Genomic DNA, 288,358 nt, shown 5'->3' with positions numbered 1-288,358 from the left:
AGCTACAGCACGACCACTTTTGACATGAAACAATAAGAAAAAACTTATGGAAAATTTGGCACAGGAAATTTATCCAATGGGAATTGCAGTCCTCAAGGTTGAAATTTGGTCAAATTCTTCCATGTGTGCTGAATGCCTTACAGAAACTTTAACAGCCCAAAGAAGATCTTGGACTTTCACCTCTTCTGGAAGACTGCAGCACAGTAAGACACTGACCATGTATTGATAAGAGCCTTCAAAGATTGGTTTTGTGCATCAAAGCACTAAAGCTTGTTCATTGACTTTACATATGTGAGTAACCAACATGGCTTCACTAAGAGCAAATCATGCCTGACATATTTGGTGGCCTCCTACCCTGGGTGGATAAGGGAATGTCATCTAAGTGGACCTGTGCAAAGCATTTGATGCTTCTGTGCATGCCCTTGACTCTACAGCGGAGAGCCCTGGATGGACCACCCAGTGGGTAAGGAATTGCCCGAACGCTGCTGCTTCAAGAGTTATGGCCAATGGCCAGGAGTCTGGGTGGAGAAGAGTGCCGGGTGGTGCTCCTTGGGGCTCTGCACTGGGGCCAGGATTACTCACACCCCTGTCAGGGACACAGCCAGTGGGACCAGGTGCACCTGCATCAGGCTGACTGATGACAGCCAGCTTTGCGATGTCACAACTGCCTGAGGGGCCACAGCACCTCCGGAGGGGCCTCCAGCATAAGACATGAACCTGCAGGAGCAGATCCAGAGAAGGGCCACGGAACTGACCAGAGAGCTGTAGCACCTCTCTTATGTGAAAAGGATGAGAGAGTTGGGGTCGTTCAGTTTGCAGAAAAGAAGGTAATGGGGAGACCTCCCAGTACCTAAGGAGGACCAGGAAAGATGGAGACGGGTTTCTTATCAGTGTAATTATAGGATAAGGGTGAATGAAAGAGGATAGCTTATATTAGATATTAGGAATAATTATTTATTGTGAGTGCCTTGAAGCACTGGAAGAAGTTGCTCAGTGAAGCTTAGATGCCACATTCCTGGAAGTATTCAAGGCCAGGTTGGGTGGGGCTTTGAGCAACCTGGTCTAGTGGAAGGTTTCCTTGTCTATGGCAGGGTGTGAAACTAGGAGATCTTTAAGGTCCTTTTCAACCCAAACTATTTTATGAACCTATGATTCTATCACCTGAAAACAGTAGGTAGCAGATGTGCCTATATTTTAAATTCTAAAAATCATTAATTCAATTGCTGACACCACTTATTGCAGCTTCTTCAGCCTCATGTTCATGCACTGGTTGTAAGCGTGCTGATGTAGAGTGCAGACCAGACAACATGGGAATCCCAGTGATGAAATGTGTGCATCCAAGGGATGGCATGAGATTTTTGCTGTAGGCCAGAAGATATGAATAGGAGACATGGCTGAAACGGAAACGGACTGAAGGCAAAAAAATGGGGTCCAGTTGCTTGCTTGCTAAATACATTCTGTTCTGTGCAGTAAAAGCTAGGGACTCTGAGAGTAAAGAGGGCACAAGAATATAATAATACATTAAATCATAAAGCAAAAAAAACTTCATTGAGATGACAGTGGAGTTAAAGCAGTCAACAACTGGAAAGTATAGTTCTAGCACTTCTGCAGCACTTGAGGGCCTTACTGCAAGGATAACAACGTTCTCTTCATGTTGATTTTCTTTGTGATGTATCAATGAGCTCAGCCATATTTTGAGTTTGGTTACTATCTCGCATTCTGAGGATCTAGGGCTAGGAACGTATTTCTGTTCTTATTAACTCTAACTTAAATTCCAAGTAACTGAACTGAACTCAAAGAGGTGTCATCATCAAAAAAACCCCAATAAACAAAGAGATGCAACCATCAATGAAATAACATCACATTCTTACGTAATCAACAGAAACTTACAAGTGGCAAGCATGGTGAAAAAATACCATTCTGAAAGCCTAAAGTGAAGACTGTTATCTTTACTTTGCATACAAGGATTTTTTACTCCAAATGAGCCTTATGGATTCCAAAATACACTTTGTAAAGCCATTGCTAATTGTCAATTGAGTCACTCCAACTGAAGCCAGTAGAAAAAAATCATGCCAGCGCAACTGTCAAGAGTTAGGTATTTCAAGGCTCTAGACTATTTTTAACAGTATATATAATACAGAATATAAAACATGTAATCATTCAAAAGAAAGTTACACCATCTGAAAAGTGCAGTGTTTTCAAAATAAGCAAGTATCCTGACACCTGTAACATTACTGCAATTTGGCTGGCACTGTGGTAACACCAACTATTAGTGCAGCTGTCACTGCACTAATAGTTGGCAATTCAACAAAATGCTGAATACAAACAACCAGTAAATGCTTTATTTAGGTAAGCAAACATAGGGGATCTAAATCAATGACAACAGAAAGATCTTCCTTGGCTAACTGCAGTAGTGTAACACACATAGTTTGGCAGGAGGATGGTGCTGCAAAATGAGAACACATTTTCTCAGTTTGGGATCATGTTCCTGCAAAGTCTGACATAACCATTTTAAATCACAAAATGAGATTAGCTCAGTTCATTAGAGCATGACGCTAATAATGCCCAAGTTGTGAGTTTGATCCCCATACAGACCATTCACTTAAGAGCTGGACTTGATAATCCTTGGGTCCCTTCCAACTCAGAATATTCTGTGATTCTGTGAAATTTCTCCTCCAGCTTGAAGAGCGGGGCCTATATGTATATGCGTGAAGACTTCTATACCAACACTAAGTTCAGTTTGCATGGACAGATTTTGGTAGCAGGGGAGCTAACAGAGGCGGCTGCTGTAAGAAACTGCCAGAAGCTTCCACTGCAGCCCCAGGAGGAGAACCTCATCAGAGCAGGTGAACACCTGAAAGGAGCCTGTGAAAACTTTTTGGAGCACAGTCCTGGCAGGGACCTGTGAACTCAGAGAGGGATGGTCAAGCTGAAGCAGGTTTCCTGGTAGGACTTGTGTCCCTGTGGAGGACCCACACTGGAGCAGACTGTGGGTGAAAGACTGCACCCTGTGAAAAGGGACCCGTGTTGGAGCAGTTAATGGAGAACCACTGCCTGTAGTCTGGATGTACATTGGAGAAGTTTGTGGAGGACTGTCTCCTGTGGGAGGGACCCCACACTGGGGCAGAGGAAGGACCCCTCTCCTTGTGCAGGAACAACTTGTGATGAACTGGCTGTAACCCTTATTTCCTGTCTCCCTGCACAGGTAGGAAGTAGAGCTTGGAAAAGAGGAAGGGATGTGAGGAAGGAGTTTTTAAGATTTTATCTTACTCCTCATTATCCTGTTCTGATTTTTTTAGTAATCAATTCAAGTAAGATCCTGAAGTTCAGTCTGTTCTGCTGGCAATGGTATTTGGTGAGCGACTTCTCCTTATCTCAATCCATGAACGCTTTGTTGCATTTTCTCTCTCCTGCACACTGGCAGAAGGGAGTGAGAGTGTGGCTTTGGTGACTGCTTGGCATCAAGCCAGCATCCAACCACTACCTTGTTCCTGCAAAATCTGACACAACCATTTTGATTTCTCCTGCAGCTTGAAGAGCTGGGGCAGGTGTACGTGTGTGTAGAGTTCTGTACCAGCATCCAAGCCCTTATCTATTTAGTAACCCTGGCCTATGAGCTTCAGCAGTCAGATCATTAGGTGATGGCAGCCAGGGTGCACTCACTGAAGTCAGGGTGAAATCCCAGTTGAGGCTCCTATCTTTACATTCCAGAATCTGGTTTCTCTTTTGAGCTGTCAAACCCAGGCACACTGTCTAGTGAATAGAAACTTGTTTCTTTCAAAGCAAAACAAATAAAAACTATGGCGAACAAAATGACATGACTCATTAGTTAAAATCCTCCAAGAAAACATACTCTTTATGTAAATCAGCAGTGGCAGCTATTAATAATCCTGCCAGCTGTTACAGGAAGCCTTTGAAGTATACTGAGATCCCCACTTAAAGGTCTCCTGATAACACATCTACTGCAGCATTTTAAACATGAGCTTTACACTCAGTTAAGCTTTTTTAATCTTTATTTGTAATAACTGAAGTGATTTATCTAAGCTTCAACAGTTCGTTAGTTTTAATGGTGGATACTGGGAATTGGCATATTACTGTAGCCAGGTATCAGCAGTGTCTAGGGGAAAGAAAATACTTAATGCAAGTCACAGGACAGTGAGGAAAGAAGTGAGCATCATGTCAATATTGTAGAGAGTTCTTTAAACATTTTTGTAATGCTTCACCATCGCTCAAATAACGCCAAATAAACAGACATGGATTTTGCAGAAGACCTGAGGAAGAAGGAATGTAGCAGCTTGTTCACAATTCCAAAGTGTGAAAGGTTACATGCATTAAAAGCACATTCAGTTTTCACTCAAATCTGGCTCTGGCAAAATTCAATGTAAATGGCCATATGAGCAAGCAAGGTGCAGACTTCAATCACCACCCTAATGGCAGGATGTCGGCAGGGTGCCACTCGTACAGACATGAGGGAAAACAGGTAAAGCTGAAAGGCACAGCCATCTTTCATATTTCCCAATCAGTCAAAGCAGACAAAAACTATCTCAGTTTGTAATGAAGCCCCACATATTGCAAATTCATCAGAAGATATATCCTTCTTTAAACACACTAAAGACAAACAGTGGATAAAGCTATTTTAGGGAACTTTTGTACTGTGAGCAATTTCCAAGTCAAATCTTTATTATGTAAAGGTAGAAGTCTCAAATGAAGCATTTATATGATAAAATTAAAAATGGAACAACTGCATTAAAAAAGTATTCTTTCCAAGAACAACCCAGTTATACCCTACTTCTCATCAAGTGCTTTAAAAAGCTCTGAACTGTTGGATAGGGGACTTGTCCATCCAGTTATGTTGTGCCCAACCTGAACAAAGAAGCCCACTTCTAGTGGCCCCTGGTAACCATGTTCACATCACATTGACTCTGTAGTAGATAACAACTGCTCATGGTCAAGTAACACATCCAGACAGAAGCTCTGCTCTCTTGTGTCAATCACAAACAAAAAACCCCAAACCTCTTGGTCAACAAAGGTCAGAAAGTCTCTCAGAAAGACTTCCAAACAGAAAACACACCTCAGATATGCCTCAGTGAGGTTTTTTCCTGCCACTGTCTTCATGGAGGATGAGCGCTCCTGCATTACACTGTGCAACCATCCACTAACACATTGTATGCAGACCTGCCTCTAAGCAAATCTTTGGGATCACCATAAATTTGCACAACAGAGAATGCCTCTTTAAAAACTTTGTGACAGCATTAAAAAAACTGAAATGGTCAACTACTGTGCCACTTACTGACTGTATCACCTTCTCTTCTTTTAACCTATGCTTCTTTGCTACGCTCAGTAGAAGAATGCTGGACTTGCCAGCCTGCCAAGCCATCTCCAAAACTCTGGTTTAATCTTTACCATTCACACTCATCACATGCTTATTGTTCTTGCAACTTAACCTCTGTAGAATCATGAATCCCAGCTTCAAAGACAGCTGGTGAAAGGCAGAGTGATCAGCAGATTTTTCCTTGCTGGAAGGACTTCAACTGCCCATTCTCCTTAGGTTCTTTGCTGGTTTTCTTACTAATGTGAGTTCAATACTTCGTTCTGCTTGCCTAACCTGCCTACAGCCTCTACCCCAGCTATATCCAAATGCCAATCAGTTCTTGACTGTACCTTCTGTGGTCATCAGAGAGTTGCAAAGTAGTTGATGGAAAGAACATCCGGTGGTTTTCTTTTCCAGCTCCCTGCTCAAGCAGGGCCACATAGAACTGGTTGCTTTTTGAATACCTCTACAAAGGGAAAAAATAGTCTTATTTCTAGTGCATAGTTGAAGAATCAAACTGAATTATTAGAGATTTGCCAAGGAACTTACGGAAAGAAACTATAATTTTGATTCACAATAAGCCTTACTCAACATCACTGGGCACTTTAGACTATTCCTGCCTGGTGGTGGTACAGGCTGAGTAAAGAGGATAACATGCTGAAAAAACAAGCCCAGTGAGCAATCTGATGGTGGTAACTCAAATATCACAGTTTTACTTATTCAGAATATTGTTTTTTATGCGTAGAAAGCAGCTAAATCAAGAAATCTGATGATCTAGAGAAAAAAAATAAGCCAGAGGAAGCAACAAAGGAAGAAATAAAGGACTGAAGGAGAAAAATGCTGGAGGTGAACAGGTTATTGTGCAGGACTCAGATTGCTACACATTCTAGCTCGACAACCTGTGAATTTTCCAGTCCCACGAAGTCCAGCAGTTGAGGTTTGGCCAAAGCACACCACCTGCAGCAGGAACCAGGCTTGTCTGAAGACTATCAAGGCAACACCATTGTCCTCGGACAGAAAAGGGAAGGAAGATGAACGGAGGGGCTGTAAGGCTTTTTACAACACACAGGCAGGGCATGGTAGATTCAATTTAAGAGTCAGCTCTGTGTGAATGAGGCGCTCTGCTGACTCCCTTGGTGGGCCACGCTAGCTCTTCCTGTCATCTTTCTCAAGATCACTCCTGAGACACTCATTCATTCTTAGGATAATTTTTAAGTCGAAATGTTAAAAAAGTAATGTAAGTGTACTTTTAAACTACTATCTACAGCTACCGTTTTCGTTTGTCTACCTGTCCTCTGGTAATGTGATGCATTCCCTACTCCCTTCGCTGCTCCTGAGCTGCAGAGCAGCACACCAGCGGACAGCTCGGGCCCATGCCGGCGTCGTGCCTGTGCCCTGCCCGGCGGAGGAAGCCGCGGGCGGCGCGGTGCGGGCCGAGGCCGTGCCAGGCCCCGCTCCGCTCCGGCCCCGCGCCCTGAGGGCACACAAGATGGCGGCGGGGCGGAGGCGGGCGGGCGGCGCGGGGCGGCCCCTGCGGCGGGAGGCACTGCTGGGCGCGGCTGCTGGGCGGCTTCCCGGGCACAGCGCGGGAAACCAGGCCGTCAGCCCCGTTTCTTCCCCTGCCCTATTAGCGAGGAGCTGCAGAAACGGCAGAAGAGGCAGCATGTGTCCTGTTTGCAGCGCTGAAATGCCACCAGGATGCTTGGGCACAGACGGAGGAGAGCGGATAGTGCCCCGGTGCGCTGAAGGGCTGAACTAGGATCGCTGCTACTGTAAAGCCTTATGCAGGTATGTTCATCAGCAGAGAGGCAGTGCTGGATTAAAATAAGGTGTAGATGAAACCCGTTTAGAAATCAGAAACTCGCTGAGAAAAAAATTCCCACATTTAGAGATCAGAGCACATGGAAAAAGATCACACAGAGAAAAATCCACTGGAATGCACTTTTCAGTACATCTTCTTGGTAACTAAGATGCTGGTTTTGACCTCTCTTCCTGCTGCCGTGGATTCATCTGCTGGCAGAAAGACCCAGTCTTTCACTAAACACAACTTTCACATAACCAGCTGCAGCAGCTTTGCTGGAACAAACACTCCAGTTTCATCCTACATTATGTTTTGTAAAAGCAGTTCATGTGCAAATAGTTCAGGGCCTTGCACACAACACTGATCACACTCCATGTTTTTCTGTGCCAGATGGATGGTTCCGCTCTTAAGATAATAATGTACCTACTTCTCTTTATATTTCAGAAATATGTTTGCTAAGTTGACAAAATTCACTGTGAGGACTACAAAAACTGTTTATATAAACTGATTAATTTTATCCTTAAGAACTTTAGGATTATAGGTATTCACTAACAGTATTTATATATAAAGCAAACTGCTAAAACTTGACTTTAGCTGTATAAAAAAGCAGCTTGAAGTGTCATAAGCTGGGAAAGGCAACAGGATGGTTGGAGGACTGAGAAGGTAAGACAGTTAACCTTTATGCTGTATCTTACTGGTTATAGCCTCCAAAATTATAATAGTGCAATAGCAACTCATGTTCCCCTTCTGACATGAGGGAAAGCAGTACTGCATTTGCACATAAGGCTTGCACACAACTGGTGGTTTTCACCTCATTTGTAAGAGGTCACTAAAGGATGAAAACTCCTATTTAGCACAATACAAGTCTTTCTACTCAATAAAGGCACACAACTGCTTGATGACAATTACTCAAACTTACCTCCAGTTGTTTTTTTAACAATCTGTGTATTAATGGTACTGCTTTTTCCACTTCCCTAGGCAGCATCAAGAGAGAATAGGATTTGTCGCACCAACACTGAACCAAGACTAAGCTTCAGCCCTTTATATGGAACTGCTGAAAGAGGAAGCTCTTTTCTTTTTTAAGGGCGAAGATTAGAGGGCAGTCTGATCTCACAGTCTCTTTGCTATTCTGGGTGATTTCTTAAAACAAAAAGATGTTTCAGCATACAAAAAACTCCATTTATCTTCTTATTATAAAACAGTACTACCAGCAATGAAGTATTATCAATCTTTTTATTTTCTGAGCTGCTCTTACCGGCAACTTCTTCTCAGTGAGCCCCTCTTAAAAGGGGCTAATTTAGGAACTTGTTTGCTCTGGTCAGTTCTCATTATTTATTTCTCTTTGCTCTATCTCGCTTCTACTCAAACTTTTTTACAGACTTCTACAGTAGTTTCTCAGTTTTCTTCTTATACACACAGCTCTAGGTGGCAGGTTCAGATGTGATTCTTACACACAAGTTCTAAGACTTTAGGTTCTGAATTTGCTTGACTAGAAACCTCTAATTTACACTCGAGGCATGTGCTCTGACACTTATTAGAACAGCAAACCAGCAATACTAGTGTTTCTCATAAACACTGCACTGCAATAATACTTGCACATCTAGCTTTTGCTTACAGGCTATTGTCGTGTTCCTTGGGGAGACAGGGCAGCCAGAGGACAGCCACTGTCACTTCACACAGCATGCTAACTTCTTGATGCACTAAAGGCTCTCCGAAATTGTTCACAAAGGCAGGCTATTCTGTTTGTTACAGAGAACTTTAAATCTCTACAGCAGATTGTTTCTAGTCTAGACTTACTGTAGTACTAGCTGAAGTCTCATAAATCTCATAAGTTTCATTAACTAATTCATCTCATTCATCTCTTCTATATAAAATCTGTTTTACAAAATATCAGTCTTTTTTAGTTCTCTTCTTGCACAATCTAATTAAGCACTGTGTCTACTTACACTTGTTTTACTGCTTTGCAAAAAGGCTGTGCTAGTCACAGCTGAAACTCTGATATGCTTACAGACACAGACACACGCACTCCCTCTACCTTTTATCTCAAATTCACTAGAGCTAAGGCTTGAATTGCTGTGAGGGGGAGAATTTTTGGAATTCTTTTAACTTGCTTTATTGTAGTTAAGCATAAATCACTGTACTATAGTTCTCTTGTGTAAAATGCTACTCTTGTTGCAACAAAATCTTAAAATTTCTACAAACACTACTATACAATCTGAGAGCTCATACTCACGGTTAAAATATACTAAATCTACACAAATCACTACATTTAAACACAATAAATACTATCACTGACATTCTTCTACTCGCTTCTCTGCAGGGCATTTCTCTCTCTGCTCCTGCAGCTTGCTGCAGCCGGTGCTTCAGGTCTCACTCGGTTGCTTCAAACACGGGTAGTACTCACTTCTCTGCACTGCATTAATTATACAGCAACACAGTGCCTGGACATCACACACACACACAAACAAACAAACAAAACACACGCGGGCTCAGCAGTTCTGCTCTATCAGAACAATGAACTCTCAATACACACATATATGGGTTCACTTGACTTACTCTTAGGGTCACTAGTGGTCTGCTCTATCAGAATGATGAACTCTGTCTCTAATACAGCTGTTCTATCAGCTATACTTAGACATCTCTGGGTGGTTTACTCTCTAGCTCTCTTTTCTCTCACTCGGGGGCTTTTCAGTACATACCGTATCTTCTTCTGCAGCTAGCAGGTCGTTTTCTGTCCTCGCAGGTGGCAAGTTGAGACGAGCAGAGCCCCACCAGGAAAAAAATCTTAGGGCACGCCTTGGAGGTCCGTCTATCCCCCCCTGCCCCTGCTGGGGCAGAGAACTCCTGCCTGGCTCGCCAAAATGTTTTGCGGAGAAAAGAAGAAACTTCACAACTTTATAAAAGTTGTAAAGCTCAGTATGTTTATTTACGGCGCTGGACGGACGCATGCAGAGAAAATTCTCTTCAAAAGGCATGTGTGCCCCTGAAGACTTCAGGTCTCCTTTTATCTCTCTTCTAAATGCATATGTATACAGTTTCACAATAGGTTCGTACATCTGTGTGACATTTAGCGCCAGTTCTTCTTTATCAAAGGAATTCTTGGGTTGGGGGCAAATTGACTTCGTGGTCTTTTCTGTTTTTCTTTCTCTGTCTCCTTGCTGTCTTGGCATGCGAGTTTTTCTTTCAGCTTTGGCCTCACAGACTTTTCACCTCTTTTAGACACTTCACCTAATTCAGAATGGATCTCTACTCTGTCTCATACTGAAAGCAGTCAGTCTTGACTGCGTGAGACCATGCCTCTCACAGAAGGCAAATGATGTCTTACTTCAAAAGCTTCATGAAATGCAAACTTGTTGATTTACTGTTCTTAGAGCTGTTACACTTGAATAACTGGGGAGAGGGAAAGTTATGGTTCCTACTCACACCACATTAAGGTTTATAGTTTGATTTACTTTGAAGACTACAGAACTAAAAAGAAAATAAGGCAAAAACATTCTTTTAGCATACAGGAGCTTTTTCCTTCTGCTAGCAGGAAGAGGCTTTTAGATAAATGGTGATCTAAAACTTAAAAACTACAGACCAGAACTTACAGAACATTCTTTTTCACAGCTAGAAAAAGCCTCTGAAAATATGAAGTAAACAGGAATAAATAAAATAAAAAGGAATATTTAATAAAAAGGAATGCATAATAAAGAAAAAGGAATGCAGCAGTAAAGTACATAATACAGCAATACTTGTGTATTATTGCAAAAGCAGTAATACATGTCTGTCACTAAATCAGTAGAAAACTAACTGCTTACAAAGCAAACAGCAAACTCATTTTAGTTATGCTGCTTCAGGCACTGAATACAGATAATTTTATCTTCAAGTCTGTCTGCAAAAGTAAGGTGTGCTTCATGTTGTAAACTTGGGGCAAGTTTCACGATTTAAATAATAGATTGGACCTTTTGCTTTATACTGTATGTGTCTAGATTAAGACAAATGGCTGGTAACTTGTTCTGCTTTTACTCCACAGTGCTTCACAGTTGTGTGCATGATCTGGTAGGATGGTGAGACTACCACATTTTCCTTGGACAAGTATCAGAACTTCAACTTGAACAAGCTGGGATAAGTTTTACTCATTTTAGAAGAGCATTCCCATCCAACATATGGACAAGACAGTTTGAAGAAGCACACTGCTTAAATTGACAATGATTTATTGTGTTTAGGAACATCCAATAAACAAAACACCAATCTTTTAGCTTCAGTTTGGAAATCCTTCCCCATCAAAAATCAGTTATTTGTGTTGTTTTTTCTGGCATAAACCCCATTGCCAGCAATGGATGTATCAGAAAAGAAGTTAATAAATACAAACAGACAGCAGTTTTCTAAACATACCTCCTCTTTTAAAGGCATGATACAGATTTACTAAACAAATATCAAACAAGTTCTTCACAGAAGAAAATTTTGCTACAAGCTGTCTCTAAACATTGTTTCCTTCACTAATGCTGGTAGTTTATTTCATGGATTATGGTATTTTTGAACAGTAATGATGAATCATTTAAAAACAAGCCTTTTCCCCCTTTTGCTTTGCCAGATGTATGCTGAGACATGTAGCTAATACTGAACTGTGTGAATTTAAGAGTGGTGTGCCTCTTGTTGAGCATGTCATGGCAAACATGAGGAAACAGCAATATGGTACTTTTTTTACAAGGGATCTGAGGAATTTATTTTTTCATCTTGATTTTAAACCACTGTTCAAGTGTTAAAGGTATCACATTTAAGTGTAACAGATGTTTTGCGTAACTTTCTGTGAAGTGTAAAAACAATGGAAGATTCCTGTTTCTGAGGAAAATAATTTTCAAGTACTTAAATTTGAATATCCCTCTAAACTCCATTCATATCGTATTAAAAATGTGTATAAAAGCATGAAGACTACAGAAAACCAATTAACAGAGTTAATCTTGAATAAGGTTTTCCACAACTGTATTTTACATATAACCAAACTCCTGCTTTAGCAAAAGCAAAAAGAATAAAAATAAAATCTCTCCCAACTATTTATACTCAGGAATTACCTTGCTCTGGGACTAGATAGTTCAGTCTACAGTCCCTCTAACCCAAAGTGTACTCTTAGCTGTATCCCTTTGTGATTTAGCATCTTGGAAGTTTTCAGCAAACCTCTCTCTTGCTTTATCCCAGTTCTTTTTATTCTTGCTCTGAACAAGCTGAACATCTTCAATTGAGGCTGGTCTCCTCATACCTAAACCTGCATGCTTCTGATGTAACTCCAGTTGGATCTGTCAAATACGTGAAATATTGTTGTAATTGCAAGTTAGGTATTCTAAATGCTACAAATTCTGGTTTTGTAATACACATGCCACCCCCTCTCCCCAAGCACTTCTCTTTTATGTTCTAAAACACCTAGATCATACACGAACAGTACCATGAAAATGATGTGTCACATCACCACTTCTGGAACTATGATTTAGAGTCCTGAATAATGTCCCAAAATGCCAAATAACTATTATACATCTCACTGAGTGAGCAGCATATGATCCCTGTGCTGGCTAGTTTGACAACACAGGGTATGCTGTGGCTCTGAGCAGCACTACTGCCAAAAGACAACACATCTCTGGTGACAAAAATGGGGCTAACATGGTTGCCACAGAGGCCCACAACTTGCTGGCTACAGTGACTTCTGCCAGCTTTTCCTCTCTCAATGCCCATCATCTAGCTTGATTTTTGTGCTATGGCAGCCTCTGAGAAAGAATTCCACCCTAAACCAATCTTCAAATTGCATCACATAAATTATTCCAATTTTCCTCCAGACTTTGTATACAAATATGAGATTATTAATTCAATAGTTAGAAGCTGTCTGTCTTCCTTTGCTTACTTTCCTAATGAACACAGTGTAGGAAGGGACAATACTACTGAAAAATTTCAAAATACACCATTAGTCAAAGAAAAAAGAATTTGAGCTTAGTCCTACTGGAATTATTCTTTCTTGACCAGGCTTTTTATAAATTTCAAGAGAATAGTGGCATACAATTAGATACTTTTCACTACAAATACATTCCTATTATTTTTGTCTCAAGTGAAAACCAGGAAGACCTACCGGATCCTTCATGCCACCACCATCCTTTCCCAGACCTTCCCCCTTCTTCCATCCCATCTTCTCCAACATTTTATGTCCTTTGTTGCTGTGGCTGATTTCACTTTGAAGAAAGTTTAAGATAACTGATAAGCAAGAGTTAATATAAAAGAGTGTGCTTTCAAATACTGAAAAACAGAAACGTGCATACATATGGAAATCAGGAATCAGTCCTTCAAGAGCTATACAGAAGAACAAGCCTCAGGTCACTATCAGCTTTCTTAAACCTCCTGAACTACTTGTTTGCTTTAGGAGTTAAAAGATACATCACAGGCAGGAGGGTATGGATTACAATATGGAAAAAGTGGTATCGCTGCCAAATCATCCTCCTGCACCTATTTCATCATCTCACATGTCCTTTTATTAATTCTCACGCACCTACAAGTTCATGCTTCTTAAAAAAAAACCCAACTACAGCTTACAGAGGCAATGTAACAACTGAAGGAACATCAAGTGTCATTTCAGAGGTATGTAAATACATGTCCTGTGAGTGGCTGGATATTGACAGTGAGAGAAGCTGCAGGTGAAAAATCTGCATATGCACTATTACTGGAACTGAATAGAAAAAATAAAGACTGAACCACTTGAAAAACAGACACTATTGAAGATGTCACTAATGCAGCTGGGGAGTTCTTTACATTTTTGAGTTGGTAAGGAAGTGATATAAGTGTCCTTACTGCCATCCTTAAGCCCTCACATTCCATATAGTTTTACATGGAAGGTGACAAGTTAATAAATAAAAGCACGTGAAATAGGAAGTGTGAAAAACTTAAAATTTTCTAGCTCTCCTAACACAATATATACAGGTTATTTGTAATTTAACAAACTGCATGCTAGTAACAAATTGATACTTATCATTTTTTTAAAGATTCACAAAAGAAGAACATGGGGGATACTTTCCCCCAACCCCAACTTACATATGAACAGAAGCTGAACTATCATCTCTCTGGAAGGTTCCTTCACTTCCAACGGTCTCTCTACGTTTTCCTGCTCTGTCTTTGTACTTTGGATTTTTCACTGCCTTGTTGTCTTCATATTCTGTGTTCTTTCCAAGCAGATTTAATCGCATCAAGACAAAGACAGTGGGGTTTAAATTCTGTGTTTTTGTTAACTTTCCTTTTTCCCTCCAAAAGTATGGGAGATTCAGCCTTTTTTAGTAATACTAAATCTTGCAACAAAATCTGCAGTCCTCACTCAGTATTTTCTTAGCTTACAAGCATACCTTGTAAACCATATTACTGCCATCATCATGTAATATGCCAAATTCAGTAATTTCTCAGAAGCTGTAAATAAAATAACAGATTCTTTTGACTCTTCTCTTGGTACGAAGAGTCAATCTCTCCATATTAAGCAGAAAATTATGTGCACATCACCACTGGCTTTTTATATAACAATTTATCTTGTTCCTCAGCAACTACTTTTTTTTCAGAACAAATGACAGAATTAAGCATGTTTACAGATTCTGTATCAGTATTATTTTGGTACCTGAAGAATTTCATAGAAATTATGGCATTTTGTTTTCTACATGAATACTTAGTACAAATGCTGGAAGCAATGGCATGTTAAAATTATCTCTACAACAGAAGTAATTTGAATACATAATATTATATTGCCTGTATGTTCATGTTTCTATTCTTCTCTGGACTTAAAAACCTGAAAAAATTCCCATTCCTTTCCATAATTTTTCAGTTGCTCATTATGTTTTCTTTCCAAATGAAAGACAGGACTGCAACTCAGTGAAAACTTAGTCTACAGACATAAAAACAAAGTATCTTGCAAAATCTTAACTTCCAAAGGATTAGGAATCTTGTACACTTTGAAAGGATCTTCAATTTTCAATGGAACTTTCCTGTCCTCTTATCATCATCTTTCTTTGTAGAGGTTTGTAAAGAATACTTATTCAGGGTACAAAAGACAAATGAGGATAAGTTTAAGGGCATTTGAAAACCTCCCTTATTCAACAAAGTCTATGGCTTAAACAGGAATCACAAAGTACTTAAAAGAACCACAAGATGACAAAAACTTAATCAACTTCTACTGTAAACTCACCTGTAAACCGTATTTTACCCGTATTTGTTTTAATGCTTTTCTTCTGACTAGCTCTCTCTCTTCTTTGCTAAGTGCTGAACAAACTAAAAGGAAGAACATAGGATTGAATTTGTAATTACTAAGGTAACAATGTTTTGAATCATAAGACAAAGGAGAGAATTTTTGTTCTGACATTATTATACATAGAGACATATACCAAGAAGAAAATATATCATTATGTACAACTATTACAAGCTAACAAGAAAACTATATGAAAACTGAACTAATTTATTTTTATAAAGTAAACAGCCATAATAAAAAAATGTATCCTGTGATAATATTACTAACCAGAAGACTCTTTTTTCTTGTCCAGGCGAAGATGTGCTCTAACTTGTCCTGGTTCACATCCATCACAAGTATCACTGCCGGGGTGAATATGAAAAGAAAGCACAGTTTCGCCAATCTTCACCTCATCTCCATGCTCCAGGATGTAGGGATCACACTTTGTTTTAGGCTACAGCAAACAAAAGTTTTAGCAGGCAAGTTTAAAACTCATGAAGGACGCAAACTCTATTTCATGCACACTACTTACAACTCAGCAGTTCAGTTTGGTCTCACAAATGTAGGCAACTGTTAATTATAGTGGGTATTTCACTCTAGCAACTGTAACCATAGTTCATTTTTCCTAGCATAACCAAACATTAAGTACTCCAAGTGGCTGAAATCAGAAGGGAACCAAGACAGACAGTAATGTATGAAAGAAGACATACAATGGCATTGTAAGTGATTTGCCATAAAACATTTAAAATGACCACAAGATTAGTTTTCTGCAATATAAAGAGCATTAAAACAGTAGATACTCACCTGGAGAATCTGATTTCCATTAACAACTGTTCCATTCTGGCTGCCTTGATCCACAAGAACATAATTTTGCAAATCGTGGTCAAAATACACTTCTGCATGAAACTGACAAATAGAAACCTAAGTTAAACGTTCTTGTTAAGTGAATACTTAACAATTTAAATGTTATTTTACAGTAAGATTTCAGAATATATGAGTGGCTCTGGTGCTCCAAGTTAATAATTTTTCACATTTTATGATTTCATTCTTATGAAATGTAAATGAATGGGCCACAACAGTATGAACTAATGTATACAGTTAGTGTAATGACTTTGTTCATAAGCTGATTCATTACTGGACAACTGTATTCTTCCAATGTGGCAAGTATGCTTTACTTAAAGAACTGCGAGATTCAGTAATATAGCCTTCTTAACTGTTCTTCTAAATAACAGGCTTTTTGTTCTTAAGGTATTTTATGGCACTGTCATTTAAAAATAAATCTCCTTCTGCTTCCATTTACTTGGTCTTTCATATCTGAAATAACTCCCTAAATACCATGCTTTTATAACTTTCACATAACTCACCTTCTCCTGCATCTTAATACTTAGGACATAATCAGTACCAATCTTTTGCTGTTTCTTTTATCTCCTTTCTGATACTGAGACTAGTAATGTGGTGGGTTTTTTTGTTTTGTGTTTTGTTTTGGTTTTTGGTTTTTTTTGTCTTGTTGCAGTTCTGTATAGGTATTGCTTCCACAGACCAGAGAAAGTGCAACTCTTAGCCAAATTCATAAAGAGATGTACTACCTCCAAAAAAGACCACTGAACAAACTGAAGTATCAACTTCTCCAACCTACTAGAACCTCCAGTAAAAGCAGTAAGTCTAGAGAAGTGGCTGTTGAAAAGTGACAGTTTCAAAATTGACAATTTAGAGCAATTGTAGTTGCTGTTTTCAGTTAAGAATAAACAACAATTGAAGATTGGCTAGCATTTCTTACTACATGGAACACTCCCATAATGATGCAGACTGACTAGCTTATTCAATAGACATTTTATTTTCTACTTCTGCTTTACTGAATAGAACTAAAACTTCTAAAGAGGTCAAATCTGCAAGGGGTAGCATTTTTTAAAATCTCCCTTTCCACTCAAGAAAAGCAAACACCAAAGCTGACCACAGCTAAAAAGTAAGAACAGTGAGGAAAACAACTAGTACATAACTTTTTATTTCTGCAGATATGTAATTTATCTTTTCACCTTTGACTCCTTATCTAAAAAGTGAAGTAACTTCTTATATAAACTGACAGTACCTGTAAAGTACTAAAATGGTAACATTACAGAAAAATAAAAGTCTTTTGACTTCTTTATTTGCCCAGTTTCAAACACAAGCCTGAAAGTTATTAATAGCAGGGAAATATTTACTCCGGAAATTTTTCTGTATGAAATATAGCAGGTGATTAATGAGAACTATAATTTAAAATAGACACAGTAAAGTGTGTTTCATGAGATACCTGCATTTATAGATTTTTTTTAAGAAACTTTTTGCTTGGATGACACAACTTTGTCAATCTACAGTTTTATTTTATTAGGAATGCTGTATTTAAGGTCTGTGTTGAAGTATTTAGCAAAACAGAGCACAGAATTTATAACAGAAATTTCCATTCAATCTACCATTGAAAGGAATTCTGTTAATTTTTCAAACTCCCTCTACATAATTTCCACAGTTGCTTGAAAGAAAATAAAAGAAACCCCTTTGCTCTGAGTGTAACTGCAAGGACTGCATTACTTGGTAAAGAAATTCTTACTATCTGGCATCAAAACTTTATATATCATTAGTACTTAACAGGGTTTGTTATCAAGTTCAATAACTACAAAATAAAGACTCAAAGCTTTTGAAAACACACTGTTGTTTGTGTTAAGTTCCCATTCAGTAAAATACCGTATGTTTTCATTTTTTCCAAATTCAAGTCTGGCTAAACCCATATCTCATTCTGAAAGTTCTTTCAAAAAATTAACACGATGTTCCAAATTTAAAGCCATAAAATCTAAATGTTCATTCATATATTTATGTCTTCTGATCTACCTTTCAGCAGACATGAACAAGAGTTACCTTACTGACTCCAACTTCAGGAATCTGAAGTGTGTGTCCAACATCTTTTTCTCTGGAAAGGCAAGTTGATATACAAATCACAACAAATTATAAGTAAATCTTTTAAGTGGCTCATGAAAGGTATATTTCAGTTGAACTGTAGTATCATATTTCTCTTCAAAGCTATTAGGAATTTTTTACAGATAGAAAACGTGTTGCTGTATGCACAATGTAAAGACTTGCTTCAGGTCCCTTCTGCAATTTGTATAAATGATACAAAGCAGATGATTATAAAAGATAAAAGAGTACCAATAAATTCTTATTTATAAACCTGATATTTCTATCTGAACTGTCATGCAATGCCTTTAACAGTCTGAACTCTGTATCCTTTAGGCTCTTTAGTGCATCTTGGTGCCTGTGTTCTATCGTGAAGCTGAACTCTTGGTTGCATTAGGCAGGTAATACATGTAAACAAAGAGTAATCTCTACAACAGGGTGAGTTTTGGTTTGTTTCCATTTTTTGTTATCAAAACAGTGCAGTAGTAGGAAGAAGGATTTGTGTATTACATTCTTATACTAAGGGATTAAGAAGTAATGCAGCTAGTAAAAGACCTCTATCCAAATTCAAAGTAGAATTGTCTGTTGATCTTCATATACATGACTCAACCTTTGAAGAGCAAAATCAGCATTAGACAGAAACAGCTTTTCCAGGGGAAGGTTTTCAAGTAAGCATGGAAGAAAGCTTTACATCATCATTAAATTCATCATCCATAATGAGCAAACCAGGTTTAGAACTATAAGAATGCATACAGTGTAGCACAAACAGCTTATCATCTAAAGCCAATGAACAAACCCTACTGAAATTTGAAGGTGTAAGAAGTCTAGTGATCCTGGATTTCTGAAGGGCACTGTTCCGTTTCTGAAAAAAAAAGCTTCAGTGGCCTGGGACAACTTTTGCTTACTTTCAAGGAAACAAGTTTTCAAAGAAGGGCTCGCAGCTGTACTGCCACTAGAACTCAGTCACAACATCAAGTTATCACTAACGATTCAGGTGCGCTGAGCTGCAAGTGTGTATGCTGTTACATTATCATGATGACATGTTATGTGACCTGATTTCCATTTCCTGCTGTGGACTAACCAAACTCAGAGTTCCTCACAGCTGCTGCAGGCTAGGGAGACAAGCATGAGGAGCAGAGACAAGCAATCCTAAGTGCTTTTCACAGCTTTTAAAGAGAGGTCGTTAGAGATATACATGTAAAAAATTTCGTTCAGTCTTACCTTCCAATTGTAGCAGGTTTCACAGCAGTGATAATATAAAGTGATCCAGTCTGTAGAACTGGTGATCTTATTACAATTACTCTGATACAAGGAGGCCAGATCTTTTCTTCATCTATAATTATATAGGAAAAAAAAAAAATCACCACCACCATTACTACCAACACATTTCAGTTTTAACTTTATAGTCAAGTTTTCAAAAAACTGAAAACCATTCAGCCTTTAGCTGGCTGAATAATATAAAACTTTCATTAAAAGAAATATGTAACAACATCTGAGAGAAAACTTTGATGAGATTGTAGTTTCAAAGGCTGAGTGCACACCAAAGTATTACAAATATTTTCTTAATTCCAGTGGACAACTCTTTAGTTACAGCAGTAAAATATATATACATTTACAAAATTTACTAGTATACTATAAATTTATGGATCATTAATTGTTACAGATTAGAAAACAATTTTACTTTGAGAAAAGGCAGCACCTTTTTGTTCACCACATCACAGACCTACTGCATATCAAACTTTGCATCTGACAATTTCTATGTCAAATACATTTTTACTGTTTTGTTTTCTCTTAGGAGTGCTATTCATCAACATGGATAAGAAAAAATAATAGCTAGAACCTACAGATGCATATGCTTTTTTGCCTGAAGATTATATTAAGATATTATATTCTGACAGCTGCATGTACTTGGATGTACATTTATAAAACAATCTCCAATGATCTCAGCTAGGACTAGACATAGATGAGAAGAAACTACCTTAAAAGGTACTAGGGGAAGAGATTCTGTCCCCAGTTTTTATTACTTCAGCATTACTGCCAAATTGGATATTAAGAAAAGACAATTTAGTCTGAAAGCCTGATGGTAGCAAGCACATTTTGGCTAGCATTAATCACCCACAATCTGAGTAGTTAAGTAAAGTAATGAAAACATAAGAAACTGACAATAAACTATGAGCAGGGCACAGGCTACAATACAGTTTTCTATGGCTTGTATTTAATTCTTTAATTTGGAATATCCTTTGCACATACATAGTTCTGACTGGCTGCAACAAGCCTTTCACAGGTCACCTTCATTGTTTTTTTGGTATTTTAAGGACCTAGTAGAACACTTTGGTATAAAACAGTATACAGTTTTCCTGTCTATATCCATTTCTCACAATTTGCCACTGGAATATACACAAAATAGGATTTCAACTAGTACTGACTACTCCACACTGCTTTTCACCACAGTAGACTGATCTTGCATTCAGTTGCATATGATGGTTTACAAACAGTATAAAAAATACTGTATATTAATTTAAGAGAGTCAATACATAGAATTACTGTGAATTACTGGTCTAGAACCCCTATTTTAGCACGGTTTAGAGTTTATTTTCTCCTTTCACTTTCCCAATCAAACAAAATTTTTGGGATCCCTGAGGTTTCTACAGAAGCACAGATGTTACATCAGTAACAGCTTTCATAGAAACTACTACTTTTTTTTGTACAAGTGAAGAGAGGGAAAGAAATGCTGGTAACATATAGCACATTTTCAAAGCACCTCAAGTCACATGCTTTTATATTTTTTTTAATTATACAAACTGGTTTTTTTTAACAGGCTTCTGGAAAAATACAGTAATACCATATATAATCCACAATAATTCACCTTCATTTTCTGAGTATTCTGAATCACCAGTTTCTTCACTTGTTAATTCCTCCTCACTGTAGGTTTCACAGTCAGAATCTGTAATTTCACCTTCTTCTGGTTCACTCTCTGTGTCTACTGTTCTACTGTCATCTGTACATGCTGCAGCATCTGGCGTACTTTTGTGCGAATGTGAATTTATACCATCTGTAGAAATGGATTCTTTGGCTGTTAGACTGTTTAGTGGTTTTGTGTCCATTTTAGTCTTCTTTCTTATATTTGGAGACTCATCTTCTTCCGTAGAACTTACTTGCTCGGCGGTGGAAAAGCAATTCAGACTGTTAGATGATTTCTGCTCTTCTGTGTCCAAATCCTGGAGGGGAGTTATACAATGTTACAGTCTTTACAGATTGCATTTTTTTACAGAATAGCCTGGAAGTAAATTCTTCACTTAGGAAGAATTATTTTTAGAACTATTAAGAAATAGTTTATTTCACATATGCAGTCAGGAGAACTTTTACATTTCAGTGAAAATATTTTCACATCCTGTTAGATGTGACTGAGACCATCTTCTATTTGGGAAAGTGTGACTGCCCTCCTCTTCTAAACTTCACTTACTCCTCTTCTAAACGTTACTCTTTTCTCACACTTCAAAAGTGTTTAGAAACTTCAGAATCTTGTTCTCATTTTCAAACTTGTACAACATCACTCTGAATATTTTCCTATTTTGCTTTTATGACACTCACTTCTGTCCCTCTCTTATTCAATTCTTGCAACGTGCTTAGAAGGTCTTTAACTGATCTTCATTGTATCCTCCTGCTGTTTTTGTCTTCTTTTTTATTACCAGAGTCCAGCATATCTGGAATGCTCACTCATGCTTTAACTATAGACCAGTACAAGCTTAACTTACGCTATGCGAAATAGTTATACTAAAAATCCTTTTTCTACTGCCAAAAGTTTCTCAATTTCTCTACTGAATATCAGACAGATTGGATCATTACAGGTTCTTCCACTTCCACTTATTTCATCATCAGGAAAAAAAAATCCCAACAACATTTTTTAACGGAGAAACCTCAAGTTTCATATTAATTTTGCCAGAGTACCTTAAAAACATAATTCTCAATCTAGCAGCTTGACAACTATGTTAAAAAAAATAAAAGGAAAAAAAATAAACAATAGAGAAAGAAGAACAGAAGTATCTTTAAAAGACAAATAAAACCTTAGATTAAATTATGTGCCACTTTGAGTTCAAAGTGAAGGCATTCAATTGCCTTGAATTGTATCAAATATTGCAATACAACAGGTAAAAAAATACATCCTTGACAACCTTCCATGTGTTTCCATCTCAAGATAAGTGAAATAATGTGAATATTAATATAATGGAAATTAAAGCACTTTCAGAATTGTTAAAATGCATCAGTGCTACAGACTATTGCAAACACAGGAATTCCTCTCAGCTGTTGGTTAGGAGAGTGTACATTTGAAACACCTTCAGTAAGACAGCAGGTTCTTAGGTAAAACCAATGCTTTTATGCTTTAACTGAAAGACTATTGGTTTGTTCAGGGTTTCTCATTTCTCTATAATGCACTAGCCCTCCTCCCTAAACTCCCTAAGTTCTTGAATAGAAAGGAACAAGATAGGAAGGTCACTGTGTAATGTTGTTTATTTTAAACAAAAAAGTAGTAGTCTTGCCATAAATAAGCCTACACAGTTTAGACATGTCAAACACATTAATTCCATTAGAAATATTTTTGGAAAATCTGATTTTTCATTTTGAGTTATATTTTTCAGTGTGTTTGTCTATATTTACGTTTGGTACGGGTCTTATATTGATACCAAACATAACAAGGTGTTCTGCACCCTAAAACATATTACTTCTATTACAGAGTAATCTAACAAAGTAGTTCAGGGTACGAACCTAATCTGAAAACAAAGAAGCTACACCATCTGCTCAAATCACAAGCAAGGTGAAACAAGACATGACTGTGATGCACTGATGCCCAAGTACAAGGCTCTAACCACTCAACTCCACAGTGAACCCTGTGACATTCTGTGATTTTTGGCATAATTTCAGATATTTTAAACTAGAAAGTAAAAAGGTGCTGTTTTAAAGCCTGGCTACTAAAGAGAAGACTCTTGGTTCTGTGCTCAAACCAGGAATTTTTAAAAACAGTCTTATAAACAGACCAAGGATTCCACACATACATTCATTCTATGATTTTGCCAATATAACCTTCAAGCCTCTTCTCAGCAGCTTCTCTATTTTTTCATAATTGCTGCATTCAACTGTTAAGAAAGCAAATAAACTAAATAGTTAAGTACTGATAAAAATGCAGTCTTTACATTTGAAAACCTTGTATGAAATAAAGAATTTTAAAATTGAATATGGATTTTGAGCACTTCATCATTTCATGGATCTGTGTTAAAATGCACATCTGGGCAAAGTGTATAAACATTAAGCATACAGATACTGAATGAACCTTATAGCATTTGACACAATCTTGTGTTGCAGAAATCCTTTTCCATTGTGTGTGACTATGTACTGGTTTTGGCTGGGGTAAAGATAATTTTATTCACCATGCCTAGTGCAGGGCTGTGCTTTGGATTTGTGTTGAAAATGTGGCTGATAATGCAGAGATTTGTTTCTAGTTTATTGCTAAGCAGCGCTTATACAAACCAAGGCCTCTTCTTGCACCACTCCACCAGCAAGGAGGCTGGGAGTGCACAAGGAGATGGAAGCGAGACACAAGCTATATAGCTGATGCCAGCTGTCCACAGGGTATCCCATACCACATGGCATCATGCTTACCAATAAATGCTGGGGGAGGGACAAGGAAGCAGGAAGGATGTTGAGACTTTGGCCTTTGTCACTATTACCTGTGCTGGAGCCCTGCATTCCTGGGGATACCTGCCCAGGCAGGGAAGCAGTGAATTAATTTCTTGCTTTTTCTTTTGTTTGCACATGTGGCTATATCTCAATCCACAGGTTTTCTTACTCCTGTCCTTCCAATGCTCTTCCCAATCCTGCTGCTGGTGGAGTGAGTGGGCAGCTGTCTGGGGCTCAGCTGCTGACTGGAGTAACCATGGCTGACTACCCGTACTAACATAGAACATGTGTAGCATGTAATAAAGTCTAACTAGGCAAACAGCACCTTGCCTCTTTAGAGTCATCACTTAAAAACCAGGAACTGGCAGTAAGCACAAAATTTGGTAAATACTAGTGTAGTATTTCAGGGTACTAGTGTACCCTGAAAAATGCAGTAAATTCTAGCAATGTACTTAATTTCTCAATGACTACCTAACTCTTCATCCCAAACTCATGCCACAAGACACAAAGTATGCAAGCAGATGGTGATTATAAGCATTTTTTACACCATGATATTTTCTCATACACATACATTTTCTCATTGTCACCTTGCCCAATACATCTAGACTGACAAGAACAGTCATGAGTTAGACACGGATAGACTCAATGTGATCCAGGCTTGAAAAACTTTATATCTTCTGGGTATTATCACATGATCTCTGGGATTTTTCTTACTAAACTGAAGCTGAGAGGTGCGATCAATCTGACAGATAATGAACTATTTTTTAACTACAGAGTTGAATTGGTTCATATTTCTGCATCCCTGACAAAGTCAGCCAAAAGTACTTTGAAATCAGGATATTATGTATCCCATGAGGACTGATCTTATAAGAATAACAAATCATGCTTCTGTGACTGTGTGGTGGTTTGACTAGGAAGAAGTGGGAATTCTGAGATGTTGTAGTCAAACTAATGGGTGCTCAGATTTTGATACTGGCACTTGGTGTGGCCAGTGGGGTTTGGCCACACCTCTGAGAACACACAGGAGTTGAAAACCAGAGCTTCGGCTTTGGGAGGCTCTCTTGGGACTTCGAGGGAAAGAGGTCGGATCGCCCTCCCTCGTCCAGCTGCTGCTGCTGGGCGGGGGAGGGGCAGCCATGTGGTAGGCCTGGGCCTGGACAGAGATGGGAGTGAGGAGGCCCTTGAGGATGGAAGGGTGGAGGAGCCTCAAGAAGCATCGAGCAGCTACTCCCCTCCCACCCAGCTCTCTCAGGAGAGAGAGAGAGGGAGAGCCGGCAAGGACGGAATGTGATAGCAGCTAGCTAAGGAAGAGAAGGGGGGGAAGTGCAGTGAGAAGGTGCTTGGCTGGAGCAGCAGCAAGTGTGGGAGTGTTGGAGCTCTGGGACAGGCAGAGACTGAAATTTTTAACCCTTTTCTTTCATGATTGAGACCTCGCAAAAATGCTGATTTTCTTCAGAGCTGAATAAGAAGAGAGATAAGAGATGAGATAACAAAGACTTGGTTCAAGAGAAGTGGAGAAGACTGGTTGAGTGGGGAGAGAGATGATTGGAGTGGCCTTTTAGCTAGATTTTTGTTAGCTATAGACTGAACCAGTTTTATTCCTGTGACACAGAGACTGCATTTAGGGGGAGGCAGTGCCTCAGAACCGGGAGGGTTCATTGTGGGGACCCCTCGGCCCCAGGGGGTGGGAAAAAATGGGGGGGACAGATGTCCCAAAGCAGAGACTGTGCCTTTTTTGGAGTGAGACAAGGCATCCTTAAAAGACAACCCTAAAAGCAGCTCTGGTCCATGCACAGTGGCGAGAGCCCTGGGCATGGAAGGAAGATGTCACAAAATGGCAAAAGGACTTTCTGGGCGGTGCTGAGTGACATGGAAGCACACGAGGTTTCTATGTGTTTCCAGGGGAAGCCTGTGGTGCAAGAAGGACTCCTCTCCTCTTCACAGACTGAAGTTTGAGTATTCTAAAGGGCAGTGCCAGACTAAGCAGTTAGTGATTTGAAGGAATGTATCAGATTGAAAAATTTTAGTGGTGGAGAGGAAGAAAGTGCTTTTTGTAAAGTTTTCAATTTTTTCCCTTATAGTTTTTTTCCTTCTTTTCTTGTAGTTTAGGTAATAAAGTTTTCTTTATTTCTAAGCTAGAGCCTGCTTTGCTTATTCCTAGTCACATCTCACAGCAGACACCAGGGAGAGGGTATTCTCATGGGGGCATTGGCTCTGTGCCAAGCCCAAACCATGACAGACTGGAACTGATTGTTTTACTTTATAGCGAATATGCCACAAACTTTATAGAGAATATGCACAAACTTTTACAATGACCTGTTGAAACGCAGACTGTCCTACTCAGAAAATATATATTATCATTGTCATTTAACTGTTTTTAATGAAAATTTCAAAGTATTTTAAGCATTTAACTATACTTTTTGCTTTACTGTTACAGAGCAAGACATTTTGTCTTTCAAAACTTCAGTTTTTCTGTACTATGGCTGACCACCACGCATGTTCATGCAATTCTTCAGCATCCTCATACATGGGAACTTATTACTGTGAGCATAATTGGCTCAATTCTAAGAACTGCACTGTTTAAATTATTTTTTCTCTGAATTTATTTTATACAAAGCAGAGAAATATAGACAGATACAACTTTTCTCAAACATGTAGCCTGTGTTTTGGTCTGCTAGAAGTTCATTAGGTTATTTAGCAGATTCATTTGTTCTCAGCACTCTTCTACAGGACTGAATAGTACACCTTTAGCATTGACACCCTCAATATGAAATTAATCTGAAATACAGTATTTTACTAAAGAAATAGTTTCAAACACTTCAAAACAGCTCTTCCACTCAAATGACTAAGGTTTCATGTGCTAAAATCATTCCACAGGTACTTTAGTTACTCTTATCCACCCTACATAATACTCAATTTTCCAGTGCAAAAAATCTAATTAAATGCCAGAAAAAAACCCTCTTCCTACATATAGCATATAGGAGCCATTTTATACACTGGTGGTGGACAGCTCTGAATTAAATAACTGTACCTAAAGAATGAGTAGTTTCTTTAGTCCAGTCTATTTATGTTATACAGCGATGCTAAATACTTCTCTTCCCAAATATTCTAGAATGCCATCAAAGTTTTCTTCAGATGTTACTTACAAAGTATTTAAAATCTATTTGAAAGCTACTTTGCAGGTGAATGAATTTTGACTAAATAGCTTTAAAAGATTTATTAACTCCTTTAGGAAAAAAATATATCCAAACATCAATTACTAGATATTCTGTTTTCTTCAACAAAAATATCAAGGTTAAAGGTAAACATCCATGGACTAATGTGTGTTTTGTCGTCTCAACTCTACCTTTACCAGAAGCTGCCAATCCAAAAGAAGAAATCTTCAGATTAGCCATGGTTTCTGTCAACTGACGTACCTAAAGATGGGATGAATATCAGCAAAAAGTAAACTACATGTGATAAAAAAAGTAAAAAGTCACTGCTTCCAGAGTTGTATGGGAAACACTGCTAAAACCACCTTGCCTTTCCTACAGATGTAGCTATGATGAATCTATAATGGAAAAGAACATGGTAGAAGTTAATTTTGAGTACCACACTGAAATAAAATTTAGTAGGTGGTAGCTTGAAAAAAAAAAAAAAAAAAAATTAAATAAACAATTTATGGAAAAAATGGCATGTGTCAGAACTTCCTTCTAAATTTTGCTATGTATTTCTAACAGCCCCAATGCAGCAAGTAGAACTGCAGGATCACTACTGCACACAGTCTATTCTCCAAACTATATGGAAGCCCTGGATCTTGATACTGGGCCAGGGATCCTATTATCACTTATGTCACCTTTTAAAAAATTTTTGAACTTTTCCAAATTTACTTATTTAAAGGTTTTTCTTGTACAGAAGAAAATACCATGTTTCTTGTCCCACCTTTTTTCTGACCTACCCCTTCAAAAAGATACTAGAACTTAACTGCACGTCTAAAAGTTTCAAGGTATTCTACCAATGCTTTTATATGAACTGCACAGAGGCTAGCACTTCATCCTGGCAAAAAAATCCTGATCGCCAGTTAAAAACAAGGAAGTAGAGACAGCATACTTTGTTTCACAAGTCAAAAGAAAACTATTTGTAATACTGTTTCAGTTTGTGACTGAAAAGCAAGGATGTCTTTAAGGAAAGTTCTTGTATGAATTAGGAACATTTCCTAATACAATTTTTAAGTAATTAGAAATATCTATAAATATTTGTTTACATTTATTCCTTTAACTGAAAAAGAGAAAAAAAATGGATATGATTCTGTAAGTACTGCTGTCTTCCCCTGCTTTACATGGATATTTTTATCAACCACCTCAGCTTCACCCAAGAATTATAAAGTTCATGGGCTGAATGACATGTTACAGAAGGACACCTTGTTTTCTTAACACTAGTGGTCCACAGCCCAGGCATTAAACTAAACCCTTCTCCTACCTGTAGAAAGGCAAGTAAAACCTACTTTGGTCAAAGAAATGAAGCAATGTTGGGACCATTTTTCAGGCTAGCAGCACAATTTAGTAATGAATTGGGAAAAGAAGTAATGATGCACTAGTCTTCAAAAGCATTGTTATAACCTGAATAATTTAAACAGCATTCAGGGAAAGAAAAGGGAGAAGGTTGGGCAGTATGTTTGGACAAAAGCATTTCAATATACAATGCTTCAACTACAAAGTCCTGTTTAAAACCAGATGTTTTTAGTTTTATTCTACCATGAACTAATTAGTGCCTTTGCCAATACAAGACTAAACTGGACAACAATAATATTGCCAAAAAATACCATGCATCTATGCATTTGACCGTGCAGCCTATAAATTAAATTTCCAATTTTATAACAGAAAATTACTTTTATTCTAGAAAATCTTAATCTTTTATATTAATGTAACATGGAATTATTAAGTGATTAATAACCACAGTACAAGAATGAAATGTTTTAACACAAATGTAAGCTGTATCTGTAAGTTTTTCTTCTACATCCAGCAGTGCATTTATGAAGAAGTGCACTAATAAAAAGGCATTCTTTTATTTTTGAAGTTTAAAATTGAGAGTGTCCTATGTTTCACTTTGTATTCTCCCTGTTTTTGTTTAAAAAATTAAAAAGACCACAATTACTTCTTTGACATAGACCTTCACTCACTGAACACAGAAGAAAAGATCTGTGCACTACAGTATACTTTAAATGTTTTCCCTGTTACCTTTTTGGTGAAACAAATTAATTCACAAATAAAGCAAAGTACTCAGTTTGCCATGAATAAAACAGACTAGAAAAAAATGGATGTTTACCTCCTACCTTGTGACTGTGGAAGTCTCACAGAAAAGATCTGCTAACAAGACTATCTAAACAAAAATATTGGTATAAAGTAAGCTTAAGACAAACCTCTATTTCTAATATAATCAGATTACAGAAGCAGACTATGATGGGAGTCTAAAAAGTAGTCAACATTATTTGATAGGTCAGAGCTATACATGGCTTAAAATTTTTATAAACACTCTTGTTGGTTTAGGTAACAGTTCATCACAGAACTAAATTTAAGGGACCTATTGATCAGTTTATGATAAAGATTTATTCCTATGAGCTTTTTGTGATTCTTTCCTGACACTCAATGGATAAAGTTCTGTATTGACCAATGCCTTTTGAGAGTGGCAGAATGCTAATTCAGCATTTGCACAGAGCAGGCCCTGAACCTGGGTGCTGGTAAAACTGCACTTTCACTGCAATAGCCCTGTTCTCTTCAGTCTAAAGAATCATTATGCTTAGTGTTTGTAAGTACCCAGATCAAGCTTTCCAAATGGAAAGGTTCACTTGAGGTTTCCTCAAGGAGCAGAAATTCCTGCATTAGCCACAATTTGTTTATAAAATGTGTAATCAGTCAACAATCACTATCCATTTAACCTAATTACACTTTTTCTTAATGTAAATAGTTTCTATTTTCAAGTCTTTCAGATAACCTCACTCTTGATTAAAATTTTTAATCAAGATGTGCACTGATGTTATATGACTATTACGTATGGGTATCTGGACAGTAATGTAATTATTTCACATTTTAACCAATCTGCATGTCTGAGGCCTATATAATGAAGCTATGTAATGGTTAAAGCAATAGCTTTGAAGAATGCAAACCAAAGAGAATTCAAACTAGAGAAATCAACATATTCAATTTTATCTTAAAGTAATAAAACAAATTGAAAGAATATAATTTAACATCAGTAAGAGTGTTCATAACAGAAATGCTCCCTGAGATTTAATAGCTGTGTTAGTACTTGGTGTTTAGGAGTCAGTAATGTTTCTCAAGAAATGGTATGCTTTCTTAGCACTCAGAAAAATTGTGTAATTTAAAATACATATTAATTACAATGGGCATTTATTAAGATGTACAGCTTATCCACACACTAATGACAATGAAAATATCAAGTAAGTGAGCAAGTATCAATAGGAGAACATACTATGCAAAGAAACAACCACCAAATCCCAAATGATAGCAGAGATACAGTAAAATGGCAATGGACTACGCTCTGGAAGGCAGTCACAGAGAAAGGATTGTGTATGAGTGTATTTTCAAAATTTACATTTTTTTGGTTCATAATATGAATCTGAAAAAACCCAACCAAACATAAAAACCAACACCAAATCGTAAGACAGAATCCCAAACCCAAGACATCGCCACTGAATTTCTGATGTAAATCCAGCCCACAAAACACTGAATTCATTCTAGTGTGCCTGCTATTTAAAAAACTTCACTGACACTCAATTTTATACTCCTTTACAGTTGGGTAGTATTTCAAAAAACTTGAAAAAGTGAGGGGATCAAAGTTAAAAGTTTAATTCTTAATCACTCAATGGGAAAGTTATTTGAACACTAACTACAAGTTAGCAACCTGCTGTATATAGTTTTAATATGTTTAAATAGTTTAAAAAGTAGGGTATACATTTTCTGCATAAAACCAAGCCCCAAAGCCTGTAAATTGCGTCACAGACAAAAACCCAAGAGATTTTGCATTTTCTGTCTATCAGTTCTGAGGGTACCTTATACTCATCTGCAGCAATCCACTCTGGTTCTTTTCTCTTCTTTTTCCCCTTTTTATCTTTGGTGTGCTTAGTACCAGAGGCCTGGTAAGACTGCAGATCCACTCGTGAATGAAACTGGTATCGGCCACTTTCCACATCACAATAGTAATAAATTCCAGTTGCTGGGTCATAATACAGTTGGTTTTCCTTTATAAGAAATGAAGAACAATGTTATCACATCAATAAAAATACTGTTCAAAGAAGCATCTGATTAATAAAGAACTACATTTTAATTTTGATAAAATGAAAGAACTGTGGTGGCTTGATCCTGGATGGCTACCACATGCCCATCCAACCACTCTGTCGACTCTCTTCCTCAACAAGACTGGTAAAGAAAATAAGATGGAAAGCTCATAGGTCAAGAGATGAAAGTCACTATCATGGGCAAGCCAGATTTGACTTGGAAATAGCTAAAATACAGCTGGGTGAGAAGGATTAAACTCAAAACATCTCTTCCACTTTTTTTTCACAAGCTCAATGGTACTACTTCATTCCCAGTTCCTCTCCCTGTCTTCCCCCACCCGAGTGGTACAGGGAAATGAGGAGTAGAGGGGCTGAGATCAGTTAATGAGAAGTCCCTCTCTGCTGCTGCTTCTCCCCTGCCCAGCATGGGATCTTCAAGAACTGCTCAAGCATGGGTCCTCCACAGGCCACACCTCCTACCAGCAAAGCTCCTTCCAGGGAGATGTGTTCTGAGCTCTGGCATGGGCTCTCCAGTCCCCTAAGTGATGCCTTGGGATTTCAGCTTTTATATTTTTCATGTATTTGTAATCCTGCAGTTTATTATTGTTTAACTCCAAACTCCTTATAGAGTGTTAGCTGCTGCTTTCCCATTTTGGCCAGACAAAACAATTCCCCTCCCGGTCTGGGAATCAAGAAATGTAAACAAAAGCGAGCTGTGGGTTGGAAGCAAACTAGGGGTAAATGACTTCATTACCTGAACTGTAAATAGAAGATTACCTCCCAAAATGCAAATGGACCAAACCCATAAATATAAAAACTCGTGACCTGTTGTCCATTTTTTGGGTGTAGCCTCTAGGGGGGTTTTGGCTGCCCTAAATGTACCTAAAGGCCCTTCAATAAATTTAACTGCTTATTCCCTTGATTTTGTCTGGTCTCTGTGTTTAGGTAGCCAAAGAAGGCATCATAAGGAGCAGCGTCTGTGTGGGATCCTCCACGGACTATAGTATGAGTAGTTTCTGCATGGTCTGCTGTGGTGCTGGGAGAACCTCCTCCTGCTCCTTCTTCTTTGCCCCTGGTGTTCACAGGGTTATTTTTCTCACTCACCCCCCGCCACAGACTCCACTGTGCACAGTTATGCCCCTTCTTACACTGGTTTCAGAGAGGCACCACCAGCTTCTCTGATGGCTGTGCCCTGCAGTGGGACCAGCCATGTCCAGGCAGCCCCTGGCCTTCTCTCAGAGAGGCTACCTCCGCACCCTGGCCCCATCATCAGAACTTTGCCAGCAAACCCAATGCAGGAACACTTCCTGTAATTCAGAACTCTTAAATACCAAGGAAAGATATTCTTTTGGATAATTCTAATTTGGATATTTGGATAATAAGTACCATAAACTGCAATCTATAGCCCCAAACATTTATGTACAACTATATCCACAAACGGTGTCAAAACCAATGGTATCCTTTGAGACCTTAAAAACTAAGTCCAGAAGCATCCTGAACAGAGTTGCATACCTCATTCATTTTCTACAGTCGAGCTGAATATAACACTGCAACCAAACTCTCTGTTCTCAGTGCAGTACAGTGTATACATATCTATCCAGAGATCTGTATACATATACAAACACACCTCAGAGGACAAAAAGAAAACCTTTGCAAAAGCTATATAAAAACAAACATCAAAAAGTAACCATTAAGAATTTCTAACCCATCATCTAATCTTCTAACACTTCTAAAAGAAGTGTGTTATTTCCCTGTAGAATCAAACTAGTTGGTAACAGTACTCAAGTAAAAGCACAAACATTTTGTGTATTTCCTCCCAAGACTCTTTTCACTGTGGAGAAGCAACTGACTTCAGAAATAGGGTTTTTTTTCTAAACAAGACATCTTTAAACTCAAGCTTTTAGGTTTGAAAGAGTTACAGATCAGCTTTATAGTATATAATCTGTACAACTCCAAGTAACTTGGAGACCTATGAGACATCAAAAAACAGAATTAAAATCTAAACTTGTATCCTATCCTCGCCTGCTATCTTTAATTTGACTGAAATAATTAATAAACTAATTAACAAATTTTTAACTATTCATTTTCAGTAACCTGTTTTTCAAAACATAAGATCAGCTTGGATCTAAGTTCTTCACTCATATCAACTTTTACTAACAAAATTTTTGTGATAGACAAAAAATTCCAAGAATTTAGGAAATTATCCTTACTGAATTGTAGTAGAATCCAGTGCTATGGTCATAATACAATCCTGTATTTTCATCATATATAAATCCAGTTTGTGAAACAGCAGCCTCTGCAGCAGCTCTCAAGCTCTCTGCCAAAGAACCTTCTGGTACTGAAGTTTCTTCTGTCTCCTGATAACAGAAAGCAAGAAAGGTAAGTGCTCTGTGAACCTGGACTGTTTCAGTAGACAAAAATCTGGCTGTGGTTTACTGGAAAACTCCTACTTATTTCAACAGGACCAAAACTTCAGCCTGTGTCTTTCATTTTTCTCCAGCTTTACTCAAAAGTGACTCACACCAAATATACACACAAGAAACATCTTGTTTCTTGTCTTAGAGCATCTCTAAGACAGACTTCTGCCCTCTGTTCCATTTCAGATGCTAGAGGCACAAACTCAGTAAACTGAGTGACCTGAGAGAAGGCTGAAGATCAGGGAAGAAAACCAACCCACCACAAAATAAGCAAAGAAACCCCACCAACAATGTTCTTCTCCTTATATCTTGCTTCCTTATGTCAATGGAAGAAAAAATAAAAAGCACTATTTAAGAAAATCAGCATGGACATATTGGACATACTATGCTGAAAAAAAATCTTGCTTCCAGGCTATGCAAGACATATATGCCTTTTTACAAGATCTCTCAAACTCCAAGACACAAATCTAAGAGGGTGCTCCACTTGGAACATACTACAAAAAGAACTAGTTCTGAAGTACAAGGGTATTATCAGCACGAGACCATCACAAAAAAATCATTTTGTATAAAGCTCTCAGGACCGCAAGCACATCTTTTAGATGGAATATTAACAGAATACTGATTTCAAAACTGGTAAAACTCCAGAAAGTCCAAAAACCTGTGAATTCTGGACGAAATTTTCCTCTTCTCCACCTTCAATAGCTCTGGTGCTATCCTTCCTCAGTGGAATATTAACACCTGCCTCTGATTCCTCTGCGGAGTTATGCTCAGTGCCTTCACTCTCATGACTGTGCTGCACTGGTAGCTCAGATGCACAATCTTGAGTATCAGTGTGATTGTAATAATTTTCATAGTAGTAATAATCTGCCAGGGAAGAGAAAGAAAAGTTGAAGTTGCATAAATTAGCAAGGCAGTATTTTACTAATGCAGTTTAAGGATGCTAAATCTTAAACTGGAAATTTATACAGTTAAGTAGTCTAATGAAAATCAAATATTAGGTAGTGCCTCTACTCTGAATTTATTCCAATCCTACCTCTTGTTTTCATATACTTCAAAACTTAGTAAAGTGTGTATGTTTGCAACATGAGATTACTATGTAACCAATTACAATAGCATGGATTCTGCTAGTCCACACTACATTTTATCCTGAATTAATGCCTTGAATGAATACCAAAAGGTCTGAAAGATAAGGTCAGGTTAAGGAATTTAATTCAGCAAAGGATCTAGACCTGAAATGTATTCTATATTACAACATTTTCAAACTAAGATACTGTTCTATATCCCTATTTAAACAGTCACCACCCTCTGTACCTGCTTGTGACCATGCAGCACAGTCCTCTGTCTGTACTTCTACACTAGACGTATCTTTCTCCTTTCTATTATGGATTTCTTTAGTGAGTTCTTCTACCTGAAAGAAAAACTGCATGTTAAAAACAAAATACTGCCATCAATTTTAGTGGTCTGCGATCTCAGAAAAGAGAATCAGCCTATTTTGCATTCCGTAATTCAAACAAAACATAATGGCATCACAGGTGTGATGTGATTTCAAGTGATTTTGGTTGTCAGGAGACAATTTTGTACTTGAATGGCCGGCATGAAGAAACACATAATTTCTGCTGACAAAGGAGCACAGAAACTTAACCGAGATTATTCCCAAATGCCCACCCCATAAACTTGGATTTCAAGCAACGATCACTGTCCTGTAGTGATGACTGTGGCATTTACAAAGCACAGAATGCTCTGAGTAGAAGGAACCCACGAGGACCACCAAGTCCAACTCTCGGCCCTGCACAGGACACCCCAAGAGTCACACCATTTGCCTGAGAGCATTGTCCAAATGCTCCTTGAGCTCTGGCAGGCTTAGTGCTGTGACTGCTTCTCTGCTGGACCTCTTCCATTGCCCAAGCATCCCCTGTGTGAAGAACCTTTTTCTTATATCCAATCTAAAATGCCCCTGACACAACTTGAGGCCGTTCCCTCGGGTTCTGCCAGACAGGATATCACTGCCTGCCTCCCCTCACAAAGAAGCTGTACACCGCAATGAGGGCTCCCCTAAACTTCCCTCTTTTGCCATAAGCATTCACAGAGACGTCTTGCCACTCTTCCTTTACCTCACACTTAGTTCAATAAACTTCTTTCCCTCTGACACATGTAATTTTTCCTTCTGACTGCAAATCTAACCCTGCGGTAGAGAAGGTGTTACCGTTCTCACCACCAAGCTCTGACTCGAGACCTCAAACCTGCTCTGGCCCCGAGCAGGCCAGGAGAGCCCGGCGAGCTGCGGGACCGTGTGGAACGGGCACATCGGGAGGAGGGACAAGCGGAGCGCGGGCCGAGCGGCTCCCGGCCGGGGGGGCGGAAGGGTCGGAGGCCGCGGTGTCCAGAGCAAGGGGCCCTACCTGCCTCCTGAGCGCCTCGCCGCTCTCCCGCTCCCGCCGGTACAGACGTTGGGCGCGCCGCAGCCGCCGCCGTGCCCGCTCCAGCTGCTCACGGCACGCGCCCAGTTCCGCTTGCAACGCCGCCGCCGCCTCCTGCTCGCCCGGGTCCGCTCGGCTCTCGGCGCCCGGCGGGGAGGCCATGGCCGCCCGCCCTCCCCTGCGCCGCAGCTCAGCGCCCGCCCTCCGCCCGCCCCGCAGCGCCCGCGCGGCCCCGCCCGCCGGCCCCGGCCATGGCGCCCGCCGGGCGCGAGGGCAGGAAGCGGCGCGGGGCGCGCGCCGCCGCCGCACCGAGATCTGTCCCGTGCGGCGCGCGAGGGTCCGTCCGCGGGGCGGGGGCGGGAACGCGGCGCGGGGCGCGGAAACGCGGGGAGCAGCCGGAAGCGGCGCGCGCGGCAGTGCGCGTGCGCGCGGGAAGGGGCCGGGGCGGGGCCGGGACCGGGGGCGGGGCGAGGGCGGGCCGGAGGCGGGGCCGGGGCCGGAGTCGCGGCGGGACGGGACGGGCGGAGCGGGAGCTCCCGGAGACTGGGCTGACACCGGGAGCTGGGGCGGGCGGTGCTGCCCGTGGACGGCGGCAGCGTCGGGAACAAGATGAGGGATGAGCAGCGACACCCAAAGGCGGGGCGGTCTCGGCGCCGGACGTGCTCGAAGTCTGTTACCGAGCTCCTACATCACCTAGGCTTGGTCGTGTCAGGCAGAGCTTGCTGCTGGTGGTGGGCCCCAGGGTTCCAGCTGCATCACATAAAAAAATGAAAAGTAATTCTAGCGTGTGCTTTCATGCAAAAGTAGGGCGCATTTTTGTTTGAGGGTTTTTTTGAGTGCGTTTGTTAGTTTTAGAGTGGGGAGGGGGATGCCTCTTTAGATTTCTCAGTCAACAGTGTGGCAAACCACACCATCTCCTGGCTAGAAAGTGCCGCGTCTGGAGGTTGTTGCAGTTGGAGCCATTTACACATCATTCAGAGTCAGTGCTGAGAGCTGCAGTACTGCAGCCCTGGATAAATTTCTGTTCCTGAGATTTCTAGAAGCAGTTGAAGAGGTTCTCGGGATTTTCCCCTGAGCCCCATCTCGATACCATAATTTTCCAAACTTAACCTCGCAGGCTTCTTATGTTAAGTGTGATTTGTCTCGGATGGCCACGGTGCTTCTCAGTTTTCAATGAACTGTTGTGATACACTCTGTTGCTTTTGTGCCTTGCTGCAGAAACGAGAAGTATATCAATAGCTTTCAGATCTGACAACAGTGAGTGTGCTGCATAAATGGACATCTACATCTGCTTTCAGATATATCCTGAATGATGCACTGCCTTTACACTTCAAGTACACTTTAAGTAATATATTAATTTCATTTGCATGCATATGTTTTTAACATATTACATTTCCAAAAATACAGTCCAAAGACACCTGAGTTTGAAAAGTATGGTACCTGGTGGTGCTAATTTAACAAGAATGCTGCTGTTCTCTGTGAAGACATGCAGTCATGCGCCACTCATCAAGTACTGCTCTGACTGAAAACCACCACAATCTAATGCCTAATCTCTATAAGGTGGGCTACATAAGCAGGCAAGAAGCAAATCTACTTCTGTCCATATCCTAATTCACAGGAAATAGGAAAAATAATACATATATTTTGTCTTTAAAACATTTTGTGAAAAGATGCAAAGCTCAGCTGTGGACTGGAGGTCCTGAGAGATACTAAAATAACTAACAGAGTTTCAGACCTCAATATACCTCATTGGAAAGGTATGTCTCATTAGTTGAGAATTAGTGTATTGTCTCTATCAAAATTGTTTTAATTTAGATAATGGCTTTTGTTTGCATCAGGATGGTTTCACTTAATGTGTATAAGTAAACAGACCTGAGCTGGAGGGAGATACTTCCTGAAAGATCAGATTTCATTCACTGCCCTGGGTTAAATTGTGCGAAGTTTAGGGAATGGCACTATCTTCTTCTAAAAGACTGGCCTTTGATCTGTACGTTAAATATTCAATTGTAAAAACAATGGATGTTACAGTTTAGGCAGTGAAAAGAAGATGAAGAGTGATTCCAGCTCTCCAAACAGTGGCTATTCCTAAAGGCAGCAGACAGAAATGGAGAGGGTAGACATGACGTGCATCCCTGCCACCAATCTGTCAGTGTCTCTCCACATGCTATGTTCCTACCCGTGCTCTTAGTGTGCCCTTGACATGCACTGATGAACTGCTGTTGCCACCACCCTGTCCATACTCCTCCTTCATCCTCTGGGATTGAGTAGTTGTGCTTGGAAGTATAGGTGGCATCTCAATCCAGCTAGACAGGAAACAGATGCTTAGCTCCTGCACCTCATGTATTAAAAGGAGGTGAGAGCTTTGGTCACAGGGGCATTTGCCACCAAAGAACTGTGGAATAAAGATGAAGTAGCTTGTAGGAAGCAGGGACAGCAAGGCTGCTGAAACACAAACTGTCTGGCCAAGGGCATTATCTCCAGAAGACCTTTCCTCACCAAAAAGCTATCACGAGCCCAGACCTGCATGAAAGAAAATGCCACAGTGCATGCTGCCTGCACAAGCAAAATTCAGGAGCCCAACTCTGTCAGGGCCTGGAGGTGAAGGAAAGGTGAAGACACAGAGCTCTGTTCCTGGCTGTTCTTTCCTTATACTGATACTATGCAGAAACAACCAAGAGTTGCAGAACATTCGCCAGCCCAGCTTGTATGGCTCCAGGATTGCTCTCTCTGTTTCCTCATTCCCCTACCCCAGTGGAGGGTGTGGTCCTCATCTATTCCTTTTTGCAGGTTTCTCCTTCTAAAGGGATGTCGTGGGTTGACAGCCTTTATCCCAATATCGTGTGTTGTGTCTGGCAGCTGTGCCTTTTCTCTCTTCCCCCCCCCCGGCCGTCTTGCTGCGGCGGGGCGGGGAAGAGAGGAGGGAGGGTTTGACCAGGCCTCTTTGGCTTTTTGCTTTTGCTGCTTGGCTTGGCTAGCCGCTTTGCTTGCTTGCTTTCTGCTTTTTTGTGCTGTTTTTTTCTTTTCTCTTGTTCCCTCTTTCTTACCCTCCCCTGAAGATACTGGACCGGCTCCGGACCTGACCTGAGAGCTCCAGGACACCCGAAGCTTGCAAAGAAGAGTGGCGCCCTCTCAACACAGTCTGTTTTTTTGTTTTCTTTTCTTTTCTTGTGTTGGGGAGTGTTCTTTTGTTACTTGTAAATAAATAGGTTTTGTTTTCCACTTTGCTCCTCCGAGAAATTCCTTCCCGAACCCGGTATTGGGGGAGGGGTGGTTGGAGGTTTGTTTTGTTTTGGGGGGCTCCCTTTTGGAGATTTCCCCTAATTTGTCCTAAACCAGGCCAGTATATTTTTGGTGCGTTGGCCGGGAAAGGAGGCCAAAAAAAAAAAAAAAAAACAGTGGAAAAAAAAACCTATAACAATAATATTTTGGTGTTGGTTATTTTGTGGGCATATTGGTGATTAATAATGTCATTTGGAGTGGAAGTTTGCCGGTATTTCTGGTCTCTAGGGGTTTTTGAAGTTTTGCTACCCTTATGGTTCCTCGGGTAATTTCCTTACTCAAAAATAGCTCTGGTGTTGTCCCTAATAAGTAGCTTTTGTAAGCGGGGGGCACTAACCAGAATAGTCATTGTGCTGGTCTTATGTGGGATGATGTGTCGGTCAGGAATGTATGGACTGTTGTTATGGCTGTGTACTCAGTTTGTTTGGGGAGAAGAAGGGGAAGGGGTTTTTCAGCCTGTGTCTTCCTTCTTCTCCTCCAAACTGTTGACATCTCTATTAGAAAATACTGAATTTCCCCTGAGTTTGAAAGAAACCATCTTTCTGGCATTTAATTTATTAAGCCTTTTCTATACTGTCTGGAGTGTGTATAAAATGAAAGCTGAAATTTCTAGAGGGGTTAGAGACACTCCTGACTCAGGAGTAAAACAAAGCAGGAAAAATCTTGACTGGAGTGGGAAATGGGAGGATATGGGCCAGACTTTAAAGGGATTTTCTGATCCTATAGACTGGGACTTTCCATCTGATCAAATTCAGAATCCAGTCGAGGTGGCAAAGTATTTGAGGGAGAAGTGCCATGGTAATACTAAGGAAGAAAGGATTACTGCAGTGAGCTGGGCCTTGGCATTTGTTTACCGTACTCTGCTAGATACTGTGGCGCAGCAGATAGCAGAAAGGGAACAGGGAGATAAGTTAGTTACTACCCCAGTGACCCAGGCTGCAGCTAACCTCCCAGGCTCCAGGCTAGCAGCTGCATCAGACAGTAGGCCCCAAACCATGGCTGTTGCAGCTAATACAAGAGGTGGAAAGTGTAAAGGCAAGACCGATCGAAAGGTGGAGGATGATGATGATGATGATGCAGGAGAAGGACCCTCACCAAAATCAGAGGCCACATCAAGGGGCACAGAATCTGGAGCTAATATTGACTCCTTTTCTCTGAAGGACCTCAGAGGCCTAAGAAAGGATTACAGACGACAACCTGACGAATCTATAATTAGTTGGTTAGTCCGCCTTTGGGATGCTGCAGGGGAGGTTACGATTTTGGATGGTACCGAAGCGAGGCATTTGGGATCCCTGTCACATGATCCTGTCATCGATCAAGGTATGATGAGGGGGGCTAACCCTCACAGCCTCTGGGAACGGGTCCTAAGAAGCGTAGCAGAACGATACCTGTGTACGGATGATCTCTATATGCAGCAGACACGGTGGAAGACCATAGAGCAGGGGATCCAACGCCTGAGAGAGATGGCGGTGGCAGAGCTCATTTTCTCAGATGACACAACAACTAGAAATCCGGACCTGGTACCATGCACACCTGTAATGTGGAGGAAACTCGTGCGACTTGGGCCACCTGAATACGCTTCTGCCCTAGCAATAATGAAATGGGATGATACATTTGAGACTGTGCTCGATATGGCAAAGAAGCTTCGAGCGTATGCAGATGCTGTGCATGGCCCAACTCATGCCAGAATTGCAGCAGTGGAAACCCGACTGCAGAAACTAGAGGATAAAATTGAGGAGAATCATAAGAAACTCCGGGAAGAGATTAAGGAGGACCTTATTCAAATCTCAGCTGTACAAATTAGAGGCCCTGGTGTCCAACGCTGGCGCTCCTTTGATGGGGAGAGAAGGTACACCCCACGGACTGAGTTATGGGCTTTTCTGCGTGAGTCTGGAGAAGACATGAGGAGATGGGATGGAAAACCCACCGCTGCTTTGGCACAACGGGTGCGTGATTTGAAGAAAAGAGAAAGTATCACCAAAAGGATAGCAGCTCCGGTCGCTCGTAGCCGAGATGTTAAATATAATGATGACGATGACATGTCCGATCCCCTTGAAGGAACTTCTAAGGCATATGCCCAAGGAAAGAAGGACAATCTGGCTTAGAGGGGCCCTGCCTCCAGCCAGGAAGAGGCACGGGAGAACCGGGTTTTTTGGAAGGTGTGGATCAGATGGCCTGGCACATCAGAGCCACAAGACTATGAAGCATTGGTTGACACTGGATCACAGTGTACCTTAATGCCATCGGAACACGTGGGGACAGAACCTGTTTCCATTGCTGGCGTGACGGGGGGATCACAACAGTTGACTTCGTTGGAAGCTGAGGTGAGCTTGACTGGAAAGGAATGGCAGGAACACCCGATTGTGACTGGTCCAGAGGCTCCGTGTATTTTGGGCATAGACTTCCTCCGGAATGGCTATTACAAAGATCCTAAGGGATTCAGGTGGGCTTTTGGAATAGCTGCAGTGGAGATAGAGGGTATTAAACAATTGAATACCTTCTCTGGACTATCAGAGAACCCATCTGCAGTAGGACTCTTGAAGGTAGAGGAGCAGCGAGTGCCAATTGCCACCTCAACAGTGCACCGCAGGTAGTACCGGACGAATCGAGATGCCGTGATCCCCATCCACAAGATGATCCGAGAGCTGGAGAGCCAAGGGGTGGTCAGTAAAACCCACTCCCCTTTAACAGCCCTATCTGGCCTGTGCGAAAATCTGACGGAGAATGGAGACTGACTGTGGACTATCGTGCCTTGAATGAAGTGACTCCACCACTGAGTGCGGCTGTACCGGACATACTGGAACTGCAGTACGAGCTGGAGTCTAAGGCAGCAAAGTGGTACGCGACCATCGATATTGCTAACGCGTTTTTCTCCATCCCTCTGGCAGCAGAATGCAGGCCTCAGTTTGCTTTTACATGGAGGGGAGTGCAGTATACCTGGAACCGACTGCCCCAGGGGTGGAAACACAGTCCTACCATCTGTCATGGACTGATCCAGGCTGCACTAGAAGAGGGTGAGGCTCCAGAACATCTGCAATATATTGATGATATCATTGTTTGGGGGAGCACGGCAATAGAAGTGTTCGAGAAAGGAGAGAAGATAATTCATATTCTCTTGGAAGCTGGATTTGCCATTAAGAAGAGCAAAGTCAAGGGACCTGCCCGAGAAATTCAGTTCTTGGGGGTGAAGTGGCAAGATGGACGGCGTCAGATTCCTGTGGATGTTATTAACAAAATCACTGCCATGTCCCCACCAACTGATAAAAAGGAAACACAAGCTTTCTTAGGTGCTATAGGTTTCTGGAGGATGCACATCCCTGAGTATAGTCAGATTGTGAGACCCCTTTATCTGGTTACCCGCAAGAAGAACGACTTCCATTGGGGCCCTGAGCAGCAGCAAGCTTTTGTCCAAATCAAGCAGGAGATCGCTCATGCTGTAGCCCTTGGTCCAGTCAGGACGGGACCAGATGTGAAGAACGTGCTCTACTCTGCAGCCGGGAGCCATGGTCTGTCCTGGAGCCTTTGGCAGAAGGTGCCTGGCGAGACCCGAGGCCGACCATTGGGATTTTGGAGTCGGAGCTACAGGGGGTCTGAAGATAACTATACCCCAATAGAAAAAGAAATCTTGGCCGCCTATGAAGGAGTCCAAGCCGCCTCGGAGGTGATTGGTACAGAGGCACAACTCCTTCTGGCACCCCGACTACCGGTGCTGGGATGGATGTTCAGAGGAAAGGTTCCCTCTACCCACCATGCCACCAATGCTACTTGGAGTAAGTGGATTGCCCTCATTACGCAGCGCGCTCGAATTGGGAAGTTAAATCACCCTGGGATCCTGGAGATAATTACAAATTGGCCTGAAGGTGAAAGCTTTAGTGTCGCGGATGAGGAACAAGAGCCAGTGACCCGGGTTGAGGAAGCTCCGCCATACAATCAGTTGCCAGCAGAAGAAACACATTATGCTCTATTCACCGATGGTTCTTGTCGCATCATAGGGATGAAACGGAGGTGGAAAGCAGCTGTGTGGAGTCCCACTCGACGGGTTGCAGAGGCTACTGAAGGAGAAGGTGAATCCAGTCAATTTGCTGAAATCAAAGCTATTCAACTGGCCCTAGGTATTGCAGAGAGAGAGAGGTGGCCAAGGCTCTATTTGTATACCGATTCCTGGATGGTAGCCAATGCTCTCTGGGGATGGCTGAAGAGATGGAAAGAGGCGAACTGGCAGCGAAGAGGAAAACCAATTTGGGCTGCGGAAGAGTGGAAAGATATCGCTACTCGGGTAGAGAAGTTACCTGTGAAGGTTCGCCATGTAGATGCCCATGTCCCCAGAAGCAGAGCTAATGAAGAGCAGCAAAACAACCAGCAAGTCCATCAGGCTGCAAAGATAGGGGAGTTGAAGATAGATCTCGACTGGGAGCATAAGGGAGAGTTATTCTTAGCACGATGGGCCCATGATGCCTCAGGCCACCAGGGTAGAGATGCCACCTATAAGTGGGCACGAGACCGAGGGGTGGATCTAACCATGGACAGTATCTCTCAGGTTATTCGTGACTGTGAGACGTGCGCTGCCATTAAGCAGGCCAAGCGGGTGAAGCCCCTCTGGTATGGGGGGCGGTGGTCTAAGTACAAATACGGGGAGGCCTGGCAGATTGACTACATCACACTGCCCCAGACACGCCAGGGCAAGCGCTATGTACTGACCATGGTAGAAGCCACCACGGGATGGTTGGAAACCTACCCTGTGTCTCATGCCACAGCCCGTAACACTATCTTGGGCCTTGAAAAGCAGGTCCTTTGGAGGCACGGTACTCCCGAGAGAATTGAGTTGGATAATGGAACTCATTTTAAAAACAATCTTATTAATACTTGGGCTAGGGAACATGGCATCGAGTGGATATACCATATCCCCTATCATGCACCAGCTGCAGGGAAAGTGGAAAGGTATAATGGATTGTTAAAAACCACCTTAAAAGCATTGGGTGGGGGGTCTTTAAAAAACTGGGAGCAGCATTTGGCAAAGGCTACCTGGTTAGTTAACACTCGAGGTTCCACCAACCGAGCGGGTCCTGCTCAGTGTGAGCTCCTTAATATAGTAGATGGGGATAAAGCCCCAGTGGCCCACGTCAGAGGTTTGTTGGGAAAGACAGTATGGATCAACCCTGCCTCGAGTACAGACAAACCCATCCGTGGGATTGTCTTTGCTCAAGGACCAGGTTATACATGGTGGATAATGCAGAAAGATGGAACAACACGGTGTGTACCTCAGGGAGATCTGATTGTGGGATGAGACTCATATATGAATGTCATTGTTTGTTGAATGTGGGACAGAAGGAAACTGTAAGTGTCAAAGGTCTGAGCAAGTAAGAGGAGAGGAATGTGTAAGTGTCAAAGGTGTGAGTAAGTGAAATGGAAGTTTTTATTGTATATTCACGATATGGGATAAGGGGTGGAGTGTCGTGGGTTGACAGCCTTTATCCCAATATTGTGTGTTGTGTCTGGCAGCTGTGCCTTTTCTCTCTTCCCCCCCCCCCCGGCCGTCTTGCTGCGGCGGGGCGGGGAAGAGAGGAGGGAGGGTTTGACCAGGCCTCTTTGGCTTTTTGCTTTTGCTGCTTGGCTTGGCTAGCCGCTTTGCTTGCTTGCTTTCTGCTTTTTTGTGCTGTTTTTTTCTTTTCTCTTGTTCCCTCTTTCTTACCCTCCCCTGAAGATACTGGACCGGCTCCGGACCTGACCTGAGAGCTCCAGGACACCCGAAGCTTGCAAAGAAGAGTGGCGCCCTCTCAACACAGTCTGTTTTTTTGTTTTCTTTTCTTTTCTTGTGTTGGGGAGTGTTCTTTTGTTACTTGTAAATAAATAGGTTTTGTTTTCCACTTTGCTCCTCCGAGAAATTCCTTCCCGAACCCGGTATTGGGGGAGGGGTGGTTGGAGGTTTGTTTTGTTTTGGGGGGCTCCCTTTTGGAGATTTCCCCTAATTTGTCCTAAACCAGGACAAGGGAGTACAAAGCGGTGGATGAGTGCTTGAAGCCATCATTGCTATCTCATCTTCAAGGCATTGCCCCACCTCTGAGACGGTAAAAGCTTCTATTAATATGATTGTATGTGTTTTCTGTTGCAAAAATGAGCTTAAATGCAGTGATTCAAAATTCCTTGTCATTTGTATCCTTGGTGCTCATAGTTCTGTATTCTTGTCTTGTCTTCTCTTCCTCCAAGTTGGTGCTAGCCCCACTACACTTCAGGTTTTGGGGTAAATCTCTGGCTGTTCTTTTCTGGTTTGAAGTTTCTTAGGAAGTGGTGATCATGGGTTTGGCAGATACATGTTTTTAGCCTTGCAACAGCATGGAGAGTCTGAAAAAGTTCTTCAGGTGGTGATATCATATCTTGAGATACGGATTTTCACAGCAAAATCTTCAAAAATCTTCCTGGAACTTAAAGGTTCCTTCATCAGCATATCACATTTGATGAGGCAATGACAAATGACAATGCCCTATTTAAACTAATAGTAGCACTACTGCACACATCACAACCTACACATAGATCTTAAAGAGAAATCAGCTACAGAAAAGGAAAGAGAAAACCAGTTGAAGTAGATCAAGCTGCAGATCTTTTCAGAGATTTTCTTCTCTGTCAGCACTCTCCTTTCCTTATGGATATACATTATTTGAAAAATGGATGCTTCCAAGCTTGATTAAAGCTCTCTGGTGTGCTCCTAAGCTTTTTTTAAAGCCGAGAACATTGTCTAGAGTGGCACTTCTCAGAGAACAAGTTCTTTAGTACATCCCCTGGAGTCACATGGTCTACCTCTTGCCATGGTGCTGCTTTGAAGAAGGCAGATTGATTGCCTGTGAGTGGATTAAGGGATCCTTTGCCATGATGTGGAGTCAATACTGCAGGAGAGCAGAATGTGTCATGCCAGAGAACTGCATGCAGTTCCTCAGAGCTTGGGCAGATCTCTGGCTTGGCTTTGCTATGGTCTGGGGTCCCAGCTGATTGCTGATCAGGGGTCCCAGCAGCATCTTCTCAGAGACATGAGGAGTATTTCTGCCGAAAAGCAACCCCAGAACATTATGTATCCAAACAGATGACAGCTGGTCAGTGACCTCTGTTCTGATAGGTACTAAGGATATGGCACAGGGGTTTTGTCAAGCAGGACCAGGAAGTGCTTGTGAAAGGCTGCAGGTACCAGCAAAAAGTCGGTAATTTGCGCTGGAATTCTTGCTATATAAACCTTTTCAGCCAGTGTTAGCTTGCTTTGCAACGCTCAGAGATTTCAAATAGAATCAGTGAACTACTTGCTACAATCTTGCTGTGGCAACTTTGAACCAGTTTTAAGACACCAGTATTAATAAGGATTTAAAATTTCTGCACGTGAGATTCCTTTTGTGCCTGCATCGTGGGTGGCTGTCTCCCATGACAGCATCCTAAGGCTTCTGGGTTCACCCAGACACCAACTGCATGTTGTAGACCTACCCATTGTCCTACTGCAAGGACAGACTCCCCAGTTTGCAGCTGGGAATACTGCTCCCATTTTGAGGCATTTGAAAATGAGACATCACAGCACACAGACTGCAGAGCTTGAGTTCTATGAGCATATTTCCAATACTCATAGAACTTCTGACCTTCAGACATGCAGGTGAACTCAGAAAATCTGAAAAGGTCTAACCATGACTCCATGCAGTGGTCCTTTTCCGCTGGTGTCTCCCTGTAAAGCAGGGATGTTAAAATAGCTTTTACCACTAGGTGGCATTTAAGGATTTGGTTTGGTGGGTTTTGTGGTTTTTGTTTGGTTTTTCTTCCTTTTTTTTCATTTTTTCCCTATTTTTAATTTTTTTTAATTTAATGCTGTGAAATACAGTATTGAAAATTGCCTAACTAGGCCAAATGGATTGCTAACCTGATTTTCTCCCTCCCTCCAGCTGCTGGAGACTGTCACTGAAATTGGCTTGTGGCTGTTCCTTGTGATGATCTAAGGGCTGCCAGCAGATTAAAGGAGCAAGACTCGCCTATTGCATCGATGGGATTTGGTACCCTAGAGAGAGTGAATCACCTGCTTCTAAGGGACAGCTTCTTTCTACCCTTCTCCTTAGGAATGTCTGCTGCTGGGAGATACCTGTATCCTTAGTGCTGTAGAGTGAACAGATATGTTAGCATGGACACCTGAGCTGCTCCAAAGTTGGAATGTTCTTTTTTGAACTTGCTATTAGTGCAGAGGAGTAAATACGAATGTGCCTTTCTTGCTGTACAAGAGATAACACTGTATGCATTTTATCATTGCCCCCTGAGGAGCTTGTTTCAAACAGTACATGCAGATTCAGAGCATGTGTGGCTCACCACCCAGCATCAACCTAAGCTCTTTGGCTTTGATGCTAACTTTGCTTACATGTTTTATAAAGGCTATTAAATACATTTTTCAGTAGCAAAAAGCTTCCAAATATCTGAAATCTTAGCTTAGTGATAGTGAATAAACTTTGACAACTTTGCTGAGTTGCAAAGACAAAAATAGATTAATGCAGGAAAGAGTCAAAGTGGTAAATGAAGGCTGGTCTCTGAAGACAGCAGAGTTCAATATCAGGCTGAAGATCCCAGAACAAAACAAGATTTGATGCTAAAGATGCCAAAATAGTTGCAGGTAGCCCTCTGCAATGCTACATCCCCATCACAGAAGGATCCCACTGGCATGACAATCATGGTGGATTTGTTAGCTTGTGTCATGCATGCCCCTTTGTCAGTGCAGCAGCAGGTGAGATCTTTTCTTTGGGGTGTGGTGCTGTGGTGTCCAGTGCCTTCATATGCTCACACCCAAGGAGCATGCCTTCCCACTGTGCTCTGTCCAAGTACTCATGTGCAAACCCACTTCATCCGCTCCATCTGCACTTCTGCACCAGCTGTGCTGACATTCCTCTTGCTCTTCACCCTGGCCTCTGCCAAATTGTAGGCTAACAATGGCCATGCAATGACAACGAAGTGTGTGGTTTGCCTGTACCATGCCCCAGAATCAAAGATGACAGTGCTTGTTACAGGAAGAGAAACAATCACACAGGTCAATTAAAAGCAGATGGCCAAGACCAAGAAAACTGCCTGTGTGGGTTTTTTTATCATGTGATAGCAGGGCAGAAAGTGTGCCCACCTCTCCATGGCCCATCGCACAATAAGAGCATACAAATTTTATGCCTGTTTGATCAGCAACTGTTAAACATTAGTAATTGGTACTAATAATACTATAATACTTATAGTATTAATTATTACATGTGTTTGTGGAAGTTGCAGTATTCCCACTTTCTCTCATCATACAACAGTACAGGTTGCATAATATTCAAGTTCTAGTTTTTGTAAAGAATCAAAAGGAACACAGAAAGACTGGATGATGTGCAGGTATGAATTTGAAACACTTAAACAAATTGCTGACAATTAAAAAGCTCTCTTTACAGGAATTTTTCTTTGAAATGCAGAATGTTTCCATCTGGGTAACTGTGGGGAAAATGAAAAAAAAAGCAGAAGAGATAGTTTTGTGAGGGAAAGTCAGAAGCAAAGGAAGCAAACTCATCACCAGGTTAATTAAACTGTCAGGTTTCTTCAGCTGACTCATATTTCATGTAAAATTCGTGTATAGGTGTATTATCTATTAAAAAGTAGCTGGAGTAGTGATTACCCTCCCCCCCAAAACTGCTTTAGACATTTATAGTCATAGACAGATGCATGTAACTATTCATATTCCAATGTTATTATGTAGGGGCTCTAATTAAGAACAAATCAGGTATGACATGTTTTAATACATGTACCACAGGAATTACCTGACATTCTGCTGGAAGCCTGATGAGTTAAAATTATTTTAATAGCTTTATTGTCTGAATTGGAGCCAAATTGAATTTAATCTCATTAAAACAACAAAAAATTATATTAATTATTAGATAATTAAATGAGAACCAAATGCAACTCAATGTCCAGATTATCCACAGTTTTGATATGAAGACAAATTTTTAATTTTTACATGTCTTTGGGTTGACATGGGCAATATATCAGATTTTTATCTAGTATATTGGAGTTTTTTCTGCAAAAATTACCATCTTTTCTATTCTATGATAAACTAACATTGAGGATTGTGGAGTTTTAGCTTTTTTCATTCTTGGCAGCCTCTTGAGTCTGATTCATTCCTCACATCCAGAACAGCTTCCATCCCTATGGAATGGAACAAAAGTTGTGTCAGATAAGCAATGTTCAACATGATATCCTGTTCCCAATTATACCCCTATGATTTTCCTGTGGTTGCTCCTTCTGGGGGCCCATTTGTCCTGAAAGAGAACACTCAGGCTGTAGTATTTTCAGTTTGCCATGTGAAACAGGTCTTTCAGTACAAACTTTAAACAGGTATTTGTGAATATACTGTCAGATTTTGTATCTGCAATTAACGTGTACTTTCACATAACTCACATACACACACACACACACACACACATACACACTAGAGATTTTATAATGAAAAACACAGGGTTTTTTGAGTCAGTCAAATAGAGTGGTTTAAAGGGGCATACCTTATTCCCCTCACATAGTCCTTATCAGAAATTTTCTTATAATTTTCCAAATATATTCCATTAAGTCCTAAACCAGATCAGGAATAGTGTTTACTGTGAAGAAAACACAGGGCATGACTAGGAGGGTTGTGCTCTTGAAGGGACATGCTGTACTGTGGGTCGATAGCTGAGGTTCAGCTCAACTCCAAAAACACTGCTGACAAGCCAAAGTGGGGAGATGTGGATGTGCTTCAGAGGGTTCCCTCTGCATGATGGTGAAAGTTGTGGTGTCTTTCTTATCGCACCACTCTGTTTAGTTGGCTTCCCAAACATCAGTAAATCACAAAAATTGGTGTTTTTTAGTATGAGCTCTGAAAAAGTTGTTTTCCTGCTGTGTGTTAGAAAAGTGCAACAAGTAAGCAGGAATGTATTTGTGTTTTGAAAACAGGAAGGTGAACCATGAAAATTCCACCACGACCATGGTCTCAAAGCAGTCCTCAATTTGCATGGCTTTTTGTTTTCCCCGGAAGCTATTACAATGATTTCTTTCCACATAGAGATTCTTCTTAGAAATCAGCTGCTTTGAAATCTTTGGGTTTACCAGGCCCTTCTTTTTAACTGGCACCTCAGGGCAAGTGTGTGAAGAGACATGTAGGAGAATGTCGTTGCTCAGGGGGCAGTGGCTACTTTTTTCTCTTTGCTAGCACAAATACACTAAATTCCTTTGCTAGAATTTCCTTGATACTGACTAGCCTGTACTGTTTGTTTGCCACTGTACTATTCCCTTAAATTTCTGTTGAGATTTACATGTGCAAATACACAAATCACCACAAATTTATCTAGATCTCCATCAGCTGCAAGGCTTAACAGCTGCCTCTTGTTATTAATCACACCAAAACTGACTATTTGGACTTCTTACTGCAGAGTGCCAGTTTGCCTGCCCAATTTTCAAAGAGTATGAGACTGGCTACAGGTGAGACCAACAGAAAGCAAAACTTGTCGCTGTTACTACACTTTTTAATACCTGATCCAGCTACTGAGTTGGTGATGGCAAGCCAATTTTGAAATAGTAGCAAAACTGAATTAACGTCTAACCTATACCTGAGGCTGCTAGCTTTCCCCCTTTCTCTTTCTCTCCTCTTCCTTGCTGCTAGTTTTGCCTCTGCCAAATCATTTAGCAGTCCTCTTTTTCACTGCAGATGGAGCACAAACACTTCTAGAAGTCTCTGCTCATAGTGATGTTCATAACCACAATGATGTTCAGAATGCAGCTACTCATTTAATACTGTAGTATTAAACTGCAATGCTACTCACTGTTGTGCCTCTGTTCAAATGACTTCTTGGTCAGTAATCAGTCCCAGCATCATAACTCTAGTGCAATCATCTATGTTTTTCTTCTGCATAATGGAAGGGTTGAGGAGAGAATTTTGTTACTACATTGCCAGTATAAACTAATCACCTCTACCCTGAGAAGCATACTAATAGCTTTTCAGATGAGAGGGGAAAAAATCTGCTCTGTGCTAGCTAGATTTGTCAGGATACTTTAATAGCAAATAATTTATCTTTTGCTAAAGTAGTGATGAGGACAGAGAGATAAAAACAATGGGTGATTTTGATGTGAAACTGGACAAGAATTAGGAGCTTATTTCAACAGCTATGATGTACTGAGAAATAAATATATTCTCAAGCCATTAAAAGTCTTGAAGGGGCCTGATGGCTGTCAGTGACAAAGGTCTGTGACTTTGATTCGTGCACCCTTGTCCAACAGCTCTTCAGAGAAAACTGGAAAATTTCACAACACAAACGTTATTCCTTATAATCAAGCATCTCAGACCACTTTGTTCCATGGGATGGTGAAGTTTCCCCCTGATCACTTTGATCCTTTCTCTCTCCCCAGTCTTTCTGATACCCTGTGAGGTAATGTGAAGGAGCTAGGGAGCTGGACTGCCAGGCCTGAGTGCAGGTTGTTACAGCTAATGGAAAAGATCTTTTCTGCAAGGCTCAGATCTTGTACCTGGGGCAAGCGGCTCACTTGTTCAAAAGCTATCAGCAGCCACTGGGCCCTCAAACCCGGATTTGCTGAACAAAAAGGAAGGTCAGTCAGTCCCTCTCTCAGGAGCAGAGAGCTGACAGAGCGGGCAAAGGCCACAGCTGCAGCAGTGGCTGCATCCTACACGGCCCCAGCCACACAGTTCTGTGAGTGCCTCTGGCACGTGCAGAAATTGAATGGGGAAGGGAACAGCACATCGTTTGTGGTTCTGGGCTCTTCATGCTCTCACCTTGGTCATAGCCAGAGCCAAGAGGCACTGGCTCCTCTGCCAGCTGCCCACCACCTCAGGGCAAGGGTGGCCAGTAGGGTCCTCCCTTCCTGTGCAGGAGCAGGGGGCCACAGTTACGGCCAGCGGGGGGTACAAGTGTGCTGGCCTGGGGAATTGTGCTCAGGATTGTCCCTGTAGGTGCTTGAATTTGTTAGTGGCAATGCAGCTGTGGTGTATCACTGTTCAGCCCCACAAGGTTCTCCTCAACTTCTGGATTACACAAGCATGCCTAGTGCTTCCCTGCCCTCACATAGTTGTATGCAAATACTGAATGTGTGTGAGAGGATTCTGCAAGACTCTTGTGACTCTCCCCTCTTGAGACGAGTTTTCTTGAGATGTTGTGGTCAGAATTTGAGATTAATGAAATTTTTTTCAGGGATTTATAGCAAAATTTGTAGGGGGGGGAATATTTGAGTACTCACATGGGCTGCTGAGATGTTCTGTCTCTCAGAGAAAAGTGTGTTGCTCCTTACAGCTGCATGATCTTATCATTAGGGTGACATGCAGGATTTGGTGGCCATGAAGAAGCGCAGCTCAGACCTGAACACAGCATGGTTTTGTGTTTGGACTCAGGAAAGATATGTCACTCTTCTTCCTCCATCATCTGTGACTAACCACAAATTTCACGTATGGAACAGTAGATGTCTCGAACTTTTTAACCTCAAAACACTGCAGACAAACCAGAAACTAACTTGCTTTAGATAATTAGCATATGCTTGTATGCATTCATTCTATGTCTTCAGTCAAGGAAAACTCAACACATTACTTGTAGGTGGAATTCAAATTCTTTAGTGACAGATTTAAGGTAGAGCTAGCTTGTGCTGATGCCTTTAATGTACTTGGATCTGGTCCATGCACGGAAAAGTAATTTAACTTGGGCAGGTATCACAGTAGCACAGCTGAGCCACTCCCAGAACTGGTAACAAACACCTCCAGGTGTATCACTGTGCTTTGTAAATAAACCTACTTGCTAGCAACCACTCTGTAAATCGCTAATGCAAGACACACTGTAGGGCACAGATAAAGCTTCAGAGGCGCATCTAATAAAGCATCCAGCACACACAAGGAACAGCTGTGATATCCCTTCAGTTGCTTTCCTAACCAGATTAGAAAGCCAACGCTAAAGTATTGAAGACACGTGACAAACTGTGTCTGCCTTCTGCTTTGCTTACTAGCTTAAGTGCATTGTGAAAAGTTTTGCATACTTCTCTTCAAAACAGCAAATGAAGCATGAAGTTACATATATGGATCTTGTTTCCTTAAGTTACCCCTACACAGAATTGGTATATAAATGTGGTGATATTCACAAAGGATTGACATTCAGAGTTGTTCTGTAAATAAAATAGAAGCTTCTTTTGTATGTAAGCATATGGTGGTTCTTAAGATACTTCACAGATACCTGACTACAGTGGTTGAAAATATGGTTGTTCTATTCTGTTCAGAAAAACCTTTTGATCCTATTAGGTGCTGGTTGACTGCAGTGCAAGCACATGCCATGGACAGCATGGCTTTTCCAAGGTGATATGAGCTTTATTTTGCCCCTCTGGGTGAGTCCCAGCCCCTGGCCTGTGAGCACAAATGGAGTTGCAGTTCTAAATGGGCTCACAACAGGGTGAGTCATTTGATAGTCAGGCTTGTACTTTCTATCATAGCCAGAAAATCTGCCAGTCACTGACTGAAAGAGGAAAAGATGAGCCTGGATTTGGAGGGACAAAGAAGTTCCTGTTTGTATGATCAGAGGCCTTTGGTCCACAAAGATCTTCTGGGTCACAAGAAATGAGAAGGAACAGTTCCCCTGAAATGCCCCACAGATGCAGAAGACTGACAGAACCCAACACAACAAGGTGTGTAAGGACATATCAGTCCTGGGTGAAGGTGTCTCTAGCTGAGAGTAGGCATGCTGTACACGTGTAGGGCATGAGCAGTCATTGCAGACTTCCTACAAGCCCGCACAAGCCAGTGCACACAGTTCTCTATGTACCCAGGTTACTGAAAGCATTTGTCTCTGTTATGTAAGATTTCAGCTCCAGACTGTTTAGGTTTTTATCCCAAATAAAATGGTAGGGCAGCTTGAAATCCATCTTAGCTATAAGAAGTTGCAAAACTTTAACATCCAGTACTCCAAGCAGATGTTATCAGTGCCTGTAACTCATCTTTTCAGTCACCCTGGTGAAGGGTCATGGTAATATCCCACAAGTTACTTGGTTTCCCTATAACCAAAAAGTAACTATACTAATAAGATGCTTCTTCCTGGAAAATCTAATCAAGTAAATGTCTTTCCCTGCAGTGATTGCTCTATGAAATCCTTTGAAATAAAAATTTTTAAAATTTAGAGCCTTGCAGAGTGTTTTAAGTGATGTTTCCCTTTGAAATCCACTAAGGCCGCATCTGCATTTTTCAATCCAGAAGGTTTTCAGGTGAAGTGAACCATAAGATTGCTCCCAAGTAAACATTCAACTCTAGCTAGAAATGGCCTCATTACTCAGCAGGTTGTACATTCATTACTGGTTCTCATCTGGAGATCTTGCAGAGTCACCTGGAGCCTCGTCTAAGTGTTTTAGCATTGGAGAAAATGGGTATTAATGATTGGACCTAATAGGGCCACATTGTAAGATTTTATTTGAATGCCACTGAGTAACTGGGCCGCCTGGAGTTGACCTGCCTGAAAATGTCAGTACAGCATGTGACTATTGAGAGGGCTAGGCACTGCTGTTTCGATTAGTCATTTTATGACTCTGTCCCTAAATCCATCCATTCAGCCTTTTTTGGGCTTAAATCCAACCCCAGCTGCTCAGGCTGGGAACTGCCTTCTCTTAGGAAGACCAAAGGAAATTATTTGTGCTGTGTCTGTTTGAATCAAAGATCAGATTTCTTCCCGTCACAAGTGAGTTCAAGGCTGTGGGTGACAGGTAGGCCACCACTGTAGCTTATAATTACTCCAGTTAAATCCCCAGCTGCATAATTTAAGTGAAAGTTAAATTAGGATATTGTAAATTAGGATATTGTATACAATATTAGATATTGTATGGTTCCAGATGTAGGTGTCTTGCTTTCTTAAAATAATCTTTAAAATGCAGTCACATGCCTAGAGCTCTGTGATGTGGTAAAACTTTTCTGTCAAGCCATGACAGGTACCAATGGGCTATGCTCCATCTGAATGCAAATCTGACTCCAACCCTAACACTTAAGAGATGCTGTGTTTTGAGATAGCCATCTCTGGAGTCATCCCTCTTATTCAGAACTGGAGGTACACACTAAATTTTGAGATCAAAATTATAAATGAAGTGAATTTTTAAAATTGCATGAGTTGTGGTGACTGATTTCAGGAAAATGTAGTGATCTCCACTTTTCAGCAATAATGTCCATAGAGTCGGTGTCTGATTATGGGATTGAAGGATAATTCAAATCATAAGGGACTTTCAGAAATCCTTAGAGCAAATTCATGCCCAGAACATAGTCAGCAATGAGGCCAAATCAGATTATACAGGATTTGTCACATTACTTCAGTGTCCATTGGTCTTTGCCCTTACCTTCTTTCCTCCTGCACTATCTGAGGATCACACACAGAAAGGTGGTTGGACTTGATGATCTTGGAAGTCTTTCCTAACCTTAATGATGCCATGAGAGTCTCCCAAGTTTGCACCAAATGATGTGAATGTATGTTTTATATATATATATATGTTAGGAATGGAGTGAGACCTCCTACCTTAGGTTCAGATTTCTAGCAGTAGCCTTATTTGAGGCGACCTGCATGCACACCAAATTGCTCTCATTCACAAGTTCTTAAGGATGGCCATTTAGGTCTATTATGAAATGAATTATGTACACAAGATTGACAAACAAAAGATTTTAACAGAGTATTTACACCACAGGATAAACAAAAGAATGGCTAGTACATACATGAACAGTGCGTGATGAAGGTACCTATATTACAGGTAGTGAAGAAACAGCACAGACTTAGGAAACCAGTGCAACTTACCACTGAACTGATGACAGAACACACGACTTTCCTTTCACTCAGTTCCCAGGAAAGTCACTCAAGGCAGGTGTCCTCATTTTGAGGAGAGGCGTGCCCACACATTTCCAGGGAATGTGCAGAAGACTTTTGCTTTGAGGAAGTTTTGGGTAGCTTTTGTATTTTGTAAAGTGAAGTGTTGGTCAGTCAGAAACACAAGGCTTACCTCCCTTCAATTTGCTCTCAAGGCAAGAGATAACTCACAACTGAAGAGCTGTCCAGCCTGGGTTATCTCACCAGTTAGCAGATTCATGTGAGGGGGAAAATGCCCTGAGTTATTACACCAGCTGATAGACAAAACAGATAAGCTCTTCCATGGTAGAAGTCCTGCTACAATATATTAGAAAAATACTGGGAAATGGAACCCAAAATGCCTCTGCTCTTATTTACACCTTATTAAGTTGGTTCAGTTCATCCTTAGTTTTATTTACACCTTATTAAGTTGGTTTAGTTCATCCTTAGTTTTGACTCTTGAGTGACCATCTTTCTTCAGCATTATCAGGCTCTCACAGAGTAACATTCAATTTCTGCATTAAAAACATTTACAAAAATGTGCCATATTTTTGTCACGTAGCTGTCACTATAATAGGAATGTCTCAGAAAAATATTTTTTTTACATACAGCAGAATTATATTTCTGAGTTGCACACTAGTCACAGGTCTGTTTCAATTGGCTTGCCAATTCTTTCACATATATCTTTTTCATGTTCACAAATACAGACTTCCTTTCTTTGATGTGTGATAAAAGATGTCTGTTGTTGATACTACAGCCCAGCTTGTCAGTTGATTACAAGGTTGTATGAATTTTCTACCCTATTTCAATACACCATTAATTTTCCTTGGAAAGATCTTAAACAGACGATCTTACTCTTTTAGGCACTTTGGAGAGATACGTCCATTTATTATTCTGTGAATGATATAATAATGAAATTATATATTAATAATGATATATTAATGAAATACCAGCAGAAATATTTCCAAATCATCATCACTCCTTTCTGTCTGTGCAGGAGTTGATCTTTGACCAAAATGGAGATTGAGCTCCAGACTGAAGCAGCTTGGGTGCTCTCCCCTTCTGCTGCAAAGATGCCTTCAAGGACTTGGCTGCCAGATGCTTGTGAATAAGTAGTGTTAATGCTGGAAGTTACCAATGCTGGAAGTTAGGAGAAAGCAGTGACACAACTTCTTTTGCCTATTCTTCAGATTCTATTTACCAAGCAAGCTCTCATCTTGGGCTGAAAGCATGACTCAGACCTGTGTGAAAAAGTGTTTCAAGAAGCTCATGAGTCTTAATCATTATCCTCCACCAGATGTCAGGGAGCTCTCAAAGTTTTTCAGAGACAAAACTCCAGTTCTTATCCATCTGCTTGGGACTAATTAAAATATGGTCTGGACAAGACAAAAACGTATGTTGAATAACTTAGCACAGAAAAAATGAAGTGATAGCAAGATAACTTCTGTGAAACAATTAGCACTCTGCAGGCCACAAACATTCAGAGCTGTTGCCATCCTTTTGCACAGTAATGTTAACAGGCAAACTTTTTGTCCCTGTGCTTATGAATGACTGTAAATGGTCCCATTACTTTCAGTATCTGTCTACAGGCCCCAAAAATCCATTTTGGACAACCAAGGCTGAGCTGATCTGTGTTGGTGGCTTTTGCATAACTTTGCTGCGTCGTATGGAGAAGTATTGTAGGTTTGTCACAGTGCAAAAGAAGTATTGTAGGTTTGTCACAGTGCAAAAGAAGATGGTGTTTGTCATCATTGCCTAAAAAAGGCAGGGAATGTAGAAACAACATCCAGGAAAAAGGGAACAATTCCTGAAACAATTACTCTGGAGGAATTGCATTCAAAAACAGAGTAATGAAGGGATAGTTCTCCTCTAATAGGAGTCAAAGAAGAGGTTTTTGTCTTTAGTTTAGTGATAAATAAAAAATACACATTTTTATGAATACCTGAGAGAGCAAGTAGTCATAATAGAAATCTTCGCATAAAATCCAGCTTCTAAGTGTAGAAATATAAAAAGTTGTTTAGCCTGGAGAAGAAGAGGCTCATGAGACACTTTATCACTCCCTTCAATTATCTGAAAGAAGATTGTAGCCAGGTGGGTGGTGGCTTTCTCCCAAGAGGCAATAGGACCAGAGAAAATGGCCTCAAGTTGCACCAGGAGAAGTTTAACTGGATATTAGAATTTTTTTTTGCTCGCAAAGAGTTGTAAAATATAGAAACAGGCCTTCCAGGGAAATGGTGGAGACACCATCTCTGGAAGTATTTAAAAGACATGTAGATGTGGCACTTGGTATGTGGTTTAATGGTAGACTTGGCTGTGCTGGGCCAATGGTTGAATTTCAGGATCTTAAGGGTCTTTTTCAACCTAAACAATTCTATTATTCTATGGTTCTAAATAACAATTCAAAGTTAAAACAATCTGTATTATTCCATACAGTGGGCTAAAAAAAGAAATATAAATCACAGGGGATTCACGCTGAAATTTCATTCTGGTGACTCAGATACTTGTTTCCAGAAGAAGCCCCATACATAAAATGTACGATAAGAGAAATAAACTAATCATTTTTAAAACCTGTAAATTGTAGAGACTCATTTCCCCCTCCTCCCCTTATCTGCTTCACCAATGCCATCACAAAGCTATCACCCAGCAAGCAGAGAAGGTAGCACTGCAGAAAATATGTGCAAGGAATTGGGAAGCAGATACTTTGAAAAAATGTCATTATGCTACATAAAAATATATTTCTTTTGGGATATTCATATTAAAGTGACAGCTACATCCTAAGAAATATGGGATATTTTCCTAAAATGTGAAAGTTAAAAGTTTCTCTGCAAGATTCTATCTAAACCTCAAATAAACAGGCTTGATTTCTAGACTAGCTGATGAATGTATGTAGCGTTTTTCCAATTTGTTTTGTGGAATGGTAAGACTCTGGCATAAAAGAGCAATACTGGAAGACATATTTGGTAGCTCTTGGGAAAAGCTGGTGTGAGGGCCAAAAAGGGGAAATGAAGGAAAAGCTCTGCATTCCTGTTGTGAGCTCTGGGTCTTTTTATTAGGATTCTGACTGATAAAGTTTCATGCTTCCTACATGATTTTTCTCCTTAAGGTACAAATTGTTAAACCTGAAGTATTCAAAAGGCAAAAATATTGTCTTCCACTGTATAACTGTTGTGATATATTTAATTGTGTGAAGTTACAGCCTTAGCTAATTAGTTGACAAAAATACATTTTTTAGAGCTTTTCCTCTGGATTTTTTCATGGAACTAAGGATGTTTGTTTTTTCTTTAGTTACCTAATAAGAAATGCTTCAGGAGATGTTCATCAGGAGAACAATGACTATTTGGAATATGAATTGTTCTTTTGAATCATCTTTTCAAGGAAAACTTACATGTATCTTACCAAAACACTTCCCATGATTTCCCATGGGGAAAGGTTCACAGCTACATGTGCTGCCTCTACACAATTGCTTGTGTTCAGCTCTTTAGGGAACCAAAACTGAATAGACCAATTTCAAGGATACCTTCATGACTGGTAATACATGAATATCAGGAAATACTCATCTGATTTAGGGTTTTTGTCTTAACACCTGAGAAAAACAGCAGATATATAAAAACCCAAACACTATGAACTCATAAACATTTAGTTTCATGAGCATTTGAGCTAATTCAAGAGACAACATTGGAGAAATGGGCTTATATGATACTTTCAGGGTTTTATTTAATTTCAGTCCTCATCTGTCCTTGATTCTTCAGAGAATCCAAAGACATCAGCTTGGATCTGTGGGCTTTGTCACACCTACAGCTAAGTGATTAATTTGAAATTTGGAAGGACTTTCTGGTTGGGTCATAACCTCCAAAGGCACCTCTTCTGCAACGCCAACAAGCATTTCCACCTTCAGCATGCAGCCACATTTTACCATAACACTGTGAGCCTCCTGTTTGAGTCTGTCCAACATTTTCTGACAATAGCTAGGAAAAAGAAAAAAATAAAATAATTCTGCTTCATTTTCCTGTTCTGCTGTACAGTGTTGCCCCTGTGTCACTGGGTGGTGGGAAGTAACCAGGTGAGATCTCCAGTACCCCGTCCCAGGTGACACACTCAGTCAAGCCCTTCCCCAGCAGAAAAGATGGGTTTCAAAATGTTTTTGCTGCATCACAGCTGCTTCTGCTGTGATGCAGCCAGGCAGTTAGATAGGTGTCTGGACCAGTTACCAGAGCCAAGGGTTGCAAGAAGTCCCAGCACATGCCAATGCCCCCCAGGAGAGGACTTGTGTTTATAGCCATAGGCAAGTAGAAGGTAGGGGCAGGTGCAGTGGCTCTCAGTTTGGGAGGCCATGCTGCTTGTGATGAGACTGGAGCCAAGGGCCTGCCTTGCTTGCCAAGGGTAGCCAGAAAACTCCCATGGACCTGGGGAAGCTGGGAAGAACCTGGGAAGTGCAGTTATTCTCAGCTCTCAGGAGCTGGTTCCATATACCACCGCTAACTTCTTCAGCCTTTACTGTCTGTTTATTAAGCCAATTTAATCTAGCCTTAAAGTGTAGCTAATATTAAGATCTGTTTCCTGTGCAGAAGGCAGCAGGTCCCAGAAGTTGTCTCACCTGGAGACACGTGATTCTGGAGCCAAAAAACCTCTCCATCACCATGGGCTTCTTGCAACATGCAAAGTTTGGTTTGCAGCTCAGGAAGGTGAGGTGTCGGTCAGAAAGAGGACAAAATGGCTTTTCCCTTCACTAATGTCAAGGTCATGGCAAACATTTCCTTTTCCACAAATATGGCTTTCTAGTCTTCAGTTTCTTCTCTTGGTCTACTCTAGAACTATTATAAAGGTGATTTCTATTACTTTATTAGTGACTAAGTGGCTTTAAAATGGGACTTTTACAATGATGTTATGCTAATATCTAATGGAAAATGTTTTAGTTGAAACCTGAATCATGTTGGCATTTTAACTTCACCTCTGACTCAAATAATTAATATATTAAATGGGCACTGAAATATCTTGAACAGCCAGATTTGAAGTAAAGTATCTTAAATTGAAAAAAATTAAAGCTAATTGAACATGACAGCTTTCAGAAATTTGAAGTAACAGCTCAGATGCACTGAATACCAACCCCCTTCCTTCTCCTGTGCACAAAAAGTATTTGTTTCTTTTAAACATCAAAATGTCATGAATGTGCCTTTTAACCACATTTGTTAAGAAATGCACTGAGCAGTGGTTAGAAGTAAACATGATTTTTAAATGTTCTTAATTGTTTATCCTCCCCATTGTACAGTCTTGGAGCTCATTTACCCCAAATGAGAAAACAAACAACAGTTATTTCCGTGACTCACAAACACTCAGAAAAAAAATAATGGAGTGTTTAGATACTAATCTGAGATTTTCTTGCTCCTTGGAGTAAAAAGATATTCACAGCCAATAAAAAACCATTTTGGTCAGCTCTAGTCATAAAGGACTAGTAGTAATTGCATTCAGGAGCTCAAAATGTTGGTGCTGCTGTTGGCTCTTTCTGTTCTTGTACCCTGGTCTTGGTCTTTGCCATGTAATGGATAAGACATAATCAAGTTTTTCAGTAAGATAAATAGCCTGCTCTCCTCCTTTGAAAGTTAAATAAGATTTAGGGGATGGAATGGAGATCTTTACTAGCTTTGTAATTTGAAAACAATTGCTATTAAAGTACAGCTTTCTTACAGAACACATAAACCACTTTTCATTCCCATTCCTATACTACCAATGAAGTAAAAGGCATCTGAAATGTCAAGAATGGTTTTCATTTAATCAATGTTAATGTTTATTCATCAGTTGAGGGATTTATTAAGAAATCATCTCTAGAGGAAAGATGAGGGGGGAAGCTGATGCATCCTTTTAACTGTGGAGCCTTAGACAAAACAAACATGCAGAGACCATGAGAGGGAACAACAGCAAAGACAGAGACCCCAGTTCCATTTCTGGCATCTCCTATTCTTAGCTTCATTGCAAGCAAAATTCAGGTGTAAAACAAACCTGTTTTTCTGACTTTCTCTGGTATCACAGGGTCATATGGTACTTTTAAGGTCACCCATCTTGTGCATTTCTGTGTCAAAAGCTCAGCTCACTGGCAAAAGATACAGACTAGGGCATGCTCAGAACAACAAGAAAGTCAACTAATGCAATAAAGATAAAGGATCTGAGATGAATCTCAGATCTCCCACCCCTTTGGGGACACAGCTGTCTGCATAGGAGCTGGCAGCATCTTGTTGAACGCAGTGGCCAGTTCTGAATAGTCTCATATGGTCACTGAGGCCACCCCAGTCTGGAAACACCCAGGCCATCTGGGCCTCTAGGTCTTGGGGCTCAGTGACCTCCCCAGAGCATACCTGATACTGCCCAGCACATTTGAATGTGTGCCCCAGCATTGACATCAGCTTCTGCAGCATTCTCAGCAAGGCTGGTGTAAAGGGAGCAGCAGAGGTGGGGCAGCATGGAGGTAGCACCCTTTGTTGACCTAAGTTGGATGACATCTTCCAGCCACATGTTTGTTCTCTATTTTAGTATTGGAAATGTTAGTTTGACCCACAGTCATAACGTGGTTTTACAACTCTTGTCCCTTGTGTCCTACTGGTGTCTGATTTCTGGCGGAGTAAGCTAGTCACATGCAGGCCGATCCATGCTGCCTGGAAGAAACTGCTCTTGGAAACATGCCCAGATTTTGTACTGAAGAGATCTGGTACAGAACAGAGGCTGCCAGCAGGTCAACACTTGCCCAGACTGATGGTTCATCAGCCCTTTTTGGTTCCTGGCACCCTGTGGTTAAATGGTACAAATATTTTCAGTGAATCTCAAGAATCAACATTCAGGATAACAAATCTATGCTATTTCATTAACATATCCTCCTGCTTTATGAACTGAGCTGACAAAAAAAGGGGGAAATTACTTCTCTGTGTTTTGATCTCCCCGAAACAGCTGTATTTCAGCATATAGTTTTGACACATAAATTTTCTCAACTTGCAATTACCTTATTTGATGCATGCAAGCTCATGTTGCAACTTAGAATAATTCTAGATTATCTACTTGAAGCATCTTTGCTATTGAAGTCCTGTACCACTTCCAGTTCCTACACACAAAGTACTATCTCCTTCTACTTTATTCAAGTATCAGTAAAAGTTAATGGATGGAAAAACCTAATATCACTACAGCTAAAACATGATATCAGTATATCTCCCTGCAATCATTCTCTGTAGGCCTGCATAGAGGGAAGAAGGCTGGGGGATTTTGGACCCTTGCCAGGATCCCTATTAAAGGCTGATTTGTTCTTCATTGTTTAATAGACAATGTTGAAAACACAAATATCAGTGGGATAAAAATGGTTTATGTAAGTAGCAGTGGGGAAACTCTGTGGTCAACCAAAGGTGAGACTAATCCCCTAACAGAGAGGGGTGAGTAATCACAGCTGAGTCAGAGAGAGCAAGATTTCGCTGGGTGCTGAGTGTGTCCATGAGGAGCTGAGCATTTCTATTCCTGTGACAGTGGTCACTACAAGCAAGACAGGACTTATGTGAGCACCACAACAATTTGGAGACAACTGAATTTCTTGAATTTGTAGTGAAACTGGAACAAGTGGCTTTTTACTATCTGTGAAATGAGAATTACCACTGAGTGATTCATTACTGGAGGTAAAAATGCTCCATGTTAGTACTGCAAAAAAACCCAAAAAAGAATCATTACTATGCATTTCTTTAAAAAGGCCAGATAACCTTTTCAAGAGTGCTATTAAGCCAGGAACAGCATGATCTAGAACAAGAGATGTATTTCCAATGCTAAGCTAAGATCGTGCCACTTTATAGCTCTTGTTAAAAGTGTGCAACATCAGGAGAGAATTTAGTATGCCATTTCTCAGGGGAGCCATTTGCCTTATGGTATTTGCAGCTTGCATAAATAGAGGATGAGAGAGATGTTGATTCTGAGTCTTTTCCCTAAGTATTAATACTGAAGAAAACAAAACAGGTGGGTGGCTAGGCCCCAGAGTGTGCTTGGAAGATTGCAAAGGGAAATCGTCTCCTTCAACATATCCATTTGCAAACTTCTGTCTAATGGGTTGTCCCTGGAAAGCAAAGGTGTGTTCCAAAGCAGTATCAGATCCTTAGTTAGCTGTTGTCTCAACGAACTGGGAAGTCTCAGGCTGTTCCAGCAACCTGTCACTGCCAGAAAGGGGAGATTGTGTTTCCACCCTCTCCCAGCCTCAGTTACTCACACCTGGCCCTGAATCAGAGTGGGCCACTGAGTCCTTTGCTAAGCTGCACTGTCTCACTGGCTTGGCAGGGAGTGATGTTCTCCATCACACAGGTTCTCCATGGGAGTGGCACAGAGGAAAGTCACACACACTGGAGAAGCCAGAAGGAAGAAAGAGGAGAACATGAGTGGTGTGACTCCAGCCTCAGTCACTAGCATCCTCTGACATCTCAGCAGAGCAGACAAAACCTACTCTTTTCCTGGCTTCTTTTATTTTTAAAGAAGTAAACAGCTTTAGACCTTCCCTTCTCCCTGTCTCCACCATCATGAAGGATGATGATGATGATGATATGAACACAACTTACCTGTTATATGAACACAACTTACCTGTTGTCTTCATTTGCTGGTGTGTCTGTGTAGGCTCCTAGCACCTCCCCTTGGGGTCTGTGTGCTCCCTGGCAGAATTATGTTGCTCGCTTATCTTCATGGCTCTTGAGGCTTATCTAGTCTTGATAAAGCAAAAGGGTGAAAATAAACCACACTACAGATTTCAGTCAGATGTTCACTTCTAAACACAGGCTTGTGTTCAGTATCAATGCACATCAGTGACCGTATTGTTCAGTCTTGCATTTGGGAGTGCTTTCCAATTAAAAGCAAATCACTGAAAGAGACTTTCAAATTGGTTTCATTGAAGAAGAAGAAATGAAGGGAAGCTACTTGAGATCTGACAATAGCTGGAGTGATTTGTAAGCATGAAGCATGCAAGATAACATTTAATTAACAGTGGCAAAAATAGAACATCACTTTGAATTTACGTAAGTTCTCTTGTTCTACATATGAGCAATGCCCTTGCTTTAAGTTCCTCTTTTCAGAAAAATGTATTAACTCTCCATTCCTGTAGATGATATAACAGTCACAGGTTGGGCAGCATTTCCCCTCCCTTTTTTGAAGATTTCAATACTCACATATAGGGTATCCAGACAGTATGTTCCAAAAAATCTCAATCAAATAATTTTCCCTAAAGCAGTGAAAATTACTGTTTGTATAGTAGAAGTTACAAATAAATCCTCATATATAACTGTGCAGAGATTTGTTTATTAGCTGCTGCATGAGTTTGAAGCATCTCTGGCTTAATCAAGTATTGTGTCCAGAGCGTATGGAGAAGCTGGGACGCCTGTAACTCAGGTGACAATCCTGGCCCCCCGATCAGCAGAGCCAAACAAACAGGGTTTTGGTGCCAGTTGCCTGATCCATTTTGGATGCCTGCTGCTCCCAGGCACTATTTCTCACTGATGACCAGCGAGAGGACCCTGACACTGTGGATGACTCCAATTATTCAGAGGGTCTTGGCTCAGAGCATACCTCCCAACCCCATTATTACTCCAGCGATTCCTATGGATGGGGTCCCACAGCCTCTACTCAGCACACAGTATGACGGTGTTGCTGTCTGTATCCAGTTTCCATCCTGCATCAGAATGCCAGTGTTGAGACACCGCTGAAATGGCCATTAGGTTTGCTCCAAAGCCCCCTCCAACCCCTCTGGCCTGCTGCATCTCCCTTTGCAGTGAATCTGGGCAAGGTGCCTCCCTAAGGACACCATTCCTGCCCACCAGCTCTGGGAGTTGGTGATGGCAGGCTCTGTCATAAGCCTGCCATCACCAGCTCTGGGAGTTGGTGATGGCAGGCTTATGACAGAACAGCAGCTGTTTAGTGGGACTGATGGTGCTGGACAGGGTGCCCACCTTATTCACTGCTCTCGCAAGTCCCATGTGATGGAGAGGGTGTTTTGGACCTGGAATACAATTGGAGGGGCCATATAATGCTGAGGAGCCAGGTTATGGCCTCTCTGTCCATGGAGAACTCCACCCTTCAGTGACTAAGGCCCTGAGCATCTTGGTGTGACTATGGAGCAAGCACCCCGATATCCGCTGAGTCCCATCCAGACAGAGCATGTCTGAGGGCTGGGCACTGCAGTGGGCACATGGCTCACTGGCATTTGAACACAGTTTTACTGCTCTTTTGAGTTTTGCAGACTCACTGCATACTATACTACACCTCTGTAAGTTAGAATAATCAAAGAAATCATATCCCAATATGAAAAACAGCAGTAATTAGTAGTGATAGTAAGCTGTACGGGAATTAGTAGTTAACCCACTAGTAATCAATAACTAATTATACATGGCAATTAATCAATTCTACAGGAAACATGAGCATGGGTGGGATCTATTTATGTGATCTTATTATTCAGAATTAAGCTGTGCTCCAGTTTTTGTGACAGTTGTTTTGAAGCTGCGGGCAGAACTGATGGCTTTTCAATGATGGCGTCTCCTAACTGTACCCCTGGGTTACAATGAACCAGCTTGGTCTTTTCCAAATTATTTTCCTTTTGGCATTTGATGCAATACAGGCTCCAAAACCTACTTGACTTTGATGTGCCCTCTGTAAAGTATGCAAATACATGCTTGTCAGAGCTTTCCCCTCCAGCTCCACTTTTCCTTAATAAGATGGTAAGAGCAACTGTCCAAATCAGCCAAGAGATGGAAATACACTCTGATGGATCATGCTCCCCAATTAGGCTGGTTTTGGATAAGAGCAAGCCACAACCACTGAGACAAATCCCCCAGGATTCAGATTAGTTCATTCTTTATTTTAGATTAGATCTTCTGAACACCATTGCCACTGTATCCTCACCTCCCCACAAAATGGTTCCATTCACTGCCTGTAGAGATTGACAGCTCAGATAGACTGAGAATGAGCAGGTTTCTTATTTTTGTGATCACCGTTATCTGTGTTCAATTTAACAAGATTGTGATAGTACACACAGAGCAATTTCCATGTTCCCATGTGAAGAATCTGTTTCTAACATGAAAAATACTGAATTTGGACAGGTAGGGCTGATATAGCTGTAGTGGCAAATGGATCAGCCAAAACCAATCTCCTTCCAAAAATAGCTACATATTTGGATGTGATTAGATTATAAATGTGGGTGTCAGCTGCATTAAGAATGGACTTCATTATGCAGGGATGGCTTTGTGAAGCTTTCCAGACTTACTTATTTTCTGCCTTTTATTTTGAGGATCCATTTCTTCCTGCTTCTAAGCAAGTTTTTTTTTATTATTTTTATCATCTCCTCCCTTAAAGGAACTCAGGGTACTTGAAGGAGTCTTTTTTTGCCAGTTACACTAGTAATATTTGTTCTTCCCAAAGCTTCAGGTCAGCCCCAGAGCAGCATGAAGACAAAGGATTTTTAGTACAATAACAAACTGCCTACACATTCCCAAAGGTGAGGTTGGAGCTTGACTGATTAAACACTCAGAGAACCTGTTTGGTTACCACTTCATTTGGGATACTTCATTTTAGGCTTCCAATTGATTGTTGTATTTGGCAGAACTTAAGGAGGGTTTACTATAACTCAAACTCAATTATGGTAGTGTAAGAAACATGCCTTATCAATCTCATTTGCCTTGCAAACTGGCCAGATTTCCAAACTGAAGTATTTTCAAGAGAAACCAAAAACCTAGGTTTGTGTTTTAACTTCCTTCAAAAGGTGCCCATTTCAATGCTCAGTTTACTACAGTATCTGAAATTGAGCAGGAATGAGTCCAACAACTACTTAGATATATTGTTGATTTTGTCATGTCTTGTATCCTCACAGAAGAGACAACAAAGTGCTTTGAGCCTGCTTGTTGTTGTGTCTGATTGGTGCAGTTCTTGGGCCCAAAGAATTCATCAGAAGTGAATTTTTCCTTTGTAAATATAGACTTCTTAATTCAAGAGGTCGTGAAATCTTTCCAGAGAGGTTAGGTTTTGACTGTACCCCTATACACCTAGTTCCACACTGAAGGGCTTTTAGGGACCCGCAACATCCACATGCAGAGGGCTCTGATATCAAGAGGTGCCTGGCTTGGTTTGCAGTAGGTGGCAGGTGTAGGTTGTGAAGCTGCACGTGTCCAGCTCCTGCTGAGCCACTCGCCTCGTGTGACTCCTCACCACCACAAGGAGTTTTGGTCTGGCAAAGCGAGATAGGATCAGCTGAGACTCTCAGCAAGGACCCCCATCACCATAATTGAACTGCTGACATCTGAACAGAAGAAGTCATCACCATCCAGGTATTTTGAGTTCTACTGTGCTGTACATACCTGCTGTCAGTTAACTAAAGCTGAGTTTTCCAAAGACAGTGATTGTTCTTCAGGCAAATTATTATGATTTTTTATCATCTGCTGTTATGATAATTCTGTAATTATTTTGTTGTGTGACAAGTACTCAGTCATACCCTCTACTATTGCCTCTCACTATTTCAATAACTGAGCTTTATATAATGTTTTATTTAAATGCATGTCAGTGCCTGCCTTTATCTGCACATGTCCAAGGTATGTGCAGTGGTCAGTGGGCCCTGATGATGATCACACTGAGTGATAGAGTAGCTTCTGCTGCTCTCCTCCACAAAAATGATCCTTCCCCAAGCACCTTCTCACCACCAGCAGTGGGAAGCATCCCAGGACAGGAGAAATCCCGTGGGAGAAGAGCCAAGATTATCCTCAATCAACAAGTGAGAGCCAGGCATGGCACAGGGCAAAGGAGAAGAGCTGGTGTGCTGTGCCTGTGACCTTAAAATTCAGAAGATGTTTCTCCTCCAGCTTTGGGGCGTGTGAGATCCTGGCAGAAGCAATAAGGCATTCCTCATACGGCTTCTCCTCTAGGTGCTTTCCCTTCTTCAAGCCCTCCTCTGGATGCTCTCTAATAGCTTTATATTTGTCTTACACTGTGGCCCCAGAGCTGCCCCCAGCACTCGAGGTGAGGCTGCCCCAGTGCAGAGCACAGCAGGACAATCCCCTCCCTTGCCTGGCTGGCCATGCTGTCCCTGATGTCCCCAGGACACGGGTGGCCCTCCTGGCTGCCAGGGCACAGTGAATGCCAAGTGGTGGGACACCCATGAGAAATGTGCCCTTCGTGAAACAAGCATCATGTGCTTGGCTTGAAGGACATGCCAGGGGCTCTTCAAAATGCTGTGTGAGTCCTGATGAGGGATACTGAGCACCAGTATATAGATGGAAGGTAAATTTTGGTAATAAATCTGCTTGCTTTCCTGTTGAGGGGCAAAGTTATAAAAAAAAAACTATTAGTCAACATTGTAATTGATGGTTTGATGGTAATTTGCAGCAGCATGGTACCATGAATATCAATTTTATTCAAAAGAACAGATAATGAAAACTTTTCATTTTGTAGTGACTCACGTGTAATACACTGCATTTCCTTTAATAGGAAATGATGTGCGTACAAAATCCATAGTTGCTATGATTAGTTGTTGCTGATCTTTAAAGATAAGAAGCAAAGTGGGGGGAAAAAATTGAAAACTGTGTCAATTTATCTACAAGAAAATTACTCAGATACCATAAGTAATGAGTCTCTGAATAAAAATGACTATAATGAATCACTTCCTTGAAGTATAATTTAGCTGTGTTTAGAACTGAGTAAGTACAGCTTTGAGGTCCTAAGAAGTGTGCATTTCATGAAGGCAAGTGAAATTTCTTAGAGCCATTAAAAATTAGCTTGATCTCTGTAATATAATTGGTACTACAAATACTCCAGTGAAGGATAATGGAATCTAGAGCTTTTTGAACCCTATGTGAAAGAAATAATGTAGTCCCTGCAGATACATAAAATCTAATTGGCATGTGAGGCCAGTGCAGTGTGATGGCACAAAAAATCTATTTTAAATTTGCAGGAGCAGACTTTGGGTGGGAAGGAGGTTATACAGTCAAGCAGTTATTAAGTTCTGCAAATCTACTTTCCTTACTTTTCAGCTTTCGTGAAACTCCTTCCTGACTGTTGATTGAAACTTCACCACAGAGAAAGCAGGACATGATTTCACAAACTCAGCGTCAGAGCAGATATTTAGGAGATGTTTTAGAAGTTGCTTAGACTGCCGTTCAGAAGGACCAGACATGTCTTGCTCTGAGTGCTTATTTTCATTGTCAGTTGTGAAAGATAAAAATCAACATAATTTTAGCAGCAAAACTTCAACTTTAAAAAGCAGTAATGTGCTACTCCCATTGTTATAGGGAGTAGCACATTACTGCCAATAAATCTATAATTTTTTTATGTTGCTGCCTTATGAAGAAAGAATCTAATTCTGAGAACATACGGTCACTTCACAAAGAAAAAATTGTTGTAATTTCTCACTATTGCTGGTCATTCTAAGTTACAATTGTTTTTCTGAATTTTGACCTCTGAAGACAGAAATCAATGGAATTGAAGAATCATTAAATATCCTGAGTTGGAAGGGAGGCATGAGAGTCAAAGTGCGTGTCCTGGCCCTGTACAGGACATCACTGTGAATCCCACTATGTGCCTGAGAGCATTGTCCAAATAATTCTTGAGCTCTGTTTGGCTTGGTGCTGGAGAGCCTGTTCCAGTGCCCAACCACCCAAAAGGGTAAAGATCCTTTTTCTGACATCCAACTTAAACCTTCCCTGTTACAAATTTAGGCCATCCTCTTGGTCTGTCACTGGTCACCACAGAGAAGAGATCAGTGCCTGTCCATCCTCTTCCTCTCACCAGAAGAAGATGTAGGCTGCAATGAGGTCTCCCCTCAGTGTCCTCCAGGCTGAGCAGACCAGGTGATCTCAGCTGCTCCTCACAGGGCTTCCCCTCAAGGCCCTTCAGCATCGTCATGGCGCTCCTTTGGACACTCTCTAGCCTTGCATGAGGCTGTTGTGGCACCCAGAGCTGCCCCCAGCACTCGAGGTGAGGCTGCCCCAGTGCAGAGCAGGACAATCCCCTCCCTTGCCTGGCTGGCCATGCTGTGCCTGATGTCCCCAGGACACGGGTGGCCCTCCTGGCTGCCAGGGCACTGCTGACCATGGTCAACTTGCCATCAGCCAGGACCCACTGGTCCCTTTTCATGTTGCTGCTTCCCAGCATCTCATTTCCCATTCTGTCCATCCCAGGGCAGAATCTGTTACTTGCCATTTTTAAACTTCATGTGGTTGGTGATTGTCCATCTCTCTCATTTGTTGGGGTCTCTCTGTGGGGCCTCTCTGCCTTCAAGGGAGTCAACAGCTCATCCCAATTTAGTGTGATCAGGACAACTTTGATAAAAGATTTCTAATCCACCTTATTGAAAATAACCCTTAATTTCTAAGTGTTATTTTTTCTTTAAGAATCCCAAACAGCTTGAACAAATCTCTATCTGTTCTTGTATCAAGTCCTATTTTATAAGGCTCTTGGCTGCGATTCTCTCAGTTTGTTAGAGCACAGTGCAAATAACACCAGGATTGTGGGTTTGATCCCAGTATGGAGACCATTCAGTAAAGAGTTGGACTTCGTGATCCTTGTGAGTCCCTTTCAACTCAGAATATTCTGTGATCTGCGATTGCTCTGTGTTGGTGGGTCTGGTTACAACGTTCCCCTTTCCATTGCCAAAAAACTCATGACAAACCTTTTTCAGTTGACTGGTTCTTTCAAATGCCTAGAGTCACTTCTCTAGGGACAGATTTTTTTCCCAGTACCTCCAGAATATTTCCATCTTCTCTTCTGAATAATTTTGACAACAAAGACTCTACACTCTCTATTAAATCTCTGCATTACAATTCACATATTTCAGTTATAACCTGGTATAGATTGAAAGAAAAACCCCAACAATTCAGCTAAAGAATTGCATGGTTTTAAGTAAAAAAGTTTTCATTGTCAAATCTCAGTGAATTTGAGATTTTTAAGGTGGGAAATTTAACTTCCCTCTGGGCACTACATCATTTTTTCTGAACAGCCACCCCGGATTTAATGCTGTTTCATGTCCTGTATCCCTCTGTCTTTGAAGAGATTTTTTTTAAGTTGGAATTGTTGATTATTTACTTTCCCTGCATTCAACAATTCTTAACAGTAGGCTCTTTAGTAGTTTTTGTGGTGCTGAAGAGTTTTTCAGTCACTGCTTATTGTTGGCTCACCTATGAGTTCAAGGCTTGTTGTTTTCTTTCCAAGCCTAGCACAGTGCTCTTGTGCCATGTGCTGTTGTGGTATCATGACCCCTTTTATATCACTTACCTAAAAAACTTCAGTGGTGACACCAAGTAAAAAAAGATGAAGAAAACCAATCAATTCTCAGACATCAGAGTCTGCACTAACACTGTCACACTTTTCCCCCAGGATTTTTTGGGTTTTAGCATTAATTGTGAGATTTGATGATTTTGCCGGCAGTGATGGATGACAGGGTGTCTAAATACTGGACATACAGTTTGTTATCAGAGCCAACATTTCAAAACACTTCCTCATCAAAGACTTTTATTACATTTTTGTTGTTAGGGACTTGATTTCTTTCTTTATTCTTAAGAGGCTTTCCATTTTTTGTCATCCCCTGGGCTACAACCTTGTTAATTGATAAGTGCTTTCCTTGTTTCTTTCAACAGATGTTCAAGTTATTCACCTATTTCTAATCCTTTTTTTTTTACTCATCTGCAAAATTTCCAGTTTCCTTATTTTTTATTTTTCTTCTTGCAGTGCTTTTATTGTCTTTTTAATTTTTTTTTCACTTATGAGGATATTTATTTCCTTATTTCTCCAGTACTAAACCCTTGAGGATTCATGCCATTTGACATCTGAGAGCTGAGTTCTTGTGACTGAAGTTCTGCAACTCCTGAAATGATGAGGGCCTCCATAAATACGCATACACAGATTGAAGTGACTTGATTTTCTTCATGAGGTAGGTGTTACAGCACAGACCAGAGAATGCCTGGTTGTCTGGGATCCAGGTTTGTCAAAGAGAGCCATCAGGGAGGAGTGATACTATTGATGGTGCTGCCTAAATTTATGTTGATTAGAAGACAGCCAGTTCTAAGAAAACCAATATGTACTGGAGTACTTCACATGAAACAGGATCAACAGGAGGTGCAGCCCATCATATACTGTCTTCTTCATTTTCCTTTATCCATAACAATGAGTTTTCTTACTAATAAAGTCAACTTCTGCACCACATGGAAGGTAAAATCTCAAATCTCTTAGCATTAAGAATCTTTTCTACAAGGCCTTGGTGTTTCAGAGGTATTTGAGCCGTGTTAGCATTGAAAAAGAGGCACCACAAGAAACTGAAAGGTGGAAAATCCCACCATGAAACTGCATGAAGCAAAAGCCTCTGAGTTTACCTTCACTGGTGACAGTCCTCAGCTATTGGATCTGAAATATGTTGTTGCAGTTTCAACTCCTCTGTTTCCTAGTGACCAAGGTATAATGTTTTAAAGACCTCTACCTCTCCCCACTTTGAAGGGAGGCATATGAATGGGAACAGTTTGACATAAGAGCTTATTCCTAAATGGCGCAGTGCAGAAACTGCTCTGGTTCACTGAAGGGTGCTCAGAAAAGGCTGGTGGGACTACACACAGCTAGGGCCACCATGACAGGTACAGGAACCCAGAAAGGATTAACTGGGCAAGATGTTAGGAGACAGACATGCTCTGTCACTTCAAGCTTTCTCAGAAAAAAAGCTTTTTCATTGACCCCTGTTTTTCTCTACACGACTGACCAAATCAGTGGCCTTCTATAATGGAGTGACTATATCAGTGGACAAGGGAAGGGTTACAGATGTTATTTATCTGGTCTTCTATAAAGCCTTTGACACAGTCCCTCACAATATCCTTCTCTCTAAATTGGAGAGAAGGATTTTATGGGTGGATTGTTAGGTGGATGAGATTGGCTTGATAGTTGCATCCGGACTGTAGAGTCAATGGCTCAGAGTCCCAGTGTACATCAGTGACAGGTGATGTCCCTCAGGGGCCTGTACTGGGACCAGTGTGATTTAATATCTTCATTAATGTCACAGATGAGGGGACCAAGTGCACCAAGCTGAATGTACCTGATGCCATCCAGAGGCACATGGACAAGCCCTAAGGGAGGGCCCGTGGGAATCCCATGAGGTTTAACAAGGTCATGTGCAAGGTGCTGCCCGTGGGTCAGAGCAGGCCTGGTACCAGCACAGGCTGGGCATGAACAGATCCCAGCAGCCCTGCCCAGAAGGAATTGGGGGTGCTGGTGGCTGAGAGGCTGGACATGCCCCAGCCACGGGCACTGGCAGCCCAGAGAGCCACACGTGTCCTGGGCTGCATCCAGAGCAGGGTGGGCAGCAGGGCAGGGAGGGGATTCTGCCCCTTTGCTCTGCTCTGCTGAGACCCCACCTGCAGGGCTGCATCAGCTCTGGGCTCCCAGCACAGCAAGGACAGGGACCTGCTGGAGGGAGTCCAGAGGAGGCCACAGAGAGATCAGAGGGATAGAGCACCTCTCCTCTCACGAAAGGCTGAGACAACTGGACTTCTTCAGCCTGGAAAGGGGAAGTCTTAGGGGTGATCTAATTTTGGCCTTCCAGTACCTGAAGGGAGCCTACAAGAAAGATGGAGAGAGATTTTTTACAAGAGCATGCAATGGCAGAATAAGGGACATGGATTCAAACTGAGAGTAGGTTTAGGTTAGGTATTAGGAAGGAAATCTTTACTGTGAGGGTGGTGAGACACCAAAACAGGTTGCCCAAGGAAGTTGTGCATGCCCCATCCCCAGAAGTGTTCAAGGCCAGGCTGGATGGAGCTCTGGGCAGCTTGGTCTAGTGAAAGGTATTCCTGCCTACAGTAGAAGGGATGGAACTACATGACATTTAAGGTCCCTTCAAACTCAGGCCATTCTATGATTTTAGGATTATGGGATGTGATGTTTCTGACATTGGATGGTGATACCAACACTGCCAGCACTTCAGCACAGCTTGGGAAGCCCACAGGGGTTTGCATGAGGCTGGAGCAGAGATGTAGTGACCAAGAAAGCCCCAGTCAGAGACCTGAGTCAGGGTTGCTTCATGTCGTGGAGTAGCCATCAGTATTTCTGTCTGTTTTCCTTGGAATTAAGTGAAGCATTCCCACAATCCCCACTTTTCCATAAACACAGCCCTGCAGGGGTGGATACACTCACCTGAGTCTGACCAGTCTGCCAAAGACATCCATCTGTTCATGAGTCAGTCACAAAAACAGGGCTTCCAAAATGAAAAGAGGGAGATTCCGAGGCATGCTCTGGTATTCACGCCCTTCAGCCACGGAAGTTAACTGCAGAGATGCTGAATAATCAAGACACTTGACTTTGGATGCATGACTGTGAGATTAAGAGCCACAATTTAGAGTGAAAGATTTCAGGAATGTAGCTGGATCAATTAGGTTTCATCATTAATTGAGCGCTGGAGGAGGAACAGTTTACTCTTGTTACTGGCAGGTGCCACTCCCAGAAAACATACCAATCAGACCTTGCTCTCAAAGCTGGTCCTCTACTGTACTTGTGCTTCCTGGAGTTCTTCAGGAAAGGCTGACAGTCCTTTCCTGGAAATGCCTGGAAAAAATAAATCAATATTTTTGTATCCTTGCCTTCATGGGTCAGCAGGACACCTGACCAAAAATCTGAAAGAGGGAAGGTACCAGTAAGTGTACTTCTGAAACCGATTCTGTGTGGAGGGAAAACCAACCTAGAGAAACCAAATTTTTGCTCATAATAGTTCATGGTTTTTCACCAACATGTATTCAAAATTTTCATTTCCAGAAAACTGCACAAGACTTAGGAAGTTTAATCAGTATGTTAAAAGACCTCTTCAGAAAAAATACAATATAAGAACTCTTTGCCAACTCTTTGAATGTATTTATTTATGTTTGGATTTGTGTAAGGAAGACTCATGCTATAAATTTTCATTAAAAACATGTCATTAGAAATAAATAGTACATTTATAGTCATAAGTAAAACAGTAGTTTTTATGCACACGAATGTTTGGCTTCCTCTTACAAAACAGGAATTGTATTTCACCACACTTTTTTGTTTATTTGTTTATACTTGATATAAAAGGATAAAGCTGCTGCATGAAGTTTATATTTATTGTGGGTTTAATATATCCCCATACTAGTTTTTTTGTCTATTTTCCTAATAATATTGATACAGGAAAAATATCCCTCTATTCTTGCTATTGATTTTCGATATGGTAAATGAGCTTAAACATTGCAGAAAGAACATAATGATAATAACAAAGATTAATACATTTGTTGCTTTCTCCTGCTTGCTGATGGGAATGACTGATTTGTATGAGAAAATAATTATGCTTACAGAAAGGCTTGACACCACCAGCTACTTAAAGGAAAAAAAATACATCATTATAGAACTTTATTTTCATTAGCTATGTGAAGATGCATGTCCTGGTTTCTCAGATACTAGGAAAGCAGAATTCCTCAATGCTGTTCTCCTTTCTTGTTTCGGTTTCCTGCAGATCCAGCTGATGATACTCAAATGTCACACGGTTGATGTGTTTGCCACTGGAGACCATCCGCAGCACAGTGTTGTCACAGCCAATCTTCATCTGGGCTGTTTAGGGAAAAGAGATATAAAGGGGCTATAAAGACGCATTTATATGAGAGAAAGTGAGGGAAAAGAGATATATAATGATGGGAATTATGAAGCACCAATACATGCAGTTTTGGAAATAAAGCAAATTCATGTGTCATGATGACTTGCTGGTGATGGTATTGCTGATTAACTTTTGTGTTTGTGAGTTTTGCTTTACAATGCTTGGTTATTTAATCAAGTATCCTCCCCTCCTCCAAAGGCTATTCCATATCTGTGGGCTGCTGTTAGATACCATGAGTGATGGGTAAGGGTAATGGCACTCTGTCCTGGAGTTAGCCAAAATTAGCAACATCAAAATGTTTCCCATTAGAAGGATGAGTGGATTTGTGTGTAAGGACATTCTTCACAGGAAGAAGGGCATTTGAGAGTCCCATCAAGACAAACTCAAATGGTAGTGCCCAGCACGTGGTCCTTCCACTCTGAGGGAAATTGAGTGTCAGTAACTGCTGCTTTAGGCAAGCCATTTGAGTGGAGGCTTGGCAAAGCCTTTTTGTTTGGGGAGCTTGGGGGAACTTCCTCACTTCAGATCAGGAGCTGCTGAGATGGATTTCCACTTCCTTCACACCACCAGGAAAACACATTTTAATCTCATTCCAGTGCTCAGGATTATCATTCAACAGCAGTGCTTACCAGTTAAATCTTTGAAAAGTGCCTGGACTGTTCAGTTGTAGTGTGATGAAAGGCAAGGGAGACCACAAGGGCTAGGCACATTCCTGCCCTGCAGCTCTGTGGAAATGCTGCTTCTCCAGTGCCCTGTCGGTACTGCTGAGATATGGCCGGTGTGCCTCAGGGGTTAGTCTGTCATACCACTGCCACACTTTGCAGTCTGCTATTGAATATTGGGGAAACTGGAAGTTCTTATTTTTATGGGGAGAAAGAAGGCACTGGACCAGCATGATAATGAAACAGGTTCAGAGCTCCAGCAAGTTCAAAATATAGAATGGGAGCTCTGAGGCTTTTGGGGTATGTGTTACACCAGCAGCAGAAAAGCTCTTAACTGAAAATGTAACAATCTGTCTTCATTTGTTGTGAATTTCCAGACCTTTTTATGTGCTGACATTCTAATATTTATTTTTGTCATAGGACAAGAATTTTTAAAATATGTCTAATTCAGCCTTGTCATAATGGTTACTAAAGGGGCAAATGAAGGTGGTCATGGGTGTGCTGTAACACATAGCCAAACCACAGGCTTCAGCTCTCATGTTCTGCTAAATGTGAAATTCACCCTCTAGCAGGAAGTCCAGATGTGTGGGGGGATCTCTGCATGTCTTATTATGGTTAATTATTTTATTATGTGGAGGTAATTGGAAGAAGTTCTTACCAGACCCATGAAAGGAATGGCAGAGGTCAGCTAGTGGAAACATCTTGGATGGGTCTAAGCCAGCTCCTCCAAGAAGCTCTACAAAATCTCCCACTCCTGCACAGCTTGCAGATGGTTTCTTAAAAAGGCAGAGGCCAAAAGTTATTTACCATTCATCTTCAAAATGTAGCAGTTCTGCAGATACTATTGGAACTAACAATAGGTTTTAGAAATCTCCTGTGCTTAAAGCTGTGTGAAATCAGTTTCTCATCCTGAGCAGTACTACCTTGATTTTATATTAGTAAGTTGATTTTCTTAAGGCATTCCAAAGAAAGACCTAAGTAGACTCTGAAAATTACTGACAAGTAGAAAACATGTTGATTCAACTGCTTTTAATGCAGATAGGCAATCTGGTTCTGGGTGCTTAAACACATAATCAAATTAATGCAGGCATGGGCTGTATGTATACCTATATTCAGCTGGCAGGCAGGAACTTCAGTTCCACTATACCATACTCACTCCTAAAAAAATGCTAAAATGCACCATTGTGGCAAAGTTCAATTAAGGTAGAAATTAACAAAAAGAGTATTTTTTCTGAGAGCAATGGCTTACTATATATTAAACCCACAATTTTCCTGAAATTAATGCTGTTTGCCAAAAATCTTTTGCATAGACACCTTGAGTACCTTTGGGCTGTCACCCCTATGCTGCTATTTAAGTGCCTGGTTTCTTTACCTTCCTTTGCTGTTGTCCTTTTCTGCTCACCACTGAATAAGTCAACTAATTCACTTGCTCATCTCTCAAAACCTAGCTTGTTCAGACACTGGCAATCTCCTTGAAGAGCTCAGGCTGTCAGACTCACTGCCAGGAGAAAAAAAATTTCCTTGCTCTATTCTTCTGAATATATTGTAATTGACACCTTCTTACAGCATCCAGACACAGGTATCACCAATAGCTCCCGTCTTCTTCTGTTGGTTTGTCATCAAACACCAAATACCCCAGATCAGACCAGAGAATGCTCAGCATATGGAGCAGGCAATCATTTGTGAGCACATTTGTACTTTGTGATAATACCTTGCTATCTAGTGGCTCCATTCTCTCTTCAGAGCATTTTCTGCTTTCATTAATTTAAATACAGACAGACAGCTCTCAGAGAGAGTGCTCCTTTCCTTATAATGAAATCCTTATCCTTTGCTATGGCAAACAATCGTTACATTCATTAATGGTGCTTTGCATGATCTGGGTGCCATTGCAACATTACAGAGACAATAGTGACAGAGACAGCCCCAGCTCTCCTCTCTGGGAGAAACCAGAGCCCTCATCGTGCACACAAGAGGTCCAGAACACCCATGCCTTAGCAGCCAGCATCACAGCCTATCCCTGCTTCACCCCTTCCTGCTTCTGTGCCCACAAAAATTGCACATGCTAATATTTTCTTAGGAAATAAAGTTCTCACCTTTAAAAAGAGACCATTTAAATGTCCCAGGATAAGATCAGATATTTTTATCACCACTGGGTAGATTATGGAGAAGCTGCAGTTTCTGTGCTGGTGAGGAATGACCATGGTAAACCTTCCCGAGGGGGTCTGAGAGATGACATTGCAAGCTGGGACATGGGAAAAGGTACAAGAGTTACTTGTCCGGTCATCATTGCATGTAGCAAAACTACATCATTACACTACCAAAAAAGCAGAGATATAGTTTAATTTCTGTGAGTTACAACCAAAGGCTGAAAAAAAAATTTGTGGTATTTTCTGAGGTTCTTGCATAGCATTTGTTCCTTAAAAATTCTGTCCCCCTTTTTTTACTATATAGCATGAGGTCTGACAGAACCTGAGGGTGAAGCAGTCATTAGAAGAGCTCACACCTGAAATCTGTACATCAGGGGCTCATGCTGTCAAGGGCTCATACAGTTTGTCAGTTTCAAGGAGGCTAAACATGGATGGAGGAAGGAATTGTATTTAGTTTTGACAGCTTATTGCCTGATATTGCCAGCGACTCCCTAAATCCTGTTCTGCTCCTCTGAACTGGAGTTCCTTAGGCTGCAAAATATCTCATTGAAATGGGAGCATGATTTTGTCTTTAAGTTCAAACTTAAGAGTTCATGTAAAGGAGTAATTTCTACGTGAGCAACCCGAGGGATCCTTGGCATAGCTCTGGAGTCCTGCAATTGCTGCAGCAGGACAGTGACACCAGCCACCTCCAGCAGCTGAATACAATAATCACATCTGTGGGCATGAAGCCACACCAGAGTGGGGATCTAGCTTGCGGGCCCAAGTCTGAATAATTTGGAGTGAAGATGTAGCAGACATACTGTCACTGCTTTTCGGTTTGGGGGGAGGCTTTTTTTTTCTTTTTTTGTGTTTTTATTTGGGTTTTTTTCCCCCTTTTCTTGTTTTTGGGGAGTTCGTTTGTTGTTTGGGTGGGGTTTTTTTGTTTGTTTGATTTTTGGTTTTTGTTTGTTTTGCTTTTGTTTTGTTTGGTCACTTCGAGTAATTAGGAGATAAATCAGACTGGCCTGAACAATAATTGTTAAATGTCCTGTCCTCTTTGGAAAACATAATTCAAGTGAGGAACAGGTTACCCAGACAAGTTGTGGGTGCCCCACTGCTGGAAAAGTTCACAACCAGGTTGGATGAGGCCCTGGATAACCTGGTCTAGCATGTGGCATTCCTGGCCATGGTGAGGGGGGTTGAAACAAGATGATCTTTATGATCTCTTTCAACCCAAGCTATTCTATGATTCTGTGACAATTTGTGCCTTGCCAGCTCAGAGGCTTAGGCAAAGAACTTGCAGGTAGATCTCTGTGATCATATATCTCTCATAACTACCATATAACCATTCAATACACTGATTTTACTGTTGACCTGTCTCAAATATTTTTTCCTCATTGTTCATCCAGATCTAGAAAATGCTGAGATTGAAGTTACTCAATTAATACTATTTGTTCTAGCTAAATATGTTGGAACATGCCAATATTAGATTGGGAGGGATCTTATTTGAAAGAAAGAACCTTATGGTCTTGCATATTGAAGCCTGTGTGACCTCTTAAGGTCCTTTGTTTTCTTGGGACACACACTGAGGCTGAGCAGGCATGCAGGTGCACATGGCTCCACCACAGCCGTGTCAGTGCGGATAACCACAGTGAGAAAACTCAGGGCAAAGCAACACATTCTCTTGGCTTCCTGCCCCAAATTCAAGCGCCCTTGGCGGAATGAAATACAGACTTACGGAAGAGGTTGCTGCTTTTCTTGACTGTAACAGTAAATCCATTGCCTGGTAGCTGAATCCTGAAGAAGATCATTGCCACATTCTGTGACGATCTGATGGTCCTCTGAATATTCCCACTTTCACAGAAGTCTACGTATCTTTGAGAAGTGGTGAGAGGATGGTCCAAGGAACTGGGAAATTTCTCTCCCTTGAGTATCCATCCATCAAACACCTACAGAGGTCCAATAATATAAAACTAGGTTTTGTTTAATACTCCGTTAGCAGAGAGCAGAAACGTGAAGTATAACAGATGCTCTTTTCTTTTGACACCAAATAACCTGTTCAAAGCCACAAACTGCAAACAAAAATTGGCTGTATTTATTGATTTCCTAATATTTGACTAATTATTCATGCTTCAATGGATGTTTAGGAAAGGGATACGTGTAACTTTTGTTTTTATCTCCCTCAGGTGAAAACTTTTGTTACCTACTTCTTTTTTTTTTCACATTCTTTTTTTTTCTTTGCAATTGCATTGTTACTATGGGGAGTTTTTGACCAGCTTGATTTAGATGCTTTACAGCTTGTCATTAATAGTCCCAGTGGTCATGCAGAGATATTGGAATACAGAAACCTTTAGGGAGGAATTATTGTCAGAGGTATTGCTCTCACTTGTGTCAGCTATTTTACCTCATCCTAACCACTAGAAAACAAAACAAATCCTGCATTATTTGTTTGAACCTTAAGCATCAACTTCTACAAATCTTTCCTTCATAACAAAAAAGCAACAATTTTCCCTCACCATCTTCAGATCAGAAGCAGAAATACGTATTAGTTCTAGCATAGATAAGCAGCTGCCTGCCTTGCTGCTCAATTCCCTCCTAGCTGCTCTCACATGGCAATTCCTTGAACACTTCAGTCAATATTCCCAAAATTCAAGGACCAGGTTCAGCTGTCACTTCAGTCAGTAATTCTGATGTGAGACTTCCTGATGAAAAAACATCAGGATCTGTCTCTGGATTTGCCAGAACTGTAAGTTTCTGGAGTAATGGGATGCAGATGCTCAAATTACATGAGAGAAAAGCTGCCTCTATATATATAGAGAGAGAGCAATATAATAGAGAAGTTTGGGACACCATTACCAAAGAAAGGAAAGCTCAATAAAACATAAAAGACATCTTGGCATTTTTCTAGCCTCCATGAGTGACCATGAGTGCAGGTACAAAAGCCTTAGCCCCACAAGAGACTGAAATCAGCCTCCCTGCAGACACGTGGGGAGGGATCTCAGCCACGATATGGAATGGAAGGACAGAATTCTGAGCAGGAGACAAGGAAAGGGCTGAAGGGCAGCTTTCCTCCTTCACCCTGTTCCTGGACCTCAGCTTGCCACTAGATGGGTTGCGGTCTGTTCTGTGCCTTGCCAGTTCAGCACAAAGGGAAAAGTGCAAGGCGAAGGGAGCCAGGGACCATCGAGTCTCCCCTTCTGCCCTTGACAGAGTTCAGATCTTGGTGAAAGCTCCTGCCTGCCAGAGAAATGTGCTGGTAAAGTTTTTTAACTCTGGAATATAAATGGTTCTGAGTCATGAGCCTCTTTCTGTTCTGAGCCGATATCCTGAAAAGTTCTAGCAGGGAATTTTTAAAGAAAACCTGCAATGATCCACTCACTATTAATCTGATGCTAAGTGACCTGAGAGCAGAGGTCCCAGAGCAGTAACAACGATCCAGAGATCTGTATCATTATCTGCTGGGCTCATCTGATTCACAGTGCAATGAGTAAATCCTACTGCCCAAGTTTCAGCTGTCCACCTGGGTATGGACACACCATAGAGGCACTTCTGGAAAAGTTCAGAAGAGCCAGTACTGTAGGCTGGAGAGGGATCCTCATTCTGCTTCTGGCTTTGCTTTAGAGTGGTGGTGATGGGGGGGACACAGAGTGCCTCAGGGAGGGGAAAGAGCCATCCCAGGGGAGGTTGCTTTGCCTGTTTTTTACACACAAACACACACAAGACATAGATGTGAACATGCGCTCGCCTGCCCCTTGCACACACAGCAAACACCTCACAAGCCAGAGCAGAGCAGAGACTTGCAGCTTCTTACCTTCAGGAAGTCCCCGCCTTGGCAGTCGATGTTTACAAAGTCGTAGTGAATTGTGATGAGCTCCTCGGGCTCCCCGATGAAGAAGGTTGCGCAGTGCAGCTGTGGCTGGTCTGCGGTGAAGGTGAACTGCCCCTCTATACTCAGCATGTCAATGCACCCTGGAGAAGAAGGGACAAAAGGCTGCTGCCTCTGCCTGCTCTGGAGGAAGACTCCGTGCCAGCTCCCACTGTGCAGGGAAGGAGGGGGACAGGAGAGACCCCCCCGCACTGGGATCCGGCTGGCAGTGAGGACAGGGAGAGCCAGCTGAAGCAATTAGGAGCCTGCTGAGCATCAGAGGATGAATAGTAACTGGCAGGTGTGAGCACAAACGTGTGGCGGGGGGAATGAGGGGGGATGGTGTGTCAGTGCATCTCTGAGCAGAAAACTCTGTGTGTACATGTGCACAAGTGTACAAACACTCTATTCTTTCAGATTTCTCTCCAGTCACAGCTGCTACACCTGCCCCACCCCTTGGCAATGTGATCCTGCCTAGGGACACGGGTAGGAAATCCCCATCTGACTCCAGTTATTTGGGACCATTAACTACGAATCCCAACCCTCCGCCTTAAACCACAGGTTTCTGCATGTTTAATGCTCTGTCCTTCTTCTCCCTAGTCTTGCACAAAGCTCCTGCAGCTCTGTTACTCCCAATTAGCCCCTTTCCTTCCCTGAGGTACCCACAGGATTCTCTACCTGTCAGTAGTCCCTACCAGAGCACCAAAGAAACTCACGGAGCGACCGCCGGTAGATCTGTCCTGCTGACAGCTCTCGCTTCAGATCCTCACTGAGTAGTAGGAAGGGGTCATCTTCACCAGCATCCCTCACCTGGTTAAACATGGAGGGCAAAAAGAGTCTGGGGCAAAGTGAAATGCAGCTGTCTCCCTGCACCTCTCAAGAACAGGCACAGCATGTTATGTCCCCCCTCAAGAAACAGTGCAGCTCCAGAAGAGGTCAGGCTGAAAGCTGCCAACCTGCAGTAGAGGGGAAATAAACTTGGGATCTAAGAGCTGAGCCCAGCAGCTAAGTGCATTGAGAGTTTCTTAAATCCTCAGCAAAATTGCTGAGCATAAATTAATAGAGGGGTAGTAGAGAATACATGGGACTGTTGCATTAATGTTACCCAGGCGTAAGCTTAATGCAGGAGAAGTAGGAATAGGAGAGGGAGAGGGAATAAAGCACAATGCTTGAAAGGTGAGAGCACAAGTTAGAAGAGAGCAGCTAAAAGCACAGTGAGATGTTTAATCACCAGCCCTATTGCTCACCTCCAGGTATCTGGTTTCTCCTTTGGAAGCTGCCAGGAAGATGAGAACGAGGTGGCATTGAAACTGGAAAGCAGACGGCATGCTGACACCTCCTCTGGCGGCCGTCCCCCTGGCCAGGTTTCTCCGGGTCTGTGCCGGTATGCAGAAGCCGCTGGGGTGTCTTGGAGCGACTCTTTTTATAGAGCTGTTGGGAGGGGAGGCACTTGGTCCCCGTACTGATAGGGTAACCCATGGTAACTGAATTCCTCTCGCAGTGACACAGTACGTGGGCATGACAAGGGTCCAAATTACAGCCACAAATTTTCAAGACGGTTGAATTCCCCTCTCTGGCAGATGTCTTTCCTCCTAATCTATCTGGTGGAATAGCTGAAAACCTCTGGGGGAGAGAGGCCATCCCTGTGCATATATACAGGGCACTCATACACTGTGTTTGTTTCCAGTTATTCCAAAGCAAGCAATGAGGAGCATCCCTGCCTCCTCCTGGGGCAGTCCCGGGGTATTTCAGACCTGGAGGGCTTTCTGCCTACCTTGTGCTGCTCTGTGACATGCAGCTCTCTGCAGTGCCTCTGCCTGTGCCAGGTGCTTCCTGCTGGCCAGGCCTGGGTGGGCACCCCTGTGTCCCAGGCAGGTTTGCAGCCTGTGCCTGCATCCCTCCAGGGCTCTACAGCAGGCACACAGACAAAACCAGACAGCTCTTGCCACTGAAAACAGCTCTCATACAGAAATTATGAAAACTTGGGCTTCCCAAGGGCATATTCATTACAAAACTCCTGATACCGCTTCAGCCTGGATCCGCAAGTGAAACCTGAGAAGACATTTAAAAGTTGAGCCTGTGAGTGAAAATTCGTAACTCTGCAGAATACTAAAAATCTGGAACTCAGCAGAGGTATTAGATGTAGGGTATATATCTGAAACCTATTTAAGTTCCTTGGGAATTACAAGTTTTTTTGGAAAAATGAAGGGTTTAGTCCCAGTCTGTGTTAGAGGATGGCTGGAACATTAATCAGGATGGTGAGAGGTGCCTTGGAGACCATGAGGACCAGAAGGGGCTGCAGAGGACCCCAGCCTTACTTTCTTTTTTTTTTTTTGCTCACTCTCTAAAGAGATTGGTATGGTTAAAATTATAGCTTGACCCCTCTAATTCCAAATTCTGGCTGCAGTGTCCCAGTTTGCCCTGCCAGTCCACAACCTATACCTCAGACACTGAGTGTTGAGGAATATTCAGTGCAGGGAGCTGAGTGTGCAGCTGCAGTGAGAGCTGCAGATGGAGGTCTGGGGGGCAGGAGTCTGAGCCCAAAGTAAGAGGCTGCGAACTGCCAACCTTTTGAATTCCAGAAGGCCTAGGGACCTGTGGTGCCAGCCAGGTGACCAGACACTACAGCAAGAGTTGAAGACTCAGCTGGAAGACCACGGACCTTCACATCCATAGACTGTGAGGGTGCAAAAGCCCAGGCATTCCTTTGTTCAGGGTCCCTCTCTGGAGGCACTAGCTCAAGGTTTCTATTCTGCTGCTGCACCATTATAAAATTACCTAAAAGAGACAGAGGTCTGAGGGTCTGCTGTGGGAAACCTGGGTTTGAACTGGTGAGGAAAGATAGCCTGCCTGCATGTGGGATGTGTAGGGAGTTGAGTGGGGACCCATCCACTCCCTGGAGCTGCCTGCTATGAAGGAGCTTGGATCCCAGCAGTTAAAGGCTCTCATGGTGGGTGTGACTGCCTGAGTGCCTCCTGAATGGTCAGACTGGGACATTATCTTGCTGTGAGTCCTTGAAGATTGTCAGTGAAGGACAGCGTGTTTGATTGTGTGTCAATTTGTTACTGAAGATTTCAGATTTCAGAATTCAACTCCAAAAATTAGTGAAGGACACATGGTGCTGCAGCTAAAATATTATGACTCTGTTAAGCCAGATATGAGGTAATCTGCTCAGAATGAAACATACAGCAGTGATGTCACCATAGTTTAAACGTTTGCCTATGAACAGCTAAAATTTGGGCTTAGCACAACATTCACCGGTGGAAGTAAAGCAGGAAGCTCCACAGTCTGTAGGACACCCTGGCAGATGAAGTGAGGGTACTGTCCTTCTCCAATAAACAAGGTGGTGGGAGGGACAATAGGTGCCATCTCCATATCTACTGTAATTTATTGCTCACACAGGGCTTAAGGTGACTTTGAAATTCCTATGCAACACCTTAGAGCCTGTTATGAATACACAGATATTCTGTGCAAAAGCTGAACTCAGGTACCCTTTGCTGTTGATGTGGAACTTAATTTTAACAAAAGTGCCAAGATTTTTTTTTCCCCCCACTTTTCAGCTCTGGGCTCAGCAGGAGCTGTTGAAGCACAATGACATCCTGACCAGCCTCATCACAAAGCCCCCCAGTGCCTGGAGTAACTCTCTGTGTCTTCAAAGACAGGGCTGTCCTCAGCCCTCAGTCTCATATGCCTTCTTTTGTGCAGACCTAATGCTTGGGGAAAGCAAGTGTTTGGGACGGAGTAGGGAACCACACTCAAAGAGATGCAGCTGCTGCTGCTGCCTGGGGCTCTGCTGCCTCAGGTGGAGCTCAAACAGATCCCCAAAAGGAACCACTCAAGGGGGAAAGAGGGGGTTCATCTCCTAGCCCTGTATCCCAGCTGCCAGAAGGTGAGAGAGGATGTGAGGCCATCTTCTCACTCAACTGTGCTGCCTCCTCACTGTATCACAAGTCCCCTCTACCCTCCCTTTGTGTCCTGCAGCACTGCTTTTGTTAAAAGTCACTTGCAGAAGCTGAGATTTTCAGGAGATGAGAATGTGACTAACAAAGCAAAGAAAAATCTCTTTGAATTGGGTTCAAAACACCCCTGCAGCATTTCAGAAGGGAAAAGCACCTTCAATGTGATAGAAACCCTTGGTGAATGAGGAGAGTGTCATTTTTCTTTCATGGAGTTGAGTCATGATAACACTCTGAAGGACAAATTTTTTTGTTAATATCAAATTGTTTAGCACAGTAAAATGCCTTTAAAGCGACACCCTGTCACAGGCTAAACAATCCAGTTGATTAGCACCTTGGTCTGCTAACAGCTGTGGGTTATCCTGGGAGCAGCCCTTTTCCCCGGCAGAAATGACGGAAAGCCATGGTGCTGGTTAGAGCCTGGGCTGAGTGCAGGGCATCGCTCACTCTGCTCTGCTGCAGCTCGAGATGGTATTGTTTAGGCACCCCAGCCTTTGCAGAGCCTCGGGCTGTTAAAGCAGGGCTCATGGATGGGCTTTTCAGGAACATGCTTTGGAGGACCTGCCTTCCCCACTTGTGCTCAAAGTTTGTCGGTGTCTTGTCAGATATTATAGAAAAGATGAAATCCCAGCTATAGTAAGAAGTGGAGAAAATAAAGCTGAATAAAGACAGTAGTGAAACAAACTCCATTTACCCTCTCCCACAGTAATCAAATCATGCTTTGTCCTACAATAGAGATGGTAAATGCAGAATCTTCTCATAGAAAGTGACAGGAAGAATACACATGAAGTGCTCAGTAGTGAGATTTCTTAGTGAGAAGTTCTTGAGCTACAGACAATCCTTAGGGATACTTCCCTGTAGCAAAGAGGGGCCAGGTGTTGTGAACCCTTTTGGCTCTCAAAAGGGTCCCTTGGGTGCCCATCTCTTCTTACACCTCAGCTGCAACCTGACTTCATGCACAAGCAGCTCGAGCAGACCAAACCCCTCACTAGCATCAGGGTCTTAAACATGAGTCAATATTTTCTGTCTAGACACAGTTCCAGGCAAGCTTCACCCCACAGGGATCAGCCTGGCTGCTGCATGTCCCATGGGGGCTCCTCTGCTTCTCTGTGACTGGTGATTCCTTGAACTGAGAGGAGCAGCAGTGAGACTGCAGTACAACTGCTCCAGGAAAGAGGATCAGTCCTGCCTCAGGCACTCTGTCCTCAGCTGTTCATGCTGATTTCTCTCTACTGCTCAGCACAGGCTGAAGAGATGCCATGTGGGGTCATGCACAGTGTGAGACATCTGACAGGGCTATAAACTTCATATCGTGTCTGTCAGCTGCTAAACATTGTGCTGAGCTACACTTATTTCCCTTATGCTTTTTTCCACTCTAATTGAGAACTCATTCAGGGGTTAGCTTTTCATTTCCCTCATGGTGTCTGTGAGATGTAGTACTAGTCATTCCTGACTTGTTATCATGTGGCTGCAGGTCTCGTATCAATATCGGTGTCTTTGAAGAGCAGGAGACTGCTGCACATCACTTCTAGTTTATTACACATGTTCAACTGTTTGTGAATCCTTCAGTATATTGTTTCTGTACAACGGGATCAGTTAGCCCAGATTAAAGTGAGAAAGAAACCTAGTGTCTCTATAGTGTCACAACTGCTACAGTGAAGGCTAAATTTTTTGTCCCATATTTGCTAAATCCCAATTAGTCACTGCTTTGAAATAACACCACAGAAAAGAAAATGAGGGGAAGACTGTACAGCAATTCACAGTCCTGAAAGCCATTAGGAAACCACAACTTTGATACAGACATGTACAAGATTTCACTTCAAACTCTGTCTGAGACAAAGACAAATGTGCAAGAAGTTCCTGTTCCTGGCTCAGAGGACTATGGACATACAATAGGAAAGATAGAATTCAGCATGGCTAAAGTAAATTAACCCTGTCAATGGTTTGAAGATATGTCCTTTTTGCAAGAACCCAATCAGATTTGCAATGACAGCTGAAGGAGAACATTTCCAGCAGCAGGAACACAAAGTCTGGGATCACATTTTGTGCTTCAATCCTTTAGTCTTGTCTTTGTTTCAATATCAAGCAGGTGTTCCAACAGTCCATGATCCAGCCTCAGCCCAGGACTCCTCCCTCTGTAATCAGTCCACACCTCCATAAATCAGAAATCACTGATTTCTCTCACTACCTGTCTGCCTCAGCTTTGTGATGGGTATGCCAAGCCTCTTCCAAATCTCACCACACATCTCTCTGTAAGATCACTTCTATTACTTCTCTCTGTGTGTCTAAATTTGCTTTAAATAGAGTTGAACTTTCCATAAGGTGAAGGAAGAGTGGCTTGTTAACTTTGGGCAGTTTGACACAAGAGATGGTGTGATTTGTCACATTAAGTGGCTCAGAGGGACGACAAACGCATGTGATTTATGAACTGAAAGTCTATCAGCATCAAGCAGGCTTGATGATAAGTGTTGCATTAACTCCATTTATGGCATTGGCTAAAAGCAAAGACTGTGAAACTTGTAATTTAGCGGGTTACAAATAATCATGCAAACATTATATTCAGACACAGATTGCCCTGAGGGCGGTTATCACTACCAGCTCTGCCTGTGAGTCAACCAGCATCTACACAAAACAGCCAGGGCCAAGAAGTGGGAGAAAAGTTTTTTCTCAGGAAGAAGAGAAGAGATATGAGAATGGGTGACTGGAAAATGCACATGCCATTGCTCTGGTGCCATTACTGGATGTTTCTTGAGCTGTTCAATTTTAGCGTGGACTTTCCTCCTCTGTGGATCCTTTAAACAAAATCTCTGCCCTCAAGGGTTGCTGCAAGAAGGCCTCACCACCAGAACTGCACACAGGTGTCAGCATGGCCCCTAGGCAGCCTCTCTGAGCCCATCATATTTGCCTTTGCCAGCTGCAGCAGCTACTCTCATCAGTCCCAGTGCCCCTGCAGAAGAACAGTCTGCTTTCCAAAACATGGCACAGTTACTGCATCTAGACTTTGTTTGGAAGTGTAACCCTCACGGCCCAGGTCACATCCTGTTCTAGATCTCCTTTCCCACAGCTGCAACTTTCTCCCAGTGATCCTCCCCAAAGCAACAGACCCTGTTCCTTCTCTCCCAAATTTTCTGTTCAGCTTGGGGCTACTAGAACATTTATCACTTTGTTTTCAATGCTGAGCCAGTTTATTACACAGAATATTATCTCAGATATGTTGAGAAATCCCTGTATTTTCACATATCGTGTTTCAAAATTTGTTTAATCTCTGAAATACCTTTGAAAAAGCACTACTTTCCTAAGTGATATTTTAAGATGCTTTGGGTTTTTTATCCAAGGACAAGAATTTCTTAGCTGAAGTGACTCTCCCTGAGGAGGATAATTCTCATCCAGAAAAAACTGTAATTCAACACAATTCTGGTAGTGTTAGACATCACAGTAATGGACCCAACTTCAGAAACACTGTGAACTGTTACACAATTCAGGCAGTCAGTATGAGTCAGATAAGAGAAGTCAGCATACCAAACATAATAGTATATTTATCCTTTCAACTGCTCCCTCTGCGCAGTCCTTTGTTTTTCATGTATGTGATTCCTTACCAGTCATCCCCAGTACTGTGCAGTTGGCAGTGCCAATTTGATCAGTTAGGCTCCAAATGCTTTTAGGTGAAAGTACAGGAATATCTTGTGTTAGTATAGAAATCACATATGTTGAAGGACCTTAGCTCACCTGGTCAGCATTTTTCCACCTCCTGATGTCTAAAGGCAACTTCACCTTTGCTAGCAATGTTACAGAGCATCTTTAGCTCAAGAGCAGGAATGGGCTTTTCCATTTCAAATATTAACTATTCTCCTTCGTGCAATACTACTCCTAGGGCACCAAAAATGACCAAAAAACCTCCTCCTCTGAGAGATAGTTTTTTCCTAAAACTGCAGCATTCAGTCATTAGTGCAAGGGCAAACCAGTTTTGCTTTCATCTACTGAAGGCATCAATAGTGCAATGGGATGGAACTCTCCAGCCCTGTGTCTCATCCAGACACATCACTCAGCCATGGGGATCTGTTTGCTACTGCCCCTTGATGTCCCCAGCCAGAGCTGAGGAATTTACATTTTTCTGCAGAAATCTCAACTTCTCGCCATTTTTCTACTCCAAGAAAACAATCTGGAGTAGGGTTCCAGGTGGTTCAGTTGCTTTTCTGCCCTTTATAACTTGTTCTACACACAGATCTTTTTCCTGTAGTGCTTTATTTTGTAGCGCTTTTCTGAGTTCATGCAACTACTGAGAATGTAAAATCAAAGCCATATGTGGAGTTTTAAGGCAGAGTCCATTGACAGATATTTGAAAGCTATACTGTAATGATTGCTCTGCACCCCATGCAGTCAAAAGGGACTTGAGAGGGCAGCTTGGGATTTAAAGCAAATGTGTGACAGGAACATTTTCCACTGATTTTCCCCCAAAGACTTGGGTTCTGAGCAGCTACTTCTTCTGTCCTCCTCTTTGCTGTCTTGTTGCAATATTTGCAGTTTTATAGACATGTCCTTATTTAGCCAACCAGCTTACAGAAACACAACTTTCCATTGAAGGCTAATTTAGAGTCTCAAGCACATGTTCTCAGCTGCTGCAAAATTATGCCACTGAGTGCAATAGGCTCTGTCATTTTACATCAGCTGAGAATCTGCTTGCAAGGGCAAAATAAGTGGATGCAGCTGCAGTTCTCTTCCTTGGGAGTTGCCCCTTATATACAACTGATAGCAGGTGGCTGAGAGCTGGTATTTAAAAATGACAAGTTTTTTGGTGTTTCTTTTTTTTTAAATACTTTTGCTGAAGTTCGTTCATGTGCTCTCTTTGATGGCTGCCCGCTCTATAGCCCACCATCCTCCAACTCAAAGGAAAGGATGTGGACACAATTAATTTAGAAAATGGATTTCCAGATCATAAATTAAACATTCTCTCTCATGCCATATCATGTGGCAGAAGAAAGATCAAATCAAAAATATTACCCCTTTTTTCTTCAAATAATACAGTGCTATTCAACAGATGTAATTATCCCTAAAGGCACATGCAATAATTGATGGCCTGTCAATCAAAGCCCTTATTAGACATGCACATGATGTCACGCCACAGTATAAATCTTAATCTAAATCTAAATCTTCCTGCCAGTCAAAAACCTTTATATAGATTAATCTGATTTCAGATACAAGTTTTGTGTGCGACCTTTTACCCAACATTTTCAAGGCTGTGATCAGAGAGGAACTGGATCTGTTATGTGTGCTGTTGAGGTCATATGATGGACTCTAGGCTGTCCCTGAGAGTTTTTTCTCCTGGCCCTGCCTGCTTTATGCTCTAGCATGGAGCCTGCAAAGGGGTCTGCTTTGGGTGGCTGAGGAACCTGTGGTGGACCTGCACTGCTACATTGGTGGACAGCAATTAATAACATTGCTAGCTACTGGAAACATCATCTGTTCTGCTGGGGTCTCCTGGGGTCACTTCTTTTTCCCTTCTCACAATGCCAGGCAACTTTGTATCTCATCTTCACAGGGAGAAAAGTGTTGTGGAAGACTGTTATCTCATTGCATTTGACGACTTCCATGATCCTTGGGATTATTCTCCTACTGCACTTCCACACCTTCCTTTGAAAGGTGGTGCCCTCCTACTGGACCTAGCTGGTAATCACAGCTTGGAGGCACAGCTCCATTACAAACTCCATGTCTTCATGGTGGTGTCATGTGCAGCTCTTTGGGATTGGGAGCTGGATAACAAATCTGAAGAAGTTATAAATTTACCAGCAGGTAATGCATCAAGCTTTGTGTTGCCAGTTGCACAGGCACTTCAAATCTCTTTTGAACTGAAATAAAAGCAAATGGCAGAGGCTGAGGCTTTCAAGATAGTGGAATTTGTCTTCTGCAAATCTGCTCTTTAGATGTCAAGCAAAGCAATTTCACAATATAGAGAAAAGATCTTGTCTGGCACCGTTCTATTTTTATTGGGTTTTGATGTAACTTAAAAATATTAGGCCATGTTTTGGTGTTCAATTTTCTATAGGTTTTTAAGACAGCCTGATATAACAAATGGAAAAAATGTCTGTAGTTAGACATCATTCCTAATGCTGCGGCACTCTGGAGAAAGCCACACAGCAAGCTCGATCTGCATGTAAAACTTCGAAGTACTCCCTAGATCCATGAACTACAGAAAGACTTGAAGTCAGCAGGAAAATGTCAGTAAACAATGAGAAAAAAATCCTGCCTTCAGGTTTGAAAGAGAGTGTGAAGACCCAAAAATGTTCACATCTGCAGGACATCATGCTTATAGTGAGGTTGGCCTTGTATGCACCCTCTTGCATAGCCAGTGGCAGTGGTTTCAATGCTGTTTTCCTTCTTTAAGAGTGCTTACAGAATAGAGGATTGCTCACAGGTTTTTTTTCTGGCTCAGAGGCAATTGAAAACTTTCAGGTGATCTTCATATATCTTTCTTAAAAGCGATGTCTACTGGAGCAACTAATGTTCTAATGGAACGTTAGTTGGCTCCTGTGTGAGAGGAGTGAGAGAGGGCCATGGGTGCCGTGGGTCAGCCCACAGGTAGCCCAGGAATAGGATGGCTAGTCTTACCCCAGGGCCCTGTATTGTGTGAAGGCTTTGTGGGTTTGAGCTTTTGAATGTGTTTTGTGCATTTTCTTACTTTTCTGCTTGGTTTCCCGTCTTTGTACAAAAAGGTTTCTTCTGACAGAAAAGACAAAGTTTAACATTTGTCCTTGTAGTTAAAACAGCAACAAAGAAACACCTAACAAGACAAGCTAAAACCAGTGATTTATGAGGTTTTATGAAAATTTGTTGGAAAAAAGATCATTTGAGTCATTCTCCTCTGACTCTCCCACAGCTCATCTGCAAGTCAGCCCCTTCCACAGAGCAGTTAGGATGCACACAATCCCTAGCAAGTCCAGCTGATGAGATGGCTCCTCTGGCCCTCTGCACTGCAGCAGTGACTCTTGCTGCCTGACTCCAGGGCAAATTGCTGCTGCTAGCTGTGACCCAGCATAATGCTGCTATGCACGTGGGCTGCTACATGTACAAGGGTTCATCAGGGTTGGGCTTCTTTCTGGAGCTTCTTTCCAGAAAGATTCTTGTTCAATATTTTTAGAGAAGGAAGTGGTTTTTACTGGGATAACTGTACTTCTTTCAGCTTGGAGTTGAAGATTTAAACAGGTCTTCTTTCACTTACCCTTGGACAACAGGGAAAGGCATAGTGGCTAGCAACTCTCTGGGGCCCCTGAGAAACCATAAAAGTGGTCTTATATTTTCTGGCTGATACTTTTGCCATCCTGGTCCAACACTTGCAATGATATTGAAGTGCATGACATAAAAGGGATCAAAAAGTTGTCCAGTTGTTGCCAGTTTTACTTTTGTACTTTCTGTCTTGTTGGCCTAGAAGATATTTTGTGAATCCTTCATAACTTTTTCATTGAAGGGTTAAAGCATGCTGTGGCACTGTCACCATTGCAAAATTTGCTTTTCTTCCAAGATAACACCATTTGGTGGTGGCCCTGTTCTTAGGATGATGTCTGCCCCCTGTTACATTTATTACACCCTGCAAAATCCCCTGCTAATAAGAAATTACATATTCTTAATCATATGTAATTTCATACAAATGTACACTTTGCTAAATTATATTTGGATGCCTGGGAAGGAGAGACAAGTGAACTAATTCCACAAATATTGCCTAGCAGGGCACATCTTTATTGGGGAGTGGTTTTTTAATAATGTTTTACACAAACAGAAATTCTTCATTTAATTCAGATGCCCTTTATTATAGTTTGAGGTTACCAGCAAAATAACAAGCATATAAGAGCTCTCCATGCAGGAAAAAAAGCCACAATATCCTGCCACTGAGGATGCTTAAGTATGCTTAATTCAAACAGGAGTGTGTAAATACTCTTAACTCAACCCAAGAGCAAGCTAACACTGGAAGGGGTTTGCCTACTCTCTTTGCCTGGCCGTGGGGCTCAGGGAACTCCTACTTCCATACAGGGTGGGGATCAGTGTAAGATGAAATAATAATTTTTCCATAAGATGACTCACATTACAAAGCTGTACCCTGGAATTTCATCATTAAATCTTCCACAAGTGGTCCTAAAAGGCATCCTTTTAACTATGCCAAAGTAGTCAAAGCAGAAGGCATTTACACATTTCCCCCAAAGACCCAGTCCTTCCATCAGCCCTCCAAGCAATTTGGTGACTAAATCTTCTATGTATTTGAATAATTTATGATATGAATAAATTCATTTATGCCAAGTGAAGAGGTTGACTACTGGGATGAAGCAATGCCAACAGAACAAAATTGAAGCTGGAGACAGGAGGAAATGAACCCATAAAAATGGCAAGCAGTATTGTATGCTCCAGCAGCAAGAGACAGCTGTGACCACATCTGAAATATGAGTGTGGGGAGCAGCAGCTAACAAAGGTTTTAGAATAAGCAGAACTGAGCTAAAAAGAATCTGCTGGTTTTGAGCTGCAAAATAAGATTATTATAATATGACTGAAAACTAAATTGCAGGTGTTGTGTCTCATTCCAAAATTTTTCCATGCAAAAAGTACATAAGTAACATTCCCATGCCTTTTACTTTCCACTGACATTGAAGAAATGGAAGTCTCAACTCGTGCCAAAATGATCTGTCACCCCAAGCCCTTGACCTGGCCAACTGATGAAGGCATGTTACAGATGCATGGAGTGCAAAGACTGGAAATACTGCACATCTCAAGTAGTGTAAGCTGGCTGTGGTCCAGCTTACACCAGCTGCTGATTAACTCCATAAATGTCTTAGAGCAGTAACAGTTGGAGGAATTATGGTTTGCATTTACTAAACACCAATGAGGGTTACCTAACTAGGCGTGCTTTGCTTGCATTTACGGACAGGAAATTGATTACATTGAGGATTTTTAAAATTCCTCTTTCTTTAGCTGTTCTTCAAAGAAATCATTACATGCCACTGTCAAAGCAGCAACCAGAATGACAAATTCATTAAAATCCACTTCATTGTCCTTATTGGAGTCCAGGTCATTCATAATTTTATCGACCAGGAGGGGGTCCTTTTGGCCCTAGAGAGAAAGAAAAGTGACTTAGCTGTGCAGGTCTTGAAAGCGCAATTCTGACACGCCTGGCACCACTGCTATGTTACAAGGCTAGTGTTATTAAATAAAAGGCTGCATTAAATATGCACCTGAACAGTAATACATCTCTAGTCACTGCAACATCAGAAACTAAAGAGAGTGCAGCCCTTAAAAAGGTATACAGGTTCTTAATAAGGACTGAAATGAGTCAAACAGATTTTAGGAGATACTAAACATGGATCTCTTTTGCCAAGGTGGATCTGTAAAGTGCATTTCTCTGTATCATCCCTTGACAAACAGTACTTAGATTTCCAACAGAATACTCATAAATTGTCATGTTATATATCCATTCACTAAATTCAGAAGAACTCTGGTCAGCAAAAAACCATCCTATTCAGTGGGAGCAAGAACATTGAATCTCATAATAATAAATCAATAGCCAAGATTAAAAGAAAATCCAATTCAAGGAAATGAATGCAATGTAAAGAAACTCCTTCTGGGATAAGGTTCACAATAATTTTTATAATTAAGGGGACACATAAAACCATTATTTTTAAAGCTTTGATTCCATAAAAGCATCTATGCTGTGTAATGTAGAACAACAAACATGCAAAGAGATATTCTTATCAGCAGCTTATCATTGAAAGGATTTCCTTAGCACCTCTCTGCAGGACACACAAGATCAGTACTGTGTGGCCAGTGTGCACAAGCTACTTTCCTGTCTCATGACAACTGGTTGCTGCATTTATGTCTTCAATGGATTTATTTATGCCTTATTATTAAAAACAAACAAACAAACAAACAAATTGACCATTATTTAGCATTGATCTTGCTACTGCTCCTAGGCAGGCCTAGCCCTCCCACTCAAAAGCACTGTGGAGTTTGCAGAGCACCAGTACCCTTCTCTGCTGCCAGTGGTACATGGAGGATACTGACCACCCTCTGAAAACGTATTTCTCAAATGGGACATTTGACATCATATTCTTCTGTACAGCTCCACAAAGAACTGTTATCTGAGAGACTGTGACAGGATGGGCCTTGCACAAGGAGGTGCTATCCCTATCCAAGCACTTGGATAGCTGCTTAACCCACTCATGACACCCAGGAGGTTCAAAAGCTGCATCTTACTGAAAGGAAGTCAGTGAGCTCACTGGTGAGGAGCTCCTTGAGTTCTCCTTTACTGAGCTTGTTCCTGTCTCCTTCTTTGCCCGAGTAGTGATGGAAAATCCTGATCAAGGTGTCCATTGCATCTTCCAGTGGAGTGGTCATAGCAGCGAGCAGGAGAGCTGTGGGGCAAAGATATGGTCACTGACATTGCCCAGGAGTCAAACCAAAGGCCAGTCTCTGGGAAGGGAAGGAGGGCCAGATGAAGACAGAGGTTGTTAGGCTAAGAGTCAGGCTTTCAGCTGATCTATCCTGTTGGCTGTGTGTGAGCAAGGATGGACTGCAATAAAAAAACCCCCATGGTCCTGAACTCATAAGCAATTGATTCAAAAAGGTAAATGGAAAGAAAGGATTTTTATTTAAGAAAACAAGCTACTGTGTATCCATTTTATAAAGCTGCTGTAAAAGGAAAACTTTTGCGCCTATGCCTGAAAATACGGGAAAAATGAAGGCATACTTTCTTTCCTGATAATTTAAAAATTTTCTCAAGAAAATGTCTTCAAAAAGTTCCATCTGGGAAAGTAAAAGTGCACTTACGCAGAAAGCTCCACACCAGTTTAAAGGTGGTCAGAGGAAGATCACTTGTAATAAGAATAAGTACCATCTGTCAATTTATTCAGTCATATTTGCTTGGGCTGAGCCTTTTTCCTATAAATTGCCTGCAGTAAACAGATGTGAGCTGATCATCCCCAAGGTTTGCTTCATTGAGCATGCAGTAAGAAGATACACAGGGAAGCAACATAAAAAAACCAGATGGAAATGCAATTACTTGCAAAGTAGTGGATTCCAAAAGTAACTGAAAGTAGAAATCAAGAATAAGTGAAACATGTTGAATGAGCCCCAGAGAAAGATTAAAAAGCCAGAATGCACTTCAGAGTAGGACTGGAGTCCTAAACAATACCATAATGCAGAGGTTAAGACTTACCTGCTTTACAGGCTAGTGGAGGTGTACGCAAGAAAATACCCAGATCACAGAAGGTGATGGTCACCTTCCTTTCAAAACCCATGCACAGGCTCTTGTTATCAGGCTGAGAGGGTGGATTACACAAATAGAGACAGACGTATAATTGTCACAGGGATGACAGGTCTTCTGTTTCCCTCTGCATTTGCCTACTCTGTTCAATAAAACCCTCTTGCTCTAACTAGGTCACTAAAATATTCACCAGGCAGAGTAAAGGCTGCATTTGGAACACATGGGATACTTTTTATCATTGACCTTTTACAAATATGCCCATTCAGGGCCGTGAAGGTCAAAATTACAAAATGTTAACAATCACCAAGTTGATATAAAACAACTTTCCACCATTTTAAAAAGAACATTTTCTAATCTCTCTCTCAGCATTTCTACAGTAGAACTGCCTCAGCTGGCAGCCAGAGTGCAAAGGTGCCTGGGTACCTGGAGGTAGTTGTGCCTGTGAGATTGCCACATATCCCTTGAGATATCTGCTTTAATTGTCAGATATCTCCGTACATCTAAAATATTATCTCTTGATGAATGAAATTCTTGCTGTAGTCCCCAGGAGGAAATCAGGGAACCAGTATCAGTGGAAAGTGTGCCTGGAATTGCAGTGTACATTGAACAACAGTCTGGCTTCATTTTTACAGTCCTGCACAAAAACTGCAGCCTAGTATTCTTTCTCTGAATAAATGACCTGGCCGCAGAAGGGCAATAAGTGTCTCCTGCCCAAACTTCAGGAACTTGTGGATGGCTGAGGGATACAGGAAACAGCTTCACCATGGTAGGGTGCACCACCCCAAATAACAAATGACCAGGGTTTTTATAACAGACACACGAAACAGAAAACTGCTTGTGAGTTTGCTTGAGGGTTTAGTTTCCCTTAATAGAGCCTTGTACCAGCTGCACACACTTGTCCAGCAAGCACAACTGTGCAGACAAACAGTGGAGCTACAGCTCCTTCTTTTTTTCATTCCAGCCAGAGGGAAAGAGAATTAGGTGGGCATTGTTTTTAGCTCTGAAATCCTCCAAGCACTCCTAATTTTGACTACTACTATATATCTCAGCCCACACCCCTGCCTGCCTCCTGTGCCTTCAGACGTGTTTCTTCTGCCTGTGCTGTTGTGACAAGACTCCACAACCTGGGGGTCTTGTGTGGGCCTCTGGGGGAAAAGGGAGGGAAGAAGAGGGGGTGGAACACATAGAAATACTGGATCCCAGTGATAAGGGAAGTGACCATGTGTGAAGTTTCATTTCCAAAATACACAGGCCCCTCTGGCTAGGGGCTCCTGTGTGCAGGGCATACACCTGCAACTGCCATCCCTGTGGCCAGGAGTACTCACTGGGGAAGGGCAAGCCAGCACACAGGGAAATGTTATAAAAGGTTAAGGTAGAAACCAGAGGAACAAGAGGAACATATCTCTCCTGCAGTCAGAGGAAAGTGAAGGAGGACAGCTGCTCTCCGTACCTCTTCTGTATTTGGGGAAAGCTCATGGGTGCGATTTTGTGCAGGAGTTGTCCTTGTGCTTCTGTCCTCCTATAAACACTGCAATCTAGCTGGATCATATAGAGCATATGAGAGAAGAAGATGAGTGATATCAGGCACAGCATATCTCTCCCACTCAGTTCTGGGAATCCTCTGTGTCTGCAGATGAGAAGAAAAAGCACGGAGCTCCTAATGTAGCTACAGCCACATGGTTCTCTCTTGCCTGTGATTCACTAATGATTATAACTATTGCTCAGAAATATTATACAGATAAACATCAAAATACTTGGTTGTTTTTTGTTGTTGGGTTTATGTGGGTTTTTGCCATTTATTCAACAGCAACTTCACCCACGCCCAGAAGAAAAACCACAGCTGACTCAATATATAAGCATGAAATCCCTCTGTTTGTCTATACATTATTACACTGATCCTCTGGCTAATGAATATTGCAAATTAATTATCTAAGCAGAGCCTACAGGAGGTACAACTTCCAGGAAGCAGGTGTAAACTTTCAGAGTTGCCATCCTTAGGACAGAAGAAAGAAAGGGTTTCCTTTATTATCTCCAGAACATCAGCTCAATAATTTATACAGTGATATAATATGCGCAGATTCTTTCTACAGGTACTTTCACTCCAGCTAATTGTGCAAGGAACCTTCTTTTCCACCCATTAGTGGGTGACATACACAGGGAGCAGCCGCAGTGAGCTTGCTTTTCAAGGGGTCCACACAGTTTGCTGTGACCAAGTCCTTTCCTCCCTGGCTAGCAAAATCCTGCCAGTGGCTCCAGTGACAGCAGATGTCTCACAACTTCTGTGAAGGCAAATCCCAGCACTGTATACTCAAAATTCATTATAATCAATCAATCAATCAATCAATCAATCAATCAATCAATCAAAACTGTTTCATACTCCTCATCCAACATCCCAGAACAATCTGGTTTAGTATGATAACCAGTTGGCACTGAAGATAACTAAATTCAGCACAGCCTGTAAAGCAATTCAGCATCAGGCCAAGACCTGACTGTGTCAGCAAACACCACTCTCCCATCAGTTCTCACCCTGAACTCTGGTTTCCAGCAGGTTAAGCACAGGAGCAGCATCAGATGTGGCTGACAGAGAACGTAGGACTGCCTGTAGACATGGTGAAGGATGGTGTCTTCCTCATTCATGCCTTAACTTTGTCCATCAGAGCCTGCCAAATGTGTTGGTGGGAAAGAACCACTGGAGATGCTTAGTTCCACCGCCTGCTCAAAGCTGGATAATCTTCAGCATTAGACTAGACAGACACAGTTTTGTTAGGTAAATATTAAAAACCTCCAAGGATGAGGATTTCACAAGTTCTTGGGTAACCTGCTTAGGTGTTGCACTATCTCCCTGTGAAAGATGACTGCCCTAACATCCAGTCTGAGCATCCCAAAGTACAGTGGTGAACACTGGCCCTTTTTGCACCTACCTACCACTACCACAAATACTTTGACCTTATAAATGACCTTCAAATAGTCTTGACTCTTCACTTAAACTCAAAAATAAATTTGGAAGCAGTCTATCTATCTAGCAGTCTACCCTGACTCACCCAATCTATTTCCATATTTCACTGTCCCTTTCAGGTTACGTCCTTGACCCTTACCTACTCTCCCAATGAGTGTTTCAACATTAAAGAGAGCCCTGTGGAAGTGCTTGTGAGTGTCAGAAGGCAAAGAGGCAGAGTCTCCACCTGGCCTAGCACAAGTAGTCTACAAGGCTGAATTGTGTATGCCATGTTTTCTCAAGCAAGTGATAGACCTAGGCTTATTCAATGAGTCAGTCACTGTGACTTCCAGAAGATCATCAGAGGGATGGGGTACCTGTCATGTGAGGACAAGCTCAGTGACCTGAGGTTATTCAGCCTGGAGAAGAGAAAGCACTGGGGTGATCTAATTGTGGCCTTCCAGTAGCCAAAGGGAGCTGATAAGAAGGCTGGAGAAGGGCTTGTAAAAGAGCATGTAGTGACAGGACAAGAGGTAATGGCAGCAAATGGACAGAGAGTTGGTTTACATTTGATAAAAGGAGCACATTCTTTTCTGAGAGGGTGGTGAGGCACTGGCACAGGTTGCCCAAGGAAGTTGTGGATGCCCCATGCCGGGGAGTCTTCAAGGCCAGGCTGGATGGAGCTCTGGGAAACCTGGTCTAGTGGAAGGTGCCCCTGGACACTGCAGATTAGCTGGAACCAGGTGATCCTTAAGGTGATCCTTCCAAACCAAAGTTTTCTGTGATTTTATGATTTCACTGGAGGCTGTTGAGAGAAAGGAAGGTTGTTCCTTGCCCTGTAAATCTGAAAAAGGACCCAACATGCAGGACTGATTCCCCTTATTTTAGTTAGGGTAATATAAACACGCACCCAGCTAGGAGGGTCTATGGTACTGTTCCTCCTCTCCCACTTGGAGATGGGACAGTCAGATCACAGGCAGAAAATCTTATTACTCTTTTTGAGGTCTCTGCTCCTCAAAAAATGAGCAGAGCTCTGACTTGTTTGAAAATAGTCAGTCTTTGACATAGGTCAGCAGTCTTCTTCCTCCACAACTGGGAACGAGCTTTGGCTTATTCACCAGGATTTCTCCTTGATCTTGAGACAACATGACACAAGCTGCCTTTAAGCCAGAGCAGTTGATAAAGTGCCACTCTAAGCCATAGTAAAATACTACTCAGCTTAAGAGTGAGAATCTTGTGCTTAGGGCATTTGGCTTTCAACATTTGCCAGAATGTGTGTGGGGAACATTTTCTCAAAAGTAATTATTGCACTGGGAAAGGCAAGTCAGCCTCCCACCCATATACTGTCATTATTTATTTTTCTCAAACTCACACAGCTCTTGGTATGCACATATTTTGAATCAGTGTTGTAGTCCCAAAGTGGGAAAAGGGTGAAATGGGAGGCAAAACTGCAAGGTTCATAAGGACATTTATACTACACAACAAAAATCCTATATTGGATTAGAGCCTAGATTAGACTAGAGTGTATTAAATAGATTAAGGAGTTTATGAGACTTACATTTGAGTCAGAAGTTCTTGTTAAATTATAACGAGCATTTTTGCATTTTAGGAGGGTTAGCATCTTCATTGGTGGTTTGTTGCCATATCTGGGTGGCTTATTGATCTATTAATTTACATAAGAAATGTCTCCCTCCCCTGTAGGTTCCAGCTGACCTCTTCAAAGTTGTTTAAACTGCTGTGATCCCATAGGCAACAGAACAGCAAACAACAGTTAAATGTCTTGCTAGTAGCTTTTACCACCTAGATTTGGTGATTTACTCTAGGTATCTTTTTTAATGGGTTACACTTCAAGGGCTGCCTAACTGAAGTGTGTCCGTATATTCTCGGTTGAATCCTGTTTTGAACAAGTTACACACCTCTTTTCCAAATACATAAGTGACTTTTTCACTGAACTGTCAAGATCATTGAATCCTGCTTGTTCCCATAGTTGTCATTCCTCTTGTGATATCCACTTAGCACAGAAATTGTGGTATTGTCAGTATTTGAGGTACTGACTTCAGTTACCACATACTGCATTCTTCTCCTCCTCATAGAAAATTGTTCACCATTTCCTACCCCTGTGAGCAACCATCCATTATTAGCCTGTGAAGGCAACATCTACTGTATATGAATGCACTGTGCTGTATATGAATATGTAAAATATGTAGAAAACTTTCATTAACCCTAAATTGGAGTTTAGAAGTATTTCTGGCTACAATTCTTTCTCTTATGCCTCTGAAGTAGAGAGATCTGTCCAGCTGTGTATCAGCCAAGAAATTTATGAATTTAACGTCTATCTACGCCCAGGAAGGATGCCAAAATAGTGTAAAATATCTTGGTGTAGATGGAGAATCTGAGCCAGTTGTGCCCAGGTAGTGGCAAAGGGTCCTGTTACAGAGCAGCCTGGTAATCAGAGACCACACACCCAGTGCCAGCTGGCTGTTGCAGCTCACATTACAGCTTGGCAATACATCACCATCTGAACAAAGCCAGGATACTCTTTCTCCTCGCATTAGATCTGCTGATCAGTAGGGCAAACCCATCCCTTGGAGATATGGTGGCTCTGACTGGCTCATGTTTTTTCTAATCCATACCAACATGCAGCAGTCTTCAGTCTGATTCACTCCAATGTCTGGTTCCTTCCGCAACGGTTTTGCAGCTAGGTCCAGGTTATGTTTCATAATTATTGGGATCTCTCCTTGCAGGCAGTGGTCCTGTGTCCCAGGATGGTGAGCAAGGCACCTAGTAAGTTGTAGTGGTAACAAAATCTTACACAGATTTTCTATAGTCTTAGGTGGGTTGTTGAATCGTTCCTGTCTCAGTTCCTCCTTCCTGGTTTCCAAGAATTCATACAGCAGCTGCTGCTTTGGGAATGGGACTCCAGGGTCTTGTGTGAGCACCTTTCTGTTGCCAAGGAGCATCTCTGAGCAGTGAGGGCTCCTGCCCCATGTAATCATGCAATGCTACACGTGCTTGACCATGCCATAGTGTGTGGGCTGGCCATCATAACTCCAGATGCAGAGATCACTGCATTTTTCCATCTTCTCTACCCACCCTGTGAGCTCAAGTGGGCCCATTTACAGATGACTGGCAAATAAATTCACACCTTCTTCATCACCAGTGCCAAACTAAGTAGTAAAAATGCAACAGGAGAAAAAGCATTCCAGATCAACATCATTCAGTTTTTCTGGGCACTACTAATGTTAAATCAATATAGAAAAATGAGGAAAATATAGTGTTCTCTTAATTTGTGTGTATATAAAAAGTAGGAATATTCCTTTGGTCTGGAGCTGCCCCTTAGTGTCCTGCTGAAGAACTGCTTCTTCCAGATCTCAAGCTAGCAACAAATGCCAAAGCTGTGGCAACAAGGAAGAGGAATCCCCTCCTGTCTGCTCCAAGGTACACACAGATGTTTCACTACTGCTTTAAGCCCAGTACAGGGGTCAGCATTGTCAACAGCACACCAGTCAAGAAGCAATATCATTAAAAATTATGGAGGAAAGAAATAACCATTGCTCACAGCCCTGTTAGTAGAGCTATAAACTCTGCAGAGAATTTAAGTACTTAATACAGGTCAGTGTTTAAATAATGGAATTTAAGCTCATGCTTTGCTGAAGTCAGGCTTTGTACTCCACTATTGGCCCTTAACAACTCATCCCAAATTTATCAGCTGCAGAGGGAAAAAGAAAGTTCAGAAGCACTTAAGGTTAATGCTCCTCTTTGAAGAGTAAATGCAGGAAAAGTCTAGAGTAGTGTAATGTTGACCAGAAACTTTACCGGAGCATTCTGCAAACAGCCACAGACTCTTGTCCAAGTGCAATGGGATCAAGAAACCTCAAGAGGGCATCGAGAATCAGTAGATGGTGAGGATATTAAAAAAAAAAAGGCTTTAAAAAAAGGTAAGGACCTGGCTGAAAGTCTAAATATTTTGCACGTGTTTTCACTGTGGTGGAGCTTGAAGAGGTTCCCAGAGGATAGAGAAAGAGATATGTTGAAGCATCTGTCCCAGTTGAAGTGAAGGTAGAAGATGTGATAGGACAGATCCTCAACAAGACAGGTAACAAGCCAGGACAGGATGGAATCCAGCCTAGACTTCTAGAACTTGAGGCAGATGAACAATGGGAGCCTCTGGCTCAGGAACACAGCAAGGAAAACTGACTGGTACTATGCCAAGTGCTACCCAGAGAGCCAGTGAACATCAGGTCTGCTGTCATGTTGAACAAAGAGGTAGAGACCCACCTGAAAACCAGAAGGGTGGGAACACGACTAAACACAGTACACCAGGGAAAAGTAAAGAACAGTCACAATGCAAATCTGCTGGCACTCCCTGAAGGAGTTTGTGATGACTGACCTCCCTGATTACTGCCCACATTTTTCCCAGAAAGCATTTCTCACTCTTAAGGCTGCCATGGGATACAATGAAAAGAATCACACAGGAGATGTCTAACTGGAAGATAGGTAATAATAAATTATTGGGAGCAGAACAAGCAATGGGGTCTCACAGGCACATGTTCTGGCGGCAGTGCTAATCAATATGGTCATTGATCATTTCAGAAGGGGAAGGAGAATGAATGGATACTTTTTTTGTTGATACAAGCTAAAGTTCTGCTGTGAAGGATGCAAGAGAACCTCATGAAATGAAGCGATATAATGTCAGATAAATTCAACACATATTAAACACAAAGTGTCATGGGTACCTTTTAAGCTCTTATTTGGCTATAAGAATTAATGAGAGAGATCTTGAGGTTACTGCAAGTGAACTTGTTGGTTCAGTAAGAACCTGAAAACAAACAGGGCTAGGAAAGAAATGCAACACAAAATCACAGAAGTGTTTTTATGCCACTGAGCTCAAGGGAAGGCCATTTATTCAACATCATGGCAGTCTTCCCATCTTCATCTTCCTCACAGTACAGCAGAATTATAAGAACAGCAAAGAAACAGCTTCTATGTTAGAAAGAGCTAAATATGCAAGACATCTCAGCCTGCAGAAGTATGTAACTGGGAATGTCCAAGAATTATGTGTATTGAACAGCGGCACAGAGAAGGTAAGAAGTAATTATTCATTGTGCTTACAGTACTCCCTGGATGTTATTACAGCTATTAGAGCTGCAGTTGCTCTGAGGGATCTACTCCAGAAAAGTGAATTTCTGATAGTACTAGGAAAGAAGCTGGACCAACCCTACAGGTGCAATGCGTGTATCAGCAGAAGCCAGCTTGAGCATTAGAGGCTGATGTAAATTTGGAGGCAGAGGTAGTTAATGTACAATTGATTTAATTGTCTTTAAAAGACAAGGAAATTAGTTGGTTGTTCCTGGTTTAATGAGCACCATAAATATTGATATTTTGCATGCGTGTGAAAATCAAAAACAGCTGAGATGGTGGAAGTAACGGAGAAAGTCAACAGGCATAATTTCCTCTTCACACCTTTGAATGTGGGGCTGCATGTTTTCTCTCCATTTGGAGGAGAAATTGATAATACACTACAGTGTGTAGATACTCTCCAATGTACCAGCAAGATGCACCACCCCTTCTGTTGTGCCTCCATCCCTCCCTTTGCAGGACAGTAGCAGGAGCTCCTGGCTCCCAAAGCCTGGGAGGTACCACATGCTAGCCATACCTCATGCAAGCTGTACCTGGCCAGTCAGCGAACTCCTTCATGTCAAACAATGTGATGGTCCCGGGGCTTCCTGTTGGTCTCCTGGCTCACACCCTGGCCACACACTGCCAATCTCATACCACAGCCCTGTGCCACCTGGCATGTCTGGTGCCAAGAGGCTATGTATAAGGCCAGCATGGTGACACAGAATGCACTTGCACTTGTGTGTCTCTGGAAACCACACAAACATATTCTCAAGCCTTGCCAGCACTTGCTGGGTACTGTTGTTCTGATTCCTCTGTCACTTCTCTTTGCTGTTTTTATCCTTGCTTCTGCACCTCCCATGAATAATACTTGAAGCATTTCAGCCCCTGCATTTGCAAAGGGCTCCCCTGGCTCTAGTGGCCTTCATCGCATCTCAGTCTGCAGCATGAGTTTCTTACAAGGTTGTGCATCATTTCCCATCATCCTGCTACAGGAAGCCTCTTTTCTGTAGGTGATCAGTTAGCTCACATTCAAGTCTGCTACATTAGATGCAGAAAATTAGCATGAATGGAAAAAAAAATTAATGGTTCAGCAAACACCTTCAGTGCATAAAACCAAAGACACAGATGTTGGAAGCGACAAAGCAAACACAGGTGATTGCGGAACTATTACGCAATCAATACACATCATGGTTGAAATATATAATCAAAATTTGGAAAAAGAGGGAAATAAAATCACCAAAGTGAGTTAAAATGGGTGAGTAAGAGTTTTGAAGGATGAATGCCTACAAAGCAATTACACTGAAATGTGCATTGCCTATGTCCCATTAAAATAAGACATCATGTCTGCTGTAGGAAACAGAGCAGTCATCCACAAATCCTTTGCTCTATTGCCTTCTAAAAGGATGTTATGTTTTATTGCTCTTGTTCTATTTCCCAAGTACTTCTATAACAAAGCCTTAAAAAAGCTTAAGTTACATTCACAGCCTCCTCCTCATCTCCTCCCTGCCATGCTGAACAGTATTACACCTTTTATCAAAATGTCTTCTCTTTACTTCAAAGAGTGACATAACACTGTTTAAACTCTTTCGGAATCACAGGACATTGTACAGGTTGCATTCAAACTCTGTGATTGCAGTAAGTTTTCTATATCTGTTATACCTGAGAGTTTAATAATATTAATATTGTACCTTCTAAGAAGCATATATCACTCTGAACAGAAATTCCTTCATAATCAGATTCATATGAATTTCTGTTATTTGCTTTTCAGACATTTGAAAATATAAGAGTCCCTGAGCTATGAAAAGGAGAATGTCAGTGACTAATATGATGCGCAACATTTTAAAGTTTTTACTTTTACTTTCCCTGCAAGTATTTTTTTGCCTTTTTTTTTTTTTTTTTTTTTTTTTTGCAGTGATTTTAGTGTGACATTAGATTTTACCTGTATGGAAAATCTTTTCTAAACTAACTCTTTTGCCTTCATTTAAAGGTTTTTTTAAAGTTCATTGTCACTCTGTTATTTCCAGTGAAAGCAGGACAATACACTGACACATATGCAGCGACTGTTGTTAAATGAGGTTTTAGGTGTACTTTTGATGACACAAAGCACCACCATTAGTGAATTAAAAAGCTTGATGATATCACCATCCCTACTGGTTCTCTTGTTCTAGAATATTCTGGTTTCTTCTGGTAATTGGCAAATATAAGAGGCTGGTGGGTTTGCAGGAGCAAGTTTATGCTACTGTCCTCTTTCTATTGTGTTGAGTTGGATATTTAAATATCTTCCTTTTGGTACAAAAGTGAAAGTATCCTTATTTTCAGATAAAAAGAAGCAATATCAAATAATGGAGGCTGTTAAGACTCCTTGGAGGCATACTCTGACAGAAGTATGTCAGAAACTAGTATTATATCATTAGTGACTGCTGCCTTAATTGTACAGCCCTCTAATTATGGTACCTTCATTAATTGCACATGCTGTAACTTCCAGTAGTCATTGAAAAATAAGAGGCACTGATGTCTTTTATTGTAGGGATTATCCATGCAAAATTATGCCACTCATGGAACTTTCAAACAAATGACAGATGTTGCTGATCTGTGGAAAGTTCCTAAATGATATAACAAATTATGTTTTTCGTCAGGCAACTGAGCCCAGGCATTCCCCATTTTTCATGCTACTGTCAAGAAAAGTCTGCAGTAAAATGAAAGGCAGATGCTCTGATTTCCTCTAATGATGCAATCCCACTAGTGGGACAGGTCCAGCACTCTCAGTTGTACCTGACTCACCTGGCACAATATGCTGCAGCTCAAGAAATGCATTCCAGCCCACTTTCTGCCTGTGATATCAAACAGACAAGGACTTGCAGCATCTTGCAAGAGTATTACAATTCCTCAGTGAGGAATCACAGAATCACTAGGTTGGAACAGTCTCTTAAGATCATTGAGTACAACCCATGCCCTAACACCTCAACTAAACCATGGCAGCAAGTGCCACATCTTTTTTTAAACAAATCCAGGGACGGTGACTCCACCACCATTCCAGTACTTTATCACCCTTTCCATAAAAACCTTTTTCCTAATATCCAACCTATATTGGATAGATGGCAAAAATTAGGTGCATATCAAGCTCTGCTTTTGCTCAAAGATTGATTTCTTACTTTAGAAGTACATTTTTTTCTTGAGTCCACTCTTGTGAAGCAGCCTCAGCCACCACTCTCAGCAACACGAAGTTATTTGTAACTACAATGGCTATAGTAAATATGCATTAAGTCAAAAGCAGAAGTTGCAGGTGAAGCAACATTTCCTCAATGGAAAGCTTCACATGGGCTCAGATGATCTGGAAATAAAGACAGAAATCAACTATCACTGACAATAAACTTTGGCTTGTCATACTATTCCAGAAATCTGGAGATTAAAAGACTTAGACAGGAACACCTCTTCTTGCTCAGATAAGCTTATGCTTTGAAGATTTGGTTTTAGCAGTGTTTCAAATCAAAGAAAAAACAAAGGAGATTGAAAGATATTGTGAGAATATTCTGCTTTGAAAGTTACACTCCAGGAGCCCTATATCTCCCCAGCAATCTGCTTCCCTGATCCCAAACCTAGCAGGGATATTTAATATCACTTGTTAAGTCCTTCTTCTTCTCTTACATCAGAAATGTATGTGTATTTTGAAATGCGGAATTACAAAATAAAGCACAGCACACGGAAACCGGATTCTTTCATGCTGGTTTGTTAAAGAGTGTGCAATAACAGTTGGAAACAGAAGAGGGAGCCGTTAATCACAGTATCAGCTCTGTTTGCCGATACTCGGAAAGTTAAAGCATGATCCCGTATGTAACATTCTTTCCCCCGATGATCGACGGAGTCGTCAGCTAGTTCCTGAACATCACCGACCTCCTTGGGCTTGGACTGACAGCTTGGCTGGCGTGTGACACGTAGCTCTCCACCTTCGCTGAGAAGCTGTGGTCCTGCACCTTGCCCTGTCCCTTTTGTCTGCCCAGACGGCGCCATTTCCCAGCACTGTGAGCCTCCTGAAGCTAGGAGGCTGCTATGCAACAGTGTGGGTGTGATCTCAGTGGAGGGCTGTCTACTCCACGGAAACACCAAGAGCCGAAGACCTTGCATCTCTGACTTTAGTGCAATGGCTTCGGCTCCTCATTGGGACGGTGGGTGCTCTGGGAGGGAGGAAAGCGGCTGCCAGGCAAGATGAACTACCTTCTGCAGGTGTCTGCCTACTCATTTAGGATACTTGGATACCAAAGTAGAGATGTGTGTCTTGAGCTCACTTCCTCACAAACTGTGAAGAACTCTCTCTTTGAAAAAAGAATTAATTGCTCAGCAAAGAGGCACCATGAGTTCATGCTAAGGGAAACTGTGCATCAGCTGGCATAAGATGTGTGCCATGTGCACACTTGAGTGACACCACTACCTGAACTGGAACACGAACGGTCCTCAAGCCACAGTGCCCTGTGGAGCCCTTGTTCTTCCCAATCACATCTGACAGATCTGGTTCAGTGTCTTTGAGTGCTACAACCAGACTCTAGGGTTGGTGTTCATGCCAAACACTGTTTAAACTTAAACCACACATGGAAGAACAAAGATTGTTGAAACAAGAAGGCTGCTTTCTAAAGACCTGCTATCTTGATTTCAGGGGTAAGCAGTGGAAACCATGACCTTAGCAGCAATGTCAGGCAGTGCCATTTCCCCATGCCTGGCAGAGGTATCTCCACTGTGCTGTCCCATGTCCTAGAGACAGAACCTTTGTTATTCATCTGCTCATGCCCTGCTATAGCAGTTACCAAAGTGAAGGTAGCTGGTAGTGGACTCTCTCTCTCCTCTCACTCTTGCCATCTCTTCCTCAGCACCCTCTTGGCTCAAGCTGCAGAATTTGATTACACAGACCTCACTGTGGGCTGACTTCTGCTGATGCTGGAGCCAGTCCTACATCCTTCAATAGCAAACCTGAAAAAAGACACCTGCATTCAGAAACATCAGACCAAACAGACCCTTGACAAGCAGTTCACCAACCATCACCTTTAGAGATTTTCGTCGTCATCTCCATTGCTGACCCTGCTAACCAAAATGCCATGCTTGCTGAGAGTGCTGCAAGGCTCCTCAGCCTTGTCAGCTCACCCAGGGTCTGGCAGTCACTCAGACATTTACTGAGGATAATCTTACTGGCTATTGTTGTAGTGTTCATGACTCTGCCTATTTAGTCATAGTGACACAGAGAGCTTCCAGGCAACCAGCCTAATACACACAACAGTCTTTATAAATTATGACAGAGCAGTTCCATAACTTCTTTCATTTCGTTTCACCATAAAATCACTCTTCATAGCAATAGTATACTTCACCCCAGCTCACATAAAATATCATTACAATACAGCCATCCCGAGCACTTCAAGCTGTACTCCTGAAATTACTGGAGACACATTAGTGACTTCAAACCAAAGCAGGCAACTTCATTTGAATGGGTTACAGCACCACTTGCCTCCAACATGTCCTGGATTAGTGCTAGGGGCTTGTCCGAGATACTTTTACACTTTGAACCATGTTGTTCAGCTCATCCACTCACAGAAAGCCAGACAGGTTTGCCAGACTGGGATTTGAAGATGAAATGTCAAGGGTCGTGTTGTGTCCATCTGAAAGTATGTGCTAGTTTTGAGTCACCTCCAGCTAAATACAGGGAACACCACAGTGTGGCGCTCCCTCCCGAGACAATGCAGTCATTTTGGCTCGTCGACTGCTTCTTGTGTTTTCTTTATGTCCCCCTGGCTTTTGAAAATGCATGACACAGGACACTCTTCAGCACATTAAGGAAACTCCTACCCATCACATTTTATCTTTTAATGTATGTTCTTCAAGTTAATTATTGCATTTATTTATTTATGGGTTACCCTCTCCAAAAAAGCAGCATATCCCCCCTTGTTTTACCCACCCAAATTACTCCTTTTTCCCAAGTGCTTACATACACAGACACAGGCTCCATCCAAATGAGCTCTACCTCTCCACTTGCTGCAGTCCACAGGATTATGTGATAGAGCAGTCCCCACTGCAGTCATTCCGCTGGGGAAGCATGGACTCAGCTGCTAAACCACAACACCATGAGTACATACTGTCCTGAACTCAGACTCTGTGGAGAAAGCATGAATACTGATAGTGTTCTGTACTGCTACACTGCCATATAATTAAAGGCAGATTAGCCCAAATGTTCAACACTTCCCTGAACTAAGCCCTTACTAAGCAACAGGAACTGTATTCATACCATGAACTATGGAAGAGTATCTCCTCTCCAAGATATCACATGGCCATTAAAAGCCTGGTAAATGCTATAAATTGGGGAAGGGAGGGGAAAGGGTATTATTAAATGAACAGCACTTTGGACTCAACACACTGAACTCTGTCCCTAGCAGTTTGCTTCTTGAAGGTGAGGCACAAAGCTGGAGTGCCGTTGCTGAACCAAATGTAGTTGATAACTGCAACAGAGATATTCACTCATGCCACTCATGTTTGCTCTCAGATGCACTCACCATTTGATGCATGCTTGACAATTAAAATCCTGCCACTCTTAAGAATTACTATACATTGATTTTTAGAAGTATTTTAAAACACAGACATCTCTCCTGCCCGTTGTTTCACCAAAGATCTCTACACCAACTGACTGGTTATGGGAGCTGTAATACCTGGAGGTGACCTACTGATAGAGCTGAGAGTTGTTATCGGGGCATTTCTCAAGTTCCATACGTAGACTGGTCAAATTTAGGCTTTTCTTCTCCTCCCACATTTTGTTGCCTTGCTTCACTATACAAGTGCTCATTCATGCTCTTTACTGCATATTACTAACACTTTTGAAACAAAGGATTGAGGCTTAGTCCATGTGTGTGCTACCTGCAGACCTTGTTGACATGCAGAACTCCGAACACAGACCTAACTTTAGCAGCAGGACTCTGCTTTACAACATGCATAATCATCCCATGGAGACCAGGTGTAGCAAATTCTACCATGAAGGCGCAGTCTCTAGGTTACAGCTACATTAGGGCTCTAGCTATGGGTCAGGTGGTTAGAGATTACACTCATTCTCTCCTGTGGACACTTCTATGCTCTGGCAAAAAGCAATATCCAGGTGAGCACCACACTGATACAAGTTGCACATAGCATTCAAAAGCCATGTGGCAGGGAAGCAGGGTACCCAGAGACATGGGAGTGGATATGCTAGCTATCTCTGCACTTGGAATGCTGCTTCTATACTGAGGCACAGACACTGGAGATTGGCAGGATTTAATCACAAATACCAGGTGGTCCTTGGTACTACTGAGCTGACTCTGTACCACAGATGCAATCCCAGGTTCTTTATGAACTCCAGGGTAGCTATGAACCTCCTTGTCTCCACGTTCACGCAAATAGACCTTTTTCCCCTTTTCCTGGCCTCCAAGAGCTGGCCAGACCATCAGGGAAGCTGGTTGTGGACACACTTCAATGACATAAAAATCCATGTCACAAAATCTAGCATTGGATCACTGAGTCCTCATGGATTGAGAGAAGTGATCACAGCATCTCTGCACAGCATTCCATGCATCCCTCACAATCTCTAGTCTTTTTTCCATTATCTGAAGCATCTCCACCTCCCTTGGCCTGGATGACAGAGAGCTGACTATGTAGCCAGCCTGTTGTACTGGTCCTGCTAGCAAACAGTGCCTGGAGAATGTTTACGTGCAAACCCAAAGAAGGTTATCACTCCTGAGACAAAACATGTTGGTAATATATACCCTCCTGGCTGTTGTTGAATCAAAATGATGATGACTACTGTGTTTATGCCATATTTAAGAGTGATGCTATTTATTAATCATGTTCAAAGAGCCTATGACAGATCAAATACATCCGTAATGAAACTTAGGTCCCAAATGGCTGTTATTGTAGGTAGGCATTATACTGCTTGATTCCCAGGGCAGTTACAACATAATGTGCTAAATATCTTCAGTTGTCATACCACAGTCAGACAAAATGAATGCTAAATTTGGTGGGCACAGGTGGTATTCATTGAGGAGTTATGAAAAAACTTAGACAAAATAGCTGAATTACTAACTGAAGTATAATCTCTTGCCAGAATTATACCTGACTACTGGGAGCCAATGCTGTAATCAATAAAAGGTTCTGACATGTCAAGGGAAATAGTTCCATGAGCTCAGTACAAGTACTGAGCAGACAGTGAAGAGTCTAAGAAGAGTCATCACTATGGAACTTCTTGACCTTTCCGGTAAAAGTCACCACTGTTGTTGTTAAGAGAATTCTGGACCTAAAAACTTTATGGAGTTCTTGGAAGAGGCCAAGCACAAGTGGAGATAAGGGTGATCCCGCATATCCAGTCTACTTGAATTTCCAAAAGATTTTTTTGGCAAAATTTCTGATCAAAGATTTTCAAATAAAGTAGAATTCAGCCATGGAATAAGAGGGAAGGTTGTTTTAGAATAAGTGATTGCAAAGAAAGAAATACACAGTAGCAGAAAAAGTCAGTCATCACTATGCCAGTAACTTACCAGTGTGGTGCCAGACTTGTACTGTTCTGTATGTTTGTAAATGGTCTGAAGAGGGTAAAGCACCGAGGAACAAAAGTTTGCAGCTAACATTCTAACTTGGCTTACAGAACTATGGCTTGTGAAAAGACTGTAACCAGTCAGGAGAGAGATGTAATTAGACAGCTGCATGAAAATACCAGCTCATTGTTAACGAGCAGGAGCAAAAAAAAAATAAAACCAACAATGGATAATAAGGGCTATTGGGTAAGCAACACAGTGCAAAATAGAAGTCATCACTGTACCATCCACTGCTTGACTATTATGTGTCATTTGGAGACAGTGTATGGAAATGGGAAGGTCTGAGAGAAAGGAAACAAGACTGTTGCTGAGTGGCTGACTGGGAAGGAACTGGCTATGACACCTCAATGTGCAAAGTACCTAAGAGGGAATATGATACTGGCTTACAAAATTTCAAGTGGATGGACAAGACAGTAAGGGACTAACTCACATTATCTTCTCCTTTAGGAATGAGGGGCCATCCAATGAAGACTGTGGGTCCTGATTCAAAGTGAATAAAGAGGTTGACAACATGACACTCAAATGAGGCCAGCCAAAAATTCTAATGTTGAAGGTAGCAGGATTTTGAGACACTGCGATGGGGGATGTGATTCTTGGCTGTGCTGGTTTTACTCCTACCTGAGTGTCTGCCTCTAACTTCTTTCTGTTGCTGTTACACATTCTCTAGTCAGATAAACCTGCTCAGCAGCAGCTTTCCTCACAGCTGGCAAGGACTTTAGCTGCCCCAGTCTTTGTCTCCTTTTTCTTTCTGAACTTCAGAGCACATTTCAACTATGCTCCAAAGTGCATCACACAAGTGCTGCTGGCCACATCTTCTGTGTATCTGGTATGCTGGCCAGGTGCCTTGTGCAGCAGCAGTCCTGCTGTTTTTTTGATATGTCCCTTGATGCCTTGCTGTCTTGATGACCTCCAGAGTAGAAGATGGGAAGATTACTCTAGCAGAGCTGGATCTACCCTGAGCCAGAGTGAGCAGAGCCATTCCTATGGTCATGGGTGGAGGCTTGCTCCCTGCTGCTTGGAAGGTTTGGCAGCTACTGTGCTTTGACTTGCCTTGCAGTTGCACAGTGGAAGCATGTTGGTGGGGAGACAGTCTGAGCCTCTCTCCTGTTCTGGACACAGAGCTCATCCAGCAAAACAACAAAATACTGTTCCAAGCCAAAAGTAAACTTTTCACCATCCTCCTAGTTTAACTTTAACCCAGAACTGATCCAGTCCACCCCAAGGTCACACTTGCTTGTGACAGTATAAGGAAACAGCATGATCACATAATGCTGGGTTAAGAGAAAGGCTAATCTATTTCTCAGGTGTGGCATAACCTTGAGCTGCTTGTGAGAGCTTGACATAGTGCACATAAAATACACCTGATTTTCAACTCCCTGATGCTTTCATGAATGTTGCACTGATGATTTTTTTAGCATCTAAACCTTTAATCAGCAATAGCTAGGAAGAATTTTTAGGTTCTCTTAGTGTTTGAATTACAAAGTTGGCACTGTTCAGGAATATATTAATTTTAAGCTGAAAACAACCACATTTATACCAACCAACCCTGCCCAAGAGTACAGCCTCCCCTTCTCCACTCCCCCCACCCCCAAAAACGTTTAAGCAACCATCTCCACCCTCACAGGCTGTATGTTCTTACCCCACCACTACCTGGCTGCACAGGCACATAATTGCCAATTCCAGGAACTGAATAAATGAACAACCAGCCTAGTCTAACTGCTTTGTTAAATGAAGCAAACTAATTCATGCTAAATTCAGGATAAGGATTTGCAATATAGCTACACAGAAGGAAAGCTTCACTCAAATGACTGTGAGCTCTTTGAATAGTATTCTCCAAAATCTGTCACACATCACAGAGCCCCATTTTAAAAAGAAATCATTCTATTTATTAGAACTTCTTTCTCAAGAAACTTTCAACATACTGCAGTACCATCTAATTCTTACTTGTACCATTGGCAGACCTCCACTGTTGCCACAGGCAAGAAAGATCCTTCATTGCAGCCTGCTTTGCCAACCTGCAGGTGAAGGCTAGAAGGGAGAGATGGTCAAGAGGATCAGCACTTTCCTTCACAGGAGCTGCAATAGAGTTGTCTAATTATTTGACAGGAATGACAGGAAAGAAACAAAGAGAGTACAGATAAACAAACAGTGCTTAGTGCACTTCTGATTAAATAATGCAAGAAATAAATTTTGTTCCCCAAAAGACAGGCTATATTAAGCATGTCATATTTTAGACATTTAACAGTCATCTGTGAATCATGAGCAGTCTCTTTGTGGTATTACACACTGCCAATCTATCATCTTTACAACATATAACCTATAACCTTTGTACTCCTGATAGAGCACAGGTAGGTCTGTAAGTACATGAACTGGATGCCCTTTCTTCGTATTACTGACTACTGCATATAGAGCAGGAAGCATACTGCTTAACATGATACAAGGAACAGACTACGGTAGGAGTTCAGAGACAGCCTTTTGTGAAGACAGTGTAACTCTCTTAATTTCAAATTCTTCCAGTGAACTGTGGCCTGTTAGGTACATTCATTTTCCAGTAAGGGTGCTAACACCTTCAGTTCAGTAATAAATATGCAATTATTTCCCTGCACTTGTCAGGAAACAGGAGGAGAAAATTGTTTATGGCTGAGAAGCATTTGTGTTCCAAGTCATCTAGAGCTGGAGTAACTCTCCACTTCTTAATGAGACATATTTTAATATACATTGCTATTTTAGCTAGGCCCTCTGAAATACTATCACAAAACATCCTACTTTCATTGCTCCCCAAACAAACGTGTCATTAGGTAAATCTTACTTTACCCATTTAGACATTACAGCTACAGCTGTCATGCTTGTAACAATTGTTAGGAATATCATCTTTGTTATATGAAGCCAGGCAAGCTGAACTAGTCAAGTTGAACTACTATTGAATTGCATGTAAAAGAACAAAAGAGAGCACTCAACTCAAATGTGTTACAAAAAAAAAATCTTATTTAGATGTCTTAAAAAATACAAAGCGCATTTTATAAAATCAAATATCTATCCATCAAAACTTTGTTGTATATCCCCATATAAGATCATGTACTGGCAAATGTTAAGTAACAGTGGATAATCTCAAATAACATTTTTTCCCAGTTCTAGCTGATAAGATCAGCTGTCAACTCAAATAGGATAACTTTATAGGTTTTTGCTATGTTAGTATTTACAGCACAGTAACTTGGAGAACAATATATAAATTATAATATACCAAAGATAATAAGCAATCTGATCCAAGATGGTGAAGTGGATTCTCTTCTACTTCTTTCTACAGCTTCAAATGATGTTCAGTGTAAGCAGATAGACAGAGCAAGGTCCTATACAGACAATCTGTTCAGATGCATAATAGATTACAGTTACAGTAACACAAAACAGATTTTTCTGGCAATTAAAAATACTAACAATACTGTATAATATTCCAGAGACATTTTGCTTTTTAGCAACTTTTATATTCAACAAGAATGTCTTCAGCCTCACTTCTAGGTCAGCAGCATTTTTGCACAGCATCTGAAATGTCTTCTTTTTTTTTCCCCAGTTTCCCAGGAAGATTTATCTGCTTATGATTTCTACATAAAATAAGCAACTGTCAGTTCCAAATTCCACACTTCAATGTAATTAAAATGCAGAGGTGTTTCATCAGACTTTCTTGTACAAAGTCTATTGTCACTCACACCCTTTCATTAGTAATAACAAAAGTTCACTTTTCTAAGATTAAACTCAGTAGGTAGATTTATTGGTCCTACTTGAGTTTGAAGAGTAAGAATTTGATTTCTTGAGGTACTTGCTTGATGAGAGAGACACTTGCATCCTCTGTGTAGTTCGCACACTTCGGCAAAGAAGAGCATATTTAAGGTTGTCTCTGAAGTCTTTTGAAATATAATAGTAGATGAATGGATCAATACCACTATTCAAAGCGGAAAGACACAGCGCAGTTATGTACCACACATACAGATGGCTCTGGCTGTAGGCTTTGAGGAGTGAATAGTGCACAATAATCAGCACATTGCTAGGTGTAAAACAGATGAGATACATGGACAGGACAACAACAATGAGTTTGATTGCTCTTTTTCGTTTCTTCCCAGTGCTTACATCTATGATGGAAGCGCTCAGGGTCTTAATCATTAGAATGTATGCAACAGCAGTGATGATAGCTGGGATTAAGAAGAGTCCAATTGCAAGTGAGAGGAAATAACTGAACATATCATGAGCCGAAACATTTTCAGGCAACACATCATGGCAGGTTGTGATGTTAAGATTTGAAATATATGCTGTCTGATTAACAAGATACAATGGTATGTTGCCCAACAAAATCAGTATCCAGATAGCAATGGAGATGCCCAAAGCAATTTCTGACTTCTTTTTTGAATTCACTATGGGGTTCACTACAACCCAATACCGTTGTACACTGAGACATGTCATGAAAAGGATGGAACAGTACATATTTCCATAGAAAAACCCAACAAATACTTTGCAGAGACCTTCACCAAATAGCCAGTTATTGCCATTTAGATGGTATGAAATCTTCAGTGGGAACCAGACAACAAAAAGAAGGTCTGCCAATGCCAAGTTAATCATGTAAATCACAGCTGGATGTTTCTTCTTTGTTCGGAAAAAAAAGACCCAGAGGGCTATGGCATTGCTTGGCAAGCCAATTATAAAGACAAGTATATAAACAATGGGAATAAAAACTGTAGTCAGCTTTCCTGTGAGGACTTCTGCTACAAATTCATCCACCTCGTATAACTCTTCAGAATTATTTGCATTTGGAACCTTATAGCCAATGAAACTTCTTCCTTTTGGTTTGCTGGAGCCATCATTCTCTAAAATTAAAAAAAAAAAAAAAAGAAAAAGTTGTTATTGGTGTTGAAGTACAGACTTTTTGCCCTTTAAAAAAATAAACTAGATACAGCGATCTGATCTGAACATTTACAGACAGTCTCATCAGCAGAAAAATTAAGACTGATATTCAAACACTTGATGATTTATCTTCCCTTTCTTTTAAATTTATTAACCAAAGGACCACCTTTATCCCTTCAAGAATTCAAGGATTCTACCAGAAACCAAAACATTTCTCCATGTCACCAGTGATATTAAAAATGCCTTGTTAAAAGTGCCGTGTTAAAAGGCTCCTACCACCTAAACAGTTACAGTTGAAACTGCTTCAACTACCCCAGGGCACCATTAGCTTTTCAGACAGAAGTGCCAGATCACCTGAGTGCTGGGTCACACCAGTCTAATTTAACTGCAGCAGAAGCTTTGCCAGTTTAGATGGCCCAAAAATCAGGTATGCAGTTAAAAAGAACATACTACCTTCAGACAAGCTAAAACTGAAATACAGAATGCCATGTCCAAAGCCATGCACAAATAGTCTCTAGGGCATGCCACACATTACAGTGTATCCAGACAGAAATTTGAACACACTATCTCTGTGCATGAAGTTGCAACACAGTTCTCATGTGGGATCTCCTTCAGGAGAGTCGCTCCCTGTGATTTTTACTCGATTTTTACAGTTTCAGGTGGTAGAGCTGACACCTAAGATTGCTTCATACACAAACTGCTGTCACTACAAGCTTTGCTCTGCCCCTTTTCGAATGCTGTGGGAGCTTACAAACCATATGGGTGAGACAGGTGCTCCTGTCTCGAGTCCTGTAGGACAGACTTTGAACAGCCCGGTTCAGAACCCCTGCACACACAGCACAGTCCTCCTCTGCTAACAGGCTAAACTGCACAAGCAATATCCTGGAATCCACACCATTCTGAATAGTCAGACATTCACCTATTGACATCCATTCCACACCGCTAAACTGTATGGGCATGGAAGCTGACTGGTTTATGGAGGATTATTTCTAAACTTTCTATCAATATTTGTGGACTTGTTTAGCCAAAGCCCCCCAACTGTAATATAAAAAGAGTCTTTTTGAGTGCCTGAACAGTGAGCAACCATGAACAATGCTGAAGCACAGCCTGCCCCTTTGTTAAAAAATAATTAATACAGTTCCAAATGAAAAAATGCTTCCACCTTACATTTTAAAGAATTCTTACACAATATGTAAATACACAAGTGTGTGTTTCTCAGTATAGATTCTGCAGTCCACTTTAGATAGCTGTTCCTTTCAAATTATAACTGCAAAAGTCTGATTTGATTCCTGCATTTGATTCCTGTCTAGACTCTGCAACCTTCTGATAATGCATACAAAAATATTGACACTCTTCAGAATTTTGAATTAAGTTAACTTTAATTCACTTGAGCACTTGAAGATCTCCAGACCTAGGCAGCCTTCTCTGGAAAACTGAGAAGCAAGGTAACTTTTTGCCTGTACAATGACACGGACAAATCTTTGCAGTAGACTGCATGAAGACAGATGCTTAAATTATACTAAGAAAACTACCATCCTAAAGAAAATTAATTCAAATGCCAAATAGTCATTAGGGTCTATATGTGGTGTAATTACAACAAACAAAGCAGAATTATAAAAATTCTCTATTCAGACATTCAAGCCTCACGATCACATCAGCAATACTGTTCACTGTACTGCAAAAGTTAATTATAATGCAGCAATCCTAGTTCCCTATGCTGAGCTATGAATGGGAGAACCCATAAAACCACCCTAAAGGACATAGCTTACAGATACCAGATATTGAAGTGATAATGAGCTAAGCAATGCTGATTTTCTTAGGCTCACAGCTTAGCTGAGAAAGATCCTAGGAGATGCTTGGAAGCAGACCTTACAGACTGAGTTGACAGCAGCGATCAGGACACAGTAATAAAATGCACCATACAGTGCCATGTTAAGTACCTGTCCATCAGAAAGTGGTCGATACCATCGAATTCCAGTCATGCTATTTTTATTCTATTCCAAAGACTCAAATTATTGTAGAGAACTAGAAGAGTAAATACTACCACTTTGTTATTACTAAAGTTTTGTGATCAGATATAAAACAATGCTTTGCAATTGAAGTTCAGAGGTTAGGTAGGAAAAAAAAAGCCTCGTCAAAAAGTCCTGAAGTGTTAGTGTGAGACAGTACAGTAAGAGGTATACTAAAGTGGATGCACAGATACCTGAACCACAGACAGGACTTTGTACTGCAAGAGCGTCAGCATAAAGACAAAGGTTTGTTTTATTCTACTTTGTAAGACAGAGTGATTTCACAGACCAAGTCTTGTTTTTATGCTGACTTTAATTCGAGTCTCAGAACATACTTTTTTCAGTCCAACTAGCAACCTATACATATAAGGAGACAGTGTCCTGTTACCCTGCAGTTAACACTCCCTCACTGAGCAACCAATCCTTTGTTAGGTATGTGCATTTCTACATCCTTTCCTTACTCATTCACCACTTGCCGTTTTCCATAACAATCGAGCTCTTTTCCAGAAGAGTTTCACCCTGCTTGACTCACGTACAGAGAATGCAGTTGACTTGCTAATCTGCCCACGGGAAAAGCGTTACTCTCTCCTCCCACAAAAGACTGTTTCAACAGCTTTGCCATTTGTCCAGAAGATATAACCCACTACATACCAAACACAGGATTATGCCTACCCTGCAGACACAAAAGTGACAGCAGCATAGAGTATCCAAAAATTAACTAGTTTACTCGTGGTAGTAATACTCCAAACAGGACTAAATTTAAGATTATTCTGGGTTTTGGATCTTTAACCTCTCTCCCTCTTCTCCGAGAATTCCAAATTCCTTACTCCGCCCAGGTCAGACAATTAGGCTATTAAATGGCAACTTGATTCAGGAACTCCGCTCTGAAGAACACAATTTGCAGTTACCTGTTATCAATCCCTTGAGAAAATATGACGTATGCTTGGCTTCAATACGTATACAACGTATATCCTATGCTTGGTTTCAATATTTGCACAATCTTTACGCATATGATTTTGTTAGGTAAATAAGCCCGGTAAATGAAATATGGAAGGACACAGTGAAAAGGTATGCACAGATATGGCAATGGGGTTTATTATAAAACGTGGCGAAAAGTTAACTTTAAGTAGTGAAATATTAATATAGTTTACGCTTTTTTCCTCAAACTGCACTTATGTTCAACAAGCAATAGCACAGACTAAAAAATTTTAAAGAATCCTAGCTTCTTAGATCAGGGAAAAAAAACCCCAAGAACATGGTCTTTAAAGATTTTTCATGTTTATCGCAAGGGGAGGCAGGAAGCGGACAATAAGAAGGTTGGACAGGGGCATTTTACAAGGCCACTAAGTGACAGGACCAGACGAAATGGTTTTAAATGGAAAGAGAGCACATTTAGACTACAAGGTAGGGAGAAATTCTTTATGTGAGGGTGGTGAGGGGCTGGAACAGGTTGTCCAGAGAAGTTATGGATGTCCCGTGCGCGCCAGTGTTCAAGGCCAGGCTAGACGGGGCTCTAAGCAACCTGGTCTAGTGGAAGCTGTCCCTGCCCGGGACAGAGGGGAAGGGGTTAGAACTAGATGGGAGCTTTTCGCTCCCTTTTAAGCCAGCCCGTTCCACGATTCTCTACAAGGCGAGTGAAGCCAAGCCCCACGCGTCCCACAAGCCCTGAGAGGGCTGCTCGCCGCGTCCGGCTGCTCGCCCGTGAAGCGCTCTCCCTGACGGCCGGGGAGCCCTGCCCGCGGGTCCCGGCGGCCACACTGCCACCCGCACGAGCTTTCCGACCCTCTCCGCTCCGGGCTCCTCGAACCCCAGACAGGCCAGACACCTGCCCCGCCGAGCGCCGCGCCGCGCCCCCGCCCGCGGCTGAGGGGCGGCCGAGCCCGCCGGGGGTGCCGCGCTGACCGCCCCGCCGATGCCAGCCGAGCTGGCAGCTCACGCCGCTCCGCTCACCTCCAGCAGTGGCGGCAGCTCGCAGCAGCACACAGAACAGCAGCACCAGGCACAACCCACAGCGTGCAGCCATCTCCCCGCTCCGGCCGCCGCCACTCCGCCCGCACTCCCGGCCAGTTTCGCCTGATACCTGAGCGGGGCGGGACGGAGGGCGCGGCCGGGCCTCGGACCAGCCCCGTGGCGGGCGGGGCCAGCCTGGGCCCTTCCCTCTCGGCGGAGGGTGGCGGCGCTGTCGCCGAAATGGTGGGAGTCGTTCGCCGCTGGGTCCGGTTAGCCCAGCGCGAAATGGCGGGTGCGCCGCAGCCCCCGCAGGCTGTTGGTCACCGTCAGGCCGCGCCTGGCAACCGCTCGGCCGCTGAGGGGCGGAGCAGCTCCGGAGGTCCCGGCTCTTACCCTGCTCACGCTGCGCCCGCGGTCGCCCGTCCCCGAGGCCGCCGGTGGGCCCTGCCCGCGGGGGCTGCGCTGTTAACGGCCCCTGACTGCCCAGGACAGCTGAGCGGCGCGCTGCAGGAGCGGTCCGTGCCAGGCTGCTGCTGGAGCCGGGCAGGATTGTTCTGGGTCACACCGGCAGGGCCCAGCCGCGTTTAGTGGGGGTGTGTTACTTCGGCTGCCTCGTAACACACTGTGTTGTGCCTTCCAAGTTTCTTCCGTGCTATAACATCACAGAATCGTGGAATCACTGAACAGGGCAGGTTGGAAGAGGCCATAGAAAGGCATCTCATCTAGTCTCCCTGCCCAAGCAGGATCCTCTGGGAGTGCATTACTCAGGATTTTGTCCTGTCCAGTGAGCTTTTGAATACTTCTGAAGAAGAAGACGTCACACCTTCTCTGGTCAATCTCTTCAGTGCTCTGTCACCCTCACAGTAGAGAAGTTCTTGCTCATGTTCATGTGGAACGTCCTGTGCATCAGTTTTTGCCTGTTACATTTCTTCTGTTGCTTGACACAACTGTGAAAAGCGTGGTCCATCTTCTTGACAGCCTCCCTTCAGATCATTAAAAACATTGATGAGCATTGTGTTGTCAGCAAGTTCTCTGAGGAGGCATCTGGCCCTTCGTCAAAGTCATGGATAAGCACGTCAAACAGCACTGGGCCCAGATATGTCATATATGTGTTACATGTGTCATATGACAGGCAGGAAAAAGTCTAATTGCTGCTTAACCCCCAAGCATCTTGTGGTACTATGCTGTCATGAACCAGTAAGAAAGGTTAAGTAAGATGTTTTCACTTGGCAGCTTCACTTAAGCTTAGAATACACCAACTTCTCTTTGGTTTTGCAAATAGGGATTTCAGGAACAAAATTAAACACAAAGTAATGTCATCAGTGTTTTCTGTTTATCTGCACAGATATGAATTTTGAACATTTTCATGGTCATCAAATCAAGCACACTGCTTACCAAATTCCAGAATTAAAAGCATGTGTTCAACCCTGGTTGGTTCACACCTACAGTCAAAAATGCTCTCTCTGCCTTATTCTGCAAAATGCTCTGTGTGCAAGCAGTGATAAAATTGCCTTCTTTTCCCCTTTTTTGAATGAGCATTATATTTATATGCATATACTCTGTGGTTCGGGTTTTACGTGGTTCTGAAAGAGAATAAATATTTTTGGTTTTGTCTTTCTGTGGTGGTCATGAGATACAGTTGGGAGTAGATGTCTGGGAGTACATGGCACTGGGAAGTTTTGGGTGTCAAAATTGATTTTAAAGGCCTCTTGATTTTGAGTCTTTGTTATAAATTACTGCATGCTTAAAGCACACTTCCTGTTTGTCTTCTACACAAGTTCCTGTTTGTCACCCACACAGTTTATGGATTTCTCATCTAAGTCCCAGCCTTCTAGCTAAACACTGGGAAAGTCATAGCCCATCCCTCCAGCCTACCTCCCTGTCTCACTTTCAGTGCCATTTTATTTACTTTACTATTATAAACCACTTCATAGGCATTTAATCCTGCTTTTAATCACCTTGTACAGTGAGCTGTAGTCTTCTCATTTGGCTTTTTATTTAGCCTCCCTTTACTAGTCTCCAGAGATTTTCCTCTCAGATCTCTATTACTAAGTCTTTCTCTCTCTCATCCACCAGCTATAGCTGGTGCTCTCCTGCCAGTGCCCTGTTACAATTTTCATTCTTAGTACTCTCTTGATTTATTCCATCCAGTCCATTTTTTGTCCCCTTTACATTCAGAGCAGACAGCTCTTTCTCTCCCTCTCTTGGATCAAGCAACAGTGGAAGGAACTAAGCACACGTGAGAAAAGTATTTATTGCTGTTGCTAAGTAAAATCTGTTCCCAGCTGTCCCATGACAGACCATGACAGGAGAAGCCCTGTGGCTGTGTGTAGAAGCACGTGTCACTGCAAGTGCATCTTCTGGAAATGTAGTTCTGGACTTTGCTCCAGGTGAGTGTAAGGAAACGATACCAGCATAGGTTTGTAATTTGTTTAGTTTCTTGTAGAGGTCTCAGAAATGTGTAATTGATGGGAAGATAACTTCCTTCAAATTTTTCTATTAGTATAAAATCATTAGATTCTCAAACAATTAAAAATGGAGCTTATAAAAGGGAATGTCAGGAGACTTTAATATCAGAGAACGCTATCAACCTTTCTTATAAGAGAGACCTTATTGCTGCCTTATGTAGAAGGGGTTTTTGAGAAAGGTGGGGAGAAACATTTTACCTGTAGTGATAGGACAATGGCTAACATGTTTAGCTAAAAAGAAGGTAGATTTATATAAGAGATAAGGAAAGAGATTCTTTACTGTGAGAGTGGTGGGACAGCAGCCAAGAGACATTGTGGATGGGGCATTTCTGGAAAAGTTCAAGGCCAGGTTGAATGGGGCTTTGAGCAACCTGGTCTTATAAAAGGTGTCTCTGCCCATGGAATGGCATTGTACTAGATGATCATAAAAGATCTCTTCCAACACCAATTACTCTATGATTCTATAGCAAACTAGTGGTCTTTGGCACTTGTAAGCAGTTCCTGCAGTCTGTGCAGTGCCAGCCAGGCTTTTGTTCTGATTTCGTTCCACTCAATTTATTGAGAAATTAGAGTTCCTAGTTTGCACTTTCAGAAGGCATAATATTTGTTACGAAGATTCCCCACATACAGTCTACAAATCAGTTCTTCCTCGAGACTTAAAAAATATTTAAGAGAAACTAGAAGTTGTCTTACTCCTGCTCAAATCACTTCTCAACAGAGCAATGTCAAAACTTGTTTATTTTAGATGTTTTTGTTGAAGACAGCTGATTTGTCAAACCTATTTGCAGTCCTAGTGTGTCATTTATCAAACAGTTTGGAAAGAAAATTAACCATTTGTAAATAAACACAAAGCAACTGTGTTCTTGTTCACACTTGTTTATAATTGAGATAAGTGCAAGTGCCACAGGAAAAGTAAGTACGTGACTGTAGAGGCTTATGAAACCTTTGTTCTCTGTCACAAACTGTGTTCCAAATTTTCTTGGGTTTTCTATGTAATTTGCTTTTGTTTATATCTGTGTTTGTGTACACACACACATATATATAAAATACATATATATGCATATATAAATATAAAAATACACATATACTCCTATGTCATATTATAATGAATTTGGAAAAATCATCTTTAATACAGTGGCTTGAAGGGAGGTTTGACCTTGCACGTTATTGCTTATTAAAGCATACCCAAAGCTGACAAAAGGTAAGTGAACAGCAGCTCGTAATTCCCTGCTCTGTCAATGTTTGTTTGGAGCATGTTGTCATGAGAGTCTCATGCACCTTGGGACAAAGGCCATTACTGAAATGTACCCTCCCTTGCACTTTGAGTAGCTAGTGAGTGTTGTTTTAACGCAGCTGAGCACATGGGCTCCAAAGAGGACCCTCTGTGATATACTCCTTGGGACTTGAGTAATTTTAGCAGCATGGTGATGTCATGTAAACATGAAGATATATTACTGTCAAAGATAATTGTTACCCCTTTAGTAATTGAGAAATGAATGTGGTGTTATTGCAAGGCACTTGTCAGTACTCGTGAAGTGTGTGCTAGAATAAATGTGTGGGAGCATTTTTATTATGTAGGGTTTGTTGTGTGTACTTTTTTGCTCCATGGGAGTTTCTGAATTCAGATGGCAAATATGTTTTTAGTGTGTGGTTTATTTTAATTATATGGTATGTCTGTTGGGGGAGAAGATAAGGGATAGTTGTTTGTGCCTTGTATCTGACACAAATACATGGATTTTTTTTTTTAAGGAGCAAGAAGAATTTGGTTTTGGAAGGGAGAAGAAATAAAAATGCCCTAACTTTAAAAATCAGTATGTCTTGTAGGGCTCACACAGCACTTAAACTATCCTTCAAAGAATGTGGCCAGTGCAAGTGTTCTTGGAGGGAGAGTAAAGGTTGGGTCAAATGAAACAATGTCAAGAATTTAATTTTAAAAACTAATGTAATTTTGGATTCAGAAGAGCTGATGCATTATCTCTCAGTGCTTTAGCCTGCCCTCAGGCTAGCCACCTGTCTTCTTGGAAACTTAGGGGAGTACCTAATGTACTCAGTTCTCAGGAATGTAGAATCATGCTACAATGGTTCTTGCTTGGTGCCTAGTAATTTTGAACATCCACACCAGTGCAGATATATTCTGGTGATAAAACTGATGGCTCAGTTTAGCTTGGTTAAATATGTTTGGTAATGTATTTGTAGAACTGACTGCCAGAGCTAATATGTCTGCCCTCCGACTGCCCTCTGCCACTGGGCTGGGGAGGTCTGTGTGTGACCTCACATGCATTATGTGATAAGGTTGCTCTCAGTGGGAGATGAGATGAATTCATTTCGAGAGCAAGTTAAACAATTTTTGGTTTGACATTTCCTTCAATAAAGAATGTTCTGCTCTCTCAGCTATCCTGGCTGCATACACTGAATCCGTGACTAAATTAAATAGTTGTTTGAATTTCTCAAAGGCCCTAATGGCGGTTGCTAATTCAGTGATTTGAGGAATCCCTTCAACTGCTTGAACATCACACTCCCACTTCTGAGTGTTTGGATTTCTCCAGGTCATCACAGATTTGTGTGACCTCCCAGAACATCAGTGAAAACAGAGCCTTGAGTGGTGTCTTACTTTTTAAAGAATTTGGGACCAGATGAAACATTTATTTGAGTAATTTGTGTTTTGGATAATGAGTTGAAATTTGGCTGGGATAACTGTCAAGAGGAATTGGAGATATTCGTTTGTCTGGAGTAGAGTTTCTAATTCATTACATTTCAGTGGTAAATAAATGCATGCGAGGTCACACCCAGCAAGGGTCTGGACACAGGTTCTGGCCTTAATAATAAGTTGGGTCATTAGCTCTTGAGGAGTAGTTATGGTTTTCTTTGGTTGGTGGGGTAAAAACAACCACTCAATAATTAATAATTGGGCTACAGAGGAAGAGTCCCATTGAAAAAGAAGACCATGGAACTGGGGGGACTTACCAAGGACTGCAAACTGGAAGGGTAAAATTGGATCCATGCAATGAGCTTGATGAGTTGAGATTGCATGCGCTACTTTCTGGAGGGTGTTACGGGCTTCGGGGGTGATGATGTGTTGTGAGTCCAGGTTATTGTCTTCTCGCAACAGGTCAAAAAGATATGCTAGTTCTTCAGTAGTCAATCCTAACAGGGATTGGATCCAATTGATGGAACCACACAATTGTTGTAGATCTCTCAGCATTTGGGGGTCATCTTTGATGGCAGTGTTTTGAGAGACGATGGTCTGTTCACCAGTTAAAAAGCTGAGGTATTCCCATGGACAAGTGTGTTGGATTTTTTCTGGAGCAATCTTGAAACCAACTTCCTCAATGGCTGTGACAGTCGTTTTAATTATGGAATTGAAATGAATCTTTGAATAGATAAAGATGTCATCCATGTAAAGAAGGACAACAGCTTCTGGGAAGACTTTTCTTATCAGTGATAAGATTCTGGTAATGAACATTTGGCACAACACGGGAATTTTTCATTCCCTATGTAAAGTACGCTATTGATATCTTTTAAAGGGGGCTTGATGGTTGACTGATGGGACTGAAAAGGCAAATCTGGGAACATCCCTGGGGTGGAGCGGAATAGTAAAGAAACAGTCCTTGATATCCAGGACTGTGAGTTGCCAGTCCCTGGGGAGCATGGAGGGTGAGGGGAGACCTGGCTGTAAAGGACCCATATCTTCCAGGATTCATTGATCTTGCAGAAGTCCTGGAGGAGTCTCCACTTGTTTTTACCTGGTTTCTTTATAACAAAAACAGGGGTGTTCCAAGTACTAGTGGATGGTATAATGTGCCCTTTGGATAATTGCTTGTCAGCTAGTAATTGGAGTCCCTCAAGTTTGTCTTTTGTGAGGGCCCACTGATCCACCCACACTGGTTTGTTGGTCTTCCAGACCAGTGGTGGAATGGCATACTCCACAGTGGCCCCAACTAGAAATCCCAGGTTGGTTGTGGGATTTCTAGCCTCGCCCCCACTGGGACAAAACATGTCTGCCCAATAATGTGATGTTGCTTGATACTATAAAAGATCTCACTGTCGCAATTTGTCCCTCTGGTCTTTCCGCATTGATAAGATTTTTGCTCCTCAGGGAGGTGACAGATCCTCTGATCCCAGAAATTGTGCCACTGGGGGACACCAACTTCCAGTCATCTGGCCATTTGGATTGTGGAATGAGGGTGACATCAGCCCCAGTGTCAGCCATTCCTGTGATAGAAAGAGTCTTTCCTCTATAAGACATGGCAATGCAAACCTTTGGCTTTTCCCTGCCGAGGACATGAGAAAGGTAAGTGTCATAATGATCTAAGTAATCTTGCCCATTTAATACATAACATTTGGGCAAAGGGTGTGATCTTGGTTAAAGTGAAAGGTGGGTTAGTACAGATGATTGAAACAGTCACCTCTTGACCAGGATCACCTGAGACGATTTCTGGGATGATGTAATATTGGTGGGTGTATGAATAATATCTCCCATTAGCAGTACTTGGGTGGGACTCTCACCTAGGCTAGGGTCGAGGTATCCTACAGGTACCCTTACAACATTTTCGTTGTTGAGCATCGTGTACAGAGAGCTGTATAAAACATGACTTGTTGATTGATTTTATTGGTTGCTTCGCCAGAAAAATCGGAGTTCCTCTGAGTGATGTCTTTCCTCTGAAATGTACTGTCCAGGAATTGGGTCTCCTTTATGGTGGGGAAAATGGGGTGATACAACCTTCCACTTCTTGTCATGGGGTGGGGTCGTGTCGTGCTCTGCAGTCTGTTTCCCGGCTGGTACTGTGGACAATAATCTCTGGATGACTTAAACACAGGGTGAGGACAGTGTGCTCAGATGTGCCCCATCTGCCCGCAGTTAAAACGCCTGATATTGTTCTGTGTTGCCACTACTTCCCCCACCCCTTTACTGAGTGGTAAGGCAACAGTGTGTTCAAGGGAAGTTACCTTTGAGCAGCCTTCTACCATCTGATGAATCATTGATTCCAGATCCTGAGGTAGTGTTCTTAATACCTTTTTACATTTGGAGTTGGCATTATTGGCTGCCATTTTTCTCAGGAGTTCCTCCCCAGCCCCTCTGTTATCTATTTGCTTGTCTATAGCATCCTTTAACCTGTCAATGAACTTGATAAAAGATTCATCAATGCCCTGTTGGATGGCAGAAAAGTTCCATTGGGGGGCGTTGCCATCTGGTATTTTGAGTAATGCTGAGCAAGTGGCATTTTTGATGTCATGTAAAACAGGAAAGGGTAGATTGGCCTGAATGAATTATCAAATTCATTCTCCCCGGACAAAGTGTCCATGGCATCTTTTGCATCTCCGTCTCCCACCTCATGCTTTGCAATTATTGGTTTTAGCAATTTTTTCCTTTGTGTCTCCCATAACATAAATCCAGTGGGAGACAACAGGATCGTCATTAAATACCGAATGTTATGTTGTACCAATGTATGTCCCAAAAAAGTAATTTCAAGCACATTTTTGAAAGAGGGTGAGTTCCTTCTGTAGGCTTTTGTTGCCTTTCTCAGTTCTTTCACTTCAGTGTATGGTAGCTGTTCCTACATGGGCTTCCTTCCCCTCCTTAAAATAACTGGTGCAACAAAGCGGTCTAAGTCTTGTGCTAAATCTAGATTCCCATCCTTCAAGGCCTCTTTCCTAATCTATGCCCAGCTCCCTCCCGGCCAGATGTTGTGGCCTGAGGTGTCACTGTCCTCGTCTTCCAAGGAGATGGGGAAGGACAGGCTGGGGTATGAAGTCTCCTGTTGACCGGTAGAATTCAGTGGCGTGGACCTGTGAAGGCCAAAATGGCCACCTTCTGGCCAGGCCCACTTCCAGTTCCTGTGGCACAGGAACTGGAACTGGCAAGCATTGAAGGGGAGCGGTCTACATCAGGGGTGGGGCCACAATTGGCTTTTCAGGGGAAGGGGTGGGTCCCAACGCACACACCATTGCCGTCACGGGCAGGGAGGGACCCGACACAGGGGTGGAATGCAGTGACCGGGGATGGAGAGGTGGAATGGTGGGAAGGACTGAGTATGAGGGGAAACCACCACTTTATGCCTTGGGACTTAAGATGGGGGTCACTGCCATGTGGCCAACACCATTATGTTCAATGAACACAGAGAAGAAGTAGGGTGAGGTGGTGTTGGATCAAGGTGGAGGTTAGGGCTTGGACTGGTGTGGCCAGTGCCAGCCCAAGAAAGGGACAGAAGGGGACATGAGGTAGCAGGAGGCAGGTGGCTCTCCTGTGCCTCGGGGCAAGTTCTACATCCTGGCCCATCCTTTGGGGAAGAGGAATTAGGGTTGGAGAGGGAGGAGGGGGCAATTGGGGAGAACTGGGGCCCCAACTTTCTCCCTTTTCCTTTACTAACTTAACAATAGCATCAAACAGAGGATATACTCTCCCGACCTTAAGATTCCCGCTGCCCTGTTCCCTGTATGAACATTTCCCAACCTTTCCCCAGAACCTAACAGAATGGACATCCTCCTGGGTAATTCCTGGCAAGTGTTTAAACAGAAAGTGAAGAAAAAACTTTAAATCTTTTTTCAAAAAAGAAACATCTCCCAACACCAGGGTTATCTTAACTTGGATATAGATTTCCTACTGCACGATGGACAGTTTAATTCCCAAGGTTGCCTTCCCATGAGATAAAAGTAGAACAGAAAAGAAGAGCTTGTGTGGGTACCTCTCCTAGCACCCAGCAGCACCCTAGCTGCAGCATTTACCAAGCAGAACACGAGCCAAAAGAAAGGGTCTCGTGGGGGTCTGTTGGTTCCAGGTGATCCTCTGGAGATGTCAGACTCCGCAGGACATGCTCCAAGAGGATTGGTGACCGGCCAGTTGAAGGATGTCTCAGACAATCAAGATGATCTTACGGAGCTGGAGTTCTGAGGTGACTGGTGTCCAGGCACAAGGACTCATGGAGCAGAAGCACGCTGGAGACGCTCTCAGGGATCCTCCTGAAGAGGTCCCTGTTTGGGCGCCAGCTGCAGCTGCATGACAGATGTTGCCGGGATGGCCACCTTCTCAAGACCATATTCCCCAAGAAGATAGATAGCCTAGTTAAGCATCAGACGCTCATACGGCCAGTTGTTGAGGTTAAACCAACAGAAGGAAGCAGGAGTGGCTCTTGTATTCCAGTGACTGTTTATTGACAGGAGCATTGAAGGGGTACCGGGATAGCAAAGAGGCCCGACCAAGGGAGAGTCCAGGGTTTTTAACCAACCCGGAGTAGGAGGTGTATAACAACCTGAAGGCCAGTGGGTGAAAGGACAAGGGGAGGTACAGAAGTGGGATCAGGGGACAACAACCAATGAGGGAACAGGGGAGGAGTGACAAAAATGTGGACCAATGGGAGGGTAGAGAACAATGAAATTTCCAGAACTGGGGTGGGGATTGAAGGTGATGTTACAAGTACTATTAACATAAAACCCAGAGAATTGTGGGAAAATGCTCCAAGGAGTCACCCTAACCTAAACCATGCTATCCTCCCAAGGCATCTCAGCCTCTCCTTCATCCAGGTGGGATACTACAGCTGAGTTTGTAAAGTTATCTTGAGGAGAATTGACATTTATTTTCAGTATGGATTTATTACAATTCTTGTCTTGTTTGTACCTCTATGCTGGAAGGAATATAGGGAGGAGTGTATAAAATAACAATTCCTCTTCAGGTAATCTGAATCATTACATCGTGAATCACACACATACTGTGTGCCCACAGTGTTGTCTTGCATCAAAGAAGGTTGTTGTCTGTTGTCTGTACATACTTCGGTGTAGTTTGTTTGCTGTTCCATTGAGCACCAATATATGATTTGTTGGATATTCTTTACTCCATCCAAATCTTCCCTAAAGAGAATTGGACAAAGTCCAGAGACGATGTAAACAACTGGAATACCTGAAGAACCTTTGTATTCTAAAGACTTGTTGAGTCTAAAGAACAGTTGGAGAGACCTGATGATGTACCTAAAATATGTCCAGGGCTGCAGCACATTTTCCATATTCACTGAGTTGGCTAAAGTGTGGGCAAAGCTACATATTAGGAAAAATGTTTTAACAATCAGCACCAGTTTTGTTGAGCACTCATTTTCTAGAGAATCTGTCACTTTTAAAGTTGAGACAAACGAGAATGATGTAGGCATGTGTAGTTCATCCTGGCAGGAGAATTAGGTGATGCCTTGAGCACAGAAGCAATGCCTCCAGCACAGCAGTTAGTGACTCTACAGCAATGTTTCTAGCTGAATCAAATCCCAGACCTTTATTGCACTGACCTCAGTGGTGTTACTTTTATTTAGAATCTGAATACAATAAGATTTGATGTAGTGTTCTACTTTGTGATTCATCCTCAATGGTTTCACAGAGCTGCACTTCTGTTAAAAAATAAAACAAAAAAAAGGTATTGAAATGCTTTCAAGACCCTGTCTAATCTGATTCTCACTAGGAACACCAGATCTTTAGGTCATGCTCGACATTACTGAGCAATTGTGAGTCAGGCAACAAGGAGGAATCTTTACCTTTTGAGAGAGAAACTTGTTCAGCACCCCTGCATTCTTGCTTCCCCACCACACAGATGACAACAGTTTTCCCAACCAAGTGAAGGACCAGTAGCTCAGAGGGAGAAGCACCAGGTGGAACACTGAAGAAAACCACCACCAACTAGGTTTCAGAGTAGCAGTAGACCACTGAGGATCCCCATGGGATTTGTACCCATTTTGAAGAGCTAAACTGCAGGTGTGGAGAAATGCCAGTCACAAGCGACAAAGTTTGGTGAACAGTGGGAATAACTGCTTTTTGAGTTTGCGATAAAGAGCATGAGGAGAGTGACATTGAACCACACACCTGGTCCCCTTCAAAGAGCAGTACCTCATGCATCTACTTCCACCAGCCATTTCATGCTTCTCAGTTTACTAGAAGTATATTTTTGAGTGATGTTGTGCTACCCTACTGTTACTATGCCTCACATCACAGTTCTCAGAATTTTTGACTCCTTCTCGCTCGTGTAGGGGGTGCCTATGAAAAGAAATTCACAAATCAAGGGAAAAAGCAGTGACTTATGAGTAATGACTTGGTGATACTTTTTTTCTTTCCCTCTCAAGATCCCTTTTTCTGCTTACCAGAACTACAACATACTGTGCAACATTTAAGTAAATCTCCTGCAAATCCACAGATGAGAAAAATGCACGTGGAGAAGCAGGGATGGGCTGAGGAGAAGCTGTGTGAAAGGAAGAACAGTCTTCCTCAGAGGAGGCTCCTGAAATATATGCCAAGTTAAAACTGTAAACTTGCTTTAACCTAAGCTGTAGTCAGTAAAAGCAGGTGGTGCTTTACTGCTGAAGTGAACAGCTGATACAATGGGAGCTGTGATTTGGTCGGTGCATTCTGCATGTATCAGTTTCAGATGGTGTTGGTTTTGATTGCCTCAGTTTTGTTGAGAATATGTAATTATCACAATGTACATAAGTCCTGATACAGCTGTAGGGATTGATGAACTCTGAGAATTGTTGATGGTTCCTTGAACTTAGAGTTTGCCCAAGCAGTTATGCTATTCTCTTGGCGAATGAGTGCCAACAGTCAGCATGCATTTAATGGCAACAATGAAATCTTGTGCACAACAATTAAGCACTTGCTAATGCTGGGATCTGTTAATCAGATAATCTTTTTAGATTCCAAATGATATTTTCAAAGAACAAAACAGAAATTAATTCTGAGAGCTTCATGGAAGATCTCTGTGCAAAGATTTTAGTTCAGTTGGAGAGATGAACATGAACATTCATTCATTACAGGGCTGACCAATGTAAAAAATATATGAACAGTATGAACATTGTTAAATAAGGAGGGTTTAAGGGCAGAATTCCTAAATCTGAAAACTGTCCTACTCTAAACAGTTTTTCTCTATATAGTTGCTTCATCAACTTTCTATTTTTAGGACTGTCTCTTACTCATCCTTGAAAATTGATACTTGTAATAAATTAAAAGTAATAACTTTTAGGAATATATGATTTATTGAATCACAGTATCATGTTCTAAATTGGGATGAGTCTAAGGTTTATACTGTACCTGATTATTTCCCCATTTTTATTCTGTAACCTTTGGAAGTTTATGATAGCTGCTAGTCTGAATTGCCCTTTAAGTTGCATGTATGAAATACAACATTTTGTCCTCATCTCCTAACCAGTTGTGAAAATCTTAACAGAATCATAAATTTATTAACTTCTGACCATGAATTTAACCTGTGTATTTACCTGGTATGTGAGTGTATCCATATTATATACATATGTTCCCAATTTATCAGTGATCTAAATAAGATATGAACAATTGTAATTTTTCTAGTCATCATGATAGTGAAATTTTGCAACTGGCATCTGGTAGAAGGATGGGGGAAAAGAAAATACTTGAAAGGCCATAGATTTTCTTTTTCTTCACAATGTACGTTGACTTGTACTATTCCATACCATCCGTGTGGGTTGGCCCATAGGCAGGGGCAACTGCATAAGAATCATGGCATACTTATCCAAAGAGAGGCAGAATTTTAACAGGATCAGTTCTCCAGTCTAGTTGTTGTCATGCCTGTGTTGATGTAAAAGGGAGAGTGTTTCAGATACGTGCTTAAAAAGTCGAAGGGTAATGAGTGGGTCAGGCAGTTCATGAGGTAACAGTCCTGGTTTATGATATTTAAAGGAAGCATGATGTTAGAGTTCAAAAAAGGCAAGTAGAAGAAATTATTGTTTTGGCATTGTCTGTTTTGGCAGGGACTAATATCTTGACTATTTTAGTTTTGTGCCAATAGATTAATATCAAGGAAATTAACCAATAGACATACCAATGACTTGCAAGCTACATTGAACAGGATTAAAGTTAACTTCTACAGCTTGGCATAACATACAAAATGGTCACATTAATAATTTAGGCTTTGACAGGAGTCCAACAATATTTATGGCACATGATAGAAGTGATAGAAAGATGATAGAAAATATTGAATCACATTTGTATAAGACCTGACTTAGGCACCTGGGAACACTTCAGTCTATTCACAACCTGTTCTACACAACTAGGGGCTGGGGTCAACCACCCAAACACTGAACCAGGTCCAGATATAAAAATCATGGCACAAAGGACATCCAGAAGGTAGGAGACTTGTGAAGTTTCTTGACAAACGATGCTGGGCATGCAAGAGGTTTCCACAAATTCTCATGAGCATGGTGCAATTCTTGTGGAATACTAAAGAGGCAAACCATAACTAACTGGTGAATTTCCTTGAGCAGAATGTATTATTTGAATGAAAGAGTAATCGGGGAAATACCATTAGTATTTGTCCTCTTTTTCTTTTCTGTGCATCTGCTTATGGTAACTGTTGTGGCTGGTATCCAGGCCAGTGGATCTTCCTTTGAATAGTGTGGTCATTTGCCATAGTTTTCAGGGTCTTCTGAGGTGTATGTTGAACTTTAGTAGGGCCATGTATCATTATGGATGTTATTCAGGTTACACTCTGATGTCCTCCATTGCTTCTCTGTGTTTCCTTCTTCATGCCAGCACAGCCACAATTTGCTGATGGAGAGGACTCCTGGAGCCATTCTGTGCTCTCCAGGGAGAACAACTGTGTCATGCATTGGCAGGATCTGCAGGTTTGGCTGGGCCAGCATTCACAGCAGTGGACTGCAATAAAGATCACCATTTGGGGGAGATGCTGGCACTTTGTAACTTTGCAGAATTTCCTGCATCAAATGTTACCTGTGAAAGGACAGGGTAGGTCTCTGTACATGCTGCCTTGTGATATACCTTCCTTGCAAACAGATGTTGTTAGTTGTTGCTTAGGGATGGGCAAATTAGAAAGGCTGAAGGAGAAAAGAAATCTTTGTTTGAACCCATGTATCTCCCAGTTCTCTAACATGGAGAAGATGTGTCTGCTTGGTTTGAGCACATATGGTCTTTTCATAGATTTGATGTCATCCCACTAATTCCAGTAAATGCTGTTTCACCATAATTCAAGTGGTTTGCAGATAACTTTTTTGAGAATTCTTGCTATCATAGTCATTAAGGTGAAAAGGCACTGCTTTTTTTCCTTCTTAGGGATCGTTTAATAAAACATGCAGAGATTTGAACTATTTCTAATTATTTTATCAGTGGCTTGTGGTCTATCTAGAAGCAGAGCCCAATGTCCACAAAGAAATTAGTTTAATGGAAAAAGTGTGTCAGTTGACCAGGATGCCTGAAAATTATTTGGAAATTCCCAGTATTAAGAGGCATGTGAGGAGGAGATCCATGCAGCTGTGCTGAGTCACACAGCACAGCATCCTGTCTGTTCTCACAGTGTTTATTCAGTGCAACAGGACACATCCTTGTCCCCTCCCAGTGTCTCAACCCACCTCCCACTCTCTGCACCATCAGGGAAAAACCACAAACACTTTATCATATTCAATACCATTGATTGGCCCAAAATTGGAGCCTGCCACAGTATTAAAAAAAGCTAGTGTTATGACCAAAAATAATTTTATTACGAATGGTATAACTTCTTTATAATTTTAATGAGACACATAATAATTATTATCATTCATACTTAGAAAAAAAAATTCTATTCAGCTGAAATTTTTCTAGTTTTTAAACTGAAGATACATAATGTATATGTCCTAGCCGTAACATGTTCTAGACATTAATTATGAAAATGCTTAATCAATTCATATTTAGAAGCAAATTGCTTCTAAAGAAGCAAAGAGCTGTTAGGATTTGCAGGTTATTTGCTGCATGTGCAGAGCAGTCACTTTCACCACTGAAGAGAAGGACTGTTAGAGAAGGACAGAACACTTCCATCTGCCTTGCTGCAGGAGGGCCATGTTGGAATGTCATACCTCTGGATGCCACATTGTCCCTGCTTCTGCCTTGATGTCCTTTGGAGTGGCAGGGAGAAGTGAACACAAGCAATACTATACACCAGCAACCCTACCTAGATCACCTGAGCACAGCACAGCAGTACTGGTACCCACCTCAAATGTGAGGCTATTGCTGCAAGGCACAAAATCAGGAAATATTTTCATTTTCTCCTTTTTCTGTCTAAAATTGTTAAATGTTTTTGGGGGATGCACAGGGAGGAAGCAGGACTTGGATTGCTAATCAGCCCCCAGTGCAAGGAGCAAGCAGTTAATTCCTTCAGGAGAGGTGAAATAGTTTCTTCTGACAGTTGTATTTATTCCAGTTGCACTGGATTGTACTAGTCCCAGGCAATTTTCACTCCTTTGGTTGCTAGGTGACTGTGTGAAGTGAGATGCTTCATCCCAAGATGCAGGCATAAGAGCATTCGGCAAGAGCCTGTGTTCACCAGCTTCTCGTGAGGGATATTCTTGGTTTTTTGATGGCCTGTTGTTTCCAGTTCTCAGGTAGTGGTGTACTTGGCACAAGCCAGGGTCTGTTATGGAGGCTTCCCATACCTGCTTCTGCCAAGGTTCTAGTTCAGTAGCCACTGCAAGTCTGGGCTTGGCTTCTGCAGGCACAGTTGCTTCTGAGACCCTCTTTCTCACAGAATCACAGAATGAGTCAGGTTGGAAGGGACCCCTGTGGGTCATGTTGTCCAGCCTCTCTGCTCCAGCAGGGTCATCCCAGAGCACATGGCACAGGATTGTGTCCAGATGGTTCCTGAATATCTCCAGTGAAATTCTCCACAACTCTCTGGTCAATCTGTTCCAGTGTCTGGTCACCTGCACAGTAAAGAAGTTCTTCATGTTCAGGTGGAACTTCCAGTACATAAATTTCTACCCATGGCTTCCTGCCTTATTGCCTGGCACTATTTCTGCTGTGCTTAACGCAACTAAACTCACAGTTCTGGCTCTTGATGAGTGAGGAGCTATTTTCCCCATTTCCTTCCTCTCTCCCAGCCAAGTGTTGATGCAGCAGGGTGAGGTCAGAGATCTCCTGCCAGTTTCACTCACTGCTGGGGGAAGGTCCCTGATAAACTCACACCCAGCAGCTTTCTTTGTTAAATCAAAGTAAAAACCTTTTTACACTATGTTTAAAAATTTTACATTGAAACAATATGATCTTACCTCTGTATACTCTTTTAGTGGTTAAGAATTGTCATTTTGCAAAACAGTGTAAGAGACTAAAGTGTAGGAGCAGCAGTACTTGGATTTTAGGTCCCTACAAGTTCTGCATGGTTGTTACCTGCAGTAGCTACTCAGTATGTTAGCTAATGTCTCTGGCTTTGACAGCAAATTAACTAGGAGTATGGGTGTGGGAATTAAGAAAGTCTAAATGTTTCACAAAGGTTTGCTTATTGAAAGGTATAGTCTTAGGGTTCCAAAGGTTAATTCTGAATATTTAATTCAACATATCAATTGATGTTGGTAACTTCAACACTAGCCTTATTGCTGAGCATTTTCTGCAAAATGAAGCCCAGTACTTTTCTACCTACCTACCAATCTGTGGTTCCAGGGATTTGAAATAAAGAAAATGTTGGATTTTATTTTGCCCAGTGTATTTAGGCTTGTTGAGACTTTAGCAGAAAAGCTGGTTGATCTGGTTTTTCTAGGATGGAGTCATAACCGTATTACCTTTCCTGACCTGATGAAAGATAGGTTTTTTATAGCATGCATATTGTGGTGTACACATAAAAATGATTTAAATATGATTAATCTACCTCTACTTATACAGAAAAAATTACATTAAAAATATAATGAATATGTAATTAAATATTCAGTACTGGTCATAGGAGAATACAATGAAGTATTGTATGAAGATCTGAAGGATTTATGAAAAGTAATTAGGTGATTCAGGTAAAAACCTGATCCAAAGAGATAAAACTCATGGTATTTGGCCTCCAACTCCCTGCAAAGAAAGTAGCCTTGTTCCTGCCAGCCTCCCACGTTGGGCGGAGCAACAAGAGGCTGCCCCAGTGAGCTTGGACCTCTGGATGAACTGCAGGCAAGGCTGTCCCTGCTGGAACAAACTAGCTTCCTTTGGCCTTAATGGGAGTTACAGATACTGTCTTTTGGAAGATTTGTCTGAGCGGAGCTGGGAGAGAACAGGTCTGGCTGTTTCTGCTCTGTAAAAGCATGACACTTTCTCCTCTGTAAAAGCAGACACCCTGACTGCAAAGACAAAAAACTGCCCCAAAACCAGCAGTATGTCCTTCCTGCAGTTAGGGCCCTCCATGCCTAAGGGCTTAGGGGCTGGCTGCTGAAAGTAAAAGTGCTGCCTGCTCCATGCCTGAGAGATATCAGATCTCTAACGCAGAAGATCCTGATTCTGCTTTACCACTGGATGTGGCAAAAAAAATTTCTTCTTTGTTCTCAACCTTCTCCTCCCCAAAAGAAAGTCTGCAGAGAAACAGAGGGAAGAGGAACACTGCCCTTTTTTACCCATTACCTTGAGGACTGAGATGTGTAAAGGTAGCTTAGGTCGCTCTTCATACTAAGCAGCGCTTCTATCACCAAGTTAAAAACGAACTGCAGTGTTTGGACATTTTGCTTTCTATTTATTAAAAGTGACCTGGCAGGATATGACCTAATACCACAAAATCTTCAAAAATGTGAAATAAAAATATGAAGGGTCATTCCCTACATTGCTTTCCACATTCTCAATATCTAATGAAGTGAACAATTTAAACATGCGCCAAAACTTTACAAAATTATCAGGTTCATTCCTGACAGCAGTGAATTCCCCTATGTTATTACTGACTATGTAACATAATGGCAAACATCCTATTGCCAGACAGTACCAGTCTTTTTTAGAGCGCTTGTTCAGGGAGCTGTAAAACAATTTTAACTATTATATATTCATTCATTTTAACTAGTATATATTTTCCCTTTCTTTAGACCTCTCTCTTTAGTTCCCAAAACACTACCACTTACCAGGCAATTGGAAAAAAACACAGATCTGTTGAAAATTAGACAGTGGTAACAGCATGTCTATAGTTGAGTTAAAAAGAAGTTGTTGACAGTCACTTCCCAGGTTGATACTATTTTGCAAATAATAAGCATAGTTTTTCATTCATTTATTTTCTGTACCTTTAGCCATTAGAATATATGCAAGTTGCATTTTTAAAGGTTTTTTAGTTCTGGGATAGTCAGGACTTTTTTAAAAATTTTACACAAAAGCTGGATTCTCATTGTAACTAAGTTCAGCATTTAAAATTTAAGAAAATACAGTAATTATAATCCTCATAGTAAAGCCTCTTGGGTAGTAATTATCAGCTCTTCAGGGCAAGGATTGCATAGTGGCTTACTCAGTAGGTACACTTTGCACTGTTTGTGCTTGCTTTTTCTAGGTGCTATCAAAATATACATTCAACTTACTAACTTTTAAGGAAAAACCCATCCTGAAGTGATGAAATGAGGAGGTAGCCTGGAGTGATGCCAGGGTGTGCTGATGCCAACACTGAGCTCTTGACACAGAGGCTCACTGTGCATGGAGAGCAATGAGGATATTCATTGCTGCCTTATTCTTTTGTGTTTTCTGTTCCCCACCCATGAGTAAGTCTTACAATAAAATGAGTCAGATAAAACTATGCCATATCTGGCCTGCCACAGGACAGAGGATCCCCTCCCCGCTGGACAGTGCCAAAATAAAGGACTTGATGTCTCAGTTCATCTAGTGAGCCTGTGCCCGAGGACACTATCTGCATCATCCTGTGGTTTTCAGCAGTCAAATACAACATGGTATGAGCAGAAAGATGGGCTTCTGGAAAAGAAGACCAGCTTTGGTGAACTCAGGGAAAAAAAATTAAAAACCTTGGGATGAGGAGCAGGAAACTGAAGAGGACCGTAAAGATTCCATGAGGATATGCAAAGAGAAAACTGTAACAGTCAAAGTACTGCCATAAAATACAATACAAAATGTTTTTATAAATACATTGACTCCAAAAGATGGTGTAAGGAGAATCTCCATCCTTTATTGGATGTGGGGCCAAACAGTGACAAAGGAAGAGAAAAAGGCTGAGGTACTTAAGTGCCTTCTGTTCTTCAGAATGAAGCAAATATAAAGAGCAGAATGAAGCTCCCATAATCCAAGGAGAAATAGTCAGTAATTTGCTATACCACTTATACACAAGCCTATGTGGCCACATGGGATCTACCTAAGGGTACTGAGGGAGCTGCTGCAAGTGCTCACCAAGCTTCTTTGCGCCACGTATCAGCAGTCCTGGCAAACTGGGGAGGTCCCAGCTGGCACAAGAAGGGCTGGAAGGAGGATCCACAGGATCCACTGGCTGTGGTCAGTCAGACCTTGGTGCCAGGGAAGGTCGCAGAGCAGGTCAGCCTGAGTGTCATCACCCATCCAACATGGATTTGTGAAAGGCAGGTCCTGCTTGACCAACTCGATCTTCTTCTATGACGAGGTGATACACTTAGTGGACAAAGGAAAGGCTCTGTATTTTTTCTGCATATATATTTTAAAAGCCTTTGGCCATTTCCCACAGCATTATTCCAGAGAAACCAGCTGCTCAGGGCTTGCACAGGTGCACTGTTTTCTGGGTAGAAAATTGGCTCGATAGTAAAGACCAGAGAGTGGCAGTGAATGGAATTATATCCATCTGGTGGCCGGTCACCAGTGCTGTTCCCCAGGGCTCAGCACTGGGGCAAGTCATATTTAGTACCTTCACTGATGATCTGGATGAGGGCATTGAGTGCCCCCTCAGTAAGTTCAGAGATGACACCAAGCTGGGTGGGAGTGCTGATCTGCTGGAGGGCAGGGAAGCTCTGCAGAGGGATCTGGGCAGGCTGGATCATGGCTGAGGCCAACAGTGAGAGGTTCAACAAGGCCCAGTGCTGGGTCCTGCCCTTGGGTCACAACAACCCCAGACAGCTCCACAGGCTGGGGCAGAGTGGCTGGAAAGGACCTGGGGGTGCTGGTGGCAGGAGCTGAACATGAGCCAGGCTGTGCCCAGGTGGCCAAGAAGGCCAATGGCATCCTGGCCTGGATCAGCAATGCTGTGGCCAGCAGGAGCAGGGCAGGGATTGTCCCCCTGTGCTGGGCACTGGTGAGGCCACACCTCAAATTTTGTGCTTTCATTTTTGGGACCCTCACAAAAGGAAGTACATTGAAGTGCTGGAGCATGTCCAGAGAAGAGCAAACGAGCTGGTGAAGGGTCTGTAGCACAAATCCTGTGAGGAGCAGCTGAGGGAGTGGGGGGTGTGTAGTCTGGAGGAGGGGCATTGCTCTTTACAAATACCTGATAATGCAGCCTGGTCAGTCTGTTCTTCCAAGTAATAAGTGACAGCATCAGAAGCAATGGGTTCAAGTAGCATCAGGAGAGATTAGACATTTGAAAATGGTTATTCAAGAAAAGGGTTGTCAAACATTGGGACGGGCTGCCCAGGGAAGTTGCGGAATCATCATCCCTGGAAGTGCTCACATGTGGATGTGGCACTTTGGGACATGGTTTAGTGGTGAACTTGGCAATGTTAGGTTAACACTTGGACACAATGATCTTAAGGGTAATTTCTCAGTGAAATGATTCTGTGATGATTGGCAGTTATTTTAGTTCTATTTGTAAATAGAACTAAACTGTTCAAATTTAAAAGAACAATATTTTCTAATTAGTGTTCCTCTTCAGAATGGTTTATTATCTCACTGTTTTTGTCATAATGAGTGTAAGGTTCCAATAGATCATAATGGATAATTTCCATCACACATTTTTGATATACTAAGCTGAGCTCTGACTTGGGGACAGGCAGTGCAAGATCAAGATTTATGTGCGTTTAAATAGTAGGAGTCAGTTAGTGATGCTAACTGAGTCAATTAGTGATGAGTAACCTGAAAAAGCTGCACTTTCACATATGGTTAAAAGCAAACCTTCAGTAGATGAAAGGCTCTTCAGTCCTGCCCTTGACTGAAAAGAAGGGGAAAAGAATGGAAAATCCCTTGAATACATAGTGAAAGCTAATGAAAGGCTGAAAAACTCATGGTTATTAATGATTGCCGTATCCTCAATTTAGATAAAAAGATAATTTTTTTAATGAACTGGTAGAGAGTATTTCTATACTGTCAGCTTTTCCCAGCCCTGCTTATTAATGGAATCATAACACAGTGACAAAATGCGCAGCAAGAATAGCATGTGGAAGGAAGTAATCTGCAAAATGGCTTCCTACCTGGCACTGAATTTTACCGTAGCTATTACAAAGTGAGTGTTGCCGACAGCTTTGGCAATTCATTGTGCTGAATGTCACTGAAATGTCACAGTGCAATAACTTGCCTTTAATTAAAGAAGCAGTTACACTTGATAGAACTGGCTGCTATACCCTACACACAAGCCCATGATACCAAACCAAGACATGTGCAAAATATATTGGCAGTGACTCCAGCAGAAACTGCAGCAACAAAACCTAAAAAACCTTTCTGGATAGAGCTCTGACTACACAACAAAGGAAGATATTAGCAGAAAGAAAGAGGCCTGCTACTCTTCATCTACTATCTTCATTCTTTGTGCAATTAAAATTTGTAGTGCAGTGAATAGAACTGCTAGAGTAAACATCCAGCTACATAATTTGTACCTATGAAAGAGTTGTTGAGAGAAAGCTCTTAGCTATGTATGAGAAGGAGAGCACAGCGATTGCATGGATGATTATGATTAGATTTATTGCTGATACAATAATATTGCAAGGGAAGTATAAATAAATAATCACTTTGTCATCTACTGCAATAGATTATAGTATAGTCAGGTCATGTCCCTCCTGTTGAGTTGTAAAGTTCAGTGAGACCACAATTGCTTTCTAAATTTCTCAGGGAAGTCTAGGTGCAGCTAGGTTTACTTAGTCCAAGACTGGTCAACAGTTGATCTCCAAAATGCTACAATATAAGCAGGTTTGGCTAGAAATGTTTAGGTTTAGAGTCTTTGGCCTTACAGAAGTTCCAATTGCAAAGCAGGAAAGCACCTATGTTGGTACTTCAGGATTTCATGTCTGTATGGTAGCGCTTTTTACTCACTCTCCAAAAGTGAGTGTTCCTTGCAGACATCCCTGCCAGCGAAGGGGTCCACCCTGAATCTGCCTGCAACATCAGGAGAATAGTTTGCCCAGTTGACCTAGCCTCCATCAACACTTTATCCTTATGCAGGCTGATGTGTACCAAAGTCAATCAAAAACCTCTCAGCTCCCCCATCTCTGGAATTCATTAATTATGCCATCATCCAGACAGTTCCTCCTGCAATATCTGCCTGGTGTTTTATATTAGGACAAACCATATTGATTGCTAGACGGACAGTGGTGTGGTGGGGAAGGACACACATGAAGATCTGTTCGTCTTTCTTCACCATCACGGTGAACTGCTTGCAACACTCAATAGAATTTTAGAATAAGCAGAAAATGTACTATATGCTGAAAGTTGGTTATAAAACTAGGGCTGTGATAGCAAGCTGTACTGGGCATTACACAAATGAAGCTGCCCTTGCTATGCTTCAATCAAAATATGTTGCAATTATAGTAGGTTCTTGTCCAATACAACAAGCAAGAGTCAAAAGCTCTCCAAGCAACCTCTTACAGAAAGGACAGCAATGCTATCTATTTGTCCCTACCTTTGTCCCAAAATATTTGTTCCATGAGTTTAAGGAGCTACCACATCCTGCAAGGACTTGCTCATGGTATTTCAGCTTTGTTTATAAAATGAGGTCCAAATGCTTTTCTACGTAGAATTTATTCCTGTTGAACTATACTGAAAGATCATCTTTGAAAATGTCATGCTTTTGTTGTGTGTAGTCTCATTGCTGCAGACTGGTTTGCTAGAGAAGTCCGGGGATTAGGCTGTGGGGCTGGATGTTGTTATCAGTGTCATTATGAGCAGTGATTGACTCTGGTTTTATGGCTCAGAAAACATCTGCTTCTCTATGTGAGAAAGAAAAACAGGAAATGCCTGCTTGAGATTGCTGTTGCTGCAGTGTTGCAGTGACAGCAATCAATTAAAATAAAACTCTGATAAATGACTAATACAGGTCAGGGGGCTGTCAGGGTGCGTTCCCATTGTGCACACACTCCAGAGTGGCTCTACGTTTTGCTCTGAGAGTATTTTTTTCCCAGTTCTTATATTGACTTATAAGCCCCTGGTTAATTTTTTCCCCCCTGTCCTCTGCCCAACTTTCTGTAGCAAGAAAGAGTGAGCAAACGGTTTTTGTGGATGTCTGGTGTTTGGCCAGACCACAACAGTGACCTATAGGAAAAGCATTCAATAAAAATGTCCTTGAAGTTATTCAGAAAGAGGAAGAAATATTAACACTTGAACAGAGAGATAAAGCAATGTAGAAGTTAGGCTAGCAGCATTTTCTCCCTCCTCCTGTTCTTCCCCATCTAGAACTGAATTCTCAGTACACATGCTTTAGGCACGCTGTAAAGGTTTATCCACATTCAGGTTATACAACTACTCCAGCTATGCTAGCTGATCCAGTTTTGGAGCTGAATTTTTTTGCATTATATAGTTCCTACAAAAAATGTCAGATGTGAATGGTATCACTTTACAAATCCACAGGTTTGCTGCAGGCAGGGAGAAATCTTCTTGGTTAGAGCATAGTGTTAATAACGCAAGGGTCATGTGTTGGATCCGTTTTTTGATCCCTCACTTAAGGGTTGGACTTAATGGTCTTTGCAGATCCCTACCAACACAGAATATTCTGTGATTCTTCTGTTTGCAACAATATTGATGAGCAATAGAACATTGAATAGGCAGTAAGGATTGTTTCTTTTAAAAGAGAAAAGATGAGAGGAAAATCAAAGGAGTGACCATATCAGAAAATAAATACTTGAATCTCTGAGTTAAGTTGTTGAGTAATGACTAACTAGGTGACAGCAAACCCTGTGTGCTTTGAAAGTAGATCTCCAAGACATCTTGCTGTGTAAATGATGATGGGAACTGTGTGGGATATTGTCTTGGACAAGAAGCACTCAGTGTGTCAGGAGGTTTTGGTAAACAGGACATAGTAGGAGGTGGCAGTAACGGAATGCACACTTCCAGAGCTGGATGCCTGTTTTCAATTAAGTGCCATTCTATGAGAAAGAAAGTGTTCGGCAGCATCATTATTTCCCATCAGTGTTACTGCTGGCTTGTGTCCACCATATCACCTTCTAGCAGATACACAGGGTCTAAGCACTCCCCACCCTCTGGAGTGGATGGACCTGGGTGCCTGGGTGAAATTTGAAAGCTTTGGTCTTAGGAACATAGCCTGCTTCCTGTACTGTTGATAGTGAATGCTCTTTCCAGTTGGTAAGCCAAAAAATTGCATTATTGAAACACATATCTAAAGAGGGGGGGGGGAAAAGAGCATTATAAGGAGCCAAAAGTGATTAAAATTTTTAGAGGTAATCTGACTCTAAAAGCATATTCAATTATTTTCCATTTCTATGTTCCCTTCTGAGGAAAGCGTCTGTAAAAGAAGCCTGCCCTCTGTACAGGAGTCAAAGTGAGAGACATGGCAGGCCAGCGACAGTGGGCTGTGAGCTCCATGGGAGCATGAACTGGGAGCCCTGAGCCCAAGTGCTGTGGCACCACCTTCACTGCTGCCCTGGGCACATGCTGCCCCAACCCTGAGGATGAGAATACATATATAGGAGCTTCCCAAGAATTGCTGGCTATGGTACATAATAGTGTGACACAAAAAAATAGTGAAGACACGAAGTTCCTAACACAAAACTGAAATGATCCAAAGGCAAGAACAGTGACTCTCCCAGGTCCACAAAGGAACAAAGAAGAATTTGACTCAATTTCATTCATTTTTATTTTAGTGAGGGAACAGCAGGACAGGTTTTTATTGTAGGTTGACGCTATCAGCTCTGCCCTTGACGGGATTATGTTGTGTGCAATGCGTTTAGTGACATGTTTTAAATGTTAGACCCTGCTTTTGAGGAGAGATGCTTATTTAGAGGTTACAGGCACCACTACTGTAAGGCTGATAGCACAAAGATAAAAAAAAAATATTTCCCAAAACTTTGCTGAATCTTTTTACAAGTTCTGTTTAAAATAAAGCCACTTACTTTTCCAACAAAATTCCTGTATTTTTTCACCTTTTCAAGTACACATAGTGGTTGAGAGGGTTAATCAGTATTTTATAGTTCTGCATGATACTCAGATCTGGTTTCTAGTGGTCTCCTCCCCAACAAATCAAATTACAACAGCCATATCTAGTTATTTTAATGCTCTCTAGTGTTGACTTGGATTATAGCATGTTATTTGTTCATCCTCTGCAGCTGTATTAGCAATGACTAACAGCACTTGCAAATTATAATGAAAAAGCATTTATTTGGGTCATTATTTTAACGACATTGTACATTATAATGTTAGAGGTTACATTAATTTCTTTTTTAAAAATTTGCTCAGCATCTTTTAAGATTATACTGTGGTTAGATCAAAAAAGATGAAAATGATCGTAAAAAGGCCTTATTCAGGAATTTATTTAAATATTGCTCTGAGCATATTAGACCCTTCTCATTCTTCCCTCAGCTCTTGGACACCTCCAGTGCAAAGCTGTAACTGACGATCTACTGGCAGGCTCGTACTTTCTTTCCACTTCTGGATCCTGTCTAAAATGGGGAGAGATCCAATGACCTGACACAGTTTGCCTGTTGCAAAACATTGTTAACAAACTTTGCAGCCATGCTCACATTTCTGGCTAGGGTTCACCTAAATAGGTACGTAGAACTTAGAGCCAGCAGACCATATTTTGTCTGAGTCAGGCTGCATGCAGGTGGCAGGCTGGAATGCAGGTGCATGCTCAGCATTACCTGATACAATTGGCAGGAACATGCCAATCCCTGCAGAATCCTTGCCTTGCTAAATTAAGCAAATCCTCCCATGTGAAATTAGTTATACCAGTGACTGTTGGTATGTGAGGTATTCTACCAAGAGAAACCATGTTGATTGCAAATCTTCCTCCATCAATATTGCTGCAACATGCAGCTGGCATAACTGGAAGATTAGCAAGCTTCCTTATGCGTGTTTAGTGCCTGACACATCCTTGTCTCCAAATGTTATATAGCACAAGCTGGTTCTATAGCTTGCTCCGTATAAAAAATTATGCATTTTATATCCAACATTATGGAAGAAAAATGAAGGAAAGACTCAAGAGCAGAAGGTACGGGTAAAACAGCATATACATAAATGGTTTCACTTCTCTTGGTCAGATGTTTACTTCTTCCTCTTCCCCCCGAAACAGCTAGCAGTGCAAGGTGCAGTAAGCATGATATGGTTAGGTTTTCCTGTTAATTTAAACACGTCAGTCTAAATTGCAGTACTTTCCTGGTTCAGTTTCTTCAAAAAGCTACCCCATTCTGCTTTGCTGCATGGCCATGCTCAGCCGTTCATAGAATCTTCAATTCATAGAATTGAATCCTTTCCTTGGATTGGAAAGGACCTTACAGATCACCCAGTTCCAACCCCTTGCTGTGGGCAGATATTCCTTCCACTAGACCAGGTTGCTCAGAGCCCCATCCAACCTTGGCTTGAATACTTCCAAGGATGGAGCATCCAGAACTACTCTGGGCAACTAAATCTACTCTCCTTTGGTTTAAAGCCATTATGCCATATCCCATCCCTGAAGGTCCTGGTAAGTCTCCCTCTCTTTCTTTTCAACTTCCTTCAGGTACTGAAAGGCTGAAGTAAGGTCACCCCGAGTCCTCTCCAGGCTGAACAACCCCAGCTCTCTTTGCCTATCCTCACAGGAGAGGTGTTCCATTCCTCTGATCATCTTCACAGTCCTCCTCTCAACATGGGCTAAAAAGCAGTCCCCCAGGCTGTAACTGCAGGAAGCACAGAGGTAATTCTTTTCAGACAGGGAAGAGCAAACGTGTCTTGATGGTTTCAAGATGGATTTGGATTTTGCTGAAAAACAAGACCATCCCTAATGTGATATTAAATGAAATGAGAATGTAACTTGACTATGTCCATTTGTGGGGTCTTAGGCTTGCAGACCACACAGATGTATCAATCTCACTCATGTACTTAAAAATGGCAAAACCTTGAGAACAAAAATCTATGCTTAAATCCATTAAGGAATAGACACAAACCAACAAGAGATCATAGTTAGAAAGTCTCTCACTGTCACACCGTATGCAGAACGATTAGGTCTTGTATCACTTTTGCTGGACTAAAGACACTTTTTTTCCACTGCTGTACTTCTTGGCAGATTTTTGTGGCAAATCCTATAAACAAATTCCTACTTAATTGGATTTCCATTTTCATGTAGATCGTATCACCTACATGCTTGTTTCTAAAACTGAATTTCTGTTATTTTTGCTTTACTGTTCTTTGTAGCAAAAGACTGCTCCACAGAATGAAGTTAGCTATTGGTTAGCTAAATACCACAGCCATTTCAGTAGATATGGACACAGAGTAAAATGTGAAAAATGTCCATGCTAAAAGGGATAAAAGATATTTTCAAGTCCTAAATATATGTTTGATGATTAACCACGTGCAAGAAAGCCCATTTGGAAACAGCATAACAAGATGATAAATAGAGATATTCCAATGTATTTTTAGGAGAACCATTTACTTAATTTGAAACAAAATCTCACAATTTTTTCTGAAACTAATTCTCAAAAATACCACATTCCTAACTGAAATGGCTAGCAAATGGTAGCAAAACTAAAAAAACTAATGGTAGCAAAACCAAAAACAAGCTAGCTCCAGCTGCTGGAAATTATCTCCCATGTCACACACTGCACCAAGCAATAGCTGGGTTTTGGTTCCTCACATTCTGAAAACCATACAGACTGTTTTGAAGTGGAATATGTAAAAACATAAAATAAACAATTTCAGTGTCCAGAATAATGCTAAGAAAGTAAGTTAATAGATAAAAAGTATAAAATAATGCTAAGAAAGTAAGTTAATAGATAATTCTAGAAATGACATATACGAGAAGAAAAAAAGCCTGGAAAGTTATTTTCACTCTTTTCAGGAACAACTGGATGGATAGAATGATTCCATATATAATAATTTATTCAACCTGATAGGTATAGTTCAAAATACTAAACTGAGATTTCTACAATAAACTGAACAATGCAAAGGATTTGTCTGAAAAAAAAGGTTTATTTGAAAAACACTCAACAACTATTATTAAGAAATTATTTTTCCTCTCTACATTAACATATTTACATATACTATACATATATATATATATATATATATATATATATATATGCACACACACATACAGAGTTTTAATTTGAATTGTGTATTACTATATTGGATCCATAAAGCTATGTATCATACAACAACTTGGTGTAAGGGTTTGCATTTCTTGGATATAACAGTCTTCTTTTTGTTTGTAACTGTGTAAAATTAAACAATTTGAAGACACATTATCTCAATGCATTGCTAGTAATTTCCTGTAGACACTGTTATTCACATTAGTAGTCAATGTAGCCCTTCTAGTACTAGTGGTAGACATCAACTGGCCACTGCTGTTACTAATGTTAGGATCAAAAGTCTTTTTACAATTGAAGAGACTGAAAAATTGTCTCTGATACTGAGAAGAAGCATAGTAGTAAATAAAGGGGTCAATGCAGCAGCTAATGCTGCTGATAGAAACACAGAGTAGATAGGCAAAGTACAGATACTCTAAGCTGTTGTCATACGAAAAATGGATGTAATGAATTAAGAGGAGAACATTTGTTGGTCCAAAGCAAATAACGAAAACAGAAAAAACAGCCACACACAAGAGCAAGGCACGTGTCTTCTTATTTTGCTTTGCAACAATGGTGGAAGAACTAAGACAGCGAATGATACACACATAACAGACAGTAGAAATTATAAATGGCACTATGAAAAACACAGAAGAGAAGATAGAGAAGAAGTGGACGTAATAGCCGTGAAGTTCGGATTCTCTCAGCACATCGTGGCACGTCGTTATATTTAACCTGGGTATTTCCATTGTTTGCTCTCGCAGGAGAAAAGGAATAACCCCGGCTATTGCTACAAGCCATATGATGAAACAAACCAGTGAGGCACGAGGTAGTGTACGCCACCCCAGGGACTGCATGGGGTACACCACGGCTAGGAAGCGATCGACGCTTATGCTCGTCATAAGCATTATTGAGCAGTACATGTTGCAGAAGAAGGCAGCAGTGATGAAACGGCACATCTGAGGCCCAAAAACCCAGTCATTTCCAGAAAAGTGATAAACAATCTTAAATGGAAGTACACTTACAAAGAGAACATCTGCAAGGGCCAAATTCAGCATGTATATTACAGCTGGCTTTTCGATTTTCATCTTTTTCAGAAACACGAGTATCGCTGTAATGTTCAGAGGGAGACTCAGCACAAGCACTACGGTGTAAACTGAAGGAACAAAACGAGTCAGCCATGGACTGGTGAGGTATCTTGCCGTTTGAACTGATATCATTCGTCGTTCAGGTAGGAATGATGCAGTCTGATTGGTGGCTCCCGATCCAACTTCCAAGTCATTTTCTGTATCACCATCAACAGGAATAAGATCAGCCACTGGATCGGAAGAAAGACGGATGGAAAAGCTTCTGATGATGTGTGGTATGCTGCTGTTATTTGGAAAGCCTGAAAAGTAAAAAGTATTAAGATTAATAAGTCAATATTTAGATGGTATGGGGAAGTGAAAACATCTTTCAAGAAGGAAAGTTAAGATTACATTAGGTAAACAAAAAAATAAGGGTTAATTTCTGATTCAAAGCATTTTATCAGGTTGCCCACAGGTCACCATTTTATTTTAGCTCCTCCTGCTACAAATTTAGGTAAGATGTCCTTCTTTGTCTCCCATCTCTTAGCCTGAAAGCTTTCATTAGTAGTGATTCTAGCTATGCTCAAGGATCCAATCTAATCTATGCTCTCCTTGGGCAACTTTAACACTAACACAACAGGCAATCTGCCAGCCTTGAACTGTCTTGGCCAGACCCCTCACACATTTTGTAAGAAATGAGATGCTGGCATAAGTGCCCATGCACAAAATTGCCACTAGAAGTACTAGAAGTACTCATCATCAAAATCACAAAAAGTAAAAGTGCAACTAAAGCATCATGGTTTTGAAATATTTCTGTGTGCTCTGGAAACATCTTACTCAACTCGAAGGCCCCCATTAAGAGAGATGGCAGAGCAGTTCCCAAGGTAGATGTGGATCAACCTTTTGCTTGCAACAGATGGGTAGCCACAGATTGCACTGAAACACTTCCCGAGTTCTACTTATCGTAACCCACAGTGTGCAGGACAGCATGTGTCTGCCATACCCCCAGGGCACCTCTGAAACCTGCAGTTCCCTCTACAGCAAAGTCTCCTGCAGCATGCTTCCATAGCTAAGTCATGACAGGCCATCTCTTCTTTTTGAATGTAACAAGCCAGGAAATCAGTGTCATGAAGCATTAAATGTCTGGCAGGGAGTTATTTATGTAAAAAAAAAACAAAAACAAAAACAACCAATCAATCAAAATAACTATTTAGGCATTATTTCAGCAAAGTTGTTTGTATGGAGAAATATTTTCTGAGACTGTAATTTTTGGTTTTGGCTTAATCTGCTTTGGCATAGAATAATTCAAGTGTACTGTGGGTAGACAGAAGTGAGAAAATTACAACTACTCAAGTAAACAGTCACCTGTTTACCTGTGCAATTGATCCTTTGTTGGATCTTTGATAATTAAAACAAAAATGAGGGTGTCTTAGCTCACATCTGTGAGCTGAAAGTACATGATTCACCTGTGTAAGATCATGCTTGTTAGAAGCAATTATTTGTTCTATAGTAATTGAAACCAAATTTTTTAGCAAAATCTCTGAAGGAAGCAGATGGCAAAGAGAAAAATGGCTGCATCTTTAAGCAGGCAGTTACCTCCCTTTGTGCACAGGCAGTGGCAGAAGGACCCCACCCGGCAGGGATTTTTGTGAAATTCAAACTTGAATGTGGGGGGGAGATCAGAGGACTGGTAAGGCAATTTGGTGATTTTATTTAGAGCGGCTGTGCTTTATGTACCATGCTCTGTCACAGCAGCATTCTAGGGGCCAGAGACAAAAGGGAAGTGTTGGAGAGAACAGTTTTCATATGCAAAGTGACTAGATTGCAACCTCTGCCGGTCAGAAAAAAAAGATGCTGGGAGCTTGTTACAGAAACTGTAGTGGGAATGATGTAGTTAGAAACAGAAATGATAGAAGTATGTGAGATTTGGTGATTGCACAGAAGGGCACTAAACGCATTTATACTAGGGTCTATTCTGTCTTTTTTAAGAGAACATGAACAACAAGCAGAACTATAGAGCCTTAATCTTTAACACATTATAAACTTAGTTCAAGCAGCTGGATGGCTCAAAGAATCAGCTCCTAGGCTTTGCAGCCAAGCTGCAGCACAAGTCCTTTTGTATGACACCTCTAACTTTAGCCTGTGGCTGACATCAGAGAGTTAGGAGATTGACTGTATTTAATGATCTTTGCAATAGAAGTATGTCACAAATGACAGCACTGGTCTTCATCTCTTTTGGGGAGCATTATAACTATACTTGAATGAACAACCTCCTCTCCCCATATTTCTTACAGCTGGAAGCTTGTCTCCATGGTAAAGACACCAGTAAAAGCGAGGAAAAATCTGTCAACTGTACCTACTGTATCTCCAGTACACACAAGTTTTATGAATTTAAGACTTTTAATTCTACGAGTATTTATTTTCAAACCAGAAAACTATTGAAAGAAAAGACAATGATAATTTTAGTCCCCCAAAGGTTGACATGTCCATCTTGCTTTCTCCACCATTGTAGAACAGTGTGGAGAACCAAACAAAGAGCTGACATGGTTCCATGTGAGGAATGCATGTTTTTGGGAACACAAATATAAATAGACTTGAGAGAGTAAAGCCTGGAGGCCTGGAGTTAGGAACTGTGTTGCCAAGACTACCACTGCGTGATATGGTCACTGAGACACCAGCACCTCTCTCATCCCAGTATCCCTCAGCTTTGAAGGACCTGAGCTGTGCTGCAGTTTCACACTTTGGAGAACCAGCAAACCAACTTCATCAGTCACTGACCCTTCATGACTGAGGTTAAGTCTCTTGGTGTTGATGCTCTGGGTGATAACCTGACCCACTTCTCGTTACTAACCCCTAACTGAGAACAGTACAAAAATATGCTACAAGAAAAAAATGCTATGACCGCGACAAGTACCTTTCACTGACTACCAGCCAGCGTATTAGCTATTGCTTATAGTTAACTGTACATTGCTAATAATTTGAATTATATCCTAAATTCTTGGCGACATCTTATTTACAAGTTTATTAGATTAAGGGATTTAGAGTCACTTTTACTCCATTACAGAAATTTTCTAAAAGTAGAATCCTATTACAATAAATCAGAACAAAAACATGTGTAAATAATTCAAGTTTATTTAAAACTATCTGGAATATTTTGGTGAAAACTATGTGTTCTTGTTATAAGCAGAGGCTTTCTAAGTTCAGAGTTGAACTCAATCTTCATTCTGTCAACATCACCTCCATGCTGACTCCTATTCTCAATCCATGTCCCCATTCTGAACTTAGATGACAAGAGGTACTGCTTGCAAGCCAGCTTTGTGGAAAAATGTAATGAGGCATCACACTTGCTATTTCAGTGCCACTTGATAATATAAAGAATGGTGACTTAAACTTTCTTGATTGAACTAAATTTAATTTGAAAGCTTGACAGCCACGTATCAGTTCTTATCCTTTACCAAGCTGCTTGTAGGACACAGTGTAATTCTAGAAAAAACAGTAAGCACTGCATACTCTCTGAAACAGAAAGGCAGACAAATACTGCCCTGAGGTTTTGTATTCCTTCTGTGGCAGTGTTTATGTGAAAAGGTGAAGATAGAGATTTATTCACAGAAGGGAACAGGATGAAATAATGTAATATTATTTCAAAAGATTGTAATGAACCTTCATAGCAAACAGAAAGGCCAGAACAGGAAAGAGGCATTACCTTTAAACTGGGTTAGTACAAGACTGCCAATATACAGTAGCTCTACAGAAAATCTTTTGAAACTACTGATAGCTACAACTACAACAGAATCTGTGAAATTATTCTTTCTAGCTGTTTCCAAGCTATAGATATCATTTGTCTAAAATGTATTTCACTGCAGCCTAATTATTTTTTAATAATTAAAAAAATTTTGTTAGAAAAACACAAGTACAGCTGGTGTAGTGATTACAAATGTTCAGAAGGTCATCTTATTTTCTAGCCTGCCATCCAGTCCTTTTGGAAGAACTCAAGCTTGGTTGATTTCTGTTTTTATAACAAATAGGAACTCTGTCATATCAGCAATGAGAATAACCCTTTATCAAAATGTCTATAAAATTTAAACAGGTATGAACTGTTTAACAAATAGACGGTTAAACTGTGAACAAATAGACAGCAGGATAAAGCACTGAGGTTTTATCCTTGAGGTGTGTGTACTCAGGACACTGAATAATAAGCAGAGTCTTTTCTTTGCCTCCAACAAGTACTTCAAAAGGCAAAAATTACATAGAATCAGTATGACACTCAAGTTGCCAAAGTCTTCTCTTATTCCCTGTGGTTTTTTCATCAGTTCTCCAACAAGGACAAAGAGGAATTATGTAGAAAGCTCAGCAAGTTTGTCATTGTTTAATTTTAACACTCCACAATGTGCTATTTCCTATCAATTATTACATATTGTTCATCTCACAATCAGTACACACATATTTTGTTTACCCTGACATTTTTTTTAAATACAGACATATGTTGTAATTTCTTTTCATGTCTATTTTTATTTGCAAAGGACTACTCTGCATCCCATTTGTGAAAGAAAATACAACAGCTTTGACCAATCTTAAGCTCCAGAAGAAACTTGGAAAGTATTTCTGTAGGCCCATGGACAGGATGTTATAAACCAGCAGACTTCACATCCCAAGGGATATCTTTGTGATGTGAGAGACTAGAGAATAGGCTCCTACACAAGCCAATTAAAAATGTTCCCTGTGTGCTGCTGGACAACAAATAATACTGATTTATGGGCATTGCTGGTGACAGCTGCATACTAGCTTATAACAAATAGATTTCTTTTATCTCCTCTTTGTATAACCCCAAGTGATAAGCATCTAGAATCTAAATTACTCAATAGCCCATAAATTAGGCATATGAAGGCAGACTGTGAAGCGCATGCCAGACACGTTAATGACAAAATAAGACACAATCTTGTAGGAGTGATGATAGTTATTTGTTTTTATAAAAATAAAACTGAATTGTGTATGCGTTCACATCTCCATTTATACAGAATTCATTATTAGATTACACAACTGATGTAGTAGCAATCTGAACACATTTACTTGAACTGTTGTTTTCTTGCAACTGGGTGTCTGCTCCGTTTTGCTTTCCTATCTCATCTCTTTAACCTCATATGCTGGCTTCAACCAATATAATCACTCTATTTTGCCAGCAGTGTCCCAAGGCAGGGAAGTCCAGGCGAGTTCAGACCTTAGTCACCTTAACAGCACTGGTCAGATAGTTTGTAGGCACTTTACACCAACCTACTGCCAAGCTAGTGCTTTTTCACCTGCCCAAAGGAACAGCACAGGTCAGTAATGTGGTAACTGTGCACAGTGAAGGACAGGGGAAAAGCAGGAGAGAAGCTGCAGGTCAAGGCCAGAGCAGATCTCGGGATACAGCAGTGCACAGGCAACAAGAACATTGTGAAGTACATTGTGGTAAAAACAGGTTATCTAGGACAATGGGGAAACTACATTATTGCAATGGCGATGAGCAGAAGAAGAGCAGAAGACATATTCAGGGGATCGGGTTTTGTTTGTTCTGTTGTGCATGAAGTAACTAGAAGAACACCACCAACAGTGAAAGTTTTGTCTAGCATTAACATGTACAGTTTGTTTTTTACACCAGCACCTCCTTTTCTTAAACAGATATTTTTTTTTAGACTTCCCCTTTGAACATGACTTTGACAGCTTCCTTCCCACTTGTTCTTGTGCCAAAAAGTTGTCTAGCAAAAATTATTTACCTTCTCTGATGCTTCCCTCCCAGCACAATTACAAACACTAGGTCTATTCCCTTTCAGTTTAGCTCAGTAGTAAAAGTATGTTATGCTCTGAAATTTCCTCTTAGCTGCTCATCCAATCAGCCCTTTCACGTATGTAGGACCTCAGGCTTTACTGCATGCCGTCTCGTGGGACTAAGTTATTTCTACTGCAGCACTATCACCACTAGCTGACTGAAAGAAATCTTAAACTGAATCAAGCAAAACAATAATAGCAAAAAAACCTGTGCTAAGCTGTAAATGTACAATCCTTTGTAGGGCTGTACCTCTGCCATAAAGTGAGAGCTTACATGCATGTACGTCTTCTCTCACCTTCCTTTCCTCAGCATCTCCATCGTCTAACAAGCTCTGAGCGGGATGGAGCCATGGGCTCACCAGTTAGGGTACTGATGTTGCTGTTAGTGAATAACCCTGAAATAACCATGGAAGTCATCTGTCTACTTGGGGTGCATATTCTGAACTGTTTTGTGCTGGCAGATCATCCGAAGTTTGCACCGCCCAGCAGCAAGTCTCGCCGACCAGGTCCGTTCCACCACCACCTGCTGCTGCCTCCTGCCGCCCTCAGCTACGGCGTCACCCACAGCCATCCCTCACCACCCCGAACAGCCTCTCCTCGCCGCTGCTATGAGCACAAAGAGCCGAGGACAACTCGGCCCGAACTCGCACTAGAGCTCCAGGCGGGAGCCGCACGGCCCGGCCGGTGCGGGCACACGGTGCCGTGCGCCCGGGCCCGTTCCGGTCACGGCCCGCGCTGAAGGCACTCCGCGGGCCCCGCCGCCAGCCCCGGGCCCGGCCCCGCCCCGCGCACCCACCTGGCCGGGCCGGCGGGCAGCACAGCAGCGCCAGGGCGCACAGCAGCGCCCGGGGCCCCATGGCCGCGCCTTCCTTCCCGCACTCCCTCCGTCTGTCCGTCCGTCCGTCCGTCCGTCCGTGCGGGCGAACCTCAGCAGGCTGGGGCTGTCGAGGAGCCGCACCGGGACTCGCTGCTGCCGCAGGGAGGGGGCTGCGCTCCGCGGGCGCGGCGGCGCGGGAGGGGAGGGGAAGGGAGGGAGAGAGGGAAGGAAGGGGAGGAGAAGGCGCAGGGACAGCGGCCCCACGGGACACAGAGCCCCGCGGCAGCCCCCGCGCCCGGCTGGGACACGGGAAGCGGTGGCGGGCTTGGCCGGGGTGAGAGGTCGGGAGCGCCGGAACAAAGGGTTATGTTCAAGGAATTATTTTAAGCTAAGTTTGCCAAATTTGCCGTCCGAATGCCTCACGGGAGCAGTTCCAAGGCCACATGAAATGCCTGCATTACTCACAGCTGAAAGATCACGCTGGTTCAGAAAAGCCCCTTACAGTTGATCTACTTCGTATAAAGGAGATGACGTCCAAGCTTGCTTTTATTGCATGTGTTCAGTAAACTGCTCTGCAAACACAGGGCAACCCAAAAGTGATTCATTGCCCGGCTCTGCCGCCCTGTCTGCTGTACAAAATCCCCGAGAAAGCGGTGCTGCTCCCCAGTCCGGTGGCAGTGCCATGGACAAACCTCGGAAAACTATTGCATTCCTTTAGAGATGCTCATGAATCAAGAGGGGTTGAAGCAAAACCTACCTGAAAGCTGTACAAGAAAATATTTTGGAAATTTTGCAGCTATTACTTAGAAGCTTTGCCCTAAAAACATCCCACTGATGTTTGAGTGCTTTGTGTTTACTAAGCCCGTAAGACGGTCAGAAGCTCTAAAGTGGACACTGTCTTGCTAGGGAGTGCTATCCATGCCTCAACTGTACTGTTTACAGCTGTACAGACAAAAATGGGAAGGAGGGGAAGGCTGATTTGAACTTGCTTATATGTATGAAGTGCCTTTATTACTGCAGAAGCACCGACCTTTGTTTTTAGTGGAGAATGAAGACCCTGGAAAACAAATTTCCCTCATCATAAGTACTGATTCTCAGCAAGCTCTGTGTCCCTATGGTGCTTTTCTTACAGTGCTAGCACTAGTTATATGGCATGCTTAAGCTGACTCTGTTTGCATAGAGCAAGAAATAAATGCAAGTTTTACAGCTGGCCAGCCTTCCTACAGTTCTAGCATCCCACATGCTCTAGGAAACCTAGAAAAAATGCCGTATACTTAATTGAGCTGTTCATCTGTTTAGAAAATACCATGATAAGAGGTGATTATTTCATCTGGTAAGAGGAAGTGAAGTTATTCTTGGTCATTTCTGTAGTCTCACAGTTGTATAAACACACACAAAGATTGCTCTTCTAACTATCTAAACCCAAAAGAGAACTGAACAAAACCAGGTCATTGTAAACATTACTCAGGTTCTCAAAAAAACCCATATATTGCCAGTATTTTTCTTACATTTCAAGAAGCCTTAACCAGTGGGTCAATGCTTGAGGAATACATTAGATTACAGAGTTTGTGAAACATATGAAGAGAAACATTGAACCTCCAGGAAGTATTTTAGTCACAGACATTAGAAACAGTCATAGTGCTATTCCATTTCATCTTTGTAACCTAGTTATTATAAATACAGCAAGTGAATAAAACTCATGCTTTTGAAATTTTATGTCTGCATACAAAAACCAAATTTAAATTTTGTTTCCTTTGGTTTTGTGAATCAACTTGCTTCTTCCTCTCAAGATAACTTATTGTAACAGAGGTGAAGAGTTCATGACTTATAAAACTTTAGTTTTTAATTCTACTTCTTGCATCTTTTTCAGAATTTTGGTTTTGTTATTTTTTTTTTTTTAGTAGAGGTATGTTACAGAACAAAACTTCATTCCTCCTGTTAGACACGCTAAGTTTACCAAAAAAGACTGCATCTCCCTAGTGAGACTGCTACCTCATCACTGTTTGTGGAAGGAGATCGTTCTTGCTGCCAATGCAGATTACCCTGTAGCATGTCAGAGGTGGGTAGTTACTGCTGAAAGATGAGCATAGAAACATGCCTCAAAAGCAGGGAAATCAGTTGTCTATCTAGTTACAAACTTTTCAAAATCACACGTGACTGTCAGTGTTTGGATTTTCTGGGAATGAAAGTTTTTGTTTCATTCCTGTATTCTTTAAAAGAAAGTTGGACAGCTAAAGGAGGTCCACAGACCAGTGCAAAGAGAAACAGAAAAATCTAGTGCTTGTGTTGGTGTTCCTGTCTGCCTGGCCTAAGCAGAAGGATGTTGTTCTGCAATTCTGTGGGTAGTTTTGTATCTTCAGAGGCCCTTGAGAATGGAAAAGTTCCAAAATAAACTAAGTCAGCTGCCAAGCACTCTTAGTCAACTCTGAAGACACGTGATAGAAAAATGCAAGCCTTGGGGTTAACAGGCTAAGACTATTGCCTATTATAATTTCTTTTCACTACCGCCAGTTAAGGAGGACAAAGTTGAGAGATAGGCAGGTTGTGCAAAGAAAGATGCATTTTCTCCTGTAGCAACAACTGATGCATAGGCCCAATTCAGTTGTACTGGCTTTTTTTTCCTCGGGTTTTGAATCAGCAATGCAAGTCTTTCCACACCACCATTTCATGACTGAAGCTGGTTTCACAAGTCCTATCTAATGTTGAAGTCCCCACATTGTATCTTACAATAGCCTCTAAAAAGCCTCTTTTCTGTTGTAGTTAGTAGCTGTCAGCAGCAGTGGGTGATAACAGAATCACTTTGCTCATTTGTGTGGTGCTACACACTACCATCAATCTTATGTGGGGGTAGAAAACATTGTGGTCAGTCCTGTTCAGCAGTCCTGTTCATATTATTGGTCAGTGGAAAGGTCCTAAATGGAACTACCTAATTGAGGAAAAAAGCTTATAAAGGAGTTCAAAGAAATTAAATGGAAATTACTCTTTGATGTGCACTAGGAAGAACAGGAAGCCCAGGAAATGGCTGGGCTGGTACACAGGGTGTACCATTCATACTTGTCATTATGTGGGAACCAAAGAAGCTTTTCTAAGTTTGCCCACTCCAGGAAATAACTGAGGAATGTGCTATTTGCATTAGAACCAGGCAGGTACTAGATGTGTCAAGTGTATCACACAAAATTGCATTTCAAGGAGTGAGTTACTCCCATAAAGACTGTGGGTCTCTGGCATGTCTCACCAGCACAACTCCAGGCTTTTGACACGATACCTCAAGAGTCTCTTCTTAGAAGCAACATCACACCTGTGGCAGATTTAATGCTCAGCTAGAGTTTGTTAAAAATATAGCCATTAGTCAAGTCTGTTGCAAATAAAAAGGGGGAAAAAAGATTGGGAATTTAATATTCAAGTAAAATTCAGTTCTCTTCTTTGGAAGGAAAAGTGATGCACTGTTTTCACTTTTCTATCCAGCTATTTTAAGTGAAGCTGGGTATCAATACTACAGCACTTATGTAATATTAAAATGGTTTATACATAACCAGCTAGAAGAAAAATGGAATCACGTCATAGTTTTTTAATCCTTTAATTAGGGATATTATCTGGTTTAAAGTAGTCATGTATTCAAACTTAATGTCATGCATAAATTAATACCTCTGGCAAATGTAATAATTTTTCAGCTTGTGTAGCACCACAGATCAGTTAGTATATCAGCTGAGTTTGTAATCCATGTATCTGCCAGTGACTTGACACTGTTCTATTCCCTTACCAGATTTAATACTTATTTAATATTTGCTTTTATAATTCATTCCAGAATGTCTCACTCTCCATCTTCTGAAGTGTTTGTTATAAGAAAAGTGAGAGAAGGAAGTATTTTTTATTGGTCACATTACCTGTGGCACAAACTTTGTAGGTATAAGTGGTAGTTCCAAAGCAAAATCATCATCACATTCAATAGCATAAAGGCCATGAAGTCTTCACTGCTGAGCAGCTTTTCTCAAGTGTACTGGGGACTGTCAGGCTTAGTTGCATGCAATTTTATAAATGCACTGAAAGAAGTTCATTCAATTACCATCTAGATTGCAGCTTTAATAATTCCTTGAAATGAAATGTAGGGATCAAGCCAGTTTAATTAGGTAATGTTTATTTTACATAGAACAATCTCCAAAGAATATTTAAAAAACCCAATCTAAATACTGATTTTATTGCATTTATTTTCTTACAAAAAAAAAAAAAAAAAAAAAAAAAAGACAGGCACAATTTAGGTATTCAAATACTTCAAACTGAACAACTGTTCGCTATTCAGATTTCCCCAATACCACTCCAAAGGCTGTGAAAGTAGAAAACGTCATTTTGCACGAGGCAGTAGTGCATTTAGTAGGAATGAATCGCAAAATATATTTTTGTGAAGCAAGTCGTTATTGTCGCTTTATAATTACCTATAAAATTTTTTGAATTGCACAATAAGTTTGCTTTGCAATTACAACTGCCACAAAATAGGTCTAGTATGTAACTAAGTACCTGCTCAAACTATCCCTTAGAAACAAATTAGGTTTTCTTTTGGTAAATACTTAAAGTCTAGTATCAGCTATATTATATATCTGAGGTAATTTTAAAAATGTTTCAATAGGAAGAGGTTTATATATTTAACTAAATGCAATTTCTGCCTACCTTGAAATCTACACAAAAGGTGTGTATCATAAAGAATATTTTCATTTGAAAGTACCAACACCAATGAAATCTTGAGCTGTTTAAATGAATAGATTTCTCGGTTTTCTGTTTTTTTATCAATGCTGAAAAGGCACTGTGTACATTCTTCTGAACTTTTGGTGTTTTAGGGTGTGTTTTTAAAATTTAACAAGCATCCAATGACAACTTCAAATGTTTATAAGCAAAAAAATACTGAATAGACTTCCCGCTGATTGATGAAGTCCATGATATCTGAAAGTACTCATTTTCCATAGAACTTCTTATTCAGCAAGAATATGAGCAAATTCACATTCACTTTAGCTTTATCAAACATTTTCATTACAGCCACACCTTCATACTGCATCTGAAGCAAATCCTGAAATGAGAAAAAGATCATTAGTGTCTGTCCAAATCCATACCTTACAGTAACAAGATGTGATAAACATCACCAACTGCAGGTCCTTCGTAACTTAAACAATTGCAAGCAAGTATTGGATACATGCAGAAAACATTACATGTCCTCTAGATCTTAAGCTACAGATGGTCAGTAACAGCAAATCAGAAGAAATACTGTTTTCTGTGTATTTCCTCTTTTTTTTTTAGTATTTCCTGCTTGCTGCCTGAACTAATGTCGAGGTTGATTTCATACAGTTGCCCCAAGATAAACATTAATTCAATGCCAATGCCCAGCATCCTGCAGAAGTTACATAGTTGTTCTCCACATTAGCTGCTGCTCTGTACTAATTGACTGGTTCATGGATACATGTGAAAAAATATTGAAAAGGTTTGCAGTTACACGAAGTGCAACAGCAGCTATACAGCAAAGTAGCAAAATTCAAACCTGGAAATGGAGCTGCACTTTTTCCATCTCAACTCCTAAAAATTTTGCTTTGATTTCAAAGTCACCCACTTCTTCTCCAGGTGTGATATCAAACATCACGTTCTTAAACCTTGAAACAAGAAAGATAATTGAATACATAGGCTGTGCAGTTTTGTATAATCCAGAGACAGCTTTGGGGAAAAAGCCTGCAGAATATAGAACTTTGACCACAAGCAGTGTTGTTGGTGTCAAAAGAATCACTCCATCCCTCCCTGCACTGCATTCCATACAGTGTTTTCTTAGAGACGGTCTGGTAGTATTGGTAATATGAAATACAGAATTCTAAAGTCTTTTGTACTGGAGAAACAACCCCCCAAAAAAACCCAGCCCAAAAAACCCCAACCAAATAAAACAACCTACCAACTAAAACCAAACCAACAACAAAACAAGAGACCAAAAAAGAAAAAAAAGTCTTTAGAAGGTTTAGTGAACAAATTGGATCCAACACCCAGTGGATAGAAACAGGACAAGCAGATTTTCCTTATGCTGTGCCCAAGCATCTCCTTGCAGGTACATATTTGCCTCATGTGGCTTCCCCTACCTGATAAATCCCCGTGGGGGGAAAAAAAAAAAAAAAAAAAAGAAAAAAAAAATGGAAAAAACTTTTCCATGCAGCAGGTGAACGGTAAGGTGCAAAGAATGGAAGACTTTCACTACCACAGCCTCAAAATGGAAGAATACAAAAGGGATGTTAAACCACCACATCCGTTCACCCTGCTGTAGAGTGAGGAAGAGCAGAAAACCTGAGCGTTACTAAGTTACTTGAAAGTAACTGGTCAATATATCAAAAAAGATTGCTACAACTGCATAAAAACGTGGTCATTAATAGTGAGTCTGCTGCTAAACTTGCACTTGTCCATGTAAGACAGTGCTAGGGCTGGCTCGTTAAAATATTTTCCCAAAGTAATAATACAGCAAGGTACAAAGTTAAAAAAAATTATAATAATTAGACTGTAGCATCCTTCTGAATGCAGAAGTCTGAGGCAATTTTAGCTGTGCACAGGAAATTGTTAAGATTTCTTTTATCAAAAGCCAGGCCCCTTCAGAAATTGCTGATTAGAAAATACTTGGAATTGCACTTACTGATTGGTTTGAAGATCTTCAATTTCTAGGATGACACCTTTTTCATGAAGTCTTGCAGCTGTGTACTTTAGTGGGGTCTGTTTCAGCTTTTTGCTTCCCTTTACCTCCTCTTTTCCATCAAATTTAATTGACCTCCGTGAATTTCTAGAAAGAGAACAAGAAAATGGCTTTTGGTGTGTTTATCAGATCCTTAATACTTCTGTTACTCTTCAGCCATATTTAACTTTCTTTCACTCTTTCTTGAACTTCTCTAAAAAAACCAAATTAACATCCCAAAAAATCTGAGAGTTAGAGGAATTTTTAGCATGCAGTGAATCATCTAAATATCTTGCCAATGATTTTGAATCATCTTTTGGCACTTCTTTCAATTCTATCGTGAAATGCAACTCTGATCCTCAAAAGTCCTCAATTTTCAGTTTAAAATAGCAATTTGTAAACTTAAGGTGACATAAATGGTAAATACTGTGTAATTTAGAGTTAATTTTTGGATCAATGAAGCATATACTAGGAAAATTCCTATTCATGTCAGTAAAATGTTTTCATTTTAACACTTTGGTGGCATTGGTGGGGGGATTGCTTTCAAGTAACTCCATTATATCTGAAAGGTAAATATTTAGGTATTTATTTCCCCCTTTTCCATTCTAAAAATAAACCCCAAACTTTATAAAAAAGGAAGAAACCAATAATTACTTCCCAAAGCTTCATGACCTCCAACCTTGCAAGTGGATCTGCAAAGTAACACCAATTAAATATATTGAAAACTTCTACACATCTCTTTATATAGACATAGACTTTTCTTTCTCCAGGCAGTCATTAATAAATGCAAGACTTTAATATCCAGATGCTGACACAGTTAACAACTCTCATGGACCTTTTGCAGACTGTCAATCTGTTGGAATCAATACTTTAAACTACAGATGAACACCTGCTCTCCCTCTTGATGAAACTAAAAGACACATTAAAAGAAAGACTCAACTCACCTCCTTGTTAAGTTGTCTAAGCAAGTTTTTATATAGGTGTTGTAATAATTAATTTGTTCCTCATAAAATGCTGTCTTGGAGTTAAGTGCATTCAAAGTCTGCTGGAGTTTCACCAGTTCAGCTTTTCGATGATGTCTGTATCTTCTTTGATTCCGGATATCCTAAATAAATTTATTAATTTTATTGTTTTATTAATTTTAAATTTTAAAAAGCCTCAGTTCATTACCATTCCAATTTGTAATTACAAAATCTGAGTTCATTAGTGAGAGAAAGCACAAAATTATCCTGTTAGTTCTTACAAGAACAGTACTTGTAGGAAGTACTATGGTTTGTTCACATGGCAGTCACATTGCTGCTGATATATAGAATTGGTGTTGAATTTTTCTGTGCTCTACAGGGCCTAACAGACCCAGAACTCAAAAGAAAAATGTCATTGTTGTGCCGAAGATAGTTGAATATTCTAAGGTTCTTACGGCCACTATGGGTTGTGGATGTGGAATAGGATTTGTTGAGAACAGTCCCTGCGCTTTATCAGCATCAGGATGGGCACCACATTGGCCCACTATTCTTGTGTCCTGCCTAACCACAGCAGATCAGTGTTGATAACAATCAGATTATCTTTCATAGGGGTTTAAGGCTTTTGAAACCTTATCAAGACCACAGCCATTCTTAATTGAAACAGCACCAAGAAATTCCAATTAAACTGGAATTGTTGAAGTATACAAGGTTATATTGAAACATTATAGAGGAGAGTTAAATCATCATCAGCATCAAATTCAATATCAGATTTGGATAACAAAGGTTGCAGTTTTATGTCATTCATTTCTGACAGTTATTCAGGAGTGTACTGTCTCTCACTTATTTTGTCAGGGAACGAAAACAATTTGCTTTGTATGTGGATACTTCAGTAGTTTAGGGTAGCATTCCCTGAAAAATATGTGTTTTACTTCTCTAATTGGAATGCATTTAGGCTAGATGTTAAACAACATTGATATACAGGGAAACACTCAGTTTACCTTAGCAATCTCATTTATAATTTCTTGGTACTTAGTTGCTGAAGACACTAGTCCTGCTTGTTCCAATGTCCGGAGATTTCTCTGAATTTTCCTTTTCTTTTGTTCTATTGGTAGCTGCCCATCTTCAAAAATAGACTGACTGTGCTTCATTTTCTCTGGAGTTTTGGAATCTAAGATGGCACGTTTTTCTACAAGCTTCAAATTCTCAGATTCCTGGCAGGGGGGAAAAAATCCAGAACAGTTATTTTCCAGATTTTAATAACAGTTAAGAGTTCAAGTACATTGAATTCTCAAGTACATTGAACAGGAGATTTTCAAGAATCAGGGTGCAATCTTTATGTCCTTTTACCACTTGGTCTAAAAGTACCCCATTTACTATGCCTTTGGACATACTTTAGGTACGTAGTGACAACACCGAGACACATATTTGAATTAATCAAAGTGTCTAATTCAGCCAGGCTCAATAACTTCACCAAGTTGTGGGAAGACTGTCCAGATCTCACATATGCACACACTGAGGTGAGCTAAAATCTGCACATTATTAGAATGCAGTTTTGTGTGTCACTGTCTATGGGAGAGACTGCAGCTGTGGGCTCTTCCCACTCGATTCCCATACTAAGGATAGCAGTAGTTCCCTGAGATTTGCTTGTATAGATTAAGCAAATAAACTAAAGGGTCAGGCAAGCTGAGTTACAATACTGAATTTAATGGGTGGGAACAAAGATAGAGTAGAAAGATTCACCTCAGCTATTTCTTGTATTATAATACAGGAGAGAAAAGACCATCTTTACAAAAAAAAGTAAAGAAAAAAATATTCTAGTCACATTCTAGTGACTCCAATATAGTAAGAAAAAATATTCTAGTCTAGTCTAGCTCACACCAAGATTTATATTTTGTTTCCATCTGAAGTTGTTTCCAATTATACAGTAAAAAAACCCAACTATACAAGTCTCATATTTTAAAGACTCTAACTCTGAATAGTCTAAAACCATCAACAAACAATTTCATTGTTATAATGAGATGGAGAAAGCTATCAGAGATCTGTAAAGGTCTTCAAATAGCTATAATAAATTACTTCCTTCCCTGTTCAGGCACAGTATAAGACTTACCTGTTGTGCAGTGGCTGGTGTTTCTAATATTTCTAAGAGTGTATCCCCTGGTTGTGTTCGTATCACATCCACAATGAGTCTTTTGGTCCTTTTGAAAAGGATATGTAGATATTACAACACAGTTATCACTGTATCACTTGTACATGTCATTTCTTCGACCATAAAAGTAGTAAACTCCCCGTTTATTATGGATTATTGGTAAAATTTGCTTTCTAGCTTTTTATGTTTCACAGCTTCCTTTAACAACATTGAGGATCTGATTTCTACACAGTCTGAATAGAGAAATGCATGTAAGCTTCCCTCCATTTATTTTAGAAAACAGACAACCCACTAGTGCAGTAAAACCATTACTGTTAATAAAATACAAGCAATTTTATTAATTTTGTATTAATGTGGATTTTAATTGTGATCGTGACAAAACAGCAGACAGAAATGTAATGTTTGAAAAGCCTGAACTACTCATCATTCCATTAAGGGTCATATTTACTGAATACAGTGGAAATGCACTCAGAACTGCTGAACTTTGAAGGAATTTTTCATTTGATGTAGCGCATTTACACAAACCACTTAAGGACACATATTTCTCTAGCGACAAGAGACAAGAAGCATTTCCTTGCTAAAAAAAGGGAAGCTGCTACACCCTGATATGTTAACCAGTTCTTTTCTTGGTAAGAATTTATCTCATTCCTGCTGCCTATTTGTTCATAATACTTCCAAGAACATCCTGCTACAGAATTCTATTAATTTAGAGGACAGGTTACCGAAATAGTTCATTATACTTAACAATTAACAGAAAATTAAGGATGTAGCTTAAGTTTCCAAGAAAAATGTCTAAGTATTGTAAAAATTTCTATGATAAAGCCTAATAGTTTAAAGTGATAGTCTACCTAAGTACAGAAGTAAAACATCACTCCATTGAACAAATCCAGAATACCTATTTCTGATTTAAAAAAACCCAAACAGCTTAATAGATCAGATTTTAATTACAGCCCATGTCTGCCCTTCTAGTTATTGGTGCGCTGTCTTTCCATTTTAATGTGAATTTTTGCCTTCACACACATGGGGTCCATATAAGCACAGTAATAGAAGACAGCAACATCCTGTTCTCCCCCTTTCTCAGATTGTACTAGGATCTGAAGTAGGCCAATCCCTTTTCTGGATAGCTTGAAATAACATCAAAAGATGGGTGTCAATAATGTAAAAGAAGTGCTGTTATATAATTAATTTTACTATAAAGTAGCCTGCATTCCAGTGTATCCCTGCAGCCATTTTTAAATTTGTTTCCAAGACAAAATAAACACAATTTTCTTTTTCCTGGATAAAAGCATGAAGCATGTGCTATTCCTGCTGAAGTAACAGTTAGATTCTTTAAAAAAGGCTGATGACAGTATATCTGGAAAGTGTTTATTTTTGAGGGGGAGGAAAGGACATGGTAATACTGTCTGACCCTTATAAGTGTAGACTGCTTTTCATCTCTGTTTTCCCAAGGCTGTGGCATTTTAAAGTAGAGTGCTTTTACAGCTTCATGAAAAAACATTTCCTAGATAATGATACAGTCATGCTCCAAAACACAGATGGCAATATATTTCTTTTTTCTGGAAAAACTGACAGTTATTCTGAGTTTTGTAAAAGTTTGAGTAGCACTGAACACAAACTGTCTTTTGAAAACTGAATGCACTCAGCACCTCAGAAATGTACTTAGGCAGGGTAAATATTTAAAAAGCAATAGTTAGAAGCAAACAAACAAACAAACGATAAGCATTGCCAGAATATACATGTTTGAACAAAACTTACTTTATCATCAAACTTTTGAGATCCTGATCTTCACCTTCTCGTAACTCATATTTGCTTGTTAGAGACAGTGAAATCTCTGTTTTTGCAAGTTGATTCAGTGTGCTTTCCCTGTTGGGGTCATTGGGATCAACAGCTCCTTCCCCTAAAAGGAAACATATTTTACTCCAAGTTTTCCAATTTTCCCACGATTCAGCACATGAAGCAAACAAGTACCTAGATTAATCACTGTAAACAATCAGAAATATTAAACTTATTATATAGCGCCTCCAGCTCCTTCCACTTAGAAGCAGGCTTTTTTTGGGCATTGAACAATCAAAACAACAACTTAGCTATTTATAAGCCCAGCTACAAGGTTTTGGAAAGTAAACCAATCCTTGCTTTTCAGGCTCCTTATGTGCAGAAGACTTTCATGTTGTCTCCTTAAAGTATAATACAAGCAATGTAACATCCTTTATCCTAACGTGCAGTGATAATGAAGAAACAGAAGAATAGCAGCTATGTTAACAGGCTACTCACTTGAATGTTGCTGTTATTCATGACTCCTAGCTACTTTCTAAACAGTTTTCTAATACATGTAAATTAAATACCACTCAAATGCATTACTTTCTAAGAAATTTGCTAATTTTAACAAAGTAATTTTTATTTGGATAATTAAGTATCAAAAGAAAAAAATGGCTGGTTTTAGAATTTTCTTTATACTTTGTTTAAGTTTCTACCTAACACTAGCAAATCTTAAGATCAGCTTGTTAAAAAAAAATCACTTGTTTCCTATCTGCACAACTGGATCACTCAAAATAATAGTAATGTTTGGATTTTGAAACACACATTAATTTTTAGAGTGAGTATTGTAGTTAAGAAAAACATTCAAATATGAGGTTCAATGTTACAATAAGTGTTTGGAAAATAATTCTGTAGTAAACAGAGAAGCAGAAGCTACTGGTCTGAGAGACACAAGAGTATTTAAGTCAAGTTTCTGTTTAATTCGGCCCCTAAAATGAAGTTACCCATAAAGACAAAAAACAACATACCAAGGAAAGATTCTATATCAGGAACAGGTCCCAGACCTTCCAGCAATTCATTCAGCAGGTCATTAGTTTCAGTAGCAATGGCATCCTGGTGTTCCAAAAGCAGCTATAAACAAATGTAAATGAAGTCATCATCCAGAAAAAGCTTTCCTGGAATCTTTATACTTGAAACTAAGTCTGGAAACTAAATATTGAAAAACACAGACCTATCATGATCAGGATTATGGAGGACCTTCCCAAGATCAGGAAGCACCCTGGATTCTGGGCTAGAGTTTGGAACTGCCCTTGCTGTAAAACAGCTTGTCTTGCTTCTCCAGCTATTGTCTCTGGAGTGCTCAATATCACAGCTGAGCAGAAGGTTTGCAATTAGGACTAACAAAGTCCTAATTGTCACAGAATAAAGGATGGTAATCCCAAGTAGAGCATTTTGGTGCTGCATCCTTAACACCCAAAGGAATAAAGTATTGGTGATCCACAGAAAGACACCTATTTTATGTATATCCATTCCAGTAGCTTACAACAGTGTCAGTGGTACCTTTCAGAAAGGACTATATTTTCTAAGTGAGGAACGAGCTCTGCAGCACCCACTGCACCACCTAATAGACATGTTATGCCAGTCACTAGACTCACTGGAAGGACTAAGGTTCACATACAACTTCTGGTCATTACCTGCAGGCAGAGGTCTGCTGCTTCAAAAATTAAAAGAACAGGCAAAAAGACAAACCAGAAATTTTTTTTAGCAGATTAGGTTATTAGTTTTCACTTGAATGAAACTAACTTATAGAGTGGCTTACTGTGAGTGTGGCATTCTGCCTTTTCCATAGTGTATCTGGCAGTATTTGAGATTCTTTGTGGTGTTTGTGGCCTTTTTTTTTTTTTTTTTATGGGGAAAGGTTACTGTGGGGTATTTTTTTGACTTGGGTGGGAGAACACACAGGGGACATATTGCCAGCCAGGAAACAGATAGTAGCATCCAAGTTTTAGGAGGAACAAGTGGTAAAGATTTAACTTACACGCTATTAAGTCATGCTTCAGACTGCAGTTATTCTGCTCTTTACCCACAGTAAGAACAGGAGTGATACCACAGTGGCATTTTTTCTAAATCTGATGTTTTACTCAGTTTCCAAGAAGTCACATGACAGAATGCCAGAGCTGCAAGTTTCTATTCCCAAAGATTTTCCCTCAAGCTATCACTTTCTTACCCAAGACAGAAGATTGTTTTAAAGTTGGAAATGTCACATGAGACTGGAACATAATTGTTCTTTCCCCTCATCAGAAAGTGTTACATACTAACTATTATTCAAGATGATGCTTTTGCATGAAAGCAGCATTTACATTTTTCCTAGGAAAAAAATAAAATCTAATATTCAGCTTCAGAACATTTCAGAGATGAAGTGAAGAAATTACTTCAAAAATAAGAATGAAAACTACGCTTTCCCCAGAGAGTGCAAATATTTGATAATCTGTATACTATAGTCCATTGACTAGTCTATTTTGATTGACTTACTGAATGGGTATTGATAATTTCTTCAATGGAAATATATATGACAGGCTTGCTAAGGGTCACCATATCAGAGTATTCATCAATATTGAATTTCTCCTCTGGTTCAGGAACATCACATGCTGCTTGAAAAAAATTCCTAAGAGAAAATGAGAAAGACTTCAATAATTGTCCCTTATAAATTCACTTTATTTAGCCTGTATAAAAAAGCCATAGTCAAGTCTTTGACATGCATTATGTTTCTTTTATAGCCTGCAATCTACCCTCAATGTTTCAAGGAGGCAATATGTCAATACAAGTAAATCTTCTCTTTCCTGGGTAGCTGGTAGAAGACTGTTTTCAAGGGGCTGGGTTTTTCCCCCTACTTAGTAAACAAGGTAAATTTTAAGGACTTAGAGAAATATCTATTTAATAGCCATTAAATAGATATTTCTCTAAGTCCTTAAAATTATGAAAGGATTTCCCTGTTATTTTATGAAGGCAATTTGCAGTATGAGGTGTGCTGAGAAGGAATGGATTGAAATACATGCACAAAATTCCCATTTGTCCCATAAATATTTATATTGCTGTTAGGCCAAAAATGAGGTGCTCAAAATGAGAGAACATGTAGATTGTTTATAAATAGAAGAATCTTGAGAGGAAAAAATGCAGAGTGTGGTTGAAGTGTTACTTCAGTATGACTAGCATGCACATGGAGTACTGAGACCTGCTTCCCAAAACGACAACTGGTGTCTCTCCAAGCTACTGACTTCTTCAGGGATGAGCACAGATAACCAAGAACCAGCAGGGTCCTCTTGTAGAGAACCACTTTGTTTTCTGAAGTGAAAAGACCTGAAGTGCAGCAGCTGGGAAAAACAGGGTTTTGGATGATGCCTATGGGTTTCCTGCAGGAGTCATATTGTGCCAGCCCTATGGTGTTGAACAGGATATGTGTTTCAGGTTCACAGCACCTTTAAAGTATTGGAAAAGAATAATTAAAAAGAAAAAGGAAAATGGGCTGAGATTCTTCACTTTGGAGAGGAAAAGCTGGGGACTACACATCAAGTTATAAAACATCACAGTGGTATTGCATGAGATGTGTTCAGAATTCATTAATCAGTCCAAAAACTAATGGCCAGTAGGGTATGCAATGAAACTGCAGGAAAATTTTAATTTTAACTAACAGGTAGCAAACTTCTAAATATTGCTACAGGAGGAGTTGTGAAGGCAGATGATCTCAAAGGCTTAGGAAGGGTGTGGACAAGTTTCTGCACAAAAGTAAAAGATCCAGGCAGGCGTAAAAGCTTTGAGCATAGCTAACATTGCTAATATTGTTCCAAAGGGGAACAGGCAGCTAAGGGCAGCCAGTGTTGCTGTCTAAGAAGGGTTTAGTTAAAGTACAGAGCATAGGCATACAGATATTTAAGTTAGCTTAATTAGGAGAGGGATTCTTCCTTTTGTAGCAATCAAGGGCTGACTAAAGCAGCGCTCTTTTATTAGCATTTGTTATTCTAGCTGTAACACTTTCTACTTTATAGCTTCTTCATGTTTATGTCGTGCGCCTAAATACTTCATTAAAATTACTAATTATCTTATTATTGTTAAAATTACTAATTATTTATCATACTTTTTATTAATTGAATTATCTCTGTGTCCATGATTGACGTCTTTCAAGGAAACGCATTATATGAACAGTGCATTTGCTTTCACAAAGGGCAGACACTAAAGACAGAAACTCTGAGTGCAAGTTTATTGCAAAACTCAACAATACCACAAAGTAATAGCAATGAATGGGCAATAACCCGAAAGAACTTGTGTCCCAGAATGTAGGAAAACATGCAGCTTCCTACAATTGCAAGATAAAAGAATGATATCTGTGTAGAATCCATCAGCAAAGATGAGAGAATAAAAACAAACCCTACAACTTTGTCCTGACAAGTATTTTTGTCTTCCTCAGACAAAATGTCCAGATGTCCTCCCAAATCAAAGGAGACATTGATTTGTCTGGATAATGAGTTACCACAGTCTGTTCTAAGTCTGTTTTGCTGTAAGGAACTGCAAGCAAGACAGCAGAGGTGATCTCAAATTAATGCACAAGCTAAAATACAACCTGTTAATCCTGCTCTAGTTTCCTTGTCAGTGAGCATTTCTCTTTGCCACATCACTCAACATTTTTAATATTTTGAACAGGAAATTCCTATCAACAAGGAGTCCACCTCCCTTACTCATCCTAGAGGAAAGCTCTTACTCTGTAGGTACTTGTGAGGGCTGTGCATACCTGAACTTCTGGTAGGTCTGTGAGAGGTAAGTGTTCATAGATGACAGATGTTCACTTTCTCCTTCAAAGAGTTTGTTAGAAGCAGCATGCTGGAGGACTTTTGCCACACAGCCTAGGTTCCTCCTCTGGTCAGGGTGTATCTGACCCCCAGCTGTTATATCAATTATATCAAAGCCATCAGGAGCAACTATGGCCGGGTTCATGTAGCGATAGTACAGAAGGTTGCCAACAATCTAAAGAAACAGAGAAAGAAGTTAAGAAATCTTTCCTTTGCATACAGGAATGACACCTTACAAAACATGACCAATCATTTCTACTTCTAAATTAGACTATAGGAACTGGTGCTACAAGAATCCTTAAGACACACATTATCTAGGAGGCTAACTGGAAGAACATCTTACATGATACTCCTCCTACAACACCTCTGTGAACATCAGTTATGGACTTTCACAACCACATTTCAATTTGATACTGGCTGTAGTTCAGCTAATGCAAAGCATGGAGTTAAACACAAACACAACTCTTCTAAATTTTGCAAGATTCTGCTCCCAAGGCTGCAGATACTGGCAACATTTAATGCACTTGTTGATAACGGGACCCATTAATTCTTCAAGGGACTGGACTGCAATGTAGCCCTAGAAATCTAGAGACCAGATTTCCCAAACTGCAGTTTCTGTAACAATGCTGCAGCATCTTCTGAAGATGGCAACTTCAAAGAATTCCTGGTCTCAGAAACAGGCAGGACTTTGCTTTCTGCAATTTGCTTTAGCTTATATGCATGCCCCTGCAGAACTTCCAGCTTACACATTTAAAGGCTTTCAAGTGGGTACTCCCTTTGTTACCTAAGTTTTTAAATGTGTTGAGCAGTTGTAATCAGTATTGCTGGAGTGATGGACAGTGAAGAACGGGCAAGTTCAGGTAAAATGAAAACCTTGTACTTTTAGAACCATGTAATTAAACACTGATAAAAGGGTCTTTATTGAAGTACAATTTAGTCCTAATTTGACAGGGTTGTCAATTTTAGAAGGTTGTCAATTTTAGAAGCTGTTTAGAAGGCTTATGGAAGGCCTAAGTTCTCTAAAGAGACACCATGGCTGTGGCAGGGTAACAACAGCCACTTGGCCAGCACCATACTTACACTCACACCTTATTTTTCAGTCTGCACAAATGCTATTTCTACAACTTTTACAAGCATCTTAAGTGTAATGCGATCCAAGTGTAGTATAATCTACTCAAACTTTTCTTTTAGAAACCTTCCTTATTGGATTTAAATTACAATTTCTTAACATTTTAAACTTTAGATAGGGGAGAAAAAAAGAAGAGGACTACAGTGTTCTCCAATCAAAGGACTGGTGATCACAATGATCACTGGTCATCACTGGTGATCATTACCATTCCAAGCCCCAGGATGATTCAGATAAACTCCAGCCTTGTCAGTACAGTTACTGTCCAAAACAGGTTGAGCACCCTCTTCCATAAGAGTATTCACATACTTAGATGGTGGCAACAGAATTCCCTGTTCCCCCCTTCCTCAGCCTCTTTGCAACTCAATAAGAAGTGCCAAATTCCTTCAATAAATGCTGGTTTCCCAGTTCCTTAGAATATTTAGTGTTAATAAAAATCTACTTTGTCAGTAAAACAACAAGCTGCTGGCAGTGTGCCCTAGGAAGTCTACCTTTAAGAGTTCATCTTCAGTTGCATCCGGGAATTTCTCATGGAGTGAGCTCTTCAGAACTTTGGCTATGTATCTCATTCCATAACTACATGTAGAACAGATGAAAAGGCAAAATAGTGGAAAAGACTTAGACGAAACAGAAAGCAATCATTCTAGTCAGCGTAAATTACTGGCTTCTTGCCCACTTGCCCATGAAACACTAGAATGAGTTGATAATGGAAAACACAAAACGTTTCGAGTACAGGGAGAGGTTTGCCAGGCTGCTAAAGCCAGGCAGAGAAACCACTCCCTCTACTGGGCAGCCCATCCCAGAGGAAGTATCACAAGGCTTTGAAAGCATGAGAAGGATTTGAAAGGCTCTCCATCACAGAGGTTCAAGTGAACTGCACACGAACTGCCTCTTGGAGAGTCCTAACAGAGCACTTACGGCATCATATTGAGGGAAGAGAATATGGATGTGAGAACTTTGTCAGTGACGGCCCGCAGACTCTGAATAGATGATTCCAGTTTATTGACCACTTCTGCGTGTGTCAGTGCTTGTTCTGTGGTCACATCGTATGGCAGTTTGCTGCAAAGCAAAAAAATAAACATGAAACCAGGTTATATACATTTGAGAATAACATGTTTTTTTTTTCTTCATAAGGGACATCAGTGAACAAAAGCCTGACAAATACAACTGAAGCTGGATTTCGTTACTAAAATTTTTTTGTTGTTTTAGATGCTTTGGCTTCCTTTTTTTGGAGGTAACTAATTTGCTTAGTTGGGAGTGCACAGGTTATCACGCACCTTCCCTTAATAACAAAAGCAGAAAACAAATATAAAGCGTGCATCTCCACATCCTTATCCCAGCATAGCTCATCAAAAGCCTTGGACACTACTAACATGCTGTTAGTAAAAAACTTGAGAAAAAGACTAAGTTGTTCCATGGCATAATCTATTACATTTACAAAGATTACGTAATATACTTTAGAAGGTCATGACAATAAAAGTGATCCTTTCATTTTTCAGAACAAGTAAGTTAAAGCACCTGTTTGTCAAGCATCTCTCCCCAAAATCTCTCTGCTGAAGGAAGATTGAGAAGGGGTCCATGGGCACAAGTACAGAACAGTTTGACAGAGAAAGAATAGGAGAGCAGAACTGAGGGGTTCCTCATGTGTATGGTACAATATGTCCATCTTCCTCACTCACCTGGCCTCACCAGTCTGCATTTCTAGCTGGTTTACCCATGCCTTGTAAACATCCACAGGACTAGTGTTGATTATGAGAGACTTGTCCTCCATGATTTCCTTCACCACGGGGGCCAGGAGCTGGCGCAGGGTGTTCTGCCCACGAGCGCCTCGATTGAAGCTCACAACCATCTTAATGACAGTGGGGTTCCCAGTCACAATATCCTGGATCTGGTCTACCTTAGAGCTGTATCAGGAACAGAAGAGTTCTCCCTTATGTGTGCAGTAATCCGTATTTTTGAATCCCACACTTTCAAAACTACTCGATTTCTATGTTGAAACCTCTTTATATCCTACTTCTTAAGGCTTTTATATAAAAAGAAGTGGTATATAGAGACTACCGTCTGAATTCTGCATGTATTATAGTAATCTCCTGGAACATAGCATAGTCCATGGCAGCTAATTTATACCTGTTTCAGACCCAAATACCTGTTCAGCCAGTATCCATTAAGGCCATAAAATAACATTTCATTATTTCAGGATTTACAGAACATAAGATTATATGAAGAAAGATAATACTTTACCCTTACATACTCAAGCACAAACCAAGAAGCCCTAGCCTCTTTTTACAAGCCATTTTTTCATAGAGGAATACAGTCTACCATAGAAAGATTATTTTTTTCTTGAATCAGGGATCACTTGAGTTTAAGAGTGACACACAGAAAACAAAGCTGTCTTATAATAAAATTATGTATGTAATTTTATGGTAGTTTAAAGATTAACCACCAGCTCCCTTTAAGCATGAAGCATTCATTGAACTGTCTAAAACACAAACTAGCTGAACACTTTCTGTGATTGCACATACTTTATCTCCTCTTCTAGAGCAGTTTTGAAGAGTTTAAGAAGCAGATATTCTTCCCGTTGATTGGAGGCATAGTTGTATAGAGTGAAGATGACTGTATCCATAAACTTCGTTGATTTGTTTTGCGGCATCTGGAAAATCAGCTTTGCCAGATACGTAGGATTAGTCTACAAAGCAAAAGAAAATTACTTGCATATGGTTGTCCAGGACAAACTCCCCCCCCTGCTTGGAGGGCAGCTCTCTACATTTGTTCACACCTAAAGCAGTTATGTTGACTCAAATATATGTCAATTTTCCATACGTGCTTTACTTTTCTCCAAATCCTAGTACATAAGAAACATGGAATACTGCACAGTCAATGAGAAACTCCATTAAGGATTTTATTTGCAGTCTCTGAATAGCAAATAGAGAGTCTCTGCATCTAGTCTATGTATTTGTTGACAATTAGAATTTACCATATGACAATAGCTATCTACCAATAAAACTTGGCATACTACATGTCTGCTTTGGAGGGAGTCTGTCCTGGCAGAATCTAAAATTCTTCTAGAAAAATGTCGGTGAGGTCAGATAAAAAAAGCACAAGAACAGATACATCATGTCCTGTGAACTGCATTGCAGACCACTTCCCTAGCACCACATAAAATGTACGCCACTAGTGACAGTAATTTACGTGGACTACATGGAGGTAAACATTTCTCTTCAGACAGAATGTTCTGTACAGACTGAAGTATGCTCAAGCAAAAACCAGCCATATTTGCTGTACACTTTAAAAACAACAAGGATTTTCTCAATTACAGGAAGTATTAGAAATTTACCATAGTGTCTGCTGCAGTCTGCATGTTATTTGGAAATATTTTCATAATCACTAATACAATAATTAAAAAATAAATATTACAATATATTTCTATTTTTTCTTTAAAAAAATTGCTGCCATGTTAATTTTTGCATCAAAATTTACCTGCAGAAGGTAGAATAAGTGTTGATAAGCCTCCAATTTTTTTCTTCTCTCCTTACTCAAACCTTTGATGCCCTGTTTGTCAACCATAACCATCTCTTCCAGTTGACTTTTGCTCTTTTTGTTAAGTTTCTTACTGTGCAGTACCACATCCTGCAGAAAGATGATCAAAACTCTGGATTATATATTCACAAAACAGGCAGATTGGAAAAATGAACATTTTCCCAACCATGTTAAATGCGGTATTACTCTAAGTGCCTTAATTAGCAAATTTGTAAATTTTGCTGTGCTACTCACTACCCAGTTTTTTAACATTTTCATCTTTCAACAGTATGGCTTACTAACAATGATTGTGTGAAGTCTGATCTCCTACACAGACTAATTCATGATTAATTAGCATTGAACAAGCTGTTGAATATGATCAGAAGTCTACTCTAACACAGAAAAGATGTAAAAGATTTTAAATCTGCCAAGTAATTTCTATTGTCCACAACTGGCAAAATACAGCGATGTACAACTCAGGACAACAGAACAACATCAAGCACAAGGCAGAAACAAGCAAAGATAGTGCTTAATTTACCAGGAGTACTTTGACTGAGCACTAGTACAGGCTGCTCAGATTGTTGGCGATAGTCAGCCATCTGGACATGGTCCTGGGCAACCTGTTCCGGGTGTCCCTGCTTGTGTAGTGGGTTTGGACCAGATGACCTCCAGGGATCCCTTCCAGCCTCAGCTGTGATTGTGTAACCCTGAGTTCTTTCCATATGGGGAAGTGCTCAGTGCATGCTACCAAGGGAACCTGAACAGAGCCTGCTGACCTGAAGAGTGATTCTGTTTTTCACCAGCAATCCAATCTTTATGTCCATTAAGTTCAAATCCTTCTCCAGCTGTTGATTGGATCGAATTTTTGTAACCACTTCTTCCCTTAACCTCATTACTTCCAGTTCTTCTTGGAAGTCTAAGTCACTTTGGTCCAAGAGGTAGGCAAATTTGCGCAGAACAGTCAAGGGTGGATTTTCAGCACCAACTGCAGTTGAAGAAAATACTGTTAGTTGATGCAATACTGAACATCCCTAAAGCCCTCAGGAAGCTGATCACTATGCAGAAAATGTGAAGTTTATGCCAGTTATGCAATATTTTTGTCATACTTTAAAAGTAAGCTATGCAAAATAGTTTCCGCTGTAGAACAATTGTGTTACAAACACTTGGACCTGCTTTTGCAGTTAAATAAGAGACTGAAATCTCATGTGAAACTTATAAAAAAACCTTAGAGCACAGCAACATACTTGCCCCCAAACATACAACACCCAAATGTTGCTACTTACTTAGTGTTCTGTAGTCCTCCCTGGCCTTGTTTGCTCTAAGAAATGCTTGTATTTTCACAATTTGGTCATTCTGAAAAGAGTCAAGATTAGGCAAAATAATTAGCTGTGACACACTTCTGCTCAGAAGCATACTGCAAACCTTGCACCCTGTTTCCCAAAACTGCTCCTGCAAACGTACCACCACACTTTAATACTTCATGTTCAAAATGGATAAAAAATTACTTACATGATCCTTGAAGTATTGTAGGCGGTTCCTGTAAGCTCTCCTTGCTAGCCACATTTTGACCCACGACTGAATCTGAAAATTAAATAAATAAATTTTAAAAGTTAAGGGACACTGCACAAACTTTTGTGTGTGTGTTTAAGTTTACTTTTGAATGTCTGCTTTGGCAGCCAAGCTGTTCTTGTGTGCTCAGGGCCACAGATGAGTGTACCAGCAGGCTCCTAATGGCCAGTGACCAGAGAAAGGGGTTCCTACTAGGGCACTATATCAAGCAGAGTTCAGGTTTCTACCACCTGTGTGTAACATTATCTTTGGAAATAATTTATACCTTCAGGTCTCAGACTTCAATTCTAAACCAGTTCCCCTCAAAAATAAGAGATTCTGTCACAATATTCCATCTGTGATCTACAATCCAATCATGATGTAATGGTCCCATTAGCATCGAAAAGCGAGCACTTTGCAGAGAGAGAGATTTGAGAGCTTTTAAGGAAATAATACACTGTCATCCCAAATGTTTTCTAGTTTAGTGCTAGGAATAGACATGTAAGGAAATCTCTTTGAACAGCCCCTTAAGTTCAGCAAAGCCTGTTGAAAGTCAAATGCAGAGCTTTCAAGAAGCAATTTGCTTAACCTATCAGCTAAACAACTTTGAATGCCATGCAAATTTCTGGAAAACGTCCACCCCGTGCTCCCAGTCTCTGATTCCCAGGTAGTGATGGACTATGTTAAGGAATAAAGCATACTTGGTCCCCAAAACACATTGGGTGTTCTTACCTTAACAATAGCAGCAACATTGCCTTGAAGCACCTTTAACCTGTCAACATAGCTTTTCCTTTGTTTGAATCCTTTCCAGAAAGCCTATTATAGAGAAGGCAGAAGACTATTATCCCTAGTAACACACTCATGTTTATTAAATCTATGTAACATACTAAAATAATTAACAGTGATTTTTTTAGGAAAAAGTCTGCCATTGTGATAAAGAGATAACTAAGGTATAAGTAAGCTTGCCTCTGCCTCTATTTTTTAAGGTGCCCTCAATACATGACATGTTAATTTTGACCAATCTCAGCACACTTTATTGTCCAGTGCTATTTCCTTCACCATCCTGAATTCATCCTTACTCTTATCACCAGTACATCCACATCCTTAGCATCCCAGTCACTGACTTCATCCCACAAGTCACTTCCAGCTCTTGCCATTACTTAGCCTCATCTCCCATCCCTGGAACAGCAATGGAGTGCCTAAATCTGGGGACCATCTCTGTCCATGTGGATAAAAGATGATGATCAGGAATAGCCACCATGGGTTTGTAAAGTAAGCGTGTAAGGGTAAGGGGAGAGCAGTGGATATTGTCTACTTGACAGAAGTGGGGATTTCAAGACTGTCTCCTAACGATATCCTCATAGACAAACTCAGGAGTGCAGGCTGGATGAGTGGACAGTGAGGTGGATCAAGGACTGGCTGAACAACAGATCCCAGAGGGTTACAATCAGTGTCACATTGGAGGCCTGTCCCTAGTGGTGTCCCTCTAGTGTCACCCCTAGTGGTATTCAATGCTGTACTGTTTAACTTACTCATCCATGACTTGGATGAAGGGGCAGATGCCTCCTCAGCAAATTCACTGAGAACACAGAGCTGGGCAGAGTGGCTGATACCCTGGAGTGCTGTGCAGCCCTTCAGAAGGACCTCAGCAGGTTGGAGAAATGGACAAAGAACCATCTGAAGTTCAGCAAGGGCAAGTGCAGGATCCTGCAGCTGGGGAGGAACAACCCCAGGCACCAGCACAGGCTGGGGCTGCCCTGCTGGGGAGCAGCTCTGTGGAGAAGGACCTGGGGGTCCTGGTGGAGAAGAAGCTGTCCATGAGCCAACAGTGTGTCCTGGTGGCCAAGAAGGACAACGGTATCCTGGGGGCATTGGGAAGAGCATTGCCAGCAGGTGTTGGGAGGTGATCCTGCCCCTCTACTCAGCCCTGCTGAGGCCTCACCAGGAGTGTGTCCAGTTCTGGGCTCCTCAGGACAACAGAGACATGGAGCTGCTGGAGTGGGTTCAGTGGAATCCAAAAAGATGATGTGGGGTCTAGGGCATCTCCCTTACAAGGAAAGGCAGAGGGAGCTGGGCCTGTTTAGCCTTAAGAAGAGATGACTGAGAGGGCACCTCATCAACGTCTGTAATTATCTGAAGGGAGGGTATCAAGAGGGTGGATCAGGCCCTTCTCAGTAGTGCTGAGCAAAAAGGACAGGAGGCAATGGGCAGACACTGATGCACAATAAGTTCCATCTGAGTATGGGGGAAGAACTTCTTTACTGTACAGGTGACCATGTACTGCAACAGATCGACCAGAGAAGTTGCGGAGCCTTTGGGGATATTCCAGAAGCATGTGGATAAAAGCCTGTGCCATGTGCTCTGGGATAACCCTGCTTGAAAAGTGAGTTAGTGAAAAGGACCAGATGACCTGCTGTGGTCTCTACCAGCCCTACCCATTTTGTCACTCTGTTGCATCCAGAAATTGTCCCTTACCTATCTGGACCCACATTGCTCTTGCCCTGGTCTCTTTTCCATGTTTATTCCTTCAGCTGACTCTGTTTGCTAGCTCAGAAACAAACACTTGTCAAGGAATCCAATGACAGGGATATCAGATACTTTTACTGCTGCTTTTGCCTATCATCTCTATCAGCCAGTGACACCAGCCTTGTTCTCTATTTGTTGTCTTTCCACAAGTCTTTTTTACTTTAATGCAAATAGAAAGAAAACAGAGAACAACTTTATTTACCTACATGTCTCCATATTTTGAACTTATTTGCACAGACTTTGAATTTCTCAAAGTACAATTCTTTACTGGGCTCAGACACCATGCTGGAAAATGAAAAGTCAATCCCAATAACAACCACTGGAAGTAAATATATTTGTCAATTGTTAAACATAGCTACTGTAGATTTAAAAAATTCTCTTGTATATTTTTCTTTTTTTTTTTTTTTTTTTTTTTTTTTTTTTTTTTTTTTTTTTTTTGTGGGTGGGTGGTAGAACAAATTGCTCCTAAGGGAAGCGGGATATTTCACCATCTAAAACCAGTGTGCATGCCTCTGTCACTGTTTGCACCCTCAGCAGAACATTTCCTTTTAGAGTTCAGCAAACCGGAAACATCCAAGAAATACTGCCAAAGAACACCAGGGCAGCTGCCACTCCCTGTCCAGCTATGACTTCATGGAGCAGAAACAAACCACTTCCAACTAGGGATAGTCTACTAAGGAATGTATTTCTTAAGTCATGCTTTGCCAAGGAATTTTTGCTTCGATACTTAACAAATACCTTCTGGTCTTGTACTCTGCATAGTTAGGCACACCACAAAAAAATCTAAGCATGCCAGAACAAAGCCAGGGCTGTGCATTAATGAACTTTTCCCAAGTAACTTTCACTGGAGGTGGATACAATAGATTAGTTTAAAATTGGATATTTGCTACATGAAAGCACAAAAATTTGTAGATGTAGAAGTTTAAATCGCTGCTGCTGGAAACAGGGAGACAGATCTGTTTGAGAATTTTATCAGCGGCAGTAATCAGTCATGTCACCTGTTACATGCGAAAAGCAGCCCAAGCCACATTACCTTCTTGTTCTAGAACAGTACCTGTATTTTGATGGCAGATGGTTCCTGGTTTTGAAGATAGGCTTTTCTCTCCTGAAAGTTTTTTCTGACTAAGAATCCCCTTGCTCGGGCTTGCAGCCCAACAATCAGATTTTCATTAGCAAGCCACAGCTGCTCTCGATTGTAATCTGCTGTAACTTGCCCAGCAATGTTCTGTTAAGAGATGATGGAAAAAGGTCATTTAAAAGACAAAACTGTCCTGGAATTTGTACTATGTTCTCTCTACCTCCACAGTTCATGTTCATACTATCCAAATCCCTCTGATCTACCCCTACATTTGAATCAGTAAGAAGAAAGAGCTGTGGTGTTACTGCTGACCCCTACATGACAGGTAACTGAACAGCTTTCAAGCTTCAGTTACTCAAGTGAGTATGCGATTTTAAGAGGGTATTCTTTTATACATTAGCAGAGTTCTGCTTTCCTAACACTTACAAGTGTCTTGTACAACTCAGATGTCTAGAAGTACTAACTGAAGCAACAGGCTCTCTGTTTCAGAAGGACTTACACTGACTCGAGCTCTTTGTGTAGAGGAGTAAGCCTGTAACTTAGGTGAGCTGCATCAGAATATAGAAGAACAAATTACTCCGAGGCTTGTGTGATCTGCTTTGTTCTACTTCACACTCATGCAAAACCTCTACAGAAAGGGAGGTAAAACAGCACACTCATCCTCTTGAATCTGGAGATACATGAATGCTGTCAGAGGATTAGATTTAAACAGAAAATGGTGGTTCCACCTTCTCACAAATACATCATAAAATTATTTGTTATAGGTCAATGGAAAGTCCTATAAAAGGATATGGAAGCAATCAGACTTTACTCCATTGTTGTATGCTGATGGTCTTTAAAAGAAATGCTGTAACTTCCAGTAGGGAAATCCCTAAATCATTGTCAGACACTAGACAGGAGACTGTGCTGCCTATCACTGTCTGCTTAGACTTAAGTTGCTGCTCTTTTCAGAAGCAGATACTGATAAAGTGACCTTCAGTTTGACCCACCACAGTCTCTTGATAATTTCATGTCTCACGCTCTCTCAAAGGTTTATGTTGCTTTTGCAATAAAAACCAACGTTTTAGCCGCCTACCTGGATTTCTTCACCAGTTAACCATGAAGTTTTTGGTACAACTCCTTTGGGGGCAACACAGGTACCCTCTTCAGTTTCCACATTGTAATAGTAATCATACATGGCTTTCATTACAAGTTTAATCCATGGACTTTCACTGGAATCTAAAAGCAGTTCATACAGTTAGTATACATTTGTGTCCTGTTTCACTGATAAATTACAACTCTCCTACTCATTTCCCCTCCCTGTACTTGCTGTGAAGCCCTTTGACATGCAAAATCTCTCTATATCTTGGGCCTTTTTGTAGTAAGGATTTTCAAAATACCCTGCTAGGTGGATGAGAGTCATTCCTCTAGAGCAAACTGGTGATAAGGTTAATAAAACATCTACAAGGTTGGTACAGATCCTCTGCTACCCTCTCCAAACCCTAACGTGTCAAGTTAGTGCTCCTGAAACAGTGTGTCCTCTGTCTTACATAATCCCTCATAAGTGAAACAGACTGTGTTTATAAAAAATATTTTTCTTGTCTTCTGCCCAAATTCTGGACTTACTGACTCTTACCTCATACACGACATTTCCTATATCCACATCATTTTCTTGCTTATTGCTTTGGTAAACTAGTCTGCATCCTGACAGGCAGGAAAAACCTCATTTCCTCATGGACAAAAGGCCCCAAGATAAAACTAGTAAGGCCTTAAAAATATTCATGTTCCAAAGTGAAACATGCCTATCTACTGTAAGAACGGGTGCTACACTGACAGTAATTGTTTTTGTAACCATTAGCTAACCTTGGCTGCTGTTAGCTCTGACAAAACATCCCATCATCTGCTAAGAACAGATTCTAGCCCCAGCTTTTGCTGGTAACTGCTGCTCTGGCAATGCACAGGGACCATAATTGCACTGTGAACACTGTCAGATACTGGCTTGATCTTTGACAGCAATCCATAAGACTGATGCATGCATCTCTGTATCTGCTATAATGAAAAAAATTGTCAGCGAGCAATAGAGTTTTCTGAGAGAATGGACTAATCTATTGACAGTCACAGAGGAGCTGCCCTAAATAGACTCAGAGGCAGGTTTGAGATTCTAGGAAGCCTCTGCTAGACTCTAGAAGTCACTAGACTTACTTCTCAGCAGGTACTGTGGTCTGCATTACGTGCACAACAGCACACTGTCACGTAAAATGCACTTGGAAAAGTATAGCATTTATCAAAAGACTTTAAAGCAGCCGCTGTCTCCCTCAATTTACAGACACCTCCTGTTCTAGGTTTCTGGTTGCCTCAGTGATATGAAAATGTGGAACTGTCCTGTTTAGGAAGTTTTTTACCTTCTGTAGTTTTCATGTTCTTGGCTTCAGAGAGCTTCCTGAAGTAGGCTTCAGCACATTCAGGAATGACTCGTAGTCCAAACCTTGACTGTAGTATCATCAGGATTGACTGTGAATCACCTTTCTCCAAGCTCTTGTTAATCACTGATATTCCAACAGCCACTAGGGTCAAATAATAACAGAGAAAAATTAAGCGTCGTATACTCTATGTACCCATAACTCTAGCCTCCAGAAACTTTGAAAATGGGCTTCTAACACTGGCACACGCAGACAACATGGCATACACAGCAATTCAGTGCTTTACTCATTTACATCTTCCTTCACGCTTGTAAGGACAAGTGTGTTAGGCAGAAAGTGCCTGCTCCACCCAGGCTTGGATGCGGCCACAGCACAACTGAGAGCTGTCTGAGGGCATAGCTGCTCCCCATCACGGGACATGCCAGGTGACAGCAGGGCAGGGCTTGAGGATGGCAGGTGCCCACACACTCAGCCTGCCCTAAGAGACAGGCCATCATCTGCTGATCACCTGGGAGCCTTCTAGAGGTACATGAAGTAATTTGGTTACAGGCTGTAAATGTTAACATTCACTTCTATTGTACAAAATGGGAATTAAAACTGATTGCCTTGAGTAAATTCTTGCAGCAGCCTCCTCAGCATCGTGAAGCAACCCTTTCTTGACCTCGCCTCCTCAGGAACTTGTTTAAAGCTAATTCACGGCCTTGAATTTGCCAGAGATGCAGCTTTTGCTTTCAGGGCATATAAAAGCACCCTGAGAGGTGATGCTTTGAAGGATGTGCAGACTTTGATGTTATATGGCATTACCCGTACTCTAATTCAGGGCTTCCTTGCTCAGATCCCACCATCCCTGAGGGAAGAGATTCCCCAACACCTGGCAGCATACATGTGGAAGAACACACCACTTCAAAAGTACCTTATCCACTAGATGTTTGGGCTGCTTTAGAAATAACTGCTCTGGTCTTTAAAGGTGTTCCTTCACATCTAAATTCAGGATCCATACACAGAGAAACAAGTGAATAGAACTAGAACATCCATTCTGTGCTTTGGAACAGACCTCTGCCCAGCACACACACGTACTGGAAATGCCTTTCTACCATTGCTGTGGCACTGTGATAGCCAGGCATCAGGCCTCAGCAGCAAGGAAGCAGAAAAAACTGGGAAGCCACACATTACAGCTGGCTGCTGCTAACCCCAGGCTCATACACAGTCCCATATGCCTCATCAACTCTGTTCAGCAGTATTTGAATGCCTTCCTTCCTCCTTTTCATCATGTAGTAACAGTGCTGGAAGTTATTTTTACAAAGACAAAAGAAAACACAACTTAAGCTAAGATGCATTTGTGTAGGTCCACTGCCATCTGGCTTTTCCCCATCCTTTAATTAATTATGTTTGTATTTTTGAAGGAAAAGGTAAGAAAAGTATTTATCAGGGAAAAAAACTCAACTCAGCAGAAATTATTCCTTTTGTTTCAAGTGCTAGCAATTAATACTGTGGCTGTTGCTCTAGAGCAAGGCCATTTGGACCCTGAAAAATCATAAGATTACTGGGAGTTAGGCATCCCCAACTGCCAGAAAACTGTCAGCTCCAGTCTGCTTCTCTAGCAGTTAGGATGCCAGTACCAGACCAGCACTGCAAAGGGCTTTTTTCCACACCCATCCTCCCTTTTAAACAGCTGTGATATACAAAGCCACAGTTGTCTGGCGTGATAAGCCTGAACTCTCAACAAGGCCAAAGATCAGCTTTTTCCTATAACTTGGACTCTCTCAGGACACACAGACTTCCTGCTTTGACAGACTCTTCCTGTGCAAGACCGAAGTCAGTGTTCAAATCTACTCCTGAAGGCTATACAACTGATATTTGGCTGATCTCTTTTTGTCCACCACTTAGATAAGAAGTACAATGGTTGAACTCATTAAAGAAGGGAAGCAAGGTGATGCAAAACACAGAGCAAGCACCACAAGAAGTTAGGAAGTGCACCAGCACTTACTGAACATTTCTTCCTAAATAAAGGTAGAAGTCCTTTACTGACACAGATGACTGTAAAAGCCTTTCAAAATTTTAGTAATGTACCATTTAGTATTTATATAAGGCATAGAAGTTAGTTTGGAAGTGATCAAGACTGTTTCAGTACCACTGCCAGTATCTTCTCTTATTTTACTGCTTATTTTATTGCCATTACTGCCAGAATCTCAAAACCACTTTTTAAACTGAAAAATACATCTTTGACTACCTTGTGAAAGTTTTGGAGTTGTTTTCCTTTCAAAAATAGTGCCTGTGTGATAGATCAAAAAAAAGTTCCTTTCTAAGTGGTGATCAAGCTGAACTTTAAGTTTAGACTACGTGAACACAACATGCAAACTTCCTGAGACAGGATGTGTTGGTTATAGGAAGCATCAGGTTCTGTGCTGTGGGGAAATGTTAAATCTCAGGTTTTAGTTGCAAAACTTTAGAGCTCTTTAAGAATGAATGCCCTGTGCTGACAGTGCTTCTTTCCAACTCACCGGGCAGAGTACACAAAATTAGGTTTTTTTCCTAAAAGTGAAATGTTAAAACAGTTCCACTGAGCATCCTTGATCGTGAAAAGCTGTGCATTTACTACCAACACAGATTATAAGAAAAAATTTTAGTACAACAACTAGGTAGTGGATGGACCAGTGATTTACCATTAGCAACATTGTATGGTATTGCTGTATGAAATATGCTGTCCTAATTTCTGCAGGGTGCTTATGTTACATATTCTTAATGATTTTACTCCAGTGAACACTAATGAGGGAATTTTTAAGTTGCTCATTAGGTTTAACTCAAATCTGTTTATAAGCTACGTGTTTCCTTCCCTTCTATGTGCTCATGTTTCCTCATGGCTCTGAGTGGCATTCATGGGAAGCAGGTTTTTCCACAAAAGAAGGTATCAGCACTCCCTCAGTACAACAAGCTTGCTTGAGACAATGTGTGTGTATCTGACCCTGTCTCAGAAAACACAAGCCCAGTGCTTTCTATGTATGTGTGACCTACAAAAATACTTCACCTATCTTCAGTGCATCTGCCTTGCTATGTGAAGATATTAGTTGTTTAAATAATTTCCAAAGTTACAGTAACACAAAATGCAACGTTCCTGTAGCAGGGATAGCTATTTGTGGTGTCCATCTGTGTTCTCTTCCACCCAGCCCTTCCCAAGCAGTAACTCCTGACGTGCCTGCATGCTCACGGCACAGGGCACGGCTGAGCACAGCACTGCAGGAATGCACCGACTGCTGCACTCGCATTCACAAGCTCCAGAAGTGCAACAGAAAGCAGAACTGACTCACCACAGCCAAGGGGAGCAGAAGGCTGACCAACACCCCCTGCCTTGTCTGTGCTGTGCTGGCCCGGCCTGGAACTGGCAGGCACATCGCCGTGCTCGCCAACCTGCCCCATAAACCCACTGGTGCTTGCTTCTACTTTGCTTGCCAAAGTTTATTATGTACCATGAATATTTTTTCTATAATTATTATAGTCACTCAAAGCTTTGACAGAAGGTGTTCAGTGCATTCAGTACACACCACTCTGACAGATTAAGCCTCAGCATTTTTCCTACAGATTTCCTCTTCCTTACAGATTGGCAGAGCATATACTTTTCAAAAAGAGCTAGCATTCCTTGTACACTGCTTTAAAAGTTAATATGTTCCTGGTTTTTGTTTGTCAGCAATCCAGAAAAGACAATAGAAAGAAATATGAATAAGCAAAGTCGTAAACATAAAAATTTTCCCTTAAAATATGCATAAAGATTTTAACTTTAAATATGGCAAAACAACTCATCTTCTCATTCATATATTTCAGGAGTTTCATGTAGATACAGTGACATTAGATAGATTGGTCACGATGTAAACCTGTATAACCAAACCTGTTGAATTATTAGCCACACCTTAAAGATTACCACTTTAGATAGGACTAACACCACTCCTGTAGTTTTAAGTCATCTCAGTTTTAGTATGACAAAGAGCACACACTAATTTCTTTTCATGTATTTAAAGGCTTGCACCTTCCCTGAAGTGGAAAATATAAATTACCAATTTCATATTCCCAAGACCAAGAAAAACAAGAGCAGTGGAAATGCAGGTTTAATGCTTACAGGCTGCTGCTTCTTTTATGTTGTTATTGCTGTCATTGATTCCTCTTTGTATTTCATCCAGCCACAGAAGTGCTGATTCATCTTGAGATTCCTGGGAAAAGGACAGTAAAAAGCCTTGACAAAACTGAATAATAAGAGTTCTCTCAATACTGTGATAGAGCTGCAATATACAATCTCTGCTTTGCAAAGTTCTAGAACACAAAAAATTATTTGACTATTTAAAGTCATCAGTGAAACACATTCATATTCTATTTACTGACTGGAAAAAGATCCTGTTCAGATACAAATCTCTGAAAGTTTTGATGTCTAGAAGAAAAGAATTTGCTGATACTGCTGGCATAGAATTCATTCTACTACAGATCAATAAAAATTGAAACATTTTTATTTCCACAATATGTGGGCAAAGTGGTCTGAGTCACATAAAATCACACATTACCAGGAAGCACTGTGATAGTAGGAGAGAATAGCAGAAGGCTGCAGGAAGTTGGCATTCTTTCAAAATCCCTTATTTGGAAAGAATCCTTGTGTATATTTAAATACATGTTATATTAGAAAATAACAGTGAATACTCTCATAGAAAGACAGCTCAGCTTTAGTAATGATGACTTAGCTCATGCAAAAATTTCTATAATTAAGCAGCAGAATAGGTACCCCTCTTCTTTCAGGCCTAAAGTGCATGACATTAAGCCCAATGTAAAATAGAAGGTGTAGTAGAGTGGGATCAACATCCGTACTAACCAGCCCTACTGCCCAGGTTCACTGGTGATACCAGCACTTCAGCAGATAAAACAGAGTTAAAGTGATATTTAAAATCGAATCCAGTAGGGTGGGTGGTAAATTCATGCTAAAGAGGAAATAGGAGTGTTAGGCCTACAACAGACTAACAATGGGAGAAGTTGGAATGTATCAATTAAGAGAAATATAGGAAAATATACATACATACAAATATTTCAGGAAAGAAACCCAGCTAGAAACACGTACAAACTAAAACAATGTGGACAAAGAAGCAGCTTTGCAACAAGTATCCCTGGTTAGTGCTGAACCTCAGGCCAAAGATCTAATAAATCTGATATAGACAGAAACTACAAAGAGAAAACAGGGCAAAAAACCACTGAAGACATGCTCTTCAGCTTGCATCATATATGTAAACAAGGTAGCAGAATACATGAATAACATGAAGTGGTGTCAGACAATCACAGGACAGTGGACACCTACTGCTTATTTTAGTACCAAGTGAGAGTTAGCACTTGAGAGAATGTTTAATAAATTCCCTAACTGCCACTGAATTTAGAGAAAAGCATTGAGAGTTCCTAATCTAGTATCCAGCTTTTACACTTTAAATACAAGAACAGAAACAAATACTGCTCCGGAGACAAGCACAACTTATACTGAGCCTCACAACTAGCCTGGAAGCTAGACCAAGGCTTGGGCTAATTTTGCTTGCTGAAACAAGCTGTTGCTATTTGGCATTGAAGGGGAAAAAAAGGGGGGGGGGGAGGCAGAGTAAAAGGAAGGGATGAACAAAGCAGCAAATGAAAATAGGGGAAAGGTTTTAGAGGCTGCAGTCTGTGGAGGGGTGGAAATCGTCTGAAGAGAGGAAGTAGGTGGATTGGAGCAGCCAGACAGCTAACAGTGGGCAGGGAGGCAAAAGGCAAAGCAGAAGGCAGTTTTCCTAAGGCATTTTTGTACATGTGGCTTCTTTCCGTCTTTGCCTTTTGCTAAACTGAGATCATCACACTCTTCTGCAAGCCTAGCTTTTCTCTGGAGAAGAGTACAGAGTTCAGCCACGTGACATTTTGGTATCTGAATGAGACCCTTGAGGATTTACTAAACACAGATTTTTCCAGAAAACACCTTTTTACTCCAAATATCTGTATGCACAAGTGTCACTAGAACCCTGCATATCAGCTTCAGGCTTGTGGTAAATGAGGAGTTAAAATGCTGCTGTAAAGCAATTTTATCTCTGTGTTGGGCTGAGGCTGAAACTGAGTCATGTGTGCATATTTGGATACGTCACACCCTCTTGCTGTAGTAGACAAAGAACAAATTAGTTCCTTACCATAAACCTCATGCTTACAGGATGCTTCTGGAGGACAGATCAATAATTCTTTATTCCCTTACAGAGGGGGAAAAAGCCCCCACAAAACGTCTCTTGAGATGAACTAGCGCAGCACCATTGTTCAGCTGGCTGGATTTCACACACTACAATGAAGACACTGTTTTTCACTGGACTGCTCTCTTTTACCTCCAGTCTTTGCACTACAGGTGAGTCCTCCTTTCTGTATCTATTCCATCTTTTAGTCAATAACACGGACTTTTTGATAATGCTGTTGCTCTACCAGCTGTGAACATGAAATGAGTTGTACATGCATGTACGAATTATGAAAAACTGTTCCAGGATGTCTCCTTTAAAGCAAATTTTTATTCTTTCACTTCAGTGACACCTTACCTCTGCCAGTCATTTCCTAGAAAGAATTTTTTTAAGGGGACTTTCTGCACTTACTGAAGACACATCTTTTATCTAATATTTTTGTAACGATACAATAATTTTAAACCTGCAGTGTCTTGTTTTACAACTTTACAGATGGTGTTATTAGAAGGAAATGCTCAGATGACTATTGTGATAAAAATAACTAAAGGAAATGATCAAATAATAAACCTTCCTACAATTAAAAGTGTTTTCAAACCAAGCTCATTTTGAAAAGCTGGTATACATAAATATGTATAGACACACATATATAATATACATATATATATGTATTTATACCTACATCTATCCATCTACACACACACCAGACAATGCAGGCACATGTATGACATTTAATGAGTCATTAAAACCAGTTCTCTGGAGTAACCATAAAAAAAAAACTACTAAAAATTATGTAGCCTGCTAATTATTATTTTAAAACATTCTACTGTAAATCTGACAGTGAACATTAATAAAGCTATTCTCTTTATTTTATTCAAATATGGAAAGATAAAAAAAGGTTGAAAGATTTTCACCCATATTTCAGTTTACTTCTGAATTCCAGTTTCATGGTGCATGCTGAAGATTTTACAATAAGTATTTTTGCATTAAATGCAGCTAAGAAAACTTAAGTGACACAAATACTTGCACAGTTGTTTACTGCGCAAAACCTATTTTACAACACATGGCTTTAAAAAGCATTTTGAACACATTTGTGCTTCATGTGAAGATGTCAATGTCTCTACAAATTTCTCAACTAATGACCAAGGAACACGTGTTAATAAATTAGTATTACTGCTTTTGCCCACATGCTGACAATATTTACTCAGAGATCATTTTCCTGCTGCTTGAAAAGTTTTATTCACTCCCCCATAAATGACACCTAATACTTGCCCAACCATTTGTTTTCAATTCTTAAAACATTGTCCTTGCTCAGGTATGAGAACCTGAGAAGATCTGGTGTGCACTAGTCAGAAGCTGAAGAAAAACAATTTCACATGTGAGACCAAAAAAACCAAGGGTAATTTCAGTTTTCTAATTTGAAAGTTTCAGTTTGTCTTAGGCTAGAGAGTGCTTTTTGCAACTTTTGCAATCATTAATTTCGTACAAGAAGTGACAAGGATAGTAATGGTGTTTGATCAAGCCCAAACAAAGACTGCTTATATGATGAATGACCAACATTCCTACTACTGGGAAAAACCCTCCACTGGTCATAAGCATTACAGAAGTCTCTCATGTTTTTCACCAAAGATTACTGAAAACACTCAAAATGCAGAAAGATGAGCTTACACTACATTAATGATGAATTTTCAAGATTTGGTGTGAAATGATAAATGAAGACTGATGTCTGTACATTTGAACACCAAAAGCAGAGGAGAATATCCCCAAATATTTTAAACTTCTATTGCTTTTCATGTAGAGATGGTTATCTTTCTCTGCTCCTGAGTTACATGGTTAATACAGTAGTTTGTCCTTTTTAACAATTTTCACTTTGTTTTATTTTTAAGCTTCAGAATTTTCATGGAATGGCTCTGCAATTAAAACAGTGTCTCTTATCAAAACTTTTCGGGGAATTTCAGCGAGAGACTATGATTACATCCCCCCTTATGCTATAGAGGGGGAAACAACAACCATCCATATCAGAGAAAACAAATGCACTTCAAAAAAGTCAAACGACTCCACATTAGCAGAAGTGAGCAACACCACGCTGGAGTACCTCACCAGCTCTCTGAGCACCCAGCTAATACCTGCCGTCTACCTCAGTGCTCTGTTACTGGGTGTGCCTTCTAATGCCATCATTCTGTGGATGCTACTCTTCAGGATCCGCTCCGTGTGCACCGCCGTCCTCTACACAAACCTGGCTGTCTCAGACCTGCTCTTCTGCATCGTACTGCCCTTCAAAATAGCCTACCACATCAACGGGAACAACTGGGTGTTTGGGGAGACCATGTGTCGGGCGGCCACGGCGGTGTTTTACGGCAACATGTACTGCTCCATTCTGCTGCTCACGTGCATCAGCGTCACCCGCTATCTGGCCATCGTCCACCCCTTCACCTACAAGAGCCTCCCGAAGCGCGCCTACGCCATCGCAGCCTGCGCCGCCGTCTGGGCCGCCGTCTTCCTCTACATGCTCCCGCTCGCCATCATGCAGCAAAGCTATTACGTGAAGCAGCTGGACATTTATACCTGCCACGACGTGCACAGCGCCTGCGAAACTGTGTCCTCCTTCCAGTTCTACTACTACGGGTCCTTGGCTGTATTTGGGTTTTTAATACCGCTCGCAACTATCGTGTTCTGCTATGTCTCGATTATACGAACACTCAAGACTCACGAATGGTTCTGGTATGTCAAAGTCAGTCTTTTGATTCTTACCATCTTTGCTATTTGCTTTGTGCCAAGCAATATTATCCTTATTATCCATCACATCAACTATTACTATTACAACACAGATAGGCTGTATTCTTTTTATCTAATTGCTTTATGTCTTAGCAGCCTAAACAGCTGTCTTGATCCTTTCCTTTATTTTCTGATGTCAAAAATTAGAAGTCAATCCAATATTTATCTGACAATGGTTAAAATATCCAGGGAAAAATGAATTTATTTCTATTACTGGAATTATGGCTTTGTACAGTACTAGCACAGACAGCAACAAATCTCAGGTGCGACATTTATATTTCAAGTAAAATGGGACAGAAAACACAATTTCAGTTAAATTTACTTCCTTCCACACAAGGAATATCTCCAAAAAGTCACTCTCCAGCTCTATAACTTTATTACATGTGTTGCAACACCTGTGTACCTAGATTCAGGGAAGCAGCTCTGCACCTCCATTTCCTTCTGAGATCGCTTTCTGGCCATGGAGAAGCTGCCAGATTATCAGGCACCCCAGCTTCTAAATACCAGAAGAGGAGTCAGCCTTCAAAGAGCAATTCTAGGGCAATTCATGACACTTGAAATTAGCTCTCAGCCAACAATCACTGCAGGAACAGTGTTACAAAAACAAATTTTTGGCCTAGTGGAAATGGGAATAAGCACTTTGCACATGCCAGGGAGAAGTCAAGAGCAAGTAGTGCCCAGGATGTTGGAAATACAGAGTCCCCATAGGTTCACAAAACAGTAAGTCTACAGCAGTTGGTGCAGAACCTGACTCTTCCAAGGCTACCTCTCCCATGAAGCTGCTTAACCAGCTCTGCACTGGAGACTTGTTCTTCCACTTTGTCAGCGCCTGCACTTCCCTAAGCCACAGGGATTGCTGGGAGCTAACCCTTATCAGTGTGAATCCAGGCATATATTACTCTTGCTTGGTAAGCAAAACAGAGAAGCTATTTTGTAGTCTTCTCTATTTCCACATCCTCACAGGAAATACCTACAGTGTTACAAACACTGCAGCTCGCTACCATTGACTATTAGTAAAACAATGGGTCAATTTTTACCTTTACAGAAACTCAAAACCTACTTATATACTAAGTTCCTAGAAAATTACCTCAGTGGTTGTCATTTGAATTTGTAACTGCAGCATGTAAGTGGGGATAAAAATGTTTTATGTTGTTTTGATAATAGTATTGTAAAAAACCTTTACTTAAATAAACTGAGTTGTACTGGAAAATGCCTCAAGGGAATTTGCAGCCTGGTGAGGGTCCCCTTTTTCTATTTCTTCTGGTTCTTAATTTAAGTTAGTTTTAATCCTGCCATTCCTTCAACATGCACAAGAACAAATTCTAAAGATAACTCTAAAATAATTCAAATATTACACAACTGTTGAAAATATAAATGAGGTGAACCCAACTAAAACCTCTGTACCTATCACACAAAAAACACTACAACCAAACATAGTAATTTGGTCCATCTGTTTAGCTTTCCAGCTATCCACAATATGCTCCCTTAAGACAGAGTTTCTCTCTTCACTGGGACCCGAATACATTTGCTTTGAAAAGGCTTTCGGAACTGTTAAAAGCTGTGGTTTAAGACTTACAGGACAAAATGAGTTCCAGGTTTGTGTTTTCGGTTTCAAGCAAGGAACAAATAGGTCATATCTGAGATGAGAACCTCAGATTATAAGGACAATGTGTTCTGGCAGATTTGGGTGCAGACTCCCCCAAATCACCACAGCTATGGGGAAGTGATAGCAAGCTGCTTAGAATAAGGGAGTAGGTTTGACACGTATGTTTTTCCAGATGTTGGGGCAGGAAGTTTATAGGGAGACCTTTCTGATCCTTGTAAATCAAATACTTCCTCTTACCACAGCTCACTCTTAAAACATGCTAAACACAAATTCTGAGATCTGCTTTATAAACAGGGATCAGAAAAAGTGGAAAATAGACTTCAGAAATTGCACTCCCTTTACAATTGCGTTTGGATTTTTTTTTAAGGAAATGTCAGTCTAAATTGTATTTTTACCTAAAGAATGGCCATATGTATGATTGATCCCTGTTAAGAGTAAGTATGCATCTAAGTGTTTCTTTTGGGGGCACTGTGCCTTATTCTCTTCTGAAACAGGAGCAGCACTCCTGTCCACAGAGAAGGTGCTCTAAGTAGTTGCCAAAAGACTGCAAAACCAAAATAGCTCAGAAGAGAAAAGCCAGCAGAAGTCTCTAGGAACATCAAAAATCTTATAATGAGAAAACTTCAAAGAGACTGTACAATTTTTGTGCGAGAATTTGTAAATGCTCATTTGTTTCCTACGAGCACATTCGCACCACGACAGGAGTAGGCATCAGGTTTGCATCTGGGGAGCACTGGGGCATCTGGCAAGAGCGAGCCAGGGTAGGACTGCTGTGTCCTGCAGGTCTGTGCCTTGGGGACATCCTGGCTCCCTGTGCATACACATGTCATGTCCTGGGTCAGCACTGTGCAAAAACACTGACCCCAGCCCATCCCGGACACGTGAGGTCAGAATGCACAAAACCCTCCTCAGCACACGTGGTGACAGAGAAGGCTTTTCAGCACTGAGGGCTCAGTGAAACCAGCCCTTACCTGGGAACTCTGGTGAGAATTTGATTTGTGCAAACACCTTTCAAAAGTTCTGACAGTATGGTTTCACAGCAGGTTCCCCGGGTGGGGTGACACAAATGCTGGCAGACAGGTTACAAGCCAAAGTTTGCAGACTTTCCCTAGCTGACCATGTTACCTCAGGGACACACTGTGTGAATTTTAATTGTGAATTTTAATTTCCAGACACTGGGCATTTTAAGTGCTGTGCTAGTAGCTTTAGCTAACCTTCAGTCACATCCTGCAAGCTGCTAGGCTGATCTTTGTTTATGCTTCCCTGAGCTGTAATGCTGTAATGCTAACCAGGCCACTGCTTTTGGGGGAGCAGATAGCAGCATCCAGCTGAAATAAGTTTAAACTGAAGGCATGTGCAAAACCAGCAGCTTGTTATTGCACGATAAAGCTGCAAATGAAACATGTACAAAACTCCACTATAATAAAACAACATAAGCAAAGGAGACTCCTCAAAATACTTCAAAAGATTTGATAAACAACACCACAGTTGTGACTTTTGTTTCGGCAAAACCTCACTTTCCATCCATACTGCCTGATACTGTCCTGTAACTGTATCCTTGTACAAATTCCTAACTGAGAATTGCTGCTGCCCGTATTTTGTAATAGCTGCAGCAACCTAGTAGAATTAAAATGAGATTACAGCAATAACAAGACATATGCAGAAAATGCCTTAATTTTAATACATTAAGAATTAAACCATTTTGCCAGTAAGAATAAGTTATAGTGCAAAATTACTTAGTGCCAGTTTGCTGTCACTGGCTTATTTACAATCTCACTGCGCAAAGACAATGCAAACATCAGGGGACCAGCACAGGGACACACAAGCAAGTGAAAGGAATTGATATTTCACTTCTCACAGAGAACAACAGTAAAAATTCTAACCTTGCATTTTTGTGCTTTGGCATGGTGCAAAACATCCTGATAATGCCTTGCATTTACTGGTCTCACATCTTGCAGCTTGGCTGTGGGCAATAGCAGGGCTTCTAGAGTTTTCTCAGGATTTCCTTGGTCAACTGCTTCATTAATGTGTCCGATTGCAATGATTCCTGTGAAACAGAAAAGTTATTTAAGATGCACTTACCAAAGAAAGTTGCAACTTTTCGAATATCACATACAAACAAAGCAGTAACATGAAGAACAGAAAAATCACAAAACAAGAAGCAGAGGCAGCAACAGCAGCTGATTTTAAATTATTTTTTTTCTTATATTAATTTGATGCTATACAACTTTCCTTCCTATCACAGTTATTGATTTACTTGGATAAAACTCTTCCTAAAAATCAAAATTATCCTTGGCTAAAAAGGGAAAACAGATATTTCTATTTTCTGGGAAGAAGCACCTACATGAAGTTTAAGAAAAAATTAGGTGTCACATATTTATATGTTTAACATATTGGCTCACAGTGATGTAAGTTTTATTTTCAAGTGATTTCAGACTACATTAGTTGAAACCCTGATTTGGACAAATACATATATACTGCACTTCCAGCTACAGCATTACATAGCAACTTAACCTCATTTCTTGTAATTTCTCTGGAAATAACCAATCTAACAATACTGACCAGTGGCACTCAGTGCTTCAGTCAGGAAGTAAGGCCAAATATATTTAGTAAAACCTTAACTCATTTTCTTCAGACTGGGCCCAGCAGTTTCAAATCCATTTCCTCCTGCCCCTAAACAGTACTGAAATGCACTGCTTGTATTCCCTAAAGGGAACCACAGAAAGGCATCAGTCAAAGTTTTCACCATCACCTGTGAGGGATGACATCCCTGCTCCCAGGGGATCGTCCCTCAGCAAGTGTCTCTAGACCCACCAGACCCACCTGGTGAGGTCACAGATCCAGGTCATTGTAAGGCTTGGGGAATGAGCAATTTTTCCAAGGTGGTCCAAAAGAGGGACTGTGCAGATATGGGACTTGCTTAAAGAAACAAGAGGCTTCTCTTTTTCCTCTTCTCTCTGCCCATCTGCCCTCTCTAAACATTCCCAGGCAGAGGTCAGTGTCACTGAGAGCAAGAGCAGCTATTTTGGTACTGAAGACTTTCACTGCTGCTGCAAGGTCTGTTTCAACTCCTAACAAGTGCAGAGGTTCAGACAAAAAAGCGACTCTGCCAGTCAAATTGCCCAGCACCCCACCTTGTCAGAGGGTACACAGGGCAAGTAAGCTGTGAGGATCCATGGCAGCCACTGGACTAGATTTAGGAAGCAATTATCCAGCCAGTTTTAGAAATTCTGCAATATAAAATTTCCCTTACCAGTATGAAGCAGCAGCATGCAGGACACTAATGGCCGTCCAGGAAGGGCAGGAGCAGCCTGTGTCTGACAAAGGCTCTCAAAGTGCACTGAGACTGCTTCCAAAATGGGCAGGCAGTCTGAAAGCTGCCTCTTCCTGCTCCAGCAAATTTGGCATAACTTGATAGCCTCAAATTTCTACATACAGTGGAAGAATTCGGTACTTTAGCTTTTTTGAGGTCCAAATGACCAGCTATCACATTTAATATAACACCACCCTCTTATGGCAAAACAGTTACCTTCAACTTCAAAAATAAACTCTAAATCCATTCACTTGAGAACACATGGGCATAAGAATCTACTTGTCTGACAGGAAATCAAGTTACCCAAAAGGAGAGCAAGGCAGATATTTGCATTGTCTAACTGCTTACTGACTCCATTGTGAATAACAATCACTTGGAATCATTTACACATTAAAACACACTTTTCAATGGAACACCGCTTGTAATTTCCTCCTCTATCTCCCAATATGCTCTTTTCTTACAACCGCAAAATCCCCACAGTGAGACCATCCAGGGCTGGAAGATACTGCCAAGCAGGCAGAACAACAGCATTTTTAACAGTGCAGAAGGCAGGCACCCTGTGATATCCTTCAGTTGTCTAAAACAAACAGGAATATTTCAAGGGCAGTCAAAGATCATCAGGTTTTCAAAAATTTTAAATGCTCTTCTCTTTTCAGGAGTGTCTGAAGGAGGCCACTCAGTTCATAAATTTACATACCAAAAACCTGACTATGACCTCTGCAGGCAATGTGGAGGAAGAATTACTTACTTTCATTTTCTTCTTGAATTTGCATATTAACCATGTCAATGCAGTTCTGGATATCATTCCAGCTTAAATAATCTTGGCCTTGAGATGAAGCCTCTGACTTAATAGACAATAGTGTATCAGCATAACTATAAGAAGATATAAAATACATAAGTGTATTTCATATATAAGATAAAGTGCCATAAAGAATTAGTCAGATGTGTCATCCATCATTTAGTGACTAGTATTTTTTTTCCAATGACTCAATTTCAGACAAACTCAGCTCTTGGCAGAAATTATACAGACATGCAAGCTGCCTGTTCTACACATGCAATTCAGGATCTGAAGAAATGGCCCTGTAATTCAGAGAACTTTTCTTGGTTCTACGGCATGATGGCAATACATACAACTTGCTATGTGGTGCAACAGATAAATGTGGGGGAAATGAGTCAGCTTCTTGCTCTAGAAAGCTACTGTTGCCTTCTTGACACTAATTCAAAGACCAGAATTTCAGTCAGTAGTATCAGGCAGTAGCATCTCCTGCTATCTCCATGAGGAAGATGATGAACCATGGGCAAGGGACTAAAAAAAATATTATGCCCCTCTTCCCACAGCTCAAAATCATCCAAGCACAGACTCTGTAGCCTGTGTCTACTTTTCCTAGAAAACTCACCAATCAGATGAGCTTCACAGTACTCAACACTTCCACTACTTCACAGTAGTGCAAATTCACATGTATATAAGTTAAATAATTCTCGTATTCCCAACTCAAGCATAGAACTACTACAGTATCTCAGATAAAATACGCATCTTCTATTTCCATCAGAAGCCTGAGGAATGAATGCCTGGCAGAAAATAAAAAATAGGAGAGATTCATAATTTCCTAACCTGATTTGTCTTTCCAGCATCTAGTAGCCTGTGTTTAAGGGTTTCTGGAGCTGGAGTCTGTGTATCACTTTAATTGCAAACAAGTCTACATTCCGTTAATTTACCTGCTCTATTTTAAAATCTCATGAATTATTGAGGAGTTAGCCCTACTATGGGTTTTGTGAGATGACAGCTTTTTAAAATTTATATTTGATATGTCCAATATTTACATTATTAAATTCTCAAAAATCCCCAAACAACTAGAGCTACTAGAATCTGATTCTAGTAACCTTCTTCACAACATTCACAGTTTTGGAGACATATTTCCCCTAAATTCTCTCTTCAAGAAAACACAATCCAAACAAGTCCATCTCTTCTGACAGAAAGCCATTGGACAGCATCTTCCTCAATGAAATTTTTCTAGTTCTACTCTATCTCTTCTGGTACTGTGCAAGTCAAAGCTTCCTGCGATATTCAACGTATGGTTGACAGCACAGGTTAACATAATGGCATAATAGCAATTTATTTAGTTGTCAAGTCCAGCTAATTCCTACCTGCTTGATCTGTGTTCACTGACGGTGTAATGTAAAGATTGGGTCAGTAACATTACCAGAAATGCTGCACTTGGGACACTTTGGGGCCATTCCTGTTTATTTCTAACATCGCTTCTCTTGCTCACAAGCACTACCTTACATCAGCAGAGGCCAAGTAGCAGATTAGTTTTGCTCCATTTTATGTCATTCCTCTCTCTCTCACCAAAACACTGGCCTCTTATTCCTAATCTGACTGCCTTCCTTCTGGCTTTGAGACACCCAGATTTGTGTCCCCAGACAGCCTAGTGAAGATCTTCAGCTTCTGTGGCCTTTTGCCTGCTAATGCCTTCCAGAAGCATGCGGAGCCTTCCACCGCCTGTGCCAAGAGACAGGAACTGGTCCACATTTCCATGCTCTCCCTTGCATGCTGCGGGCACAGTTCTCTTGTGTTGCCTGATTTTTTACTGATAGTCAAGAGAGCAATTGCAGTAACAGCACGCCTGTGGTAAGTCAGGCAAGTGGGAGGGCAAGCAGCTGGCAGCCAAGTGACGGCTATAATGTAATGTTGAACATAGGTGCATGCCACAGCATTTTATTCACTCATCCAGCAAGCAAAAAAGGGCTTGGCCATGGCTCAAGAGATCAACTGGACCCTGAGGCATTAAACACTATCTCGTTCCAAAGACCATCTTTCAGAACTGCAGGATGGTTAGTGATTAACAGTTTCCAGCTACAGTTGTTTCACGTTTTAGTGTCTGCAAAAATCCTTGTAAGATCTTCATGTTTGCTTTCTGGGGATATTTTCCCTACAACTCACACGTCTACAGCCTTCAAGGCTGTTGTTGCTTATGTTTAGATTCAACTAGTAAAGCAATTGTCACACTCTTCCTTATTAATTTAATCCACAGATGTTTATCTTGCAGCTCTTTCAACTTCACAGCCACAACACAGGACAGCCCACCCCAAAAAAAAGCCTACATTTTTTTTTAGAAGTTGCCAAGTCTCATCAGACAAGACAAAATGAACCTTTACCGTTGCAAGTTTTCCTCTTCCAGATTATTGAAGCCAAGGCATGGGTTTCTGAGATGATTTTTTATCATTAGGATGTCCTTATTTTCCAAGGTCTGGTTTAGCAACACAACAGCTGACAACATTTCTACTGCAATAGACAGTTCATCATGTGCCAGGTAGTTCTGTAGGACAATAATGTACTGCAGTCAGGAAGCTAAATAAGCAGTGTAACAGATTTGAGTTACACACTCTAGATACCATCAAGGAGATGGGTTTGATCTAAGAAGCATGGAAAGTGTCCTGGTCACGGGCATGCCAGACTGACACAACAGCAGTGGTGGAGCTCAGTGGGTTTCTATGTTCCATCCAGTCTGCCTTTCCTTCTTTTGCCCCACAATCTCATCTCTTCTGATCCTACTCATAACAGGGGATTACTTTTGTACACAATATATAAACCAGAGTTAGTCCTCATTAAGAGCATGCAACAATTAAAAAGTCAGTTGATTTGTTGCAACACAAGAGCTCAGCCAGACTGAAGTGTGGCAAGAAACAAACTATGCAATTAAATACTGCCTTTTCAACCAAAATGATTCATGCAATACATAACACCATGGCAAGAGAATTATGTCTGATTTTACACAACAACATGCTATGTTTGTGCTCTTTCATGGTCTGGCTACACAACATCAACGAGCAGGTTGTAAGCTTTTCACTCTTACCACAGCATTCTGTTGTTGGAGGTTGAACAGCTCAGTCTGATAGACAGCAGCAGCAAATGAGTGAACAACAGGCAGCTGTGCCTCAGGTTTCATCAGTGCAACCAGTGTTTTACTAGGATCACAGTTACGAATTGCTGTATTGATATTGTCAACCGCTATAAGTTCTAAAGAATAGCAGGGAAAAAAAGCTTATTAATCTTCATATGCTGTTTGCTCTTCATGCTATGTAGATAACAACTACGTTATTTCAAAGAATATAATTTTCTGTCATAAGAGAAAAAAACATTTTTGTGAAATGATATGACTGCTGAATATTGCAAAAACTGTCTCTGTTCAAAGGTACCGAGCAAATAATGGACTGGAGGACTTTAAAATTTCTGGACTTTTAGAAATAAGAGACTACTTAGTGCACCTCTAACACAAAACAAGGAGCTGACCCCACCCTAGTACAGAGAAAGATCAAACTCCTCCTGGGTGTGCTTGCAGCAGGTACTGCTGCGTATGTCAGCTCCAGCAACTCAGTTTTGCTTCACCCCAAATGCTCCCTTCCTTCTGCACCACATCTCCTCTCTCACCTCTTCCTTTGGCAGGATCTAATTGAGCTAGCTAAAACAGGCCAGTACCTGAAGCACCAACAGCATTATTAGTATCCATTTCAGGAGGCCTGGTGGAAATCAGCCAAATGTATTAGAGGGGTGGGATATTCTGCCAGAAAATTAGTAGCTGAACAGATGAAAAACCACATGCTATGGTTTCTAGAGCTTCCTCTACATGCCAACATCTGTTTGCTTTTCTGCCAGAGGAAGATCAGTCCTTACAGAAACTGCCACCTAGAAATTAATCCCTTTGCTACAGCTCAGATTTTAATTTAAACAGGCAAATAGAGGAATGTGAGGGTACGAGGGTAAACCTTTTCAGTACCTCAACAATTTGCCTGTTTTGCTGTTTGCTGGACTGACTTTGTCAGGGGTTTGAAGCCCAGCAGAAAAATGCTGAAGAACACTCCCCACTTGGGCAGCTGCAGAAGCATTACAACATCCCTCAGCTTAGTCACTGCCAGCATAATTGCACACCTGGAGGAGCCATCTTTGAAGAAAGCCAGGCCAGGACACACCCAGGAGCACACTGTACAAGGCACCACTCTGGTCTGGCAGAAAGGGAAGCAACCTTGAAGGTTAGAGCACATGTGCCTAGTTGAAGAATAGCAATTATGCAAATGCCTTTTCCATCAATAAGCCCCACTGCTCTACCTTATCACATGGCTTTTCTGTGTACTGTTACCCAGGGAACATTTTCAGTTAGCACTGATTGCCCAAATCTGAGACAAGATTACAGAGCATACCATCCACAGTTCATGCATACAGCAACACTCAGAGCTTATTATACAAAATAAAGTCTTTGAAAACCTTCTGGCCAGGCCCACCTAAAAAAGCCCCTCGCCTCTCATGTAATTTTCTCTGAAGCATAGTCATATGGGGCCACGTTGTCCCTGAAGACTGTCTCTATTGGCTATTCCTAAAGTTAGAAACCAGGAAAGGCTCTCACAGCTACAGCATGCATTCATGCTTTTTTAAAGAAAAAAGTAAAGAGGAAAGGAGTTGAGGTCCACAAATGGACTAGACTAGTTCTGCAGCCAATAACCAAGCTACTGACTTCTAGTTTTGAAACCCGGCATGCAAATTGCAAAACATATTTTACATTGCTCACAGTTCTGTAACGAAAGCCACTATTTTTTTTCTTCTCGAGCCAAACAGAAAAACTAAGTTACTCTCCAGATTGCTGTTAATGCTTTTCACACATCACATCATCTTCTTCCCTTTATCAAGAGGTAACTCTTTCAGAAAAAGTACTCTTCACCATGGCTAATTAATCTGAAACAGGCTAACATTTAAGGTATAAAGTCAAATTTGTCTTCTGTCTGAAGCTGACCTCACAATATAGCCTTTAAGGTGCATCACAAAAGCAATCAGCCTGGATTTCAAAGCATTGAATACAGTACCAGAGACAAAACAGCCATGCCCAAATGCAGTATGAAATGACAGCAGATCAACCAAAGGTTAACTTCCTAGCAAAGAGGTTTCCAGTCAAAAGCAGCAACACGTGCACTGCAAATTTAGATCCCCTTTAACTATATATTTTTTGCTTCTGTTGTGTGGCATTCTTAACAGACTAAGAATAGGTTAGATTTAGATAACGTGTCTAAAAGTGAGAAAATTTTTTCACTGCAATGTGAAAAATATTCCTCCGTCTTAATTCTACAAGTATGGTCATTGCTCCCAAATGAGAATTAATACTGCACTGATAAATATTTGTTCAAGCCATCAAGTTTTCAGTTTGTTGCTGCTGTGATTGCCAGTAGCTAAAATCTCATCTCAATAAGAGTTCATATATACTCAATAAGAGTACATCCATAAGATTGGTGACTTGGCAATTGTGACACTGAGAAGAAAGATTATGAGTGTAAAATGCAACACATATGGTTTCAGTTTGAGAAACCTTATTTATGTGCAAGAAATGGGGGACTCAATTATCTTAACATAATTAAATGGTGATGGTAAAGAGTATTAAAACAGTTACTCACTAAGCTTGTGAGCCTCAGCTTCCGCATTGGCAAGACTAACTTCTTTCTGTATTTCACTTTTGTCGAGCATATTTGGAATGCCTGCTATCTAACAGATCAGAAAAACAAGGTTTGATTATGCTTCTGTTTTATGGGAGATAAGGGATAAAGTCTGGTGATGGTACACGGGAATTTGATTGTACTATCACCTGTGCATCAAATACAAGGCTCAGTAAACACAGCATTAATCGTCTCCTGTGATTTTCTTAAATTAATTTACTTACTTAAATTAATGGATTTTCTCCTTAAAACCTAATTTGCGCTTTATTTTAATGTTAATGATTCAATATTACTTTTATTTGTACTCAAGTTATAACTCACTTTGGAAACAAAATATTAGGGCTGCATGTTATGCCTTAAATTTTCTTCTTATATCCTAGTTAGTAAATACTCAGAAGGATACCATGCTCTTTAGAGCAAATGCCGCTCTTTGGTGTTGATTAATACATCAATTATTCCCAAATCTTTATAAAACTTTTCATAACTGATGCAGAAAGGCAGAGTAAGGACAATTTCTCTCTGGATTAAAACCAGCTAAAAAAGTGCAAACTGACATATAGTACCTGTTCAATTAGATTACCTGCATTTTCTGTTCTTTAGAATCACACAATTGCAATAGGTACCATGAGGAATTTTGCGGCAGAACTTCAAGTAGGCTCAGAGCAGGGCGGTTCAAGCCTGCCATCAGTGCCCCTTCATCTTGCCGGTCAATAGCCTCATTCACTTGGACTAAAGCTATGTGAACTGAAAGGAAAACAATGCCTATAAACAGCAAATACAGCTTTCCTAGGGAAAAGAAGTCCATTGCTGTCAGCAACTCACTTTTTGTAAAAGCCAGCTAGGGTGGCAATCTTTATCTAGCAGAGAATTACCTCTTTCATGTCCAGTCCTACAAAGGGAGTCTGGCTCTGTGTGAGCCTGGGTGGAAGCAGTTCAACCACAGCTAAGCAAAAGTCTATGAATTAATTTTGGGTCTATATAGAAGAGGGGGTCAAAATTTACAGTATACTGCACACAAAAAGAACATAAAGAAACAGAGCAGGCAATAAATGATTTGATTCTGAACTGAGGAATCCTGACAGCAAAAACCACAAACAGAAATTAGCCCCTCCCCCCGCAAAGATTAGTAGAGAAGAAATAGCATGACAAAAACAGTTGTAGACAGATATTAGCCACTTGTGCATATTTTACAAGTTTCCAAAGAAATATTTTGTTTGTTCAGGTGGACTCTAGTTGCGTTCCGCTGGAATCTGGGAGATGACATATTTTGTGCACACTTCCATGAGGATCCAGAATAGCTTACTGTTTATTTTATTGATATTGCCTTGAATCTCAGCTTGTGTCAGCAATTCCTCGTAGACATCTCTCTCTTCATCAGAAATTGTGCCATTCTAAGAAAACAAAATTGTTGCTAGTTCACACAAAACAGTTTGCAGAGAGAAAAGCTATTAGCCAAAGTCATTAAAACTGCATCAGCTGAAGCATTTGCTGAATGCATTTCTAAAGCAATTTGTTGACTAAGTGAACTGAGGAAATTGGCACTTTGTCATAGAGACCATTAGCTCTCAGGTAAAAGAACACAGCAAATATTTTCGCATTAAATATCTGTGGCAGAGGTTATACTTTATACTCAAAGAAGGGTATTATTGTGTTTACAACTTTTTGAGCAGTAGATTTGTTTTTCCTAAAGCAATTAACAGAAGAAAACTAGGTTTTTTCACTATCTAGTCTTCTGGTATATTTAGCCTTTGGGCAAAGTTAAGCTGCATCATACTCACAGTAATCATATTCTTATAAAATTGGCTTTTAGCTTATTTCATTACCATTATTTCTCTTAGTTATCTTAAAGGTGGAGGTTTCTTCCCAACTGTAATAATTTTAAAAATTAAGTTAATTTTTATAGCAATAATAATGCTATAGCATGACAAGAAACATGAAGAAACACATGTACTAGGAGTACCAATAAAACACCACTACCTTGAGTCTTGCATTTGATTCTTTCTTCCTTTTAGCATCAAAGAGCTCATTCTGATAGTCCTGCGCCAGTTCTTCATCCACGTTGAGCAACATTGCATTTGGATTCCTCAGGGTCACGATGGTTTGCTCGGCTATTCCCTTCTCCACAGCTTCGTTGATTGCTATTACAGCTGCATGCACTAAAATTGAAAGCACAGTCCTAAACTTCAGGAAGCAAAAAAAGTCAAAGCTGTCACTGTTTCTTCTGATTTATTTGAAAGGAGTGTTGGATTTATGTTCAATAATTTACAGATTTGAACATTCCACACCATTTTTCCTTTAGACTGCAGAACTTTGTGTTTACTCAAAGGTGGCACATTGCTGTCTTTTCCATGTTCACCCTTCCCCCAAACAGGGGGGTGCTGGTTTCAGCTGGGGTAGAGTTAATTTTTTTCTCAGTGGCTGCTATGAGGCTCTATGGATTTGTGCTGAACGCAGAGTTGATAATACAGAGATGTTTTTGTCATTGCTGAGCAGGGCTTGCCCAGAGCCAAGGCCTTTTCTGCTTTTGGTGCAGCCACACTGGGAGGGACTGGGGGTGCTTGGCAGGCTGGGAGGAGACAGAGCCAGGACAGGTGACCCAAACTGACCAAAGGGATATTCCAGACCATGTGGCACCAAGCTCAGAGTATAAAGTGGGGAGGAGAAGGAAGAGGAAGACATAGTAATCGAGTGCGTCTTCCCAAGTCACTATCACATGTGATGGGGCCCGGCTCTCCTGGAGATGGCTGAACACTTGCCTGCTCATGGGAAGCACTGAATTAATTCTTTGGTTTGTTTTGCTTGTGTGTGTGGCCTTTGCATTTCCTATCAAACTGTCTTTTTCTTAGCCCATGAGTTCTCCAGCTTTTACCCTTCTGATCTTGGTTGGGGAGTGAGTGCGGGACTTTGTGGGGCTTGGCTGCCGGCTGAGGTTAAACCATGATATGGTTAATATTTTATTGACAGAAAATAAAACATTATTTATATTTTATCATTCAAGTCGTATTTTATTTAGAAGGTAATTACATGTAGGAATTGAAAATATTTTTGGTAGTTTTTATCTTAAAGCTGTGTGGCTCCATATAAGAGTACTGTCTAAACTGAGTATACCTGAGAGATGCTGCACAAGAATAAGGAAATTGAAGCTCCGTTAAACTTATCCTCTGGAAAAACACATTAAAGACCCTTCCCTCACAGGCAGGATGCAGCCCTGCACATCACATTTGAGCCTCCCTGAGATGGATCTTTGCACATCAAGATCTCCATGACCCCCTTGGCACATGAGACACTCTGATGTAATGGTCCCTCCTCCTGTCACTTGCAAAGCCACAAGACAGCAGAGCTCAAACAGAGGCAAAAAAACATCCAGCAGGCTTTGCAGGGTCCTCAAAACACAGGAAAAAGGGAAAAGAGTGCCATCACAGACACTGATCAGCTTAAATGTTAAGCCTTTCCTTTGAGAAATGAAAAACTTCATCTACTAAACAAATAGTTGACTCCAAGAATTTAAGAGTCACAAAATCTCACGGTTTTTCACACAGTAAATTTGCATGAGTGTACAAATTCAAAACCACTTATAGCTGAATTAGATGTAGAGTAGTAGCTAACATACCCCTCCCAGTTACTCCCTGAACACATTTGGCCCTAAGATCAGTCTGTATGAAGGACTTGCACTAGAGCTGCACTTTGTGGCATGAAGGCCCAGATATAAAGAGACCCCAGTGCCTGTCTGGTGGCACATTAATCTCAAATATTTTACAGACTTTACTACACAAAATGGAAAATTTCTGAAAACTGTGTATCTAGATCATATCCCAAAGGAGGAACATTGCAGCTCCCCATTTATCAGCACAGCAGCTTGCATAGGATTTACTTACATGCCACCAAGGAGATGTGTGAAGGGAAAACACAATGACTGTCTTTCCTTACTTTGTCAATACTTACTTTCTACTTGGCTCTGCATTGTGCTGCTAAAGTGGAGAAAAGCATACCGTAAAAAGAGCTTATTTGGATTAAGTTTAACTGTAGGTCTAAATATCTGAGTCCAAAAGACTTTAATTTCTCTCACTTTATGAAGGAAAGCAGAGATGCTTCAAATTTGAGGTTTTAAGAAAAAAAAGACTGTACAAATTTAGGGAAGATGATCAGACAAAAGATCATATCACTGAACACTCAACAGGGGCAAATGAAGGATGAAGTGAAGCTATACACCCTCAGAGATGGCAGCTACTGGAACTTGCATAGCTGTTGGTGGATAATCCATTTCTTAGTGCTGACTTAGCAGCTAGTATGGTGGAGGAGATACAAGCAGAGAAGCACACTGGTTTCATTTGTCATTTGTCACTGTCACTCAACTTTGTCATTTGTCACTGAACTTTGTGAAAAGACAAAGTTCACATTGAACAGGAGGAAAAGGTTTTTCATCGGGGCGGCAGTAATCACTGGAACAGGCTCTCCAGGGAAACGGTCACGGCATCAAACCTGACAGAGTCCAAGGAGCATCCAGACAATGCTCTTAGCTGTATGGTTTAGTTTCAGGTAATCCTGTGCAGATCAGAAACTTGGACTCAATTGTCCACGAGTCCCTCCCTGCTTGAGGCATTCTGTGATTCTGTGTACATCCAAATGCACTCCAGGGACTAAGAAAACTGTCCTTAGACAAATATATGACCCAAACATCAGTAACCTAAATGGAACTAGCAAAAAACAGTCAAAAGATACGTTCAAGATTAGGAGAGAATCAAACAGATGTTGGTAGATGTGAACCACCTACCAGGAGAAACAATGAGAAGCCTGACTGGACTTGAAAGAGCAGGCTGGAAGCTTGGAATAAGAGAGAGGTTTCCTTGCAGAATGACCTCTCTGTGAAAGCACCTCAACTTATTCTTCCCATGCTGATTTATACTATTGCTGGCAGCAGAGCAGGAGTCATCAGCAGTTGTTCCACTTTTCTATCTCCTTTTGCATACTCCACTTAGGAAGAAGGATGGTAGACCCCTTCCTCTGGCAGGATCTCCATTATCCAGCCTCCCTAGTGTGTGAGGGTTCCCATAGCAGATGTTTCCTGTCATGGGGCAGAGCATGTTATCTACAGCACAATCCTTGCTCAGAGGGACTGAACCAGCATCAGGAAACCCTGCTTTTCTAAGATTGAAAACACTTCACAAGTTCAAGGAAGCCCTCTACAATATAATAAGGCTTTCAGTGAAGGATGTTTCATCTTCAGGGGAGGAAGCCCTTTCATCTTCAGTAGAGGGAGCTCCCTGAAAAAGTGCTTGGTAGTCACTAAATACCTAAAAAACTGCTAAAAAACTTCTGCCACTTTAAAAAGCAGCATTTTAATATCTAGCTTTGGTGAAGCATGCACACATTAAGCAGGTTTCAAAATATACAACGCAGACAATGTGAATCAACATCAAGTGTGTTTTAAGTTAGGCTCTGAAAATTTCAGCACACTAAGTAATATCATGAATCAGCTTGCCACTTTGCAGGAGTGAATAAAGTAGCAAAGACAACCCTTCTGTTCCTCAGTTTACTCTTCTGAAAAGACTAGGATCTTAAAATAACTAGAGCTCAAGTGTTGATTTAAGGGAATGCACTTGATTTAATATAATTTAAACTCAAGCAATTTTTTTTGGTAATGTATCACTTCATTTCACACACAAAAAAAAGTGATATAGAGAAAACCACCAAGACTTACACATGAATAGGCATGAGCAGCAGGAAAAAGTCTGTTTTTGAATGGAAGCTGCTCAAGATAGGCTCAAAAGAGCCCTAATTGTCCAGCAGAGCCTACCCTCCAGCAGGGTTCTGCCACGCAGTGGGTCACACCTCATGGTCAGACAGACTGAGAGCTGCCCAGGGAGGCAAGTTCCAAACATACAACACCATATGTGAGAGAGTTCTCTGTCTGGAACAGTGACTTGTGCTCACAGCAACCTGCTTGGGTGTTGTAGGAAAACTGCAAAAGGCAAAAAATAAAAAGAGGAGGGACAGAGAAGGCACCATGTTCATATGGTGCAGAGGCACTCACAGAGGCCGATTCATTATTCTAAAGGAGTGCTACCTACCAGAAAACATGAAACATAAAAAAAACAAAATCATCAAAATATTGCGAGAAATCTTTGCTTTTGGTAGCACTTCCTATGGGTCAATGGAGATACCAAAAAACCTCAGACTGCAAATTTTGAAGAGGCCTTGTAACAATGAAGCAATGTGGTAGTGAAAACTTGTTTGCTTTCCTTTCTAGCTCTTAAGAGGTGGCAACTAAGTGAATGAGAGCACAGAAAATACCTTAGCATTCTGTCAAAGCATTTGGTAGAGAACAGGAGTCACACTTACAGGCAGCTTCATCCACTGATAATTCACTGGCCAGAATCCCACCAATTTTACTGAAAGACGGCATCTGGATACCATATTTCTCTAGCTCCTTTCGCATGTTGCTGATTTCTTCCTCTATTCAGACCAAAAAAACAAAAAGGAAATATTGTCAGAACAGAAGCATGCCAATTTCACTGTGAATAACCATACCTAAAAAATTTTTTCTGAAAGTGCTTCTGACCAGGGCTTCTGAGCAGTTTTCCTCCCCGTTTTGAAGGACTCTTAAGACATGACAAGCATTCAATGAAAACTCCCTCCCTCCTGTGCAGCCTCCCGCCTGTTTAATTTGTAACAGTGTTTATAACAATGTTGTCAGAGGAGAGAGGCCAAAATAGAAAATATGTACAATGTTAGCAGATTTTCAGTGTAAAAAGCCATTTAATATATGATTTGATAAGCAATTTTTTACCTGTGAAGTCTACTTTTCCCAGAAGGTCCTGGATCTGTGGAGCTAGTCCTAGTTTGAAGAGATATAAACTGCAAAGAAGAAAATTAGGCTTTAAAGTTCTGCATGTAGTTGAGAAGTTTGCTTTTTGTACAAGAGAAAAGCACTTTTATGGAAGTTTGTCCTTTAACCCTTGACTTGCATGTGGCAATACAGAATAAATTGACACTTTAGTTTTCTTTATGTTGTATTTTTTAAGTCTTACAGAAAGAGAAATCTTTTATTTCCAAGAAGCAGCTCTGAGAGAGAGGCACTGTCTGTGTATCTCACATCACAGGGGATGTATAAACAAGAAGAAAGCCTCAGTGAAAGATAGGTAAAGATACACAAAAGCTAGTGCTGGGGGAAAATCAAGATCTGAAAGCATTTTAGCACAGCTATCTTTGGATCTATGTTCTAGTTTAACTTGCATTAATTACATCCCTGTAATTACTAACAGAAGAAGACATAAATCACTGATACCCTTCTTACTAAGGGTACAGGAACAATGACCTGTAAGTCCACCCAACACCACCTCAATATATTTGTGTCATTAGCTATTTTACTCTTGGAAAATGAAGAAGCTTGATTTAATGTACTATCCAAGAATGCTTTCAATTCAATATAGCATGAAAAATATCTTCACTCATTCCTAGAGCTCTGGGATGATATTGGAAATAAAACAGCTGAATACATACATATTTTGTCAGTAGCTTCGAAACACAAGGCATGTACTTATCTACATAGGACCGATGTTTCTATAATTTATCAGTGAAATTCAATAAACAAGTGAGTTAAGCAAGAAAGAATGAAAAAAGATAGGCTGTAAAAATCTATGTTACTTAAATAACACATTCTTCCAAAAGGATTGTTTTTCACCTCTTTTGAAACTTACTTCACCCCAACATCATTCATTGCAAATGTGCTTTGTGTTTTAGGGGTTTTGTTTCTAGAGAAGCATATATTCCTTCTGTGTTTTGTTGTAGAGGGGATTTTTTGCTACTAGCAAATTATGGGATGACATTTCAAAGCACGTAGTTTGTAGCTGTTGTACGTATTTAGGAGCACATGGAGTCCTCATTTATCTTCCATGCTGCCACAGCTACTCCTCTGTCCTGCCCCCATCTGGATGAACACAACCAAGGATCTCGGGTAGGTCAATCTGCCTTTGCAGCTTCTCAAAAACATTGCTGATACCATTCTTATATTTCAAATCTGGCGAAAATGTAAATTAGCTGTTTCGTGGGGAAGGAAAAGCACACAGACTTTAGAAGGCTATAGTTAGGAACCAGGTTCCTCTGTTACCCAGGTCTGCCTTCCAGTCTTTCTGAGTGAAGAAGGATTTTGCTCCAAGTTTGAGACAGGGACACAATCCTGTCTGAAATGCTGGGCATCATACAAACAGTTATGGAAATCAGCAGTTGATGGTGCTGACTCTTTCACCACAATAAAAAGATACAAGAAAAGAGCGCTATGAACATTAAAGAATATTTCTTTTGCTGTTCAGCACTTCCAGAAGGATGTTGAGCCATGTGTGGTATTTCCTATACTCCTTTGTTTGGATAAACTTATTAACCACCAGATGGTGCTGAAAATGTTCTTCAAGTCTTGCAGAGAACACAAAGACACTTCCCTGAATTAACCTATAATTTCACTTGAAACAGCTTGCTTAATGCTTTTGTTGTGTAGCTTGAACCTCAGAAAACACACAAAGTCAAAAGCAGGGATCCCCGTGGTTAAGAAAACTGAATTCATCAGGAGCAAGGGGAAAACAAAGGAGAAAGAGGAGTTCCTAGGTGAAACTCCTTTCAATAGGAAGCATCACCCACACAGAACTGCATCTCATATCAGGCAGATGTTCCCAGGACTTGTTTTATGATTAGATCATGTATAACATGCTGTGAAAAATAGATATGAAAATAGCATGTTTTTTCTTTTACAGCATGCTTGTTATTCTGCTGCTTCCTAGGAAAACAATACTTTGAAGCAGTCCAGCTTCTAGAGAGATAGTTTCTGTAGATATAGCACTGATCTTCTCAAAAAGATAATTTGAAAACTAAATTTTTTGGTGAAAAAATATCTCCAAGCACTGCTAATTATGAAGAAGAATCACTTAGCATCTTAATTTAAATTAAGCTGTTCTTAACATCATTTAGTGCACGAATAAACACAAGTCTCCTTTCAGCAAAAAAATGGTGCAAGAAATGGAATCTATGCCTTTGTATTTTTCAGGTCAGAAGCAGAAGTTCTAGTTCTACCACTAATTTTTCCTGGCCTTTAGCCCAGTCAATACTTCAAGTATTGATATTTCAGTGAGAGAAAAGCATAAGGTTGTTACATTCAACAGGAATATAATAAGAAATTGTTTGCTAAGAAAGACAATAACAAGAAATTGTTAGCTCCTTCCTGGCCAGAGCAGTGTTGTATTTGACAGCTCAAGTCATCCCACATGCTTTAAGTGCAATGGTCTTAATTTCAGTCTTGAATCAGGACATATCCTAAAACTATATTTAAAACATCATGCTTAGAGTACCCATCTATCTTCAGGCCTTCTAGCAGCAAAAGATCAGCAAAACAATAAACAGCCAATGACTTTTCCTGCAAAATACTATTAATTCAGATGTCAAATATAGGTTTCGGATACAGCTCAGCATTCCTCTGTGCCAATTCACCTGGGAGCACTGATGGCCAAGCAAAGCATGCTGTGCTTAATTCTCTTCTTTCCCAAACAGCTTCCAATGTAGCTTGCGTGACATTGTGTGACTGAGATTGAAATTTGATTTGAAAGATTAAAGTGAAGGACTTCTGGCACGCATTTTACCATTTAAGGTATGGAAATAAAGCTCAATCATTGCTTCTTCTGTTCTTACATCCTGCACAGGATACAGGCACAGGGGCCTACAATCTCTTGGGAAAGCATAATAAATAAAAGCATTCCAGGCCCATTCCCCTTCAGTATGGTATAACACATTTGATATAAAGTCCATTTCTGAAATAATAGCACTAAAACCCCAAAAACATAGTAAGTACATAGATACAGAGCTGGAGCTTTGTGTTGATATGCATCAAGAAAAAGTAATTTAAACAGGACAAACTTGGAAGTGAAAGCTGAGACAAACAGACTAATTCTGGTACTGCATAAATCCTGGGGCATGCCAAGATGGAGAAAGGAAAATTTTTACCATAGGTCAATCCACTGTAAACCTCAGTTCAGGATAAGAGGTATTGCCATTGCAATGATAAAGCAGATATTAAGAAAATATTTGATGAGCTGTTGTTTACATAGCATTCAAATCCAGAGTTAATAATGTCCTATATACATGAGAGAGCAAATATTAAAATTAAATGTATTCTTGCACCTCCTGCAAAACATTTGAGCTGGCCCATAACACAGCTGGGGAGAGGGGGGCACACAGCCCCTGAGTCAGCTCTGACCTGGCTTGGTTGTAGCCCCACATATTCTCTTTAGGAAATCACTTCAAGCTTGCACAAGACACCTGCTGTCAGAACAGACTGCACTACCGAGTTACAGGCAAGAACACTCTCAAATAGTCCTGGTATAATTTCCCAGTTAATAGTACACCAAGTACAATAATTTCAAGGGGCAACTCTTGTCAAAGATGGCAAAAATATACTGGGCTGTCAAGTATGAACACCTGACACGTTAAGCAAATACAGTGAGCATTAGAGTAAACAGTAAGTCCTGTTTACTGGGAATGAGTGCACATCCCAGACTGCAAGAGTGGGCACATCATTTCAAGGATTAATGCTAAAGAAGCTTCAATAAAGCATGTATTGAATAGTTTCTGCCTTACAGCCCTGGAGCAGCAGATGCGCCTTTGAACAACATTAGAAACAGAGAAAAAAGTTTGGAGTGCAAGTTAATTCTGTTCTTTGAAATATTAAAGTGCCCAAAATATTTAAAGGGAAAGGTCTCTATGTGCAAGAAATTAACTAGAAAAGGCACAGTGGAGCTGTCTGCCAAAAACACTGCCCCTCACAGCAGAGACAGCACAGGGCATATGTTTTTGTGCTAAACATAAAGAAAATCCTTAAGGCAGAGCACAAAAACACTTTAATCACTACTTTCAATGGTGTAGTCAAGGCCTCTCTGATTTTACATTAAAAGTCAAGTTGCTCAGAATTTTGAAGTCTTTGAGAATGTATCATTTTTACATTAATTACCACAGAATACAATAATTAGTTGCTTCAGTTGTGGGACAGAAATACGTCAGTTCATCATTATTTTCACTCTGATCAGCCTGTCTGCTCCATGGTTTTACTAATGTTTTGCTAAGTTTCTCTTAAGTTGTTTGATTTCTGTCGAAGTATGTGTTTTGAAATTGTATGTTAATTTTGCAAGGGGGCGTACTATTGAGAGAGGGATGTATGTGCTAAGTTCAGTAGTCCTTAATTTCTGTTTTGAAAGTTATTTGTCCAATAGACCTGACAAAATTCAACTTCCATCTCCAACTTATAACTAATGAACTTGAAAATTCAGACAGATTTTGATACACTGGTTATGCTGAAACCATTTCAAGACTGACACTCCAAACTTTGGCAGTTACTCTGACTTTTATAGGTGTCAGCAGTTACCTTAGAGCGTGAATGCAGTATATCATCCTAGGGATGTTTTTCCGATCATAGACATCCGTAGTCTCTGGATAAAAGATCTAAAAAGCAAAGAGCACACACTTAAAAGAGAAGAGTTATGACTGAGCAGAAACATTTACTCTGCAGAACCATGCCTTAAATTTACATAATTTCAGCTGTCACTTTTATACAGCCATGAGTCACATCTCTTCTGATGTTATTTTAACTTAATCAGTAGTTTTCATAACGAGCAGCTAAATAAAGCATAAAAGCTACTTAATAAGAGGGGAAAAAAGGAAGATGAGCAGGCAGCATTTCAATAAGATTTTTAGAAAATGTTCTTTGGCATAAGCCCAGCCAGTAGTGCTTGTCCTCTACAGACACGCAAAATCTGGAATGCAGTTACAATTTGCAAAGACTCATTACAAACCAAACCTATCAAGTATGGTTTAAAAATGCATAATTCTAAATGCCAGCACCCTTAATTTTGTGAATACATCATTTGCAAAGGAAGATATTTAGAGAGAGGAATATTAAGCAATTTAGCCAAGAAGTCACATCATAAGTTCCAGTTCTGGTTGTACCACTAATTTGTTCCTGGCCTTGGTCCCAGTCACTAAACACTGTTTCTCCACAGAAATATAATAAAAAGACTTAGTTAACCGTGAGAGTTGGCAGCATGCTTCTAGCCCCGGCTGGTCACTCGGGGCTGCACTGTCCCATGGTTAATAGGACCAGACTGAGTAAGTCAGGAGCACAGTGCCCTCTTCATCATTTGCTCCAAACAGCTTTGTGAGGGAGAATTGGGAAAGCTTTTGGCCATGATCATCCTTTGCGACAGAAACACAATCTTTCAGAGGAGAGTTGGCAGGGTGGAAATCAGCCAGCTGAACAGAGGGCTGAAGGACTCAACTGGAAAAAAAACGCCTGACCTGGAAAGGGCAGGACACCTTCCCGACTCTCTGGCATTTCTGACGGCAGTCATGAGTGCCCTTTTTGTTATGGGCACCTGCAGAAAGTTTGCCTACAGCAGCTGACCCTTGGTCCATTCAGCCCTTCAAAGAACTGCCTGAGCATCCCCACTGTGCCTGACCACAGAGCCTCAGGCAGCACTCAGGCTGTGGCCACCCTGGGGTGGGGAACTGCTCACCTTGGCCTGTGTGTGGCTGCCAGAACGCACTAACAAGCAGCATAGGTGTTTGCACACAGCCCTTTCTTAAAGGATTTTCATCCAAAACAGACTCACTGGTGCCCAGAAACAGCAGCAGAGGGGGGAGATGACAAGTGAAGACCCACAAGGAGGAAGGTAAATATAAGAGGTGACCCAAGAAAGCAGGTGGAGGAAGAAGAGCAGCAGCACAGTCACGCAGATGCACTGAAGGGTGCAAGAACAGTCTGGAAACAGGGTAGAAGCAGAGAAACTGGCACGTACAGTAAGAGGAGGAGGCAGCAAGAGGCACGATGCGAAGAGGTAACCTAAAGGAAGCAAATATTTAAGTTTTCTGTTTTAAACCATGTTCCTTCTAGGCCCCCCCCAGAGACTGCATTAGCAGTAAGATATCAAGTGTTTGAGCTAGCTCAAGCACTGCTCGTGTCCCTGCCTCGGCCCACACACACTCAGCAGCAACAAAGCACTGACACTCCCACTGCTTTCCACATTACCTTCTCCTCAGATTTGTTTTTTGAATTACCCCTTCCCTGTAGACTTACTATAAGGAACTGTTTATGGTCAAGCAAATGAAAAAGGATCTCAGTGACCCAATGATTTGAGTCAATGATTTTATTTAAATTTCCTTGCTGAAATTTAAAGGCTTACCTTAGGCAGACCAATGGACTCCATTGCTCTTAACCACTGCACAGTGTTGTCAGTGTGTCGAAAATGAAGGCCAGATCTCTATTGGAAACATAGAAAATTATGAAAATCACATTAATAAAATTATCTATTTATTGATCCTCCTGTTGTTTCCCAGTTTCATATCCTGAAGCCAAGTTCACAGAATTTTCCCTTATTTGAACCCAGAGACCAAAGTGTAACAGCTTCATTTTGCTAATGAAGCATCCTAACACATAAACAGCTCCACGCTGAGTTCAGCTCATTCTTTCATGTTACATAAGCCAAATTTGTACGCATCAGGGTGGACTGTGATTGAAGTAGAAATTTGTACAGTCCTTCAGTATTCTTTGGGAGTAGAGGTTGGATGTCAAAGACAAGAAACCAAAACACAGAAGCTGTAACACTGCTTAGCACTACCATGAAGAAGAGATAAGGAAATCTTGAAAGTCTTCAGTTCTACCTGAATACCTGACCTGACCCTCCCTAAAGCGTATACAAGCAGCATAAGAATACAGTGGGAATGTATTTTTTATTTTATTTTCAATGTTAACTTTTAGGGTAAAGGGAAAAAGGAATCTCTCAGGTTTTTGAGATTTTCAAGAGACATATTTAAATGTAACTGGAATTCTTAACAATGAATTTTTTCTGCCCCCTCTACATATTGAGATAATGCATTCTATAGTGGGACTACTGTGCGTGAATGTACGTATCTTTGTATTATCAGGGTTCTTGGAGTTAGCAAAAGCCTGCACAGGGAACAAGCTAAGCTCTTACTGGTGGCTTGGTTTTGGCTTCGTGTTGTTAAAGTTGATAAAACAAACACAGAGATCAAATGCAGTGAATTTCAACATACAAAATGAAGAAAGTTTGAAATAGTTGTCAAATTGCTTTTGACTTCTATTCCTAATAAGAAATAATTTTATCAGTTGAAAAGCTCATGATTTCCATGGAGCCAGAAATGTAATTTGTGCAGCTTTAAAAACTTGAAACAACACCAAAACATTTTTTCTAAGGGTAGAATATTTCTAACTTATCATGCAGGCTTCCTGCAGCTGTGCATCTTCTATCTAGTCCCTACAGCCTTTAAAAAAAGATACAGAAAGCTAACCAGCCTTGCTTGGGAATCTTTAAGAGCTTGAAGACAAACTTTGCTGGGTTTTGTCATCCTGGTGAGAGAACTGAGAAAGTTATTACCTTGTAGCGTGCCTGCTCCACATCATAGATCTTTTTGTCTGACACCACATTAGGTGCAAAGAATTTTGCAAGCTTGGCAAGGTAAACACCATTTCTTAAGCCTTCTTCAAGTTCCGTAGTTGGGGGCAGCTCTTCATCCAAGCAGACCTCCATCCATCTACAGAGACATTTGAGAAACATTGTTATTTGGGTTTTAATATGAGTTACAGATTTTGCCTACAGCTATCACACTTTAAATGTCACCACCACAATGTTATTATAACAGAAAAGGACAAGGGCTAAGGAGAAATTTCTCACATTCATTCACATGGCATATCAAAATGATTATTAGAGGATCCTATCTGTGACTCTAAGCCATCAATAAGGAAACAGCATGCTCTGAAGTATTCACACCCCAGGGAGTCTAACTCAAATATTTTGAACAGTACTAGGCTTTTGAATTAACAGTAATTAAAGCTGAAAACTAGAAGAAAGCATGGAGTGTATTAATGGCATTTGCATTCCAAAAAACCTCTGTGATTTCTATGCCAGTGCTGAGCCTCATGAGCAGTCAAAAGAGAGCAGAGTCAAAGAGAGCAGAGTTCAGGGCAAGGCAGGCTCCTGCAGCCAATGTGCTGTGCAACACAACCTCGAGCAATGCCCAGCTCAGTACAGAGCATTCCTGCAGATAATCCTCCCCCTCCTGCACGGGAGCTCTCCAACTCTCACCCATGAAATGCAGTACTGGTGCTGGAGGGATGAGTAAGGGTGCTGTGGAAAAGCCCAAGGTAATTTACACACTTGAGGTCTGCCTGGTAGTAAGCAGGTTGAAACATGGCTTCTTGTTAGTGACAGTGACTAAACCCTCTGAGGTCGGAGGATTAACTAAACTCTAAACTCTGAGTTTAACTAAACTAGTTATGTGTTTGAGACTTAAGATGTGATAGACATACAGCCAGAGAGAAAACAGTATTAATTGAATACATAACCAGTTCAGAAGGCGAATAACAGACATGAAACCATATTATCCAGCATGTTTATATTGAGTAGCCAAGAAAAATTGCTTCCAAAGCATTTCCAAGAAAGATTAGTCTCTTAATCACTGAACCAGAAGTTCCTTACATTGGTGGTCTAAGTGCTTGGCCCTGTGATATTATTCTTATTTCCAGCAGCTAAATCCCATTACAAGAGCCTTAAATATGCTTAGTTCTTCACAGTGTTGTTTTTTATTTGCTTAGTCAAACTCTCATGCTTTTAGGACATTAATATCAATACAAATAAGAAAGCTGAAGGACAAGAATTAAGTTGAAGACGTTAGTTCACTTTGCCTACTTTCACTAAGGCAGCATCACTGTAAGTGGGACAGCATTACAAATCTAACGTCACCTCCATAGGGGTGACTTCAGAAACCAGAAATCTTGGAGCCAGGTTAGAAATGAGCCAGTTTTCACTCCGCCATGTAGAAGAAGAAAGCTCACTACATCATTTTGTTTTACACTAAAACTCTAGAAAATGTTCTACTCCATTCCACTTTTGGATGTGTTACAGGACATACAAAAGTTGTTTCACTGAAGCACAGACTACCCAAATAGCTCTTTAGGAAAACAACACCCATAAATCCAACACAACATCACACAGAACTGCACTAAGCAAGTGTCATTAGGAGAACTGTATTCTGCAGTAAAAAAGCTGCTTTAGTGAGGAGAATTATATTCCTGATGAGTTTCCCAGCTTTATCCTGCACTACATGTTAGCGTGTTATGGAACCATGCCAAAACAGCATTTTAGAAACTAAATAGATTTATATACTAAAGCATCATACTTGGCATCTCCAAAAAAGACAAGGAAAAATACACATAGGTGTACTTCTAGGCAAATATGATTTTTATCTGCACTAGTTAACTTTTGCTGTAGAATTTATTTCCTAGAATGTGACTTCTAGAAAAAGAATTGTAGAGGTAAGCATCAGAAGCTTGCTGAACCACAGCGGGTATTCACTATGAGCCACAGCTGACTCTGCTGCTCAATGGACCATCTCCAGAGATATGAACTGTGTGCTCAGAGCAGCATTTTGTACCTTACACTGGATTCTTTGCACTTCTAATTCTCAGTTTTCTTGTGAAAGAGTTTTTCTAACATCTTAAGTTCAGGGCACCAACAAGGTACTGCACTGGAACTGTTTTTGAAGAAGATGCACACATGTGCCCACATGGAATTTCTTTTCTCCCTTACAGTACAAAAATTTACTACTTTTATATAAAACTGAGTCGTTCCCCGAGCTCTAAATGAGATGCTAATCCAAAGTGAAAGCTACTCCTCGTCTTGTCAAACCTCTTGTAATTCAATAACAGTAAAATTGTTGTGGGTTTTTCTCCAGCACAGTGATAAGCCTTTAAAATTAATCTGGAACCCTCCTGTTCTAGTTAGGGAGGCTACCGTGTCTAACACATAAATGCAGTAGCCTGAGGAACAAACAGGAAAACAGTATGAGGATGCAAAGAAAGCAGAAAGAAGAAAAAAGGTAACACAGAATACAACTATCAAACAAACAAATCCAAATAAGTATACAAGGGAATAAATATCTTTTGAGAATGAGAATGTTAGTAACTGAGTGGAAAAAAAGAGGGGAAAAACTAGACAGAACTAAGTGGTGCAGGCTTGAAAGATGCAAACTTTCTTTTCAATTTATGGCCAAAAATCTGTAAGTTACATCTACTCTAGAAAAAATTAGGGGTCTGCAATAGGGCAACTAACAGCATTTGGTAATCAGTGTCCAAGACTGAGAACACAGCTCTATCTGTATTACATGTAAGATATGTTTTACCAATGCCTGGAAGTTGCAGAACTCAGCTACAACAAGATCTACTGTGAAAGGATTTACTGTGTTTTGCACATGTTTAACCGGAGGAAGGAAAAACCTCAGGATTTTAATTAAATCCTGCTGGCATACAAACAACTTTGTAAATTAGTTATGCAAACAGCTGGAAGGTGCTACAAGTACTCCAAAGAGAATAGGTGCTATAAACTATTCTGAAGAATAAGGTGCTATTCCAAGAGAAGAGTCTTCTCTTGTCCAGGCTGAACAACCCCGACTCTCTCAGCCTGTCCCCACAGAGGAGGTGTTCCAGCCCCCTGATCAATTTTGCAACTCTCCCCTGGGACCTCCTGGACTAGGTCACATCTTTCCTGTGCTGGAAGCCCAGAGCTGATGCAGCCCTGCAGGTGGGGTCTCAGCAGAGCAGAGCAGAGGGGCAGAATCCCCTCCCTGCCCTGCTGCCCACCCTGCTCTGGATGCAGCCCAGGACACGTGTGGCTCTCTGGGCTGGCAGTGCCCGTGGCTGGGGCATGGTGAACTTTCTGTCAACCAGCATATCTGTAGTACTTTTCTCCCCAAAGCTTCTTGCAATAACAGAAGTTTTGTTCCCTTTACACTGATTCAGTTAAAAGGCAATTGTGGTTTTAAACACAAAGAACATTACTTCCAACCTTGTGAGGTTCTGCTTTTTAAGACGTTGTTTGGTGAGTTTATGAAGGTTATTATATGACATGGTAGAGTCAGCAGGAGCAGACTGCACTGAGAAAACCAGAAATGCTTCTACTTTCATTTCATTAAGTGAAATCGAGAATATCCACATGACAGAAAGGATTTATAGACACCTTTGGAGCAATTTATTTTGCTTCAATGCTAAAGAAGCAGCATTGCTTTTGGCTCACCTACTGTTTTCCTGAGCACACAGAACTGCAGCATCAGCATCACCTTTAAATCTGTTGCAGAAACTGTTGCCCAAAAAAAGTAGTTAATATTGTTGATACGCATGATGAGGGGTCTATAACTCAATCTTAGTCTTAGTATGTTTTCCTTCAGTATGAAGCTTGTAGAATAAGGCTGTTATAGCTATCAAATATGCACAGGCATTTCTACTATCCCTTTTAAACAATATAATCCCATAACTGTACTTTTAACAACTTCAAGTTAAAGACTGAGGTAGGCCATGAAAAATTTACAAATTGGTGAACATGATGGTTTATTTGGTCTCTCATTTAAGCTAAACCCAAACCTGACTCCAAGGTGGATAGACAAAAGTCAGCTTCAGGGAGCAGAGTAAAGCATACAGCATCACTGAAGTTCAGGGTAGTACTATCTAAAATTGAAAATAATTCAAACAGGCCTACAGAGTTACCCATGCCAGTTATAGTCCTACTGTCTGGATAAAACATGCATAAGGAGGTGTTTTCCTAAAGACAGATTCTTGGGAATGCATAAGTAGAGCCCACTTTGATTTTCGTAATACTGCAGTACTTGCCAACACAGAAACAAAGGATTTGCCTTAGACAAAAGCAAATCTAGATCTGATAAATGAAAATATATCTCCAAAACTTCAGTTCCAATACATAGTAGTAGAGAGTCAGCCAGGCATGAGTATTGCGTGAGTATTTGCTTTGTTCAGTTCTGTTTTAACTCTTGACAATCCATGGCAGAGCAGTTCAGCAGTGAATTTCTGGCAGGAAAACGTGTGACGACTTCAATGCCAGACTCACGAACAACAAAGAGCATGCCACTGACCAGGAGATCCAGTTTCCACATTTGGCTATGTAAGAGAACAGATTGCTCAGAGAAGTTGTTGAGTCTCCCTCACTGAAAAGACTCAAGCACTGGCTGGACTCAATACTATGCAACTGCTCTTGGACGACCCTGCACAAGCAGGGAAGTTGGGCCATGACTGACTGTGGTCCCTCCCAACTTTAACCATTTTGCCATTGTGTGAAAGCAGCAGCAGTAGAATTATCTCGGACTGCATTTTAAAACAAAACCCCCTTGCTGAATCTCATTCAAGGCAAGGTCAAGGGAACTGGAAGCAACAGTGCTGCACTATGAACTTAACCAGTTATGAAGTTGTCACTGACAGTCTGTGTGGTCAGCAAAGCAGACACACAGGTCAAGAGACTGGAAATGCTGGAGTCAATGTTCAGCAGAGAAGAGAGGATACATTGCACAACCCACCCAAAGCCCACCACATTCAGCACAAAATCACACAGTAAAATTTATACTTTTGCTGCCCTGCCCTTTCAGATTTTTGTGGCAAGATATGGATCCAAGGGCACCAGGTTTGTACCCTGTGGGAAGCAAACCTTCAAAAAAGAAAATATGGGACTTCAGAGCCAAAGCTCAGAGCTTTGCTGCATGCTGCTGTGGAAAAGGTATAGTGAAGACAAGATAAATGTAAGTTACGACTCATTTATTACCTCCATTGCTCACAACCACAGCCTTTCAACCTAGTTCAGCACAAGTGAAACAGACTGCTGACCTAGAGAGTACAATGCGGCCAACTTGTTCCAAAGAAAAATATCTTTTTTCTAGAAAATAATAGTAACCACAATCAGACCCAAAGCAAAATGTTAGACTCTAGCTTTAAATGTCTCTGAAGTGGTTTAAGTCAAAAGTTTTACTTGGAGATATGCAAAATTATAGAACTATCTGAAGCACATGAACTCATAATTTAAAATTCCACACTATTATGTCTCTAGTTTCTGACTCTACAGATTTGTTAAAAGATCTCAGCTCCTAAATTTCCATTTGCTTTAAAAAAATATAAATTTCTTTTAGCTGCCAACATTCCCTTAAATATTATTTGTTTTATAAAGGATGGTGGCAGCAGCCAAAGCAACCCAGGTGTGTTCCTTGGCTGAGTAGGGGGGTGGTAGTACTGTTGATTTGTTTATAATGAAAACCTGTATGTTTACTTTGGAATTTGTTCTCATTATACTGCAAGCTTTAGTATGATACATATCCTAAACCAGAAAACTTAGGAAAAGTTATTTCACAAACAGCCACAGGCTACTTCCAGGGGAAAAGCAGGCAAAACTTCCAGCCATTCCAGGAAAATAGATACATCAAATTTGAATACCATCACAGAAAAACCTATTAGTTGTATAAAAAAGTGCACAGCCTTGGAGTCTTGACTTTGAGGCTGTGGAGAGTAGAGTGAGTAGCTGAAAAAACTACTTTCTTCACACCCTTTCCCCCCCTTCATGTTTTAGTACATTCAGCCCCAAACCTTTCTTGCAGATGAGAGCCTTAGCTCAAGTCAGAGCTACAGTTCTCTGATGCCAACTTACTCCTGGAGCCAGACACCCTGGAAACATCAGCTTCTAAACTTGAGGCTCTAGATTCATACTCCAGAGACAGTCTAAAGTTTTATCTATCCTAAGAACTAACACCTAAAGTTTTATCCATCCTAAGAACTTACCTTGTCTGAAAGAAATCAAACTGTGATTGTGGATCCCCACAGCAGCAGGGTGAAGGAAGGTGTGATATAGGCCACCCCAGTCACAGCTTCTCTCATGTTACATACAAGAAGTAATGTGAAAGCAGCAACATGGAGGGCACCATGAAGCACTTGGCTACACAAGGTCTCAGAACTTCAGCACATAAAGAAAATGTCAAAACCTTCAGTAAGAGATTTTGGGTAAAATCGCAGATGTCAATTTTTTTATACTTCCATGACTGGGTTCAAATTCAAAGCTGCATATTTTTGAATCTCCAGCTAGTGTTAGATTTAACGGCATCTCAACTTTCTACAATCATGATTTCACCAAGGAGGACACTGACTTTCAGCAAAAGCTACACTGAAAACTATGAAATATTCATGCGTGGATTCTTAATGTATAAATGTTAAAACAATACAGATCTCGCTGCACATTTTTGCATTTAGTTGAGCCGTGCATGCCAGCCTGAAGTTTGTTGCGACATTCATTTCCCTGATCAAAGCCCTTCTGATGCATTTCATATTCAATTCAATTAAGCAGAAGCTAGGAGCAGTGACGCCTTGCCTGACCTGCACAGCACACTAAACCAGCAATAAATCATATCAGCAACATTTTTCAACACCAGATTTCTGCTGCCATGACAACACTGCCATGTTTACAAAATAGTCTTAAAGGTGTTATAAAATTCTGGTGCACAAGATGGCAGCACAGATACTATGTGCTGGTTTAATCTGTTTTGTTCCAGCCACCCTTTATGTGGGTTAATCAGTGATTAAAGTCCACAAGGCAAGGTGCTGCTCGGGAAGCTGGATCTGGAGCCATGACCTGGCCCCGCTGCCATTGCACCCAGCAGCAAAGTCCTGTTGACTCTGTAGTCCTTTGGTGAAGAAAAGTTATAAAGACTCTCAACCAACACCACAGCTGACAACAGCAACACACCGTGCCTGTATTTCAGGACAGTCCTCAGCCTTAGCAAACAGCAAGGCTTTGTTTTGCTGCCTTGTCTGTTTGCAGAGACATTAAGATTTAGCACTGGGTATCAACCACAAACTCCAGGGCTGCTATTTGAGATAATGGTGCTTGAGTGGGGGGGGCCAACAAAGCCCAGGCTGATGGCCACAGGGATGCCTCATCTTTTCCCCCTGCTCTTGGCCAAGCTCCAAGGTGCCAAGGTCTGGAGAAGAAAGCTGAAGAGGCAGTAGAAAGAGCAGTGCCAGAAAGGGAGCTCACCATGGTGGCAGAGACTGATCAAGCACAGCAAATATGTGTCCTTAAGAAACCTCACCTAGTTCTTCTAAGCAGAAACAACAGCACTCAACAGGTTACCTGAGCAAATGAGGTGGAATTATTAAGCCTGTGTTCAAAGGTCTCAGGAGAGGGAAAGCATCTGCTGATTGTATGGTGTGAAGTAGCCTTTTTATGCGAAGAACTGGATCTTCATTTGAATGAAATGGGGAAAAAAGGATGGAACAGAATAGTGCCAAAAATCTTGCAAAACCTGTGCAACTAAGTTAACACAACTCAGACTGACATGCATCACCCAGCTGCAGTGTCTAGACCAGTTTTAACAGCCTTCTCTTCCAACAGGCAGCAGAGACACAACAGCAGAAACACAAGTATTTCCTGTGTTAGTCTGGCAGTGGTGGCCCAGTGGCCCCTGGATAGCATAATTTCAGACAGATGACAGACTCAAATCACTAATGCAATTTTAGGTAGTGCAGACACAAGCTCTGTAACAAGTCCCATATACAAACATAAATGGTCTCCCTGCAAATAAAACATCACTTTTCTCTGAAAAGAAGATGAATTTGGCATGTGAATTAATCTAAACTTAGTTTTTCACAAATCTGTAAGACACTGATTTGATAAACAGAAGCAGACACAGCAATAAAAGCACTTATAGAGTATAGCATTTGTATATGTGGAAATGCTGCAAAACACGTTCTTCCCCCCAAACACACCATGTTTGCTTTAGGAAAGCACTGCAGATTGTAGTTTAGACTTTCACATTATAATGTCTTGCTACATGCTACAGCAGTTTGCTTTGCCCCATTGTGTCTTCTATACCTACACTATGGTAATACAGTTTAGGGCACCCTCTTAAAACAGCATATGGTATTTTAGACTTACCAATTTAAAAGGTTCTGGCCTGGAATAATCTCATAGTCTTCCAAGCAATCCACTTCAGCAGAAGATGGATGCCCTTGGCAAGTCTCAGAAATGTGGCAGTAAAATAACCAATGAGTCCTGGAGACAATCTTCACACTTTCTTCACACAGTAGTCCCACTAATCTTAAATCATAGTCTTTACTGAAGGCCCACACCTTGTCATGGCAGTAATTTCTATCCAAATCCACAGAAAACATAGCTGCAGTCTCCATTAAGTGATCTAACAGTCATTTTGATGAAGCTTCTACTGAAACTAAATCACAGCTGTCCATTAGGAAACATGCTAACATGTCCATTAGAAAATATGCTAACCCCCTCCCAAAATCCACTGTATCATCAGATGTGCTGTTTCTAGCAGCTGTCAAACTAGCCACACACGGAAGAACATCTAAAAACACCACCAAAGTAATACAGTAATTCTTACATCAAGATCTAGTATTCTGTGTGTTTGCCCCTTACCACTAAAAAGTGCCTTCCATGCAAGTATTAGTCCTCAGGTGTCCAAGGGATGTGCTATTACCTTTATTTGCAGGTGAGAGGACAGGCATACACATTCCCACCATGCCTACAATCATCACACCTTTCTAGGGAAGAAAAGTGACCCAGGGAAATACCTCCCGTGTAGGTTCAACACGGAATCTTTTATAGTGTGCAAGTGTTAAAGCCAAGGCTACGATTCCAGATCAGCAACTGGAGACAGTTCTGCCTGCAGACCTGCTTTTTGGCAACTAAAGCAGCTGGATCAGCAGAAACTCCAAAAGGAGATGGGCGCCGACTGAATATTGCATTAAGGCCACACAGATGAACTGTGGTAGAGGAGGAAACCAAACTTGAGCCTGGCAGGATACAGAGTGCTGTTCTGACTCCTTGAACAGTTGAAGTCCACTGGCTCAGATGTGGACATTTATATTTTCCTGTCTAATATCTAACAAAGGTTAGTTTCATGAAAGCAGCTAGCAGCAAGTCTGCAGGTACAGGAGCCATAAAACAACCCAAGACGTACATCCACTAGACAGGCAGCTGAAACTTTTAGAGAAAGGTGCAGGACAGCAGCCAAATCAGAATTAAAAGCCATGCATGAGAGAACAAGATGTTAAAAGAGTGAAAAGACTGAAAGAGCCAGCTTGTGAAAGGCTGAACTGTTGTTCAAGGCATTCACTGTTACGTAAACTCTACAAAACTGCAACAAGCAGTTTCAACTTGGTCCCATGTCAAAAAGAAACACAAGATTGAGGAACAAAGCTAAAACCAAGGCATTTAGGTGAGACACAACATGCACAACACCTACAGTTACCTGTTCCTGTTTACTTCTTCCCATGATAATGCAAGAAATGCTCTCCTCCACCTTCCATGGCTCCCTACCCACTTAACAACAATCTCTAAAATTCTGAAAGCACATGCACACAAATTAAGTCTGCTATAGAGGAGGAAAATGCAGGCAGCAGTATAATAGCATTTGATAATCCATAAAGAAATGAAAACTGAAGAAAGGAATTGTGTGACTTCACACTGGTGAAGAAAAGCAGCCACTCTATAGGAGAAAACAGGAAAAATATTCACGAGTGCCCTGCAGCCTCACTTTTTTCATCAGAACATAGGCTAATAACTGCTGAACAAAGCTTTGGATCCTCCAGGACCATATCTTTTTGCCAGTTTCAGAACTGCATAGTGTTTTATTCACACACGTGAGGTAGAGAGTTAGCACGGCTTTATATTTACACTAAGGGTCATAATCAGAATTTCTATATGATATGTAGACATTGGCTCTTGGTGAAGAACTGGCTGTAATTTTCCCAGTGTAAGTTGGAGTTTTTCTTGAGAACATATAACCAAATGCTACATAAAATAGTAACTCAAACACATCTTTCTAGATAGCATTTAAGATACAGTAATATAGTCATTCTTTAAGAAAATTAACTGGAGGAATTAAGTGGTAAAACAAGAGGTTTTAACTGCAGAATTCTAAAATAGTCACTTGGAATGAGGAATGTACTAAGAAATTATATTAATGTATTAAGGTAGAAATAGGACAGTGTGAAAGCTAAACTGTAGTCCAAAGACTAGGTTAGGCTAGGAAGAAAAGAAAGTTGATTGTAATCAGCATGGTAAAAATTAAACAGTTCAATTAATCATGTCATGCAACAAATACCCAGTGTCTAGTGACAGAACTTCAGTTTAAGGGTTTTGAGCTCACCATCCCCAACATCTGTGTACACAAGACAATCTCTTCTCCAAGAACAAACAGTGATACACCCCTATCAGAGTACTCACCAAGTGATAAGAATCTACCATTTATGCCCTAGTATTCAAGTTACTCGAGACTGTAAGAGACGTACAAGAAATACTTAATCAGCTAAGAGCCTTCAAGTTACCAGACAAGGTATTAAGGACTGACAAAAGCAGGCTACTGGGACACCACTTGGTTCAAAGGCCACAGACCTGTCAATGGTGTATCAAGTCTGTCTTGTAGAATCTAGAACCAGTTGAGAACACCCTCCCCTACCATCACCTTGACTTCAAGTACCAGAATATGCAATCTTTCTATCCTGTCAAAAAGAAAAAAAAAAAAAAGTATTTCAGTGTTTTGAATGGGTAAATCATCTATCAGCATCCACACTGCTGAGTGGCTTGCCTCCCCAGGCAGCCCTCATTGCCTGGCTAGCTGACCCAGTAACACAAGAACCACACGTCCATGGCTGACCCAGGCTCTGTAACACCATTGCCACTGCAGCTGCCAGTCAGGCAAGCCTTGAATGCCTCTGGATATTCAGTGTCACTGTGTCAACCAGCAGCAGAAAAGCAAAGAGACAGGCAAATCCTTGCCAGTGGCAGCCCAAGCCAAGTGGAGCACATAGCAGCCACACAACCCCAGCCAGAATGCTATCACCATTACTGGTCACATTGTTTAATCACAAGATGCAATATGCAAGAAAAGTCTTCTTAAACCCTATTTTGGGTGTTTGAGACTACTTATGAGGAACCACAGTGTTTTATGCAGAGTGGTAAATGCAAAACAAAGTTCTTCTTTGTTTTCTTGTTCATGCACAAAGAGGAAATAAAAATGCAAGAATTTTAAAATCCGAAGGAAAAACTGACAAGTTTTAGAGACTGTTTCAAACCATTCATGGATCTTATGTACTATATCTCTGTTTCCAGTGAGGTTTCAGCATGCTCTAACCCTCTAGCCAATTGTTAGCCACACAAAGGCTCACCCATCAATTTCTGTAGAAGTCATTTCTGAAAAATAAAAACTCCTGCAGAGAAGCTCAATAGAGACTTTTTCAACCATTACAATGCCCTATTTGGAAATACTCCTGTACTACCTCCAACACAGAAATTAACTTAAAAACTTCCGTATTAGAATATGGGAGTAACTACCATCTTTTTTTCTTTTTTTTTTTTTTAATCAAAGTGAACCACAGGGCAGACACCCAGGCATCCTTATCAGCACTTTCCTCTTTCATTAGGAAACTAATTTTTAGGCTGGTATTGCTCACTGTACAATTGTCACAAAAAGGCAACAAGAAAGAAGAAACATCAAAATGGTTTACAGGAGCACTTTCCTACTTTTCTTCATAAACAGCACTAATCTCAGGGCCTCTAATTTGCAGTTAGCTAACAATTTAACAAGGGCAAAAAAACCCCCCTTGTACCTGTGAACTTGAACCAAAAAGTATTTTAAGTCAATTTACCTTGCTGCCAAGCCTATTCATGACCTAGTTACTTTGATCAAGTTAATCAGCAAACCATCACAACTTGTTAACTCTCAGCCCTCCACTGAGACCTAAGCGACTTAGGTTGCTATTTTGACCTGTGAATTTGCTCGCTTTCTTCCTCTGCCCTTTCCTCTACAGTTCATCCCAATCAAGTACAGCACCTGCACAGTGGCGTTCATGCACTATAGGAAGATACTGCTGCAGTGACATCCAGAAGCCACCACAAAAACTGGATCCTCACTTTCCCCTACAACTCATAGAGCATGTTTTTGTGTGTTTTCAGTAGGACTCAGGTATCCTGAGCTACTGGCAGCTGCAGCCTGCAGAGCCTGACCATCACGGGCAGTGTGAAGCCTCATGCAAGAGGGCAGTGGTGCTCCTGGCTCTTATGGCAGCCTCTCCTGCAGCATCCATTGGCCAGCCTCCACTGTGGCAAGCAAGGCAGCAGTGCAGGGGGTGAGGACACCAGCCTGTCACCAGTGCTGGGAAAACAACCGCCACAGGGGAGAGGAAGAGAAATGCAACCGTCGCCGTGCCAAACAGTTCCTGTCAACAAGAGAAAGGGACAGGAAGAGCCAGCCACAGTAGAAACTAGATAAGGAAGAACCACAGGATGAACACCAGGACAAAAAGATCTACAGTAGGAAAGAAAAAGCCTGATAGACAATGATGACTGAGGTTTTAAAGGGATATGGAGGTTGCTGTACCTTAGCCCAGGTCAAAAAATAGATGCAAAAATAAGACTTTCCAAACTCTAAGGAATACACAAGATCCCTACCCTCCCATCAACTCAATTATCAGACATCTGAACACGAGCACTGGAAAAGATGTTTAACCGGGGGCAGAAAATTGCCTGGTGACACAGCAGATTTGTCAGAAATAGTGAATCTAAAATTGTTCACGAGAAACTTACGAAAAGAAGGAAGACCCCAAAAGAGAGTGTTAGTATAACTATGCCCATATTGCAACAGATGCAAGTTGAAACTAAACGAACACAAAGTTCTGACACTGAGCACCTTTGCTCCTAGATCTCCCCCTTCACGAAAGATTTTAAAGTATGTCTTGCAGAACTTCTGCACATTTACTTTGAAATCCAGCCAAATACTAAAACAGCTACTAAATATTTGCTTCACCTTTTCATATGAAATTCAATATCATCAAAATGTCTCCATACTCTTCTTCCTCAGGAGAACTAATATATATATTCAAAGAAACTTAACAGCTGAATTGCTCTTAATTTTGAACACATGAGTTATGCTCTGATTTCACGAGTGCAAAGGTTCTTGCAATGAAGTGAAAATCCCAGCAGAAGTTCCATGCTCACCAAAGCAGATATTTCCTGTGCAGAAGAGCAAGTTGTTTTTCTCTCACTGGGCTGCAAAAATACCCAAAGACCCTCTCAACAACTTTCATCTACTTCAGACGGGAAAAAAGGGAACAAGAACAGTCCTCTTGTCCTTTTTGTTCACTCATAACATTGTCAGCCTCTAGAACTTCATCTGCTTCTAGTACCAGCTTCTAGTACAACAGGAGGCATTTGTGCAGACAGCTTTTTCCAAGTTCCCCAGAATGGTAGCATGTTTTCATCACCACACTACAATAAGGGAGTTTCTCCAAAGCGGAAAAGCAGAATTCCACCTAGCTGCCAAGTAATACCTTGTCCCATCTTCCATAGCATCAAGTTCTCAAACAGGCCAAATCTTTGCAACTTTAGCATTCAGCTACTTTCAACATATTTGTTTATCAAGAGGCTGGAGGTTTATCCAAGTGTCAAATGTCCAGTCCCTTAAAATTCAAAAACTGTGTTCAGGAGATAACTGCAATCCTTCCTTGCAATGCTGCCACAATACTGCACATAGGGTAAGCCCGATTGAGACTAAGCAATGGCACGCTAAATGCTTCGTTTAAAAAAGAAAGTAAAAGTAATCAAAACCACATTTCAGCTGTTATGTGTCTGGCAGAAGTAGGCTTCTCATAGAGGGGATGGACAGTCCTTTATAGTGAAGAAAACAAACAAACACAGTACTAATGAATTCTATAATATAACCTGTAAATCCAGTATCTAAATGGGAAGAATGTTTATAGATACGCACATAAAGATATTTAAAGAATTTTGATGCCAGCATAAAAGTACCTGGTGATGGCAGCCTGGAAAAGGAAGTGCAGAAGGGCATTCAAGAGCTGAGCAAACCCCAGTGTTGCCCACCCAGTGACCCAACATCCGACCAACCTCTCTCCTTATTGCTATGGGGCGCTGTATGCAAGCACATTAAGGTGACACTAAGATGTGGGCTGGGGAATCATATGAAAGTTTGAAAGTTTAAAAAACAAAAAAACAAAAAACATACATCCAGCCTAATGAGCCAAATGGGATGCACAGACCCTACCTGAGCAGCAAGTTTGATCAGCCCATTTTGTAGCTACTGGAAATAAAAAGATTTAACAGCAACTGCTTTTCCACTAATCGTCTTACATGTTACTTTGAATATTCAAGAAAAACATATTATATTCGTGCACAGTAACAGACAGTGTAGTCTTTGAAAGAAACACTAGACTAATTCTTCTACCCATCAACTGATCATGGCAAGTACATAATCTTTACTTCTCTTATTCCTATGAAAAATAGTGGAATATGCCAGCATGCAGATGGCATAAAGTCCTAATTGAAAGATATTCCCTTTTCTCAGACAAAGAGCTGGAAATTATTCTCTTCTATATATCAGCACAAAATTACTTTGTCTTCACTATGGCTGGCCAGAGAAAGAGTGTAAGCATTTTTTTTCAGAAATAAAGGGTTTTTCTCCTGGCCAATTGGTTTACAAACATGGTAAGTGAAAGATAAGCTGTCTTTTCAATATCACTCGGGCAGATATAGTTCTAAAATACAAACAACTTGTTAACAAAATCCTGAGCAACTTAATTCTACATTTATAAATGTATATGTTATTCCTGAATTATAGCACACTCCTTTGACACCACTTACTTTCCATAAACACTGCCTCTCTGCTCCATTCTGGTTTGCTTTGGAAAAAAGCCCCTCCTACCACTACAGCATACCACATCTCAGGGTAAAGTATTTGCAACAACCAAATAGAGAAACACCAACAGTGTGAAGCAAGAGAATCAAGAAAACTCTAGATTAAGAGGGAGAGTAAACTTAGATTTTTTTCAGAAGGTTTTCAGGTTTTTTTTCATGCATTGCATTTTTAAACTGATTTCAGTATGCATGTATTCAATTACTGATTGTGCTTACATGCAAATGGTAAACTCCCAATCTCATGCTGGGCATTAAGGTTAATTAGATTTTCCTACATGCAAATTTTTAGATTGTTTGGGGTTTTAAGTCAAACACAAACTTTACATGGAATTTTAAAAATTTAAATTAAGATAATTACTTACTTGAGAGACAGCACCATACATTAGAGTATTTGCTATATAGCAGTAATCACACTTCTGCCTTTACTTTTAGGAGTTTAACCAGAAAATGATGATGGGCAAAAATTTAAACACTGTATTTATATTGCCAATTACCACCATTCAACAGTGGCAAGATCTCAAAAGCTGCCTTTGTGCTATATCAATTTCTCTTATATAGATGAAATAGCAATACTCTATGTAAGAACAAAAAATTCACCTGTACACAGCTGTAGTTCTTCTGTTTGAGGAAGAACTTTCAGTCTCTCAAGTCCTTTGTCAAAGTGACCTAATTTTCCATAACAAAATACCTGCACAAGAAAACTTAATTCTAATTTTCAGCAATAGCCAGTGCCTTCATCTTGCCTTTTCAAAATGCTAGAGGAGGTGATTGTTTGTTGCTTTGGTTTGTTTTTTCTACAAAAATCTTGACTCAGTGTATTCTACTTTAACATGACTAAAAGTAAATTTATATTATTGTAACAACTTTTATTATTAGTATGTAGGCTTACAGGAATGTGCATCAGGCTGCCCAGCAGTCCTGCAGTTGCTCAGTTTTGATTTCATAAATCTTGTCACCACAATACTCCCTCCTAAGCACTGGGATTGTTTCAGTTCTGTTTATGCATGTGAGTTTGCATGGTCAGAGTTTTTCAAGAGCAGAATGTCCATGTCAAGGGAAAGCAGAATGCTCAAAAGCATCTAGAAATATTGAAGCAATGTGGATCCAAGTCTGGGTGGGGGCTTGAAATACTTAAACAACAAGAGGAATGCATTGCAACCCCTTTTCATTTTGCATACATATTATCAGGTCTGTACTTAGCTCTCCTAATACCATGGTTTTCTCTTTGGTAAAGCATTTATGACATATGAAGAACAATTATTTGAACCAAGATGAACAATATCTGATGTTAAATGCTCTTCAGTTATAGGCTGGTGGGAACATAATCTCTTTTGATAGTACCTGTCACCTCAATGCCTGAATGGGAAATCCCACTCCATAAGTGGAAGGCAGCCAAATAATGAGCCCTTCTAACTCCTTTAAAGTTACAGGTCCAAGATATGATACAGGTTAGGGACAATTGAAGGGCAAAGATCTTTCTGAATGAGTTTTAAATTATGAAAAATTTGACTTAAATGCTGTATTTAATGGTCTTACCAGGAACATCTGTTGCTATTCTGGCTGCAATAATCAGGAGCAGAAGAAGCAGTAAAGCACACAGCTCCAAGGGGCAGAACCAGTACTATATCACATAGGGAAATGAATTGCACAGGCTGAACATCTAGACTTATCTTGCTTAGTGCTGTGCTTTAGTACAGGTGGATCAGTTTACATGCCAGCTTTCATTCACTCTTTGGTTTTAACACAGAACACAGAGACAGAAATGAAGTCATAAGAAACATGCTGCTCAGTTCATTTATCTTGGGAATACACTGTGTACCATATTCCAGGCCAGGGTCAGACATCTCAAAACATGACGGTTACTAGCAAGTGAAATTCCACATACATTCCCAAACCAGCAGAACTCAAATTGATGCATCTGCCAGAAACACGAGAGGAACAGAACAAAAAAGTAGTGTTAGAAGACCATTAATTTTCCCACAAAATCATATCTGTTCGTCTCTTTTGCCTTTGACATTTGACAAAGGAGAAGCCTTTGACTCTAGTCTTACTTAATGCGCGTTTAATCTGCCTGTGCAGGCCACTGGCCAGGAGCTCCATCACTGTGTTCCAGCATCAGAGTGCCCCAAGTTGCTGTGACAAAGGACTCCTGAGGATGGCAAGTTGCTTCCCAGGGCAGCGCTTCTCCAGGTCCCAGTATAGCACAGTGACCACAAACAGCAAATGCTGTTTTTTTTGGACCATGTAGAGGGGGGTGAAGAGGACGAAAAGAAGCATCTCATGTCAATACATAAGATGTTTACACCTGAAATTCCGCCAAACTGTTTAAGTGAGGCTAAGGATATAATTTCAAGCTTGCTTTATGGTACAGGTAGATAGCCACTGGACAAGTTAGCATGCTTCTCCTGCTTCCCATTCTCTACTGTACTCTTGTCTGCATTTTCCCTTCAATTTTGGCCACATCAGTGCCCCAGGGATAGTGGGGAGAGTAGAATCAGGGAACTGATCATGCTGAGAACTAATGCAGCAACACAAGATACATATGTTAGTGTTTGACCAAATCAATTCCCTGATCTGACACAGCTCGACTGCATGAACTATTGCTGGCACAAGACAAACAGCAGAACAGGATTACCCACTCTGCAGTCATCAGAAAACACAGTTCAAGAAACACTGAAATTTTTCTTCTGCACTTTTTTCTTTTTGCCTTTTGCACGACTCCTGTATTTAATAAGCACACACACAATTATACAGATTTAAAACTGAGATACGCATCTGAAATGCAGCTATTTCCTTTTTGTAGTTGTCAGCCTAATTTCTAAATAGCCTTTGGTTTGTACGTGGGATACTACAGTATCCAGATGACATCATTTTCTGGCAACTCTGGCAAGCCTAGCCTGTGAGTCACTTTGCAAAATGTGGGGAGAGCCTAGCTAGGGAAGCACACGATTCAAAGGTTTCTATTGTTCTAGTGGACCATGGGGTCCAGACAAGTTCAGCCAACGCTCAGTACAGAAAAAGCAGCTATAAATGAAAGGCAGCACCTTAGAGGAAAGATCAGGAGAATACAATTCCACAGCCCCAAACACCACAGTTACACCATCACATGCTTGCACGGATTGTTTTATTAATGGCAGGTATGCAAACACACACTGAGGTACAAGTTACTTTATCTGCTTTTTCCAGCTGAACATTTCCACAGCTGTAAGCAGCAGTTTCACTAGCCCTGTTCACAAGGCAAGGCTACGGGACTACAACAAGGCTTCTCTACTCAACACTGCCCAACCCTCCAATTAATTTATCTGGGAAATAGATGGAAAGACACATAGAAGACTATGGAAACAATTTCTCATTACAGACTGTCTTGAGGAATAATGCTAATTATCATGGAAGTGTTTCCAGTTTTTCACTGAATCCAGACACTTATCCACCCCAAGAAGAATGTTTCCTCTTTAGTCACTAATTGGATCTTGTTTCTAAAGCCAATCTTTGTTTCTAAGTCTGTCACAGTTTGGGAACAAGGTTGCTTTAGGGCCAGAAGACTTAAATGACTATCTACAGCTGACAGAGACAGTAGAAATATTGTCCACAGTCAAAAGCATGGCACGCATTAACATACACTACTTTCATTTTAGCTTTTATTTTGTAGCTTGGGTAAGATCTAACATTAATAACTCTTTTCAAGGTGTATTGGAAGCATTTCATCTACCACAACTGGAGAGTCTAATTTCAAGTGTTTGCCCACCAGAAGGGCTGTCTGCACACCAAATGACAGATTAATTAATTGCTTAAAGAGATATGTACTCCAAGAGAGAACAAGCACTGCTCATTGAAGGCAGTGGTGCATACAGGAGCAAGATACAGGTTTGTACCAATGTTTCTTTGGTTCAGACACAACCATTTGTCCCCTCCCAGATAATGGTGTTAGCTAAAAATACCCAAAATGCTGTGGCTGAGTTTGTGATATGTGTACATCTCCTTCATGTGACACTGAAAACAGACTTTTTTCCAGATTTTTCTACCCCTGGTCTCTAAAGTAATTTTAAAAGTTTAAAAGTAACCATAATTTGATGATTTATATCCAACAAGTACATTTGTTTCTGCATTTCATGACATTAAAAAACTAACACAATTACCATTAAAAAGCCACCCTCATGTTAGAGTATTGTATAATATATATATTTTTTTGGTCATCTTTGACTTCAGTTTTCTGACCTCTAGTCATGGAAAGGCCAATGATACACTATGTTCTTTGAACTCTAGCAGTGACCATAGCATCCTGAAGTACTTTGCACTCCAGCTGTGGAGGATGCTAACTTCTCCCAGCACTGGATGAATTTTCAGACACAGGTTTCAGTTGGCCTCCATAAGCCAAGAAATTTTCAGTAGTACAAAGACACAGAGCAAAGCTGTCGTTAAGCCAGCTCTGCCCTGTCAGTGAAAGCACAGATTTTCACAATGCTTTGGGTTTTGTATTGAGTTCAGCTACCAAAACAATTCCTCAGCTTTACCCCTTTTTTTGCTCTACATATGGTAAGCTACATTAGCATTAAAAAGTAGTCACAAATAAAGCTCTCCAAGCTAAGCTATTATGCACTTGGCTAATTTTAAAGCTCTGTTTTTAAATGTTATAAAAAAATATTCCATCCAACCATGATGGTCAACTTTCATGCAGAAATGAAACAGACTTAGCAATATACAGTTTGTCTTTTAGCAGAGAAGTCTATGAGGATTTCTGAATAGTGATGATTTTAATGCCAGGAAATCCTACAGGTTCTTGAATTCTATATCAAATTATTCAAACCAGAATGCTTCAAGACAGAAAATCAGTATTTGTTTTTTATCTGCTTTTCTAAAATAAAAGACCATACCTGTGTCTATACCACAATATGATAAAATTGCATGGTGAGCTAAAAGTAGTTTAGATAGACCTTATCATCTCAAAAAAGATGGGAAAATGTGTCTTCTCTGCACCCATGAAAACAAGGGGAGAGCAAGGCTTTCAAAGCAGTGGAAGAATGCCTCTAATACCTGTGCTCAGTGAATTTGGATGCAGCACAGCTCTTTGATTAAAGACAAATTTCCCCAGGACATGGCTGTCTGGAGAAGGAGCAGTAACCAAGGTTTGCCTGGGTGACTCAAGTCAAATCAGTCAAATCTATCATACTCACTCACAAGCAAATTGAAACCACAAAGGAAAAGCACAGTATGTCTGATGGGAAAATTGGATTTCTAAACAAGTTAGTCAGCAGCACCATTTTGGTTTTATCAATCAGAATAAAATATTGCAGGTTTGTATGCACTATCTACGCTTACTCTCAAAAGCCAATATCTCAAGTCAAACTGCTGGACTAGCCAGATCTGTTGCCTGCTTTGTAAAATATTCTCCAAATACTTACAAAAGCACTTTTTATCAACTACATCTAAAATTGTTATTTTTAGTACCAGGTTCATCCATTTATGTGAGTAAGTGTCTTAATGTCATACTCCTTTTAAACCACTCCCTGAGGAATGTTTGCCATCATCAGTGTGTTGAGCTTTACAGAGCAAGCGTAAGTTTCTTCTTGCCCTCAGAAGACTCCAAGCAAATAGTTTATGACAATTTCAGTCGTGCATCTAAAAGTTGACCTAAATATGAGAAACATACCAGAGAACATAAACTGGAGTGACAGTTACACAGGCAGGACAAGAGAATCATAGCTCCATACTTTACTTCCCAGCATATGCAACTAAGTACAAATATGTTTATTAATTAATCTCATAATACTCTGAGGTTTCATTGAGGCTCAGTTTCTCACAAGTTAAAAATTATCTTAAACATGTAATTTCTCTGTACTACCTACTTCAGAGGACAAAAGCAGAGCAGGAAGAAATGTGACAGGTTCATAATGAGCTTCTGTTCTGAGTACCATTAAACCTAAAGTTTAGGAACAAGACATCATGCTTCTTTGCACACAAACAGCACTGGGCACTATTCAAGTGGCTGTTACAGAGCACAGTCATTTATTCCAGCAGCTGCACTGTGGGAAAGCACAGATGTGTGCAGATGGAGCACAAGAAAAGCAGCATTCCCGAGGAATGAAGGCTCAAAGTTACTTGGTTCCTTCAAAAGGCATCGAAACGCAGCACTTGGAATAATGTCAGGCTGAAATCCTATTAATACTCATTTTAGTAATGAATCTAGACATTTTTCTGTGCATTTACATGAAATGTATGAAGGACTAAGAGGGACTAGTCTAATTGTCTTTAGTAGAGCTAAGCTGCTGCTCAATTTTTTTTACTAATCTACAAATGAGAGCTTTGTGGAGATCAAAGGCTGTCACTAAATTATGGGTCATTACCCCAGCATCTTAAAGATGTACATGCCTGCTCTTTGCCAGAGAGATCGGTGTGTTTTGTTATGAGGTGTAGGTCTGTTCTGCCTGATTTGAATACTTGCTATATGTATGGTCGTCTATGCATCTCCTCTACAAACTGAGGCAATGACGTGGGTCTGAGGACAGTGGTACTCATTACCTTCTAAAAACTCTTTACTCTGCTTCCAAGGCAGAGATCACCAAAGCTGCTATGTTATTGTGCAGCTGAAGCTAAGTTTGCCTTCTGGCCTGAATTCTTAGCCTAGGTTTTGTGGGCCATATCTGCATCACTAACAAAAAAAATGGCATCATGTACAGAGTGTCTGAAGCTGACCATCAGACACAGCAGGTTAGATGCTACAGAAGTATGTATGACCTCTCCACCTTTAGCATTGAGAGCAAGGGCAGAAGGGCTGTGTGTCTTTATCACTACGCTTTAAAGTGACAAACACACTGATGTGCAACGGTTGCTTTCCAGTAGAATGGTTCAACACTCTCATTAAACAAATACATTGTTCTTTTCATACTCAATCTCTATTTAAACCTCTTTTTTTTTAATCCAAGTAGTATTTAATTACATTCTGGATGGAGATAATTTCAAAACAACAGAGTTATTTTTTAAGAACCCTAAGTTGATGCTTTTAAATAATTTATGATTTAAAAGGAGAATATGGGTGGCTTTTTGACTGACTTTAACAGCTCTGACATTACATCTTCGTGAAAAGTTTTCATCTGGTCAGTAGTGCTCACACAGAAGTCTTCTTTGATATATCCATTTCAAAGGAAATAAATCTTGCACAGAGTAAACTTGGCAACTGTTTCTAACCAAGAGTGCTTCTTGAACCAAAGTAAAACAACGAAGCCTAATTCATTCTGACCCAGAACAGGCTACTACTATAACTGCTGGAATTTCTCCAGATCTCCACAAGTACCTTGACGGAAGCCGCAATAACCTCAAACAAGTGGTTAGTGCCCAGACAGCAACATTGGCATACAGCAGAAAGCTGTTTCCATAGTTTCATTAGAGTTCTTCTGTGTGTTATAATCACCTCTGCCTCACTACTGACTGGTAATCTCCACTGATGTCCACTATATCAGGGCTCCCCAGCAAAGGGAAAGCCAAACATCCCCTTTAGTTTTTTGAGCTAACCCCTTGGCCTGACCCAGGAGTCAGTTGCTCACCCATCACATGAAATGTTTATCCAGCTGTGTGCCGAATATTTTGTCCAGAAGGATCCTGTGAGAGACAGTATCAAAAGCTTTACTGAAATCCAAAAAGATCACATCAAATGGCTTCCCCTGATCAGCTAGGTGGGTTACCTTGTCATGAAAGGAGATGGGGTTTGATAAGCCATACTTTCCTCTCATGAAACCATGCTGGCTGTGACATGTGACTGCATTGTCTTTCAGGTGTTTCTCAAAACATCCCAGAATGATCTTATCCATAAATTTACCAGGCATTGAACTGAGACTGACAGACCTCTAGTTACCAGAGTTGTCCTCCTTGCCTCCTCTGAGATCTGGGACAACTTGATCAGCTTCCAGTCAGCTGGGACCTCTCTGGACTTCCAAGGCCACTCAGTCATCAGGAGAGGTTTTGTAATGAACTCATCCAGCTCTTTGAGGATTCTTGGGTGGATCCTACAGGCTCCATAAATTTTTAGGAATCCAGCAGATCCCCAACTCCACATATTTTATAATTCTGATAAATAACACTTACAAATAAGACTAATTAGGCCGTGAGTACTGGATGTACACATTTTGTACTTAATTGTGTGATGCCTAATCAGCAAGTCAGTGATGGGTATATTGACTTATGCAAGTGTGCTCCTATGGGGAGAATGAGATGAGACCACAACCTAGAAGAACTGTATGCTAATTTGATTTCTACATGCAATAAAAGCCACAGCCAGCACAATTTGTCTACACTGCCCAATACACTGGCTGTATTGTCACTTTCCTTCCTTACATCAAATGCTAAAATGAAATACCAAGTAAATTGCAAGGGCTTCCAAATTCAGTGATAAAAGACAATCATCTCCAATGCCTGGAAATTGTGGAATGAAGATTAACAATGATGAACATCTGGCTACCATCAAATCATTCTTTGAGCATCAGAGAAGAGCATTAGCTGAACCAAAAGTATCTAGTATTTCTACCTTCATGCACACCAAATGGAGAAATCCTTGCCAGAAAAAGTATCTGCACTGCACATAATAACAAACAGCTGTTCTGAAGCCAAACCAAGTGTCTTTCCCAGGAAAAAAAGTGTCAGCCAGCAAGGAGCACAGCACAGCAGCCACTTTCTCTACCAGTGCCCAGTTGCTGAAGGCAAGAGGAGAAAATCTCTTGCAGGTTACATCACACCTGCCAGGGTTTGCTCTGAAAGAGGATGAAAGCTATGAAGGTCAGGGAGGCTTAGTTTGTAGCAATCATGATTTGCATGAAAAAGAAACCTTCCAGAAACAAGACTACACCAAGATGTAGACACATGCTTATTAATAAGCAACCCAAATGTTTAGGTAACTTACTTTGACAAATTTTGCACCTCTTAAGCCCAAGTCTGAATATTCAATAAGAATCAACAGATGCATATCAGTTTTCCATGTCATTATGCTTATGTTCTTATGTAAAAAGCAGCATTCTTGAGCTGATAGCATTCTGTTATGGGGTAGGATAGTTTAAAAGGACAAATATTACACAATGATTCTTTTCAAGAACAGCATACTGGCAAACTTCCATCACTTGCAAAGAAGAAGTTTGACCTGGGGGGATGAAATTCTATAGAATTTAAGATCTCATTAAAACACACAGTTAGGGTTTCTCATTGCAGCAAAAATTTATGATGTGAATGTAACATAAAAGTATCACCTACTTGCTGAGCATGCAGATGAATTGGTACAGTATTTTAATTATAATTTATTGACTTTGCAAAACCAGGGAGATGATTCTAAATAATTGCTTCTGATGTTCAAGATAAAGAAAGATGCACACCTCTCTGGGGCAAAGAAGGGGATGCCAGTAAATGGTGGGAGCCCATTTGGCAGTCATAAGCAGGAAGCAAGTCTCCCAAGCATCCCAAAGGCAAAGACAGAGGAAGATGCAGTAGTGGGAAGAAATCAGATTGACTGTAACAGAATTGCAAAAAGGGAGCCAGAAGAAAACTTCACTTTTTTTAAACCAAAGTAAGGAGGCAGAACAAGAGGTGGAACATATAATGAGGTTTGGACTTTTGTAGTTTTTGGTTTCCCCCTCCTCCCCTTCAAAAAATAGAAAGACACTAATTAGGCTTCATCTAGGGTTGGCAACAAGATCTGCTGAAAAATACAAGATCTTATCCCCACAGCCACTTTCCTTCTTTTTAAAAAAATCCTTCCCTGACCATGCTTTAATTTTCATGCTTGCCATTAGCTAACAAGCAGCTTTTAAAATATTGCTCAGGCTACACAAATAGTCAAGGATTTTCAGCTTGCTTTAGACCAGGCACACACCCATTTGAAGCAGATGTGAGAGTACAAGAGAAAGCCTTTGATGCAGGGACACAGCAGGCAGCGCTGTACATATGAGTAAAAGTGCATCAGTTAGTAAACAGCAAGCAAGAAACAAATCTCTGGGATTTTTGTATTTATTAAATGAAATCATAGAAAAATAGAAACTGCATAAAGAAATGCTCAGTATTCCTGCACAGATTATATTTCTCTTTCTGTTAAGAATAACTGGTATAAATCAAATTACAGGTCCTATGTTTAGCTCAGGAAACACTGCTCAGGTTTGCACAGGATACATGTCCAGTAAGCCAAATGTTTGAAGTTTTCTTCCCATGCAAAGTCAAAAGAAGAAAGGACAGAAAGAGAGGACAATAATTAGAACTTAAGTTTCACATTCACTTCTCACAGATGACAAACAGCAAACCAGGAGCTGATTCAAAGTTAATCAGGAAGCAATGAATGATCATGTAAAACTGACCTAGAGAATACGTCTCATGAACTGTTGTGTGGATGAATTTTCTTTTTGGATAGTTCACAGGTCACAGATTTTACCAGATCAACACAAAATATTCACCAATAAGACTCAATTCATCCCAAGAATTAGCCTCATACCAAGTCTGGATGGTTCCTTAAGTTTTGTGATCTTTCCCCATTCCCAAACTATTTCATTGGTTTGATTTTTTTTTAATTTGTGCTGCTATATACAGTATGGGTCTCTGTTTTTCAAACACTATTTGATTTGTCTTGTCCTGTTTACTTTAAAGTTTTTTGGGTATTCAGTCCTTGACTATAATGCCCATCTTCAAAACAAAAACTCCACTGTAACACACTTAATGTGTTTAACAACATGTTTTTAACAGTCAAAATTACTGTAGCAAATTACCCCTTGATTGTCAAATACCTTGGTCATATAATCTGACATGATCAGAAGTCGTTTAATCTAGGGATCAGTGACTATCAGGTCTTAGGCACTCCAAGGAATGTACCACCAAGGATAGGCAGACCCTGTCCCCATCCCTGTAGCTGAGTCCCCCACCAAGTACAGAGCTGTGATCTAAAAATCACCACATAGCTAGCAAAAATGTGTTGAGAGTTATAGCACTTCTAAGCTACTCAAAAGAGCAAAGAACACAGTGTGCTTTTGTAGTTCACTATTAGATGCAAATCACTGTTTACCCCATGAGTATACAGAGCTTACAGTTCAACATTTGGATGGACCAGAACAAAGATCTTATCCTTACAGAAGTGAACACTCAGCACTTGCTCTGAGGGAAGATCAATGTTTAAATTGTACTGATTCAAAATTTCAAAAATTGAAAAGAATTAATAAAAAAAAAAAAACCATAATCATGACTAATTTAGCTGTTCATAGCACATACAGGAAGTATTAGCACTGTATCTGCTAAACTAAGAGAGGTTACAACAAAACTATGTCCTGGCAACTATCAGAAGCCCACCATGGGGCAAGCCTACATTACCTGATGGTCCTGCAGGCTGTCAACTTCCTGCACAACATGTCACCACCTGGATTTTCACCCATCCCTTTCACCACAGCTCCAACCTGACTGAACTCCAACCCTTTCTTCCCACTCCACAAGTTCACTGCCTTTCAATTCCATCTGTCTATCCACCTCTTGCCTGCATGCCTGAGGCAAAGAACAGTTTTTCATCCTCTGAAGAATCAATCTTCCCCGCTCATCTGAAAAGCTCCCCTCAGTTCCTCCTCTCCTCCTCCACTGCTTGACCGCGGCCTGCTGGGGCAGGCTCCTGGGAGAAGTTTGCAGAGTCGGCTGTGGCTGTTCCTCCTCTCCCTGCATGGCTCACCCCTGCTCCCCCACACCATCACCACATGTTTGCTTCTGCCCTTCATCTGGTTCCTTTCCTTCAAGCTCACACTTGAATTCTTTTGATGTCATCCTAGTCTAATTTCTGTCATAAAGACTATTCATGACTTTGCCAGCTGCTTTTCCCAGGACATACTCGGAGACTAAAGCAGATGAGCAGCAAGACAAAGTCTCTTCAAATTCAGGAACAGACTTTACAGCAGTATCCAGGGAACTGCAACCCCAAATCTGTCCCCAACACTCAGATGGAACAGAAGTGACCATTCAAATCTCACACTCAGAATAGCTTTTTATCTTTCCCTTCCCTCTTTCTCTGTTGATGAAACCATTTGGTTATGTATCATCAGAGGGAGCATCTGAACATCATCTTACCTGTTTTTTTACCAGTGCACATCTCTAAGTATTGCTATTTCCTCATCCAAACCTCATTCTTTGGCACACTCAGTGACAGTAATAAAGCATCTGCACTGCACCATGTTCAAAAGTTTTCATTCTCTGCCTGCCTACCAGAAAGCCATATGTGCTGCAGCAGTGCCATACTTGCTGTGCAATGCCTTTTATATATACCGAGACAGGATATTCACTGTATTCAACCTTAATCTGTTCAAGTGGGTCACTCAGAGTTCAGTGTAGCACACACCACCGACATAGAGTATCTGGAAAACAGTATTTCCTCAAATACTCTGAAAAAGCATGCCAAACACAGACCTCAATCAATGCAACTACCTATCAAAAAATCCAGATTTAATCAGAGCAATAATTTGACAAAGTCAGAACCTTGATATCCCCTTATCTGTAGAAGTTGATCTTCAGTTGCTAATAAATCACTTCCAAAATGAGACCTAGTGGGAGTGAAGGGAGAGAAGTGACAGAAAAAAGATATTGGACCCCTCTGCTCTGGTGAAATCCCAGAGTCTGGAGCGCTGCATTCAGCTCTGGGCAGCCCCCAGGACAGGAAGGACATTGACCTGTTGGAGCAAGCCCAGAGGAGGAACATCAAGCTGATTAGAGGAACTGAGCACCTCTCCTACAGGGAGACTTGGGTTTGTTCAGCCTTAAAAAGAGAAGGCTTATGGGTGACACAAATGTGGCATTCCAATACCTGTAAGGAGCCTACAAGAAAGATGGAGAGAGACTTTTGATGGAAAGATGGATGTGACAGGGGAGGAAAAACTGAAAGAACAGGTTTACATTTGATATTGGGGAAAATTTCTTTACTGTGGGGGTGGTGAGGCACCAGAACAGGTCACCCAAAGAAGCTCTGGATATCCCATCCCTGGAACCATTCAAGACCAGATGCAGAGGAGCTTTGAAAATCTGGTCTAGTGAAAGGTGTCCCTGCCCAAGTCAGGGTTTGGAAATTGGTGGTCTCTAATGTCCCTTTTAACCCAAACCATTCTATGATTTCAGCAGCTAGCATCAGATTTGTCCTCCAACACACTCAATCAGTGGTGAAGACTTGCAATCTGTAATCCTTACACACCAGAAGAACAGAGCTACTGCTGACTTTAATGAGGCAGGCCCAGAAATTGACACAAAAAAGTTAAATCTTAGAGACTGCATTTTTCAAGTCAGAGGAAAAGGAATTAACAGGCTCCTTAGAAACCTGGGTGCATGGTTCTTTACTATTCACATAATGGAAAATTGTCAAACCTGAAGTAAGTCAAATGAAACAAAGCTGTGAGTCTCCTCTCTGTATCACAGCACTTTCCCAGTGAAAGAAGAAAAGGTCTGGATCACTATAAAGCACCTACTGACTGTTTCTTACACTGTTTTTCTCAGTAAAGTGGCAGGAATCCATCTTCAAATCACATACAAGAGTCCATCTACACTCACATTATAATCCAAAACACTTCTTCCAGTCTCCAACCTTGAAAATCTACCATGGGACAATAAGCTATTTAACAAGCTGTTAGGAAACTTCTGCAGACCAAGTCATAAGCCTCTGATGTGTCTTGACAGGTTCACATCAATTAATAAATTGTAGTTAGAAGTCTTACCTCTAGGAAAATCCAGTACAGTTCACTGATAGCACCATAAACCAGCATAGCTAACAGAAATGAATAATGAAAAAGGCTCATTTTTATCACCAGATTAAGCACTTTTGACCTTTAAAACATGACCTCTATTCAAGGCAGAATTGTACTCTAAACTCATTAAGGACATATTATGTCAAGGTACTTCATCATCATTTCTGAATGGGTGCCTTGAGAGAAACATTCCAACAGATGATGCAGCAAGAGAAAAGATGCCTGAGGTTATTCAGTTTTTTGGCTCCTTGATCAGACTTCTTGGAGTAATATGGTCATCATGAAAACATTCTGCAAACACTAACACCATAGTATTTCAATGTTTAAATGTCAAAATTTGGTGAAAGCATTATTGTGCAAAAGCACTAACAACTGTTATTTTAGAAAGTGCTTTATCAGGCATTACCAAAGCTGTACTTCTAAACAAAGCAGTTTTCTTGTTTTACTTGCACACTCTAATGCTTGCCAGACAGAATTTTTACTAGTAGGCAGCCATGTGAAAGGATTCATTGCCTTGAGGTGATATATCCCATTTTACACTAGACACATTCTTATTTTAACAGCAACACTCAAAAAGCTGAATGCTTCACATCAAATATTTTTAGACCTAGTTCAGGTAACAAATTTGCACACACTCTTCCTAAATCCTTGCACCACCAGTCATGAGAAATTTAGTATTCTCTTCTGTAGCAGGGGGAAAACCCCAGCTACAGATTATTCTTCTGTTCCTGCTTCTGCAGCTACAGATGCTCAAGCAAACCCAGGCTACCGCTCCTTGCCCTGTCCCAGCACTGCACGGATCAGCACAATTATCTGACCTGGAAAAAATGGCTAAGAGAAAGTGACCACAGAGAAAGGTAAGGGGCTTTGTTCTTTACATGAATCTGAGAAGTGGAACACCTGAAAAACAACAAGAGCAAGTAATTCCTTCAGCACCTCTTAAGCACAGACATCAGCCAAGAGCACTTTTTTTTTTTTCCCCAAAAAAGAAAAGGACTGTTTCCCATGCACGGAAAAGCACAAACTGTCATAGCATTTCGTTTACAAGAACTGTTTCTTCCACCTTATTCTGTGAGTCTCTTCTTGAAAAAAGAAAAAAACTCAAAAAGAAAAGAAAAAACTCAAAAAGAAAAAACTCAAAAAGAAAAAACTCAAAAAGAAAAAACTCAAAAAGAAAAAACTCAAAAAGAAAAAACTCAAAAAGAAAAAACTCAAAAAGAAAAAACTCAAAAAGAAAAAACTCAAAAAGAAAAAACTCAAAAAGAAAAAACTCAAAAAGAAAAAACTCAAAAAGAAAAAACTCAAAAAGAAAAAACTCAAAAAGAAAAAACTCAAAAAGAAAAAACTCAAAAAGAAAAAACTCAAAAAGAAAAAACTCAAAAAGAAAAAACTCAAAAAGAAAAAACTCAAAAAGAAAAAACTCAAAAAGAAAAAACTCAAAAAGAAAAAACTCAAAAAGAAAAAACTCAAAAAGAAAAAACTCAAAAAGAAAAAACTCAAAAAGAAAAAACTCAAAAAGAAAAAACTCAAAAAGAAAAAACTCAAAAAGAAAAAACTCAAAAAGAAAAAACTCAAAAAGGGGCCATTTTGGTGCACTGTCTTTCTGAAAGGCCAGAAAAACATTTTCATAACAGTTTTATTTTCACCAATTGGTTGGAGTGGGGGAGAGGAGAAAGTGTTAAAAGGAATTTGCTTATTCTTGAAAACTCCCAAATGAACCTCACACTCCCTCTCACTCCCAATGCTTGCCATTCCTGTAAACAAGAGAAAAACACTCAAAATCAAAACATTCTACAAATTTCTTATTATGCCCTGTTTGTTGGTGATGAACCATAAGCCTTTTGTAGATTGGAGGAAGTTTTTCACTACCATCACCTGCTTACTCACACCTTGCATCACATGAAAAGCCACACAGCACACTCAGCATTAATCATTAATCTAATCATGTTATCAAAGTACCAGCTAAGCAGGATCTTCAGAGAAGATACAATTCCTCTGGTGACACCCAGTTCGGACAGCACAGGAACACAATAACTAGAGAGCCTTTTGAGCTCTGCCCTGAGACAGTCCTTCTTTTGAAACACGGGATCGTGGCACTGATGCAATTCAGAAGCACTGCATGCATGTTTTCTCTTGGAACTTGCTGGAAACTAGTGGATTGCTGAAAATTCTGCACGGCAGTGTAGGTATCAAGGCTTTTATGAAGCCTGTAAAGCAATGGCAGAGTTCAGCCCTTTGTTTTGAAATCTAAAGACAAGCCACACGAAGGTGAAAGTGCTCAGAGATGATCAGAACATATTCTTTCTGCACTAAGGATGAATCCAAACAAAAAATGCATGGAATATAATCTCTTACCAATTACAGATTGGCAGAATACAGATACAGATTTTGACTTTATCTGCTGAAAGCAGAACAAATACAAATAACAGTTTTGCTGACCCCAGTGAATATTCAGTACATAAGGAACCCTTTGCAGATTTCAGAGGAGGTCTCAATTCAGCAGCTGCACTCTGTTGCCTCTTCCTTGGCACCTCAGGTTATTAAAGGTCAATCTTGTTAAATCCTCCAGTTACCCCAGCTTTCCTAATCTTTTTTTTGCAGTGTAATGCAAAATTCAAACATTTGTTAGAGACTTCTACAAAGGTCTGAAAAGGTTGTTTAACAAGCGGTTTTTTATTTATTATGGTCATTATTGCTATCAACTTTCTTGTTATCACCATCATTTTAATAATTATAAGGTTCTTCACCCACAGGGTAGTTGGGCACTGGAAGAAGTTCCCCAGGATATTGGTCACAACACCAAGCCTGACAGAGGTCAAGAAGCATTTGAATGACACTCTTAGGCACATGGTGATTTTTGGGCTTATCCTGTGCAGGGGCAGGAGTTGGACTTTGATGTTTTTTGTGGGTCCCTTCCAACTCAGGATACTCTATGATTTCCCAAGAAGCAAAATAATTGCTGTTGACATTGAAAATACCATACTACATACCAATACTTCTGGGATAAATTCTCTTCTCTTCTATTGCTTCTCAATTAGAAAAAGAGTATGTGCTACTAACTTACTAACTGTCATGTGATATCACTTTGACCCTGAGGAAGTGGAGAAAATGTTGAAATTGGAATCACAACAGAAGTATATTTACTTAGGAAAGACAGATCAAGGTCTCTTTTGAGACAGAAAGCAGCAGGAGCATTAAAAATTATCTGTGGCTTTATACACACAAATAAAAGAAAAAATGCCAATACCATTCAATACTTTACTTCACATTTACCAAGACTAAGTGTAAGCTCTCCCCAAAATAGACAGCAGACATCCCAGTATTAAGTATTATACTAATCACAAGGTAAGATCAGGGCTCTCATGGGAAGAAAAAAGGAAAAGAAACATGAACTAAGGATCTGAAAATACTGTAAAAGCATGCTGTTAAAAATTCAAAAACCTGCAAACACACATCTCCTTCAATGCCATCAGTACTTCATAGAGAAAAACCAAAAAGCAAACCACAATTTTTTCTCCTCTCCCAATAGCTGATGTTCAACATTAAGTGGAATTTTGATTTTTGTTGTTTAAAACAGTTGAAGATAGTGTGCCTCCAAAGTTACTGGGTGGAACAAGTCAACACTTCCCTATTCTGTAGATGTTAAACAGAAAAATGGGAAGCCCTAGAAACCAATTTCAGTCATGAATCCCATTGAACTCTGTTCCAGCAAAGAGACTGCCAGACCAAGGCCTGGCACTCCCCCAGACATGCTGCAAAGTAAATCCCACACGACCGGGTCTGCACATCAGGCAAATGCAGATGTATGTGAATGAAGCACACTGTGCTTTCCTTGGATCACAGCAAGGGAGGGGATGCAATCTGCGACTTGGAAACTGTCAGGAAAGAAATACATTCCAGCTTTTAACATCTACTGATGTGACATCATTTCACTGCTTTGTTTCTTGAACAGAGAAAAAGAGTTTGGCACAATGTGTAAACAGATATTTGATTTTTACCCATTTTAGAGCAGCCTGTTTGACACCCAAGCTTTAAAGACAGTCCTTCCACAGAGTGCAACTTATGATGCAATTGATGCTTTGAACCTTTCTCCAAGGCCAGTGACAAGCTGCCCTATGGGCAAATTTGGCTGGCATGCAGCCGCATCCCCCATAACCCCGCCCAGCCTCACACCCCAGGAACAGCAGCCAGGGTCCATAACCTGCATGCAATGGCCCTCCACAGATTCTTCCCATGTTAAGCCTCCTATTTGGGGTTTTTTGCACATTTCAAGTGAGCCATTCCCCTGTCTTTCCTTGCTCCCACAGCTTCTTCTATTCTATCCACTGTCAAACAAAACACATGAGTGACCTGAGCATAGCTACAACACAGCAGGGCAATTTCTGTGCAGTGGGATATGGATGCCTGCAGGAATCTGTGGTTTTTTAATTGGCTCAGTGGACAAATTCTGCTTTTGGACCTACAATAAGCAGACTTAGAGAACAGAATGGCAGGGGTAATGAAAAGAATTGAGTTTAAGTCAATTTCATCCATTAGAAGAGCTCCTCTTAACACCCTTATGGCATCGAACTTTAAAATGCATCTACCTGCTTTGACGGCAAACAGTTTTAGGAATAGTTAACAAGCTATAGTTGACAGAAGGGCTCCAGTTGTCAGACTAGCTTTATCACTTCTCTTGTGAGGTGAATGCATCACCAATAGCCCATATGGGAGCAATAAAAGCCAGGGTGAGAATACAGTCTCTCATGTTTGCTGCCTTGCAAAGTGAGTAATGTACTCCTGCCTTGCAGGAATTACACATCTTCACAATGGCAAACCATGGACTCTCATCCTAGGGCAGTCAAGCTGTTTGCCCTCTGGATAGCTGGGAAATTACACATGCCATTAGCCATCATCCTACCAGAATAATTTCAGGCCTTAGTCGTCAGGAATGGTGCTAATGTACAGTAGAAACAGTGCAGTACATTAAATGTTCAAGGCCATGTCCTGCTATCACTGCTGAAACAGACAACCAGAACTTCTCCTCTTTTGTGTGCCTAACACAAGGCTAATTCTGAACGCATGCACCAGATTACAGCAATATTTGGGCTACCATTTCTCTTTTCACAGAAGAGGTAACTCCACAATGTCTTTCATCTATTTGTGAGTTGATATCTAATAGCACCAACCACTTCACATGAGACACCAACAAGTTCATTCAATTTGAAACAGTAAAATAAAAATCTTGTCAGGAAATTTTTTCCTTGTGTTTTAAAGAAAACATTCAACTGAATTACTTAAAGTTGTACTAATTCAAGAATGCCTGCCAGTTCCATACCTCAGCTGAAAAACAAATACATCACTTAAATTTTCCAGGGGATGGTTTGGCTTAAAGAATCTTTCCCCCTTTTGGTGTTAAATCTGGGATTGAAGAGATTACCCTGGAACCTGTTTTCCTGTGCATTACAGAAAGTGCATAATTAATTCAAAGAAACATGGAGAGCTGGAAAACAGAAACCACGAACAGAGGCATTTTCACAACTCTCCGTAATTTGAGTGAGGTGGAAAGAATTTGAGAGGTTTACATAGCCACACACAGAGGTCTGCACATGCCTATCTAAATCTAGCAACAAAAATAGCAAAAGCAATTACGGGAGGCTGCCAAATTATCACCCTCAAATGACAGTGATTCCAGAACATCAAGAAGTGCATTCTGACAAATGTCCAAGCTCCTACAAAGTCCATACAGACTCTTATCTCCTCTGGGACACTACTATTCCTCTTAAGAGACCCTTGGATTTAAATACAGGTGAATACAAAGTCATCTTTATAAAAGCACATGAATTATTGGAGACTAACAGCAATCAAAAGCACCACGCAGTGCACATAGCTGAGCCACACAACCTCACAACCCAATCAGCCCAGCAGCAAATCTGACCGCATGCGGCTTTAGAAAGCAGCCACACCCCTTGCAGAGGAGCGCCACCCATGTCATGATGGGGCACGCTGGTTGTGCAACTGCTCTATCTACCAACACAGGATTCACACGGTCTGTGGCCAGCAATGTCCACAGCCAAAGCAGTTTCCAGCATTACTCCATTCTTAAATATGAGATACAAACTGCCAGAGTGCTCCTTCTCTGGACAGTGAACAGGTGGGACACTTGCAACAGAAGTGATTTTCAAAGGAACCCAGACCACATGCCTCAGAAATTGTCTTATTCTATAAAGTGTTCACTTCAAGTACCTAGAGGGCAAAAGCTGGGTGCAACGCCATGCCTGCACATTCAGTGAGCACTGACCCCTCCAGTCCTTGAGCTGCTTTTCCCACCCAGGGCTGGGGCTACAGCAGCACATTGGTTTGTTGGGTTTTTTTTTTGTTTTGTTTTGCAAATCTGAACATTCATTAGACCAATTTTAGGACTTCTGTCTCAAAACAGTAGCTAAGTCACAAAGATGTGGATTTCTAGCATCCATGAAGTAATTGCAAAAGCCTCCTGCTCTAGCAGCATGTTTCTTGTGAACAGCCATTTCTTATATCCAATACACAGTAAGATCCCCTACACACCTGTGCGCACCTCCCTAGCATCAGTGGTCAGTACAAAGTAGTGCTATAGAGCTGCTGACCTGTGAAGAGCTATTCATACCTCCCCACAGTGCTTTCTGACAGAGCCTGAATAAACACTTCTTCCAAAGATCAACAGCTCTCCAGGACACAGTAAGCTGAGAAAGAAGGATCTCAACATGTGAAAAGTACACTCCTGCAAAGGGGCTGTTAAGAAGCAAATTCCTTCAGTCCAGGTAATCTCCTCCTCTGGTCCAAGGCAAACAGGCAGATGATGACTGCGTGCCTTGGACCAGAGGAGGAGATTAAGCACAAAGCAGTGAGTGCTACACTAGGGATATAGTCCAAGGGGACGTGTGCCAGGGAGAATGCACCACTCTCTGGTCAGCTGCTCCAGCAGCATGGCATGCAGCCACCGCAGCCTGCAGTCCAGAGTGGGTGGCATGGGCAAAGCACACAAGCGCTGCCATGACATGCTGTCACTTATTCTGTCATTAACAGAGAAGCAAAGGCCTTGGCTGCTCTCAGGTAAATATGAAACAGGTGCAGAAGGACTTACCCAAAGGTCAAGAGCAACACTTAAACCCTTCAACACTAAGCAAAAGATGTCCTTCCTTCCCACGATGTCCTTCCTACTGTCACAGATCCTTCCAACAGCATGACTCTCTTAAGCAAGGTACAAGCCCTAAGTACGTCTAATCCCCACATCTCTGTTCCTCTCTACACATCTCAGCCCCAAGCTTTCCTTTAGCAACCTTCCAGATGAGGACTTTTGGGTTGGTGATGTACAAGCACCCCCAGCATCCCTACTCCTTCTTGTGCTCCCCATGGTAATGTAACAACTCAGCCACTACTGATACCTTGGCAAGGCCACCTCAGGTCATGCTTAATATTAACCAGGAGCTACCCAGGGTGCAGAATGGAGCCACTGCTTTGACCTGGCTATTGGGTAGACTTGTGAGTGGGGTATAAAGTCATGGAAGCTTTCTAGTTGCACCTCAGATAATCCAAGATGTAGAGGAGAAAGTGAAGGAGAAATGAAAATGCTGTGTGCTCTCTTGGTGAAACTTAGCCTACAAACATCAATACATGGGCAGCAGAGCATGAACTAGCTCCAAATTTGTCAGTCTTCCATTAAAAAAAAACCAAAACAACAAATTACAATTCCTTTTACAAGACAGTAGTGCCTAAAAGAAAGGTGGAAGACTTTAAGAAAGAGAACTAACTGGCTCTGAAGCGACTGTACTGTTAGCTCCAGTGCATGCTATGGGACAAGTGCCATATGGTTCAGTCTAAAAAACAAAGGTCACATCCATCATTACTGGGCATCATTATTCCACAAGTACACACACTGAGCAATGACCCATTACACGTTACCTCAACATGCCAGCAAGCAGGTCAATGCATCCTGCACAGAAACTAGCACAAAAGGTTTCTCTCGCCTTTAGATCTCACCATCGAGACTTTTCATATGCAAATATAACTATCCAAGCAATTATTGGATTGATTGATACCACTGACATCACACTTGCACACAAAAATTCTGGCTTATCAGCACGATTGTATAACTCTCCAAAATAAGATGCTGTTCTACCAATATCTGGCAGTCTAGGTAAGCGTGCTGAGGACCAAGATGTGAAACAGCAAGTACACTTGTTGATCAGTACTTCTGTGTGGACCAGGACACTTCAGCAATAGGTATAACACAGCTAAGTAGGTTTTCTTCAAGGAATTTCACATCATGACACACCCTAATTTCAAACATTTTACCTTTACAGAGGTGCTGCCAGCCACATTCACTAGTACTTTGTTTGGCTAAAAGCAAGCAGAGGTGGGGAGACAAAGTTCATCATTTACAACATGGTAGTAGACTATCAATACCAAAATAATTTCCTGACAAACCCCTACGAAACTTGTTACTAAGAAATATTTTAATATTTTCTGCCTAAAATTAGGTAGTTTTACAACTGGATTACAATATTTTATATTTACTAAGGGCACAGGTCTTTAAATATTTCCTGTAGTCTGAAAGTACTTGAGTAATATTAATTCACTCATGGCCTGCCAGGGCTGAATGGTTGCCCTAATTTTATTCCTGGAGAAACAGCAACATAAAACCTGGCAGACTTCACTCATAGTACACCAAGTCTTTGTAGGACTCTGGTACCTTCCCCAGAAAGGGAGACCCCCCTTAGCCACCCTCCACGGTCCCACAGTCCTGGCAACTTGAGGTTTCTGTTTTGCTAAGGTACTGCAAAGCTTTTGGCTTTAACAAAAGCCAAGCAAACACTTCAGGGTTTGACCTTATAAGTACATTAAACTGTAGGTACATTTTTGTTCAGCAAGTCATAACTATCATATCATCAACCAATACTGCAACTAGCCATTGCAAACCAATTAACAATACCAACATTATGAAAGAGGCAGGTTTTAGAAACAAAACAGGACAATTTGTTTTTCTATTGAAAATAAGTTGCAGAAGAATGAGAATTTACTTATTCAACATAAAAAAAAAAACTTCTCAAAAAGAAGTTTCCTGGCTAGATTTCTTTTACATTGTCCTTATTGTCCTAATATTGAAGCTAAAACTTCAGTATTTTATACAAGTTACTGCCTTGCTGAACAGCTGAGCAAGAAAAAAAATGTTCTGGCAGCTCTGTTTATGAAATTGCAAAATATGCTTTATGAAACAAAGTATATTCCATTTCAAGCAGGGAGAGTCAAGGCTAGTAAAATGAGAAGTTCCATGGCTCAAATTCAATCTTATGATAAGAAGGTATAATTTCTAAAAACCAAGAGAAACAGTATCTACTTCAATGTGGATGATTATAAGCCTAACCAGCCACAACACATTTAGTGAAAATTTGCTTTGCTTTATATGCCAAAGCTTCAATCACAATTTAAATCCTTCAAATCTGTATTATCTTTGCAGTGCAGTAATTACATATCAGCAAAGACAAGCAACAGCAAAAGCCAAACCCAAGCCAGAGTTTGGTGTGCTGGGTAATTTCCTTTGGAAAGGAGGATGCTGTTGTCAATATTACCTTTGCCAGACTGGGGCTGGGAAAAACGCGGGCATGCACCTGTTAAAATTCACATAATACAAGACAACCTGAGGGCTTGTAACACAGCTGTTTATGCCCACTTAGACTTTTGCTATTTACTAGTATGATTGTCCAAATTATACTGGATATATGTCAGGGTAACATCTGGAGAACTTCTATTAGTGGCATCCATGGCTAAATTGCTTGAAGTGCAAAAATCCCTACTCCTAATTGTATATTCTTGATTATTTTTTCTCTTCTCAGAAGCTCAAGGAAATGGGATACTATCAATTTTTTGCTCTTTTGGTTTTTTGTTTAATATGCAAGAGACTTTGCTTAAAGGTAAAATACATATAAGCAACCAAACCCTCATTTTATCAGATGTGCAATCTCAGGAAGAAAGGGGCCCAGCAATCTAACAAAAAAAAAAAAAAAGATTCTTTTCTCAATATCAAATATAACACTCTATCAAACTTTACTGACCTCTGCAGATATTACAAGCCTGCTCATTGTATTTAAAAACCAATTTCCTATGTTGTATAGGTGTAACAGATACTCTGCCTAGCTCATAAGGTATTTGCAGAAGCATCAGCTACCAGTGACATGATTCTTTTTTCATGTTGAACTTTCAGCCAAGTTTTTATTAAAGCTGGGCTGCCATAATTAAATATGCAAACAGTGATCTGAAAAGCAGCTGAAAGCATACATTCTTTACCTGTTTAATTAATTCTGGAATTTTAAAGTGCAGAGCCGCTACAAAGTAATGTTTTCATTACAAACATGGTGAGAAGCAAAATATGCCTCCTGACACAGCCCCAGTCATGTTCTGCTTGATCTTTTGCTATTTATTGTTTATTTCAGTATTTATTACTCTCCAATATGGACAAAGCACTGTATTTGCACACAGTTGATTATGTAAAATAGTATTTACCGTCATTTCAGCAGCTGCCAACTGGAAAAACTCACCTTGACTTACTCATTCAATCTATTTATTGTCATTGATATCCACAGCGTTATGAATACTAAGAAGTCCTCTCCAAGCACTCAGGACAAAGATTAAATATGCCCTGAAGGCAGTTCCCACTCCCCAGATTCACCCAGGAGGGCACTGCTGTGAGCACGCAGGCAGCGCTCCGGGTGGTTTCACAGCCAGCTGCTGCACCCGGGGCTGAAGGCACCAGCCTGCCTGCTCTCAGTCAGACCCACTGCCACAAGCACACAGCAGGGCAACAGGGCCTGCACATCCCATGGGTGCTGCTGCAGAGCTGGGCAGCACCCAGCTGGGACCCCTCCATCCAGCAGCAGCCAAAGCTGCAGATGCCCATCACTCAGGAATGTTTCCTGTGAAAGCAGTCTCCCAGCGCAGCTGAAGGGCAGGACCCACCACGTGTTGTGGAAGAAGCTCACACTCCAGCCTCCCCAGCTGGTCTCATTTGAATTGTGACCCTGTTGCTGTCCATCTCACTTTCCAGAGTCCCCAGTTTTGTTCAGGCTCTATAGTGACAGCGAAAATGCTATAACCATGCAGGTACAGACAAGGGTTGCAAATGAACAAGTTTCACCCCTAATCAAGCTCACAGGGTGAATAACCATGCAGTGAGAAGAGATACAAAACTTTCTCATGTTTCCCATTTCTCCAGATTGATGCTGGGAAAAGCGTGGTCACGCACCTTTGACATCCGAGCCTGGGGCTGGCACTAGCTCAGCTTCCCTGGACAACATGGGTCGCCTCCTGGGAAAGCAGGGCTAGGGGCTACACAGCCATGAGACTCAGGCATTTCTACTTGTTTCTACAAACTTTTTTGAAGCTGTTTGTTGCTGGGTTGTTTTCACAGTAGCAAGAGTGTCTTGAGGCAAAGTCTCATGGTACAACAAAATTACCTCAATGGTTCTCTGTGAAGGGAGAAGATTCCCCTCACTCTCTTTTTTCTCACAGCAGCTCTGTCTACCCAAAATCACTCCCAGGACCACCACCATGCCCTGCATGGTCACCCTTCCTTCCTAATGAGCACTGGGACCAGCGCACTGAGGCAGAGGAGGACATGCAGCAGCATCATACTGCCACTTCAGCTCCTTCCATGACAGCCCAATCCCTTAGTAAGGGAAGTACAACGCTCCTTACACTGCACAACTCATCCCCACCTTATAAAGTAATCACCATTGAACAGTACTAGTAGATTCTGATTTTCCAAACAGAGATGCAGAAAAGCTTCCAGGTATCTAACAACCCTGGAAGTAATTGTCCTGGATAGGAAGTCCCATCATGGACTAAAACAATGCTTCCTCTAGAGAACTGCTAGTGGCAAGAATCTCTATGAAAATAAATACAAGGAAGGGGAGGAGGTTACTCACAGCAGATGCTATTTTAAGTCATTAGTTGTAAAAATAATTTCACATCTCCTTGTGAAATATCAAGGGAGCTACTTCAAATTAGCTACAGGACTCAATTTCAAAATGACAAATAGCCTGGGAAAGGGGAAGGTTGAAGAGAGCCAGGAAGAAAAAGTAGTCATAATAGCAGCAGAAGAGAAAAGGTTGAATTTGGAGACTAGATGCCATAAGGCAGCATATAGGTAAGTTGCAACATACCAAGGAGAAACCTTGAGTGAAATCAAACCTTGACTCACTGAGGTTAGCTGATACGGTGGACCTGATCTAACACCTCCACAAGTGAAACCTGCTCCCTCTTCCCTCTCTCCAGTGTGCAGCTGCACCCCATCCTCTTCCTCTTGCCTGCTCAGGTTCTCCTCTGACCCCTTGGTCAGACCAGTCAGCTCACTAAACCACAGAAAACTAACTCAGCAAAAGACCTTCACATAGCCAGCATAGCAAGCTAACTCATCTGACTGAGGGCAATCTCTCCCACTGCGCAATGGGGGCAGCAGGAGCATGTGGAGCAGGCCAGTTCTCCCTGGCAGCAGGACAACACTTGCCATCTTAAATATCTGAACAGGGAACCACTGCAGGAGAAAGAGGAAGAAAGGGCAAAGGAGGCAATGCTTGCTACACCAAATGGAACAATGTAGTGAAGAGGAAGTAAGAATGGCTGATTTTTATAACAATACCCCTAGGACAAAACCATTGGCAGCTACTGAAAGGGAAACACTGTGGATTCAAGGCCCAGAGCACAATTTAATAGTAGATTACTGACTGAAATACATTCGTTTAAAGCATTACAAAGAAGCTTCATCTTCACACTAAGGTTTCACAGCTCACACTACTAATCACCGTTCAAGTTTCTTTTCTCAATAGAAATTCATAGGAAAGTCATCCAAATACAGTTTATAAGTAAAAACACCATCATCAACAAACACATAGCAGAAGCAAGACGCTACCAGTGGTGCCAATAGCAATAACGTGAGTACAAGAGGCATCTTTGAAAAAGTCTGATCAGACAGAATACAAAATAGGCTTTTACATATATAATAATTGCAGTACTTGAAGCTACTTCAAAAGCACAAGGATATTGTACCCTGTTTCCCTGCTCTCTAATTATGAAAATGTTGTTGAATATTTGTTTTGAGAATGAAGTGAACATAGCACAGTACATTTGCACAAAGGTGATCAAAACTCTGCACTTTCAAATCAGTGTTTCATCACTGTTGCTGTTGCTTTAAGAGATGAGGATTGCTGACCAGTAGGAACTGAAGCAGGAGCAGAGTCCATCTTCTCTTATTGCCCTGCCTGCACATACCACTGTAACACAAGCATGATTCAATTATTAAACCTGTAAGAGCCTAGGTGATTTTCTGCCATCTTAGTGACCTGAGTCACTCCACGACAAATAGCACCAAGGAGGGAGCACAGCCACAGAGCCAGAAGAAAAATACTTTCTCCAGTGAGTCACATAAGGCTGACTCAGCTTCTCACAAAACTACAGCCTTGTGTTTTAGTATGCAGCCCCAATTTTCAGTGAAAATGGACACCACAGCCAGTTTCAGGATGATGTCTTGATTATTTCTAAATCTTTCTTTGGATCAGACTTTTCATACTGGGCATTAATTTCTCATGCTGAGTGCTATGATACTCCAACATTCAGTTAATCCAAGTAATTCAAGATGTTGAATCAAAAATTATGATGCTCAAGAACACAACAGGCCTGAATGTCCACATTTAAAGGCCAGAATAAGTGTGCTTTCTTTTACTCACCTTTTTGCTTCTTCTAAGTGGCACAGATACTCATAAGCAATATTCTGCCGCCTCCTCTCATCCATTTCCTCTGCAGAAAGCCTTTCATCGTCCACAATAGCTGCAAACAGAAACCCATATCAAGTTATACACGAGTCTGGGTGATTTTTAGAGCAATTTTACTTAGAACCTGGGTGAATCACTTCTCTTTAAAAGAGGCCTTTTATAGTAGGGTGCACAAAGATGCCTAGGTCACCAAGAGTATTCTGTTCTTTCTACAGAGAATTCCTCAAGTTTCACTTCTTCAAGCATGTATTGCTCTGAGGCCATTGCCTGGTTTGGGGGCAGGATGGAGCCCTCATGGTGGGGCTGATGGATCACTCACACACAGGGGTCTGAGGCTGGGAGCCAGCAGAGTTTCAGCTTACACATCCTCAGAAGAGTTTGAGGACTCTCATGATGAAGCTCAAGGCAAGAAGCAGGTGGAGCAGCCCCATGCTAAGCAGATCCTCAACACCAGAGACAAAGACGCCACACTGCAAAGGTATCTCAGGGACAGCATGGGAATTGGCTGCTGCTTCAGGAACCCGTGAGACTGCAGCACGCTGAGCTGCCTCCCACTGATGGAGGTGACGACAGCTGTAATCAAATGAACCATCTGTGGTTTCTCCTACTTACTGCTGCAACCTCATCACCTCCCATAAAAAACACTCTCCCAGCCTATTAAGGATAGGTGTCTGTGCACATTTCCAGCTGCAAATAACTCCAATTATTTATATCTACTACCCAGCGAGTGGTCTTTCTCTACTTGTAGAGTACAGAGGGGTCCTCTGTGAGCAGCTCTTCAATTCTTCCAAATGTTTCTAGCAGTGAGTCTGAAGGAGCATACTGTCGTGCTGACTTCTAGATGAATTTCAGCCATAGCAGTGAGACTTTTGTTAACAGCCTTCATATACCAGTTACCAAAATTACACCCTATTTGTACTAAGCTGGGTGTTGGACTAGATCATCTTGAAGATATCTTCCAATCTTGATCATTCTATGAAAAATGTGTTCCTACATTCTTTCATGTTTTCAGTCACATGCTCACATCACCTCTCACGCCATAGCTGGAGTGAGCCAGAACAAGGGGCAGCTCTTGCTAAAGAGACCTGTTTGTGGGAGGGTTGGCTCCCTGATCTGAGCCACTGCGTACTTGCAGGCAGCGTGGTGCAGGCACAAGGGAGGGGACGGAAACGCACGGCTGGACTAGCTGCTTTCTGTGGCATCTCACAAGGCGGTTAGCTGAGAACATCATGACACATCCTCAGTTAAAAACCACAGCCCCTGGTCCTCCTGAAATGCACTGTGATGTGCTTGGCTAGTTCCATTCCCACACAGACTCGTGCATGGCACAAGCAAGTTTTCAGCTTTTCCCTGACAATTGCTTCAAGTGGGGGATAAACAGTTTCAGGTAATGGATACAGGCAACACAAAAGGCACTTCAAAACAGCAGGACCCCTCCGAGTTTTGCAAATACTTGCATACCTTGAAACCTGCACCTCAAAAAAAAAAAAAAAAAGAGCCAGAGAAATTATCTCACATGCATTTACTGAGGACACAAAAGAAATTACACTACACATCCACATTTTGGACTGATGCTACCATACATTTGTTAAGGTCTTGTATAGCTGCTTCAAGCTTTGTAGTTGAAGTTTTAATGACCATATGGCAGTTGATATCTCTCATCTCCCTTTGCTTTTAAAATTGCGCTTCCTAATTACCCAGATGCTTCATACACCAATCAAACAAATACATGTCTTGCTCGAAGTTTCTTTTAAGTCTGGTAGCTCCAATAAGCATGACTCACTCTAAAATGAGCTCTCAGATACTGTAATCAGGATATCACTTGCCATGAACCAAAACATTAGTTTGGAGGCAAACATGGATGCAGATGGTGAAGCACTGTGCCTGGCAAACTGGCCATGGAGGCTGCTCTAATACTGCTCTTGCCCTCACCACCGTCAGCACAACCAGACAGGCTGCTCTGACTCCACAGCAGAGCTCCTCTGCTGCAGAGGGCTCCTGACTTCCCAGAGCAAGGGAAAAAAACTGACGAGCCACCGCACTGAAACATAATATATAATTTTATTGTTTGCAACACTGAGATCAAAGGCCCCTTTCCAAAAGCTCTCCCAACTATGAGTGCTCACAAGTGGAGACAAGTGCTGTCAGAAGGGCCCAGTCCTGCTTGGCTGTGGTCCTGTCAGCTAGAGTGGGACAGCTGATAGCATGTCAAGCCTTCATCCCCCCGTGACAATTCCCATGCCCTGGTCCTCGTAACTTGTTAAACTGTTGTTTACTCCTGCCCTCCAAAGACAACTCAACACAGCCATACGCAAATCAGAAAAAAGGAAGCCTGTCTGAATATAGGCGAAGGAAACAACATGACCCATGTGATAAGTATCAGTCTAGGAATTAACCTGAATAACACTAATGTTTTGCAATTCAGTTCTGGATCTGCACGTCCTTGGGTGCCTCCCATACCCAACAAAGGTATCCTAGATCAAGCAGCCCTGGCCAAACTCAAATCCCTCATTAAAATTATTTGCAAAGATTGATTCAGAGAGTGGATAAAGGCACCAACAGATATTGTGGAATTGTAATAGTTGCTCTACTTAGCAAACACTGCAACAATAAGAGCAAGATTCAAAAAGAAGTAATTTGTGCACTCTGGGAAGTGGAAAACCCAGCTCCCTTCTGGAGGGGGTATCAGCAGCCCACAAGCTGGAAATCAGACTTTTCTGTTAGGGCCAAAGCAGCTAAAGTTTCTGGGCTGGATATCTGAGCACTGGAAATACAGAGCACAGGGAATGTCAACACCTACAGTGCTAATCCTGGGAGGAGTCTCTTACAACACCAACTTCCAATAAGTCTGATTACACACTTACCCTCCAGCATATACTGGCTTCAAAGCAACTGTGCTATCACATCAAGAGTGGTTGCAGACACAACTTTAGAAACAGAAATGACAACCTGCAGGTAGCCTCAGGACTGAGCTGCAGAGGCAATTACTTTGAAGACTTAGGTTCCTAAAGTCTAGTCTATAATAATATATTTTGGCAAGGGCTTCAGCTTTTGACTAGAGTCCTGTGTACCTCTTCCTTCAAACATCCTGAGAGCATCCATCAAGCCAGCCACACCAAGTTCAACAGGCAAACAAGCTTGGTTTGGAGACAAAGCTCACTCTTTCTGCTTAACAGAGCAAGTATTAGTCAGAAGACTAGAAAGATTGATGAAAGAATAAACATATTTCTGCTATATCAGTAACACTTTGATAATGCTCAGCTCACAATGGAAGAGAGTACTGCAATAAAGGGTGTTATGTGGCAGAGAAATCAGGGCTGGGCTTCACCTGAAGATCTCTACCAAGCAGGATCCTGACACAAAATCTTCCAGCTGAGAAAATCCAAATGCCATAGAACAAGGCACATTCTCCATGAAAGTTCTACTGAGGGGAAAAGCCATGTAAACAACATCTTATGATTAAATTCATTAACTATGTGACTTAACTTCAAATTTAGAGGAATTCTCTTGAAGAGGGAACATTAGGAGGGCATCTAGACAACCAACAAGATCTAATAAAAATGCTAGCCTTAAAGCTATTTCAATTCATTATAGATGTTGACTCTGGGTTAGCCAAGAGTCAGTAGACATAAAACATGTGCTAAGACACCAAGTTCACTCATAGACACTTCTTCATGAAAAAAACCACTAAAGAAAGAGTGTGTATGAAACACATAGCACAGTGAGCAGTACTAAAACTTAGTAAATTGTCACACATGGGAGATTTATTCTGGTACTCAGTACAGGACACCAACTTTCCAATTCTTCCCACAACTGATTAAACAGAAATAAAGGAACATTCTACTGACACCTTCCTATGTATGCATATTCTACATATTTAGCACAAAAGTAAGCGCTTGCCAAGGAGTTTTCCTAAATTGAAGACTTGGTCATCTTCCATCAACTGACACATCGTACTTATACGCACCCTCCTCATCCTAAAATTGCCCTGTGTAGACAGTATCTAGGACTAATTAATGTTTGAGGTCTGATTGTGAATTGCAATAACTTTCTGATGTGCCCTGATCCAAGACAGCCACTCCAGTTGTTGGCAAATTTTTGAAGCTATGCCAGTTGCTGACCACAGAGCTGAGAACTCAACCCAAGGCACTCCATGACCTACAGTCAACATGGTGCCTGCAGGACCTACTAATTCAGACCAGGGTTAGTAGACAACATGAAAACATTTCAAATTTCTGGATTTGAGCAAGTTTTCAGAAATAGAGCTACTACATCTGAAGATGCAATATTATTACTGAAACCAGCAATTAGCCCAGGTGCACAAGGGCCACTGGAGCCACGACCTTACTAGCAGAATCCAGAAAGAGAATCAAAACTTCAGGTTCACAGAGATGTGGTCACTTTACAGAGGAATTTTAAAAACAAGTGTTGTCTCTCTAAACATCATCCAGTTCCAAGTTCATCTTCATATTACATCCATGACAAGGATTTTGGGGGTCCCAAGACCACAGAGATAATCTAATTGATACTGAGTTTACTGGAAATCTAATCACTGTTTCAGTGCCTCACCACCCTTAGAGAATTTCTTCCTAGTGTTTCTTCCTAGTGTCTAGTCTAAATCAATCCTCTTTCAGTCTGAAGCCATTCCCAATTGTCCTATCACTACATACCCTTACAAAAAGGGCCTCTCCATCTTCCTTATAGGCCACAATAAGCTCTCCCAGAACCTTCTCTTCCCCAGGCAGAACAACCCCAATTTTCTCAGTCTTTCCTCACAGGACAGATGTTTCAGCCTTCTGATCATTTTTGTGGCCTCCTCCTCCAGACCTGTTTTACAGATCAGCATCCTTCCTATGCTTGGGGCCCCCCAGCTGGATGCAGAACTCCAGATGGGCTCTTATGTGGCTGGAGCGGAGCAGCTATAATCACCTCCACTGACCTGCAGGTCACAGTAGTTTAGGTTTGAATTTGCATTAACTAAGAGATGTTTCACAGATCTAACTTGCAACAGAGTTTCCAAATTAGTCCATGGACTGTACTTCTAAAGGGTGCTAAACTTAAAATACAATGTAACAAAAAAGCATGCAAGGAAAAGTAATATTTCTAAATTACAATTTCTAAATACAAATTTATGGAGCGCTTTTTTAAGCATAATCCTTAAGTATTAACCATTTACTAAATAGGTTTTGTTATCCTGGAAGAACTGAAGCTGGAAAAAAAACCCTGCAAAACTTACAACAGCACTTAAGGCTTCCTGGTCATTCATTTTCTCTCACACATAAGACTATCTGCAGCAGTTCAGGAACAGCACGTGGCTGCTCCTAGCAGGCAGACCCTTTAATAAGGCATTTGCCACAGACATATCAAAGGACTTCTTACGCTGAAGGCAAAGAAAGTAACAGAGGCTTTTATTTCCCAGGACCAATCCCCCTCAATTTCCTGCCACCAGAGACTTTTTCCCATGGAAAGCAAGACATGAGCAATAAGGAGGAGGGCTCTTTTGGCACCACAACCGGGAAGCTCAACGAACAAGACATAACAGACTACAGAGAGAACAAAATCCTCTTACGGTGATAGAATAGAATTTGTGAAGTCAGAGTTGGGGTGAGGGGGGGAAAAAAAGAGAAAAGATACAGGAGTACATACTATAAAATGCTGGGATAAAAGTTTTTCACAAGTGTTTGAATTAAACATTAGCTAAAGCACATTTCACAGTCTCAGCTGTCTGCAGCCGCACAGTAAGCAAGGCAAGGCAGCGTTTCAGTCCACTGGAAAGAAGTTCTGCAAATTTTGTATATGCCCACCTTACATCTTGCTGCCTCCTCATCCCAAGCTCATACCCCCAATCCAGTATTAGTACAGTCAAAAGTACTCAACGGAGCCACTCTATAACAAAAACAAAAGCCAGGGAGCCTTTCTTGCACAAAAACTTCTGACTGACTGTTTGCTGGCCACAGCCAGTCCCAGTAATAGCTGAGCCCAGTACAACAGGATCTAGGCAGCATCCCATTTATGTCTCCCTGTAGTGAGAGGACCTTAGGCATCTGTCATCACAATTCAATGCTGTAGCTTTAAGAAGAAGCTAGCTGCATTTTAGATGGTCATAGTGACTTAAAACCTTATGTAATGAGAGAATATATAACTATCTTGTTGTAGTTTGAAAGAGACCAATAAACTCATCTTTTTGCCTTCTTTTTATTCCTAGTAAAATTCATACTCTCAGGTACTTAGCATCCCATGAGTGCCTGCCTTGGGCAGTTCAACTCCATGGCTGCTCCTAGTTTGGCAGTTCATGTGCTGCACCAGCCAAGCCCCATACATGGAGCAGGTTGAGCTGGCAATGCTCTGAGGCAGGCTCACTGCTACCTGAGCTGTCCTCATTGCAGCAGGACAGGAGCTCAGATCACTGCTAGGAAGCTGCAAAATACAGGGGAAGGATTCATGTACAGATATCAGAAAAACTATTCTCAAAGCTACAAGCAGATGGAGTTTCCCTCCGAGCCTCCACTCCCATATCAACTTGCAGGTATCCAATGTAATGATTTATTAAATATGCAGAAGAAAGTGTGTCAACCAGAACAATGTGAACAGAGATAATTCAACAGGCTACTAAGAAAAAATGGCTTTACAAACATCTATTACAAATGTTCCATTATTAAGGTATTTCATACCTACAAAAGTCTAGGTCTATTTTATGCTGGAAGTTGTTTATCTTTGGATGAATAATTTAAGGCTCTGATGAAAACAACTTTCTATAGACGTCTTCTGTCAAAAAGTACAATTGCAAGAAACTAGCATGTGTCTCGCAGCAATGAGACCAGATGGCCTGAACATTTTTCTGTGTCTCCAGTTAGGGGCATTCAGTCCATTCCCTAAAATTTGCTCACAGGAAGGTCTGTAGACAAAGGCAGACACTGCAAGTACTGAAAAACCTATGGCAGCTGTGAACTTGGAGGGCAGATTCACATGAGAGAGTAGACTAATACACTAAATTAAAGAGTAGGGGTCTTCAATATGTAACTTGTCAAATGTTTCCAACATTGAACTACTCTCTCCCTTAAAAATGGCTGTATCTCTCCTAATCTAATTATTTCATTGTGAAAGCATGCATGTATTTTCAAACAAAAATATAAATGCATCTTTTGGCCAGCAGATAGATATTATCCACTCTTGCAAACTATGTGTCACACAGGATCTCCAGGGCCACTGTTCTGGACTATGTCTGCCAGAGACTGCACAAACAGGGAAAGCAAACACACACCATTAGCATGGGAGTGTTGAACACAGATATCCAGTAAAAGACATCCTGATATAAAATTTAAAATGTTTGCTAAACCAGTCTTTCCCCTGAGCTTTCCCAGAGAGCCTCATTCCTGTGCATTTACTTTCCCAAGTCCTCCTCCTTCCTCCATTTCCTTGATAAAGGTCTTATTTCAATCATGTGTATCTGCTACCACAGGCCAGCCACATCCATTTACAGATACTGAGTGCTATTGCAATACATGGACCTTGGGACTATCATACAAGGGGACAGTGATGCAACAGCAACTGCATTCCATGCTCCTGAACCCAAGTGTCAAAGCCACCTCATTTCAGCCAGACACTGACAAAAATCTGTAGGGCTCCTCAGACACGTCTCAAGATACTTCAATCCCCACAAAGTTTAGAAAAAGTGTCATTTAACCACAGACACAAGTTGGCTTTGGCATTGAGCAAGTGACTACATATGCTGCAATAGAGTTTAACATTCAATTTTCTGCTTACGGGTATCACATCCTCTACTCTGCTTTTAAACCTCGAGCTTTTTACAGTATCATCACATGAGACTTCAGTAGAGGTAAATATTAAAAGACACTAAGTAGCTCTGACATAACCTTGCTGTGTGATGATACTAGAGCATGGACATCTCTTTCTTAGTACAGTAATTTAACCCTGTGCAGAAATAAAACGTTTCACTTTTTCTTAACTTCATTATAATTGTTCAGTATGTTTGGAAGAACAAGGAGATAAAGTAATGGAATTGAGGAAGCAGGTGAAAACCCAACCATTTTAATTTAGCTGAAAGTGTTGCCATCTACGATTACAAATGTGGAATGCAATGTATCAGCTTGTTGCTCAACCACTTCCACCAACATTTAACTGCTGGATGTAATTGCTTAATAAAATTGTAACTGTTTATCTTTGCATACCTTACTAGCTGGTCAGTTCAAGGCACAACAGGTTTTTCCAAGACTGAGGTGCTCACAAAACACCATTAAAACTCTAGCTCCTTTCTGTGACCTTAAACTTTTAGGTCAACTTAGACAATTGACCTTAGCACTCTTCACTCACTTTTTTTTTTAAACACTCTTTACTCATACTCGCTATTTACTAATAAACCCTCAGTCTAGGTTACCAAAAAAGGCACAAGTCTAAGGAAGCACTCACACTGATGGACCCTGAGGAGGCAGTGAACGCCAATTACAAGCTACTTCCCTCACTCACAGGCCATACTATCTCCACATGCTTAGTCCAAATACATTAGCATGGCCAAACTTCAAGGCGGCTTTCAGAAGCTTTGCTTCTCCAGAGATTAGTTCCTAAGGAAACAAAGAGCCAAGGGTTACTTTACCACCTTTAGCAATTTACTGTTTTCTTAAAGAAGGAACTTGTAACTTGAATTCTGTGCATTTTGACACACCTTTTGCTTTCTCATTTCACTGGAATTGCTTTCTCATTTCACTGGAATTACCCGTTTGCTTTTTAATAGTAATATACATAAAAATCCTAAATAGCCAAAATTTTACCATACAGGTCCCATTTCCTTGCATTTTACCTACTGTGACCTCAAATCAACTTAACACAAGCAGACTGTAAACAAAATAACGAGAAAGACAGTTTAATCTTGCCAGGGTAGTAAAATGCACTATGCAACTATGAAAGACAGAAAAATGCTAGTGTCTATAATGTGCCTTGGTATGAACCCTGTAATTAGATTCAGACAGAAGACAAATGCAAGTCTTTTGCCTAAAAATGCCACCAAATTTATTTCTAGTATTAGGCAGTTTATATTTCATTTTTTCTCCTAAGAGAATTGCACATATGTCAGTAAGTCAGATGTATACACATACCTACTTTAAAGGACAAGTAACTTGTGATCGCTAAAATACTGTGATGATGATACTAAAAAAACAAAAACAACTAATGCAGAAGGCATTCATCCCTATGCAAGCAGTTGGAATCAAGAGTCTGAACAAGTTAACAGGAAAGGTGACTGCGCATGCAGCCTTGTGCAGAGCCCCAAAGGCAGCTTTCATTGTGTGTAATCACATCACACCACTGCCTGAGGCCACAACCGCACCCATCACATTGGTGGCAGGGCAGAAAGCCACTGCAGAAGAGGAGTAGAAGAACAGGAAAGCGGGGCTGGAGACCATCAGTAGGAAGGGTAGGGCACAGACAGAACTCTCTACGGTGGCAGTGGCAAGTCCAAATTCAGGCTTGTCTGCCCAGCGTGTGTTCACACACATGGCTACCTACACCTCTGTGGCACACCTCTTAGCTGTTTGCACAGCAAAACCTCTGACCTAGCAACAGTAAGATCACCCTAATTGTGTTGTTAAAGACACCTCAGCCAACACACAGGGCCAAATAAAGAAAGAATCACAAGGCTTACTGTGGCAAAGAAGGACCCTACCTGAGGAAGGTAGGCATGTTTGACAAGAGCTACTGAAGCTTCACCAAAGGCAAATTACTTGAAATGAAGAGCATAACACAAATGTTTGCTGCATCTGTTGCTACTACTTGGTAGAAATTCAAACGACAGACAGCCATTTAAACAATAGCTAATTAAGATAATGCCCTGCAAATCCTGCATGTTTTCTGGCTAAGTCAAGACCTTGGTCAATTTCTGTTTCAATCTTGAAAATGCAAAAAAACCTGATCTGCATTACAACTTGAGGCCAGTGATTGCTACTTGAGAACAGTGATTCATAAATACACTTGTAGCAAAACTCTTCTACCCAGGAGCTGTTTAGGAAAGGCTACACTTGAATGCAAGAAAAGAGGAAGACAAGAACAGGGACAGGAGAAGTGAAAGAGAGGGGAAGGGGTGAACAACGTATACCTCCTGAAAGAAGTTTGAGAGGAAGGAGTTACCCAATGGATTCAATATTCACATCATTGGACAGCTGAAACCAAAAAACTTCCTATCACCAAACTCTCAGTACAGTAACCAACTGAAAGAAATGTGGTAATGTGTAGCTTAAAAAACAGAAAATAAGGATGACAGGCAGGAATTCTGGAATAAAAGAGAATCTGCAGAGAAAGCTGTGTCTGGGTCACTAAATAACTCATACTGTAGAGCTTTAGGAGTCTTGGTCTGGGCCATGAGACTCCAGAGGACTGAAACACCTGCCTAGGAAAAGCCATAGAGCAAGAGCACCACTTAATCACTGAGTAAACTGGAAATCACCATGAAAAAGACTGCCGTGTAGAAACCCTCAGCCTTGACATGTGGTCTTTATTCTTCTGTTGACAATTCATCATCTTCTGGTTCTTTCACAGCCAGTCTTTTGCAGGGTCCTTCTACCAAGATCTGAATGAACCATCTGTTCACTTTTTCCACATTCTGAAAGGAGCTCCAGAAAACACCTGAAACGTTGCAGCACATTTTTCCTTCAAGACACAAATATAAGTATGTGAATATACCATCAGGTTAAACTACAAGAGCCCATCTACCTCTGCCTGGCTGGGTTTTAATTCCTAAGTAATTCTTACAGTCACAATATCTTCAAAGTTTGTAATTCAAAATTCTTTGGCTTAAAGGCACAATGAATTTTTTTTATTTTTTTATTTAATCTTAGCGGGGAGAAAAAAAAATTATGTATTCGGGAAAATAGAACTGAAAATTCAGTTTGCAGCTACAGACCCAGACAATGAGATTGAACAGTTTAAACACAAAAATTACTTAAAATTCACAAGAACATAAAGAAATGCCATATGTTATATATAGATATGGTAAGTTTAGGTGATGAGCAGGACCCTTGGGCTCTCCACAGCAGAGAAGAACAAAGCCATGGCAATTCCTGTCCTCTCCCCAGCACTCCTGACTCCCCTGGGAAGGCAGCTGAGCTGCTTGTTGAACAAGTCCCAAAACTGCTGTGCATTCAGTACTGTTTCAACAGCTGATATGACCCAGCACAAGCAGGAGCCACAAAATAAAGGGTGGAGGCACAAGATCGGGCTCACAAGTTAGAATCTTGCTCCAAAACGCCTCAGCTTTGTTGACTGTGCTGGTCCACACAGAGGCAGAAAGGCACAGAGGATGGAGATGTACCTCCTTTGCTCCTGCTTCGTGGTGAGATGATAAATTCTTGCAGGAAGAAGGCAAATGCAGTGTGCCTGTGCAGGTGCTCAGCTCAGGGGCAGTGCCAGGCCAGCAATGACCTCAGCTATCACTTGAGGCCTGCCTGGCTGCTTTCACTGCGTAATAAGCAAGTGTTTGCTAAAGTATTCGAGCTGATACTGCTGGCTCCAGGGTAACCTCCTCCCAGGAGTCCCTGGTAGGTCACTTCAGGTGCACAGTGCGCAGGCAGGCATTGCTTGTAGGGCACTTGCCCACAGAGCTTCTGGACAACTCTGACCCTTATTTCTCATTTGCATACATAACCAGTAATATGAATTATTTTTTTCCTTCATCATCAGGAGTTCGAACCATAGGTGAGAACAAAAATCACAAAGTGTTTGAGCCTCGAATAACAGACCTTTGAGCAAGACTTGAAAAGAACAGACAAATCTTGACCTTTTAAGTCAGTACATCCAGTACATATTTACTGAAACTCTAAGCTGTTCTGAGTGACAATGACACATCTATCATTGCATATATCACTGCAAAATCAGATACAGAGTGAGCTAGATATTGCTCCTAACTTATCAATAAACCAAGTACTTCCATTTCCAGGACAAGTCTTTGACAGCTGCACCCAAAAGACAAATTTTTACCTAAACCATATACTAAAAACTTGTGAGTGTTTGTTCTACTAAATTTCCTCTAAATTGAAACTTTGTTCACAGTATCTTGAATAACTTAATTTTTCACGTTATTTCCTTATGTCTGTCTTATAACTCAACGTAGTTTTGGGGTTAATGGAGCAAGTACTGACCTCAAGAAGGCCTCCTCATTACCTTGAGTGCTTTCCTCTAATGAAGGTATCACAGTGACAATGCTAAATATCAATTGCATAAAAATATCAGGAGCATATCAGAAGCATTATGTAAACACCCAAACCAAGTATTTTGCTTGAAACAGCAATATTAAGACCTCCAAAATAAAGGAAGCATAACTAGCATTCAATCACTGTTATGGTAACAGCAGTACAAGCAACACAAACTTAAGACCAAACCAAGTTATGTGTTTGCAATTTTTGAAGTCTCTGTCCAAAAAAGAAATTTGGGCCCCTGTGCAATGCATAAGGGCTGGGCACAGAATTATATAATCTTTGTATAGCTGCAGTTTGTTTCTTTTCTTGAAGCACTTCTTCACAAAATCAAGACTGTTGCTCAGCTTCTAGCAGTTCTTCCAAGTTTTGCCCTGGTTTCCAGCTCACACTCTATGGACAGCTTCCATAAAATGAGGCATTTACTTCTGCTAGAGAGAGTGGAGCAGTGTAGAAATATGCTTCATCAGCAGTACCTTGCCCAAGTGAGTTTCTACCATTCCTATTCTGTATAGTAACTATTTCTGTATAGATAGATCCACTGTCACAAGAAGCCTTGTTCATCACAAGTATTCCTCTTCTTCTTGGCTTCCACACTAAAGGCTGTGAAGTGTGAGCACACCTGAAATACCTTCTACCTAATTTGTAACAGTTTTCATACAAATGGCCAACTTTCAAGGAAGTCTATACTTTATAACTTGAGGAAATTATATTAAAAAACTTGATCACATGTAAATTTGCATCGGAAATGTGCCTGAGAAGCTACAGAGACAACTTCTACTACTTCTATAGGAACCCAAAATTCTTAACTGCTCGTTTCTTTGTCCTTTTGGGAAGTCCAGGCCCGTCAATGGGCAGCATTTTCAGCCTGGACAGAAGCAGCCCACCCATCAGCAGCTTCCTGACACAGTTCCAGGAAAAAGAACACAGATGAACATCACAGAAATCCACCTCTGTTTTTATCAGAAACTTCTGCAAACATTTATGAAGCTACTCAATTTTGTTTGGCAGCAACATAATAAAACAGACCTCCCCCCTACTCCTCTTCCCTCACCCCCCTTCCCCCCAAAAAAGAGGAAATACTAAGTGTTATTGCCATGGTTCAGTGTTATAGGAAACGCCAGCCCTTGTTTTGCCTGTTACTAACCACAGTACTAAGAAAGTTGATTCATTTTGTTCTAGGACAGCTCATATCTGTGTAATCTTCAGCAAAACCATGTGGTCTTACTTCTCATTTTCTGTGTGTAGATATACATCGGTGCACAAGGGGCTGGTTTTTCAAGTGATAAAAAGTTGTGTATTTTCTGGACTCCTCTAAGCCATTTGTTAAACATCACTGCCATAGTCGGAGGTGATACAAATTAGCAGGCAGTCACATCCAGTCCTTGAAGGTTAGTTATCTATCCACCTTCAATAATCAGCTGCCATGCATCTTCGAATGCCAAGCCAAGGCTGATTCTTCTCCCAGCATCCACTAAATCACAGCGAAGAAATCTGTGCTCTGCTGTGAAAAGCAGTATTCAGAACAACTTCTTAGCTCAGATGTAGTGAAATCATGTTTACTGTGTGCCTCATTTTAAAACAGCTGACATTTTTCCTTGGTTAAATCTTTGCCCCAGATTTCTCTAAACATAATCCCTGCTCTACCCTCCCTCTTGTTCCTTTTCAGTTACACCACAACCTACTCATGCTGATATTTATTCTGCTACACTGTATTGAAAAGAGATGAAATTTTAAAACTGTTTACCACTGAACAGATACCATCCATTCAGTTGTAGCTTGAGTAAATCAGTCTTGAAAACAATAAAAATCTCAGAAATAAGCAGTGCATACTACAAGTTACATCTCATCCCCAGTTTTGAGGCCCTGCAAGTCAAGAGTAATTTTATCAGCTACAAGAAAAAAAGAGGTTGAAAAAGCATCTTGAATTTCACTTCATGTAAAAAAAGCATTTCTTTTTCTTTCTTCGTTGGGTAGTTTGGAACTCAGTTTCTTCAAATTTTCTTAACGCTGCAGCATTGCCTGGCAAACACTGCCATGCCTTTACTGACATGAATTGGTGAAATTACAGCACTAAAGACAAGATTACCTTAAAATATTTCTGCAATTCAAAACTCCCTCGGCAGCAGAGAGCTGAAAGCAGCCCCAGCTGCATCAGGTGGACAGGACACAAGGCTGCCAGCAGCACCACAGCAGAGGCAGCTGGGGACACCAGGGCTGTGCATGTGACACTCCTTCCTGTGTGCCCCAGTCCACCTTTGAGTTCTGCACGTTTTCCTGCCCCACTTTCCAGATCTCTAGGAGCAGCAGTAGCACAACTTGAACTTGATCTGCCGTTCTTCCAGGTGCTGGTGCTCATCTCTACTCAAGCTGCTCCGTCATGCTGGCACACCTCCTTGCAGGCTGCAAACCAGACTGGGGACCTAATCCAGCCAAAAATAATTCCATAGGAGGAGTCAAGGTCACTTGTTCCACCAGCAGAGTTGACTGAAAGCACACTCAAAACCACAGTTTCAGGGTGCGGTTCCAGGGCAATTTTAACACCTCTGAACTCTGTCTGCCACAGCCCCACCTGGCCACAACGTCCCCCTGCCTTGGCCAGCAAGTGAAGCTGTGAGACCTGCTGTCACCCCCTGCACAGACCAGAGGTGACTGCAAATCCAGCAATGCAAATCAGCTCTGCTAGGAGAGATTAGCTTCCTGACAGGTTGGGTATTCATGCTGGCAAGAGGTGAAGTTGTCTTCAGCAGCATAACAGAGTAGCTGAAGACAAGTTCATGCTGCTGAAAGCTCACCAGCTGCAGCAAAGCAGGCGAGGGGAATCCAGTGCAAATAACACCAATTAAAAACAAATCCTTATCAATGATCTTGACCCTAGATGCAGGATAATATTCTCAAAAAATCTGTGTCCTTGATTAGTTCAAGGTTTTTTTCTAATACTTGTTTCTAATACTTCAGCCAGAGTATCAGGCACAGGTAGCCCCAGTACTCAGCTATGATTCCTCAAAACATCTTTGAAGCAATGCCCTTAAAACACAAGTGAAACATTTACTGGCCTATAGTTCAATCCTACAACCCTGTGGAAAAGCAGTTGCCTTCATGAAGCACACTTCTGTACAGAGTGTGGGCACTTCCCATTCCAGCTGCCTCTGGATTAATCTGTGCTCTCCTCCCAGGAAAGGAGAGTCCAATCCCACAAATATAATCAGTTTACAGAGCAGTTTTATAAATCAAGCACAAATGCAGGAAGTTATCATTCATTTCAGGAGGAACAGACAGTAGAGGATTGATAGGATGCATGACTACAAGTTCCTCTACACACTTTGAGCCTGGTAAGAGTTGCTTTAAATACCTTGCTAGATGCCACAAAAGCTTTTACTGCACTTTCAAAGAAGCAGGTCAGAGTCCACAAGAGAGGACTGGCAGAGACCACATCCTTCATCACTCACTTTAGCAGAAGCCACGGACTGCTTAGCCTTATACACAAGGCCAAGATAAGCATCTGAGATGAGGACAGTAGTTTCTAACAGCTTTGGAGCCTGGCTGGCAGACAGGACCACACCTGGAGGCAGAAAGTCTTTATGGGTTGGCAGCAGTTTGCCAGCTGCTGTGAGTCAGAGCTCTGAAGTGCTCCTTGAATCTGATTCCTGAAAAATTTCTATCTAGACGACCTCAGCTTGGTCAATAAGTGATAACAAAGAATTGACATAATCCCTCTGGATAAGCACTTCTTGCTAGTGCATATTCATTTGAGCGAAACAGTAATTTGTAATTTCAGCACTGAAATCAGCCATCAGCACAGGTTCTTAATGGCTGTTTATTTGCTTACACATTTCAAAACATATTTAGAAGCTAAGTGTTTCACTGCACAGAGTTTGTAGGACAACCATCTGGTTTAGTGTCCCATTCCCTCCGTCTCCTGCCACCTTGCCAAGGCTGTTGGCCAGCAGAGAGCACATTGCAGGCACTGCCTGCCCCACCAGCCCCTCACCACCATGGGCCGGGGCACTCTTGTCCTGCGTCACAGCAACTGGCAAAACTCAACTGGAGTAGTGCCAGGGCAACATGTTGGTCTCCAGCACAGCGCCATCCTTGTGTCAGATACTCAGCAGCCCACTTCACCTCCCAGCAGTAAAAATAAGGCAGTACATGCTCAGCAAACCTCTTCAAAGCCCAGCTGGTGCCACTCTGAAGGGAACATTGCTGTCTTCTGAAGGTGAACCTGAGTGCCAAGGTGCAGGAAGTGCTGACCCAAGAATGAGCTGTGCAGGACGCAGCCCTCGTATCAGCCTCTCTTATCAGGGATCAGCAAATGAGGCGTGTACAGCAGGCATCCCTCCACAGGATGGGGGCACCTGGCCCCTGCACCCCCAGGCATGGTCCCCAGGCCAGGGTGGGCACATCTCCTCCCCTGTCCAGTACCTGCACTTTCATTCCACAACATGCAGTAGTTCAAGGATCCCTGTTCCAGAAAAACAACGAAACAGCCTGAACAAGTGAAGCAAACACAGCAGGTTAATAATTTCCTGCAAGGAGCAGGCACAGGAGAGCACACTTGCTTATCATTGCACTGGAACATGACCCACCAGTCCTGCCTGTCACTGACAGGCTTTTTTTTCTTTTTCTAAGGTAGGGTTATTCCTCGTAAAACATAGTCCGCTTGAACCAGCAACAGTATCGAGCAAACTTTGAGCTGCAAAAATTATGTAACAAGCCCCACTTGACAGAAGAGGTGAGCTAAAACCCTATATGCTTCCTACTCCCTGTCTCGAGTATCGGACTTGATGTAGCACGCTCACATGCGCTATAAATCCTGTTTCCAGTGCAATATTAATATTTCCTGTTTCAACAGCATTCAAGCAGCTTTAAGCATGCTCTAACATAGCTCTGTCCTTTCTTTACCGGCAGACTTCAGGGGAGATGAACCTGCTTTGTACAAAAAGCACACTAAAAGAGAACCACTCCTACCAAGTGACTTATGTGCACTTGGTTAAACAAAGCAGTTAAACTTTTTGAGTTCTCATTCAGCAGTTTAATTATTAGCAACCTACAAAAAGAGTGGAAGAGATAAACAGTGTATTTGGTTGCCAAATAACACCCATCAATAAAAAAAGGAGAAAAGGGTTTTCATAAGTCACAGGCACTACAAGAAAGCATACACCCAAAAGAATATATATGCATAGGACACAGCAAAACTTTTTTTTTATGTTTCAAAAAACTTCTCAAAAAAACAAAATCCCATCTGTTTTCACTTAGGAAAATCCTATGGAACTTTTACCAAAAGACCTTTCCCCCTTTTTAGACTGAAAAAGAGTCATTTGTTTCGCTGCACTTACTAGACATGCAGACAAATTTATAGTGTTTTATGTTAAAAGCTTTTCAAAAAGCCACTGGTTTGCAAACTTTCACATCCTGCTGAGCAAAGAAGCTAGGTATCGTTTCATAGAGAGGCGTAGGCTGTGTTTCACTTCAGGTTTGCCCTGCCTGTCTCCACAGGCAGAGCAGCACTCCCTCATGAAGCTTCATGCTGGTTATGTCTCATCTCCAAACTCCTAGTGCCAAACGGTAGCAATTCCGGGAGCCAGCACCAGAAGCACAAGCAACGCCCTCAGCACTGGACACCAAAATCTGTTTTCCCATTTTAACCCATCATCCATGTCCCATGAAGCTAGCTTTCTGACCTCAGCAGCAGAGGTGAAGACTTACTTGTGCCTCCAACAGAAGCATCTGCTGATGTTGGACCACCTAGTTCAGTAGACAGGGACTCAGGGCATTCAATATTAATTCAGCTACTCTGAGCATGTTAATGCCTAAAATCCTTTTCAAATCCAGACACTCACTCTCTGTAGCTTCACCACATTCCTGGAAGTGCAGTGAAGCCTTTCAGATAGTTCACAAAACCTTAAACATTTGTTTCTGCACACAGATTCCAGGGAAAACTAGCTATAAAGGAGCGGAGAATGTCAGGAAATTAGTATTCTCAAAGATACACCATTGCCTGATTTGATGTCTTCCCATGTTCAGTCTGAGGTGCGTCTGAGATTTATACTTTTTTCATCTTCATAATCTTCCACAGTTATAAAAATGGCTCATACCTCTAGTTGTAATAGAAGTCGCAATTCTCTGCAGTTTTGTGAACCTCTGCTTCTGATTGTGCTGGGATTGAGAAATAAACCAGGCAACAGCTGTAGCCAGACTGGAAACCACTACGTAAATTCAGTTGCAGTGCCTGTTAACACAGTTTCAGCTGGATATGCTGGCTTCCTTGTAATTTGACATTCTCACTTGAATTGGTACTGGAGATAGATATCTGTCTGAAGGGCTCAGTGGAGCAACAACAGAAATCTCTTCTGCATCTCTTTTAAGCTATCGGCAGCAAGCAGAGCTGGAGGCACCTTTCAACAAGTGGTCCAGGAAGCCACAAAACTTTTGCCCTACTACTCCAAGGGAAGGCTCCAGGAGTTTGCTCTGAGCCCTGATTCTCCCATGAACCATGCTCATCCTGAATTAGCACCAGCCCAGAAAGGGACTGTCTTGTTTGATTTCATTCATCAATTTCCTGACTTTAAATATGGAAATGATCAGCTCTAAGATTTCTTTTTCTAGATGTTTTTTGTGTCACTATATCAGCAAAGCTTGTGAGGTACAACTTCTTTCAAGTTCAGGAAATGTCTCCCAGTGAAACGCTACTCATAATCACGCACCAGTTTATATAGTACCTGGCAGAAAGTTATGATAGTAAAATGCTAGCATTCTTCAGAGCAATATACAAACTCTGCTAGGAACTTGAAGCCAAAGTCAAAAGTCCAAGTTAAGTTAAATGTTTAAAACAGTTCTAGGTCACTAAAGCAAGCAGTCTTAGAAATTTGATAGCCTAACTTCGACAACTTATTATTATTAGGAAATCCAGCATAGATGTGGTGTTCTCAACAAAGGGAACTGTTTGTCAGTAATCCAAAGTGAAGTTTTAGTTACGTAGGGAACCTGCAACTTATGATGGGCTTTCATAAGAGCTCACATAACACCAGTGTTAGTTTTCTAGTTAGGGAGCCTTTTCTTTTCTTGGTTTGGGTTTTTTTTTTTAGGTGCTGGGTCTCTTTGCGTCTCAAAATGGCAGCCAAATGCAATGCAGCTAAAACATATGTATTTCTCTAAACACAGGCTAAAAAACCCAAACATGCACCTCAACTTGTCACTACAGACAAAGCTATGGCTTGCTCTTTAAAGTATGGAAATCTCCATGGAGTTTTTTGGTGTATTTTTTTTAAATATTGCCATCAGCCTGGCACATTTCAAGAGCCTTTGCCTACTCTCTTGAAAGGAATATAATTTCAAAGGTTCCTGCAGCAAAAATTGCACTCCAAAAAGAAGTGGATGCAGCGTGGCACAGCAGCCACAGCTTCTCAGTCCGGGAAGGACAGAATTACTACCCGATCCCAAGCAAGCAGAAGTTACTGGTCAGAGGGGAGGCACCATTAGAAAAGACAAATGTACTCTCATCCATTCTTGTACCTGGGGCAGACAGACCTGACACCAAGACTGGCTACGACTCAGAACATGAATGTCCCCATGGTAACTAGAACAAAATGCTCTCAACTACCTTAGCAAAGCATAAGCACTGAGAAGATAGACCATATCTTCAAAACTGTATTTAGTGTCCTTAACACAGTCATTCTTTCCCATAACAATTGAGGGCTACAATCCTTAAAATACTCTGAGCAGCTCTGGTAATAAGGTAATGTCAATTTCAGCGCCCAGGCAGGAACAAGACTCAAAGGATGAGCCCTTTGCTTTAAGTCAAAGCCTAATATTTGCCTTTATCAGAAGTCATGGCACACAGACTTATACTTGTCCAGACCCAGATATCCTGAGACCAGCCACGCCAAATCTACACAGGAAAGCCCCTGCTGCTGGAGTCCTGATGGGCATACGACAAACATTTCCCCATCTCTACAAGATGGGCAGTATTCAAGCTGAGGCTGGAGCACGATGCTGCACACCTGGACACTGCCCAGCTACACGTACAATGGCACAAGCACCTGGGAGGACTGGTTTCACAAGCAAAGTAGTCACCCTTGCTAACACAACACCACGGGCACTCAGACTATGCCTGAACACACACCATCCCAAGGATGTAATTCACTTACTGGGTTAAAAGGAAAAATAAAACCTACAGGCGGGTTCCACAAGCGGCCCCAATAGAGGGCATCAACAGGGTGAATCGGTCATCAAGGAGGAGAAATGCCCAGAAGAGCGTGGCATCCTGCGAGCTGAAGGTCTTACTGCCAAGCTTTTTCTGCTTGTCTTAGGTGGAATCTAGGTGGCCCTTAACGCCGTTAAGGAGTTTTGTGTTTCTTTCTAAAGGGAGGTTTCAAAACCGGTTTTAGACAAAGCCACTACGATAAGAACTGCGTAGTTGCTCATTAGACAACAGGATGCCAGGGTTGTTGAGAACTTTGCAGATCATTTGTGTGCTCCCATTTTACAATGCCTGAAGTATCAGAGGCATTTCTTGTAGGAATGGCACAGCCACGGGCTTGCGCTGCTCTGCCCCACAAGAGCCAGGAAAAGCACGGGCTGGTGCAAGATCCCAGCACAGCAGAGCCCAGCAGCAGGAGGAGGCAAGGTGCTTCAAGGGTTTTCCTTAAACACACGTTTGGGAAGTAAATACACCCCCTCCGAAAAGAAATGCCTGGTACCTGCACGGTCTCTCCCCACATCCCCAAGTACTTCAGAGGTGCAAAGGTCTAAGACAAAGTTATAAAACTGGAAAGCAAAGGTTTAATTTTATAATCCGAAATTCCGAAGCGATAATCCAAAGGTTACCAAGTTACAAGCCGAAACGGCAATCATAACTCAAGTTACGAAGTTAAAACCCAAACCCATACCTGTAACACCAAGTTACAGCACTAAAACCCGAAGCTCGACCTCTAATCTGAAACTCCCGAGCTGCAATGCGGAATTACAGCTATAATCCATTCACAAAGTTACAGAACAAAACGCAGCCCCGTGAAAACCTGTTCAAACCCCAGCCGGAGCCGGCTGCGGGCTAACCTAAAAGGAGCCGGAGCGCTGCGCGCTGCCACAGTCTGCAGGGCGGGTTTTATTTTGCCTTCAACTCGCTCTTTTAAACCGAAAAAGCAGCAAGGGAGTGAGAAATAAAAATTAAAAAAAAAAAAAAAAATAAAAACAGCCCCAAACCGAAAAACCCCCCAAACAAAACAAACCCCCCCCCCAAAAAAAAGCCCCAAGAAGAGGTCCCGAAACGCCCCCCAGGACCCCACTCACAGCCGTAGCGGGGCCGCTGCAGGGACGCCAGCTCCTCATGGTGCATCCTGCCGCCGCGGCGAGGGACGGCGCCGGCCCCCGCCCGCCCTTCTTATGCGCGGCCCGGGCCCCGCTGATTCGCTGCGCCCCGGCCGCGCCCGCCCCGCGCCGCGCCGGGACCACCCTGGGCGGGCCGGCGGGGCCGCGGCAGCAGCGCGGGAGGGAGGGAGCGAGCGAGAGCGAGCCCGGCGGGCGGGGGAGGCGCGGAACAGCGGGGGAAAGGGGAGAAGGAAAGTGAGAGGCGAGGGGAAGAACAGAACAGAACAGAACAAAAAACAGCCCCAAATAAACAACAACATCAACACAAAAGTAGAAAAGCGCCAAGTCACAAAGTAGAAAAAGAAGGGAGAATAAATCGGAACGCAACCAAAAAAAAAAAAAAAAAAAAAAACCAAAACAAAACTAAACAAAAAAAAAAAAACAAAAAAAAACACAAACCAAAAAAAACAAAAAAAAAAAAAAAAAAACCCCCAAAAAAC

The 288,358-nt window shown here is 41.1% G+C and overlaps 7 protein-coding genes and 1 non-coding gene across 12 annotated transcripts; 2 read left to right on the top strand and 6 right to left on the bottom strand.

Annotated features, from left to right (window-relative positions):
• Positions 1 to 7,760: 7,760 nt before the first annotated feature.
• LOC132087149 (small nucleolar RNA SNORA47) lies at positions 7,761 to 7,889 on the top strand. Its single transcript, XR_009420463.1, has one exon. It is a non-coding gene; the product is annotated as a small nucleolar RNA SNORA47 (small nucleolar RNA).
• Positions 7,890 to 11,291: 3,402 nt separating this feature from the next.
• AGGF1 (angiogenic factor with G-patch and FHA domains 1) lies at positions 11,292 to 36,210 on the bottom strand. 2 transcript variants are annotated; one of them, XM_059492868.1, is made up of 14 exons: positions 36,012 to 36,210; positions 34,924 to 35,020; positions 34,271 to 34,476; positions 33,406 to 33,552; positions 30,971 to 31,159; positions 27,272 to 27,341; positions 19,474 to 19,585; positions 18,217 to 18,268; positions 16,135 to 16,236; positions 15,619 to 15,784; positions 15,292 to 15,374; positions 14,160 to 14,287; positions 13,207 to 13,306; positions 11,292 to 12,388 (listed from the first exon to the last, which is right to left on the bottom strand). In XM_059492868.1, exons 1-14 carry the CDS (start codon positions 36,189 to 36,191, stop codon positions 12,188 to 12,190), a joined length of 1,833 nt encoding a protein of 610 aa, XP_059348851.1. In that variant the 5' UTR covers positions 36,192 to 36,210; the 3' UTR covers positions 11,292 to 12,187. The 2 variants fall into 2 exon arrangements, with proteins under 2 accessions (XP_059348851.1, XP_059348850.1); XM_059492867.1 differs by lacking the exon at positions 27,272 to 27,341 and adding an exon at positions 21,119 to 21,470.
• Positions 36,211 to 75,982: 39,772 nt separating this feature from the next.
• CRHBP (corticotropin releasing hormone binding protein) lies at positions 75,983 to 84,792 on the bottom strand. The gene is made up of 7 exons (XM_059492451.1): positions 84,661 to 84,792; positions 84,130 to 84,223; positions 83,360 to 83,517; positions 81,287 to 81,497; positions 79,513 to 79,661; positions 78,078 to 78,195; positions 75,983 to 76,714 (listed from the first exon to the last, which is right to left on the bottom strand). Exons 1-7 carry the CDS (start codon positions 84,739 to 84,741, stop codon positions 76,557 to 76,559), a joined length of 969 nt encoding a protein of 322 aa, XP_059348434.1. The 5' UTR covers positions 84,742 to 84,792; the 3' UTR covers positions 75,983 to 76,556.
• An 11,505-nt stretch (positions 84,793 to 96,297) lies between these two features.
• On the bottom strand, positions 96,298 to 110,669 carry S100Z (S100 calcium binding protein Z). Its single transcript, XM_059493086.1, has 4 exons — positions 110,466 to 110,669; positions 98,558 to 98,660; positions 97,597 to 97,754; positions 96,298 to 96,456 (listed from the first exon to the last, which is right to left on the bottom strand). Exons 1-4 carry the CDS (start codon positions 110,667 to 110,669, stop codon positions 96,298 to 96,300), a joined length of 624 nt encoding a protein of 207 aa, XP_059349069.1.
• Positions 110,670 to 118,214: 7,545 nt separating this feature from the next.
• On the bottom strand, positions 118,215 to 124,312 carry F2RL1 (F2R like trypsin receptor 1). The gene is made up of 2 exons (XM_059492994.1): positions 124,096 to 124,312; positions 118,215 to 120,099 (listed from the first exon to the last, which is right to left on the bottom strand). The coding sequence occupies exons 1-2, from the start codon at positions 124,166 to 124,168 to the stop codon at positions 118,997 to 118,999; spliced, it is 1,176 nt and encodes a 391-aa protein (XP_059348977.1). The 5' UTR covers positions 124,169 to 124,312; the 3' UTR covers positions 118,215 to 118,996.
• Positions 124,313 to 152,523: 28,211 nt separating this feature from the next.
• F2R (coagulation factor II thrombin receptor) lies at positions 152,524 to 160,472 on the bottom strand. 2 transcript variants are annotated; one of them, XM_059492185.1, is made up of 2 exons: positions 160,304 to 160,472; positions 152,524 to 154,025 (listed from the first exon to the last, which is right to left on the bottom strand). In XM_059492185.1, exons 1-2 carry the CDS (start codon positions 160,362 to 160,364, stop codon positions 152,821 to 152,823), a joined length of 1,266 nt encoding a protein of 421 aa, XP_059348168.1. In that variant the 5' UTR covers positions 160,365 to 160,472; the 3' UTR covers positions 152,524 to 152,820. The 2 variants fall into 2 exon arrangements, with proteins under 2 accessions (XP_059348168.1, XP_059348169.1); XM_059492186.1 differs by lacking the exon at positions 160,304 to 160,472 and adding an exon at positions 159,804 to 159,985.
• Positions 160,473 to 164,513: 4,041 nt separating this feature from the next.
• IQGAP2 (IQ motif containing GTPase activating protein 2) lies at positions 164,514 to 287,887 on the bottom strand. 3 transcript variants are annotated; one of them, XM_059492077.1, is made up of 38 exons: positions 287,841 to 287,887; positions 266,311 to 266,410; positions 223,689 to 223,845; positions 222,477 to 222,554; positions 220,664 to 220,740; positions 216,053 to 216,120; positions 215,605 to 215,718; positions 211,243 to 211,421; positions 210,569 to 210,656; positions 209,846 to 210,009; positions 209,227 to 209,314; positions 206,646 to 206,809; positions 205,948 to 206,108; positions 203,540 to 203,664; positions 201,362 to 201,525; positions 193,009 to 193,099; positions 188,883 to 189,044; positions 187,577 to 187,719; positions 186,478 to 186,648; positions 183,630 to 183,713; positions 182,859 to 182,930; positions 182,633 to 182,702; positions 182,126 to 182,334; positions 181,311 to 181,460; positions 180,356 to 180,519; positions 179,513 to 179,737; positions 178,752 to 178,892; positions 178,325 to 178,409; positions 176,650 to 176,882; positions 174,399 to 174,531; positions 172,895 to 172,997; positions 171,867 to 172,008; positions 170,073 to 170,160; positions 168,964 to 169,176; positions 167,948 to 168,108; positions 166,968 to 167,111; positions 165,846 to 165,954; positions 164,514 to 165,380 (listed from the first exon to the last, which is right to left on the bottom strand). In XM_059492077.1, exons 1-38 carry the CDS (start codon positions 287,884 to 287,886, stop codon positions 165,267 to 165,269), a joined length of 4,980 nt encoding a protein of 1,659 aa, XP_059348060.1. In that variant the 5' UTR covers position 287,887; the 3' UTR covers positions 164,514 to 165,266. The 3 variants fall into 3 exon arrangements, with proteins under 3 accessions (XP_059348060.1, XP_059348063.1, XP_059348064.1); XM_059492080.1 differs by lacking the exons at positions 203,540 to 203,664; positions 205,948 to 206,108; positions 206,646 to 206,809; positions 209,227 to 209,314; positions 209,846 to 210,009 and having other exon boundaries at positions 164,516 to 165,380; XM_059492081.1 differs by lacking the exons at positions 205,948 to 206,108; positions 206,646 to 206,809; positions 209,846 to 210,009; ... (7 more) ...; positions 266,311 to 266,410; positions 287,841 to 287,887 and having other exon boundaries at positions 164,516 to 165,380; positions 203,540 to 203,632; positions 209,227 to 209,329.
• Positions 195,109 to 199,082, top strand: F2RL2 (coagulation factor II thrombin receptor like 2). The gene is made up of 2 exons (XM_059492082.1): positions 195,109 to 195,273; positions 196,984 to 199,082. Exons 1-2 carry the CDS (start codon positions 195,216 to 195,218, stop codon positions 198,069 to 198,071), a joined length of 1,146 nt encoding a protein of 381 aa, XP_059348065.1. The 5' UTR covers positions 195,109 to 195,215; the 3' UTR covers positions 198,072 to 199,082.
• Positions 287,888 to 288,358: the final 471 nt, after the last annotated feature.

The sequence above is a fragment of the Ammospiza nelsoni genome, chromosome Z (assembly GCF_027579445.1).
Source record: "Ammospiza nelsoni isolate bAmmNel1 chromosome Z, bAmmNel1.pri, whole genome shotgun sequence".
Taxonomy (NCBI): domain Eukaryota; kingdom Metazoa; phylum Chordata; class Aves; order Passeriformes; family Passerellidae; genus Ammospiza; species Ammospiza nelsoni.
Note: the sequence above shows the minus strand (reverse complement) of the source record. Positions and strands in the feature narration are given on the sequence as shown.

Coding starts and splice junctions, on each gene's coding strand:
- S100Z (XM_059493086.1), bottom strand. CDS start 110,669: ATGGCGCCGTCTGGGCAGACAAAAGGGACAGGGCAAGGTGCAGGACCA. Junction 98,661..110,465: donor ATCATGCTTTAACTTTCCGA/GTATCGGCAAAC, acceptor CCACCCTCTCAG/CCTGATAACAAGAGCCTGTG. Junction 97,755..98,557: donor TCCACTAGCCTGTAAAGCAG/GTAAGTCTTAAC, acceptor TTTGCCCCACAG/CTCTCCTGCTCGCTGCTATG.
- IQGAP2 (XM_059492077.1), bottom strand. CDS start 287,886: ATGCACCATGAGGAGCTGGCGTCCCTGCAGCGGCCCCGCTACGGCT. Junction 189,045..193,008: donor CATAAAAGAAGCAGCAGCCT/GTAAGCATTAAA, acceptor ATTTGACCCTAG/TGGCTGTTGGAATATCAGTG. Junction 180,520..181,310: donor ACTTATTCTACCTTCTGCAG/GTAAATTTTGAT, acceptor TTTGCTTTGTAG/ACTAATCCTACGTATCTGGC.
- CRHBP (XM_059492451.1), bottom strand. CDS start 84,741: ATGCCGTCTGCTTTCCAGTTTCAATGCCACCTCGTTCTCATCTTCCTG. Junction 79,662..81,286: donor GAAAAGCAGCAACCTCTTCC/GTAAGTCTGTAT, acceptor CCCATGTCCCAG/CTTGCAATGTCATCTCTCAG. Junction 76,715..78,077: donor CCATTCCTTTCATGGGTCTG/GTAAGAACTTCT, acceptor TTCCCTAAACAG/CCCAGATGAAGATTGGCTGT.
- F2RL1 (XM_059492994.1), bottom strand. CDS start 124,168: ATGGCTGCACGCTGTGGGTTGTGCCTGGTGCTGCTGTTCTGTGTGCTG. Junction 120,100..124,095: donor AGCTGCCGCCACTGCTGGAG/GTGAGCGGAGCG, acceptor TTTTAATTTTAG/AGAATGATGGCTCCAGCAAA.
- F2R (XM_059492185.1), bottom strand. CDS start 160,364: ATGGGGCCCCGGGCGCTGCTGTGCGCCCTGGCGCTGCTGTGCTGCCCG. Junction 154,026..160,303: donor CTGCCCGCCGGCCCGGCCAG/GTGGGTGCGCGG, acceptor TTTACTTTTCAG/GCTTTCCAAATAACAGCAGC.
- AGGF1 (XM_059492867.1), bottom strand. CDS start 36,191: ATGGCCTCCCCGCCGGGCGCCGAGAGCCGAGCGGACCCGGGCGAGCAG. Junction 13,307..14,159: donor AGTTCAGCTTCTGTTCATAT/GTAAGTTGGGGT, acceptor CTTTCTTCAAAG/TGAAATCAGCCACAGCAACA. Junction 12,389..13,206: donor GTGGTGGCATGAAGGATCCG/GTAGGTCTTCCT, acceptor CGTATTTGACAG/ATCCAACTGGAGTTACATCA.
- F2RL2 (XM_059492082.1), top strand. CDS start 195,216: ATGAAGACACTGTTTTTCACTGGACTGCTCTCTTTTACCTCCAGTCTT. Junction 195,274..196,983: donor CTCCAGTCTTTGCACTACAG/GTGAGTCCTCCT, acceptor TTTATTTTTAAG/CTTCAGAATTTTCATGGAAT.